This window comes from Neodiprion lecontei, chromosome 6 (genome assembly GCF_021901455.1).
Source record: "Neodiprion lecontei isolate iyNeoLeco1 chromosome 6, iyNeoLeco1.1, whole genome shotgun sequence".
In the NCBI taxonomy this organism is placed as follows: domain Eukaryota; kingdom Metazoa; phylum Arthropoda; class Insecta; order Hymenoptera; family Diprionidae; genus Neodiprion; species Neodiprion lecontei.
The window spans coordinates 7,551,795-7,798,241 of record NC_060265.1 but is presented as its reverse complement, the minus strand read 5'-3'; the positions used below and the strand labels follow the sequence as shown (position 1 = coordinate 7,798,241).

General features: G+C 39.3%; 22 protein-coding genes and 6 long non-coding RNA genes across 60 annotated transcripts; 11 read left to right on the top strand and 17 right to left on the bottom strand.

Annotated features, from left to right (window-relative positions):
• The first annotated feature begins 5,274 nt into the window (after nt 1-5,274).
• On the top strand, nt 5,275-9,536 carry LOC107227267 (nischarin). The gene is made up of 2 exons (XM_015668367.2): nt 5,275-6,449; nt 6,611-9,536. Exons 1-2 carry the CDS (start codon nt 6,009-6,011, stop codon nt 7,574-7,576), a joined length of 1,407 nt encoding a protein of 468 aa, XP_015523853.1. The 5' UTR covers nt 5,275-6,008; the 3' UTR covers nt 7,577-9,536.
• Nucleotides 9,537-10,408: 872 nt separating this feature from the next.
• LOC107227268 (alpha-crystallin A chain) lies at nt 10,409-33,457 on the bottom strand. Of its 2 annotated transcripts, XM_015668368.2 has the most exons (4): nt 32,980-33,457; nt 21,873-21,983; nt 19,869-20,058; nt 10,409-11,339 (listed from the first exon to the last, which is right to left on the bottom strand). In XM_015668368.2, exons 1-4 carry the CDS (start codon nt 33,165-33,167, stop codon nt 11,148-11,150), a joined length of 681 nt encoding a protein of 226 aa, XP_015523854.1. In that variant the 5' UTR covers nt 33,168-33,457; the 3' UTR covers nt 10,409-11,147. The 2 variants fall into 2 exon arrangements, with proteins under 2 accessions (XP_015523854.1, XP_015523855.1); XM_015668369.2 differs by lacking the exon at nt 21,873-21,983 and having other exon boundaries at nt 32,980-33,454.
• A 2,646-nt stretch (nt 33,458-36,103) lies between these two features.
• Nucleotides 36,104-46,152, top strand: LOC124295084. 2 transcript variants are annotated; one of them, XR_006904976.1, is made up of 3 exons: nt 36,104-36,159; nt 45,205-45,292; nt 45,438-46,152. It is a non-coding gene; the product is annotated as an uncharacterized LOC124295084 (long non-coding RNA). The 2 variants fall into 2 exon arrangements; XR_006904977.1 differs by lacking the exon at nt 36,104-36,159 and adding an exon at nt 37,386-37,988.
• On the bottom strand, nt 41,483-46,078 carry LOC107227276. 2 transcript variants are annotated; one of them, XM_046743420.1, is made up of 5 exons: nt 45,942-46,078; nt 44,224-44,943; nt 43,648-44,094; nt 43,305-43,568; nt 41,483-43,183 (listed from the first exon to the last, which is right to left on the bottom strand). In XM_046743420.1, the coding sequence occupies exons 2-5, from the start codon at nt 44,919-44,921 to the stop codon at nt 43,048-43,050; spliced, it is 1,545 nt and encodes a 514-aa protein (XP_046599376.1). In that variant the 5' UTR covers nt 44,922-44,943; nt 45,942-46,078; the 3' UTR covers nt 41,483-43,047. The 2 variants fall into 2 exon arrangements, with proteins under 2 accessions (XP_046599376.1, XP_015523869.2); XM_015668383.2 differs by lacking the exon at nt 45,942-46,078 and adding an exon at nt 45,050-45,210.
• Nucleotides 46,153-47,070: 918 nt separating the features above from the next.
• LOC107227277 lies at nt 47,071-51,379 on the bottom strand. Of its 2 annotated transcripts, XM_015668384.2 has the most exons (5): nt 49,232-51,379; nt 48,406-49,118; nt 47,840-48,286; nt 47,499-47,762; nt 47,071-47,371 (listed from the first exon to the last, which is right to left on the bottom strand). In XM_015668384.2, the coding sequence occupies exons 2-5, from the start codon at nt 49,101-49,103 to the stop codon at nt 47,236-47,238; spliced, it is 1,545 nt and encodes a 514-aa protein (XP_015523870.2). In that variant the 5' UTR covers nt 49,104-49,118; nt 49,232-51,379; the 3' UTR covers nt 47,071-47,235. The 2 variants fall into 2 exon arrangements, with proteins under 2 accessions (XP_015523870.2, XP_046599375.1); XM_046743419.1 differs by having other exon boundaries at nt 48,406-51,379.
• A 142-nt stretch (nt 51,380-51,521) lies between these two features.
• Nucleotides 51,522-62,722, bottom strand: LOC107227269. Of its 3 annotated transcripts, none has more exons than XM_015668370.2 (5): nt 62,273-62,722; nt 55,419-56,237; nt 53,954-54,400; nt 52,533-52,796; nt 51,522-52,170 (listed from the first exon to the last, which is right to left on the bottom strand). In XM_015668370.2, exons 2-5 carry the CDS (start codon nt 56,123-56,125, stop codon nt 51,981-51,983), a joined length of 1,608 nt encoding a protein of 535 aa, XP_015523856.2. In that variant the 5' UTR covers nt 56,126-56,237; nt 62,273-62,722; the 3' UTR covers nt 51,522-51,980. The 3 variants fall into 3 exon arrangements, with proteins under 3 accessions (XP_015523856.2, XP_015523858.2, XP_015523857.2); XM_015668372.2 differs by lacking the exon at nt 62,273-62,722 and adding an exon at nt 59,512-59,659; XM_015668371.2 differs by lacking the exon at nt 62,273-62,722 and adding an exon at nt 59,438-59,610.
• A 509-nt stretch (nt 62,723-63,231) lies between these two features.
• On the bottom strand, nt 63,232-65,183 carry LOC124295083. Its single transcript, XM_046743422.1, has 4 exons — nt 64,813-65,183; nt 64,232-64,678; nt 63,899-64,162; nt 63,232-63,673 (listed from the first exon to the last, which is right to left on the bottom strand). The coding sequence occupies exons 1-4, from the start codon at nt 65,037-65,039 to the stop codon at nt 63,517-63,519; spliced, it is 1,095 nt and encodes a 364-aa protein (XP_046599378.1). The 5' UTR covers nt 65,040-65,183; the 3' UTR covers nt 63,232-63,516.
• On the bottom strand, nt 65,090-68,967 carry LOC124295045. The gene is made up of 5 exons (XM_046743121.1): nt 68,759-68,967; nt 66,607-66,713; nt 66,328-66,418; nt 65,201-65,412; nt 65,090-65,106 (listed from the first exon to the last, which is right to left on the bottom strand). The coding sequence occupies exons 1-5, from the start codon at nt 68,965-68,967 to the stop codon at nt 65,090-65,092; spliced, it is 636 nt and encodes a 211-aa protein (XP_046599077.1).
• A 3,072-nt stretch (nt 68,968-72,039) lies between these two features.
• LOC107227266 (tumor necrosis factor receptor superfamily member 4-like) lies at nt 72,040-81,434 on the top strand. Of its 2 annotated transcripts, none has more exons than XM_015668365.2 (2): nt 72,040-72,677; nt 79,381-81,434. In XM_015668365.2, the coding sequence occupies exons 1-2, from the start codon at nt 72,606-72,608 to the stop codon at nt 79,843-79,845; spliced, it is 537 nt and encodes a 178-aa protein (XP_015523851.1). In that variant the 5' UTR covers nt 72,040-72,605; the 3' UTR covers nt 79,846-81,434. The 2 variants fall into 2 exon arrangements, with proteins under 2 accessions (XP_015523851.1, XP_046599363.1); XM_046743407.1 differs by lacking the exon at nt 72,040-72,677 and adding an exon at nt 78,454-78,655.
• Nucleotides 81,435-82,512: 1,078 nt separating this feature from the next.
• Nucleotides 82,513-92,804, bottom strand: LOC107227273 (AP-2 complex subunit alpha). 2 transcript variants are annotated; one of them, XM_046743398.1, is made up of 14 exons: nt 92,688-92,804; nt 91,573-91,661; nt 89,960-90,171; nt 89,669-89,862; nt 88,875-89,106; nt 88,637-88,745; nt 87,903-88,546; nt 87,683-87,814; nt 87,412-87,609; nt 86,992-87,332; nt 86,631-86,899; nt 86,394-86,538; nt 86,064-86,271; nt 82,513-86,007 (listed from the first exon to the last, which is right to left on the bottom strand). In XM_046743398.1, exons 2-14 carry the CDS (start codon nt 91,634-91,636, stop codon nt 85,912-85,914), a joined length of 2,844 nt encoding a protein of 947 aa, XP_046599354.1. In that variant the 5' UTR covers nt 91,637-91,661; nt 92,688-92,804; the 3' UTR covers nt 82,513-85,911. The 2 variants fall into 2 exon arrangements, with proteins under 2 accessions (XP_046599354.1, XP_015523862.1); XM_015668376.2 differs by having other exon boundaries at nt 82,513-85,989.
• LOC107227274 (protein ABHD18) lies at nt 92,356-99,216 on the top strand. 8 transcript variants are annotated; one of them, XM_046743399.1, is made up of 10 exons: nt 92,356-92,429; nt 95,281-95,404; nt 95,489-95,573; nt 95,749-95,931; nt 96,002-96,114; nt 96,179-96,317; nt 96,660-96,857; nt 96,998-97,376; nt 97,906-98,191; nt 98,587-99,216. In XM_046743399.1, exons 2-10 carry the CDS (start codon nt 95,313-95,315, stop codon nt 98,645-98,647), a joined length of 1,536 nt encoding a protein of 511 aa, XP_046599355.1. In that variant the 5' UTR covers nt 92,356-92,429; nt 95,281-95,312; the 3' UTR covers nt 98,648-99,216. The 8 variants fall into 8 exon arrangements, with proteins under 8 accessions (XP_046599355.1, XP_046599356.1, XP_015523863.1 ...); XM_046743400.1 differs by lacking the exon at nt 92,356-92,429 and adding an exon at nt 94,066-94,178; XM_015668377.2 differs by lacking the exon at nt 92,356-92,429 and having other exon boundaries at nt 94,307-95,404.
• On the bottom strand, nt 93,066-94,012 carry LOC107227265 (rRNA-processing protein FYV7). The gene is made up of 3 exons (XM_015668364.2): nt 93,740-94,012; nt 93,546-93,669; nt 93,066-93,458 (listed from the first exon to the last, which is right to left on the bottom strand). The coding sequence occupies exons 1-3, from the start codon at nt 93,870-93,872 to the stop codon at nt 93,212-93,214; spliced, it is 504 nt and encodes a 167-aa protein (XP_015523850.1). The 5' UTR covers nt 93,873-94,012; the 3' UTR covers nt 93,066-93,211.
• Nucleotides 99,217-99,647: 431 nt separating the features above from the next.
• LOC107227270 (la-related protein 1B) lies at nt 99,648-142,892 on the top strand. 6 transcript variants are annotated; one of them, XM_046743393.1, is made up of 18 exons: nt 99,648-101,176; nt 118,745-118,818; nt 119,355-119,408; nt 119,939-120,110; nt 120,307-120,411; nt 120,510-120,691; nt 120,946-121,070; nt 121,295-121,484; nt 121,772-122,269; nt 122,597-122,754; nt 122,948-123,182; nt 123,254-123,424; nt 123,517-123,785; nt 123,902-124,062; nt 124,149-124,350; nt 138,484-138,536; nt 138,646-138,779; nt 139,131-142,892. In XM_046743393.1, exons 1-18 carry the CDS (start codon nt 100,351-100,353, stop codon nt 139,590-139,592), a joined length of 4,071 nt encoding a protein of 1,356 aa, XP_046599349.1. In that variant the 5' UTR covers nt 99,648-100,350; the 3' UTR covers nt 139,593-142,892. The 6 variants fall into 6 exon arrangements, with proteins under 6 accessions (XP_046599349.1, XP_046599351.1, XP_046599352.1 ...); XM_046743395.1 differs by lacking the exons at nt 138,484-138,536; nt 138,646-138,779; nt 139,131-142,892 and adding exons at nt 124,513-124,646; nt 128,219-132,077 and having other exon boundaries at nt 99,649-100,255; nt 100,363-101,176; nt 124,149-124,403; XM_046743396.1 differs by lacking the exons at nt 138,484-138,536; nt 138,646-138,779; nt 139,131-142,892 and adding exons at nt 124,513-124,646; nt 128,219-128,597; nt 128,794-132,077 and having other exon boundaries at nt 99,649-101,176; nt 124,149-124,403.
• Nucleotides 130,730-135,076, bottom strand: LOC124295082. The gene is made up of 3 exons (XR_006904974.1): nt 134,737-135,076; nt 133,174-133,354; nt 130,730-130,780 (listed from the first exon to the last, which is right to left on the bottom strand). It is a non-coding gene; the product is annotated as an uncharacterized LOC124295082 (long non-coding RNA).
• A 2,605-nt stretch (nt 142,893-145,497) lies between the features above and the next one.
• Nucleotides 145,498-147,557, bottom strand: LOC107226308 (PBAN-type neuropeptides). The gene is made up of 3 exons (XM_015667082.2): nt 147,308-147,557; nt 146,073-146,306; nt 145,498-145,995 (listed from the first exon to the last, which is right to left on the bottom strand). Exons 1-3 carry the CDS (start codon nt 147,381-147,383, stop codon nt 145,778-145,780), a joined length of 528 nt encoding a protein of 175 aa, XP_015522568.1. The 5' UTR covers nt 147,384-147,557; the 3' UTR covers nt 145,498-145,777.
• A 156-nt stretch (nt 147,558-147,713) lies between these two features.
• On the bottom strand, nt 147,714-158,800 carry LOC107226310 (heart- and neural crest derivatives-expressed protein 2-like). Of its 2 annotated transcripts, XM_046743406.1 has the most exons (4): nt 158,309-158,800; nt 156,048-156,637; nt 152,331-152,508; nt 147,714-147,832 (listed from the first exon to the last, which is right to left on the bottom strand). In XM_046743406.1, exons 1-3 carry the CDS (start codon nt 158,409-158,411, stop codon nt 152,380-152,382), a joined length of 822 nt encoding a protein of 273 aa, XP_046599362.1. In that variant the 5' UTR covers nt 158,412-158,800; the 3' UTR covers nt 147,714-147,832; nt 152,331-152,379. The 2 variants fall into 2 exon arrangements, with proteins under 2 accessions (XP_046599362.1, XP_015522570.1); XM_015667084.2 differs by lacking the exon at nt 147,714-147,832 and having other exon boundaries at nt 149,614-152,508.
• A 2,217-nt stretch (nt 158,801-161,017) lies between these two features.
• On the bottom strand, nt 161,018-165,312 carry LOC107226309 (heart- and neural crest derivatives-expressed protein 1). Its single transcript, XM_015667083.2, has 3 exons — nt 164,896-165,312; nt 164,102-164,787; nt 161,018-161,470 (listed from the first exon to the last, which is right to left on the bottom strand). The coding sequence occupies exons 1-3, from the start codon at nt 164,975-164,977 to the stop codon at nt 161,351-161,353; spliced, it is 888 nt and encodes a 295-aa protein (XP_015522569.1). The 5' UTR covers nt 164,978-165,312; the 3' UTR covers nt 161,018-161,350.
• A 12,696-nt stretch (nt 165,313-178,008) lies between these two features.
• LOC107226315 (nose resistant to fluoxetine protein 6) lies at nt 178,009-187,637 on the bottom strand. 3 transcript variants are annotated; one of them, XM_015667092.2, is made up of 13 exons: nt 187,429-187,637; nt 186,204-186,818; nt 181,659-181,870; nt 181,352-181,572; nt 181,135-181,223; nt 180,855-181,048; nt 180,401-180,567; nt 180,160-180,328; nt 179,903-180,102; nt 179,695-179,827; nt 179,385-179,574; nt 179,171-179,313; nt 178,009-179,090 (listed from the first exon to the last, which is right to left on the bottom strand). In XM_015667092.2, exons 2-13 carry the CDS (start codon nt 186,457-186,459, stop codon nt 178,569-178,571), a joined length of 2,496 nt encoding a protein of 831 aa, XP_015522578.2. In that variant the 5' UTR covers nt 186,460-186,818; nt 187,429-187,637; the 3' UTR covers nt 178,009-178,568. The 3 variants fall into 3 exon arrangements, with proteins under 3 accessions (XP_015522578.2, XP_046598532.1, XP_046598531.1); XM_046742576.1 differs by lacking the exon at nt 186,204-186,818 and having other exon boundaries at nt 181,352-181,590; nt 187,429-187,625; XM_046742575.1 differs by lacking the exon at nt 186,204-186,818 and having other exon boundaries at nt 187,429-187,623.
• A 2,845-nt stretch (nt 187,638-190,482) lies between these two features.
• On the bottom strand, nt 190,483-191,962 carry LOC107226314 (UMP-CMP kinase). Its single transcript, XM_015667090.2, has one exon. The coding sequence runs from the start codon at nt 191,827-191,829 to the stop codon at nt 190,987-190,989; it is 843 nt and encodes a 280-aa protein (XP_015522576.1). The 5' UTR covers nt 191,830-191,962; the 3' UTR covers nt 190,483-190,986.
• Nucleotides 191,963-192,091: 129 nt separating this feature from the next.
• Nucleotides 192,092-194,656, top strand: LOC107226313 (4-hydroxybenzoate polyprenyltransferase, mitochondrial). 5 transcript variants are annotated; one of them, XM_046742579.1, is made up of 8 exons: nt 192,092-192,249; nt 192,418-192,432; nt 192,670-192,785; nt 192,889-193,055; nt 193,173-193,320; nt 193,435-193,628; nt 193,767-193,955; nt 194,117-194,656. In XM_046742579.1, the coding sequence occupies exons 3-8, from the start codon at nt 192,755-192,757 to the stop codon at nt 194,291-194,293; spliced, it is 906 nt and encodes a 301-aa protein (XP_046598535.1). In that variant the 5' UTR covers nt 192,092-192,249; nt 192,418-192,432; nt 192,670-192,754; the 3' UTR covers nt 194,294-194,656. The 5 variants fall into 5 exon arrangements, with proteins under 5 accessions (XP_046598535.1, XP_046598534.1, XP_015522575.1 ...); XM_046742578.1 differs by having other exon boundaries at nt 192,418-192,529; XM_015667089.2 differs by having other exon boundaries at nt 192,418-192,588.
• LOC107226311 (protein Abitram) lies at nt 194,525-195,962 on the bottom strand. The gene has a single exon (XM_015667085.2). The coding sequence runs from the start codon at nt 195,951-195,953 to the stop codon at nt 195,258-195,260; it is 696 nt and encodes a 231-aa protein (XP_015522571.1). The 5' UTR covers nt 195,954-195,962; the 3' UTR covers nt 194,525-195,257.
• A 2,445-nt stretch (nt 195,963-198,407) lies between these two features.
• Nucleotides 198,408-199,100, top strand: LOC124294942. Its single transcript, XR_006904833.1, has 3 exons — nt 198,408-198,434; nt 198,675-198,757; nt 199,033-199,100. It is a non-coding gene; the product is annotated as an uncharacterized LOC124294942 (long non-coding RNA).
• A 9,477-nt stretch (nt 199,101-208,577) lies between these two features.
• Nucleotides 208,578-210,881, bottom strand: LOC107219946. Of its 3 annotated transcripts, none has more exons than XR_006904835.1 (4): nt 210,653-210,881; nt 210,199-210,436; nt 209,938-210,092; nt 208,578-208,632 (listed from the first exon to the last, which is right to left on the bottom strand). It is a non-coding gene; the product is annotated as an uncharacterized LOC107219946 (long non-coding RNA). The 3 variants fall into 3 exon arrangements; XR_006904834.1 differs by having other exon boundaries at nt 210,742-210,881; XR_006904836.1 differs by having other exon boundaries at nt 209,938-210,084; nt 210,742-210,881.
• On the top strand, nt 208,962-210,139 carry LOC124294943. Its single transcript, XR_006904837.1, has 3 exons — nt 208,962-209,213; nt 209,960-209,966; nt 210,115-210,139. It is a non-coding gene; the product is annotated as an uncharacterized LOC124294943 (long non-coding RNA).
• An 887-nt stretch (nt 210,882-211,768) lies between the features above and the next one.
• On the top strand, nt 211,769-214,744 carry LOC107219965 (arginine--tRNA ligase, cytoplasmic). 2 transcript variants are annotated; one of them, XM_015658344.2, is made up of 8 exons: nt 211,769-211,931; nt 212,036-212,173; nt 212,284-212,512; nt 212,609-213,033; nt 213,160-213,301; nt 213,403-213,665; nt 213,771-213,963; nt 214,072-214,744. In XM_015658344.2, exons 1-8 carry the CDS (start codon nt 211,884-211,886, stop codon nt 214,644-214,646), a joined length of 2,013 nt encoding a protein of 670 aa, XP_015513830.1. In that variant the 5' UTR covers nt 211,769-211,883; the 3' UTR covers nt 214,647-214,744. The 2 variants fall into 2 exon arrangements, with proteins under 2 accessions (XP_015513830.1, XP_046599332.1); XM_046743376.1 differs by lacking the exon at nt 212,036-212,173.
• Nucleotides 214,745-215,339: 595 nt separating this feature from the next.
• Nucleotides 215,340-238,304, bottom strand: LOC107219957 (proton channel OtopLc). Of its 2 annotated transcripts, none has more exons than XM_046743372.1 (8): nt 236,659-238,304; nt 227,001-227,223; nt 223,906-224,020; nt 218,386-218,608; nt 217,939-218,316; nt 217,319-217,481; nt 216,342-217,211; nt 215,340-216,270 (listed from the first exon to the last, which is right to left on the bottom strand). In XM_046743372.1, the coding sequence occupies exons 1-7, from the start codon at nt 237,683-237,685 to the stop codon at nt 216,377-216,379; spliced, it is 2,964 nt and encodes a 987-aa protein (XP_046599328.1). In that variant the 5' UTR covers nt 237,686-238,304; the 3' UTR covers nt 215,340-216,270; nt 216,342-216,376. The 2 variants fall into 2 exon arrangements, with proteins under 2 accessions (XP_046599328.1, XP_015513817.2); XM_015658331.2 differs by having other exon boundaries at nt 215,340-216,252; nt 236,659-238,303.
• Nucleotides 220,009-221,100, top strand: LOC124295080. Of its 2 annotated transcripts, none has more exons than XR_006904972.1 (3): nt 220,009-220,339; nt 220,515-220,718; nt 220,795-221,100. It is a non-coding gene; the product is annotated as an uncharacterized LOC124295080 (long non-coding RNA). The 2 variants fall into 2 exon arrangements; XR_006904971.1 differs by having other exon boundaries at nt 220,009-220,439.
• LOC107219959 (protein quiver) lies at nt 221,612-223,696 on the top strand. Its single transcript, XM_015658333.2, has 3 exons — nt 221,612-221,811; nt 222,442-222,627; nt 222,917-223,696. Exons 1-3 carry the CDS (start codon nt 221,754-221,756, stop codon nt 223,126-223,128), a joined length of 456 nt encoding a protein of 151 aa, XP_015513819.1. The 5' UTR covers nt 221,612-221,753; the 3' UTR covers nt 223,129-223,696.
• Nucleotides 238,305-246,447: the final 8,143 nt, after the last annotated feature.

Below are 246,447 nucleotides of genomic sequence, written 5' to 3'. Positions count from 1 at the left end.
ACAGTGATACACGGTGTGTATACGTATACATATAAACGAGCGGAAGTTCGCTTGACGCGATGAATTTAAAATGCGTGCTGCTGCTGCAGCGATATAATTATAACTTGAATAAAAACTAGCGAACAAGTGGATAACTGTTACAAAAAGATGGCACAGGCAGGAAATAGATTTTAACGCCGATTCGCAAAATAAATACTTGTATTTTTGATCAAAAAGATAACAAAAAAAAAAAAAAAAAGAACCTCCCATCCTTGCAGAGTGACGCGGAGGTGCAAAATAACGGAAGTTGATTCTCTATAAGCTTAAATTGCACGAGTCATCAAATTTGTGGAAATAATAACAATTTCTCGGTATATGACCTGTAACATCTCAAGCTTTTCCGAGTTTTTTATGCGTACATCTTCTTATATTAAATTTCTCTACACGAAAGCACAGAGAGAAGAAGTTCGCATCGTGCGATATAGATAGAAATAAAATTTACAACAAGGAAAGTTTGGTAATTTTGAATGCGCGGCATTATTGTGTAATAACAAGATTCTTTCAAAGTGGATTATACAAAGCGGCTCTCTGTGTGGTGCGGTGCCAGCCTATTTACGTTTCGCGTTGTATGCCCAACACTATAATAACGAGGCATAGAGCATTGTACCTGCAGACATCCGTGCTGCAAATAAGAAAAGACGATGATGAAAGAGATGAAGGGATATGACGGAACCAGCTCTTGCGGAATATCCGCGAAACACAGAAGAGAGATAAGCGTTGCGCGACTTTTTCTGATGCCGCAAGCTAGGGCGTTGAATCATTCTCGGAATTCACATCTCATCGTCATCGGATCGTCGTTTCTTCACAACTTTTTATCACATGCAACGAATCATGCCCGGCACCGACGCAGAAATTACGAGCAAGATTGAAACATCGAACAAGTATAACGCTGTATCGACTTACACGACCTTTCACCAAGCGTAAAGGTAAAAAGGCGTATTTTTTCCCCTTTTGTAGTTACGCGAAAAATATAAGGATGCAGTCAAGAACGTTGAAATTGAAAAATGGATCCATAAACGACGAAAGGTTGTAAGTACCGATGGTTATGCCCTTTTATCGCGAACTTTATGAAAAATAATCAGGTATATTTATGGTGTAAGATCGCATGTGCCCACATACGACCTTGTACCGTTACGTTTGATGTTACTTTTTGAGAAGATAAACAATTTTCAACATTTTTCCTAAAATCGCCGAATGCTTACGTTTCAAAGGTTATTAAAACGTTTGCGACAAAGAAATTGGCGGATACGACCCTTTACTCTTACGTTCCATATCATTTTTTGAAGAAATATAAAAAAATTTCGATTCTTGCCGAAATTGATAAATCTTGATGGTTCGAAGGTTTCGTAACGTAAACGTAAGACCTTTTATCTTCATTTGTTTTTTCGACTAATTTTAGTATAGATACGCGTTCTGAGTGCTTTCCTAGCGAATGCCGCGAAAAAAAAAAAATTATACGCCCACTTACCACCAATTTCGCCTTCTCGGCGCATACGTCTTTATACCATTAGACACACGATGCATAAACGACTATTTGGCAACTTCGGAGATGAGGATAAAATTACTAAAGTTACTGTAACTATGCGAGTTCATGAAAAATGTTTACTTCCCACCTTCGGGAACATCTAAAATTTCGTGAACCATGACAAATAATATATACTCATATTTTTCAAAAACAATTCGTTGAAAATCATTCTAAAATTGCGCGATAACGATTTTTTCCTGATGTTTCGTTACGTTACGTTATACTGATTTCCGACTCCGAGTATAACCTTCGGAGAGAGGACCTTCCTTTATTGCAAGGCTTGCTGAACTTTGATTACAAATTTCGTTTTCCCCTAAAAGTCCACGGTTACATTTAAGTACACTGCAGTGTCCAAATTTGGCAACGATTGTCTTACCGAAAACTTTTCTCACAATTATTTGATGTTACAAGTTAACCAACTTGACGGCGTGGGTGCCTAAAAAGTATTTGTATGAAGGCCAGTAGGTTGCTGAGAAGCAGCCCACGCATAACGTTCAATTCAAAGAGAAGAGATAACACGGCCCATACATGCATACGTACGAGGATCGTGGTTTTTCTTATCCATTCGTTTTCTCGTTCCCGTCGTTCCTCTCTCTCTCTCTCTTTCTCTCTCTCTTTCTCTCTCACTCTCTCTCACTCTCTCTCTCTCTCTCTCTCTCTCTCACGACGAGCCTACACACAACATTCCAAAGAGGGCGGACACTCACCTCAGCCTTCTTACAGCGTTGCATCTTCCGCTCTCATCCCCGGGATCGAGTGGGTACGATACTCTCTACTCGGTCCGTTCCATTCAAATTGTTATGGGTGCGCGTCCCTCCGACAACCTGCAACGTGGAATGCGGAGGATTTGAGCGTAAGGAGAGCCGATTTCAAAGTCGGTGTCACATTGATGTTACGGAAAATCCGAGAGAAGAAATCACCGTTGTCCTAGTGTTTGATGATTTGGCGAGAATTTAATCGGTAATATACGCATTTTTAGGTATAGCTATTTTATTATTGAGATTTACCGATTTGGATATGCAATCCTAGAATCGCGAAACAACGATTTTTCACACAGTCACGCATCGCGTTACGAAATTCATGATCATTCAAAAAGTGCAGTAAAAAATTCGGATGAAATTTTCTCTATACAAACTCCGGCGTCCAGAATGCGATTTAAAAATTTATACATCAATTAGGTGGTGTACATTTCAGTTGAAGAAAAATAATTTATTACCTCAACGATATGATAACGAAAATTGAAGACTCGATTTAGTTGAATTTTAGTGTAAAGAAATATCTCTTCATTAAACTTGGGAAAACTCGATCGCGTTATAAGGTTTAATTTTTTTTTTCAATAGTCATATCGTATAGTTTGTACAATATCAGTAAATCAAGATTTATTTCGATTATATTTGAATCTATTCACTAGAAATCGTCTAAAATTGTAATAAACAATCAAGTTGGCTTTTTCAATTAAAATTCACAGATTTAAAATTGTTTCTCAGCTACCCTAAAAAGATGATTCTCTTCTGACTAACTTCACGATCTTATTTCATTCAGTATATTCTTTCTTCCCGAAAAATTCCCAATTCTTTTAAAACTCGAGAGTAGATTTTCTTCCCGCGTGACGTTTCGAAGCCTCGATTATCGGACTGAGTATAAACCTCTTTACTATGTTTATTTTTAACAAGTACGCGGGGGAATGCGGGCGAACGAGAGGCGAGAAGGATAACGCCCACGTACTCGCCATGTGTGTTGCTGATCGGAGAACGAGAAAGAGAATAAGAATGAGAAAGCGAATGAGAATGAGAATGAGTCAGTCAACGTCAGTCGACGAGCCTCGCCGTCGCCGGGAGTTTATAAGCTTTGTCGCTTTGCGTTGCCGGACTTTTTCAACCTCTCCGACAACTCGAACCCAACGAAACCCTATCATCGAACATATTTAAATATACCCAAAGACACGCGGTACAATATTATCCATCATGCGATAAAGTAGTACAGCCTTTTGTTTTGTACAGCAATCGAACTCTTACTGCTTCAAATTTTGGACGAATCGACTCTACAGGTTGAAGAAAAAAAACCTCGCATTCGTTTTTTATCTCCTTCTCTCGTCGGATCATTGATGAAAGCTCAATTTTTACGTCGATTCGAAAAAGAAACCAAGTGTTGCAGTAGGTACAGGTACGTGTAAGGGGAACAAAAACCGGATTTCGAGGCAGTAATTGTATGTCATTAGAAACCGGAAGTCAAGAATAACAACGAAAAACGTACACCAGCCAGTGACATGTAGTAGGTATGTTCTAACTCACCATAAATAGATAGAAGCGAAGCGGCGTCTTACCAACGAAGATAGCCAAGCGAGAGGAGTTTGGTCAACACGACACGCCCGGCACACTGTTCGAATCACTCTCAATATAAACAAACATTGAACCACATCATCACCGTAATCGAAACACAAACATCATCATCACACGTTGAATATAAATAACCATATACATCGGCGTATCCAGGACGATTATCGTCGAGTTTCTTCTGGTATGATACGTAAGACGAACTATGAAACACTGAACAAAACCACTAGACGTTCAACGGCTTTAACACACCGCGTATAGATTTACGGGAACAAAGAGGATAACGAGAAAGGATGTGGAAAGAAAAGAAATAAGGGGGGATAGGTGAAAACAATCGAATACGCGTACTCCTTCCGCTTTATAACGAGAATAAATGAGATAACCTAGACGGTGGTTGTTGCAGAGCGAGGAAAAACCGACGCGCCGCTCCTCGTAAGCCGAAGACGCCGAAACGGCGTTTGAGACCGGAAAACTGAGATAAACTACTCGGCGCGTTCAACCTTGCACGGGATAAATTATCCTCGAAAAACACCTGCAGCTATCGGTGTAGCATGGCTGCTGCTGCCGCGGCGATACTGGATGCGAGAATAGGCAACAGGTTCGTCGGAGGGGGGAGAGAGAGAAGAGAAGAGAAGAGAAGCGGCGGTGGTCAGCGGCTCGGCAGGTAGATCGCCCGCCATCATGCCTCCAGTTCCTGCCCCAGCATCCAGCAACAGGTTGGCGGGGAAAGAAGAGGCGAGGAGGGCGAGGGATCACGGAATGAACAGAGGACTCGCCTGTAAGCCGGGCTCCTAATCCATATCCGACAATATTACACTGCAGCGTGCGTCACAGGACGGTTGTCGAAGGGCTTCGTTTACGATCACGCCGCGCAGCTGTCGTTATTACACTATTTCTCAACTTATTTACTGATTCTTACGCCGAGTATGTAATGGCAGGCGTCGCCTCCTTCGATTTTTCGCTGGGAAACAAATGAACGCTTACCGACTCGTATCTTATTCAGCTACGTTCAGGCGTTCGATTCTCTACGTCACAGCGACGATTTTCAGTTGTTCGTAACGCTTTTGCATACCGATATCGGTTTGTTAACATTGCATCGTAATTTTTCCCCGCATGGAATATGAGTCATGAGGACTAATTTATTAAATCATCGCACGAACAACGATACTCGAATTAGCCATCGTGTCCGATTGATCTAGTAATATACTCGCTTCGAGGAGCACGACTTTGATGCGACATCCAGATTCCTAATGTATTTAGAAATTCTTACCAATTTGTACTTTGAACTTGTCGATTCCGTGTGGCAAGGAGACGTGGATGTTCTGTAATTTCATCACAGGCTATGAAGGAAGTTTTCCATTCACAGCTAATCCCTCATTGATCGTAAAGAGTTTTAGCACCTTCTTCAGCGTTTATCAGCACTGAAAACCAACGCAACAAGTGCCGCGCGACGTGAAGTTCGAAGCGGAACAGGATGCCGAAAATTCGCGAACATCTCGCAACTAGTGCCACCTGCACGTCAAAATGTAAAAGCGAAGTGAAAACAGACGGTGGCGTTATCTAGCGTCGAAGAATAAAACAGTTTTCGTTCAGTATCGTTATCCTGTTTGCTCTGCGGTTTCTTGACTAACTTCGTCTCGCTTGAGATATAAAAACGAGGGGGAAAAAGATATACCAGGCGACGTCTTGTGCCGTTCGTTGGGAGCTGTCAATTTTGACAAAGCACGGAACGAGATGTCTGACGTTTGTAGATAACAGTTTAAAATTGCAACAGTTGACTGATTTTCTCAAGCGTGAAGATGTGCGATTCGAGTAATAAAAAGCGATGACGCTTCTACTTCGCGGTAGATAAAAAAAAAAGAGAAGAAAATGCACGGTGCAACGAGGTTTTGTTTGTTCGCGAAAAAGATATTGCTACTGTTGCTGCTCGTCGTCGTGCGATAGAAACTGGCTTCATTCCCTTCTCTACGCTCACCGTTCTTCCAACAAGCTCGGAGGGATTGTTTGTGTCACTTTGTTTAACAGGCACGCCTAACCTTCGCGTGACTTACAAACTCGTTGACGAGGTTTCTTCTGTTACCCGGGAAATCGGAACGCGGCTGTGATCGAAAATGGCATGTGTACTACTCAATCAGGACAATGTTCGCATAAAAATACCGTCCTCGGAGACGATCGAGAACGTGACCTACTACGAGATTGAAGTTATGGTGTCGTCGATCAAATGGACTCTGAGGCACAGATACAACGATTTCGCCGAACTCCACGAGACCCTCGTGGCCGAGCACTGCGTCGAGAAGGATATTCTGCCCCCGAAAAAGTTGATCGGCAACAAGAGCGAAGGGTTTATAGAGAAGCGGAGAATCGCCCTCGAGACCTATCTCAACTCGGTCTACACCTACCTGAAAAAAGCTATGCCGAGGGAGCTCGCTTTGTTCCTTGAATTTCACGTTTACGACATATTTTTTCTACTGCAGAACATGGCGCTTCGATTCTTCAACGAAGGTGTTACCATCCTTGAAAATTCACAGTTTCACACCTTTGATCTAGTCCAGGTATTGTAATTTCTCTCTTGATTCTGCTACTCGCGAGCCAAAATATGGAGCAATCTTGAAATTATTAGAATTTGTGCACAATCAGCTTAATTATGAGAGCATTGTTATTCATTTAATGGAACTCACCTCCTTTCATTCTGATTCCGCATTTTTTATTGCAGCTCTACGCCATCAGCAAAAGACTGAAGCAGCCTCGTTCTCCCCTCGAAGTTGTCGATCGAAAGTTCGACTTTAGCCATGTCTTGGACTTCAATTCGCACTTAAGAAGCCTCGTGGTTGAAGGGAGCAGCGCTCCTTACGGTACAAGCAACATTGTGCCGTGTACTCTTCCAGTGGAATTTTCTACGTTTAGGAGCGTCGAGAATCTCACGATCGATGGGTATTCTGTGAACAGGATTTACAACATGGGAAATCTACGAGACACTGTGAAGGTTTTAAAAGTCCACAATACCTCGTTGAAGAACATCGTCGAACTTGCGATGTGCGAAGAGGTTCACAGGCACATTGCTAATGCGAACGATTCTCACCTTTGGTTAAAAGTCACGCAGTTGGATTTAAGCAGAAATAGAATCGAGACTATCGACGAAGCGATCAGACTTCTGCCCCACATCGAATCTCTGACTTTAAACAACAATGCGTTGTCCGAAATATCGAATGTTACCCTGCTCCCAAGATTGTCTGAGCTTCACTTAGCATCCAACAATTTTACGTCGTTACCTGACAATCTGCATACCAAGTTGGGGAACATTGTTTATATTGACCTGTCGCAGAACAAATTGAGCTCCTTGTCCGCCTTCGCAAAATTGTATTCATTAGAGGGATTGGACATTAGTTGCAACCACATCGAGGACATTGAGGAGATAAAATACGTCGGGTGTTTGCCCTGTTTGGAGAATTTGATGCTTACAGGGAATCCGGTTTCGACTATTGTTGATTACAGAGTCAAAGTATTACAGCCGTTTGGCAAAAGAGCAGCTGAAATTTGCTTGGATAATGAAAGACCAAACCAAAAGGAATTGGACACTGTTTCTATTTTACAAGCGCTCAGAATAGCGCGAGAAGGTAAACCTGTTGTCTTTAATGCCAATGACGAAGCTTTGTTCTCAGCGCAAGTTCCGAGCAGTTAGATTAAGCGTTACTTCGAAGTTAAGTGCACATGCAACACGCACTTGTTATAAAAGTGTCGAAAAAGAAGGAAAAAAGCTAAAGAAAAGAGAGAAATGCTTCGTCACTCTAAATTAGACAATATTCAGTGCAAAGAGACGACTTTCGTATGTTGTAGTTGGTAGATTGGTCAAAAGTTAGATTTTTAAGTATTTTTAATAACGATGAGCAATTAGCATTTTTACCAATTTCGACATGATCAAAGGCACTTTGTCCAGGTTTGTACCTTTTCATGACCCATTTTCTAATTCGTACCAACGTTAGGGTTGTATTCAACGACAGGAAACTTTCCCCAGAATCCTGCATTAGTATTCTGCATAACTGTCACGTTAGTCTAGTCGCAGCTGATTTTTAAACTACTCGTTACCAAAGGTTAGGAACCAAGTTTGCGAAGTGTATCAGACTTCTGATAAACATTGCAGAACTTATAAAATGATAGATAAAGTTCTTTGCGAGGCTCAGTTCACTTAGTATTCATCAGGGTATTTTCATTCTGTGTTTAGAGAGGATTTTCTTATCTCTCACTCACCGCATCCCATCTAAAGTAAATATTAATAATTGTTTATTACATTGAATATTGAACAAGATCAATTTTCGCATGTATGTACATAGTGACAGATGTGCATTGAAAAGTTTTGTTTCTTTACGTCAACTACTTACAACAAGCAGGTCATAACTTAGTAATGTAAAATCTGGTACAATAATCCATCAGTATGGGTACAATGTTATTTTTCTGACCTTGCAGTCAATTTTAATTAGATCGATAGTTTGCAATGAAGTTATTCTATTTTATTGATTTATTTAATTTTTTTTTCAATTCAATTCGGTGATATCTATTCAGTATGCTATACCAAAACTCAGTAGATAATAAGAATGAAACGGGAAAAGAAAACCATTGAAAATAAAGAATTAAATGGATATCGTTTTTACGACTACAAAGCTTCGGCTGTGTGACTGAATTATATTACTCACATACAATATCCATATATAGTCACGTATACGATATTTACACGCAGTCGGGTATAGTTAGCCAGGGTAGGTTTGTAGCAGGCATTCGAAACAATTCACGGTAAACCCCCATAACACTATTCTCCATTATTCTTTTCATACTCAATACTAAGACTAGAATTAATCTCCAATATGTATATTTACCACAAATTTGATATTAATAACGTCTGAAGTCGTTGTAATCACACAATGGAAAAACAAGAACGGAGACTAAAGACGAATCGAATATAATATATTATTTTAAAATTGAAATTCTAAAGAGGAAGATAGTCGAAATGAGATATAGTGTAAGATGAATTACTGTACATGAATATTTTTATTAATATATGTGTACCTATATATATATTATATATATGTATAAATAATCTGAATCTATACATGCGTCACTATTATTCTGTACATAAAACGAATCACTATTTTGTCAATAAAGTGAAAATCTGTGATATAAAACGGCCTGACTTTTATCGTAGGGATCAACACGCGTATAGAATATTGGTATAACAACGATATCGCGCACGTTACACCGATATTTCATGATGCTATTGTGGCGTATATAAATGTAAGTACTATGACCGATGAAAATTAAATTCTGAATATGCCGTGACGATTTTATTCTTCGCCTTGAAAATAAGGACAGAAAACGAAAAAACATAATAAATTATCGATCACCGTCGTTTTATCTTAAACACCAATTGACAATCAGTAATTAATATCGTAATTGTACAGCGTTTAGCGTATTTTGTGGAAACAAATGGAAGAAGCATGCATATACATAGACATGTATTATACGCATATAACGATGTTCGGTAGAAGCACTAATCGGCGATACGACCGAAAACTCTAATCGGTAACATGACATTCCACAAATAACTTCTTTCTTCTCTTGCATATTTCGCCGAAGCAGAAACAGATAACGATTAATCGTAAAAACTAGGTAATAACTGATGTTAATATACGTGTACACGACTAGAAAAAAAATAAGATTTACAGTTGTTTCGTTTGAACTTTAATTTTATTCTTCGTATAACATATATATATATATATATATATATACCATTTTGAAAGTATTAAAATATTCATAAATAATATTAATAATGATGTAATCGTGTAATCTGTTTACATATAGATATACATTTACTAGGCACTGTTGTTTTTTTTTTCTTACATTTTCTCGTTTATTAGTCTTTTGAGTTACACCTACACTATATAACACGTGTGTGGTTGTGTGTGAATATATAAATTACACTTTCATAAATAAAATTCTTTCAACTCGTCAACACGTATATAAAGAGGATTGCCAATCGTTATGTTGCAGTTGTTATTATAGTTTCCTCTGGTCACGATAATTAATCACACAGATAATTAATTATGCGTCGGAACTTTCTGTTCGAGTATCGCCGTTCAGTTGTCGTCCTGTGAGTGTATGCAGACAATTTCTCATCTATAATGTTATATGTATCGCAAATTATCCATACCGAAAAACCCGACGATATTCCGAATCTTGTTTTTTTATGAGACGCGATTATGCATCGAGAATGTACCACGTACTATACTTGAAACTAAATATTTGCGATTCCCTCTGGCTCTGCTCATCGACAATTAGCTATACTTCGTTTCTATTAGACATATGCATAGGAGTATAATACAGTTGAACAGATATTCAAAAGCAATCCTGTAATATTTAATTGCACATAGCGTGACGCTTAATATCAAATTATTACTATTATTGTTATTATTTTTTATTTATTTCTACCATTTCAAGCACAGGGTCAATAATAACGCAACGATTTCATTCAATTATATCCAAATTTTTTTATTCTCTTGTTTGCAGTTAATCTTGTGTATATAGTCTTGTCGAAAATTATCAACGAGTTTAAATTCACCTCTGCGGGAGGAAAAAATTTCGATAACATTTATGCGATTCACTTCCAAACATGTACATATATAATATTACAAATAAAGGGGGAAAAAAAAAGTAATATCTTTTTATTTTTATTCTTTTATTTAAACAAATATTCAATTTTTAACGATCTATGAAAACTTGAAACAATAAATACTTTTTTGAGTCATTCGGCTTTCTGTTTAATTTTCCCTCTTCTTCTTTTTGTGCGAAAAATTTAATTTAATTTTTCGTCTTTCCGAAACCTACGTTTTTCTTTTACCTTTTTCATCTTCTTTCTTTGAAGCACGATATTACAATGTATCAATATTTCACCGTGCAACAAACCGAAACGTTATGTAAATAAATATCGAATACGCCGAAATAAATTTTAATCGTTACACCGGATTGACATTATACTAAGTGTGAAAAAAAGTTTTATAATATCGCCGGTAGTCAGCAGGTGGGGTGAAAAAGGAAATTTATAGGCATATATCAGGAAAGGTTGACAGGAACGCTACTGCGACGCAGCGTGTCAGGATAGGATAATGAAGAGGAGAGGGAGGAGGAGGAAGAGGAGGAAGAGGAGGAAGTGGATTTATATAATCGTTAAATAAAATAATATACGTAAATAAATATATGGATATTTATTTATGCGCAATCGGGATGAGTGTTTCTCCTGATCCTAAGGGCAGAGGTGCTTCGACTGTTAGAACACCATCTTTGCTCAGCGATGACTTGATGCTTTCCGGATTGGTGCCTTTGGGCAGCAAGAACTCCCGGTTGTATTCCCTGTAGACAGATTTGCTCTCGGATTTTTCCTCGTGTTTAGCGTGAACCTGAAACAATCGAATAATAACCATCGTTTTAACATCATTTCTGCATCGTCACATACTTCACGATTATATATTTATACAGGAACAAATTATGAGCTGACTGTATTTCTACTGTACGATATAGCAAATCGAACAGGCATACCAGTTGGGTGAAAAATTGGGAATTGTAAGACCAGAGTTTGAAGAATATGAAGAACAACGTTGCTCGACTCCAACCGTTGGAAGATAACAAATGTTCGGATTTTTAATTTAAATATTAATGTTCAAGTATAAGAATTGCGCTGACACTTTTCTGCTTCGACTGTACTTCGTACACATCGTTAATTAACAACGTGTAAGCGTCTGCCTCTTTCAGATGCGTCTACACTCAGGCCGTATCGTGCAGAACGTCATCGAAGCGTATAAACTATAATATAATACAATCTTGTGGGTTTTGTGCTTGTTATATATGTACACATACCTCTTCACCCACACGATGTCTATGCGTATAACAACGCTTACAAATACAATCATATAAGCTGAGTTTACGTATGAAGTTGGAAAAGAAGACGCCTGTTAAAATATATGCTCGAGAAAAACAGATAAAAAGAAATACGTATCTCCTCCTGTATTTGCCTACGCATAGGTATACGCTTATACGGCTTATAAGTGTGCGAGCGTTGCGCCGCGCAGTTCTCACCGTCTAACCAAACGCCCCTCAGGCTATAACGCACACCGAATGACGGAATTTCTATAAATACATACTATCCCGTTGTCCTGCTGCATCAGCAGCAACAGAACCGCGGTTGCTGTCGATATTCAATTTTGTAGCAACGCTCGAAAAATCGTACGAATCAATGATAACGAAGCAGCATTAATCGCGGCTGCAGGCGTTTGATTTATCTGTCAATCGATGAACAACGATATCAAAAATCCGAATACAAGAGATGAATTGCTCTCGTTACTGTTCTCGATTATTTTCTTACAACACGTATAATGCGCACAGAGATAAAGAAAACGGCCTTGAATATAATTGTAATTACAATTACATAATATCTGTAATGTAAGTTTTCGTGCCGAGAATTACTAAAAATCTTCACACGTCTGTGGTACACCTGTGCAAATAAACGGCAATGCCGATGGTAACGACGTTTAAGAGAACCTGATCCTCCGTGTCGCTCGGGGCTCGAGTTGAAATTCGTCATCGCTTGACCCTAGGACATAACGACAATGACTAGAGTATGGCTAAAGTCTGGCGTTTGACATTCTCCTGTGACTAATTCATCTAGTTTCAGTCGCCTGTACATGGATCGTATAAGAGAATATCCGAAAGTCTTTAACGGTACTTTCTAGAAGGAGAAGTGTTCGAATTCAAACAAGTGTAACTTCGCTTCAAGACTGATTCGAGAGTCGAGGAAAAAAATGATCGAGCGATTAGCTCGTAATCTCTAAACTTTAAATCGGGCATGAATAAGGATTTCTGGATCACGTCTCGATGCTCACGTTCGAAACTGCGCACGCGATGCACGCGAGCTGCAATGTCGACGTCGGCAAACGTGACGTGACGTTAACTTGTCCCGGGACTTGATTAAACGCTTGACAAGTGGCGTGAGAAGTAACGGAGCAAAACGGAAGGCCTTACAACGATATCGAAAATCAATTTGCGAATACCAAAAAAGACACGTTAAGCGTGTGTCCTACAACGATGCATAGGTGCACAGAACATTATCCAACCGGTAGCTTATTTTACTCGGTTGTACGGGAAATCGCGAGAAACTGGAACAGCATCGATTTATCATCAAGGGTAGTTTTTCGCGAAGACGAGGGCAGCCGGACAAACAACGTCGGCGTCAACGAGGCTGACGCCAGAGCTCCTGCTCTATATAGAGGTATAAGGACCTCTGTATACCTATATGCACGAGAGACGTCCTGAAAGATCGATACACGCCACCAGAATGGACTCTCTTACATTGAACGTCCCACCGTCGTATCTACTACCCCAGTTTCGAAAAACAATCTCCGAATTGAAGGTATTACACGATTGTTTCTGCTGAATAATAAATTTAAATGCCACCTGGGATATTGTAATAATTAATCGGTAGTTTAAAATACCAGTGTTTGAAATTAGTTCAATTGTCTGATTAGTAGCGGTGTAATAAATTGTGCGTTTTATAAACAGCAGAAGCTGAGGAAACCCGGTGGTTCAAAATTCCGAAATGCAAGATTCCGAAAATTCAAGTTTCGGTAGAGTAAAACTCCGAAAGTTAAAATACAATCGGACAGCATAGTTTATCCAACAGAAAAACCTAAATCCAAAACGACCAGGATTCCGAACGTAAAAATATCGAAAACCGAAAACAAAGAAAGACCAAAGTGGTGAAATTTCACCAAGACAAATATTCACAGAATTGAAAATCTTGGATGATTTGGAATTTCAATTTTCAGATATTTAAAGTTTCTTATTTTTGCACTTTCGGAACTCTGACTTTTCGAAGTTATGCCCTCTCAGAATTTTGTCCTTTCGGAACTTTGAACGTCGGGTTTCGTTCTATCCGAAATTTTCATGTTTCGTAAAAGTTTGATTTCTTTGCTTTAAACTTCGCCATAAAAAAATTCGGAATTTCAACCCCGCCTCGAAATTCCGTGGCTAATCGTGCGAGAAAAAAATGACGTACGTAACATGTGAACAGGTTGAAGATTCTCTAGCAGATATTATTATTTAACGGACGATGGACACGCGATGGCGTTGTTTAACCGTATGACGTTTTAGCCTCGGTTAGCGCAAAGCGTCCGTGTAGGTATGATGTAAATGACAAGCGTCTGTCAGCTTTAACGAGTCTCGTGTGTACATATGTGCGTGTATATAGGTGATTCGAGCCAGCTCAACTTATGTGACGCTGTTCCACACGTGCTAATTATCTGGTTGGTCAATCCTTGCCACTAATGAGTTAACGTTGTTAACCACGTTTCGACGAGCGTTTGACACTCTCTTAAACTCATACTGTATCGATGTATTATGCATAAATCGGTTCGACCGATGTCCCTTAATGATGAATGTTTAAGTTTAAAATATATGTCCAGCACTGATATTTTCGCCAATGACGTTAACAGGAATAAATCCAAGCAGATTCGTGTAACAGAAGCTAAGATGTCGACAATTTGACGAAAGGTTTCATGATTAGAACACGTTCAAATCGACTAATTATAGACTCTGGCATTTTAGATCAGATTTCAATGCTTTTTGTCTCATTTTCGTCGCTGTCTGAAAAATGATCAATATAACACAGTTTGAAATTGTTACAACTTTTCGGAACGATTGTTTTTCATTTTATAATTATTTATCCAGATAACGCGGCGACTAATTCTCTGTGATTTTCACCGTCAATCGAAACTGTTCAACGAGTGCGCAAAAAAGAAGAAAAGAAAAAAAAAAAAAAAACGCGGCAAAATTTCAAAGTAAAACGAAAATTTCTCACGATTGAAACTTGACACGTACATTGGTAACATGCAGGTTGTATCTTCTGCCTAGAGTCTAGGGAGCTGAGAAACTGGTATTAAAAGGTTATAGACGACGAAGGGAAGTGGATTTTTGGACAATGTCCAAAGAAATGGATGCTGTGCTTCTGTTTGCTTGTTTTATCTATTTCTACGTACATTGCGTCAGGTTATGCATGTTCGAGGTAATACCGCTGTTTCTCTTTTCTAATACAGAAAAGAGAGGAAGAAGGAAAAATAAATTTACCGCGTATTCGATCACCGGTTAAAAAAGCTCATTCCTCGCCCTCGTCTGTGGTGACAATAAATTCAATATTCCGTTCAATTTTGCATCTCAATTGCAAAATTATACATTACACAATCTGACGGGTGAAATTTTCATGGGATTTCGTAATGGACCCGACGGATATCATTTTCATACATATCTACGTACAATTGAGCATCTCGCACGAATCGAAACGATAGTAAAGAAGAAGGAGAAGAAGAAGAAGAAGAAAAACACGTTAGCGATATAAACGCGGAGCAGCAACTAGTTCGCGTATTATTTCTGGAAATTCTGTATTGCCGTCAGCTTGGCAACGGTGAATTACACAACTGTATAACAGGAGAGTTCTACTTGCTTCTTCTTCTTCTTCTTCTAGTTTCTCTGTCGCCTTTACATTACATATATTTGTTGTGTAAAAATTTTGGATCCCAATGAGAGATTTTGCCGATCGAAATGGATATCCGAAATCATTGATTGATTTTACACGATGCAAATTGAGACGGTCGCAAAATTTTACAAGTGGAATCGAGTTGTTCCGTCGCGAATTCGTCGAATTAGAACTATCGACAAGTATCTGAAACCGCGAACGCTACTTAATAATCAATTTATTAGGGTCGAAAGATTTATATCACAGGATGATTCACCGACTCATGGCTGAATGGGGGTCGTTATTTTCGGTCACCTTTAACAAATGACAAAAATAAATTGGGACAAAACGATTGACATACACAGTTTCAGGACTCCCGATGTTAAATACCTACGCCTCGTTTTTATTCGTTCGTCATCGAGCTTTATGGTGTGATAAAGATGTCTACAACTTTTCAGCAAGGTATAAAATATGCATTTTTTTTCTACATCGATTTTTGGAGAAGTTTCTACATTATTCGATCAACAATACCAAAGTTTGATACCTGCATATCTATTTATACCGAGAAATATTTGATTCCCTGCGTCGGAATAACGATAACCTGCATAAAAACCGAAATAGATCAAGTGTTTTTCTATTCCTCTTGTCACAGTCCAGTCTTAGATTTTACCTTTCGAAATATCGCGGTTGAAAAAGTGATCCGAATAAAAATAACGTCGACCCGATCAAGCGTAAAGGAATTTGCATTAGCGAGGTGGTGGAGACTGTAATATTACGTATAACGGGCAAGTCTGTCGGTTAACAGAGGAACCTGATACGACAGGAGAGGAGAGGAGAGGAGAGGAGAGGAGAGGAGAGGAGAGAATTGGCGAAGGCGTGCATTGCGGAGCGTAAAAAAATCCGTGGGCCGCACCCTGAAAAAGTAGGAAGGAGCGAAGCTTGCAAACTCTGCAGTTATTATATACAGAGAACATAGCCTAGTTGGCGTGATAGTAAGTGGGCAGGTGGGTGGGTGGGTAAAGCGTACAATATCGATCTCTCGGTCTTTCTATAAAAGGCAAAGCACCTCGGAACTCGTCACTTCGTCATTCTACACCCACGCGTCCTACTCGACGAAGAACGTCGCGTCGTCTCGTTTCCTCGCGTGTCGGTAATTCGATGCATTTCTGTGCAGAAGCCCGTATAAGGAGTCCGTGGGTACCGAAACCGGCATGTAAATTTCAAATTAAAACGGGTTGCCGAGTCGGCGCGGAATTAACACTTGCCGAAAATTATTCAAGTATAATTTATCCCTCGCTACCGACAATTTTTATAAACTCATGCTAATTCGTCGGCATTTCAATAATTTTTCATAATTGACTGCAACTGTTTGTGAAATTTTAATAAAATTCCGTATCCTGCAGCTGACAGGATTTTCTGAATTCTCTTTGCTTCCTGTTTTTATTCTGCAAAAAAATCCAATTTCTCAACGATCGTGTAACTGTTATAAAATCCATTGAAAAAAGATTGTCGGAAATTCGCAAAAAATTGAAAAGAAATCATACTCGACCATACACATAAATATACAATGTCCAAACGTGCAAAGCGCGAAAATTTGTTCGCATGGCACTGCGTGACGTTGAATTCGCGTTGGCTTGAAATATGTACGTGTAATGTAGAGGCGGCGTAACTCCGCAGGTCCGTACGTCCGTTTCTCGTGCGATGAGTCATTCGCTAAATATAAAGCCTTACTCTTTCAAACGATATTCAAGATATTTCACCCGCTTGTTCCGTCGAGAGAGTTTTACCAGTGATTTCGATTATGTATACGTACATATTCGCGTATGCTGATACAGTTCCGAGGTTACTTTTTATCTATGTGCAAATGTTCGGTTCACTTACCCTTCCGAGATTCGGATGATAAAAATAATTTTTACATCACGTTGTACAGTCTTTTAAAAGAATTTTTTAATTTATTATTTCATCTCGTATCAAGCTATTTACTCATTATTCTAATTATCGGTACAACGAACGCGAATTTTATTTCTACATCGACCTTCGAATAATCGAAATTTTGAGATTAAGTTAAAATCGAGTTAAAAATAGTGGAAATGAATCAAAGATGAAAGATCGTTGTGTTTATAAACCGTAAACCTCGATGTAAATTTGAAATCAAGCCAGTCTTTCATAATCGACTCCGATGCGCGTCGTTGAATTTAGGACTGTTTAAAAAAAAATTCAACAAACAAATCAATCGAATTAGGAGAAATTTTTGCGAGGAATGTAAAAGACTCGGTAACCGTGGCGAAATGGCCTTAATTGTATTACGCGACGTAAAGGCGAGAATTCGGTTGTAAAACGAAATTGCTCGCGTGCTTAAGGACTGAATATATTTTCTGGCCCTTTTATACGAGGACAACGGACCAGTTGTACCTGACCCTAATTCGGTCAACCTTCACCACGATATCTACAATCTTTTGTGTACTTTAATACACCAACGCGTGACAACTGAACAATTAATACCGTATTTACTCGGTAAAATTTCAACAATTTCCGTTAATTTAGCTATATATATAATACTCCAATTATAACAACAGGATAGAAAAGTCTGGTCTCAATTTTCTTTTACTTTTTCTACAAGCCCCCTAGAACTAGAATCAAATTGCTAACCTCATACAATAAAACTGTTCATTTTCCACCATATTTATTTGGGACACGAAGAATAAGGATTAGGCTGATGGAAAAAAAATAAATAAAATGTGACACGTCGAAATCTAGAATGAAATATAAAAGAGTAATAGAAGGAGATATATGTAAAAACCACGAGAATGTTGCAAACAAATGATTACACTACGAGGGTTCGTGTATCTTTGAAATTCCTCGAAGTTGGAAAACTAGTCCATATCCTAGGTAAACTTTCCCCCCATCCAACCAATCTCATACAACTTTCCGAGGTAAAAAAAAAGTCTGTTTAAAACCGATATCGAGATAGATTGAAAAAGCAATGAAAAAAAAAAAATGTCACCTCGTTAGGACTCTCATAGACAGCATTTCGTTTCACGCATTGTCCGATAGTTCAACATTACACATTCTATACGCGAAATATATTCGTGCGACAAAACAATTTCTTCGACACACCTTTATAATATATATATATATATATATATATTGTACCTAGGCGCGAGCGCAACGCGGAGAATTACATGCAAGGCACATCCGACTCTGCAATAGTGTAGGTAAAATTGTAAACGTGACTTCTGCCTTTTTTCTCCTTCCTCTCTACCGGTACGGTGGCAACAACCTCGTAAGCTCGTATACACGCAGAATTCATCCATTAAACAAATTTTGTGAGCTGACCTCCCTCGCAACTCGCCGATTGCACAACGGGATTTCAAAGATAACAAAAGATTAGCAAAAAAAAAAAAAAGAAGAAAGACAAATTACGTTACGCAGAGAACGCGGCAAGACTCTCTAACGGTTATCGTGATTTAATTAAACCGGAAGCGATGTGAAATTCTCGCTAAAGATGAAAGATACTCCTTTTTATTCTTTACTTGTCATTTTTGTTTTTTTTTTCCGTCTAATTCACCCGCAGCAGCAGGATTTTCCTCATCACTCGGCCCGGCCCGATTGTAGAATTCGAAGATTATATTCCGGGACGGAATGATGGCAGTGCGACGAGGCCCGTCGTTACGATATATTTTTGGAACGAGTTATTTCGGAGTCCCCCGCTCTGCTTTTCTCCTCACGTCGACGTCTTTCAAGACGTCTTATACACTACGCGGTTGCAGGGAATTAGATGAAAGGAAAGATCGTATCCTTTGAGAGAGACGCGGCTTTTCCTTCATGCCCCGAAGATTTTCACGCGCATCGACACGTCGCAGACCTAAAACTCGCATTTTCAAACTTTCCCGATCGTAGTAGCGACGAGTAATTATCCCCCGCCGAAAAAAAAACAAAAACAATTCCTTTAATTTTTTACTCGCTGATCTCCCCTCGTCAGGGAAAATTATGTTAATAAAAATTGGGCCATAACCCAGAGTGATAATTAATTATACCGTGTATTATCGAAATTGCTTCTGTCGTTAATTTCGTGAATTTCACAACGTTTAAAACGTAACAAAACCGTCGACATCATAGACAGGCCAGCCGGGATCAGCGGGATGTATTATTCGCGAGTTATTTTAGTGTGGGCTCGTCGTTAACCGGGCAAAATCGCGTGGCAGCGACGGAAGTTACGTCAGAGACGCGCGGTTATAAACACCTTTGGCAAAGCCGCAACGTCATCGCGTTGCGTTGGAAATTTTCAGCACGAAGAGAGATTCAAAGCTTGCGTATAATACGGAGTGAGAAAACGGTGCATCGAATTAACGAAAAATTAAAAAAATTAATAAAAATTGATACTCGTCGACTGATTTTTAATATACCTATGTAACTAACGTCTTACCAGCAGTTTGTTGTCGACGGTTTTAACGACGATTTCCTCTGGCGTGTATTTCGATACGTCGAAACGTAGCTTCAGCGATTTGTTGCCACCTTCGTCCTGGATCAGGGGACTGTCGAGACCGTCCAGCCATGTGTTAGAGTCGTGATGCGGTGTCAGCGAGCTGTTCTGTGATTGTTCTTGCGTCGTTTTGCTGAAACGAGAGAATTTCTCATAGTTATATACTGCCGGAGTCACGGGGATTTCTTTCTTTTTTTATTTTTATTTTTTTCTTCTTTTTTTTTTTTACTCCTACACACCGAAGAATATTACACAAGTATACCTCTACATTATCTGTACGTGACATAAGTATTGGCAAAAATCGCAAAATTCTGGGAGATCTTTCGGCGATTCTCTATACTAAATAATCTATGTATAATGCGGTGTTGTATATACAAGTAATTAAACTATATTGCGTGTAAGAAAAAAAGTTGCGCTCTAAAGTTCAAAATCTCGTTTTTTTTTTTTTTTTTTTTTTTTTACAGTTGTGTAGCAGAAAAATTCTACATACGAATAAAATCGGAGTTTTGTTTCAACTTTTCGGGTTATGTGATCGGTACAAAGAAACGATTTGTGATTCATAGTACGAACGACCCAAGTTATACACGTTTATTACACAATCAGCGACACAGAAGAAAAAAAACAGAATTTAATCCTAACGTGCCTGTAAATAGGAAGACGATTACAGGTATAACTTGTTGTATTTCCTCCGAAATGTAGAACGAGAAATCGAAAGTATATAAGGCGAGTTTCGACACTTGTACGACAAACAAAGCTGAAACTACATGAATATTATTATATACAGAAGGCACGATGCAAAGGCAAGCAGAGAAGCAGCTGTCATGCGAAGAAGAGACTTCGGTCGGAATTAGTTATTTAGAGGGTCATGCGTGGCGAGTTAGCGAATAATATGCGGTAAAAAATCATGCGAGAGATGCGTGAATATCACGAATATCGAATACAGTGCAGACAACGTTGTTGCAAGTGAGCGGCAAAGTCCGAGAGAGTTGAATGATTTTTCACTTTCAAAGCGTTAGTCATTTTGAATATTCGGTATTTCCGCTTCCTTTGGTGACGCGATAAGCGTCGCCGTTGTAACGTACAACGATAGTCACAGCAAGAAGTATTTGGTACGACAACAATTTTTATTACGGGTACGCGTTTGAAACGGTGTGAAGATAAATAGAAAAAAATCATTCAACACAGATATATAATATAATATAATATGATATGATATAATATAATAACAATAACAATAACGATGACGATAAATAAAACGATTGACTGATCTGACGGAGAAAAAAAAGAAATAAAAAATAAATAGCCAAGTACAAGAATTTTGAAAAATAAAGCACGACTATGTAATAATAAATTTGCTTGCGGTTAGGGCGGGGTTGAAGTTCCAAAATCACCTAATTTCAAAATATTTTCCGGCAAAACTTGAAGCAAAGAATTCAAACTTTTACGAAACAACGAAGTTTCGAACGGTCGGAGAGTCGACGGCTCAAAGTTCCGAAAGTTAAAATATAGTCAGACAGCGTGGTTTATTCGACGATTGGTTGTAAAAAACAAAGAAATATCAAAGTGGTGAAATATCGCCAAGCAAAAAATTCAGAAAACTGAAAATCTTGGATCATTCGGAATTTCGATGTTTCAGATTTTGAAATTTTCACATTTTCGCACCGTCAGAACTCCGAGTTGTCGGAGCGATGTCCTCTCGGAACTTTGAGCGTCGGGTTTTGGATGATTCGAAACTGTGATACATCGTAAAAGTTTGATTTCGGAATTAGGCGCTTTCGAAAATTTTCAAATCCCTAATTTCAACTCCGCCCCTTGCGGTTCGACTGCAGTCAGTAACGTATACGTACGTCCACGTGGACGCGACAGCAACAGACGTACGTATGCGACGTGTAACGTGGAAGCGACGCTTAGTCAAGCATTTGTGTTGATTATTTGTTCGTTTGTCACCTGGAGAAGGTATCGAATGCAGACTTTGTTGTCGGCGCGGCGCTATCCAGGCTCTCCCAATCACCGGTTGTGGACTTCGAGGTACGGTGCTCGCTTGTCATGTGGTGCGTACTTCGAGGTTAGTCACCGTATGCAGTAAGACGCCAATTGCCAATCAGCCCGCGATTCGCGAGATAGGGATGCGAGTGGGGTTAACGTCAACACGTGTTAATGTTAGTCCAATACGCATACTTTCGATGTACGTTAGGGTCGTGATTCTCATTTTCAACTTTCGCAAAATTTTTATTCATTCCAAATAAATAAGTAATCGCTATCTTTTTCGCAAGTCGCAACTTTGCATTTAAAATGTACCTGTACACATTTTTACTCAACTTTTAATAAACCTATATTTTATCGCGTGACCTTCTATTGGGGAGAAAAAAAATTAAAAAAATACTAGCATGAGAAATCGATCAGCGTTGATGCCAATATTTGATAAAAAATATCAGCATCGTCGATGCAAGATTTTATGTCAATGGTTTGATATTAAAACTCACAAAAACTTAAAATTCTATAGATATTGGAATGAATGCTCACTGATTTCTCACAGCGACAGATTGTTTTTTTTTTTTTTTGCAAAGGATATTTTTATTCATTTATTTATCTGGAACGAATTTGGGGGACGGCCAATTTAATATTCTGAAAAGTCCAAAATGAAAACCACCCTAGTATACATACAATACATATGTATTACATGTAATACGTATAATCATTGTAATCGGCAGGTATTATACTCTTATCTAGACACGAAATTTGCATTGCATAACTACCCTGGCACAGAAATGAAATTACACCGCATTTAGATAAAAGTTTATTTATCCACGGATCGGATTTCATATTACATGTATACGATTCCTCAGATTCATCGGTTTCTTTCTCATATCAAAACAGAGATGAGAGGAAAATTATAAGAACAACCCGGAAATCGCAGTTTAGACTTCGTCACCGAGCATATTGTAAAATTGTTGTAGAATTATTTCGCTTCATCTTCCAACTAAAAAAAGAGTTGTGCATGTCAGTGCCGGTGGCTTTTGACAAGTATAAAAAAAAAAAATGCGAAAGACTTTATAACAAGAATGTTAATTATTTCAAGTCGTTGCATAAACGAAGAATACTGAAATACCAGTTTTCGTAAATGTTATTTTATGTCCGTGTACAGGGTACGCGTATTGCAAAGATCGTATCTACAAATACAGGATTACATGAGAACGAGTTTTTTTTCCTCAAGCAGCTTGTGTTTTTCTCATCTTTATTCTTTTCCTCGTTTTTGAAAGATGGATAAATTGTTTTCGCCTCGCCTCTTATGTGATCCTGTAAATTTTACGTCAGATTCTTTTTTATATGCGAATCCACCTTACACCTTTACATTATACACTGTAGCGTGCCGTATAACATATATGTATAAGTATGTAACGAGGCGCAATCCGATCGTCATTTTCTTCGCAATAACTCTAATTTACAAAATAAGAAAACAACAAATTGAACACCGTATTAAACGTGTAATTATTACAAATTAAGTGTATACGTACAAAGGTTTTTTGGAGTAGAAAATGTGCGATCAAACGGAGCCGTTTGTTTTTTGTCTTACTGTTAGCATACGTGTATAAATATTCGGATAGAGCAAAATTAAAAAGATAGAAAAATTGCAGAAAGAGAAGAAAAGAAAAACCGTAAACGATAGTAAACAGGATAATGCAAATATAAAGTGTAAATAAAAATCAAGAAAGCCACTTTACCAGCAACAAAATTGTAGATATAATAATATAATAACACAACATTAAAGAGAAGTCGCATAATCGTTATAAAAAAAAAAATAAAAAAAATAAAAAAAAATTGTAAATAAACGTTGGTTACGCTTAAAATGTTAAACCTAAATCAAAGTTAAAAAAATCATATGAAAAATCGTTAATAACAATTAGCGATCACTGTGCGCAAGATGTTTGGGAGTTGTTAGTAATTTGGCCACTTAATAAAACAAGGATACTTTGTGTAAAAATTCGATGGCGCGAAAAAATGGGAAGAAATTTTTCACCGACCGCGTGTAAGGTACCAGGCATACAATGTATGCGTACAGAATAATATATTTACGTATACACACGCGTTCGTAAAATTTATCGCTATACAGGTGTTGGCAAACCCTCGCTCAGCTGATCCTTCGTGGCGTGTCAATTGGCAATAGAAACTCGCAGACTTTTACATACTTTCATATACTTTCATGTATGTAAAATGATGTATAAATATGCTCCGAAGTGTCTCGGCATAAATCAAGACGCTACTAGACCGGAAATTACATCGTCTTAGGGATTGATAGACGATCGTCTGCCGTGATGTGAACTCGGTTCAATAACCCTTCGCATATAATAGTTGACTAACGTCATCGAAATATCGCTGCTATCGTAACTACACTGACAATGCGAGACGTTTCAATCCATAAAAATAATGGTTCGTAAATTGGACTTGGAAAGATCGTAAAAATTATCGAACGGCGAACTGCAGATACCTCGCCTTCTCCGCTACGTGATATTCTCAAAATTATTCGGCGATGAGAAGGGAAATAAAAACCTCTTCAGGAAGAATCCAATCCCAATGATCTTCGACCTCTGCCGAACGGTTCTCCGATCAGATCGAAGGTTGCAGAATCTATCTTCGAACGCAAAAATGTGTTACGTGCTAGGAGAAGGAAAGCTCGAGACGCTTACTGGCGGGTCGAGAAGAATATAAATGCAGCCAACCGTGGCCGCGAGGATCAGCAACCCTGGGGATTTATCCGATGGCGATCGTTACTCGGTCCAACGGAATAACGACCTTTGCCGGTGAGCCAATGTGCGGGACCCCGATTCGTTCCCATGAAATAAGGCACGGCATTGTTGTCTGCCCCGGATAAATCCACTCCCTCCCCATACTACTTTTTACTCCTAACCATTAATTCTTTCCTTCGATACCGCTGCATTGCTCTATTTTTTACAGTGTCCGAGTTGTCACAGATTTTCATGAAATAAATTTGTAACACCGATTGAAAGAAGAGGATTTTAAAATGCGTTACAGAGTTTTCGAATTCGCGGTTAAACTCGATATAGAAATTTAATAACAGTTGTTTACGCATTTTCATTTTGTATTTTTCATTCAAATCTTATGACATTACGATCTAGCGATAGGTTTCTACAACGAGAATGAAAGGGAGAAAAATGAGAAGATTGAAAAAAAAATATATACCTACATACAAGACTTGGAAAATTAATGCCAGTAATGAATTAAGGTCGATGACGGGGCTGAAACTAATGAATCGATATAGTAAATCTGTAATCTTTTACAACGATCCAATTTTTTGCCACACCTCTGATAACCGGAGGTTTAATACCTTGACAGGTATGGATCTAATTTCCGTACTGCACGCAGGTAACGCGAACTGTAAAAAACCTGCAAGGTGGAAAATTCGATTGATTTACACGCTGAAATAAGGGATTCGCAAAGATCTTGAGAAGTAATGGAAATAAAAAAAGAAAAAGAAAAAAAAACAAGCTAATTGTAAAATGCAAATTTTCGAACCGATTATCCCTTCTCACTTAGTCTGCATTCGCATAGCGAAGGATAAACGCGGTGTTCACTTGTTGTGGCTACGATTAATTGTTTCCATATATGGTTCACCCGCTGACACTGACACAGAAACGAGGCGCGAATTGTTATTATTTTTGTCCGTTATGGTGCAAAGAAAGGGGGGGGGGGGGGGGGGGGGGACGGAAGGTGAAGAGAAAATGAGAGCGAAACGCACAGGGAGAAAAAACCCTGAGCCAATTCTTCATTTCACGTATTTCGACCTCACACAGAGAGACGACACCAAAAATGGTTTGGATATATGTGGGTTGAATCGAACCGCCTTTTAGGTCGTCGTGGTGACCATGGAGCGAGTTACTCATCGATTCTATGCAGGACGCGATCAATCTTGGATGGTTAAACCCCCCCCCCCAACAGAAAACGGAAATAATGGATTTGGAACGTCACCGTAAAATTAAAATTTTCCCTCTTCTCTTTTCTCAAATATACAAAAGGAACACGATGTTTATAACCAGACGCTTGTATCGTTTAATTCGAATATATTCCATGAGATATTTTTGTCAAAAATTTGTGCGACCTACATTTCGATCGATCGTAAATAGGTAAAAACGACGCTCCAGACGCGAGATTCAAACTCGTACCGTACAAGATCTCAATCTTGTTCGAGACTAGGACACCGGAAGTGGCGCCAATTACAATATACCGGAAGTTATACTCCAGCCGACCGTCTACTCCATTAACTCTTTGTTTTAAATGAAACCTAGGATCTACATCGCACGGTGCGCGTTTATAGCTGCAGCGTATAACTGACTCGGCCATGCAGCAAAGTAGCACGGATTCTAATATTAGCCAGCCAGCAGCTCCGTGCGAGCATTAGACGTTCATAATTTGTGAAAGATCCACGCGTTCTCCTATGGGAGTAATAATTATTTTACCGCTATAACCGGGGATCTTCGAGGATTCGAAAAAAGCTCGTCACTTCATCGAAGATTAAAAGAAACTAACCCCTGGCTAATAATGTTTCAAAGATTCTTGTGAATAAAATTGCTCCGAAGGACGAGATACGATCCTTCCGTGACTCGTTCGTTTTTCTAATCGAGGTGAAAATACGGAAAGCTTCGACTATCGGCCGATGGATTTAGCGATAAGTAATTCACTTAGTTGATTTCAAGGAGAAACTTTGGTCCAATATATATCGACGAAGCACGCAGAGCAGGAAACTAGCATCGCGGTAACGACACTCGATCGTGCCGAGCAGTTTCCGCTTCGTTAAAGGCACCAACTTCAAATGGAATTAGGTATAATCCTAGAGCTGGCAATTAGCGTCTACGATATCCAATAGTCGATTTAACAACGACTAATCAGTCACTAATGTCTAACGACAAGTTTAACATACTTTTTCAGAACCAGGAACCAGTTCTTCTTCCTTGCTTACATAGACTCTGTTAATAATTCGAGATCAGAAACGGTCTGAAATTCGGCGGACAAACCGAGCGGAAAAATGAAATACGTACCAGAACCGGATGACAGTTTGGTGGTGACCGGGAAATACTTCATTGTCGAGTGTCATTTTGGCAAGGAATGTTTTTTGTCGTTCAGAAAACTTGTCTCGCAAACACTTTTTCGCACCGTTTGTTACAGAACGCGACGAAATCAGGATCGATAATCGTGGAACAACGGCGAGTTGAAGAGGATAAAAAAAAGCACTCCGTACACGTGGAGATATCGAGTGTCGGACGATTGACCACCGAGTCGCGAAATCTCGGCTATCTAGGCATATATATATACTCGCCGAATCGACAAGGACGAAGAAGTCGAAGGTGGGCGTAGAAAGATGGAGATAGATTTAAGTAGAAGGGGGAGTAGATCTTGTACAATGTACATATTATGAGTCACATTACTTCGCATGTATGGAGAAGCTGTGTCATCGCGGTCTTTGCGACCTCAGTTCGTGTGCCTTGGATTAAGTTTCGTTCGAGAGCGATGTATTTTTTTTTCACCTCTCCCACCTGAAAAAAAAAGATCGCCTCCGAAGGATATCTCTTTTTAACTTTTTTGCTCTCGGTAATTCGAGTATTTCCATTCAAATAACGTGGAAAATGTGTCAATTGTTTCCTTAATCGTTGAAAAATTTCATCAATTAGTGTAAATTGCAGGAAATTCGTTAGTACATCTTCTAATGTCTCGAGTGGGCAAATTATTAAATCAACGATTCGTTAGTTTGTTTCATTGTTTTTGGCTATAGGTACGACGACTTCGGCAAGTGGGAGAGAAAAGAAAATATTGCTTCCAACCTAAACGTCCTACAATATATTACACAGCTGCACCGACTAAATCCAACGCTCTTTTCCACTAACGATTTTTCAAAATCCGTGTAATTATCTCCGCAGAGCAGAATCCAAATATGGATCACATCGTCAATTCGCCGCTTTCGTCTTCTTAGGTCATTCCGAAAATTCAGTTTCAGCTCCCCGGCGGCGGTGCAGCTGGGACGCGGAGCAATTTCGAGCCCATTAATTTTCATCGCCCTCATCCCGGGGGATAACAGGAAGTCAAAGCTGGAGCGTCGAGATGGGATTTTGCAACAACCCCCGTGCACATGGCGCTCGGTAATGCCGCGTTTCCCTTGTACGTTATGGGTTTGAAAATGAATTAACGTGGCCGAAATTCTCGCCGCTACACTAAGAAGAAAAATATGTACCGAACCAAGCAGTTAATTTATTTGACCACCAGTTCATTTGATTCGAACAATTTTTTACTCGGACCATATCCACTTTTTACTTGAAATCTGATTTGGATTATTTAATATTTGTTAAATCTAATTACTTTCTTTTTCTCGGTACGTAGAGCCATTTTCTTCTCCGCGGCACGAGATAAAAAGATTCAACACCAAGAGCTGGGTGGTCGAATATAATTAGTGATGCCGTTTCATGTAAAAATGAGTATTGAGATCGATTAGGCGAAAGAAAATTTCATTTCAAAACTTAAGAACACTTAGAATGTCGCACAGTTCTCGGCATTGAGACAAGATAATTCATTTACGACGCATATGTTTACGTACATTTGATTCGTCGCTAGCTGTGAAAAAGTCGAATCTGAAAATTTTATTTCATTTGAAACGAATACGATAAACTTACTTTTGTAGTTAGAGCAGGTAAAAATTCTTATTCACTGATTCAAGTACAACATATACAGTGCATTAATGACAAACGAGTATCCCGCTTGGCGCAAAAACAAGCTATTCAACAAATTCAAATTCGTCTACAAATGGATGATCTTTTCGACGCGGAGGTGTAAAAAATAAATAATTAGACTCATATTTCATCGTCGCATGGCATTGTGTAATTTTTTAGCCCGTATAATAGAGACAGAAACAAACGTATAAGCCAAGGTTTAAAAAACGAAACTACACATCCTCTTTTCAAACCCACAATGCACAATTTAATATTCACAGTGGCAATTCTCACCTACGCGAGCAAACTAGCTGATCGATAGTAGGTACGTACGTATAAACGGTAAAATAATTGACGACTCGTTCACGTCGTGTTTTCTACAAGCCACGAGTTACATAATACAAGCGATTAATTTTTTCATAAGGTAAAAGCTCTCAGGCTTAGGTACACCAGGTATGCACAGCCTAGACGTGAAAGGAAGCTGTCTGCTTCATTTTTACAAGTTTCTAAAGGCGCTCGGCCAAGAGAAGACAGCGAAGGATTCATCTCGTTTCCAACGATGAGTGAGAACGTGTTCCCAACTTTCTGAACAGTTGCTACCCGCCTGCAGGAACGATCGCAAAGTTTCACGTCTCTGCTGATGCTTGGGTATTTGACTTCGTATAAAGTAATATTTGAACTGTTTTGTGTGTAAAAATAAAAAAAAGAAATTAAATATTAAAACCACAAGTTCTCTCGACACCGGCAGCTTATAGCGGCGGCGGCGGAGCGAAGAAGAAGACCGGCCAACGCGTCCTCGAATTCAGGACGTGAAAAATTAAAATTAGGCACTTCTCGCTGCCGTGAAGCAAATAATGAATACGTCCTTCGCTTACTGCGACACGATTTGTTTGTGCGTTACGACACATCTCGGTGTTTGTACAACGGCGATTTTTATTTTCTTTTTCTTTTTTTCTTTCTTCGTCAGAACGAAGAGAAAACTCGACGACAAATTCGTCTATCGAGATATGTATACCAAAAATATGTGAATTGGTAATTATTATGCATAAATTAAGAAGTTGAGAGAGCAAAAATATATGTATATATGTATATAATCATCGCTTTTAACGAGTTTCGATAGAGTTAAAGAGGTGAATGGAATTTATTCTTTGAGATAACTGCGGAAATCGCACGTGCATAAATCATTTCGAAGACAACACGAGGTGAATAACAATTATACAAATTATACCTAAATTTTTCCGCAACAAGGAAAAACCGCCGCATCCTCGCAACGTTTTAAACGACGCGCACGATGCATATGCATCGGGCTTTCATTATCCTCCTGCAATTCTTATCTCCCTGATACTCGTATTTTCTTGTATCCGAGTAGCTCGCGCGCGCTTCGAATTTAATATTTGCGCGGTTGAAGAGCCTGCGGTATCTGTACCGGTTCGAAAGAACCGCAAAACTCTTTTCCTCCTCTCTCAAATACACGTTACCGCTATGCGACTGACTGACTGACCGAACCTCTATAAATAGCCTCAGACTAACCAAAATACATACAACACGCCGATTATTCAATAAGAAAGAAACCTAATCAGCTCTCCTTCGCGTATTATTCGCAGATATATTATACAACATCTCGGATCACTCGAATCGTCTGAAATAACCTCAACAATCCCACGGTTGAATTCTAACTCCCGATCACTCCCAATGTTTTAATTTTTTTATTTTTTTTTTTTTAAACCATTTCGTTCGATGCTGTCTGTCAAAAACGTAGTTTCGTTACCGTGTTATTTCACCGAGAGTTAGAAAAAATAGAGCAGAAATGAGAAGAAGCCGGTCGCCGGCGCACACGGGTTTCATAAATCAATTTTATTTCTCTCATTTTCTCCATCCAGTTACACGGCACACGGGGATCGATGTATAAATAAAATAGAAAAAAAAGGAAAAAAAAAAACGCCAGGCTTAGACTCGAACAACGTCGGAACGCGAATAGCCTCTCACGAATTTCAAAAAATTTATGCGACGTAGCCATGGAGGAGGATCGATCTGTCGCTGCTTGTGGTGGAAAACGGCGGAAACATTCGCCGGGTCTAGACTCACTCTGCCTGATTCTCCTTCTTCGGCACGCGACGTACGAACTTCTATTCTACCGTCGAACCACGTTAAAATATAATACGTAGAAAATGATCAAACCGGTATATAACACAAAAGTTGAACGGCAAAAGTTATAACGGAAATTCTCTGCCGAGATTGATTCGATTCGTTGCTTTCGGATGAAAATTTGGTTTTCGTTTGTCACTGCAAGACACAGACGTAGAAATTTGGCGAGTTTAAACTTGGAAACTATTGAAACCGTTTATAGTTTCAAAGTTGAATGTGTTTCAAAGTTGTACGTGTGAAATTTTATGCGATATCGAATCCATTTTTGCCGATGAATAAATTCAATTCGAATGGAGGAATAAAACTGCACGCACTTTTTACGAGTGTAATTAAGAGTGGAATTAATAAAATGTCGCTAGAGCCCGCAACGAAAAATCTTAAAAGATGGAGAAAAACTGTTTTTCTTCTCTGAATAGTTATTTATGGCTTGAATTTGTGTTTTGAAACAAAATGGCACTAAAAGCCTCTTTCGATTCTCCTTTTCGATTATAAAACGCTTCTGATTACTGCGAAATGTACAGATCAAACGCCTCGCGCAATCCGATCGCCTTGGGTCTGATCAAAGTCTGAGAGCTCCGGTTCGACGATATCAATACTTTCAAGATCTATCGCTTATCGGTCAATTCTATATATCAATGTCCTCTTATCCGACGCAACATGCAGGGGAAAATCGTTGCTTTTAGCTGCGCGAACCGCATCTGATTATTTCTGATAATCAGAATCGAGTGTTACATTGTAGCAACTGGATATTCCAGCGTTTGCAAAATAAAATTCACCTAATATTTCATTTCATCATTGGCCTGCGGCTGTTTGCCGAGGACCTTTTGGACCTTCCGCCACCGAGGAGTTGCCAACCCTTGATTAATCGATACAACTCCGGTTAATGGTCGAGAATATATAAAACCGCGTCCTGCAAGTCTGCACGCGACATTTTTAAGCCCGCTTCTACCTGCCGGATCAAGCTGTATATGATACAAGAAATTTCGTTCGTTCGTATACAATCTACAATTTACTAAATATCATCGGGTTGTAGTTTGTGACGTTGTTGTAACGGTGTATTTTTAGAAAAAAACTCGTTCTTTCGCAACTTTAGAATTTTCTGGAATTCAGTGCACCGCAATACGGCACGAACAAACTCAGGTTTGGTAAATTCAACTCCTTCGGTTATTTTCCTCGACTGCAAAATGACGACTTTCATCTCAACGTTTCGTTACTTTAATGTTACTAATCTCAGTCTCATAGAATTTTAGTATCGTATGCGCGAAACACGAGGAAAACATCAAAACTTTCGACAAACAGTTTCGTTAACATTGTGGATGTCTTTAAACTCTCCGGTCACTCTCTAACACTTCTGTAACTCTGATCTTTCATTGTCAATTACATTTGATTTGCACATTAACTGTGTGCACAGTCATAAGCTATCCGCCGCAATTAGAAACGCATAAAACGCGCCATTGCGTATATATAACGTCTACGTCTGTCTTGTCGAGAACAATCAAGGGGAATCAAAAAGAATTATAAAGGGTTTCGAGAACAGTAACTACTCACTTCTTTTATTCCTCGACAAAGTTTGAGTATCCTAATGATATTGACTAGATCAATACAATTGTAGAAAAATAAATGTATAAATTCATGTTCAAACTCGAGCAATTTCTTACATGTAAAACATGGTAAAAATAAACTTCTCCGTTCGGTAAACGAAAATTTTTGCAAATTTAGTTTTCTTCATACTTCCCGCTTCACGATGTTCAACCAGTCACTGCCCCCCTCTCGCAATTATTTATTAATCGCTATTGGGCCAGCAAAATGATTGATTACCGATCGATCTTCCCAAATCACATTAAATATGTAACTTGCACCCAACGGAAAATCGGTCTCAGACACTCGCCAAACTAGTTTCGCGATCGGAACAAGAGATGAAGGGGGCGGGGAGGTATAAATCGTATTTTAAACACGACACGCCGGTTTGAATAAAAAAAAAAAGAAAAAGGTAGAAACCATCAAAAGACGTAAGAGCAAGACAAAAAAAAAAGCGCGCGACTCGAGGATCAAAGATTGTTATCAAACACCGCGTAACAGGTGAAGTTAGGTTAGGTTAGGTTAGGTTAGGTTGAGGCCGTCAGGTAGATTATAACAGGGGGGTAAGATAGGAACGAACGAGGAACGAATGTTAAAGAAACGAAGGAACGAGCGTCTACCTGGTGGTGCTCTTGAAGAAGTTGTTGCTCTCGCGATCCATGAGCTTGCTGCGGAACTTGGACATCTCGTCCTCCATTTTCCGCATCTCGGCGTCGAACCTTTCACGAATATTCGCAAACTCGGTATCGATAACGCTGAACTCGCCTAGCTTGATGGGAATGTCGCGCCTAATACCACCGTCGGCCATCTTGAGATCGTCGGATGTCTTCTGTTTTTACCCCGCTTCTCAAATACTCGAAACAACAATTTCGCACTCGCAGTATTATCGAGTACCAACGAATATAACGTGTTACCGTACCGCGTCGATATATCAAAGTTTCCAAATCTTTCACTCACTCAAACTCACTGATAATATAACTCAGCAATGCCAATGCCAGTGACAATAATAATAATAATAACAATAATAATTGCTTATGCGTTTCTCGCCTATCTGGATCCTCGCGCTCCGACCTCTCGTCTAGCAGTTATAAACGCGGGTCGCGTGCAACGCTTTAAATACCGCCGGTGACTCCGACCGCTTCGGTAATCCTCGGCCATCGTCGGTCGTCTCCGCGAACGCCAAGCGTCGCCGAATGTTCAGGAACGATCCCTCTCATCCTCCCCCGCCCCGCCAAAGACCGCGCATTTTCAATTTGCGGGGGCGACGCAGCTACGCTGGATGCTGCCTTGCCGATGCGCCGATGATCCGATTAGCCCGGAGGCTGGGTACAAAAAAGAAGACCTGAAATTGCAGTCTATCGATACCGACCGCTATTTTCTTTTTCTAATTGTCGAAACTCCGGACTTGGAATTTAAAAGTGATATCGAAAAATTGCTATTTCGTGTGCTCAACATTCCGACTGGAATAGATCCACGGATCCATCGCAGGCTTGGATTGAATGACGGACACTTGTTTCCGGAAATCGTAACTGCGGTGACGCGATTTGCCGATCGTTTCGATGCTTCGTAATCTCGTCAAATCTAGACACACCGCAATACCTTATTCAGCGATGATCTAGAACCTGTGAATTTCTATTCAACTGAGTTTAACGAGTAGGGATGAATAGGTGTAATGCTATGCCAGCGATTAGTAATCGAATCGTCACGATTTTTTTTCTTGCATTTCGATACTTGTAGTATAAGTATTTAATTCCTTAAGAATATCTGCAGGTTAACAATTATATGATCAATTTCGATATGCGGTTTCTTAGCCTGTAACTTTATTGTACGGAATGGTGAAGGAATTAGATAAATGTACTTTGGAGCCGGAAAATAAATTGAGAAGTGGAAGTCTGTGATTACGGCGCAATGCGAACTTCAGACATTGCAGTTTTAATTCAGAATAATAACTTTCGTGTCGAATTTTCATCGTCTGAGAGGAAATTCGAGTAGTGTTGGGAAATTTGAAATTTACAATTCTCAGACGTAGCAAAACACTTCGTCAGGTGTAAAAACACGAGGGTATTTATTTTTGATGATACTACTGCGTCAAAAATACCAGTGCTATCATTGTGGACATACTTATTTTGCTCGAGGTGTTTTCTATCAGAACTTTGAATATTTATATACGTTACGAAGAATACATATATTCTGAAAGATTAAAAACAAAAGTGGAAATAACGCAACCGGTAATGTAGCCGCAAAAAATAAAGTATGCGCATTTAAAATAACAGAAATCCTGAACTCGCGACGATTGAAAGGTATCGGCGAGAAAAAGTGCGACGTCAGCTTCTTTTTGCATTACAGCAATGTCAATTGGCGGAAATAATTCGACGATAAAGTTCCTTCGTGCAATAATTTAAAATACAACAGCCGAGCAGGCGTTACATCCGTGAACGATGAGTGTACGTATTACGTGGTCTCGTTTAAATCGAGCAATTGATTAATTGGAAAATTAATTGTATCAGCGAAGCTGCCACAGGTTTCAAGACACGAAGAATTGAAATCGAGGCGAACAGGCGCGTTATATCACACAATACGTACGATGGGAAGGCCGGCATCTTACGAACAGATGAATTTACGAGTTCAAAACCTTCTAACGAGGTGTGTCCCGTTTTCGGTGTGTTAATTGGTTAATTAGCGTGTAAGCAACGGCCCGCGGTAGAAACTAAGGCGATTCCTCCTCGTCACGTCTCGTTACGGTCCGCTTCATATCATAGGTGAACCAGCACATATGTTTCAACGTTGAAGGATGGAAAATAGGCTCTTTTCTCACGTGTTAAGATTTACGAATTTATTGGCGTGGTAATTTAATCACCGTGAATGATATCGCTCTCAAGGTGCGTCGAAGGTCAGGAACGATATCTTGATAGCTGCACTGAGAAAAATTTCATTCGTTGTAGTAACTAGGAAAATTGAGTAAAACAGGTATCGTTAAAAAAACTGTTTGAATATTGCTGGAATTACGAAAAACGAGGTACGCCTAACCATTTTGCGCTGTCGTCTATCCTTTTTTTGGTAATTGCAGCACAAAGTAAGTTTGTTCGGTTTACTCTACTTTTTTAGTTAAATAAGGCTTTATCATCGATTTATCGTTGTACAAGCATTAAATTTTCGCAACAGTTGCAAGAAAATGTAGCAACAGTGATCGTAATGAGAAAGAATAGTAACGGATAACAGACTTTCCGGTAACAGCTAGAAAACTAATTTTCATTTTTTACCTTGGAACTGTATTTTTCGATTGTGGTAAAAAATGAAAATAGTTAAGGACTGAGCGGTAACCGGAAAAAAAATTTCTCTCATTGTCAGTGTGCTTATTCTGACTGATCTTTCCTTGCTAGGAGATGAAAAATCATAAAAAAAAAAAAAATAAAAATCCACCTGCATCGCGAAACTTTATACCTACGTGCAAAGAATGCGCATGGACAGGTTTTCGTCTAACACAGCTCTTGTTACTATCGCGAAAATCAGACGCGTTTCGAGTTTCATCTCGACGCCAAGAACACCGTCAGGCTTATTACAGTGTAAGCTATTATACGTGGTGCATTACGAGAAACCAAGGTTAACTTCTGGAACAATTGATACGTGCCTCTTTGGTTACGTGTTTGGAAAAGTCGCGGGAGGCGTACGTCAAGTGATGGCATCGATCGTATAAATAAGGCTCGTTGCTATCAATAAACATATGACGTATTAGTATACCGTGGGCATGTTTACATCCCGCACTATTTCCGTTCGTGCCGCGTTGAAACAATCATGCACAGGTAGGTAGGTTTATACATATAACAGGTGCAAAGGCGGAACTGCGATTTTTCCGAAACAAACAACACTGCAATTACGTGTCGTCTATTTTTGAAGAAATTTTCAAACCGTGACTGCTAATATACGTATTCTTTGGTACATCGTCAAAACTGTATTATCATGAATCATTTCGCTAAGATTTGCCAAATTTTGTTGTTTTCTTTTCATTTTTCTTCCCCTCCCCCCAACAATATAGTACTCTTGGAGTGGACTGTAAGGTTTGAACCCCTTCAACGTACATTTTTATTTGTTTAGTTCAACTTAATTACTATTACCTATGATACAACCGTTTTATGCAAAATTGTTTGAACTTTAATGAATAAAAAAAAAAAAATCCTGCTAGCCTTAATAGAATCTGAGATATTTGACGTTAATTTCCACTGGGTATTGTTTACAGTAATTGCCACGAAAGGTACAAGGTTTGGATGCTTGCCCGTCAGGGATTAAACGAGCGCTGATACTTAGAAATGTGTTCAATCCTTGATCAGTCAATTTCTTGGACTTTGAACGACCGAAATTTTGAACTCTTGCCAATGGTACCGCGACACGGGTGACAAAATTCGGTTGAATAGTATAAATAACTGCGATCACAATCGAGTCCCAGAAATATATTAGGTTTTCCATTTTTGAGCTTAAAAAATTTTAGTAGCGCTACCCCGAATTCGATAAATTTTTAAGCAGTACGCGTCTTACTGTCCGAGGTTTGAAGATTTGCGAAAGCTTCGAGAAACCTGGTGTTTCAGCTCTCACTCTTTTCCTGTGAAAAAAATTAAGCCCCATGTAGGGAAATTGACCGAATGACGTGTATTTCCGTCGGATTGAAAAATCGCGAGAAGCCGGTTATGAGAGAAGTCTAAAACGTCGGAACGGGACTTGAATGAATGACGTCACGGAGTAATAAGACTTTTTTTGTCTTCTCATTGTTCCAAAATAGTCCTGCGGGGGTTTGGCGAGTGGGCGGTACGAGATTCTGGATCCCCTGGGCGAGAAACACATGCTCGAATTAACATTATCACACCGTCTTATTAATATGCATCGTAGACCAGATGAATCAACGTTGACCACAGCCAAGCGGGTCGTACTTCAAGTCCGTAAAAGACCCGATGGGCGTGCTTTAGACGTTTCGTAGTGTGCGTGTGCGTGCAATGCGAGTAAATAGTATCAGAGGCTCGAAGATTATTATAATAATGCAAGATAAACAAGAGTTTTGCCAAATATGATTCGACCGCGGTTTCGCGATCAGAGCCGAGAGCAAAGTTCTCTTTACCATTCGTTTGTGTTCCACGTAAAATGTAAATCATTATCCATCCACGCGGTAGGTTATATATTTATAAGGTATTGGAGGAACAATTCGAACGCCATTAAACATGCATCACGGTGTCGATACTGTGGGCGAAACGCTTCGGGGATCTAAACTCCGAGGTTAAACTCTCGGCATTCTGTGACGACTAATTTGTGCGTGACCTCAGCTACGATTCACGTCGACGATCGTGACGTCACATCCAACAACTACCAACGCGGCAGACGTTGGATCCGAAATAGTCTTGGTCGTCTTGGAGGCACGCCGATCGATCTTCGCTTCCAAAACCGTTTTGTCGGGCAAATTTTGTCGGAGTTGTTCTTTGCAGTCACGCTGTTGCATCGATAACTAAACCACAGTCACAGACGATGATAAGAATATGAAAATTTTGTGAAGTAAACATTTCATATTGTGCGTTGATTCTCGTTTTAATTGTCATTGAATAATGGGGCGCGAGATCTTAATCCAGTCTTGAGGAAATCTGTAAAATTGGTAAAAAAATATTCTTCCTCATAACATAGACAAGAGTCATCCAAATGTAATTAAATTCGTTAAAAAACTGTAAGATAGATATTTTCGTATATTCTTTCGTACAATTCGTGACTATCTAATCAGTTTGTGATAAACTAAATTAAAAACAAAAAAAAAAAAAAAAACCAGAGCCGTGGAGTGCAGCTGCAACAAGATTTGAAAAACTGGTCAAAAATATGGACCAAAATTAGAAAGAGCGAATAAAACAGCGACGGGTTGCGAATTACGTGGGAGAATTCTCGGGCCGTTCGTGATATCTCGTGTTGCGAGTTAAAAGCGACGGAGAACGGAATCCGAACTGCGGAGGCGTTATCAAGGAGCCCGGAGACCCTTATATGGATCTGGGCCGTTTGATTTACTTGCGGAATATCTTGTTCGTCGCACTTTTTTAATTCGCTGTGTAGATCGCGCCTAACGGATTCGAACGTAAAGTTTGCAGAGGCGTACGAAGGGAGAAGATATTTTGCGACCCATCAGTGGCGGGATTTTGTAAAAATGAAGGGGACTGGCTGGCTGAAAGTATAAAATTTGAATTGATTTTATTACGAGATAGTCATGCGTCGAGTACTTATCAAATTATTATAATATTCCGAACTACGAAGAATTTCATAGGAAAGCTTGGATATCGATGCATCGTTTAAAATCACATTAATATTGGTGAAAATCTAATAGAAGTTTATTTGATTTCGATATACGACGATTCCTTTTATTCGGAAGACTATTTTGTACTGTAAATTCTTGAAGTTGATTGTTTTTTTTTTTTACCTAAGTTAATTGAGTATTGCCACTCGCTAATTTTAATGAACATTGGTGCAATGTCACGAAATTAAATATTCAACGATGCGAATGTGATAGAAAAAGTGTTCTATTGAATTTTTGGAAAATAGTCTTCTGAATAAAATGAGCCATCGTAAAATGAAATCACACGAACAACATACAATCCTAGGGTAAAAAAAATACATCCGCGAGGGTAAATTCTACCAACGTCGCGTCTTTGGCCTGAGTTAACCCGCGATGAAGTCGAACAAAGGGCGAAAGTCCGAAAACGCGATCAATCAAACGGAGCAAAATTGGCGAACGGTAATTTCGGGGAGATTGATCGACCGCGTGGTTGTAAAAGGTGAAAATTATCACCTCGGCAGGTAGAATTATCCCGCCCGTATCCTCGGCATCCTCGTTACCCTGTATTCGGTTCTTAATTAAGATTCAAGTTACGATCGGTATCTCGCCTCAAAATCGTGCCAAAAATTCCTCAGACCCGGCTGCCGGTGCAGCCTCGCGACCTTAGCCTTCGACTCAATTTTTATTCGTCCTCGCCGGCGCAGCCAGAGGCCAGAATTCTAGCGCAGCTTTAAATGTTGCGGCATCATTTTCCGGCCAATATATCCGGCCCGATCGGAAACTGCGAGATATACCGACGAGAGAATTCCGCGATGGAATTGCAGCCGCGACCAGACGATCTTTTGCCGAATTTCCGCCGATGGAGAGAAAAATTCGCGATTCAGTGGCGTCCGATCTGATTCAAAATTTTTTTTCTATTCGCTTTTTGTCTCCTCCAAGGCGATTCGAAATGGGACACCGGCGTTTGGCATGTGCGGGAAAATAAGAACCAAACCGACTCGGGCATCGTGCAACTGCTGTATCCTCGCTGCCGCGGCTATTATTAGCTAAAGAAAATTTCAAACATCCACGAATCCGAGGCCTCGGATCAGTGCCACGTGACTTTGGTCACTTTGTACGAAGTGCGTTTCTAGGTACCTTGTACTCGAGAAAAATATGTAGGTAACCATACATCACGTAGTGCACACGAAAATAGTTGTACGTACATAGTTTCACATTTTGCAATCTGCAGTTTGCTGATTAACCGCAGATGATGAATCCGTCTTTCATCTCTGAGATTATTTATACTTTGCTCAGACTTGTGAGAAAAAAACTAGGACTTTAACAGTAATTAATCAAAGATAATTATTCCGACCGATTGTCGATTATTGTTAGTATAATTGTGGTGATTTTTGATCGATTTGAAGAAATTCCTGTTGATCGATAACGTTCAACGATAGCCGAAATTCTTTCTTGCAAAATATTGAGTTCGTTTTTCCACACGTATTCGACGTAACGCGACAAGTAATTATACAGTGATTTTACGAGTTTGAAAGTGTGCGCGAAGAATAGAACGAATAAGAAAGAAAAAAATATCTGTGACAGATGTATCGCAAACAACGTGGGTGTGAAGTTTGTCCGGTAATGCGATACACCTGAAAGCACCATATTGCACAACCCGTCCGCATCCTGAATATCTCGTGTTTAGAGCGGAGAACGTGTCATTGGATTACGTATAGAATTTATTTGCATCTGATGACATTGACCAGTCCGCGTGTGTAACCCTTGCATGTATACACAAACGGACATCATATATAATGTAAAAGCGTAGCTGTTATACATTGCTGTTATACATTGCTCGCCGATTCTGTCGGTACGATCTATTGTGCCTCGTTCTGCGCAGAGCTAACGCGATGATTTACAACGTTCTTTATTGTAAATAGGCTAGCGCGATTCTCTCGAAAGAGATTTTTTACAATGCGAGTAAAGATCTTCGCGGATCTTCGAGAGGTCAAGTCTGAGGACAAACTGCGCAAATAGAATGGCGCGATATAATTGAACGATAGTTACGTACGTACGAATGCTCGGAAAGACTGTCTAGATCCTAGTTTCGGAGTTTTTTTTTTTTTTTTTTTTTTTTTTTTTATACATTTGACTTACCTACTCAGAATTTTCAGTTTGACTTCAGGACGAATTATTCGAATTATTCGAACGAATGAATTCAAAATGTGGATACCAATTCACAGCACGCCAGAAGGTATAAATTAGCAAGGCTGCAATAGTGCAACAGTTATACGGATGACTCATGGTCAGGAAGGTTCGGTGGCGATAGTCCAACAAAAATTTAACCCACCAAATATATAATGCACATACTCCTACCTACTTTCTTACAATTGGCGCTACTTGTGTGGGATCTCAGATTTGATTACCCGAGTTGCGCATCGTTAGGCGAGAACTGTTGCTCCTTGGTTTTGCGAATTGATTTGTTGATTTGCTTCACAACTTTATAGATAGCACGTGAACAAGGCTAATACCTCCGAAACGCATTTCCTCATAAGTTTTGTTGTGTATTTTTGAACGATACTGGATCGTGTATAGCCGATTAATAAGTCAATGACAACGCGTTCAGAGGTAACGAATAAGATGTTCATTGATTTCAAGGAACCGTGTTTATTTCGCGCGCTGATGGCGTAGTTTGAAAAAAGCGGTTTTAACATGGCCGTCACCTTACAGCTTCGTTTAGTGCGCCGTGTGCTAAACGACTTGTTAAACATCGTACACGCGTGTAACTACAGTTGCGTGTAACAAGTCGTGCGAGTTGGAATAAAATATAGGCAAATTTAATAAAGAGTAGATTCACAGGTTGGTATTATTTTTATATGTAAACTAATCGGTAAAACAATGTAAAATTCATTCTCATTTCTCGCATGACACCTTTCAGAACTGAATACCTTGGGGACTATTTTTTTTTATCCAATACCACAGGTTAGTTTAATCCCAAGTCGAATGATATAAGAAATTGGAAAATTATTAAAGTCGATATCGTTACGCAAGTGCAAAAGCTTTTCCTGTGGAAAGCTGCATGATAAAATTGTGATACTTACTTCAATCACAGCTGATACGGGACGTAATTAGCTTAATACCTATCCTTTTGTCAAAATTATAATTTGTTCGCGGCAGAAGAGGTTTTGTTGGATATCTACTTTTCGGAAGTAACAGGTCACTTTTAATTTGTTACTTTCGAAATTCCTGGGATTGATTGTCCGTCCGATACCGGTGATCTAGTTTCACAGTCCTAATACTTGTATTGCTGTATGTTACGACACACTTTTTCATTCGCTCATACGCTACTGCGATATAACCGACGTCGTTTGCTACTTACTTATGCTAATGTGTAAGCTACCAATCAACTGTTTCACTGACCTCGAAGCCAAGCTGATTTGACGCCTGCTAACATCACGATTTTACCAGTCATTTTATGATTACAGCGTTTAACTCGCTTGAATTCGCGAAAATTTACGTGAAATATGTGAAATAATTGAAACAATTCGAACTCACTTTATAAGACAATGATTGATTCTGCATAATTTCGGTTTTCACCCGAGTCTTAATAACCGTAACAAAGACTTGGGCTCGGGAGCTCGTTTCAGCCGATCAAAAACAGCTAGACTGTTAATATTTATTCTTGCTTGGTTAAGTATACACATATTCCCCTGACATCCATTTATTAATCGAAATCCCGTGAAAATTAAATGTTCGCTTTCTTAATTAACCTTATGTAACAAACATATGTATTTACGTGTAGGATTGTCGTTTATTTACTCTTAAGCCAATCTTAATGTATTGGACCAAGCAAAAAAAAAAAATCTTCTTGAATAATAATATTATTTTAGATCAATTCTTTTGACGAATTCAACAAATTCTTACTTTCTGTGCATTCTACTGAATTTGTTATTGTTATTACGTAGGTATACGAGTTTAGATTGTTATTTTATTACCACAAGGCCTCGCAACATTTGTCTCGTACAGTACAATTCTTTACGGTAAAGTGAACAACTATTCGTCAAATTCTGAACCAACAACTTTGCTTCGAATGAGAGGCATTATTATTAGGAATTGGTTCATTACTCCAAGTTGAGGTGTATCTAGTTCCTTTAAAGACAGTCGTTACCCACAAGCACGCAAGCCTTAAGATATACTTGTTGCCTCTCCTACTCGACGAAAAAGGGAGGCTAGAATGGCTTCAGGATAAAAGTTATTATTAAGTAGGTTTGAATTTTATGAAGTTTGGTACTGCCATGTGTGTCCATCTGACAAGTTTTCCCTATCAGCGCTGGTCTCATTGAGTATGACAAGTATATCCTTATTCTTAACAATAATAAAACAATGAATTTGGTTGAAAATTAAACGGATAACCGAATTATCCTTCAAACTTAATTCGTATCTTCTCCCAATCCGAGGGGCGGAGTCTTTCACCTAGATCCAAAAATCGTTGCAGCTTGGTATTGACGAAATCGACAACCATCGAGAGTTTCATCCCGTAGTAAATGAAAGATCTGAAATAACGAGAAATGTGAATTCAGGTACGGTGACTTGTTATATCGATAAAGATGACTCTCATTTTCATTCTGTGGTTCTGTAGAGAGAAAATGATGGATTGAAAAAATTGGAGCTCACTTCATAAGACAGTGGTTGATCCATGCTTTGTAAGATAGCGACGAGTAGAGCCGCGGCATTTTCAGATCAAGAATTTCGCAAACGAAAAGAACGGAAGTTTCGAAGCTGATGTACGGTAAAATGAGTTTGAAACCATCGAATACACATCTCGTCATGTGCTCCCACTCAGGAGTCACTTCTCGCAAATTAGGCTTCACCCAAACATCGAGAAAATCATGACTCAATTGTTGAATTTCGTGGAGAGTGCCACGACAAAAGTTGTACCTAAAAAATAAGTTGCTGGCTTACCATTGCTGACGATAAAACGCAAACAGTGCATCATATACATTTTTGCTCGACTCACTCATCTTCCGCTCCCAGCTGGTAGCCGATGCTTCTCCACAAATGACAATAAGCGTCAAGATCTTCTTCCGTCGCGTCATGAATTCCGAAATACTGAGGGTAGCAGATGACCAATCCAACAAGTTGCCATTGCGTGAACGACATTTCAAACTGATTGAAACCCTTGGGTCGATCAGGATCGTTCGGCTTCACCAGAAAAGGACACTGACCGACCGCAGGGGTTTCACAAGCCTCGGAAAAATCTTTCAGCAACATGTCACGCGACGGACACGACAGGTTTGGAATTTTTACCGCATTGTCCGTTTCTTCGGTTGTGGAAGCATCGACCATGTGTTTTACGGCAGCGTGGGACGCTCTAACAGCCAAAATATCCTTCCAAGCTTTCGTTCCTTTGGACCAGGGATCGTAACAGTACCAGTGATGAAACCGTATCGCCGCGGATGCCCACCTTGAATTTTTCCAGAAACGGGAATTAATATTATCGACATGACTTTTTTCTTCTTTTTTAACAAGCTTTTCAGCGACAGCGTTTACTGAAGAAACGCTGACAGTATTTACAGGCGGTAACTAGGAGTACCTTTTCATGGCCGTAAAACGTGTGCTGGTCTTTCCAGTCAGAATCATCAGCTTGAGTGTGTCCTGAAAGGTGTACGTGCACATCAGGGACAGCATCTCGGCAAGGTATAGTGAAAAACTGTGGTCCCGAGCAAATTTCTGACCGCGCCGTAGCTTTTCCATGTCAAGCCAGTCGGGCTTCCGGTCAGCGGGTCTTTCGCAGTCTCCGGGACGAGACATTCCCGTCATCATGTGCAGTAATCCGTCCGGTATTGCCTTCAAAAATTCTCGCAACTCTTCGACAACCGATTCCAGGCGTTCGTCTTCGGACTTTTCGAACGCCTTCGTCTCCGGAGTCTCGATCTTCGCCTGCGCTTCTCTGGCGCTGTTCAAAAGATATTTTCTCAAGCACTTGTCACCTGCGAGCTTGCGGAGTATCGCCTCTCTGTCGTACGTTTTGGTTGCCGATGACGATTTCATCGCGTCAATCCCGTTCGTCTTTTCTTTATCGTTAGGTGTCAGAGTGTCGCGATAATCTTCTAATTTCCGAGACGTCTCCGAAATGTCGCTCTCCTTCACGCCACCAGAAATCGACATTGCATCGCTTTCGAGCGACGATCTTGAATGTGAAAGAATTCGTTTCACGTAGCCGTCCTCTTCAGCATCCGAAAATTCGTTCTGCACTTCACAGTTCATAATTGACTCTTCATCCCCCTTCATGTTTCTTGATATCCTTTGACGGCTAGAAATTGAAAGCGTTTAGATAAATAATCTGTCACGGACGACTATCTATGGGCCAGTTTTCACCAGTGATTTATAGCTTTTCTCTATTCAACGAAACGACTTACCAATCACATTCACTGGTCGAGTTCCGTCCAAGTTTTGACGGTTTATTGTTCACAACCAGCAGTGATAATAGGCAGAGTAAAAAAATTCATGCGAAGTAATATAAAGTGGGGCTGAATTTATGTATAAACTAATGTAACAGTCTCCTTGACCTTAGGCATTTCCTTTCGCTGACCCCATGGAACAAACTTCAAACTTGCGCAGCAGTCAACGCCAATTGGACAGACTTACTGTGGCTCATTCCGGTTCGTGAATTCATAATTCTGATTTATACACGTATACGTATATACCAACTCGTTGGACTTGGGAGAATTAACAAATGAGCAGAGTACTAATTTATAATAATTGACGTTTTCTGGACACATGTTCTATGCTTCTTTTTCATTTCAGATACCTATTCAAATGCGCCTCTGAAACGGGAGCAATGAAAATACGTGCAATACAAGAATATATCTCCATGTAAATCAAGCACACCACACTTATTCAATTCTGCTAGGAGCACCACAACTACACTAAAGAAAGACTATAGCTAGAGGAGGGGGTTAATCAGAATCAACGTATAAATACTGCACATACATTATCGTTCTGACTTAAGCTATTCGGTGAAATACACATGACAAAACATGACAGAGGAATTTTGAAGGGGTTATCATTTTCTAGCCACCATTGCGTGAGCCTGAGTTTTGAGTCTAATTTTTGCTGATTACCGTAAACCCCCGCAGCATTCGTTTCATTGAGTGCAATCCTTCGTACAAAGTAACACCTTTCTCGTAATTCCGGACCACAAGCCTTGCTTCACTTAAGGTATTATCACTAATCCTCAAACGATGCACTTCATTCGAACGTATATACTTGCTACACAGGTACGAATTGGGATTTTGTTATTTTACTCACATATTGTAATATATTTATCATCCGGCTACGCGAAGGCAAATAAAAATCAGCTTATGCATGACGTATACTTGGGGGAATCGTCGTATTTAAAGTAGTGCGCAGTGGTACGAAGTCGCACCAGTGTACCGATTGAGCTTTAACAATTTACTCATCGTTCCAAGTTGTGGTGTGTATAACGCTAGCAAAGCAGAGTCACTGTCCAGTTGCTTCTCCTTCTCCAGAAAAAAGGGAAAGTAGCTATAAAAATTTACATCACGAACGACGTAATAGTTCGTTATGTAACAAGGGAATGGTCGACTTTTATTACCGTATTACATGTGGAACTTTTTGCCCAACTCGACTCTGGCTACATTATTGACTTAAAAAAAGTAAAGGTGTAGAAGCGGATCCAGGGCTGTAGTCCCTGGTGGGGTTGAACACAGATTTTTTTTTAACATTACTACTCTTACAATAAAATATATGCTGAAAATGTGTCCGAAGCACATGTATTTTAAATGGGAAAATTCACCATCTTATAGGCACAGGTAGAGTTGAGATAAAAATGTGAAAAAATTCGAGTTTTGTTTTTAAATTATTTAAAGTTGATTTGGATGGCGCTCCAGAAAAAAATCGTCAACACCCTAAATAAGGACCACTCTGGTATAACGTCTAACATCGGTAACGAGCACAATTTTCGTGAAAATATTAGAGTCGTGTATGGCAATGCGTTGTGCTGTTCAAGACTAAGGTTAGCAGAACAAAGAGTTCACAGTCGTACCTTCTTGTCCCTTCGCTTTCGTTCTTTATCTCTTCTCAAACGTTACAAAAATGTTGATGTTCGCCGTGCTTCCTGACACGCTGCAGCAAAATCGCCAATTCTAAGCCACATCGAGGAATCATTGCAGTTAATTGAATAAATTGAATAGCGCGGGCTTCTTCCTACTTCCTCTTGTACATTTCCGTCACATTCACGCAACTAGTCTCACCAAGTGCCATATACCGAGAGGCGAGAGCTGAGATGTTACATGAATTTCCGGAAAATATGCGCTAACATGGAATAACATGCTACTTTCGTCCCGATCTTCTGATAAAAACAAGTTAACGTTATGGTTGAGTCGGATATAAATTTTTTTTAAAATACGATTCACTCTTGTGTTGGTTTTGATTTTATTAATTTGGATATCGTAGTGTGAGCCCATCATAAACCCTTCCGTTACCCCAGCCCTGATACCATAGATTATAATAATTATACCGTTACACCCTTATATTAATAAAATGATCAAGTTCTTTCAAAATTTAGCATGTAACTCCCAAACTATCCCTCAAGCTTAATTCGTATCTTCTCCCAACTCGAGGGACGGAGTCTTTCGCCATGATCCAAAGTTCGTTGCAACTTGGTATTGACGAAATCGACAACCATTGGGAGTTTCATTCCGTAGTAAAACAAAGACCTGAGATAAAGAGAAAAGTACATTAGGATATGGTGACTCGTGAAATCCGTAAAGATGACTTTAATTTTCATTCTGATCTGTGTTTTCTGTAGCGAGAAAATGATGGATTGAAAAAATTGGAGCTCACTTCATAAGACAGTGGTTGATCCATGCTTTGTAAGATAGCGACGAGTAGAGCCGCGGCATTTTCAGATCAAGAATTTCGCAAACGAAGAGAAGGGAAGTTTCGAAGCTGATGTACGGCAAAGCGAGTTTGAAACCATCGAATATGCATCTCATCATGTGCTCCCACTCAGGGATCACTTCTCGAAAATGAGGCTTCACCCACATCTCAATAAAATCGTGACCACATTGTCGAATTTCGTCGAGAGAGCCGCGGCAAAAGTTGTACCTGAAAAAAATTGTGGGTTCAATATTGTCGACGCGAAAAAACGATCGATACGTCGCACACATTTTCGATTAACTTACTCATCTTCCACTCCCAATTGGTAGCCGATACTTCTCCACAAATGACAATAAGCTTCGAGGTCTTCTTCCGTAGCGTTATGAATTCCGAAATGCTGAGGGTAGCAGATCGCCAGCCAGACAAATTGCCATTGCGCAAACGACACTTCCAATTGATTGAAACTCTTGGGTCGGTCAGGATCGTTCGGCCTCACGAGAAAAGGACACTGACCGACCGCAGGGGTTTCACAAGCCTCGGAAAAATCTTTCAGCAACATATCATGCGACGGACACGACATGTTTGAAATTTTTGCTGCATTGTCTATTTCTTCGTTTGTGGAAGCGTCCAATCTACGTTTCGCAGCAACGTGCAAAGCTCTTACAGTCAACATGTCCGTCCAACCTTTTGTTCCTTTGGACCAGGTATCGTCGCAGTACCAGTGTTGAACCTTCAACGCCACGGAGGTGTACCTTGGGGTTTAAAAAAAAAAAAAACAGGAATCAATATTATGAACACGATTTTTTTCTGCTTTCTTAACAAAACTTTTCAGTGACAGTGCTTACAGGCGATGATTAAGAGTATAATTTACCTTTTGAAGGCCGTAAACGGCGTGCTGGAATTTCCAGTCAGAATCATCAGCTTGAGCGTGTCCCGAAAGGTGTATGCACACATTACGGAGACCATCTCGGCAAGGTATAGTGAGAAATTGTGTTCCCGAGCAAATTTCTGACCGCGCCGTAGCTTTTCCATGTCAAGCCAGTCGGGCTTCCGGTCAGCGGGTCTTCCGCAGTCTCCGGGACGAGACATTCCCGTCATCATGTGCAGTAATCCGTCCGGCGTTGCCTTCAAAAATTCTCGCAACTCTTCGACAACCGATTCCAGGCGTTCGTCTTCGGACTTCTCGAACGTCTTCGTCTCCGGAGTCTCGATCTTCGCCTGCGATTCTCTGGCGCTGTTCAGAAGATATTTTCTCATGCAATTGTCACCTGCGAGCTTACGGAGTATCGCCTCTCTGTCGTACGTTTCGGTTGATGATGACGATTTCATCGCGTCAATCCCGTTCGTCTTTTCTTTATCGTTAGGTGTCAGAGTGTCGCGATAATCTCCTGATTTCCGAGACGTCTCCGAAATGTCGCTTTCCTTCACGCCACCAGAAATCGACATTGCATCGCTTTCGAGCGACGATCTTGAATGCGAAAGAATTCGTTCCACGTAGCCGTCCTCTTCAGCACCCGAAAATTCGTTCTGCACTTCACAGTTCATAATTGACTCTTTATCCCCCTTCATGATTCTTGTTATCCGCTGTCGGTTAGAATTTGAAAGCGTTTAGATAAATAATCTGTCACGGACGACTATCTATGGGCCAGTTTTCACCAGTGATTTATAGCTTTTCTCTATTCAACGAAACGACTTACCAATCACATTCACTGGTCGAGTTCCGTCCAAGTTTTGATGTTTCACTGTTCACAACCATCAGTGACAATTGTCGACACAAAAGCTTAAGCGAAAAAATGTCAAGTGGGGCTTAATTTATGTGCAAGTTAATTCAACAGTCTCCCTGACCTGAGGCATTTCCTTTCGGTGATTTCACAAAACAGACATCAAACTTGCACAGCACTCAACGCCAGTTGAAGAGACTTACTAGTAGCTCATTGCAGGTTCATAAATACGATCGCTTGGAGCTACATTTAAAAATATAAATTGCATTAAAAAATATTGGCACGTCGTGGTTGCAGTTTTTTAATAGTTGACCAAATTTTAAAACAATAAATATTATTCATGCACGTATACGTATATCGAATCGTTACACTTGGAAAATTGAATAATTTGGCCGAGAACTGATTTATAATGATTAACTTTTTTTCTCGTATGTTTTTTCCTTGGTTCTTTCGCATTCCAGTTAACTGCTCAAATGCAGCTTCGAAACGTAACTACACATCACAAATTCGTATAATATAAGAATATTCGTAAATGATATACGCTGTAACGTTAAACTGTTCTTACCCTCAGTTGAGGGCGTACCGTTGACAGTTTGCCGCAAATCTCTAACTAGCCTGAATTCAAATAAACAATAATAAAAGATACTCGTTGGGCGCCAGACGCTTCAGCGTCAATTTTTAGACAAAAGGTACGGTACGATATGATAATAATTAGAAAATCTGCCGGTTAGGCTTACAATTAGGTACGGTAAAACAAAGTGGTAGAGTGACGGTATTCAAAGGCAGCTAGCGATAGTTAGATAAATAAACAAATAAACTGAAATCAAAGAAAAGAACAGGTCAATCAGTCGTACAATGTCGATTGGGTTTACAAGTTTCGAGGCAGCCAAGTCAGCTTACAAAAGTTAACAATAATCCACTTGGTCTTATTTAACAAGTCAACATCAATTAATATATCGAACAATAGTGTTTCGCAGGATTTACGGGAGAATAAAGTCAAACGACAGCTTTTAACAAAGGATGACAGTTAGCAGAGAAAATTGCGCGTAGGTCGAATTACCGAATTTTTGTTTCTGTTTGAGAATGGGCAAAATTTACGAGGAGCAACATATTGAATTATGAAAATACCAAGAGTCAAAAAGTCGAATTTTTCAAATGTCAGACTCGTGCCTTTTTTGAAAATTTACGAACCCGAATTTATCAACAACGACAGACCAAAGCCTCGAAAAGTCGAAATTCCGAAACTCACTAACGTAAGACAGAATGGACAAAATACCGAAAGGTTGCAAGACGTGAGAAACACGTTTATTCTTTCCAAGTTGCAGCTAATAAACGGGGTTACGCGTTTGTAAAGTGACACGAGGGCGCTGTCGCGATTACGGAACGCGATTTAATTACTGTAATAACGTCTTGAATAAATTGAACGTACGAGAAAAAAGATATACCGTGTTATTAAAAATATAATGCCTGTTCCTTTGCGTTCTTTTTTTCGTTCATGACACGGACGATTGTCAAATACAATGGGATAATCTTGATAAAACTAGCATCGAGTTGACGAATTTCACAAATTCCGAAGTCTCGGGTGATTCGGTATTTCGTCATTTTGCAGATCAAGATTTTGCTCCTTCTGAAGTTTAATTTCCGACAAACAATATTTTCGTTTTTCGGCAGTTCGAAGTATTAGTCGCTCTCAATTTTTAATTTCGGAACTTTCATTATCGATATATTGACATTACCACATTCTGCGCTTTGTTCATTCGGAATGATGCCGTTAGTTCTGAAAATCTTTTTTCGGATAAAAGAGCGTTACCTTAAATGAACATTCGTGAATGTAGTTATTCTTCTGGGTGATTCATCGAAATTCGGTACACTGATCATTCGTTATTTCAAAGTTCGTACCTCGATAACTGCTACTGGAACGATAGATACGAATGGTAGATGAATGATAGGTGAACGGTAGGTGCTTTTCAAGGCGGAGCAGAGCTTGCACATCAGGTAGTCGGTAAATGAGGCCATCGGGAGAATAAATCGTCATCAGAGTTGTCGCCCTGGTACCTTGTTTGCTTGCGCCGAAGTGCGAAACACAGAGTTTATAAAGAAAGAATTGGTTACTAGTAATTTATCGTCTAGTTTGCATTCAGTTCGCTCGGAGTAACCCGCCAACGAAAAGTTGAAATCCTATACATCGTATACGTGATTATTCTGGGTCAATCTATTCGGTGAACTCAACACTGTACAACATGACAGCGAAGTTTTAGCGGAGTCATTTTCTGTTTGTCAGTCGTTTATTAATTACGAATAACGATTCGTTCCTGTTCTTCAAATCCCTGCGTTCACATTATTCTGCGATTTTATATATTGTATTGATTAATTATTTTCTGTTGATTTACAATCCTTGCTAATTATATCACAGTTTTACATTGCTTACTTTGATTCAAGTTTATGATTCATCGTTTCAGTTATCACGCTATACTATATAATACAATTTGTCTTAACCTTATTAAATATTTGTGTATTAAGTGTATCATACTTTTTTACAACTATGCGTATTGTAATTTACCGGAGTAACGCCCAGCGTGCAGAATACTTTTTTTGTAATAAAGATCCATCAGTGCTCTGCAGGATTAATATGACTCGTATTCCAAGCTCAAAACGAAATCAATGATCTTACTAAATTTCCTATAATATCTTCAGGCATCGCGGTTACAATTTGATTTGTCACATCTCAAGAATTATTAGCGATCCGATTCTCCGCCGTTTCTACATCTGGAAACCCAGGAAAATTGGAGAGCTTGATTCTTATTGCTTCGATGTCCTCGCTCGTGTATTTTTCGGCTCGATCTAAAATTCGGTTCAACAGAACATTGAACAAACTCTTCATTCCCGGCAGTTTGATCGTGCAGTAGAAGAGAGATCTGCAACAAACCGAGTGTACGATCAGAATATGCGTTCTTTCATGAACTAAAACAGATGCTGCGTGGAAATTTGAGGGTGAATTTGTAGAGAGGAAATTGGTTCCTAAACGCTTTATAAAATGTGATGAAAACTTTAAAATCCGTACTAAGAATTTGTAACTCATGACGCTGAGGGTCCCAGAAGAAAAAACAATCAACGTCTTTGGAATGGAATATTGAAATGAGTTTTCATTTCCAAAGAACTTTTTGTAAAATTTATGTGGTTTCACATACAATACATCGTAGTGGAGGTTTCGATATCGATTCAATTCCAGCGAAAAAAATATTCTCTTATCTCGAGGCCATTGAAATACTGAACGTACTTGCTGAGGTTGAAGTTGATCCAATCTTTGTACGACAGCGAAGCGTATAGCCGTGGCATCTGGAGATCGAGAATTTCGGTGAGGTAAAGAAGAGAAGTTTCGTAAGTGGCACCGGGTAGATAAACGCTGACCCCGGTAAATATGCACCTCATCATGTGTTCCCACTCGGGAGTTATAATCCGTAAATTAGGCTTGACCCAAGTCTCGAGAAAATCGCTACTCCGTTGTCGAATTTCTTCCAAAGTTCCACGGCAGAAGTTGTACCTGCAGTGACGAGAAAGGTCGTATTAAAAACGCCGCGCTGTGACATCTGGTGGCAAAACGACGCATCGTTCAAAATGCACCATATTTAATTTTAAAACATATTTTTCCACGTATTTTCCGCAGTCTATCGATTTCACGTTCAAAAACTGAAACACAGACAACTTGCACCGAGTTGTATCTACTTTCGTATACACGTAATCGGCGTAAAACGATCCGCTTGTAGATCATTTCTCGCCGCCATGTTGCTTAAGGGGACCTTATTGCGGTCTAGCGGGTGAGAATTTCACTGCTTTTGAAACAATTTTTTTTCAATGAAAGAAATGAACAATGTTATTTCAATTTTGTAGGTATGTCTTATTACTTATAAATTTTACAAAATTGGAAATCAAAGAAAAAAGAATAATTTTTTATTATTTAAAGAATGGCGCTGAAGTCGTCCCTTCGAAAAAAGTTAACCTTGCTGCTGTTAATCGATTTGGTTCTTCCGCCTATCTGAAATCAAAAAATTAAAAATGACCCTTAATTATTATGAGTATATCTATCGCAGGAACTGAAATGAAAGAAAAAAACAAATGACAAAATGGCGTATCGTCAAAATTAGAAGTCGGAAAACAGCCTGATTTTAACAATGTTTTGTTTATAAAAAAATTATAAATATTTGATGGAAAATTTTCGTTTTAGCCCCTGCGATAGCTGCCAGTGTACTCAATAACATATTATAGTTTCGGGATAGACGCGTTTAAAATTTCAAATAAGTATTTTCTCAAAAAAATTAGATTTAAACCTGTACTTACATTAATCTGCAATTCCAGCACCATACAACACCCCTTCAGTCTTCTCATACTCTTCTCTCATATTTTCACTACAACTCAGGTAGCAGCTGCTTTTCTACGAACAATAAAACTATTCACCTAGTGGACCGAGCCTTCTACTTACTTTGGCGCCGACCTTCAATGGGCTGTAAAACTTGAAATACTGTGAATATCATTACCAAATTTTCACAGTATATTCTTAAGATACTATACTTTCGAAATGTTGAAAAAAAAATAGATATTTCGAAAATTCTAGACCGCAAGGTCCCCCCAAACCACGTTTGCCGCCAACTTCACGCCGAAGAACGAATAACGCGGCAAATCACGGAATCTTTCGCTACTTACTCGTCCTCCATTCCCAGCTGATACCCGATGCTTCTCCACAAGTGACAGAAGGCTTCGAGGTCCTCGTCGGTCGCGTAATGAACGCCCAGGCACTTGGGGTAGGAAACTATGAGGCCAACAAAGCCCCATTGCGTCAAGGCCATTTCGGTCTGGTTTATGCCCTTCGGTCGATCAGGGCTGTTCTTCTCGATCAAGTAAGGACACTGGCCGATCACGGGGGCCTCGCAAGTCTCGGCGAAGTCCTTCAGCAGCATTTCCCTTGACGGGCACCACGCGTTTGGAATTTTCGCCGCCGCGTCTATCTCCGCGTTCGTAGAAGCGTCCAGTCTCCGTTTTGCGGCACCGTGCATCACCCTCACTGTCAAAATGTCCTTCCTGGCGGCTGATCCCTTCGCCCAAAGGTCCTCCGTGTACCAATGCCGAACCCGCAGTCCAGTCGACAGGTACCTGAAATTTTTTAACGTCGAAAACCCGGTTCAAATGATTTTTAGTCAGAATTTTTGTTCATTATTACTGTGTTCAAATCGCCGCAAATTTTACAAATTATTTATAATCACATGTTTTTTTCTGCTCCATACAGTTTTCAGATTTACTTTTCACTTGTCCGTGATTCTCTCACCCAAACTTGACTAATTTTCAAGTAGAATGTTTCCATCTTTTAGAGATCAAAGATAATGTACACCGTGAAAAATTGACGGTGTCAAATAATTGACCAGATGTGGCCGTTGTGGACTACTACAGAAAAATTTGTATGGCCAATTCGGAACTTGATCGTCGAGCAGCGTTAGATTGACGTGAAATTGTGTTGGATTAGCACCAAAAAATATTCTCTAAAAGTTCACATCCAAGTTTTTTTACAGTGTACTATTCGAAACATTTATTATTCATTTATTACGTCAGAAATTTACCATCAAATTAGAATTTATCGAAGGAGAGATTTTTTTCTCCTTGACACGTATCATGTAGCAGACTATGAAACTGAAAATGCTGAAACCGAGTTAATCCATTCGTTTGATTCAGCTACATCATTCTTGCGATTCAAAGAAGATTTGGTCAAACTCAATCAATTGGAACAGGCCAGAGAACTTTTAATATATTCAATTGAATATTCGATTTCAACTTATACAAACGCAACCATAACCATATATACATATAAATGTACATATTTAGGTCAGGCTCCGAGCGATTTCAATTTTCGGTCAAATTAGAGATAGATTTGACGGAACCTCCCAACGCACGAACATAAAAACTCGCAAAATTTTTTATAAATTGTTTTACGATATTGAATAGTGACTAACATTGAAAGGAACTGCATTTATAAGGTAATTCTGACAAAGTTTTTCGGCACAATGTCATACTTATCCTACAGCCTACAGAAAGAGTCTCAGACTCTGCGACACTTTTTCGTAGCTTCGACAAGCATATAAAAAAAAAAAAAAAAATTATTCAACGGTTATTTTATCACCTTTTGAAAGCTGTGAACGGGGTGCTGGACCTCCCAGTAATAATGAGCGGTTTTAGTCCGTCCTCGAAGCTGAAGAGAGCGAAGAGGGAGAGCATCTCGGAGAAGAATATCGAAAACATGTGTTCCTGAGCAAACTTCTGCCCTCTTCTGATTTTCTCCATGTCCAGCCATTCGGGTTTGAAGTCAGAGGGTCGGCCGCAATCGCCGGGCCGATTCCGGCCGGTCAGCAAGTGCAGCATCGAGTCCGGAATAGGTTTCGTCGCCTCGCGCAGCTTCTCGATCATCGATTCCCGGCATTCCTGGCTCAAAGTTGAAGCGTCGTACTCGAAATTGTCGGGAAAATCGGCGTATATATCTGAAGCCGATTTCACACCGCCATTTTTCATCCGCTCGACGGCCGCGATAAATCTGGCTTCCCGCGGATGGCCGGAACTCGCCAACTCGTACAGGATCGCATCCCTGTCGTAGGGGCCGCTTCCGCTCGTCTCGGCGCAAGGCACTTCCGGTGTTACGGTGTCGAGGCGGTCCAATGATCCCTGGGAAACTCCCACGAACCCGCTGTCGTTGTCGCTGTCGTCGATCTCCGTTCGTTCGCCATCCGACGATGAGAATATCCTCTTTGTCGACGCGACGTCTCCGAGCTCCTCGAAGTCCGAGGATTCACTCTCCGCCTTCGAGTCCTCGGGCGGGTTTCTTTCCACCTTCATTGTGCTCTTGATTTTTCGAATATTCCTCTCGTTGACGATTTATCAACGCTCTCGTTAACCATAGATCGGTAGATCGGATGATCGGTAGAAAATTTGACACCGAATGTCAATTCTGAAACACGTGCAGAGAAAATTTTTCATCACGGATTAATATTTTAGCTTCGAACGAGCTTCGAAGAAAATAATCACACCGAAGAGGTCACGTTTTTAGTTGCTTGAAGATATAAGATCCTGCCATACTTTTATCCTTCCGTCAAATTTATTTAACAAAATCATAGATTCAACTTTTTTTTTTGTGAAAATTTTATCGTTATATTCTTATAGTTTTCTTTAGGCTTTGTGTGGTTAATATTAACCAGGGCTTTGCCCCCACTCATTGTCAGAGCAATGCACCGCACGCCTCACTGTCAGATATTAAAATTCAAAATCTGTTCAAAATGGAACAATGAGTCTCGGGGTAAAAGACTTGATCTGTCATTTTCTGTAGTTACAAGTTGCCATAGTATTCACTTTTATTTAACAACGATCGGTATTTATCAACACGTAGGACTATGCAATTAATCGTTCTATCCATTAATCGATTCATCAACTTTTTTAGGTCAACGTTTTTTTTTTTTATCAATTGACTCGCTGCCCATTTCAATTGATTGTTCTTTAAACTGATGAGTAAATGTTTTTTAAATTCTACGAAAGGTTAATAAAACCTGATTCATGAAATGCCATAATTGTATAATAAGGTTTAAGAAAATTTATGTGAAAATGAAGTCGAGGTAGATCCGAATTTTCGTATCCTTGTATAGATGTAACGATCGACCTCATCAAAGCATGTAATAACAACGATAATTATCGTAATAATAAGATCCGGATACCACTAAAAGCGTGAATATTAAATAAACCTGATATTTCTCACTCGCTATTCCTATTCACGTCAATTAATATTTCTATGCACGATCAAGTTATACGACGTATTTTCTTTTTCTGCGAACAAATGAATTCTCGTCACGTTAATCGCGCAGAACGGTTAACGCGACTCTCATAGCGCGAGCAAAACTGACTGTCGTTTTACTTTTGGCGAATCAAAGCCTAGCGTATCTCCCGTTCCTCGCCGACTAGACACGTCGACGTTTATCTCGGAGGAAGAGATTGCGATGGATTAGGGCAGCACCTGTCCGCAGATCGTTAATCGCGTTCCATGGGATTAAAATCGGGGAAAGGGTTCAAAGATCAGCTATTGATCAACCGCCGAGACCTTCCTAATTGAGAAAGAAAAAATTTAGGATCAACGAACGTCTCCATAGTTAATTGATTGGCCGATTTTCAATCGCAAGAATCGCTCTGTTTCAGCGGATCAGCTGAGATGTCATTGCTAGCAGTATCAGCTTAAAATACAATTAGCTCGTTACTTTATCTGCGCAAAGTGAGATGAGCGCGTGAAAAACATTGACACGTATAATTTCGCACGGACGATCATTTTTAGGTATTTCAAATTAACGGTCGCGATCTTCATCGAATTACGATTTCATGGAAAGTTTGAAAAAAAAATTGAAATATACGATTAAATCCTGGACTCCCGAGACATCGATCGTCCAAAAGTGGAGCTAAGACTAAATGATTTGTTACTTTTTTTTTTTCTTTTTCGTCTTGACACGCTTTGATTGCGCGAGTTCTACGCTAATGCGTAGATTTACACAGAAACGAGTTTTTGGCTAGAAGGAGTGGCGGTGACCGTTCGTCGTTCGTCTTAAAAAAAAAAAAAAAAAAAAGAACAAGAAGAAGAAGGAGAAGAAGAAGGACAAAAAGAGGAAGAAAAAATCCGCATAAAATCAGCGACGCACAGAACGGATCGAAACTTTACCGTGTCAATTTCAAATGAATTTTTGAAAGTTCTTAGAGACTTTCTCAATGGCTGCACACTTGTCACGATCTTGGGCACTTGACCGATAATGAATCAAACGATGCTTACGTAGATATCATGCAAGTGTGCGTTTAGACTTTGCGCGGTCTCGTTGAAATCAACAAATTATAAATCCAAACACTGAATTAATACGCAACACGGGGAACAGATTATAGTCGGTGATAATTTTTCACCTTAGGTTCCTACTTGTGCATGGATTATACATCTATACACGTATTCATACACATGAATATTAATCTTCTCGTCAGACAGCCATCCCAAACTAGAAGTAACGCACCGGCAGGTTGTTGGATAAAATTTTGAATACCTGATAGACCTGAAAAACCCTGAACGGATAAAAAGGGTCACAACGCCAATGAAGTATATTGGAATGCTTCGGTGTGTGAAACCAACATAAGCGTAACTAAACTAAACCGCCTTGGATACGATTCGGTGTATAACATAACGATTCTAGAGCGTAAAGGTCAACAGAATTAGCAGCAAAAACAATTAGCGGCGATACGAAGGAACTGAAAATAAGAGGATCAAAAACGCGTTCAATAAAACATCTCGCAGAAGGGAAAACTGGGACAAAGCGAACAAGGTGATGTGTTAACTGTTATTAACACTTCAGCTTAGTGGAAGCGAGGGGTCCGTTGCAGAGGAAAAGGAAGACGGAGTATCGGATGGCAAAAGTAAATGAAACTTGGAAAACCGCGAGTCGTGACAACGACTTAAACTAGTATGAATACAAAGAACGCGCGGGGGTAAAAAACGGAGACGTCAGAGTACACAATTCGGCACTGGAAACTATACGCCATTATCGTCAGTCGTATTAAAAAATTCGTCATTATTCTACGCGGTTTGAGCCTACATTTCCTCGAGCCCTGCAAACCTAGAAATTGTCAATTATTGAGAAACCGGAAGCCGCAGCTCCTCCTTATTTAAAGAGCATAATTAAAAGAGGCTGTAATTGCCGGCAAAAGTAAAAATTGAAAAAGAAAATGGAGGAGGACAAGTTTTTTTTCATTCTAATCGCTCGAATTCATCTCTGAAAATTGTTTTGTTTAAGATAAAGAAAAATTGAATTCACAGCCTTTAGTCCGCCTCTTAATATTCAATATTCTTCGACACAATTGTCTCATCGCGGAAGATGATAGAGAATTGTTTTGTGATCTAGCCGAAAACTGGGTCGCGACTTTTTCCCTCCTTACTACCGTAGCGCGGTTTACGCGGTTTCGTGCCGCTGGTCCCGTTTCCGCGTTATTATACGCAGCTCGTCGAGCACCATTATGCTCACAGAAAACGCGGATCGCCGTGCGGCGTCGAGGCGGAAAATCTGCACGAAAATGACAAATCGAACTGTGTTCTCCAACGACAATTATTGGCAAGGGGGGATAAATTTTGGAAAGACTCACGGTACTCGTGTAACGGCTACCTATCGCGGATGAAACTTGGAAGATACAAACTCTGGCCGTGTGGTCGAACTCACCGAACAGAAGTTCACCTCAGACTAGCATGCGAGGAACAAACGGATCCGGTTGAGGCTCTGACGGTCAGAAACTACGGACATCAGCCTCGCCGAAGGTTAGCAACTCGCAGAGACTGACATCGGGCGAGATATGTATCACGAATCAGAAGGCGATATCGGCAACTCTATGAATTGATAGACGAGTCTTGCGTGATTTTATTTCCTTCTTATTTTTCTCCCCCACTCACTTTTCTTTCTTCTTCTCGTCACGGTTTACACCCGGCAATTTTCGCCATTCGCATAACGCCGCTCGACGTATGTGGTGGTCGGTACCTAATATAATATCTACTTGTACACAGTTTTTCCATTTTTTTTTCTGTACAAACCGTCGGCGGTAATTTGTATGATTTACTACGCGGTTGGATAAGCCACGGATAACGAGTCGAGTCTGCAAGCTATTGCGAAGTCGATAACTGTGCAAGTGAAAGATTCACGAGTAAAAGAAGAAACAAATAAAAAATAAAAATTAGTCGCGATCCGTATCGACGCATCTGCATTGATACTCCTAGTTTTTCGTAAAACTTGATTCTTCACAGATCGTGAGATCGAGCAATGACTTCGTAAATTATGTAACTTTGTCCAATTCATGGGAGTCAGGAACGACCTTCCTGCGTAATGTAAAAGGTACGATAACATTCTTAATCCAGCGATGCTACGACGTTCGAGTTGTTGCAAACAAGATATTACACCGTGTCTGATTGTGCCAGATACGCGATAGTCTTCGTGTAGATACACGAACCACGTGCGTGACGTTGGTGTCACGTAAAAACAATACTGCGTAATCTAATGACTGCGCTCTAGTGAGGAATGTCAATTAGAGCTGCGGATGTGTTCACGCAAAACGTGAAACTAGGAAAATTTTATTTCGGTTGAACAGGCAAGCGATCATGCGACGCGCACTTTGGATAGGCAGGTACGTCAACATTATCACACATACGCAGAAACCGGTTGCTGAGCCGCGACAGTGTTGTGTGAACTTAGAGTCGTGTAGTAAAAAAACTGGATTTTATTATGCGGAATAGTTGCTAATTGCCGAGCTGACCTTCGCTTATGGATACCGCCAACACGGCGGTCAAGAGTTTTAAGACTTACAAATTACTCAGGCAAATAATAACATTTGCTCAGCCTGCTAATGGTAAAATTGATGTCTAATTTTTCGCGGATAGGAAGGAACGATACATCGAATTTACTGTTCGCTGTTAGGGTACTTTTAATCATATCGCAATTGCGAGCAGCAAAACTTCTGCGAACGGTAAGGTAGTTGTTTTTTTTTTTTTCATTTTTTTTCATTTCATCTTCTTTCTCTCCCGTCACAGCAGGAACGCAACCGATTCAATGATTGGATTGCGAAATGAATCGCACGCAAGAATTTATACGTACAAGTGCTTCGGAAATGACAGCGGCTTCGTCTTGGAATTATTGCATTACGTAACGCGAACTGATAGCCTTGGATCGTGTGACAGGTGCTAATTCCAAACCGATTTTATGATTATGCGAGCGTTGGGTGATGAGTCCGTTGGAACATGACGAGATCATCTTTCTACAATTCGGGTTCGATCTCGCATTGATTAAAGTAATCGTTCGTTGAATCGCAGTGCGATAAGTAATCCGAATGAATTCGCGCGTCTCACGCTCTCGCAGATCGACAAGAATTTTTAAGAACCATGGGTATCGGTACCATTGAAGAAAAAACCGTCCACTCGGAGTTGAAATTTGAATGTCGAGATTTTGCCGAAACGGACGAGTGTGTACCTTGTAGCTGGTACTTCGGTGAAGGACGCGTGCTTATTTTCTCTCAGCTGCATTAAGTTTTAGATTGAAATTTGTTTTTATGTTTACACAAATATTAAGTGCCCCGAACACACGCTTTTAACTCTAGACGATGATTGAATATTTCAAATTTATCACGTCACAGATCAAATATTCATTTATTTATTCGTTTCAGGTGTAACCGCCTTGTTGTGCAATTACTTTTTATTATTCATTGGAGACCGTTGTCAACAATTACGGAATTTTTGGAAAGTAAAGAACATCCGAGATTTCACGTGAAGGCAGAATCTAGGATTTTTACTCACAATCAGCTTTGTTGCAGGCAAATCATCGTTAAAATACAAACGGCAATACCTTATAACGCGAACAATTCTATACCTTGGAATATTATATATGTAATATGTACACATCTTTTGCGCAGTCGTTGACTCGGCTCGGCATGTGACTGCAAAGTCAACAAATGACAATGAGATTTATTTCGCATTACGCACTAAGGTAGTAACAGCTGCGATCTAGATTAAAATAACACCGACGAATAGTAAAATGTCCGAGCTCTGCGAACTTCGGTGAATTATTGAAAGGGAACTTCTGACTTGAATTTTTCCATACATTTAACACTTCGACACTGCAAATATTAAGCACCACGTCCTCCTCTTCGTATTTCACGCTCATCCGTTTCAACGTTCATCCGTGAAGATTAACTTCGTAATTTCAATTTCAGTGGTTCGACATTTTCTCGGATCGTCTTGTCCGCTTTTACGAATATCACAATGTTTAAATCGACGTAAAGTACAGCGCACGATGACAGGTTATAACGCAAGTTGAGACTAGACTTTCATCTAGCGTTATTGTATACAAGATTCGAGTAATAATTACGGGCAAGCGATAGCGGTATCGCTCATTCAGACACAATATCGCCGTAACTACTGCGTATATTATATTTTATACCTACCGGTTAACCGCGCGGAGCTTTCACAGCAGTTCGACTTCCGGTCAAAGTAGCCAATCACTTCTTGTCCGACTTCCGGTCCTCCTCGATTCCTTCCTCAGTGACATTTATAAGCGAACGACGAACGCGAGATAAAAGATGGGCAAAAGCTCAGAGCCAGGTTTCGGAAAGCACCGAATCACCGTCGTGGAATCCAACGAAACGACGGAACGTATCGCGTCAAATTGACGGAAGCTAACGAGTCCGTCGACGCAGCGTCGCGTCGTGAATGTTGCTGCAACGGATCGAAACCGAATCGCACTGCAGCCAACGAAGGAGTTGAGATTGAACTATTCCGTGCCCATGCCGTGGAGAGGCGGCGCGGTGACTGGGGCGGAAAATGTATGCATGAAAGGTAACGAGAGAGAAAAGAGGGAAAAAAGGCTCGGCGAACGAACGGAGGGAAAAAGCGAATATTACAGACGGACGTGCTGCCGGATGCTGGTGCGAAGCGACACTGCAGCCTCTGGCAAGGCGATCACCGTTTTTCACTCCGTCCTCCGTCAGGTCAGAAGGGATTCCACATTGCCAGCGTTAGAATCGACCGACCCTCGTCTACTCGACGACGGCACATGACCCAGAGCATGCGCCCTGTCGGCCGAACAACAAAATTAGACTCGCCTTAAGCCTTAAATAATTCACTCTGTGCTTGTGTATCCGGCACGTGTCGATACATGCATTCTACACGAGTTCCGTGTCGCAAGACCACGTGTACTCCGATTTTGTGCCACCGGATTCGTACGCTTTTGTGTTCCCATTTTCTTCTCTCGTTTGGAACTAACAACGAGTTTGGTATAATTATGTTCTCTGTGATGGAATACGATCCGTCGTGTCGTAAACTGTTCCCAATCTTCTTCGATATCTGTTAAGTCGTTAAGGTTGATGGGACATATTCGTCTAGATCAATTAATGACGTTCGGTCGTATGTTTTAAGAATTTTCCACTCTGATGTATATTTTTTTTTGTCGCTTTACTCTCGTTAAGAAAGAGGTTCCGAGTTCGCGTTTGCATTTCGAACTTCGGATAGAAAGGCGAAATTTCATTAACCAACGTATCACTTACGTAGTACTTTCGTTAAATATAAAGAAATATTGTCAAATTTTATAACCTTATGCATAGATATCCGTCGTTGACTAAGAGTTTGGAAACAGTGACAAGCAATGATCGTGTTCATCAAGAAGTGGCCACAAATCACTCTGGACAAGAAGTTATTTGTTCTGACCAGGGTAAATGCTGTCCATTTTTATCCGTATGACTTCCAGTTCATCGGGAGTGAAGTTCTCGGCGCGCTTCGTGGCTTCGTTCACGAACTTATTGAACCAGCCAGCCATTCCTGGAAGCTTTAGCGTGTAGGAAAAGTGAAACCTGTAACGAACAGAAACCGTTGGTTTAAAAGCTGACTGCGAAGCAGTAACCTGAAGTATCGATCAAATGAATAATTCTAATTGGTCGTTACGGAGAAACGTTTGTCCTTTCCCTATTTCACACTGGTTCTGAAATCTTCGCTCGACTTTATCCTCTTTGGTTTATCGAATAAAATTATTCAAATCTAACCCCCTGTCTTATAATTTGGTAAAGAATGAAGCTCACTTCCTGATCTTGTGCCGGCACCATTCCGTGTAAGACAACGAAGCGTATAGTCGTGGCATCGGGAGGTCCAGCATCTCGGTAAGGAAGAGGAGGACATTTTCGTACGCGATATCCGAGACGACGGCATTAAGCCCACTCACGACGCACCTCGTCATGTGTTCCCATTCGGGACTGACGTTTCGTAGATTGGGCTTAACCCACGATTCGAGATAATCGTTAGTGCGACTCCGAATGTCCTCAAGAGTTCCACGGCAGAAGTTGTACCTTTAATTTTAAAGCAAGCAATTTTCCGCAAGAACAGGACAATCGAGAAGCAAGGAGAACCCGACTCACTCGTCCTCCACTCCCAGTTGGTACCCGATGCTTCTCCATAGGTGGCAATAGGCCTCGAGATCCTCGTCGGATGCGTAATGGACCCCAAAGGACGTCGGGAAGGAGACGAGCAAACCGACAAAGCACCACTGCGTCAGCGCCATTTCAGTCTGATTAATGCTCTTGGGTCGATCAAGGCTGCTCGGCTCCACGACGTAGGGACACTGGTCGATCTTTGGGGCCTCGCAAGCCTCGGAAAAATCCCTGATAAGAGTTTCCCGCATGGGGCACCAAGGGTTGCCAATTTTCGTCGCGGCATTTATTTCCTCGGTAGTTGAAGTTTCCAGTCTCCGTCTCACCGCCGCGTGCATCGCCCTCACCGTCGAAATGTCCCTGTTAGCTACGGACGCCTTTGTCCACAGGTCACCGGTCATCCAGTGCCGAATCCGCAGCCCCGTTGACAGGTACCTTGAATTTAGAATTGATTAATTATCGGCGAACGTGGGAACGGCGAGAATGAAAACGGCGTCAGGTCCGTTTACCAACCAGTTTTTGCATTTGTACTTTCGTATCAATCGGAGTTACGTTGGGGGTCTGGTTACCTTTTGAACGCGGTGTACGGCGTGCTCGATTTTCCGGTGATGATTAACGGCTGGAGCGAATCCTCGATGCTGAAGATAACGAACAAGGTAAGCGCGTTCTGGAAGAATATGGCGTACATGTGATTCTCTGCGAACTTCTGCCCTCGTCGCAGCTTTTCCATGTCGAGCCAATCGGGTTTCTGATCGGCGGATCGTCCGCAGTCCCCGGAACGTGTCCATCCGGTCATCAAGTGCAGGACCGAGTCCGGCACAGCTTGCAAAGCTTCTTGTAACAATTCTACCAGCGATTCCAAACTTTCTTTGGAAGGATCGACAGGTTTCGAAAGCTTCGAAAATAATCCTTTGACTTCCGAAAGAGAGGATTGGTTTTTCATCCGTTCAAAGTTACGCAGAATTCTAGTTTCGCCACGACGTTCAATCTCGGCCAATCTACGTAAGACTGCCTCTCTTTGGTACGTTTCATCAATTACTTCCGACTCTGGATTCACTTCGGCCAAACCATCGTCGTCGCTTTCATCGGTCTCCGCTAGTATCCTCGAATTGTTCTTCAGTTTTGAGTCCAGTTCACGTTTTTCGTCAGCTATCGTCATCTTCGTAATGCTTTGACAAAATTATTCAGTCTCTTACGTACAAAAGTCGGGTCCGTAATTTTCATTCGGCAAAATGAAAGATACGTGCAATTTTCACGTTACGTAGTGAAGAAAACTCGTCAACAACCCCCTCCACCCTCTCCGGGAAGTAAAAAAATGACATTTTATGCATTTGATGTTTTTTCTCACGACTCGATTCACGGATTCTTACGAAACTTTTTTTACGGGTAGCTGTTACCAAAAGATCTTTTATGTAAATTAATTCGGGCGCGAGGAGCTGCTCCCAAAGTTTCGAAAAAAATTCATAAAAGTTATAAATCGTTATATTTTGAAAGACTATTTCGATGCTTGTAGACGGTACATAAAACCGAAACATTTCGATTACAGATGTTGAAAATAATTGAATTCGACACGCGTGCGAATCGCGGCAATTGTGTGAAGGCTCGTCTTTGGCGTGCCTTAATTTAGTCAGATCATAGGGAAATAATTCAAAATGCAAATCGAGAACTTAGAAACTATACCTATATACTCGCAGAAAATCGCTTCCTGCAAATCAATGAAAGTGTAATTTTTCAGGGTCATTGGGAACGCCAGAAATGGATATGACTAGTAATTAGCAGGTAAACACAAATTGTTACATGTGACGATGTCATATTCATACTTGTACAAAACATTTAACACCACCAGGTGTGAACAACACGGTAATACTTTGACATCTGCGGTGTGAGATTTCAAGCTATTAGCTATCAACGGATACAGCGGAAACGCATGTGTGCAAATTTCGTTAATGATTCACGCTCTGAAAATTTTAAGCGAACCACTGCCGCGGTAATACTTGAAAATGCATGAGAACGAAATTGTAATTTTTAAGAATTTCCAAAAAGAGCATTCCTCCTCCATTAAATTTATTCTTTAAAGCACTTACCGAGTCTTCCAATTTTGAGTTTCGTAGCTGTCAGCGACTTCGTAGCATTTTGATCTGGGAATTTCCAAGGTTCCAGAATTTCTGACCAGCGCTGTTAAAAATTTCAGATTACAAGCAACCGGTAAATCTGATAAAAAATATCCAATATGCAGAAAAACAAATTTAAATTCTGCGTACATTCCAATGCGTTTTAACAAATTAATCTTTCTCGGCGTAATACCATGATCCCGTTTTTATTAAGTCCGATAATAATTTTGCAAAATATCACTGACTTATTACCAAAATTCACGTCACCGAACCGCTCCAATGGCTCGAACACGTTGCGTCTGACGTTATGCAACACAACATTCACTCTCACACTCCTGATGCCGAGCATTAGGGGAGACCTGCATAAAAAATGCCGAAGCGAATCGATGTCAACGACCCATTCAACTCATACGTAACAATAAACATACCATCCGGTCATTTAGTTCATTTATTTTACGGTACCAATTCACGAATGGAATACATTTCCAACCAAAAACAATTCTTTTAAACTCTTCTCTGCCTCATTGTTCCTGAATAATTCTTAATTTTGTCGACGAAGGGATCTTGATCTTTAGCGGTTGAGTTATTGAGCAGGAGGTAAAAATTGAACGAATTTCGATAAAACCGTAAAACATTCTCACCCGATGCAACTACCCTCATGAACATACAATTACGTGCGAAATTCCATTACTTATATTTGTATTTAACGAGCAATTTCAGATAATTATAAGCGGGTACCTACCCAAGTCGTGCAACTGACTCGCCGCACTGGCGCAAATTGTTTTTGCAAAGCTTGTACATACCGTTCTGAATCGGCGGACCATCAATGGCTCAATATTTCGACGATACATCTTTCATATTTACTATACGCCTGCGTGAATATTATGTACATAAATTATCATACTGATTCCCCGGAACGGGTAACCGTATTTACGCGAGTGTGTAATTAATCTTTTGGTAATCGCTTGCGCTGTGTCATTAAACTCGTCCCCCGACACGTATATTACAGTTTTCAAATAATAGTTATTACACGAGAAACGCGAATGCAAAGAAAACAAATTAATCTTCTGTACCTGGGAAAAAGTGTGTTAATTTACTTCATACGTACCTAAAGCAGTAGGAAAAATTTTACGTGTACACACTGAAATTGATTGCTTCAATTCACGCCGGTCCGATAGACAAATTACCGAGGATAACTGATCGTAATTATTTGATTGGTGAACTGGCGAGAAATTCTTGCCACGTACCTGGCGCCGAATTTCCCCGATGTCTTCACAACAATACCACGAATATTGCGGTTCAGTTAATTACACCCTTGTTTTCTACTCTATTATCAAGTATTCAACACCGATCATTTTCATCTTCTTATCAGAAGAATTATACCGACAAAAATAAAATTGATAAAAAAACAAAACGGATTAGGACAGGACGAGAGAAATTTGCGAGGTGAACTGTTGCAGGGCAAAAGTAACGTACTTGGTGCATTAATGCGTGGCACCTAACTTGTGTACACGGTGTATACAAAGAAAGTCTTCCATCCATGGACGCGTTTGTATTTTCGCGTTCGAATGCCTATGTTACGGTTAGTCATTCGGTGAACTCGGTTGACTCTCTCAGTGTCTCGTTCCCACGCTAATTCGTTGCAATAATTCCTCATAAATCTTCCTGGTGTTGTATATTCTGCAATATATAGGTATATATATGTACGTTAGAAGCAGCCAGGAAGATAACAGTTCAGCTATGAATTCTGGCTGCAGATCCGCGTGTCCACGAATTACTTTTCCACATACGTATCGTAGATGTAAAATGGAACGGTGACCACAGGTTCGAATGCTTGTTTATACAGCGAATGTACTTTTCTCACAGAATTTCTTTTCACAAACGAGCGGTGCAAACTCGTTGTGTACACAACCAAAGTTACCGTTTTCACATGCTGGACTTCAGGGTGCGTGAATACGTGATAATTAACTGTAAAACTGCATGGGAATGCGAAACCGGCGATTCTGAGGATAAAATGCGTTTTAAACGTGAACTACGTTTTGCTAAAGCTGTTATAAACGTTACTTTTGTTAAGCACGCTTCTATTCTTCAATCAACACCTAGATTTTCTTTGTTCATACAACAGTGCGCCGCTTTCACCGAACCAGTTCAAGCCTATAATCCTATGTTAAGTGCATGCAGCGGTTCCTAAAAGCACATACAACTGTACAAATAAGACGGAAAATACGCAGTGAAAAACTACCCTCTCTTCCAGCGTCTAAAAGAAAAAAAAATCGCAAAAACGTTGAAAATAAATACCTGACCGTGACAGTTGCTAGAACAGAAGATGATCCTCCTGATATGTTCGAGCGTATCAACGACGCGATAAGTGTACCCAAACTCGTTGTCGCGCAAAGCTACTCACTCCATCAGATTGTCATTAAGAACGAGCCCCGCCTTCGAGTCAAAAACGGCCGAGGTGATGCTGCAATTATAGCGTCCACGAAGACGAGGTCGTCCCGTACCCTGAACGATATCGCCGTAATGACGTTCCTTCAGCATCCCCCGTCCGCAAGGGGATGATGTTCCAGCCGGCGCCTTGGCCACGGCGCCGATACTTTTCACTCTGACCATCACCTGTCGGCTGTGTGGCTGTGGTGACCCGAATGGCGGTGGCCATACTCTCGACTATGGAAAATTTACGGGGGATGACCTGGAGAGCAACGGGTCGACACTACTGGCTGTTTGTAACGCGGACTTCTCTCGACTTAGCAATCGGCGCAATGCAATTCGTCGTTCAGGAGGCAGAGGACACCACGCACTTGCTCTTCCGCTCGTACAAATTGTGATTAACAGCGTAGGCGAACGTCGGAGCGTCGCTCGATGGTGCCGTGATTATCGCAGGCCTGGCGCCACCCTGAATGTTCAGACTGGCGCCCTTCATGGCGAAAGCCTCCGACCCCTTGGCCACTAAGTAGATCCGACGCTTGCCCCAGTTTATCCACTTCGGATCCTTCTCATGGAACATATAAATTCGCCACGACGTGGAGGAGAATGTGTTTCGATGCTTAGCGAGCCGCTTTGAACGTTTTTGTATCAAGCCAATCCAAAAAGGATTGATAATGATTCTCCGCTGCGTACGGTCACAGCGTAAAGTTCTGATACAAAACCTGTGACACTGGTGTACGGAAATCTCTGACGATCACTTGCGACGTCATCCGGATATCTACCGTCGGTGGAATCGTGCTTGAAGAGGTAAACCCTGAGCGCTGGATTCTGTCTGTAGAATCATTCATTTGTCCGACTTGAATGCCCCGCCTTACAGGTACGGGTGTGCAAGACGGTTCTTCATTGAGAGAATTTTTTATTTCCCGTTAGCGCTCAGTCTTTAACTATTTTCGTTTTTTATCAAAATCGAAAAATATAGTTCCAAGGTACGAAATGAAAATTAGTTTTCTAGCTGTTACCGGAAAGTCTGTTATCCGTTACTATTCTTTCTCATTACGATCACTGTTGCTGTGTTTTCTTGTAAGTGTTGCGAAAATTTAATGCTTGTGCAACAATAAATTGACGTTGAAGCCTTGTTTAACTAAAAAAGTAGAGTAAACCTCAGAAACTGATTTTTCGTTGCAATTACCAAAAAAGGATCGACAATAGTGCTAAAACGATACCTGTTTTACCGAATTATTCCAGTTACTATGACAAATGAAATTTTTCTCCGTGTTTCAATACGGTCAAAGCCCTTTCTGCGAACGGTGACCATTTCGGAAAGAAGATATGTTAATCAATGGAACCTTGCCGCTCTGACGTATGCGCGGTAACCGAAGGTGGCAGATCCGCCATCGCGAACCCGTTAACGTCATCCCCAATTAGGTGCGTGTCACCATGGGCAAAAGCCGACTGGCGCCAAGAGGAGGTAACGATCGTTGCAAGGGACCTGAAGTTAATCACTCGAGGCGTGAGCCCGTAATTTTTTCATAAATAAAACCAGCTCACGTTCGGTGGTCAGAGCAAGAGTCTGCCGTATGGCAGTTGAGTCTGCGAGTGTGCGAGAAGTGATTTAAAAATGCCGCAAGGCGTGGGTGGAGGTCTACCTGTGTGCATGGGAACGTTCACCGCTGCCTTGCCGTTTGTACTGCATTCTACATCTCAGCTGGCTCTTAACTTTTATCTCCGACTATCTACTCTTGCAGAGGCTTGGGAATGAACTGCACGATACAGTTGCCTTGTCCTGTTGTACCGTGCACGGTATGCATATAATACTACTTGCAGTATTATCTCCGTGCCTTTCCAAACGCGGTTTTCTTACGCTTCCGGATACCCTTCCTTTACCCTCAGAGACCGATAGGTGAGACAGCTTTTCAGGATTTCGATGATAACTCGTAACGTCGCTTCTCATTTTCGTCGAATTCGTTCGAGCTTGGTGTACATTTTCGTACAAGTGATCGGTCACGTTCCTAACCGAAGGGTAAGTATATGTGGCAACTACGAGAGCTGCAGAAATCAGTTTACACTTCACTTATCTCGACGCATCACTGTTGGCCTCAGCTCGAGATAGAACATTTATTAGATTCCAGGGATCGTGACGGACTCTGGGTGATAAGTTTTCAGAACGATTGGAAGCAGGTGGAAAATCCGTTGGAGTGAAACGGCTCGTTGGTACGAAAGATTGACACGCTTCACGTGCATGCACGTGCAACTGTGGCGCGTGCTTGATATTTTGCAGCAATAAAAGTGGCCCAACATCTCTAGATCGCGGGCCGCAGCTGGAGGGATGACTTTCGTCTCGAGGGCCACATGCCGCTGGAGTTCCCATACCTGGACTCCTCGATATACGCTGACGGCAAGTCGGAGGACAGGTGTATCAGGAGGCGTAAATTCCGTCTCTGTTCAAGCCAGCCGTCTCCGAAAGTCGAGATCCCATCGGTTATGGCGAGTGGTAGGCGGCGCAGAAACCACTGAGGATAAAACGGTTATTAAAATATCCTTAGAGCCGCGGATTTAGGCCCTTGTAATACCGTGCTATCACGCTGAATCCTTCGAATGATCGTTAAATAAAAGACACTGTGCACGCCAGGAGCTCGACGCGATCTCGGCCCAGAGTCGAGTTCTCACGCGGCGTCGCTGCCACTTTGGATAGGTCAAGGTATGCCTGACCTGCTCAATTTACTTCGATTACCTCCGTGCACTACGTACCGTAAATTGAACAACCTGGCGCGTGTCATCCCATACTCGCCGCCTTGCCTTGCAATCACGTTGCTTAACTCGCTTCGAGCAGACGCCGATGGTCGCTTCTCGTGAAAGGACCAAAACCACGCAGGAACCACATCACTGTGACCTCGTTAAGCGGACGACGCTTATCCCTGTACCGATCATAGTCCAAGATCGAAAGTGGAATTCCGTTTTTCAATCCTTTTGTACTGCGGTAGATCACGTTTATTACACCAGCCGTGCAACCAAGCATCAATCAAAAAATCTGGAACTCCGTCCTGTCTCTTTCCAAGTTCCAGCGATTCGGTGACATTTTTTTAGGGTGTCGGGCTCGTCTCTAGGTGGGCAAAACATAGTCGATAATACCAAGGGTTGGTATTCGAGGAGAAAGGGCTTTGGCGAAGGTGGGGGTATCGGGATATCCACGTGACCGTCGACCGCGTGCTCCGAGCTGCAGCCATGGAAAATCGGCTCTACAGAGTGCCTTCACTTCACTCACCACGCGGTTGTCGACGGTGTCGCACGGCAGTGAACCCGGTGCAATTTATTTTTGAACTCAAACCATGGCGCTGAGAAATATTGCTTGAATTTTTGCCCATAGGACCGCGTGACTTGTCAGATTTCATTTCTTCGGTGAAGGGTTCGAGTGAATATGTACAGGCTTTGAAGGCTTCCGGGGCAAACCGGATGTTGAGTGTTCGCCATTCCGTCGACGTTTAAACAGCAATCACGAAGAGCCAATGTCCGATTCGTCCCAATCTAGAGGTAACCGTTGTCTTCTCAAGCCGTGAGAAGCGTCTTCGTCTCCGGTCCTCATCTCGCCCCGAAGATCCTGACCTCCGGTTCTACCTTGGTGATCGAAGCGACGAGTGTTAGGACTGCGTTTTCTCCAGTACCATCCGGGAAAGAAAGATCCAAATTCAACCGCAAAACCGGTGTCTGTCATTCCACGCCAAAGTGCAGTGCCTGTGGTCTTGATACTGTCGTCAGTTGGATAAGGAGACAGAGACATTTTTGAATCTTGTGGATCTTGCCGTGATCATTCCACGTCTGAGGGTAAAATGTTCGTCGAAAATAATCGACTGGCCGTCGCTTTTGCACTGGTGGTTTGCTTGCTGGCAGCGTTATTGCAGGTGAGTCATTTTATCGACGATAATTAAATCAGTCTCGTTATAGGCAGATTACCCCGACTAAATTGGGTTCAAAAGTGAAGCAAGAAATAGTCGGGAAAACAAGAGTCTCGTACGAATCCGTTCGTTAGCCGGGTGATCGTGATTATCTTGAATTCCCATGCTCTCGGCGATTCGTCAGCCCTCACTTCCTGTCTCGAAGCGAAGGATACTACGGGAAATTGGTCCGCTTATCGATTCCTTAAATCGACCCTTCAAAGGCGCACGAGCGTCTTAAGAAGGATCTTGACGATCTGAGCCTCACGGCTAAAAAAATTGTTGCGGCGCGAGTTCGTAAGGTGAAGGAAAAAGATTTTGAAATAAAAATGAGAAGTGTATAAAAGTTTTTGTCCCGCAAGGTTTTTTTTTTTGCTGCATGCTAAACGTTACGAAGTACAATTTAAACGTTGGGAAATAAGCGAAATAATAAACGTTTGACGAAAAATTACTCTTGGCATTTCACGTGAGACTACCAGAGTTATCAGAATTGCCAATTTTTGCCAGCTGTAACGATCGCACGATCTGTAATTCGTGATTGCCAGAAGCGTTCTCCTTGGGGATTAGCGGCTTGTATGGTGTATCCAACGTAGGTATGAAAATAAGATTCGATTACCGATTCCAATTACGTTTACCGAAATAATTCGAATCGACGACAGGGGATCGCAACGGTGGAAATTTGAAAGCCCCCGCGGAATTCGATGGCACGAATTGCGTACCTTGCAGGTAATTCTGACGGTACTTCATGCGGACAGGCAGGCAAGCAGGCATTATTGCTTTGCCGTACAGCGTTTAATCAGCTGATACGCTTCGCCTGGCATGGTAAATAACGCAATATACACAATCGGTTTTTACGAAGGAAATGATTTTTTCCTCTCTTCTCTTTTTTTTTTTATTCATTAACTCAAGGCCCGGTAACTCCGTTGTTCGGCGTGATTCGGCCGCGGGAATTAACTCGAGCGTAGAATTTCCCCCTCGATATACTTTGAACGATATCCAATCGGATGCAGGTGAATTAAAATCGTCGTATAATCGATGGATTTAAAACAATGGTATAATAATAATAACCTGAGGAAGAGAGAAAATCGAGCCGTGCGGAATGAACGCTTCTCATCAACCGGTTGATGGCATGTCACAGCCAATTATTTCATCCAACTAGAAAATAGCTGGCATGGTGACGTTCGTTTATTGTTATTAATCTATCTGTTGGACTACATGACAGGAAGAATTGCGCAATAACGTAATTACCGTCGCTTCGTTATAGCCACTAGTTGCCGTAGGGAGATAAGATAGCCTTGTATATTTTCATTGCTTCATTACGCCTCATGCCTTACCCGAAAATCTGTAGATTTCGCTTTTGGAAATAATTTGTGCAAATTAATAATTTTTGGACTGAAAATTTACGATCCGATGAATACCGATCTCGCATTTCGTATATACGTATTGTATGCATCTATGTCAATTGGTATCACAATTTTGAGTGATACGTCATTTTATTTACTTAGAACAGAAAATTCATTTTCTCTAACAATTCCGCAATAAAAAAAAAGGAAAACCACGTTAAAAAATACATGCAATCATCGCAAAGGCAAGAAACCGTACAATTTTCAAATAAAACGTCCGACAATCAGTAAGGCACTTAAAAAAATTTTACGTCTAAGAATGATGGAAATATTTTTATTGCCGACAGTTTCTTACGGCAAAAACTGAACTTGGTTTGGAAAAGCTGCAGATCCACGTGATCTATAATTTTCACGTTGAAACAACACGTCCGTCGCGCGTTAATCTAAACGCATTTTATATAAAAGCGGCAAATTTCACCGCCCATTTCCGCCAGTGCTTGTTTCTCTCCCTGTCGGCGGGGAGACAGAGATAGAAAGAGAGCGAGCTTGAAGGCAACAAGGAGATAATGGAAAAGGTAAGGTCCCACGATTAGCCACGGCAGTCGAGTGGTCCGGTAAATAGGCTGCATTCATTATTTCATTAATAATTCATGAGTGAGGAGAGCGACGAATTGTTTTACAGGAGATATAACACCTGCCAGTAAAGTAATTACAATTATAATGGTGAGGCGAACAGGTGAAATATTTTGAAGCGAAAAAGCGAAAAATTGGAACGACCATCGATTTTAGCAGGGCTTCGATGATCGTTTTCAGAAGTTTGTTTGCCCAAAAAACAATTTTATTAGGAGAGAATTTTATCTTGAATATTTCTAAAATCGACATATTTGTGAGCTGCAAAGATACAACTTACTGGAATCATAACAAAAAGCTGGACAGCTTGATTTCATATCGCTACAAAATTTTTACAAAACCTAACAGATTCGTTCGATTTCAATTATTACGATGACTGATTTTATTGAGAAGACTATTTTCTACCAATTCGTAGGGACATTTTTTTTTTTTTTCTTTTTTGACAAATATAATAATTTGATAAATTATTACTCAATGTGCGATTAACTCGTAACGAAATTCAGAATATGTACTAATTTTTTCTGAACCAACCTGCCGAACAAGTCAATTCAACTATTCCCGGATTATTCGCATCATATTTTAGGAATCAAGCAAACGATTGTACGACTATTATACATGCACGCGTGCAGAGATTTTCTTGTAGAACTTTCTTACCTCACTTTATTCTTCGTTTCCGCGTCCGCAGGGCAATTCAGACGCTCTCGACTTCCTCTCCAAGGGTGCAGTTCCCTACAAGCCCCGGAGTCGGAAGTGGTAATAATTTCACCGCGCAATTAATTGGAGGAGATCTTTAACCGCGATCTCAAGTCCCTCAGTCTAGTTCCCACCTGGCTGCATTTACCGCCATGCACGCAGCAAGGTTGTTAATTTTTTCGGCAAAGTTTAAGAGGTGAGCGCATATGAGATCCAGAAATCCGCATGTGCAACGCGATGTGTAAGAAAAAAACATTTTTACCTTTGATTAAGCATGCATAATTCATTAGGTTCAAAGTACTCGGCAGATCTGCAGAATTTGATATTCCAATTTAGTTAAATATATATTATCAACGAGTTTGAGCTAAAGTGCAAATTGACGCAGAATCGAATTGTTGAAAAGCCGAAAATTAAATTAGAAATAACGAAATCGTTTGTGAGAATTCAATCTCTAATTAAATAAATCGTTAATCGGTAGACGCGTGCAGATCGAGTTACGTTCTCTGTTCTATTCCAGTAGAATTTAACGAAATATCATGAAAGTAGGTAAAACGACCGAGGTGTAGAAATGGAAAAGGGATGGGCAGCTGTTTCAAGCGACTTCCGTTGTCGGGGGAAGGGAAGTCGGAAGTGGAGGAATGTACACGTGTATAATGTACGTGTATGTATTTAAATAATTTCAGGGTTTTGGCTTCACTCGACCCCCGACGACAGATGGAGAAAATACGTACCCAGATACGTTGTACCTGTAATACCTGCAGGAAAACGACAACTCGACGTTGCCTGCAATTATGCACGTGCGCTGACCGCGGTCATCCGGATTCCGGAAGCTTAAACGTGCCGGATATTGTTGCAGGCCGATGACGTAATGCACCTTCAAAACGGCGTTGAAAAAAAAAAATTGGGTAGTGAAAAGCGAATGAACTCGGATTTTTCAAAAGCGAAGTTTCATTGGAAAAAATTTTCATACCCGCATAAAGTAGAATATTTAAACACAACACCGGTCAACGCGAATTTTGAGTCTGGATTCTAGATGTCAAATTTTCATTTCTCCCACGTAACTAATAAAAGAATAAATAGTTTTGTTAAGTTAAGTTTACTTTTGTACGAAGAATTATATATACTAAAAAAAATATTTATCATAAATAACAATTAAACAAACTTCAGTTTCGCATTTGAAAAACTTTTATTCAAAATTTTAAATACACTACCTTTATCAAACCTGTTGTATTTCCTTCAAGTTTGTTTCAAATGTGAGAAAAGAACACCAAGTACACGAGCAACTTATTTTTCCCTTTACCACTGAAATATGAGATTAAAAAAAAAGTCCCAGGTTATGTTTGTTTGTAAGTGCATTGTAGCGGCAGTTTGTCCGTGGAAATTTTCGCAAATATCGCGAGCGCAATTCCAACGCTTTGTCTAGACTCGAGTCGTACCTGTTGCACTTGCCGGTAGACCGCAACGCGGATTTATCGATCGATGGATCCCGCGGGTAGAAGCGTTAAAAGGATTTACGGCTCCGCTGGATCCTTCGGCTTCACAAACCGTCGTAAAATACCTCCGAGAAGGCGCTGCGGTGTCGGAGAAAAACGCAATTCGCGATTGCGCGTTCCGACTTGTTATAGGTTTATTCGCCAGGTTCGAACTCGAGGCAGGAAAAAAAGAAAAAAAACTGTAATTCTGGTGTAAAACGCGGCCGCGTCTACGCACTTCGGAATCAGCTGCAGGTCTGCAACTGCAGGTAAAAAGTGTAAAGGTGCAAAGGTGTCTCGGCATCAACTTTCCGAGAGTTTCGGAGCAGCAAGGTGTTCCTGCGCATCTGCGTCTCGGAGCAGCCTTCGGCTTAACGATCCAGGGATCGTCGATCGATCGTCGATTCATTGCGTTAATATACTTGAACGAGACGAAACGTATGATACGTGCAACTTTTCGAAAGACAAGAATTTCAAATCACGTCAAATAATATCTTTTATTAATTGTTGATTCGGCTAGCCAACGTTTGGTAAATATCTATTTTATGTGATATCTAATAAAATTTCTTCGAATCAATACATTTATACGATTTTCGACTGTATGTATAGTTTTCTGAACGACTCTTACCAGTTACCATACTCGAATAACTCATGTTTTTTCATAATCTACAAACACAAGTTATTCCTCAAATTGAACAATCAAACGTATGAAAAAATAATTCATTCTACTCGAGAAATTCATATAATTCTAACAGAAGTCGAATCATTCAGTTCGTTTGCGGGAAAAAATATTCGGCAAAATCAAACGACGCAACTGCAGTGTTTACTCGAAGAAAGTACAATACCTATATTTGGTTGCACCGATTAAGTCTAATAGGTAGTTATTTTTAACGATCTACCGGCAATGTAGCCTTATCTATATATATATATATGTATACACATACGTTGAGGTCCAGGTGAAAAGCACGATGGGCGGAGGTGAGGAGGAGGTCGAGAGGCCCGGTGCTAATTTACTTGACATCTGGCCCGCAGCTCCCGAAGTCCCGAATCGTTAAGATCGGTAGCGCGTGCCCACTGAAAACCGCTTTGACCAGCTGCCCGTTAAACCTGAGAAGTCGCTTAATTGGCACCGTAATTGACCGACGAGAAGTCTTGGATCTTCTCGACGACACACGCGCCGTATATAATAACAATAATAACAATAATAAAGATAATAATAATGATAATAATGATCGATTACGAATTCCATGTGAAATAACGGAAACTTGGAATTCGATTCTTTGGGTAGGTTCAAAACTTTTGTTAAATCGTACGAAACGCGCTCTCAAAGTGGGTGGGAAATGGAAGACGAGACTTTCAGAATAGCGTTGATTTCAATACCGAAAGGAATTGCAACATTTACACAAATTATACAGTCAACGGTTTAAGGTAGTGGAGAAGGGCTCGTTTGAAATCAAGTCCGAGCTGCTTCGTTCCTCGTTGCTACTTTACTGTGTATATGATTGACTTTTTTAAACTATGGTAAATTATGGTAATAAATAAGAAGGCACGTCGCGACCCGATGACTTATTTCCGCGTTAGTTACGCGTAGTGTCACGAATTGATCTGTGTACAGCATTGTTGAAATCGAACAGTAGCGTATAACGCAAGGTCCGTGTCGATTTCTTATGCAATTGTGCGTGAAAAAAATTTTCTTCACGTCAGCGTTGAGGGGCTTCGAACGCACGCGTGAAAATTGGTCCGTATTCGTTTTTCGGATCAACGGTTCTATCTAGTATCATCAGATCGAGGATCGGATATCATGCGGGTATGTTGTGTTACGGGTATCCCATTTATTTTTTATCTTTTTTCACATACACCGAGCAACACCCGGCCTTATTCTATCCCTGGCTGGATAAAGCGTCAGCTGCAAACCCTCTCGTGCCTTCGGGGCTCGATACCTTTGTAGCGATGCAGCTTCGTTAAACTCTCGACGAACGTTATACCGAGACGACAGATGCTGCTTGTATTCAACGAATATAATTCCCGTGTTTACAAACTGTCGGTACTACGTATGATAATATGATTATTTAAACGACGATAATAATTTCTCATTTACGTCTGTGCGGCGAAGGTGAGGAAAGAACTTTCAAATCGGAATACGCAGCGATCGAGCATTTCTTTTTATTCCCCTCAGTGTGCGACGAAAATTTCTTCGTCGAAAAGAATGATTAGCTTGTCAATGAAACCGAGGATAATTTTCAGGTACTCGATCCTCCCGGCGATCGTTTAACCAATTTTTCTCAAATATATTTTCACCGATTGTAAGGTACGCTGTAGGCCTCGGGTATTTCGAATTACAAAACTCGCGGCGCCGAGTTCCACCTGTTGCACCGTCGCCACGCACCTGGCTTTCATAAATAAATTCATCCGATCGCCGAAAGTTCCTTACAGTAAGCTTAGCTACAAAAGCTCCGCTGGAAAAAATGCCGATATTTTAATCGTATCGGTGTGAAAAGTTTGAAAATTGACCGATTAATTCTTTTCTTACAGTTATCGGACTGCCGGCCGCACATTCGTCATCACCGAGGCGATTCTCGGTGCAGACGTTGCGAGCCAGGATGGGGGATGACGTCGCGATGCTCGAAGGGCCGAGACACGGAATGTGGAAAATGCACGAAGGGCACTTACAGCCCTCACCACAGCGTCCACCCCTGCTGGATATGCTCGAGATGCGGTCCAGGACTCTACGAGGCTCATCCTTGCACGAGCCGCGCCGACACGGTCTGCGACTCTTGTCACCGGGGCCCGGACGAGGCCTCGGAGAACCCCGACTTCCGCCGGAAGTGCAAGGGCCTCAACTTCTTCCTGGCGCCCGAGGACGCCGCCAACACCGGGGAACAGAGCGTCCTGGTTAACGAGCCCGAGGAGAGGTTCGACATGGATGGCAGGGAAATTATACTCCGAGAGGACGTCGAGGCTGCCGCCGGTGCTCAATTGCGGAATATCAATTATTGACGGAACAATTCGGCTTTTCACCGATAAGAATTACTCCGAGATTCTTGGGCGATATATCGAGATTTGAAAGATAAAAGTAAAACCTTTCGGTGGCTCGATAATCGGATTTAATTGAGAGCTTGCTGCTGAGTGAGAAACTCGGCGTTTTTGATGAAGAAAAAAAAAAAAAAGAAAAAGCGTGTACGTCGTAGCGTTACGTGACATATATACCAAATACAATTTATAATATTATCAAATATGCGAGAACAGATCGTCGGTGCTATAATAGAGTATAAAATCGCGAATTTGAAGAATCATATTATCTTCCCTCCGATGTTTCACGATCAGTTTTAAATTATTCGCAACAACAACAACAAGAACAACAACACAAGTAATACCTGCAGCGAACTGAATCTTATAACTATGCAGACGTTTCGTTGTTACAGGATCACTTTTTGTCTACAATTTTTGATTTTAATCCTTTACTGGAATAAGAAATAAGTGCGAAAAAAGATACGAAGAGCAAAGAACATGGATTTTATTTCGTATGTAAAACTAGTCAATAATATAACGTTAGATAAGTATGGTTCAAGCCGCGAAAGCATTTTTTTTTTTTTTTTTTTTATTCTTCTATTATTATGTTTCTCTTTTTCTTCACTACAATCATTTCGATTCGGAGCATACCGAATATAACGAGTAATAACCGAATCTTGAGAAGAATGAACGACGACAAGCATTAAACAGCAGTGTACATGTTTATTTAATTATTGATTACACTTTACGGTTAAGGTGATAATAATGTTTATATTATATATACATATACGTGAATGTATATCGTATATACGATACGAAATATAGCACACGATACTGGCTGTACGTTCATATAACAATATTATAATCAATCAGTGTTTCTCTCAACTTATGTCTGCATTTGTGTGTGTGTGTCTATAATTGATGGTTCCTACAATACTATAAATAATTTCCAACTAAGCTACATAATGCATACGCGTATGTATATTACATACTCATTTTTATAGTAAATAATATTCTACAATTTACCAATTATTCGCAAATTAGTTACTTTTTTTCCTCCAATCGTGTGTACAGAAACATGCCATATAGCTCCCGATTATACATACAAATAATATTTATCTACATTCAAAGGAGACGTTGTTTTCCTAGATAAAACACCGTTCTAGGCTCCTAGAGGTACATATATAGAGGTATTTATAGGGGCAGCACACTATCGCTGTTATAATATTTATAATAATAATTAGCTGGCAGGTTTCACGTAACTGATTATACAGGAATGCTATGAAATGAATGCTGCGAAAAATCTGTATTAGGTTGATTTGCACACATATTAACGAGTGCGAAAATGTATTGTAATAATGTCAAGTACATGTACAAAATCGGTGACATTGTTTTTTTTTTTTTTTGCCGTTTCTTCGTTTTCACCAACGGTTTTGAAGAAAATCTACAACTGAATAACGCATATGTAAATTAATTTGCAACGATTCAGCGTATCGGGTCGGAAATATTCGTCAACTGTCTAAAGAGTAAGGATACATGATTTTCTTTAAATATAGATTGACAAGCGAGAATTCAAATTGCAGGGAAAAAAATCACACTACTAACTCGTCGGCGATTACAAGTGCTAGAATAAATGCTTGAATTTAATCGAATAATTCTTAGCATTATACAATTATTAATTAATACCAATATATTACTTCTTAAATTTTATTCATATAGGTATACCAATTTAATTCGTCGTTTATTTGACTCTGTATATTTATATATTATATATTTTAATTACATCGTAACATTTTATACAGATTTGGTATTACCTGTGTTGTATACTGTTGTAGGTATACGTATTATTATTATAAGTATACACGAGTGGTAAAAAATTGAAATTAAAACTGTTGTACATAAATATCCACAGATTTCACTGAATTCACGTTGTTTTTGAACACTCAATTCATATGAATAAATTTATGTATATCAAGCTTCAGGATCTCACCGTAAATATATATATATGTATATATATGTACGATATATATATGATATTAAAAGTCGTAGATATAGGCAAATTTGAAAGACAGATAATAACTGATAACGCGTTCTAATGCGCGAATCAACTTTTGAACAGAAATAATAATCCTCAAAGCTCAATGAGGCGAAATCCTCAAGCTTCAAACTTTCAACGACACGAGAACTCGTTTCTTTCACATCGTGCGACACCCTAGCAACGTACAGCAAAAGATCATGTCTGTTCTAATACAATATAACATAGCTAATTACAAACGAGCCTCTACACCCGTTAATTTATGCCCAGCGTGTTACAACGTAATATAACATAATATGTATTCGTAATATTAAACATTTCTTGCTGTTTATAAATATGCCATAATTAATAGTTATAAATTCACGCTGTTTTTCTTTTTTTTTTCTTTTGTCTTTGTTTCTTTCGCACTTCACACCTATCTCGGTTTTATCATTTCTTTTAGGTACACTCATTCTTCGAAACATAGAATGGCCTATCGTGTATCCATATGGAATTACTTTCATTGCATTTTTAGTTCGTAAATTAACTATACGTATGTAGTACCTAATATACAGAAGCAGGTAATGAGTATTATAGATTTCTAGTCTACTGTATTACTTCCGCGAAACTAAATTTCTTCAATTTTACTTCGGGCTTTTCTGGTCTTTAATTTATTTTGTATTTCATCGTACATTTGTTTTTTTTTTTTTCGACTATGTAGACTATCAATATGACATATTTTAATAACAATCCGCTGCATCTGTTATAAAAATTTGCCACTACTTAGTTCCGACGTAGACAGAGAGAGATTACAATGAGCGTGTTTTTCTTATAAATAGGGTACAAGTAACTCACTATCGTTGACAACATTTGTTCAATGCATGGACCCAATTTAACCCACTTGCTTTTTCAACTACAGCGAAATATAGCGTCACAATTCGACCACCGATATTACATTTACGTATATAATCTAATTGTGAAGATATTTATATTGTCCTCTCAACATTATGGATTCAATGCGAGCAGATAAATTATATTTACTCGTTATTTTACTTGATTCGTTACGTTTTATACGATAATCTACACAGCAACACTTTTTTATACATTGATTTATGGAAATATCAAGATGACGGAGGAGTGATATTGAAATGAGATTAGAGTAAGTAAGCTCGATATGAGTCTGATGGATAAGTTGATATCTGTGAGCATTGAATCCACGTCTTTTAAAACGAAGCAAGAAAATATAACAAAATTAATCAAATACACACATTGTACGAGATGTTATATTGTTTAATAATATATAAATCAATGATGTCTTACAAACATGTATATAGATCTAAACAATACAAAATAATTCGAATATTACAAAAAAAATAAACGTCTGCAAAGTTAATTCTAGATCAGGGCCGATCATTGTTATTATCTTAGAATATAAAAATCAACTTTGCAGTGTTCACAAAATAACATGCTAATATGATTGACGCTGATGTAATATAATAATAATAATAATTAGGATTAATAACATAGGACCACAATGTAGATGACTGTGACCGAGGTACGTAACTATTAAATTAATTAGCTATGTTTACAGATACACTTTTTTTGTACAATAAACGTGTACAAACTAGTAAGGAATAAATGGCGTTTTTTTTTTTTAACTTTCTTGTAAAATTATTTGATACCGTAATTTCTTAGAAATCCATTAACGGTGTTGAGGAATTTGTGACCCAAGTATACAGTCACAATGTGATATCGTACCTATTGTCGGCAATACTTCAAAAAACATTTTGCATTGATAAAGTGTACCAACGGCGAATAGGAGAAAAAAATAAATACTAAATAATAGCGCATCGTAGATCATCTGAGATTCATTATTCCCTATCTTCTACCCAGTCAGAGACGGATCCGTGCGCCATTGATCGATTAAAAAGATTTTTTCGCGTTCTAGGAATCCGTACTTTGTTGTTTTACGTGCCGAAATGAGTGCAATTTTATCTCATTTTAGATGGGAGAAAATTCAACGTTACAACAAATTCTCCAGCGTAGCATCTGATCAAGTAGCAGCTTTGGAAATTATATACACAATTATTACTGACAACGCGTCTCTAAAAATGAGTTTTAAACATTTCAGTGGTGTGACCATATACCTGACCACACAACCAAACCGAGTATTTAATGGACATGAAATAAGAAAAAACAGAAGCACAAAAGAAAGGGAAGAAAGTAGAGTGAAAATTTACACTACCGTACATTCAAGGGAAAAGAAAATATACATCTTGATAAACATATATTCAGTTTCTAACTAAGAAATAAAAAGCTAAGGTAACAAGATCATATAGAACAGAGTTGCAATTATGGATAAGATTAGAGTTCTTATGGCTGAAAGTACCGCAATCTTGTCTCTTCTTTGGCTGATCTTGTGTTGGAAGCTAGTTAATCCAAAAACTTATTTACAATTCAATTAGATTTTACACTTTGTTTTTGTTTTTTCTAGTTTTTTTTTAAACTCATTTTCCACCTACTACACAGTAAATGTCGACTGTCGGTTATGCACTGCAGCATATCTACATTGATATTATTCCAGAGAAAAATAGTAATAATAATAAAAGTAGTATTAATAACAATATTAAACAAGTAAGAATCTATTTTGCTGATGCCTATTACCTCTGAAATGTTATAAAGAATTTTCCTCGCGCCGGATGCTTCTTGCAGTTACCCGCTAACCATTAGTATTACCTATATTATGGTTCTAGTGGAAACGTTACTTTTGGCGACGACACAATAATTTAAAAAGAAACCTCGCGTTTAATCATTACTGATTAAAAATTTTTCGATTATTGGCTAGGAGCCAATACGTAGTTATTAATCAGCACTTTTTACATTGTTATATCTTGGGCAAAGAAAACTGATCGAATATCAGTATTAAATGTCGTATTTCTTTTAAGCTGAATATCTGCGAATTTCAAACGTGATACTCGTACTAAATTGGACAACACGTTATTTTTGTCACTTTGTGAGTAGAACTTGAAATAAGATTTTAATCAATGATTTTGGGCAAAGAACAGAAAAAAAATATTCTATTATGTCTAGAACATATTTCTTGCACATACAACGTCGAATTAATTTACGAAACCACTCTCGTAATTAAAGTAAATCATTTTGCAATCGTTTAATAAATTCAATTTACGATTTGTCCTAGATTACCAGCCATGGATCCACCCATTAACATTCTTCAGTTGAAACACGGGTTGGCAAAAAAAACGGACAATCAATTCGAAGCAGCAAGTTACAAGAAATCGTTTGAGCGTTCTTAAAGATGCATTGATGTGAATAATATCATACAGCTAAGATTGCTCACAAAGCCACACTCGCCAATTACTCGGGATTAAGCAATATGATTGAAAAGCGCAATCATTAAATAAACGATCAACGTCATATGAATTTTAATCAAAATCGATTTACTATTAGTTGTAAATCATTTGTAATGTACAAGATTCATCACGCGTGATGTATTCTTGGTGCGCAGAATTTAAATCTTATATCTTGCTTGGCGAAGGATAAATATTTTTGGAATGAAATGCTGAGTAGGAACAGTGAGACGAACTTGAGCAGGTATTTTTTCATTTATTTTTTCCCAAAATAGAAAATTTACGATAGAGCTTAGTATTTCGTCAAACATATTTTTTGATATCGTCTTTAAAAAAGAAAAAGGTACATGTATATTTTTAAATGTTTCCTTAAGGTCAGGGGTTAATACTGTCAATTAAAAGTCAACCGGTACGTAGTTTCCTTCATTGTTTTTAGCTTTCTTTACACAAAACTCTGTGGCAATACGAGTGGGACAGGCTCGTGATAAATTAGCGAGTGTGAAACTGAGAACAATGCAATCTTGTACAAATAATTAATATTGACCAAACAACAGAAAATGACCTCTAGATCAAACGAAACATCAGTGAATAATGAGTAAAGATCGAAGTGGCCTTCTTTTGCTGCTCTGCCTCTGTAAATATGTAAGATATACAAGCCTGACGTATGATCACTTAGAATTGATCCACCAGCAGGTTGCAGACCTCTATAGACATTGATTCTTTGCTAGAACGCACCGTTAATCGGAACATCTGAAAACACGGCAATGCCTATAATATCATTCACATATGAATTCCTACATATTGTCAAAGATTTGCAAATTTACCTGAGCTTGTTTATTCGGTTCAAGACGCAAAAGACACCCAATTTGTTGTGCCCGCATGTGCACAATTCCCGCACACACAAAGTTATCGGGATTCGGATCAATCCCGTCAAGCAGTTGCATTCCGAAGCCTTGCAACTTTGTGCGGACCTGTGCCAAGTCCATTGGCTGTTGAGCCTTAAATATTTTCTGCGAACGTTGCTGATTTGCCCTGAAAATCAACGTAGTTGTTACAAATGAAGAAGTATGAAGGACAGAATTCCACATTTAGTTCTTACACGAATTTTTAATTTGCTTAAAGACATTCCACGTTGTTGTTGTGACACTACTTACCCCCCAAGATTCTTCCACCTCGCAAAGAACGACTCCCCGTTCATTTCAGTAGGTTCAAAGAATTTGTTAATGGTAAGTGGTAATTTCATTGTTATTTTCTGAGGCACGTTGTTATACGAAAAACAAATTACCATGCTCGGCGCATCTGAAATGAAAAAATTGAAAGAAAAAGAAAAGTAAGTTAGAACTGACCATGAGTTAGCAAGTTTTCAGCAAAAAGCGGTTCAATTAAATCACCATTATAATCGTCGATGCATTCAGCATTAATCATCTGTTGAATTTGCGCTCCTGCTTCTAAGACCAAATCTACCGGCTTAACTTGAACAGATAGTTTAGCCTCGTCCTCCTCCGACCAGGATAATTGTGGGTGAAAGTTGTGTAACACAAATTGCGTCTTATTTCCGTAAAATAATCCAATGCGTCCAAGATTTTGTCTGAACTCAGACTTAACTCCGATTTGAATCAGATCATTTTCGAATAGCACTCCATTGTTTTTACATACAAATCTATACAGATAAATAGACGTATTATGAAAAAAAACAAAACGCGAAAATCGATACTGATAAATGATAATCAAAGTTTCAAAGTCTGTACTTACTTCTTAGGGTTATAAGTGTTTTGTGCACCATTCGTAGCACCGACATTGTTTGGTGTTCCACTATATATATCACCAAGAACGTCCAAAAGAACACCAGTGTTGCTTGTCGGCTGGGAAGATGGGGGAGTAGAGAGGCCTAATAAATCTGCCGAATTATTATTGCTGACAGTTGCAGCTGATATTGCCGAAGGGGCTTCAGTGTGATGATTTGAATTAGGTGCTGGACTTTTGCTTTCCCTAATTTCATTCTCTGGAACTCGACCTGGTTTCTTTTTTTTCAGCACAGCCAAAATGGACGACTCTCGTTCTGGGAAAGCTGGCATTTCTTCTAGAACGGTAGCCTGACGTAGATGGATCAATTCACATATTAATATTTGATAATTAATAATGTCCAGTATACGTTGTATTGTTATCACTTACAAGGACATCAGTGGAGGCAATAATGCTCAGCTGTAAGTACTCAGAAGCTCGTTGCTGTAATTCTGCGTCAGCACTGCGTAGGTTGCTGTGTTGCTTGAAAACCTCTTGAATTTGAACACGAATTTCAGGGAATAAATTGACAAATTTGATGTAAGTCGAAAGCAGCAGTGCCCTTGTCATCGGGGAGCACAAGTGATACTGTAACAAAGAAGGTGAGACAAATATAATGAGTGTAAAAATAATCTGGATATTCATACGGCATCACACTCACTTTGGAATGTAAAAGTTGAAACTGTACTAGAGGAGACGAACGTTGATCACCGGCGATAAGATTCCCAAATTCACCCAAAATGTAGCCACCAACTTTGACCATATTTTCATGACATGCTGGAGCCTGTAAAGCCTGTTACACATAGAGAAGATAATTAGTACAATCACAGCAGTGTTTTGCCAACTATAATGAAGACAATTTTCCAATATAGAATTCTTACCTCGAACACAGTTTTAGCAGCATATCCCTGAACGTCATCTCGATTGATAACAATTTGAATAACCCTGTACCAGACCTCCTCAGAAACATAATCACCAGCTATCCTGATTAAATTTAGGATCACATCGACATACCACGTGTAATCAGTTGCATATTTTTCAGCTAGTATAGCTACTTTTAATACCATTTCTTCTCGGATCGAATAATCCGCAGTTTCTAGGTAATTCAGCATTTCTTGGACAATTTCTTCGGCATTGCTTTTGTCGCACATCGCGTAAAGTAGATCAACGGCTTGCTGTCTCACGGAAACGTCTTTTTCCATTTTCATTGAAAGTATCACAACTTCTTGATGCTTTTTCACAGCTTCGTGAGAAAATTCGGAAGTAGCAAGATGACACATTGATTCGAGTGCTAAATACCGTAGATTAGTCTCACGATTTGATAAAAATTGACCAAGCTGATTGCAAGCACGAACCAACAAGTTTGGCTCACTATCGTTATGAATAATCAAACTTATCGCCTCAAAAAGAACTGCATTTTTTGCATTAGAATGCTGTACTTTCTTCGATTTTGGTGCCTCCTGAGCTTTGTTCAATATGGTTTCAAGACATTCGTTCAGTCTTCCACGTACTCCTGGATCCTCGGCTACAGAAAATAAGTATAGATATCAAACGTTGGTTGAGTAACGTTTTAAATTAATACACTTATATTTTTTAAACTGTCAAAGTTTCTTACCAGGTGGAGTATAATTTTGCAGCAAACGAAGAAGTTTAACAGAGAGCCAAGGCGCAGGTACAAAGTAGTAGGTATAGTCCTGCAAATCTGTGTAGCTAGCCGTTACAATCTATGCAAGAAAAACTCGTAATTAGAGAATAATAGCAGAGTGGTCCTCATTCACTTATAATTACAGAGTGCCTAGTGAAAAAACTCGAAGTAATTACAACATTAAAACAGGTTTTCCACGAAAATTTACCCGGCTCAATCTTGAAACAGCAAGACTGACGCAGCCCTTATATTCGTCTGGATTTCGTTTAACTAACGCATCAATCAGCGATGCAGCTGCTGTGACAACACCGAGGTGTTGGTCATTCAGAAGATGAACTATGCGAGAAGTCCACTCTCCACCTGGAACCACCTCTGGTGCTGTCCTCAATAATCTCAAGAGGCAAAGGGCTGCGCTCTGTTTCACAACGTCCATAGTGTCTCTGTGGATTTACGATTTTCCCTCAAAAATTGCAGTACAATTTACTAAAATTACTTTTGTCATAATAAAGTTACAAAATCATCTTCACTGTGTTGGTGGGATTTGGATAGCGGAGTTCAATTAATACAACCGTAAATAAACAGGAAATTTGTAAGATCAATGCTTTGATATACAAAATTAAAAAGTATATTTGTTCTAGGGTACACTTTATCAAAGCATGTGCGCAACAACTTAAAAAAATATCTTGATTTGACATCTACATTGGAATTGCGACTGCTGGTGTAACAATGATAGGCAGTAAATTTATCTACCGAAATAAATCCCTGAGCCAGAATTAGCGATTTACCACTAATCGACTAATGTAGCAGCAAAAAATTCATTGACCGACATTAGAATTGGAAACGAGTATGTCAATTATGGCAGAAGCGAATTCCAAGACTGTAACAAGAATTTTACATCACCTAATATCCAGTCGCCTAGATCCATTGAGCAATTTAGGGATTATGTAAAACCGTGAGAATAGTGTAGAGAATGGTGAATTGTGCTGCATCTCGACAACTTACCCTGACACAAGCAGTTTTGGAATTTCGTTGCCAAACGCTTCTGCCATTTCCTTGCTGCCAATGTTGGCGATACATTGTAGAGCAAGATTTACGTGAATTGGATTTCTTGATGCAAGATCATTCTTGATACTTTGAATAATTAATTTAATAAGATCGCTGTTTGTATTTACTAGTACAGATATGAATAGATATCCCTGAAATGAGAAATTTCAATAAATACTTCTTTGCAGAAGCAAATGAAATAAATTTTTACAGTTCAACATAAAACTAGAGTAGAAAATAATGACTTACAATTTGTTTTTCTGAGTATTTGTTCGACGAAAGAAGGTTTACAGCTTCCATATGACCAAAATCAATATCATGTCCAAGTAGAAATATGAACAGTAACTTGCAAACATATTTTTTCTTCTGATAACCATCCAGCGTTTTATCGCCTTTAAACTTACTACGGATGTTTGCTAGCTCCTTGTTTATTCTCTTGATCTCTGCCTCCTTGCTCTTGCCTGTCAATTAGATGTTAATAAAGTATTCAAAGCTGAATTGATTCAAATTGAAATATACCTAAGCAGGCACTTATCCTGTGAACAAGAGATACGTTGATGTGTGATGTAAGAGAAAAAAGAAACAGGTATGACCACAGAACAGATTTTGATACTAATTTTCAGCATCAATTGCTGTAAATTTTCTTAGAACTGAACTAAAAATTACCATCCTTATTCCTGAAGTAAGTAAATATCCCTTTTTAGGTGCAAACATACTTTATCAAAAAGTATTCAAAGCTTAATTATAGACCAGCTATGAATGGAACGATATAACGTTAATTTACTCTCAGACATTTTTTTTCTTTTTCTAATTCGTACAAGACAGCTATAATTATGGCTACTTCCTTCAGCTTCATATGTGAGATATATAATTGAATAGATTTCTGATAAATCTCACGTGCAGGAATAATAACAGTTTTTTGTTGTTGTTACATGATATTGGGATATATTTTATGCAAAAAATGGATTACGAAATTGTCACGTTAAATCTCAAGAGTACATTATTCTAATGTCCGGTTATATACCTATTTGAAAATCTCTAGTATGGTCAATGACACATCTAGATGGCTCTTGGCCATTTGGCATAGTAGATTACAAATATTGATTCATTTTCCATCAAAGCAAGTTCCTCGAGGAATTCACTTTATTTGTAGCAGGGAAAACTGCTGTATATGTAAAAAGCAGCACTAACGAACGATTCAAACCGGAAAAGATCCTAAAATCCAATTCTTACAGAACCAAGAGGCCATAATTTTTCGTACTGGTTATATAAGAATTTTCGTACGAATTTTACCAAGGTAAGGAAAGCAATAAAACTTAATTAAAATATAGTAAAAAAACATTAGGTGTACATCGAAAGATAAATATGCCAGAATACGCAAACCGGCGTTATAAATTTATGGAGTAAATATAAATATACTTTTGTTAAAAATTATTACTTTTTCTCAGATAGCTCAATGCCATTAATAACATGATTATTCTCGGCAGAGATGTTGAATGTATATCACAAAATACATATCACAGTAGGTGTTACATGTTTGTGGCATGAAGCTACCGGACTATCACATATGGGGCAGTATCACAGAACCGCCCCCATTCCCCCATTCCACAAAAGACTATCATGTATCTCCTTCAGTCTCAATGGCACATTATCATTTCATCGACAGAAGAAACGTAATAGCAATTGCGATAAGCGTGTATTCCGGTCTGCGAATGCAGTCTGGTCGTTGCGAATTTCAAAAAAAAAATGCCGGAGCAATGATATAGAGAGATTTGATGCATGCCCATATTAGTGATTAAATTTCTTGTGAACCTGAGGCTTCAAAGATTTAGTGAATGAGTTTAAATAACAATGAAACTCACAATTTCTGATGTCTGAAATGAACACGGCGAGACCACGCATGCCATCTCCTCGCACGGCTGGCATCTTTGCCTCCTATTGCTCAGACGACCTAGGATAAAGGTAAACTAGTCATTATTAAGTAGATTGGGCAAGTAGACTGGAAAGAAAAGGCTGATATCTGATATAGCACTGATAAAAGTGTTGCATTATTCGAACTTGAGGTTGATTTGTAGTTCATAATCGATAATTTGCTGCCTAGAATGCTGTGTGACAAAAATTTTTGATACGTAACAATTTTTATTTATTCGCAAAAGAAAACCGACAAATTAATCTTGCCTGACAAATGTAGGTCTAAGAAAAATAAGAAACCACTTGGATTAGTTAATGCAAACTCAATCAATCTTTCAACGCATAAATTGATTTGCAATTAATCTATACTCAGATATACTGAGCTGCTTCTGGCGGAGCTAGATTACTAATACATATACGATTCTTACATGTAACGCAAGAAGTGTTTCAGACACGCATGCAGGCACGTTGAGTCAATGGCAATGAAAATATTTATGCATTGTTATCAGCTGACGAAAGGAGAAAAAAAAAAAAAAATTAAGAACAGTGTTAGGGCTGAATTTAAAAACCACCTTGCGCAAAAATCTGTCAACGGCTACTCAAAGTTGTAATAACAATTGGCAATGGTGCCAACGACATAAATAGCGTACCAGATGGTTGCACAACGAAAACTAATGGGCCAAAATATTCCATTTGTTGTTCGTATGCGGTGATTTACTCTAATTGTGATAACAAGCGAGGATTTTGACAGCGGACTGATTAGCCCCCATTTTGCACACCCCTGGAAATCAAAGATCGGACTTATCTGGTAACTAAACAATTCTTGGAAGAGCCTTATTACGGTATAAGTGATAAGTTAGACAAGAAGGCGATGCGGTGCGATAATATTGACCGGATAATTTCTTCCGCGGGAGGGGGCGTAGTTTTGACGAATAAATAGTAAAATATTTCGAAGAAACTTCGGCCCGATAGGCAGGCCCACCTCCCTTCGCTAATCGCTAATAACATTATTAAATTAACCGGATCACTTACGGTTATATAAATTGATTGCTATGGTTCTACTCACCAATATAACCGAGGGATAACCGTGCGGGTGGCGGAGTCACAGATATATTTACGACGAGAATTATACGCGAATCTGTGACAGGGATTTCGTGGCTGTCGCCATTTGCAACCGCTAAGCTGACGGCTCTATATTCTACGCTTGCTGCTCGGCCCTCGTATTTCGCTGCGCGGCTCGTGCGCCATTTTATCGTAACCAGCGCCATCCCGTGGACCGGCAAATTTCAAATAATATTACAAGATTCCGTTTTATTAGCTCCCTAATTATTCAAGCCACAGTCTGGGAGTTCTCGCAATACGTGGGACTGAATTCTGAGAGATCCGTTTCGGCGTTTTCGACAAAACACTCAAACTTTCTTTTGATTAATTCCTCGTCGATTCAAATTATTCACATGTCGTTCAGAGATTTTTATTTTTTATCCCATTATTTTATTGTTACACAAAAAATTATTAATTACACAACAATGGGCGGATATTTACAGTATGAATGAGTTTTGTAGATTTAGGACGATCAACGTCGTGATTCATTCAACTAGTTTGTTGAATCTTTTCCAGTAACATCTCAAGCCTATCTTTCATAACGGGTTGACCTTTTTTTGTTTTCTTCGACAACTTTTTGTACTTTAATGCCTTTTCTTCCCTATATTTTCTCAGGGCTTCGATCTTTTCTTCTTTTTTACGTTGAGCTTCTTCCCTTCTGTTCTTTTTTTCATCCTTTTTCTTCAAATATTCAATCTTAGCCGCATGGAAGGCATTTCCTTTGGGTTGCGGATTGCTGAAATAAGACGGAACAGTGCACGTTGTGTGAATATCAAGCTTTCAATATGAAAGAGAATTGAAACAAGTTATGTAAAAACTATACCTAGTCTCTGTGTCGTTATCTTTTGACTCTGTCTTTAAATGTGCTGCATTTTTTTGACCTTTTTGCAGATCTTTGTAGTACTGTCTGAGAACAGCCTTCTTTCTGCGATCCTCCCATTGGTCAACTGAAATATCATTAAATATTTAGCCCAGGCATATAGGTATGTCGCTATCAGAGATATTGTTTCAAGTCACCTTTGTACTTGTTGCTATACTTTTTCAACCTGTAGGTTTTTTTGTCGAACGGTTTCTTAGTTTGCTCGTTATTATCGCCCTTCTTAGTTTTCAATGCTTCATTTCTACCCAAATCTTTCCTGTTGTTCTGCATTATTCACAATTAATCGATCACCGACGGTTGACAACAACAATCAATTCTAATAGGTTAGAAAACCACTAGACGTGAAACGAGTGACATGTGAAATGCGTACACGAGGATTCTGCTTAAAAGTTAAACATAGAGTGCAGCACTATCGGGATTCACGAAATCGAACAGAGTTGAAATGTGGTTGAAGTACCCTCAAAATACCGGGATGTAAATATACATCATTACGGTCATGCAGATTTACTTGTCATCTTGCAGGCGACAATTTGTTGTGTTAACCTTCGATTCAGCGATAATAATTTACGGGGCGCGGTGAGTTCTCAGAAAGTAAAACAAGATAAGATAGATCTTGAACGAATTACGTTGTGCGATGGATGAAGTATAAGTACTCATACAACAAATATGTGTGTGTATTTGGTATTTGACTGTTACATTGATCCAAACAAAAAGCGCGATGTTTCATGTGCAGCTGCACCTTACATATAAACATCAGAAAATATAAAATTATTCAGGAACAATTGAATGTTGAGTATATTTTTAACGAATTTTAATTCTCCGGACAATACGAATAAATTACGTGTATCCATTTTATTCTTCAGGTCGATTTATCTTACACGAATAAATATTGTATGATAGTTACAATATGATATGCATATGCGAATAATATAGTCGGCGACTAATTTTAATTAACGTGCCAGATTTAAATTTAGCTTGAGATAAACTGCCAAAATTAAGCGTTGCTAATACCTAAGAGGCCATAGCGTTACAAAACAAACAAGACATTGAGTCGCGAGCAACAGCGATTAGGTACTCGTTTAAAAACTCTCGGAATGTATATTCGCCGTTGTGCCGTGCGGCACGTCCGACGTTGGTAAACACGTGTTTTTATAGCCGTAGGAGTAGTAAACTACATAGCGTAGTGAACGTTTACGCGATTTCCGGTTTCGTATTCAGAACGTCAAAATACGGGGTCGTGAAAATATCTACAATTTAGGATGCATGCTTTTCATAATTTGTAGATAAACAGAATCATTTCGACGATATCTATCTCGACCAGAACGAATAACAAGCAATGAATAATCTAATCACGACTAATCGTTCGTCATGAGCATCGAGATGTGGCTCCATTCCATCTTTGCGCGGTGATTGGCGTAGATTTCTGTCATTCTATATGCTGTAGCCTAGGTGTTAAACGTGCCAAAGTTAGTAGATCAGCGATTCAGGCAGATTTCGTCTGCGAAGTGGAGTTATAACACCCTATACATAGACGAGGAAACACATGCAGCCCAAAGTGCAGTTTGACCCGTTTGACCCGTATGAATTTTGACGTATACTTTAAAAGATGTTGAACGCTTTGGGTCCGGTGAAATTTATCTAGTTTTTCAGTTTACGAGAATTATAATTCTCCGGATAGGTATAAATTTACACGTTACAATCGGTTCTATAATGCCCGCAAGTCGTTTGGATGCGGTGTACAGGAGTCTTTTGCTCACAAAATTTTTCACCAAGGGCTGGGGAAAACCGGAAAATTTGAGGAGGTAAATATATTAAAACTACCTGAAATCTACTCAACCTACTTTCTATTATGTTCTCTTTATAATCTCTTTCGTTTTTACTCACAGGATATTTGAGTTCCGTAAAATTGTTGCAAATCGAGAAGCTTGCTACAATCTTATACCCACCAATTATCCCGTAACGATAACGAAGGTGACGTGTTACTATGTTTACAATTTTTTATCTCATACTTTACCGAAAACCGCTTTTATAAGTATTGAATGTTCTCATTGGAAAAAACTTTCATCGACTTCAAAATGGAACAAGAGATGAAACGAATTTTGCATTCACCAATGTTAACCTTTAAAATATAACCTTAAATAATCAGGATGAAGAATGGTCAGACTGTCACATTTTGGAGGGCTCCTTTCAGTCGCCTTTTGACCAAAATCTGCCAGGCCTCATGCCGGAAGAGACGCGAACTGCTTACTTCCAGGTTGTTTTGCCACGCAAGTGGGAATCCCAGCGAGTCAAACCCATTTGCTTGCATTTGGCCGGAACAGGGGATCACGTAAGTTTAACTGAACAGCGTGACAGCAGTTGCGAGAACTCTTTAGTAACTTTTAAATTTGACTTTCAAGTTCTATTGGCGCCGTCGAAATCTGATTGCTCGCCCTCTGCTCAAGGAAGCTGGGATCGGGGCTATTCTACTTGAAAATCCATTCTACGGTCTCAGAAAGCCCAAGGATCAGATGTAAGAACCTCCTGTGAAATTTGTACACATAACTTTTATTTATAAATACGTTATCTGTTGATAGACGTTCGAGCTTGCATAATGTCTCAGACATTTTTGTAATGGGTGGTTGTTTAATAATGGAATCTATAGTTCTGTTAAACTGGTGCGAACAGCAAGGCTTTGGACCATTAGGGCTTACCGGACTATCAATGGGTGGTCACGTTAGTAGTTTACATGTATTTATAAAATTTTTCAATGCTTTTTGAGAGATTTTATTAATTTTTATCACCTCAGTATCACGCTTGCTATTACTATCAAACATTGTTTATCAACCTTTTCAGTGCATAGTAAAACGTATAAAAGACGGCGAAGCAATCAGAAACAAAAATATTGTACTCACTCAGGATGTACCACGGCAAAATAAAGTTTCCATCGAGATGGTTGATAGATTATGATGAAACTTTTTTGAAATAACATCTTTACCGTATCCCAGCCAATGCTTAAAACATGAAAGCATTGGGTGGCTAGTATTTATTTCTAACAGATGATGGAAAAATGTATAGATGGCCTCTCTAGCAGCAACAAATTGGCCAAAGCCAATTCCTCTGGTTCCCTGCCTTTCATGGTCTACCGCATCACCTGTTTTCACTGAAGGAGTCATGAGCGCATCCATTAATTGGCACCTCCTTGAGTCCCAGTACTTTGCAGACGAAGTCTACCAGAACGATTTAGCAAAAATGGTCAAGGTCGTCACACAGGACGTAAGCTTCGATTCTTCTCAAATCATTTTCTTAATAGTTTTTCATGCAAAATTCAAACCAACGTTTTATAAGCTAAAGTAGTTGTTATTGAATGCAAAATAAAGTGGAGCAAATAATGATTTAAGAAATGCTTGTTATAGGACGCCTTCTTGGCGGGACAACACTTCGCGAAACATTATCCAGAGAGTATGAACAGGATGAACAAATTGAAGAAGGAGTCAATTGACTCCGATCGAGTCGTAACTGCCGATTCGAAATCAGAACAAAAGATGTCAGGTGATAAGCTGTCACGAGGAGCACACAGTCTCACCGACGTTCAAAACAACAAAAACAGTACTGACCTCAGTATCGACAATAATAATGATCATTTTAAAGATAATACAGACAATAGTAAAGATAAGACTAAAGATACTGTTGTCGACCAGGCAAGAATCGATATGGAGAAAGCGGATGCATTAGTGTTTCCCTTTAACCTTATTACTAGCAAATTGAAACTCACTGACAATGATGTTTTGAAAGGTGAGTTGGGTAATTTCTATGCATTTGTAGTCAGGCATCCCATTCTGCCATCCTCTGTGCATCTGCTGAAACAATTACTCAACCCCTAGGTAAGCCTGATCATAATAATAAATGTTGACTCTTTTTTTACTTGGAAGACAAAAACTTGACAAGAACAGACAATTCGTCATGAATATTTTTCAATTAATTCTCGCTACTTTTGTCTTATACTTTACGTTATCTCAGCATATCTTGTGCAAAGAAAAACTAACAATTCCAAGCTAATTAAACTTCTGTCACCTCCTGCATTTATGTATTACTACCTGTTATTTCCCATCCTGCCTGGCAAATGTTGATTTTCGATTGCTCTGAGCCAATCCGAGGATGAGAATATTTATAAATAACAACTCCGTTTTAGCTTGTATTGAATTGCGAATTTCCTGTACAACTTCCTCGGGCTGAATCAGCTAAGCAAGAATTAGCAAACGCGTCTATCAAGGTAGTGTTGAATCAGTGTTGTGTGACGTTAATGGGGGCCTTTTTGGAGCAGGAGTGTGCGCGTTACCCGTCACAAAACATCCCCTACTTTCAGACAGCAAGTGGAGGGAACGAGAAGCCTTGCAGTTCATGCGTGGCGTGATGGACGAATGTACTCATCTCAAGAATTTCGAGGTTCCAGTTGATACGGAACTTATAATCTCGGTATGTGCTCGAGATGATGCATATGTGCCTCGAGAAGGCTGTATGGGCCTTGAACAAATCTGGCCAGGAGCCGAAATACGGTTCATTGATGCTGGTCACGTTTCAGCATATCTTCTTCACCAGAAACTATTCAGGTACTTGATCTGAAATGGGATAGTATTTATTTTCTATCCGGGGACTTCACTCTATAAGTCTTTGATAGTAAATTAGGAATATACATTTTTCGATCTGTTTTCTCTTACGCTTATTTCACGTAGGAAATTGTGGTAATCTTACAGGAAGATTCTTTGTTTGTCAATTTGTGCATTGTTTTTTTGGACTTTTTTACAATAAATAGTGAAATTTGGGCTGCTTTACAAAGTAACTATATATATGATAATTGAAAACACACAAAATTACCATTGAAGAAGAAAGAAATTACATATATATTTATTTCATATACAAGATCAATTAATATTTGAATAATTATAAATAAATCTATTGTCCGATGGTTATTCAACTTACGTTTTCATCGGTTTTTTTTTTGTAGGTCAACAATCGTCGAGGCGTTCACAAGATACATGAAAAAATATCCAGTAAAAAATAGCTGACAAGAGTCATATGAGTAAAAGAGGAACGCAGCCTACTCAGTGGTTCTGCGCTTCATTCTCATGTGCCCCATTAATTAGATTTAGTTAATTGTTTAAATATAGAGGTTTCGAAGCTTCGACATGCCTCATGATTACAATTTATCAATCGTTGACATCATAGCAATAAATTCTTGTTGTTTAATTCCGAATGTTTGTCAGCTTATGAAATTCAATAAGCAATGATATAATATGTCCGAATGAATTGTCTAACAATTTATTCTGTAAATAAGAATCGTCTGAACGCATTGATAATAATGTATTATAATCAATTTGGAAGTTTGAGAGTCTGACTAGTGATTTTAAACAGAAAATACTTGCACTTGTTTTAGCTGTTCTGTTGTATATAATACACAAAGCAAGAGGTTGTTATCGTCTTCTCATATTTAACGATCTCTGTAACACATGTATACAGATACTGTACAATATTTATACACAATTTACAGAATTGCAAACACATATACATATTTTTCTATAAAATCGTTGTACAATTTATCGGTCTATACAATACATGTATTATATATTATAAAATACTATGCACGTGTACTTATTTATATGTGTGTACATAGTATAATATACATATACAAATAAACTTGCGTTATGCATATATACGTATAAATAAGTATATATGACATGGATATGTGTGTGTATATAAATAGATATGCATGTCATATATTTATCATACAACTTACACAACTGTCTGAATAAATACGTTGCATATCGATAAGAAAAAACGAAATAACTTTGCAATCTACGTTCATACCCATTCGAAATTTGCGCGAAGGCTTCTGCCAAGCCACGTAGCGCCTCTAGCGGAATTCATCGGGAGAATTTTGATTGTCTACTTGAAAAGTTGGCAGGAAGAACGTGGCGATGGTAGCGCCTAGAAGTTGCGGTATTACCGGCCGCCGGTTGAACCAATATGCACAGCCTTCTAGTATCTGGAATAATTATTTCAGCTCGCTCAAAGGCCAAGATTCAGCGTCGGCCACATGTGTTTGTGCTGTTTGTGGTTCAGTGTTCGTAGTAAAGGAGGATTTTAAAATGTACCGTGTTCTCTTAATCTGCAAGGATACGACAAAATTTCTGGAGAGATAAAAATTGTCGGAAGTAAAAATTAGCGGACAATACAATTTGACGAAGTGCGCGTATTTTTTTCGCTCGATATAAAATCATCTCCGCGGTACAAGGTGCTGTCTGCTAGCCAGGGCTTGCAGCTAAAGTCGGAAAAGGATATACAATACCGTTGAGGGACATTCAAATATCACGGCCAACACGAGCTCTTCTTAATTTACAGCTTTCGCGGCGACGAACGTTCGATCGTCCGACTATCTCATGGTGATATCAGACCGTGAGTTTCACCCTTGAAAATTGACCAGTGCATCGATATTTGCCAAGTCAGCGCCGCGTGCTAGCCGGAGAGCAACCGCGAGTCCCGCATGCGGCCAGCCACGCGCTCGTTCTCTCGCCTGCGTTAAACATGGACTGAGTGCGGCGCATATCCGATAATTGGCTGAATAAACTCGTCTCTGAATCCGACCCGCTGAAATTCCTCGTCGATCTCAATTCACCGTAAGTGACCAGATGTCTCATATTTAATGGTTGAATGAATTGTGGAGCGGAAAGTATCGTCCGCCTCGTGTTTTTATATCGCCGAGTGATCCAATATGGCGGCAAAGGTGGCTCCGAGCATGCAAGGCGGCAGCGGCGGGGCGAGAGAGACGAACGAGGGCCAAGGCATCTCTTACGCCAGTGTACTCAACCCAAAAAACAACGACAACAATAAGGAGAACATAAACGATGCGCCCCGGGCCGCTGGGAAAGACCGGATGTCCGCCGAACCCTCATCGGCGGTCGTCCAACGCGGTAAATCGTACCAGAAATCGACGAGGAGATACAGTTCGCACTACGGTAGGTCGGAGAGGAATTTTCAGAACCCGTCCTCCAGGTCGAATCAGAACGCAGTCGAGGTTGCTTCGGAGGCGGAGGAAGCCAAGCCTCTGAACAACGGGGAGGCGGAGAGCGACAGCGAGTTTCAAACCGTCGCTCCAAAGAGCGCCCGCAGAAAAGAAAAACACAGGGAGAATCGAGAGCACCATGATCATAGAGATCGGTATCATCACAGAGAGAGGTATCATTCCAGGACTCAGCACAGCGACGCTGTCGACGAGCGAGGACACAAGGAGAGAGGCGAGCGGAACGAAAAGAGCGCCGCCGAACACTCTCTCGCCAAAGATGTCCCCAAAGATAAAGACGATGCTGGTACTGAGCCAGAAACTGATACAGAGCCGGTCAAGTACGTCGAGGCTCCTATACCGGTTGTCAATCCGTGGATGAAGAGCAAAGGCAGCGGCGGCAATCGACCTCAGCCATCCTTACCTCAGGCTGTAATCGTCTCTGCGCCAGTTCCTACAGAAAAGCCGGTCGAGAAGCCGGTGGTTGCGGAGAGAGAAAAAAGGGTGCTTCAGCCGCAGCAGCAGAGAGGAAAAATTGGTAAGTTGTGCATATTATTTTTCCAGGATAACACCAATTGAAATCGTTCAGTTTCAATGAAACAGGAATCTCTTGATAGATTTTAAACGTTGGTTTCACGTTAAAGGGATATTGTTTCAATGAAAATCAACTTAACCAATTCTACTTACATATCGAAACCTTCGATTCTCGCTTTCTTTGTTCAAACATTTCTTGAACGGCTTCTGCATCTGAGTTTCGAAGATTCGAGGAGCTACGATAGCTCCTCTCACAAAGTCCAGACATGGGTGCTTTGACTGTTTGCAATACTGCTGCATCATTTGTTTACTATTCAATACTATGTGCCATTCATGAATCAGCTTGTGCAGTCGCTGCATTTTAGACCCAATGAACTGTCGATAGTATGTTTGATTGGCAAAAATTTTATCTGTTACTACTCCATATATTCTCGATGATAGGATTCAAGGTTTTCTCCACCCCAATGTTTTCTAATGATCCCTAAAGTACTGAAAATGTTCTAGAAATTAAAATATTTTCTTTATTATTCAACTTTGCGCTTCCATAAACACCTACCTTGATTTCTTTTTTCAAACTCATTAATAATTCCTGCTTACAAAGGAACATAAATAATCGAATCAAAAAAACGTAGCCAAAGAATAAAAATCAATTTTCTGCTTTATTGAATGAAAAATTAGATACTAGATATATGCGTACATGTATAGTAAATCTAACTGGTCGAACACGTGGCAAAAGTCACGAGTTCTGATCTAGGTATATAAATTTGGATGATTCATTAGCATTAGCGGTGTGTTGAACAACCTGTTGACACTTATTACCTAACACCGTTTACTCGTCGTCGTCGTCGTTCTTCTTTTTTTGACCATTGAAAAATATCATTACTCCAGCATAATATAACAACCGGAACGATAATGTATTTTTCTTGGTTGTTCACATTTTTCCTTATTCTCATTAATTAGTTACAAATTGCAGTGGTATTTATCCTCGATAATTACGTTGCCACGTCACATCGATCTATAACTACTGCCAATCATGGGTGGGTGGTGGTTACACTTTATATCTCTCCCAACTTCGCTGTTGTATGGAACAGGTTTTCCTCCAACTCTCACTTTCGGACGATATCACTTCGTGCTCGAATCCCCACGTCCTTCCTTCTAACATGCTTACTTTACTTACGCAGGTTTGTCAATTACGTGGTTTAAAAGAATCGGCATCTTACGCAGAGCGTATTTTCATTACTATACACCTTGTACGCATCATATACGCTACAATAATCAACGTTTAACGTATTCTCGCTTAATTCATCTCTTTAAAGTGATTCGCCTTGTTGTAAAATTAGTTTTCGTTTTCACCATTGTCTTTTTACGCACACGCGAGCGAAATTAACGTACGAGCTTATACGTTTAATGATGCTCGGCGTGTGCGTTTGTTGTTGATACGCTGCCGGATCTAGATATACAGGCTAATATATAACGCTTCGGGAATTTCAATAGCAAGTGATGTAAAATGATATTTTATTCGATGTATAAAATTTATGCTTATATACATAACGATAATAATAATAATAATTTATGATAATAATACGGATAGGAAGGATATCGGGTACAGGCGAGAAGAACGAAGTTATTTTACCGTCGTCTTTTTCTGTTGGAAAAATACGGACCGATGATATTTATCTTATTGCTATTATTATTATCATTATTGTTATATTTCCTTCGCCAAGATTAATTTGTCCCGAATTTATCTCTCGACAACGGCCTTTCCTCTCTTTATCGACAATCTAGATCAATTAATTAATCATAAAATAAAAATCTAACAGATGAAAAACGTCAAAAGTTGCGATTAAAGAACGGTTCTTCGTCTCGTTATTGTCGTCGTTTTCGATGTAAAAAAAAATGAACGTTTTAACGCAGTAACGTTTAAATTGTTGTTACTTTCACAGCTGTAGGATTGTTCGAAGTTTATTAACCGTAAGGTGGTCATGTATTGAGAACCCAATTCTTTCGAAATCATTCTAAAATCGTAAGGTAATGATTTTTCATACCAATGTCTCGTTATTCGTCAGCCTTACTATCTCGGACCTCGTTTAACAACGAGGCAGGAGTTAGTAACGTTAACGTAACGAAACAATGACTATTCTGTAAGTTTATAACGACTTTGGTGTAGTCAAGATTTCAAAATATGAAAATTGTAATTTACTGAATTTCAGAAATTCCTGCAATTGTGAAGTAACGATTTTCCGAAACGTTAATCACTCGTTACAATAACGTTACTAACTTCAACCTCATGTATGAAACTCGCGGACTTGATGCTAGCCCCGTTTTATTTATACAGTGCCGAAAGTAGGCATCTTTCCGCATCTGCACTCTTCTCCTGTAATAACTAAAACAGCAGTCGCGAATCTCCGTCTCGAATGTCGTTGCCCTCCTCGTCATCTTCGTCACCTGTTGCATGGTTCTGTTACTGCATCTGCATACGTATTATCTTACTTAATCAGTCCAATGCATCACACGCAACGTGCTTTGAATGATGCGACGAAGTATGTATAACGTAAATTATGTACGTTTATAGTTCCGATTATGCCTCTGCGCGTATAATTAATTCGTAATCTCCGTGCGGACCGATACGCGATCAATTTATAAACGAACGCGGAAATTTTTCTATTTTCTAAATCCCGCTTCCACACCTTTTTTTTTTTTTTGTATTATAATACTCGTAAGAATTGATCTGTTATCAACATGACCGATTGCGATAAGTAATACGACGCACACGTGTTTGCACCAAATATCGCGTTATACGATTATAATACATAATACGTCCAAAGCTGCAGGTTGACGTTTTATATCACCGCCCGGCAATTAATTAACTTACGCCAATTTGAATTCGAATGGTATATTACCGTACATTTTTTTCACTCTCTTTTCTTCTCGACTTGCTACGGATAGGTAGATTAAATTTTCAATCAAATTTAATTCGTCGATTATACGTCTCGCGCTGCCTGATCGTAATAATATTCTCTAAGTGATTTTTTTTTTTTGTTGTCATTAAAATTTCTTGTCGCTTTCTATCGTTTCATTTTCCCCGAGATATCGTCTCTCCGTCTATCTCTCATTTATTTTTATTTTCTTTTTTTTTTCAAAAACAATTATACACGGGAGAGATTATTTGGCAAACGGGAATGGTAAACAATGTTGTTTACGTGTCCCACTGAGGGGACGAACGCCGACACATTTCTTTCTTATTCTCCGCCGTACGCACGCTCGCCTCATCCTATTTCGACGAGACCTTCTGCGTGTTGTGCTTCTCTCGGCTCTCTTACGTGTACTTACGTAATTCGCAATCAACGACAGCCGTGGCGATACCAACACGCTGCCTGCCGTCTATCCACAGAACGATATATCCATCGGTACAAACGACGACTGTATTTCGCATTGGAGTTTCTATATTCAAAATAATATCGTTATTCTTATTTTTCCCCGTACTGAAAAAATTTACCAAAGATGATCAAATTCTCATTGTCAATTTTTATCCACTCCTTTGAAGAGAAAAAATCTGCCAACTTTTCGCACGGGTCAATGATTTACCCGTATGACTGAATTTTAAATGACGAAAATCCTTCAGGATTGATATTTTAGTAGCGTAAATATGCCGCCTGTTAGGATTGATATAAAAAAAGCAGTTGCGTACGATCGTTAATTCTTCGATTCGATTTACTCACGTCAGCTTTGTAAACGTAAGAGAAAGAGAGAGAGAGAGAGAGAGAGAGAGAAGTCACGGCATACAGCGAAGAACACACCGCCGTCACTAGCTGCTGTTGTTTTGGTTGAATTATATATTAACTTGCGTATTTGAATTAGGTACACAGAAATGTATACATGTATGTGCAAAATTCGCGCCAACGATTAAGAAGAAATAAATAATTTCTGCACTACCTCATTATGTACTCCACAATCGCGTAGTTATCGCTCTTAATATATTTAAAATTATACAATTTCCTAGTAGGTTTATACAAATGAATTGTCAACGATGCGGTAAGTATTCAACGTCACTTCTATACCTACAATATTGTACGTATGTACAACATACGTAGACACGCAGTGTATTTAACCACCATAGAATAATAGTAACGACGACAACAATAATAGTAATGTAGTGTAAGAAATTAATTTCAAACGGTGCTAACCACCTAAACCTACACCTTCTCCTTCTCTCGTGTTATATATTGTACGTATTATGTATCTTTTTTTTTCTCACTTGTCCTCAACCTCTACATCGATTAAGCATTGCGGTGTTATAACAGGTGTCGTTATAAGAAGGCGAATACCTATGTGCGTAATCGGGATAAAAGCATTTAATCTCTATTCGATTATCGCATATTTACATGCCTGCAAGTAAAATACGAGCTTGATAAAAGGACGGGAATGTCGGTACGACGGTGGTTAAAATCATCTATTTTCTGTGTAATATAAAGTATAGGAGTAATGAAGAAATTGGACACCCTTGTGAGGACTTGTATAATAAACTCGTCAATGATCGTCGTCGATTTATTCCTTTTACTAAATTACAATCAATCATCGTTGGAACATGCGCGCAGTACAAGTATAACGTACACGATCTTCCTTTCTTAACTTACTACTTCCGGCCGGCCGGAACAAAGCAACAACTCGCGATAAACGTCGAGCATCGTTGTATCTTACAGTTTTGTCAATGACCCGTTATATATATTCTTGTTCGACTTTTGAGAACGTCGAGATTGTTCCCTATCGATTGAATTTAAATTTTATTTTTCTCTTCGATAAATTGATACATAAATTACATCATTTATTATTTTTACATCACCCGTGGAGCTTATTTTATATTATATTAGCGCTCACACGTGGATCGAAGCTGTCTGGATATTCGGATATCCGAATCACTCGGTAAAATTATCCTGACACGAAATTTGTAGTAATGTTTTTTCACGTGCCAAAAAACGGCATTGTCGGGAGATTGCGAGGTAACGCGAAAAAATATAATAATAATAATGGTGATGATGACGATGACGATGATAGTTAAAAACCGCCCGAAAGTGCAGGTGGTAAAAATGTATAAATGATCGTCGTCTGCACAACTGTATAATAAATACGTGAGCAAAAATTAAAAAAAAAACTTGCAATGTATGTACCGTGACATTGTTGTTCTTTTCGATATTTTGAGATGAAAAGAAAAAGGAGAAAAAAATCAATCAATGTCAAGATTGTGCGACATTTATCGTAATATTATAGCCGATAGTAATTAGGATTCTACGTAATTCGCTCACGTACTCATATTATTATACACTTTTTAGCTATAGCATAGCAAAGGGACTTATCCACGTTTTCATTCTCTTATCTTTGAAATCGGCGTGTTGCAGATATGATTATATCTTGTACCTGTGTTGTAGAGCGGTATTTTATGTATATATATGCACGATATACAACGTCGTATATTATATACATATAATCAGGCTTTGATTGAAAAATTGTTCGAATTTCCAATTTCTTTTGAATAGTACGAATCACGAATCTAAAAAAAGAGAGTAATTAAAAAATATATGTATTCAATAATCTTCAAACTACCTATAATAAAACACAATATTGCAAGGCGGTTATAATTATCACTGTAGTTCGGTTTATCACTTGATCACGTTTTGTTGTTTGACGTAATTTGCCTCCCGTGTTCAGACCATTGTAGTTCAAGATATGGAGCGAGCTTATCTCGTTTTATAGGCATATGCGTGTACCTGTAACTTGCAAGTTTCCGCCTGCGTGTTAAATAAAATTGATCCCATCCTGGTCATTTATTTTCTTCTACATTCTGCACGTGCACGTTTTCACCTGCTGTTGCATGAGTAATTAATCATTTTACTGCCGCCTTGTCCGGAACGAGAAACAACGCACATATAGATCGTTTCATTATATATATATGTATGTATGTATGCATGTATGTATTTAATAAAAATATGACATAAAAAGTCACGCGTTAAAAATGATAAGTGCACGAATTGTTCGTCTGCCTCTTCTATTATCTATAAGCGTGTCGAATCTAGCCTTAAAACTTGGTCAGCTACCGGTTTTATTACACGACGAGGTATAGTTTTAGTCTTCTATTCCTCAAGGCAAGTCAACGGTGCAGTAGAATTATTGCGAGTCAGTTCAGACTTTGAGTTTTTGCCAAGAATTTAGTGCCTCGTGCAGCAGCAGCCGTAGGAGAGATGATTATTATTTAGATTATTATTACATATACGATAGTTTATCGTCAGCTTCGATCCTTTTATTTTATTTTATTTTATTTGCATATTTCTAGTTGCAGCTGAACAAACGTTACGTACGTGTAACGTATTATCGTGAAGTAAACGCATGTGTAATAGTTTGGAAAAAAAGAAGAAAAGAAAAAATGGAAACGCTTACCTGCAATGAGACATGTTTTAAGAAAAAAATAAAATAAAATAAAATAAATAAAACTAGAAGAAAAAATAGAACGGTGGTTATAAGCGACGAGAAGAGAATAATAATTTATTGAATCTCGCCGGAAATGTTAAAAATCTGCAATCAGTTGATCAAGGGGGACAGAAATTCATAGATTAGATTTAGATAAATTATCAATTATTTGCACAAATGCCGAGCCACCGCTGCACATTCTCTGGGACGCGAATTAGCCAAGCGTGGCTGACTTAGGTGTGCGTAATATTATGTGCATGTAGAAAAATTTCTTTTTTCTCATTTTTCTTATATTATATATATATATATAAGTAATAAAAAATTGTACAAGATAAATGGGTATCGTTTTCACGACGTTTCAAAATTATCGTTCTGGAATTGCAAGAATACGCGATACAAAACATTAAACATTATGTTTCAATAGGGTGTTTCAGAAAAAAATAATATAATTTTCCACCGCGCCACCCTCTAAAAAGTTTGCGTAGGTCGAAAGAAAAATTTTACTACAAATGAGCCCTCTACGTTGTGTGGAAAATCGCGGCTCATTTGAGTTTACATTTTTTTCACATTTCTTTAGATTTGCGAAGAAACACGCTCTAGCACTTCAATTATTACTTCTTTCCTGACATTTATATTCAACCCAAAGATCACGATCCGTAACACAACGATATATCACCCGGGAATCTTATTCTTCTAAACTAGAACTTCGTATCGAATTATAACTATCTCACGAGATTGGATTAATAATGAAAAAGTCGTCAGATACGCTTTTCAAACATCAACTGGAGACTTGGTATTACGAGCGTGGGTCTTGTTTGTGACGTGAATTGATATTGCGATTGATATAAGCGACAGAAAAAAAATATCATTCGCGATACTTGATGAATTTCAAAAAATGTATAAAATTGAAAAATCAACTGAGCGCAATCTTCCACGTAACTAAGCTTTCTTTTAACTCGAACAAACTTTTTAGGGGTTGTCGCGATGGAAAGTCGCGATTTATTTTTTTCTAAAACATCCTAACGTACGTGTATATACGACATCCTTGTTACGTCTTATACCTGTGCCTGTGAACTTGCGGCTGCAATCTGGCAGGCGAACAAGGAAAGACGAGGCGAGGTTCGCAGAGTCGACGTCGTCGTCTTCATCGTAATTTTACACGTCGACTCACTTTCGAGCTCTCAGTACAACGCTGGGCTCGCATGGCAACGGATGACGCCAAGTCTGATCTGAGACACATACAGAATATTTAGTTATTTTGCTTTTCCCTTCTTTTTTCAAACAAAAAATTTTTATTTTTTTTTTCTCCATTATTATTATCATTCATTTTTTTTCAATCACTAATGCCAATTCGGCATTACGTAACTGTATTTTATTTTTCACACTGTCGTCTCTTACAGCTGCCGTGTGAAGCTTACCGCATATTTTCATTAATTTATATTGTAAACGTTACAAAAGTATGTAAATTATATCCTTGAACTTTCAAATAGTTTTAAATTATTTTTTAGCACCGGTCGACAAAAGTAAGGAATAAATTGACGAAGACGATGTGCTTTTGAAGATTGATATTTTTTATACCGTCGTCGTCGCGGTTTAAATATCGTATATTGTTGTATTTACGGCAGTTAGAGTTCACAATTTAAGCCTGTGTGCTACGCCCGAGATATTTCAGTGAAGGAATATCCGTAATAAACACAGTTGATAATTTGTGTGGCAAATACGTGCGGTGTGTGTATGTGCGTGCCGATATTATTTGAACAGTGTTCTACTGAATAAAAGTGAAAATAACGGATTATGTTATTGGAATACGAGGCATAATGAAATTTAACGAGAACGACGTCGCGCCTGCACGTGAGTTTTCGCATTTGATGTGATACAAATCTATCCTCTTTTCCTTCTTTTCCTTGAAAACTAGTCCATATGTTAATTTTTATGTATATACATTATTTCGGTTCACGAATATTAATCAGTACTATTCGTGTGTTAGTGACAAAAAAATCTGTCTTATTAAATTATTTACCACATTATACGTATACGGTATACATCAGGGTATTTTAGAAAAAAAATAACTTGCGATTTTCCACCATCGCGACCTCTGAAAAATTTGTTTAGGGTAAAACAACGGTTCTGTCAAAACGTGAGCGTTCCGAGTTACGTGGAATGATATATTTTTTCTATTACTTATATCAATCGTAACAATATCAACTTACGTCACAAAGACCCACGCTTGTTATATCAAGTCTCCAGTTGTTGTTTGAGACGCGTATCTGACGACTTTTTCATTATTAATTCAATCTCATAAAATAGTTTTAATTCGATATGAACTTCTAATTTAGGAGAATAAGATTCCCGGATGATATATCGTTGTGTTACGGATCGTGATCTTTGGGTTGAATATAAACGTCAGGAAAGAAATAATAATTGTAGTGCCATGGCGTGTTTGTTCACGAATTGAAAAAAATGTGAAAAAAAGTAAAAAATAAAACTAGCACGATTTTCCACACAACGCAGAACACTCGTCTTTTCACAGAATATTTCTTTTAAACCGAACAAACTTTTTGGGGGTGCCACGATGGAAAATGATGAATAACTTTTTTCGAAACACCCAATCATAAATACTTGGTTTCTGCAATGCTTTACGAATTATACATCGATCATTTCGATCAAATTCGCCTTGCGACAAGTATATCGGCAATGTTCGCCGATACGTACTTCATGTTTCCGGTTTACAATTAGTCTCTTATTATGACAAACTGTAGCGATATCATTTATCGATCAAATCATTTTATTACAACGTGCAGTTGCAGTTTTAATGCTTAGGTATATTGAAGAAAGTATATGCTGTAGAGAAAATGTTTTCGATTACGTTCAGTTATACGCGCACGTATAGTTGAAATTTATTATACGTACAACTGAATGAAATTTTTTTTTTCATCCACAAACGGTTGTATATGAGAAATATGTAGGTAAATTATAATGGTAAGATAAAATTTATCTCGGTTACTTCTGTCACCACTAGTTATAATTGTATGGAAGATCTTTTAATTGTCATCCGTATTTTTTTGATTTTATTTTTACGAATCATTTGAAATACGGAATAACGTAAGTATGTATATAATATAATCATTACATTTCACATCAGCTGCAGCGATGTGCTTTTACTTTCTTTGAGTTATATAAACGTATATATGTATATTACGCACGCAGGACATCTAAATGTCAAATAATTATTACCGCGATTCTCTTACGAATCCTGACATTCGTCTGTAACGATATTCAAGTCTTATTTCTTTTTCTCTCTTTTCCTAAAAGCCGTCGAAATCGTACCAATAAAACCCGTGAGTTATTTACTTAATCAGTTTCAAAAATTCGTCCAAGTAAAAGTAAGATCAGCTCGTAAATTTTTATGGATATACAGGCGTCGTTATTTTTCTAGCTTTATTTATATAATTCGAAATTTATACATGTTACTGCATTATTATGCGTACAGGTAAGAGTATATTAAAAAAAAAAAAAGAAATCAGCCAATCGCCGCCTGTGCTAATCAGTTATGTTATTAGTTATGCGATTTCTATAACAAAGATATAATCCGAATCTGCTGCAAGATTTATCATTGTTAATAAAGATAGTTCAACGACCGAACTCCGACGTGAGGTGTACAGATTAGTTAGTTGGTATGTCGGTTATTACGTGGAGACCTAATTTCAAAGTCATCCCAGACTTTGGCACTTTCTCAAAACTCTGCCCACTGCACACACACACATATGTATTAACTATAGCTTGGTCGTTGTTGTCTTTATCTTTATCTTTAGAGTTTAGACTGGGCTGAAAATAAGTTTTATACGCAACGCTGGTGCTTTTCTACCATATATTCTAGATAAAATGGGGGCAAAATTATGCGTATACAATGTATAATGCGTGTACGGATTCACCATTAACAATTTTTATTTTTTCACCTGCGAAACACTGTTCACTTTTCTTTTCTTTTTTTTTTATTTTTATTGAGACTAGAAAAGAGAGATCAAATCTTAGCGATTCGAGAAAAGATTTTTATTTTTTGGGAATCGTGATTTTTATGTCTTGTTGACCTTTAAAAATTGACGATACAGTTGTTCAGAAATGTAATGAATAAATTAGAGTTTTTACGCTCAATTTGAGACTGAAAAGTTGGTCCTGTTCCAATTTTTAGGTTCTTTAACTCTCACAGACGCGGAAAATTTGTACAAGGAGAAATTCTTTTATTAGATTGAGATTGTTGTTTCTTCTAATCAGCGACTCTCCGAATCGTCGTTTACGATAATTGAATATTTCTTGTACTTAGTCGCGAACGTTCATTCTTTGGCTCGATATTCGTCATTTATTGAATCAACCAAAAAGTACAATAACATCGTGTCGCTGTGTTACACATCGAGTTAAGTAATTGCAAAAACTTGTATCGCTATATCGAGTTTGAACAGGTGGTAATGAATCGACGTCGAACTTCTTTCCGACATATTTTCACGCAGGACTTATTCATTCGCGCACTTTTCGACGATAACGCCTCCGCAAAATCGGCGGCTTTGCCGTTTCCGTCTTCTTCAAGGTTCCGAGCTTCTATATTACATGTACGAGTATACGTATAAAATTATACGAAACGAACACATGGTGAATAATAAATCAATCGTTACATACACGTATAATATAATATTACGTGCGGTGTCATGTATTTAATGTGTATGTATGTGACTCGACTCACTAATCGTTATAAATTTACAACAATAATTATAAGATACCAGTCAATATGTTCAATAGCCACGACTTATGTCATTTTTGCAATACTATGTCCAATTTCATTCTGCGGCTTGTGTAAATTTTCATTTCGTCTTTGTTAGATGAAATTCGTGTCCCTGATTCAACATTTTTTAAAAAATTTGATTGGTTCAGCGGAACTTTTTTCCTTCAAAAGGAAACTTTATTTTATGCATTAGTGAATTGTTCGAAGATTGAGCATAATATAGATCACGATTCGTGTCAGTGTCAATTCTGACTTATCCTAAACGTACCTACGTCACACGATACACGATCCAAAAATCGATTTGCCATTTGGAAACGACGACGGCTACTCGTAAAAGAGGATTCGAACCTTTGCGAACCGAACCGGTTCCCCTGATCTTTGTAAAAACGAGAAGCAGAAGCCTCGTGGCGTTGCGTGCTGATGCGAAAACTTCTCGATGGTCACCCTGTGCAGATGTTCGGCCGGATATTGACGCCTGAATTCTGGTGATACTAAAATCTTTGATTCGATCTGTATTATACGTGTATATCCATACGTATAGACGGACGCATCTAATTTATGCGCAAATCTGGCTTTGAAGGTTTTTATTCATTGCTTTACTCGCCGAAACTTGTCTGGGGGGGGGGGGGGGGGTTATTTTTTTTTTATATCCTTCCGTCATCTCGTTTGTCCTTGGAATTACTGCGGAACGTCGGAAAGAATTTTGAGAGAATTTTCACATAGGAACCGATGTTGGATATAGCGAAAGACATATTTAAAAAAAAATTTTGAAAGTATAATTATGTTGTGTTAAAAGTCTTATCACATAACTGCTGCTGAGTAAGTGGGATTCACGCTTTATATAGTTGGGAATTGTAACATCGTTTTTCCTCGTTAATCAACGTATACGTTTTACATAGTTCCTTGGTCATTTTTGTTATCACGTATGTATGTATATATATATGTGTGTGTGTAGTTCTTTAGAAATACAAGTTAAACGTCAACTATATCGTAACGAAACACCGGAAATACGTAAAAGTTCACATTTACAATACAGTTACTGTCATTTGACGCACACAGGGATAACATCCCATACAAATAAACGGTTACAATATATAGACTTCCGTAACTGTACGGTGATAAATCATGGTTTTGATAAAACAACGAAATCTTTTCTCTGCTCGTGAAGAGAAAAAAAGTAGTTGTTGTTGACTGCCAAGCACAATTATTAATGTTTGTTTAATTTAAATAAAAATCAAATTCGATTCAATTAATAAAAATAAATAAATAACAATTGCAATGTTATCACCAAGTAAAAGCACAGTTATTTCAATTAGAGAATCATTAATTTGTTATTTACGTACAAAGGGCAAACTTGGGGATTCGTAGTAGTCTTTGTTCACGCGTGCTTTATATTTTCTCGCTTTCTATGACTCGCTAACAACAACCACAACAACAATAATACACGTGAGCATAATGAAACAATGACAAATAATTGTCCCTGATCAGCGGTCGATTTATAATTGCCTCCTCCCCTCAATTTCAACGGGCAGGTTGACTTTGCACCATGCTTATTTTATGTCGCAGCAAGTAACGTTATCGCAACGGTTCATGTTGAAGAAAAACCGTAATTTCGCGATTTTGAAAGTGGTCGAAATTCATTAAACCGTAATGAAACAAATTATACTCATATTTTGTAAAACTAATGAAATAGTGGACTTTCTACCAATGTTTCGTCAAGATAACGTTACTAACTTCAACCTATCCAACATTCTCTCTATTTCGGGCTCACAAACCTATTAAGTAAGTCACCGCTGCATTGTGTCGCATTGCATTCGTGGACATTTTAAGGAGCACGTAGGTAACTTGTATTATGTTTGAAAAGTTAAAAAATTTAAATAAATATAAATAAATAAAAATAAAAATCATCCTTTACCGCATTTACATTTGAATACATAATCCCTGTAATCAGATTTACTTTTCGTTAGAAAAATTTAAAAGTCACCATTCGTTTTTTTTTTTTTTAATTCTAATTGGTACAGGTTGAAACTTGGACTGAGGCGTTCTTTCGTTCCGTCGTGTCCACCTGGTCATTCGATTGACATTATAAGCGATTGAAATTAATCAACCAGTTGCCTGAGGCCAGGGCTGGCTGGCTGACTTGTTAAAGGTTTTCTTGCTTTCACCTTATGTTCCGGATTCGAATTTGTTTGTCGCCCTGAACCTCGCCCGAATATTCTGCCTGGCATTTCGTTTCCTTTCTCTCTCTCTCTGTTTCTGTATTTCTTTCTTTTTCTCTTACAACATTCGAAAGTCTCAGCTGCTGCTGATAATTTCTTTTTCGTTTTTTTTTCTTCTCCCCTTCGACGAAGTTACATATTGAGACGTTTTATTACATATGTATCATGTGAAGTTGAACCACCAGCAGGCAATACTACGAGTATTATTACACGCTTGGATATATTTGACAATTATTTCAAATTGGGTGACGATAGAATTTAAACGTGTTATTTGATTTTTTTTTTTTATTCTACTTTCAAATTAATATTTTTTAATCTCTATTTTTGAAATCTGCTATTTTCAAAAACTCGAGTTCAATTTCAAAACAACTGTACAAACGCTTATCGTATGTTTTTTATTATCACACGTAGTGGCGATTTACCCCGCTACACGTGCACAATGAACTGAGAATGTTGGTTACGTAATCGCCCGAGGTTTAACGTTGAATTCATATCTAATCTCGATATATGACTTTAACAACTGGGAATAAATGGTTTGGGAAGCTGATCTTGAGTATCGTCGAAAAATTTCCACTATTCGTATAATGTGATACGATTTTCCTTTTAAATATATATAAATGATATAAGTAAATCGAATTGTTTTGTAAAAATTATGAAAGATTTTAAATAGATGCAGTTGCAATGGCGGTTGATAATAATTGTAGAAGAGAATTAAGAAAGGCTGCAAATTCCATTGTTTTTTTTCCTTGAAAAAAATAAAAATAAAAAAGAAAACAAAAACAAAAATAATACCACAGCCGAATTCAAAGAATAAATAACTATGCAGCAAAGAAAAAACAGTTTTTCTATGTTCTTAATTTTTTTTCTCGAATTTCTGGTTTCAAATACTCCTCTAAAGTTCTTCTCGAACGTTTCACCGAAAGCCTATTTCATTCAGTGAATCGTGAATGCTTCGTTGTAGTCCTGATCCTTATACCTGCAGGAACAGCAGATGGGCACTGAGGATAGTAACTGTAAATTTTCCTTGTCCTCGGTTTTCCTTGAAAATAAAAATGGAGAGAGAATGTTCTTGACATTAGGAGCCGAGAAGAGAAAAAAGCAAATGATGTATAACGCATGTGTCGGTAACCTTGAGTTAATTTTTTTATTTTATTTTTTTTGCGAGATTTGATATTTTTCAAACTACAAGATTTTGCACCGCAGTGCAGATATTCGACATTTTTCTGTACATGCATTCTGTACATATATGTATATATTGTCGGACGCTTTTTATAAATTAATTATAAATCGCGTGAAAAAAATTAACGTACTTTATATTTGAAAAGTGATTATTATATTCTCGTTTCCAGAATATATTAAGGCAAATATATATAACATCAGGGTTCGTACGCACAGGGAAAAACGGGAAAATTTAGAAAGTTTCTTACAGCAGAGAAAAATCAGGGAAAGTCAGGGAATTTCGAAAATAAGACTGGAATTTTAAGTTTCTTGAAGAAATAAACTCGTTCTCATACGTACATTACTTGATATCGAACCTCCTTTCGTTTTTTTTCTTACTGAAAATCTTTGGCTGTTGTTTGTAAATTAGTAACCGGACAGTAAATTAATTACTAGGTATGCAAAAAAATTGTCATCAATCAGCGGCATATTTCTTGGAAGGTTACTGAGAAAAATCCTATTTTCACGCTGGAACACCTGGAAATGTCAGGGAATTTCGGGTTCCAAAAAGCGTACGAACCCTGAATATATTCGTACAGAAAGCACGTGTGCACTTGCATATGTTGAGTTAATAGTTTAAATTTTGATCGCTTTGGTTAACCTGTAAACCAGAGACAAGCAACGAGATACGCACGGCTGCCAAGGTTTTCCGTATCGGATTGCTCCGGACTGCAGACTAAAAATATCGTCAACCAACAACGATATCGAAAATTATTGTAACACTTCCCTGGGAATTAATTCGTATATACACTATACGTTACGTTGATTACATACCTCATATTTATTTACGAGGAATTTTTTTTAATACAAATCCTCAGTCAACAAATAATCAATACTCTTGGGCTTTTTTGTTCAATTAATTGATTTTTTATTTGTTTTTTATATATATATATATATGTTGATTTTATTCGTTGTTATTGTGATTTTTTCGTGGAAACAAATATCAGTACGTTTATCAGCTATTTTATTTTATAATCAAGTCTCCTGATTGGTACATGATCAGAAACAAAATTTGAACACTATATATATATATTCTATTCTATTTCTATTTTATCAAATCAGGTGTACATATTACATATATATATATATATATATATATAATTGATTGATAGGTTTAATTGTTTGACAATACAGGCTTGAATAATAAATAATCTTATTTACATTTACTTCTTACAGACAAGTTTCAAATTTTTTTTTTTTCATTCATCCTTTCCAAGGTAACTCTTTACTCAATAAACAAGAGTTGATATATGTATCGAAATAATTCGTTAGGGCTTTGTATAAATTTAACGAATGTTAAAATTAAATTTATACAAATGGGTATATGGTCGGACATCACGATCCGAATAAACAGTCACTCGCTTTCGTCGCATCTTTGCTACATATTGTGTTACATTCGTTGCTGAGGGGAATTTTTATTTTTTTTTTATCTTTAACCATCGTACGATTACACACGTTCAGTATTCGCATTGCGAAATCTGTGCACGATAACAATTTGACGACGTTTGGCCAATGAATTTAATTGGATAAACATCCTTATTCAGTTCAATTCATGCATTGTGTATTTCTTTACATGCTCACGCTTACTTGGCAGAGTAAACTAATCAGGTTAAATCTCTCTGTGTGGTGATAATACCTGTTTTAATGCAAGACTAGTACAGTTCTAGGCATCGGGTATATGCTTTTTCATATTTCAAATGATTTACTTATTATAATCATTTTCAGATTCAATTATTACGGCTTTTGGTATTCTCGAAATGATTCGATAGTATGATGCCTAACGTTTGACGTTTTTCCAATTTCATATTTATCCAAATTTTTTTTCTATCTTTCAATCTTTCGAAGCAAATAATATTTTTCACCGATGTATTTGGCGCGAGGCCTGAAACAACTGGGAACGTTCGTATATTTTCGTATTTATAACAAAAATAAATATATAGCGTAATATACCGTTAACGTAACGTAACAACGCGAAAAGATGCTGCGGCTATTGCTTTTCGATCTTATTGTTCTCACTTGTGAAAATAATAATTATTTGCTCTGTGGGCAAGTATATATAACGTACATACAAATTATTTAAGTAACGAAAATACTTTAAATGTGTGATAATACGTGTATAATTGGAAATGAGGGGGTTTAATACGCGAAATTAAACTCATACTATCGGGAGATGAAATATTCGTATTCTGCGTTCTTTTTTTTTTTCACTCTGAGCAACGCGATTGCCTCTTTTTCTGTTAAAAATATCCTATTTTTTTCTCTAGTAAGTAAAGTTACAAATGAGACGATAGTTTCTTACGGTTGGATAAGAAGAGCGTAGAATAATTTGAATCGCGTACGTTCGTATTCGTACAATAAGTAGATAGTCTGAGTTTGCTTTGCTGTCTCCGTTGAAAACTAATTATGTTCAATTAACTAGCGGTGAAGAAATATCCATGTTTGCGAAATATGAGAATTAATGCTTACTTTTCACCTATTCCAACTATTATATTATGTCGTAATTGACGAACTTGCGGCATATTTAGTATTCAACCGGAAATTCGGTGAAAAATTACTTAGCATTTCTTATTGACACTGTTGCTGATTGTACAGGTTGAATTGCGCACGTATAGTTATAAGAATGAGAATGAAAATTGAACAGACCGTTCAATTCTGCCATTGCATTTGATTTCATGCTATAATTTATTTGTACGAGTGTTGCGCGATTATCTTCAAGGTTAAGCAATCGGAGTTGATAACGAGCGACTCTTTCTTAATCAATACATTATACACATAATGTCTATTCATGTTTTTTTTTAACTTATCGAATGTTTGTTGCAATATTTATTTTTATTACCGGTATTACGTTATTTATTGGTCATTAAGTATACTTGTTGTTACAAATGTTTATTCTTGTTTGCAGAAAATGGTTCTTCAACCGGTGTGCAGCCAACAATTGTCAAAGCGCCAAAAGACAGAAGAAAAATCAATCAAAAGGTAAGATTTTCATTAGAATCATTGATTATTCCAGTCTAATAGATTCCACAGGTCTTTGCAAAATTTTTGACTACATCGGTTGGGAAATTTAAAATATAATATCTTGAGTTACTGTACCAGTTCTGTGTTCGATTGAGTGAATTTTCCCGATTGCTACTCTTTTGATAAATTGATCGGATCACGATCCTGGTTTCGCTACGTGGTGATTTATTTTCAGATTTCACTCAACGCTTCAGAAACTATCTGCGGTGATAATCATTTTTAGTAAATCTATTTATAAACTACTCACCGTGTCCCAGAGTTTTTACTACTCATACTCGGTTTGGAAATTTCCATAATACCTTGGCAGTGTTCGTATAGTTACGTGTTTAATAAATTTTCCCGAGTATTGTTAGACTCAACATTTCTTTAACTCGTTTGTCATCGCAGCAAATCACCATTCCCGCTTCTATACCATATTTGCTAACTTCTATGACTTATCACTGTTTAAATTATCTTTATGTTAGTATTAACATATACGTTTTACAATATTTCAGGCCAGTGATTTTACCGATATTGGAGACTGGCCATCTCTTGGGGCTCAAGGAGAGGTGGGTTTCGTATTTTCCTGAATTTTACCTACCATTATTTAATTTAGAAAACAGACAGTAAAATTCAATCTCAACATGAGTATCAGTGTACCTATATCAAACCTGCAAAAGCTAGAGCGTACAGATTTCCATGAAAATCTGTAGGTGTAGAACTTTTGCCAGATTAATACCGAACACCTTTATCTAAAACATGTGCCGACGCTGTATTATAATTGTCTTGGTACCAAATGTGTTCTTACATGCTTCTAAAAATCCACTATGATTTCATTGTCTTGAATATTTCCCATGCCAGTTAGAAATGTATTACTATCGGCTTTCGTGCAAATTAAAGGAAAAAAAAAACAAGAAAACTGTTAAATGATTAGCAAATCATAATTGTGAAAAGTTTATACCATAATTGAAATCACTCCATTCATTAATTTTGACATCTTATCGATAAGTCGATGAGCAGTACGTAATCTGTTATATCATTTGGTGATCATGATATCTTATTGATAATCAGCGGTACAGTTTATGCCATTTTGGTTTAGAAGAAGCCCACAATAGCAACCCAAAAACAAAACGGCGTCATCGAACCAAACCAAACAAAGGACAACTATGCTGGTCCAGCCAGCGAAGGCAAAGGCAAGGAAAACAAAGAACAAAATCACTTCCAAGATGATAGCGACGAACACACGGACGGCAGTGATAAAAAGAAAAAAGGTAACTCTACGTTAGAAATTCCTCGGTGACTCGTGAAAGAGAAGAAAGAAAAAAAAGAAAGAGTGTTCAATTACGTTGATTGACTAAAATACAAATACGCTAGCATTTTTCTCTCGAGCTTGTGACACATTCCTACGCTCTTCACTGCTTATACAATCCACCAAGTTATTGAATAGTTCCTGATATCAAATTTCAGTCACAAAGCAGAAATGGGTTCCCCTAGACATAGATTTGGCAAAGAACAGAGGGAAGCGAGAAAGATCTCCGAAAACTCATGGACCGCGTGAGAGAAATGGAGAAGGTAAAAACTCTCGATTAATTGAGTCTTCCGTTCATTTTCGAAGAATTTCAGTATTCATCTCAACTTACCAAAACAAATTTCATTTTGCTAACTGTCAGAGGAGGAAAATTGGCGTGACAGAGATTACGACAGATCGAGGTATAGCTATAGAGGCGCACGAGGAGGCGGTAGTACTCGATACAGAGGGAGAGGTGGTAGAGGCACTCGTGGTACTAGCCGCGGTGGTTTTAAGCCTAGGCATGATCCTGAATATCCAGACTATCCTACGGACTACACGCAGGTATGTGACGTTTGTTATATGTTTGGGAGTCAATTTTTTGTTCCCTTCATTATTGAGATTAGACGATTAATTAATGTACAATTTTACACTTGTAGTCGGAGTGAAACTCATCACAATTCTGCCAGATCTAGCTGTTAATACGAATTGACAGATGTTATTAACTGTATATATTGAAATTTGGCATAAAACTTGGAAAAATTTAACTGAGTGGTATTAATTGAGCCTGATATGAAGTTAACAGAGTTGAATTGCAGGTGAATAAGTTTGGCGGATCTGATGCCTCATTTATGATGCCATATATGGGTACTTTCTACTTCAACAATTCGAGCTACATCAATTTGGATATGACAACGCTTAAAGATTACATTAAGAAACAAATGTAAGTCTGATTTAATAATGCAGGCATTAATATGATTTTTATTCAGTTCCTAGTTCATTACGTATATGATGATATTACATTATTTTGTCTTCTTTTCCCGACTTAGAAAAGAAATTCGACATGCTGATAAAACTATATCTGAAGAATAATTTGATTTTTTATACAGAATCAAGGATTTTTCTATAACCCAAATACTAAGGCAGTATGTATTTTCTATATTCCAGCGAGTACTACTTTAGCGAAGAAAATCTGATGAGGGATTTCTTTCTACGTCGTAAAATGGATGCTGAAGGTTTTCTTCCTATCACTCTTATAGCTTCGTTCCATCGAGTACAAGCGCTTACCACTGACGTAGCTTTGGTCGTCGAGGCTATTAAAGAGTCTGACAAACTTGAACTCGTTAATGGATTCCAGGTTAGAATGTTCGATATTTTGATTTTTTTTCACATCTGCAAGGCACATTATCATCGAATTATTCGGCTAGATTCTTGATACTAGTTTAATGACGATATTGTGCCAGATGAAAGTTGAAGGATTCGCTAACACCACAAGGACCAAAAATCCAATGAGTGGGGTTTGATAGTAGACCTTCGCACAACTGTTTACGGCTTCTCTCCTCATGCTATTCGATAATTTAATGCATTCTTAATCTACCCATTTATGGAATGTAGATTTATAAATTTTAAACTCTCGACTTTCAGGTTAGAACAAAGACTGAGCCTCTGAAATGGCCGATATTAGATGCAGCTGGAAATCCCGTTTATCCTCAGGCGCATCATCATCATCAGATTCCTTCGCAACTGTCGTCGTCGCCTTCACATCCCAGTTTCTTTCCCGTCGCCGAACCCTTGACTGCTATTCCTCCACCACCAATCCCTCTAAGCTTACGTGTACGCAATAATTCTAATTCTGTACATGGGAGACTTAGCGAATCAGATAGCGTATCTTCTTCAATAGGTGATAGTCTGAACCCTGACGTACCAGAGTTTGTGCCCGTTATAGTAAACAAGGGAATTGAGTCCTTTAATAATGACAAAGAAAATGTTCGATCCAAGAAAGAAGAAGAACGTCGAAAACAGAGCAGCTCCTTACCAGATACCGGTGTTAAACCTGTAAAAATATCATCCAATTCAGTGCGATCGTCAACCTTTCAAGTAAACGGGGATGATCAGCCGTCCATGGATGACGTTTGGAGAGAAGTAAGTATGTGACGCAGTTTTAGTCGTGAAGGAAATAATTTTATAGATTCCATCATAAGCTCAATTTGATAATTCGGATATTCATTTTGTGGTAGTCGGATGATTTGAATTGCGCAAGAGTATTTTGTGAGGATTCGCTAACACCACAAGGATTATCATCCGATGAGTGGGGTTTGATAGTAGACCTCTCTACACACGCTCTTAGCAGTGTATTAACAATCTAGTAACGATACTTACCAATAATGTTGCAGACACAGTATGATATTGGGCCTCGACCGATTTTGAAAAATTGTATGCATGGCTTATAACTTCGTTTTGATTGTGCAGGTGAGAAGAAGAGTGAAACAACCACCAAAAGATAAATCTGAAGACAGAGGAAAATTAGCGGATAACAAAGAAGAAGAACGTGAAGAACTAGACTTTCAGTTTGACGAAGAATTGGATACACCTCCACCAACAGGCCGACACAATGCATTTTCCGAATGGTAAGCACCTGCAATAAAATATATGACAATTATTCAAACACTCTAAAACATGATGATTTAATCAAATTTTGTCTTCTTTTCCCGACTTAGGAAAAATATGCTGATATATTTGCATCTGACAATGAGACTGAATTTTTTTTATGTAATCCTACCTCAAAACTTGCTAATAGTAAGGAATGTCTACACTTCACAGGTCTGAGGATGACGATGATTATGAGCTTTCGGATCGTGACATTAACAAACTTTTGATTGTAACACAGTCGAATCCCCAGGCAATCGCCATTACGACAAGAATTCCTAAACACGAAGGACATGATCGTACAGGTGATTGGATGACTCGTGTCAAGATGTCGCAAGATCTTGAGCAGGCTATTAACGACGGACTCTATTATTATGAAGAAGATTTATGGACTGAAGACAGACAAAGGGTAAACAACCTTTTGCATGTCTTATAGAAGTCTTAAGTCAGCAAATTTCAAGCAACTTGCCAATATTTTAGATTGGATCTGTATCTTCGACCGGAAGTTACAAAACTGTAAATTTGATTAGTCAAGAAGCTTTTGAAAAAATGGCACCTAAAGCTCCAAGAAAAACCAACCCTGAAGTTCCGCCGCCGCCACCTACCACCAGTGAAGATGAAATGGAAGTTGCTCACTCGTTGCCCACACAGGTATTTAATATCTGTCATTGATTAATTTTCGTTCGAAATTGCACTGATGCGGTTGCGAATACAGCGTTCAAATGGTTGCTTCCAATATTCAGGATCCAAATACATCTGAAGGACGTGGCAAGCGTGAACGAGGCGGTGATAGAAGTCAAGGCAACGATGTACAAAGATCTGCTCAGACAAGCAGAGGCAGCAGAAGAGGTGGAGCATCTCGTTTCTTTGCCGTAGTGAAAGACGAGGCAGCTGTGGATCCTAGAACACCACGCAAACGTAAAACGCGTCACAGTAGTAATCCTCCCGTCGAGCATCACGTTGGTTGGATTATGGACGTCAGAGAACATCGTCCTAGAACTTATTCGACCGGGTAATTATATCAGGATATCATATATTTTCCAAAGTTCCCAAAACTTTACATTATAAATCAATAGGCGTATCTAACATCTTTCTTTTTTTTTTCTCTTTGAACCTTGTAATATTTAGAAGCAGCGCAGGCACAAGCCCAAGCGAAAGCTACTTGGCAAGCAGCTACGGCAGTGCACCGCAGTCTTTACCAACGTTCCAACATCCAAGTCATTCACTCCTCAAAGAAAATGGTTTCACTCAACAAGTTTATCACAAGTACCATTCTCGATGTTTGAAAGGTATGAAATTCTTGAGGCTGCATGAGTAGTAAATTAATTCTATCTTTTTCTGGCTGTTTACACATGTGCAACTTTTGTTTTCACAGAACGCAAAAGATTGGGAATTGGGCAGTCTCAGGAAATGAACACGCTATTCCGTTTCTGGTCATTCTTCCTCAGAGAGAACTTCAACCGCACCATGTACGAAGAATTTAAATCCTTGGCTTTAGAAGATGCTGCTGAAGGATACCGCTACGGTTTGGAATGTCTTTTCCGTTTTTACAGTTACGGTTTGGAAAGAAAGTTCAGGCCTCAACTTTACAAAGATTTTCAAACCGAGACGATACGAGATTACGAAATTGGTGAGTCCGTATTTGAGGACGAATTTGATAAATGATTATAGTATAGATCTTATATGTTTACGTATCCGATTTTTATTTGTTAATTTATTATTCATTTTTCATTTTTTAGGCCAATTATATGGATTAGAAAAGTTTTGGGCATTCATGAAATATTATAAGCATGCTGAAAAACTCTACGTTGAATCCAAACTACAGGAGTATGTTTCAAAGTTCAAAAGTATTGAGGATTTCAGAGTAGTTGAGGTGAGTCAAATTTTTATTGATCCGCCTGTATAATATATTCTTGATGAAATCTAGCATTGGGGGATAACCCAATGTTGTCGAAGTATGTATTCGAAGCTCTGTCACGTTTGATATTGCGGTTGACACGTTTGTTTTGATTTTTATTGTGTATGCGAGGAAGAGGTAAATAAAGACGACTACACTCTGTTACGGTTCAGGACCGACTACCTTTATTGCCTGCCTTCTCACATTCTATACTATCGTTATAGATACACACATTCGTACACATTCGTACATCACATATCTTACACCCTTCCCCGTTTTATTCAGTTATCAAAGTTGATAGAAATTATCTCCTCCTTCCTTAAATTTTATTATACAGTTTCTTGGAGGTGATTTCCTAACAATTTTGGCTTCCGACATTTTCGGGTGATGTTTTCGAAAATCCTTTGCCATTATTACGTCGCCTTCTTCAAAGTTTTCTTTTCTACTACCTTTGAAGTGCTTTTTTTGCATATATTGCTTTGATTCAACGTGATATCTCGTTTCTGGCCGTAATAATAACAAAGGAGTTTCCAGTTCTCTTTTAAACAACAAGTTGGCCGGAGTTTCATTCGTTGTTGCTTGTTTTGTTGTTCTGTATGAGAATAAAAACATTTGTATAGCAGTTCTCACATCTACTTTCGAGCTTTGTACAATCGCTTTGAGTTTACGCTTAAATGTTTTTACAAGATTTTCCGCAGCTCCATTTGTCGTTGGGTGTTTCGGCGCTGAAAAATCTTGTTTTATTCCTAATTGCTTGAGAAACTTTTTGTATTCGTCGCTCGTAAACTGCGTTCCTGAATCAGTTACAATATGGTTCGGTAGCCCATGCGTTGTAAACATTTCTCGGAATTTTTCTATCGTTGCTTCTGCTGATATATTTTTCATAATGAAAATTTCAGGCCACTTAGAATAGGCATCGATGACTAAAAGGTAAGTTTGCCCCAAATATGGCCCCGCAAAGTCTGCATGAAGTCTTTGCCAAGGTTGGCTTGGCCATGGCCATGGAGTTAATTCCATTCTAATTGGATTGTCTTTATATTCAACACACCATTTGCAATATTTAGATTTATCTTCTAAATTTTTATCTATATTAGGCCACCAAACCACCGACCTTGCCAAACTCTTCATTTTAACTATCCCAAAGTGACTTTCGTGCAATTTTTCGATTACCTTTTCTCTGAATTTAGGTGGGGCGATAACTCTCTGTCCCCACATTAAACATTCTTTTTCGACGTGAATTTCGTCTTTACGCAGTGCATATAGTTGCAACTCATTAGGCCAACTTTTAAGACTACAGTCAGGCCATCCTTCTATTACCATCCGCTTCACGATGGATAGAGTCTCGTTTTTAGCAGTTTCGCGTGCTACTGCTTTGAAATTTAAACATGTTATGTTTGTTGAATATACATAGTGTAAATACGTAAATCGGCCTTCAGTTTCTAAAACATCATTATTTTCTACATAATTTATCGGTAATCTTGATAAAGTATCAGCTACAATATTATCTCTTGTACTAATGTACTCTATTTCATAATCAAATGCCGATAGAAAGTAACTCCAATTTTGCAATCTACTCGTAGCCATTTTTGGTGTACCCTTTTCAGGAGAAAAGATCCTAGATAACGGTTTATTATCCGTTTTTAAAAGAAATTTACGTCCGAATAAATAATCATAAAACTTAGTTACTCCAAATATTATCGCAGCTGCTTCTTTATCAATTTGCGAGTAATTTTCTTGCGCGGCTGTCAACCTCGTTGATGCAAACGCTATTGGTCTATCGCCGTCTTCATAAGACTGGCTGATATACGCACCCAGCCCTTTTGGGGACGCATCACATGTTAATTTTAATGGTAAAGATGGAAGGTAGTTTACAAGCACACTTTTTAATTCTATTTTCGCTCTTTTAAACGCTTCTTTGCAATTTTGATCCCACTCAAAAATTCTCGAATTACTGCAATTATATAATGGTGCTAGAATTTTAGCACGATCTTTAAATAACCTGCCATAATAATTGATTTTACCTAATAATAACTGTAATTCTTTATGATTTTCCGGTTCTATGCGTACAAACTCTAGTAGTGTGACCTTTATCACCGCACGTATGGCATACTACATTTTCCTTATACATACAATCCTTCACGAAGTGTCTTGAATCCCCGCAACGGTAACAAGCAGAGCCTTCCGGTATTTGTTGTGCTCGCGCCGTTCCTCGAGCCCGGCCGAATGTTCTTCCCCTTCTAGTCCATGTACGTTGTCCCTGTCTACGATCTCCCTCATGTTGCTTTCGCCAAAACTTTCCACGACTTAGCATGTGTACCTCTTGAATTTCCGCATTTGTTTCTTGCAATTTTTCTGCGCCTTTACTAGCTGCCTCTGATGCCATAGCTTTTTTTAATGCTGTTTCCAGATCGGGTTTCTCTAGTTTTAATAATTCCGCCGTTATTGCTTTACTTTTTAAGCCACAAATCATTTGATCGAGTACTTGCTCGTCTTCGTTCGTAAATTTACATTTGTCTGTCATAAACTTCAGCGCTGTGACGTATTCTTTTATACCCTCGCCGTCTGATTGCTTCCTGAGTCTGAATTCATATCTATATACAAGGTATGATGCTGGCGGTTTCAAATAATCTTTGACCTTTGTTATAATTTCTTCATAGGTTTTGTCCTTAGGCTTAACGGGCTTACATATTTTTGCGATCTCTTCGTACGTCTCTGCATTCACTTTACTCAACAAAATTGCTGTTTTTTCTTCAGCATTTGTTATTTTGATTGCAATGAAATACTGCTCTAGTCGATCACAAAACATTTCCCAATCATTTTTGGTAATATCAAAATCCAAATTTGCACTACGTTCCATTATGCTTTTGTTTAATTGTTCATTTATACTATCTGGATCAACTATTTCGAACGTTTTTTTATCCACTATATCTGCTATCCGTATTAATTTTTGCTGGCCACACTCAGTTTTTCTTTCACAAATTCTCGAAATTTTCTTCGTAACTCATTAATATTATCGTCTTCACCATCAATATTATTTAATTCACACAACTTTTGCAATTGGACTTTTGTTAAATTCTGGATCCATGCAGTCCCTTTTATTTCAATCAGCATTCCAACACTTTAATTTGGTTTTATTTCGTCATATGCCGACGAAGTTTCTAGAACAATGCTTTTATCCTCGTCGCCAGTTATTGTGTATGCGAGGAAGAGGTAAATAAAGACGACTACACTCTGTTACGGTTCAGGACCGACTACTTTTATTGCCTGCCTTCTCACATTCTATACTATCGTTATAGATACACACATTTGTATACATTCGTACATCACATATCTTACAATTTTCATCGCTTCCAATCTACTGTATAATGATATGTCTTTGTAGGTTTTCAGTTTATTTGCCACGGTTTCGGTGCTTAATTTATTCAAAATCAACATGTATTTCAAGACATCAAAAACGTTCAGATTTCTATTGGCACCCGATAGAAACATGCGTTCGACAATCTTGGTTGGTATAAAAGAGTAACTTGAAACTGTCTGATAATTTACAGCCGCAAATAAACGAGATGCTCCAAGGATTTAGTGGGAATCTACGAAGCCAAGCTATGAAAAGGAGAAACAGAAGCGTTTCTGAAAGCGCTGGTGGCGGAGAAGCATCCCCTACTAGTCGAGTACGACGTTTATCCGGTGGTTCGAGTACTGTGACACTTTCTACCAATTCTAGTAATACTAACAATCACAAACGGTCAGATTCCGTAAATCTGTCGCAGTATCGAAATAGGGCAGAATCTTTTGGTTCGGGTAGATTGGGTCGTACCAAAAGACGAAACGATTCTGCATCTAACAGTCAACGTGATCTCACCAAGCAGCAACAACCCAGGAGTCGACACAATTCTGGCTCTTTTACTAGACCCCAAGAAGTAGCTAAAGGTCAGTCAAGATTATCCGTTAAATCTGAGCAACCTAAGCCCTGTGTTTCTAAACCTGAGACGGCATCAGTCAGTCAAAAATGAATAAATTATCAAGGGACCGGAGAACGGCAGAACGAGAAAATTTGATACTAGGGACTGAGGAACTTCTATTGTCCAAACAATTACATAGTAATTTTATTGTCTTTTGTTTTCAGAATAAAACGTTTTACAACAAAACCCATATTATACCAGTTTGAATCGGAATTACAATTGGCAAAAATTAATGGTGATTATTGTATAACTTGTTTACGTACGTAGTAGGGAGTATTCTGAGGTACTTTATCTGATAAAGTTTATCTCGATTTGAAAATCGTTGTATAGGTAGGTATGACTTATACTACATAAAGTACCCTATTATTTTTATTTATCATTTTGTCGAAAAGGTAAAAAATGGTTTATAATTTTTATCAATACCGTGAGATAAACAGTCCATTGATATTTATACATTTTATGTTTTGATCCAGATATTCTGCCTTTAAACTTTTTAATACAATTATTAACAATTTTGGGCAACAATAATAATGTTATTACGAAAAATAATAGATATTTAAGGGCGAAATACAAAAGAAAAATAAAAAAACTCAAAGTATAGTGCTATGAATAATTATAGATCTAATTCAATAGACGTTTTACGTAAATCAATTCTACAGATGAATGAATGGGTAAATATAATTGAAACTAAAAATAATGTATAAATGCATTACGCGCACTGATGTTGAAGGAGCGGAACGAGAATATTATTATTTTCCGGGCTTCCGATATTGCCTGCAACCGTATTTGCTGGCAAAAATAACTTTATTTTTTGTTACTGACGCTGTCTAGTGCCACGTGTTCGGCGTGTACTGTATAATAGAGAACTTTGCACATACTTAAGTATTTAATACATCTGCACTATAACATATTGCAATCTTTGAAATCCATGCTTAATTATCATTTTGCAACTATTTGAGTCGATGATAATTGTAACTTAGTCAATCCTGTCTTGTTTTTAGAATCCCGTACGAGAAAGCTACGATCGTACTGTTGGAACAAAAACAGTTACTTTATACAAACTTTGTCTCTTAACCCAGCTGTGTTCCATATAATACTCCATAAATCAGTATGATCCGGTGTAAATTTCATAATATTATGGTAGGCACATCCGAAATAATTTTAACATTGAATTGTGTAAAATAGAAATGAAGAAATCAGGAAAAAACCACCACGAGACAACAAATTAAGTTAAATCTGAGTCGTCTAAGTCGTCTCAAATTGTTAGTTTATGATTACCCACTTGTATAAAAATTATTGACATCCCCGAGATCAAGGAAAAATTTTTTTTTAAATTTGCGTAATGATAACTGTTGGTTTTGAAAAATTTCCTCCAAGACCGTGGTAAATCGTAATTGATAGGAAAAAAAAAGGAAATACATAAAACATTTCAAAACAAGAAAGAATATTTAAGTAGTAACTACACACCTAGCCATTGATCAGTGGCAAAGAAACGAGGTGTGCATGATATAATATAATTACTACTACTAAAGTATAGAATTAATTTAAACATATATGTTATATACTATATCTAAAATATATAGTAAGAAGAAAAGAAAAAAAAAACAAAAAAAAAAATACAAATGAATTAGAACGGTTAGGTTTTCGTGTGTATACAACGGGTCTATTTTCTGTTATTGAAAGGTGTGATCCCTCTGCCCACAGGCTGTAATATATTATTGCTAAAAGAAAGGGAAGAAAAAAAAAACATAACATCAAGCAAATGGCATGTTTTTTTTTTTTTGTGTTTTGTTTTGTTTTATTTTATTCCTATGTTAGGGTATAGAGACAATAATGATATAATATCGTATACAATTATTAAACCATTTTTTTGCATATTCGAATATTAATTATCACTATATCTGACCATGATGTAAGGCGAGGTACTTGGAAGCGTTGCAACATACTCTTAATGTTACCCAAATATTGTTTGCATTCGGCACTTGTAAAGAATTGGTACAAAAACTACTCAAATCATTTTTCGGGTGGGAAATCTTTTAGCAATTTGCTAAAAATCCTTCAATTTATTCTACATTGCTTAATTTGTAGCAATTTTTTTTCTCGTCACATATCCAAGGATCTCAGATCACACATTTACATCCCTCGTTATAACTGAAAAATTGAAATTACAGTTCAGTTGTTTGTCTAGTTTTTTTCAAATTGTGTTTTTTTTTATATATAAACTCATTATACGTCGACTTCTGAAAGATTTCAATTATTGTATTGACAGCCTTGTAACGCACTCGGTAACTCGATCCATAATCTGATTTTTTTAAACTCTATATCGTGAGTAATCCATGTATTTATTATTGCAGAAAAGTAACTTATTGTGCTATTTATTATGCATGAGAACGCACAAAAAAATTGACTTTCATGTTTTTCTAATTCTTCTTACTACTTTTAAATTAAGTCATTTTAAAGACGTTTCATGCTAATTCTTGTATTGAACACGAGGGTAACATCGCGGCCAAGACCGTTTTAACAATAGTTCATAAGAGAAAAAATAATTTAGACAGTTCATATGATAGTCTGTCAAATCAATAGGCATCAAATATGAAGTTTCCAAGATATTTAACAAACAGTAATGAAAAATCGAATCAGGCAAACGAATGAATAATATTCGTTTTAAATGAGATAGCGTTTTTGGTTCAAATTTATATTTTAATACATTAGTCACTGTTTTAGTCACGTCACACTCGGTTCAGTGTAATCTATCTATAAGTCTATAACTTGAGTTGGCTTCGAACATCCTATTCTTTTTATGGAAATCCACGTCTTACTAAAAATTGGGTTTGTTAAGAACGGGTTATAGTCACGAAAGATATTGGTGATTGAACATTGAAAACGTGTCTGTAAACTGACTGGAATGGGTAGGATGAAAAAGGTTATTTGTCTGCGAATAACGCGCGAATCCAGAGATCACGATATTACAGTGGTGCGAAATGGAATGATTGATAAAATTTCAAAGTAAAGCGTGACGGAGAAAGGTAGAGTATAATATTGTGCTGGCAACGAATCGGACAGCCATAAGCATTGTCACGTTTGAAAAGAGTTGATAGCGCTTGAACGACTTTGCTCAGTCTTGTAAATAGAAACTAACTGCTTTGTTGGCAGCTTAGGATTAACTAGTTTTAAGCGAGTGACTACCGCATAATATCACATTATATACCCTATTGATAATATTAATGCTGTTAATTATAGACTCATAGATTCATAACTATTTGATAAGAATATATTATATGATGAAAATGCAAAATTATTAAAGTACGTCGTGGCACGTTTAGGGTAACGCAGTGTGCAAGATCCAATCTTGTTATCACTCTGGAAATTTGCAATAATTGACACCTTTCACTTCCGACTTGTTATTCCGATCGACGTGATCGAGGACAAAAACGCTTTGACGTTGAAACAGGGTATTCCTTAAATGTAATAGATATTAGTTACCGTCTGTTTTTATGAAAAAACGGGAGGAAAAAAAGAACATAACTTGCTGCCAGTATTCGATAAACCTTATTTTTTCACAACGTTTACAGGGTGGCCACCCGTCTGGAAAACCGGGAAAACCGGGAAATGTCAGGGAATTTTGTACGTCAGGGAAAAGTCAGGGAAATGTCAGGGAATATTTTGGTTGGTCAGGGACGTTTTATAGAACTCACGGATTTCAAAAGCCTTGTCCATAAAATTGAGATACTATCACCGCATCGTGCTGTATTAAATATCAATTTAAAAATTTGTATAAATGGTGGTGTATTCTTAACACTTAAAAGAAAAATGTCCCGTTGAAAAAAAAATTTTAAGTTTATTTTTCAAAAAGTTACACATTCGTTAATTAGTCATAATTCTTCGAACCTCGATTTTCATTGCAAACAGCATAAATGTTCAAATAATAGCTCTAAAAATATTTTGCTTCTTGGAGCCCCTTCTCAAATATATACTTAACAAGACCAAGCAAATGGAAATTTTCATTTTTTGTCAACTTTCAAAAATCACAATGAACGGAATGAACAACTTTTAAAAACTTTTATAACTTTAATATATTTGGCCATACTTTACCTAGGTTACTATAGTTGTTAGTGATTTCTGCACAAATTGTGCATCAAAATGTTAGGGAAAAATAGTGATTTTAGTCAGGGAAAACCGGGAAATGTCAGGGAATTCCGTGATCGGAATTGAGTGGCCACCCTGGTTTAGCTATACTTGCGAGGGGAGTTATGTGTAGAAACTAAAGATTGTTAATTATTGTAAAATCAGACGTGATACAGTATATTATGTATCCTACATAGAGCGTGCTTCGAAGCGTTTAAAATTTTTTTGCTTGTATAAATATACATAACTATTAATTGTAATCTACTCACACTGCTATAATCTGTAATATTAAAATTAGGGCTTATTATAACGGGTGGGGTTATAATGTTAGTAAGAACACAAAAAAAAAAAAAAAATGAATAAATAAAAATGAAAAAATGAAAAAAACGCAAATAAAGAAAAACGTTGAAAAAAATTACCTTGCACTCGTTGAAACTGGGAAAAGGAATGAAGAAAATCAACTGTTACCAGGGATTATGTTTTATCGATCATCCTGCTTTGAAGAAAAGTAACGTATGGAGATTATCTTTTTTTATTGAGCCAACATCCTTTCAGGGGGCACGCATGTGATCCCGTCTTTCGCTTACACGATGCTTAAAACTGCCAATGTAAAGCGAAATATTGAGGAACACGGTATGTTTGAAATCAACGATCGTTGCCTATCTATACAAAATATTATTACGATGAATAGGAATTCTCGACCTCATATATAATCTATTATAGAATCTTGGTGATCGGTCAATTAAGTAAACGTATTTTTAGTTAACGTTTCGACCCGGATATGGGCCCTCCTCAGAACGATTTCAGGGTGGCCACCCGTCTGGAAAACCGGGAAAACCGGGAAATGTCGGGGAATTTTGTATGTCAGGGAAAAGTCAGGGAAATGTCAGGGAATTGTTTGGTTGGTCAGGGACTTTTTATAGAACTCACGAATTTCAAAAGCTTTGTCCATAAAATTGAGATGCTATCACCGCATCGTCACAATTTTTCTTCTCTTCTTATCAACGATTATAAGCTTAGTTGTTGATTGTCACATGAATTCAGTAGTACGAGCAGACATCGGTTTGATTTATCTATGACCGTCGCTGCGTGTGGAGACGCAAGTTCACCGACGCCTAATAGTCTAGAAAAATCGAAGTCTCAGGTTTTTGGCAGTAACGCAAAAAGTAAAAGCGCTAGCCAAAATTTTAAAAAGATTCTTAAAGAGGAGGAAATTTCCAATAAAAAAGTACAAGCACCCGGAATTCTAACTTCAGTATTAGTAATTTTAATTTAACGCTGAACGTAGGGCTCTGCGCAACTGTGACGGCACAGACGCGCCGCGTCTAGACAGTACACCGCATAAAATAATTGTTTTGCTGTATTAAATATCAATTTAAAAATTTGGATAAATTGTGGTGTATTCTTAACGCTTAAAAGAAAAATTTCCCGTTGGAAAAAAATTTTTAAGTTTATTTTTCATAATTCTTCGAACCTCGATTTTCATTGCAAACAGCATAAATGTTCAAATAATAGCTCTAAAAATATTTCGCTTCTTGGAGCCCCTTCTTAAATATATACTTAACAAGACCAAGCAAATGGAAATTTTCATTTTTTGTCAACTTTCAAAAATCACAATGAACGGAATGAACAACTTTTAAAAACTTTTATAACTTTAATATATTTGGCCATACTTTACCTAGGTTACTATAGTTGTTAGTGATTTCTGCACAAATTGTGCATCAAAATGTTAGGGAAAAACAGTGATTTTAGTCAGGGAAAACCGGGAAATGTCAGGGAATTCCGTGAGCGGAATTGAGTGGCCACCCTGGATTTATTTATCTAACTGTCAAGAACAACAAAAAATTTTTTTAAAAATAATACTAGAAGTACAATCGGACATAAAATATTGTAGATGTAATACTCTCAGGGCTATTATATATTATTGGTTAGTGAGAACAATTTGATTAATTGAAAAAAGAAAGGCTTAGAGTGTTGCTTACCTTTTTTTAATAAAAGTAAGCGGACCAAGATGCAGTCGAATTCACAATTTACAATTTGTGGAGACAATGTTCTTTGGGTGACGGTAGTCATTGTCACTCTTCTAGTTATTTTACATGTAGGAGTCAAGTGTTGGAAGTCATTATTTAAAAAGATTAAAGAACTATGTTTCTTCACAGTCTATATGTCATTGTATTAAAAGGTTTTAAAGAAGGTCTTTTTAGCAGTAAAATTAGTTTGCAAAGTGTCCAAGAAGTGGAGCTAGGCTCTTTATGACTATGTTCCCCATGTCTAACAAAAATTATTATTGGTTGAACCGATTGGGTCAACGGGTGAATAGCGACTGATGGGAGAAACAAATATGATCCAGAGTGAAGGTGAACCTAATATAAACAATTATACAGAAAAACAGAAAAATATTTTGTGAAAAAAAAATTATGTAGAAAAACTGTGCTATGGAGACAAAAATTTTTTATGTATCTAGTTAAGGTTAAACAATATTTGTTGTGTGGGCGGAGATTAGAGGTTTGTAAATATTACTTAAATGTTCAACATCTTGTCTAAGATTAACCGAATTGGTGTGTCCTACAATGTTGCAATGTTTTTTTTCCCAAAGTACCCCAGAAACAATAACAATAATTCAGTCACTGACAAAAAAATTCGTGATACCATGATTTAAAAAAAAAACAACCCTAATATTATGTTTTTAAAAGCGGATAAAGGCAATGCGTCTGTAGCTATGCATAGAGACTCTTACAATAACAAAATGAGGCAACAGCTTTCGGACACTAATACCTACAGAATTGCTAAATATGACCTGTGCAACTCCCTACAAACTAGGGTGAATAAACTCACGTTTAATTAGTTTAACTCCAAATTAATAAACAAAAACGTACACAGAAGCATTTCTACCTACAATAGTGTCCCCCCACGTGCATATGGGCTACCTAAAATTCACAAAGCGGAAGTCCCATTAAGAATTAGTGTCTCATTTGTCAATAGCCCGACTTATGCCTTATCCAAGATAATTAATTCATGGCTCACTACTAATATCACACCTCCCACCTCTAGAGTTAAAGATAGCTTTTCCTTAGTTGACACAATAAAAACATTGATTATTCCAGACAACTATACTTTAATATCGCTCGATGTAATATCTCTTTTTACCAACGTTCCGACAGATCTTGCATTGCGCGCAGTAAACAACCGTTGGGCTTCTCTTGAAAATAAGATCCCAATTCCTCTTATTGAACTAGATAAAGCTTTAAAAATATGTTTTGATTCTGCAATATTCAAATTTAACAATGATACGTATGCACAACAATTCGGGTTGCCCATGGGATCTCCTCTCTCTCCAATCTTGTCAGACCTTGTCATGGAAGACTTGGAAAGGTCTTGCATTACCAATCTTGATTCTGATTTACCGTTCTATTTTCGGTATGTTGATGATATTCTTACTGCTGTTCCTAAAGAAAAAATAGATTACACTCTTAATATTTTTAACCGATATCATCCACGATTACAATTTGCTATTGAAATAGAAGAAAATAACGCCATCAATTTCTTAGATGTATTGTTGATACACAACAACAATAATATCAAAACAGATTGGTTCCACAAAAAAACCTGGTCTCAAGGGTATTTGAATTTTAATTCTCACCACCCAATGCCCTACAAAATAGGCACCATCATTAACCTAGTTGACCGAGCCATCGAACTTTCAAGTACAGAATTCCACGTAAAAAATCTGTCACTCATATACAATATACTAAGATGGAATGATTATCCTCATGGCCTATTACATAAACATATAAATAAGAGATGCACCTACATCAACAACTTACCTGACAATAGTATTGATTCTGCTCCCACAGATGATAACAATAGACCTGCTAATACATATATTCCCATCCCATATGTATCTGGTCTCTTTGAGTCATTGAACCGTCTATTTACCAAACATAATGTCAAGTTTGTTGGAAAAAATTCAAAAGATTTACAATTAGTCTTTGACACGGGAAAAGATAAGATCCCCATCGGCAAACGATCCAATGTTGTGTATAAAATACCTTGCAATGATTGCAACCAAGTTTACGAGTATATCGGACAAACCGGCCGCCACCTTAACACCAGAATCAAAGAACATCAACGCAATGTACATGAGATTGAAGAACGTCACACCGCTTTAACAAAACATAGTATCAATAAACAACATACTTTTAACTACGACAATACAAACATCCTTTGTGAAGAACCCAATTATTATGAAAGACTATTACTAGAAATGTGCAACATTGTAGGACACACCAATTCGGTTAATCTTAGACAAGATGTTGAACATTTAAGTAATATTTACAAACCTCTAATCTCCGCCCACACAACAAATATTGTTTAACCTTAACTAGATACATAAAAAATTTTTGTCTCCATAGCACAGTTTTTCTACATAATTTTTTTTTCACAAAACATTTTTCTGTTTTTCTGTATAATTGTTTATATTAGGTTCACCTTCACTCTGGATCATATTTGTTTCTCCCATCAGTCGCTATTCACCCGTTGACCCAATCGGTTCAACCAATAATAATTTTTGTTAGACATGGGGAACATAGTCATAAAGAGCCTAGCTCCACTTCTTGGACACTTTGCAAACTAATTTTACTGCTAAAAAGACCTTCTTTAAAACCTTTTAATACAATGACATATAGACTGTGAAGAAACATAGTTCTTTAATCTTTTTAATTAATGACTTCCAACACTTGACTCCTACATGTAAAATAACTAGAAGAGTGACAATGACTACCGTCACCCAAAGAACATTGTCTCCACAAATTGTAAATTGTGAATTCGACTGCATCTTGGTCCGCTTACTTTTATAAAAAAAAGGTAAGCAACACTCTAAGCCTTTCTTTTTTCAATTAATCAAATTGTTCTCACTAACCAATAATGTATAATAGCCCTAAGAGTATTACATCTACAATATTTAATGTCTGATTGTACTTCTAGTATTATTTTTATAAAAATGTTCTGTTGTTCTTGACAGTTAAATAAATAAATCGTTCTGAGGAGGGCCCATATCCGGGTCGAAACGTTAACTAAAAATACGTTTACTTAATTGACCGATCACCAAGATTCTATAATAGATTATATACGAGGTCGAGAATTCCTATTCGTCATATTATTACCCTGCTGGAGTTTGCTTCACTCTTAAAAAAAAAAGAACCTTTTCCAATGTGCTTACAGAGCAATAACCTTCAATTTCGGTAGACTCGGTGATTTTATGTGATACGTGGCCAAAAGTAAAGTTGGATGCTTGCGAGTTTTATTCTATTCGTGAAATTCTATTTGTAGCTATGGGAATTGTTATCGTTACACGATACCTTGCACCGTGAATTGCTGGCGTTACTTACCCCTATGATTTACAAATATACATAACCGAATGGTAAAACCGATAGTGACATGCAAAATATATATTTTTAGAAACACGATGAAAACAATCTCTCTTACTGCATAACGGCAGATAGATAATAACAAATATTTAAGTATCTATTATTTCTCCAACTGACAACTACTTCTAGTAGTTAACGATTTATGTCTTCGTCATTCTCAATTCCGATCGGCTCTTATCGAAGAACTACCGCAATTTTCACTTCAAATTTCGACTTACGAATTTCAAATTTTGATCACCGTATTATCATTATAAGTTAATACATGACCCGATTTTTTTTAAATAATCAAATATATTTGTTCAGGCCTCAACTTTACAAAGATTTTCAAACCGAGACGATACGAGATTACGAAATTGGTGAGTCGGTATTTGAGGACGAATTTGATAAATGATTATAGTATAGATCTCATATATTTACGTATCCGATTTTTATTTGTTAATTTATTATTCATTTTTCATTTCTTAGGCCAATTATATGGATTAGAAAAGTTTTGGGCATTCATGAAATATTATAAGCATGCTGAAAAACTCTACGTTGAATCCAAACTACAGGAGTATGTTTCAAAGTTCAAAAGTATTGAGGATTTCAGAGTAGTTGAGGTGAGTCAGATTTTTATTGATCCGCCTGTATACTATATTCTTGATGAAATCTAGCATTGGGGGATACCCCAATGTTGTCGAAGTATGTATTCGAAGCTCTTTCACGTTTGATATTGCGGTTCACACGTTTGTTTTGATTTTCATCGCTTCCAATCTACTGTATAATGATATGCATGTCTTTGTAGGTTTTCAGTTTATTTGCCACGGTTTCGGTGCTTAATTTATTCAAAATCAACATGTATTTCAAGACATCAAAAACGTTCAGATTTCTATTGGCACCCGATAGAAACATGCATTCGACAATCTTGGTTGGTATAAAAGAGTAACTTGAAACTGTCTGATAATTTACAGCCGCCAATAAACGAGATGCTCCAAGGATTTAGTGGGAATCTACGAAGCCAAGCTATGAAAAGGAGAAACAGAAGCGTTTCTGAAAGCGCTGGTGGCGGAGAAGCATCCCCTACTAGTCGAGTACGACGTTTATCCGGTGGTTCGAGTACTGTGACACTTTCTACCAATTCTAGTAATACTAACAATCACAAACGGTCAGATTCCGTAAATCTGTCGCAGTATCGAAATAGGGCAGAATCTTTTGGTTCGGGTAGATTGGGTCGTACCAAAAGACGAAACGATTCTGCATCTAACAGTCAACGTGATCTCACCAAGCAGCAACAACCCAGGAGTCGACACAATTCTGGCTCTTTTACTAGACCCCAAGAAGTAGCTAAAGGTCAGTCAAGATTATCCGTTAAATCTGAGCAACCTAAGCCCTGTGTTTCTAAACCTGAGACGGCATCAGTCAGTCAAAAATGAATAAATTATCAAGGGACCGGAGAACGGCAGAACGAGAAAATTTGATACTAGGGACTGAGGAACTTCTATTGTCCAAACAATTACATAGTAATTTTATTGTCTTTTGTTTGCAGAATAAAACGTTTTACAACAAAATCCATATTATACCAGTTTGAATCGGAATTACAATTGGCAAAAATTAATGGTGATTATTGTATAACTTGTTTACGTACGTAGTAAGGAGTATTCTGAGGTACTTTAGCTGATAAAGTTTATCTCGATTTGAAAATCGTTGTATAGGTAGATATAACTTATACTGCACAAAGTACCCTATTATTTTTATTTATCATTTTGTCGAAAAGGTAAAAAATGGTTTATAATTTTTATTAATAACGTGAGATAAACAGTCCATTGATATTTATACATTTTATATTTTGATCCAGATATTCTGCCTTTAAACTTTTTAATACAATTATTAACAATTTTGGGCAACAATAATAATGTTATTACGAAAAATAATAGATATTTAAGGGCGAAATACAAAAGAAAAATAAAAAAACTCAAAGTATAGTGCTATGAATAATTATAGATGTAATTCAATAGACGTTTTACGTAAATCAAATCTACAGATGAATGAATGGGTAAATATAATTGAAACTAAAAATAAAGTATAAATGCATTACGCGCACTGATGTTAAAGGAGCGGAACGAGAATATTATTATTTTCCGGGCTTCCGATATTGCCTGCAACCGTATTTGCTGGCAAAAATAACTTTATTTTTTTGTTACTGACGCTGTCTAGTGCCACGTGTTCGGCGTGTACTGTATAATAGACAACTTTGCACATACTTGAGTGTTTACTACATCTGCACTATAACATATTGCAATATTTGAAATCCATGCTTAATTATCGTTTTGCAACGATTTGAGTCGATGATAATTGTAACTTAGTCAATCCTGTCTTGTTTTTAGAATCCCGTACGAGAAAGCTACGATCGTACTGTTGGAACAAAAACAGTTACTTTATACAAACTTTGTCTCTTAACCCAGCTGTGTTCCATATAATACTCCATAAATCAGTATGATCCGGTGTAAATTTCATAATATTATGGTAGGCACATCCGAAAGAATTTTAACATTGAATTGTGTAAAATAGAAATGCAGAAATTAGGAAAAAACCACCACGAGACAACAAATTAAGTTAAATCTGAGTCGTCTAAGTCGTCTCAAATTGTTAGTTTATGATTACCCACTCGTATAAAAATTATTGACATCCCCGAGATCAAGGAAAAAATTTTTTTTAAATTTGCGTCAGACAGTTTCGGAATACTGTAATGATGACTGCTGGTTTTGAAAAATTTCCTCCAAGACCGTCGTAAATCGTAATTGATAGGAAAAAAAAAAAAAATACACAAAACATTTCAAAACAAGAAAGAATATTTAAGTAGTAACTACACACCTAGCCATTGATCAGTGGCAAAAAAACGAGGTGTGCATGATATAATATAATTACTACTACTAAAGTATAGAATTAATTTAAACATATATATTATATACTATATCTAAAATATAGAACTAGAAGAAAAAAAAAAAAAAAAAAATACAAATGAATGAAAAACAAAACTTGATACATTATTACAAATGAATTAGAACGGTTAGGTTTTCGTGCGTATACAACGGGTCTATTTTCTGTTATTGAAAGGTGTGATCCCTCTGCCCACAGGCTGTAATATATTATTGCTAAAAGAAGGGGAAGAAAAAAAAAACACAACATCAAGCAAATGGCATTTTTTTTTTTCTTTTTGTGGCTTTGCAACATACTCTTAATGTTAACCAAATATTGTTTGCATTCGGCACTTGTAAAGAATTGGCACAAAAACTACTGAAATCATTTTTCGGGTGGGAAATCTTTTAGCAATTTGCTAAAAATCCTTCAATTTATTCTACATTGCTTAATTTGTAGCAATTTTTTTTCTCGTCACATATCCAAGGATCTCAGATCACACATTTACATCCCTCGTTATAACTGAAAAATTGAAATTACAGTTCAGTTGTTTGTCTAGTTTTTTTCAAATTGTGTTTTTTTTATATATAAACTCATTATACGTCGACTTCTGAAAGATTTCAATTATTGTATTGACAGCCTTGTCACGCACTCGGTAACTCGATCCATAATCTGATTTTTTTAAACTCTATATCGTGAGTAATCCATGTATTTATTATTGCAGAAAAGTAACTTATTGTGCTATTTATTATGCATGAGAACGCACAAAAAATTGACTTTCATGTTTTTCTAATTCTTCTTACTACTTTTAAATTAAGTCATTTTAAAGACGTTTCATGCTAATTCTTGTATTGAACACGAGGGTAACATCGCGGCCAAGACCGTTTTAACAATAGTTCATAAGAGAAAAAATAATTTAGACAGTTCCTATGATAGTCTGTCAAATCAATAGGCATCAAATATGAAGTTTCCAAGATATTTAACAAACAGTAATGAAAAATCGAATCAGGCAAACGAATGAATAATATTCGTTTTAAATGAGATAGCGTTTTTGGTTCAAATTTATATTTTAATACATTAGTCACTGTTTTAGTCACGTCACACTCGGTTCAGTGTAATCTATCTATAAGTCTATAACTTGAGTTGGCTTCGAAAATCCTATTCTTTTTATGGAAATCCACGTCTTACTAAAAATTGGGTTTGTTAAGAACGGGTTATAGTCACGAAAGATATTGGTGATTGAACATTGAAAACGTGTCTGTAAACTGACTGGAATGGGTAGGATGAAAAAGGTAATTTGTCTGCGAATAACGCGCGAATCCAGAGATCACGATATTACAGTGGTGCGAAATGGAATGATTGATAAAATTTCAAAGTAAAGCGTGACGGAGAAAGGTAGAGTATAATATTGTGCTGGCAACGAATCGGACAGCCATAAGCATTGTCACGTTTGAAAAGAGTTGATAGCGCTTGAACGACTTTGCTCAGTCTTGTAAATAGAAACTAACTGCTTTGTTGGCAGCTTAGGATTAACTAGTTTTAAGCGAGTGACTACCGCATAATATCACATTATATACCCTATTGATAATATTAATGCTGTTAATTATAGACTCATAGATTCATAACTATTTGATAAGAATATATTATATGATGAAAATGCAAAATTATTAAAGTACGTCGTGGCACGTTTAGGGTAACGCAGTGTGCAAGATCCAATCTTGTTATCACTCTGGAAATTTGCAATAATTGACACCTTTCACTTCCGACTTGTTATTCCGATCGACGTGATCGAGGACAAAAACGCTTTGACGTTGAAACAGGGTATTCCTTAAATGTAATAAATATTAGTTACCGTCTGTTTTTATGAAAAAACGGGAGGAAAAAAAGAAGAACATAACTTGCTGCCAGTATTCGATAAACCTTATTTTTTCACAACGCTTAGATATACTTGCGATGGGAGTTATGTGTAGAAACTAAAGATTGTTAATTATTGTAAAATCGGACGTGATACAGTATATTATGTATCCTACATAGAGCGTGCTTCGAGGCGTTTAAAATTTTTTTGCTTGTATAAATATACATAACTATTAATTATAATCTACTCACACTGCTATAATCTTTAATATTAAAATTAGGGCTTATTATAACGGGTGGGGTTATAATGTTAGTAAGAACAGAAAAAAAAAAAAATTAATAAATAAAAATGAAAAAATGAAAAAAACGCAAACAAAGAAAAATGTTGAAAAAAATACGGGTTACAATACATATTATTACAGAAGTGAAACACTTTTGATTCATGCAAGGAAATATCAATTTGTGAATTTGTTTTGAATTTCATTGCCTATGCTCATTCTATTCAGATCGATTATTACTATTACGCGAAGTACAGTATAATGGATGGATAAAAGAATTTTCAGGGCCTATCAAGCAGTTTGAAATTGTACGATAGACATGTAAGCGATGATTTGTGTTAAATTTAACCTTCGTTTAATTATACGTGTAATTATAATAAATTTGAACTACCACTTGTATAAATTTAGCATATTAAAACGGGATATAAACGATAGGAAAAGAAATTTTACCCATATAAATATGCAGACAAATATATTTATCGACGAGTAAAGCGAAGCTGCGTTTGGATTTAACCTGATAAATAACTGAATAATCGATGATATGTACGATATACATTTTATGTAGATACAGACCAAAAATGTATAATCCCATATTATTTATCATATAGTAAACAATAGATCATTATACAGATTTGTGAAACGTATTAACATAGCTTATTCTGAGTGACTGTTACAACGTTGCACTTAATTGGATGCGATTAACGATACTATACAATGTAAATATTATTATGTAAGTAGCAAACGTATACATTCATGTGTATATATATGCATGTGCATTAGACCTGTCCTTAATAAGGGTAAAATCGAATTTTGATGGTTTCACCCCCCAAATTGGTTCGAAATAATGCAAAAAAATGTCGGATTTTTAAAAAAATTTCGAAAAAAAGAAGAAAGAAAAGGAACTAAGGAAAAAAAAAGCCGAAAAATTTGCATTTTAGAGAAAATTCTCGTAGTGTATACTTAAGTGATAAATAGCAAGGTATTATATGATAGGTAAATCACACGCCTATTAATGCATCTGGCTCTGTTCTCTCGATACGTTTTGAGCTTATACATACATAGCATTTGTTAATATAAAATTAATGGTAATAATAATAATAATAATGATACAATAAAAACCAAAAAACCGGGACTAAGGCGAGGAGATATCTTATTTTTTCATGGTTATATCAAAGCGATATTAACGGACGTTAATACTGTGGAACCATGGGACGTGTACCAGAAAATTATAATTCCGTAATATACGTCATGGAGATATGGTGTACGATGCAGGTTAACGCAGATAATAACATTGCGAGACCGAGTTTTAAACGAAAAAACTATTATCTTCCTGAGCCCACGGTTTAAAATAAGATCGAGCTTAAAATAATAAATACACCGTGTAAGACATCTGGCGTATAATATGGTGTACACCCCCGATCCCGCAGGTATGACTATAATGTACGTATGTACAATGTGTACGAAGTCGTTGGAAGCTTTATGGTCGCTTCAACTTCCGCTATGTAGCGTTCCCTCGAAGCTCAAACTTCTCTCAACATTAGGACCACAGTGTATTCCGAGAAAGCTTGGGGATTATTTGGTCCGGTCTCAAGATATTGACCGAAATTTTTGTTCCACGCTAATTCGTTGTTCCTGTTTAATAATACGATAAATAAAAAAAGAGGAGAGGCGGTAGATAACTGAAAAAACAAAAAAAATGCCAAATAAATCGGTTCATCTTCCAACTATTCCAGGTTCCAAATATCGGCGAGAAATATGCAATAAACGGCGAAATTTAACGCAAAGCAAATTCGTGGGTAGTCGCTGTAAATTCACGAAGCAGGGAGAGAAACGCGTCGTAACAACTCAAGGCTCGAATAAATAAATATTGAGCTGTAAAGTATAAAGTTAAGACTTGAAATAGTAGCGAGCGCGGGGCGTGTGGCTGCCTCCTGGTATCTGTTCGTGTTGGTGATTCGTGTTTTACGGTTATGACTCGCGCCCAAAACACATGGCCACATGGCCCACTACTGCACCATGCAGTTCCGGTCCATGGATCATTTCCTACAGTTTTTTTTTTTTCTCTCCATTTTTTTCTTATTCCCCTTAATCCTTTCGTCATTTTCTCACTTTCATCCGCTATTTCACGTATAACAGTTTGACATTTTTTTCTTTTACCCGTGCTTGGAAAGATTTCATAAAGTTTTAAGGAATTATAGTAAAAAAATAAATTCTTGATAAAAGTTTATTATCCATAAGAGATGAGCTACATACATATATATTTATAAGTACATATTTACTTGGGTTACACAAGTCACGTTCTGTACGGACGTATTTATATTTCGTTTGTGAAGTGTGTAAAATGGTTGTTTTTTTTTTTTTTTCTTCTGTCTTTTCTTTCTTTCAATTTTCTATTGCAATATCGCGTTTAATTATACATGGTAGAGGTTGTCATACAGGTACTTAATACGGCTAATATACAGTATAATCGTGTAATATACCATTTAATTATCGTAATTATATCAATCAATGTAAATTTATGTAACAACGGAAGTGGGCGAATGCAGGAATCCCTGGACGTGTCGACGGACCTAGACCTTCTGGAAAAGTGCTCGAAGCTCGCGACCGAGACGCGGCGAAGGTGCGAAAGGAAGACGGCGTCCAAGACGCGGCGCGAAAGGTGGAGAACGCTGCTCCATGTCGTCCTGATTCCCGCCCTGGTCGCCGACCAGCGAATTGAACCCGTAATTCTCGCCCAATTCCCTTCCCAATCTCGGTGTGAAGACCTGCAGAGCGTGACGTTTTCCTCCTGAGAAAATACAAAGTACAGCGGGAACTCGTATCACGCATCGCAACCGATCGGTTAAAGGGCGAGCGCAAGTTCACCTGGGATGGAAACCAAGGCCCAGGGCGCACCGTTTATCACGTCGGCTATGGCGTTCGTCTCCTCCGGATCCATCTCCAGCCTCTCGTCGGATCTTCGCCTGCGGCCGAGACGCGGCCCGAACCACATTGAGCCAGCAGCACCGTTCAGGGGACTTCGCTTTGCGCAGCTGGTTCCCGAGCACATGCTGTTCTCTTCCGGCAATCGGCCGCCATTTAATTCGGTTTCCCTGGTGTCTGGAAAATTTTTACCGAGGTAGGTACGTTACACGGCTTGCGAATTGCGGCAAATCAATATACGGAATTAGTGGCTTGACAGTGGGGAGAATTTTTTTCCGAATTAGCAACGTCGTCGCAGAGACTGATATCCGTGGCTAAGAAGGTACTAAAATTTAAAAGAAAAAACACGCGACTCTTGGTTCATTTTAGTGATAATAGGTGTAGGGATTGAAATTTTTATATCGCTGTACGGTAAAATTCATTCGGTAAAGCAGTTGCGAAGACCGCGTCTTTTATTTTGTTAAAAAAAAAAAACATTTAGCATTCAAAAATTCTTGTATACAACCTTCAAGCGAGTCTACTAAATTACTTGAAATTTTCACAGTGACTTTATGATACTGAAATATTGCGGAGTGATCTTTTTCAATTACAAATCGTTATAATTAAATATTCTCCTTCTTGTGGGGAATCTCTTTTCGTGTCATCGGATGGAAGTTTTGTTTCAAATCAACGTCAATTAACACGAGGTTTTATTTACTTTATACAGGTCTCAAGCTCCTCGACGATTCGCATGGTTTAAAATCACCCAAAATTCTAGAGCAGAGCATCAAATCCTTGTAAAAGATTTGAAATCCGTTACCTATGGATGTCTCATTGTCAAATCAATACCTGCAACTATCTGTACGATTCACTGCCTTAGCGAGTTGCATCAATAGCCGTCCATTTGAAGAAGGAAATAACTATGCAAAGTTCAACTAAGTCCAAAAGTCACAGGTTTTCAACAAGGAGCTTAATTGCTTGATCAGGCTGAAATTGAATCGCCACACGATTTAACATCGTTAAACAAGATTGGAGTTACATTTCGTTAACAATGAGAACGACTCCGCGCCCTCAAGTACAAATCTCGAAGCCGAGCCTGTAATTCTCGTAAGAATGATTTTCACTGCAAGAAATGATGCATGTGCAACATGTAATAAGGTTGCAAATGCGTGTAAGAGTGTCGTCGACTTGGGACTTACCGTATTCGGCCGTGACGCAGGTGACGAGGAGAGCAATGCTCGTACAGACAGAGAAATGCTTGGTGAAGAGGATCATGCTGCTGTACACTGGATTGAACCTCTTAGTCGAGTGGTGTTCGGTAAAACGAAATCCTCAGGTTATATAGGAGGCGCAATCCCACGGGGAGGATGGCCGAGGCGCCGCTCACGGGGGCAGGAAAACCACCCCGCTGACAACACCCTTCCCCCTACATCGACAATCTCGACTCAATGGTAATTTGTCTCCATTTGATCGGGACTCCGCGTCGCCCATACGGAATTAGACGCACCGAGTTTAGAACGAACCTGTCCGATAATACACCTTCGCATCACCATTCACGGACCACTCGATACCGACGAGCTGTTTTCCCCCGATACTAATCATTTTTAAAGTCAAATCGAGAGGCTTGCTTCTTCTCCTCATTTCATAAACTAGCATTGTTTACCTTTTACACCGTACATCGCCGCGTAGCTGATAGTCAGAGGGTGAAAGGTGACTCGGCGAATCTGTGAATGTAAACTAACGTAAGTGTTTGTGACTCTGCTCCGAAACGCGTAGAATTTCATCAATAACACCGGGTTTCATTTACCGCTGATCCTTCTCGGCATCCGTTTGTACGTTGGCTTGTCTCAGAGCCCATTCATTCTACAATTCTAATCGTAACAGTTGAACGAGTGTGTGGTGCGAGTGTGTAGACAATGACGAGGTTTCGTATTAGAATCGAGGTTGCATCGAGAGCTTTTCAACTTTTATCAACAATTTTGCGCAGTAAGGCAGAACGAACCGTTTGAAATTCACAGTGCATAGTGTTGAATGTGAACTACGAGGGAACAGAGCGTTGTAGCAAGACAGGAAGTGGATTTCTCAACATTCGGTGAGTTGTACAGACATTTTATACACACGCATTTTGTATGCTCTGTGAAAATGATCACCGTACCGACTTTCGATCGTCAGAAAATCGTATCTATTGCGTTTTTGCAACTTTCAAAGGAGGAACAAAATACACCTGAAAATGGGATTGTGCTTGGGAGACGGGGGATAACGGAAACAATTGAAAGTCGGCGACGTGGATTTCTCGACGTATTCGCGTACCCCATACGGCGTAACGAATGAACAGATTTAACGTCGAGCTTCGCGCGAGGCGTCGAATTTATGCGTAACGCTTTCCCCGGCTATCAGTCGCGGGTTAAACTTGTCAATTATCCAATTCAATCTGAGGATCAACCAATCAACCCCTTACGCTATAAATACCCTTTCGATTCTCCTCGCTTGACCATTGGGTCTTGGCAGCTCGCGGAGTAACGACGCGACGAGCGAGCTTTTTCAATACAATTCTTAAACTTTGGTCGAAGCTTCGTGCACGACTCATGTTTTTTTTTACTCACGGTATTATTGTCTCTGCGTCATAAATTTATCGAAAATTCACTCTTAATTGTTTAATAACATGTAATTAACTTTGATGATAATCGTGGAAGACTGTTATGAGGATCAAGTTTGTAAAATAGTCGCCACAAAACGTAACCAAAAAATTACGTTGTATCGACTATTTCGACTACTCGTTTAGGAGATGCTGTAAATATGTTTAAAAAAAAAAAAATACAAAAAATAAAAACCAATGAGCAAATTGCTTTATGCGATGGCAAAATTATTTTCCTGCATATTAGTCACGGTATTAACGTCAGACTGACGTGAGTTGGATTTCCCATGCAGACGGAATAAGGGATGCTGAATGTATGTCGTTATTTTGATTCGTGGGCGTAGCCCAGGGTAGGAATAAGAAGACAACCGGTATGCCGATGCAAGTGAAAATAAATGGAGATTAACGCTTTTACCAATTACGGGATGAACTTGTAGACAAGTATAGAAGCGTGAGACACGAATTCCCACCTTCGGTATTTCGGCCGGGCATCAAAAGATCCCAGGTACCGCCCGCCGATGAAAAACTACCCCTAATTACGCGAGCAATTAAAATAACGGGAACGCGTATCCAGCGTGGAATAATCAGTATAAGGGTGGCGGTAACCCGACGACAGGAAAAACGTCACTTCTTTATCTAATAATAGCGTGCCTCGCATAGTGTCGCCCGTTTGGAATGCAGATTTATATCTCAACCCGGTATTTGAACCTCGAAGTTGAGGGTGCAGGGGTGGCCGCGATGGGATGAAGAAAAATTTCCGTCTTTTTTTCGGCCTCGAGTCTTCGATTCGAATCGTTGATGAAAACGAAAGTGCAAGGGAACAGTGAAACCGCCGTAATAATTCTCATACACTCGGAACGCCTTTTTTAACGTTCACATTTATTTCACACACATACGCTATGTAATAATGTATACATACACATGACGCTGTTTACGCAATAAATATCAAAATAGCCATAAATGAATAATAATTGTGGAAAATAAGTTAAATAATTCTATAAATATGTATATATTATCCGCGAATATTATCACTTTTTACCGCTCAACTCTTTGCTTAAAAATTTATTAACCGTAGAGCTCCAAGTCCACGATGATATTCGGCGGGTTTCGTGCGAATTCTAGTGCCTGTATAACACATTGGTGTAAGACTTAATTGCCACTAAAGATAGATAGCTAACAATGTACATATGCGGGTGAATTTTAGTCACTAGATATTTATTGCTATCGGCATATACTACCGTATATGCAGCAGTTATACTTCAAACCAGGCGTGCCCTGGCTCTGCTTGTCGATAAAAATAACTTATAATACTTGCATAATTATATGTAATATGTATCTGCGTGTATTATATTATAACTTTACACATATTACGTAGTATTTGAAAATTAACAAAGAACGAAGAAAAATGAACTGGTGATTCCACCTTTTCCGACTCGGCACCTTCGAGAATGCATTTCATATATATATTTTTTTTTTTTAATTATTCTCGATGGTGATTTGTTGCTCATGCGACCGATTTTGTTTCATTATTTGGCATTTCAACAAACAGCATCGTCGAATTTTTCCTTCGATAATGTCTAACGTATTGCAATAAAATGCCAAAATATATTTAGCTTCCTAATTATTTTAACTCAGAACCGCGTGATTCCAATTCTTATTGAATAATCGTCCGGCGAGCTGATTTTTGTTATTTCAATTTTGCGAAAGTTTATTATTTTTATTCGAGCAAGATTAAATTCTATTCCGTATCAGAATTCTGCAAAAGTTCAACTAGCGAGAAATGTTCATCACGAGAAGGAGGAAGATATCAATATTTATTATAACGATAGAGATTTTTTTTTATTGCATTAAGCTTGGAAATAGCTGTATATTTGTTACTTTATACTGTAAACGATCACGAAGCTGTATAAAAGTTTATTAGAAACCGATAAATTAAACCTGAATAAATATGCTATCAATATTTGTGTATCGATAATATAGTTTTAGTATGCGACATGGTAATAAATACTGGCTTCACCATACAGTAATAAATTGTCCTCTCAGTGTTGAGCCAAAATATAATCGAAGAAATAGAATTCAGATAAAAATTTAGTTGAAGAAACGATGGAAATTAAAACATTACGTAACCCGCGGTAAAAAGTTTCGTCAAACAGTTTCAGGTGAAAAGTCTGTTTGTTGAATTTACAAAAAGCGAGCTACATATGTTTATTGCTTTTTTTAAAAGCTAAATTATCGGCACACTAAAAATTTTCATGCATGCAAATTTCCGATTCGCGTTAATTAAAACCTACAGCTGCCGTCAGCGGTGAGTCGATGAATCATTTGAGCAAAACTATACACTAAATCATGACTTGGAACGTTGCGAGACTTTTGGCGCCGTAATTACGACTCGGAGATATCGAATTTACCAGAACCCGCGCGTAATTGATGTCTCGTTGAAAAAGTGAAGAAGAAAAAGTGACTCACAGGATTTAAACCTCGCGGTATCGGGTGTCTTGCATCACCATAAACTCTGTCCCCTTCGTTAATAGTAATATTTCAAAACAGAAAGTACGCTTTACTATCGTAATAAGCAACGATTTCACGACCAATTTCAACTTGATATCTGCACACTTTTCAAATTGATGCACAGTGAAACGGACCTGCTTGAACATCCGTCCGCTCACTTTACGAGCTTTTCTTTAATCTTCAAACCAATCGTTTGTTTTAGTTGATTTCGAGCTCGTTTTTCCGCGGTGTCTATTTTTCCCAAGCGACGCTTGCGTCGAGATACCCGCGGAAAAAGGGATTCCCTGGACCACCTAACGTTGATTCGTAATTTATGTCGCACTCGCGCTCGCCAGAGATATTTATGAAGGAAAATTCAATGACAAATGTTTCCCCGTATAATTCAACCAGCTGCCCGCGATTTTTTTTACCACGCCGCGGTACAGTGCATTATAATTTTTCCGGACGATTCGAGTGGAAGGATCGATGGAAAATAAAAAATTATTGAACCAGCCGGGTGAAGGTGAAATTTATGTATCTTCCTCCGTGAAACGCGACCTCATTGCAAAAGCTGTTCGTTTTTCAAAACTTTAGACAAGTAATAAAAATTCCTACGTCGCGTCGTGACGTTGTTAAAAATCCTGGGTACAACGAAATTATAGCAAATCTTAGGACGATTGAAACTGCTCGTAAAAGTTGAAATATACAGTCAAATTCCACGACGACTTATAAAAAATCGTAGGCACTATGATTTTGTTGGGAATATTTTTTTTACGGTAGGTATATCGATTGAGGTCGAATTAGCTGATCTTTTTTCCGAAATTCTGCAGGGTAGAAAATTACTGACGAAATATATATGAAGTTGAAGAAAACAATTATTCTTCGAAGTGATGCTTCCGAACGAAGACAAACTTAAGAAAAAAATATGAATCAGCTTCGTGGTCGTGCTTATTGATTTTAAATGATCGTTCGTTTCTCGTGAGAACGATTTATCTTCTCCAAAAAATGGCACTCTTAGAACCGAGGCGAAAGCGTGAATGCTCTCTCATTTTTGTGACATGTCCGCACTTATCTATCACGCCACCTTGTTTGTCACATACCCAGTTCGTATAAAGTAGGATGAATCTCAGGCTGTTCGTGGTAATTAGGCTATAATCCCGGAGGCTGTTCTTGCTTTAATTCCAAGGCCCAGACGTGCTGAGGCCATCCCGTTCTTCCTTTCGTACGCCTCGTTTCCTCAACAGGTTCTTGAGATATCGCTTCCTGACTTTGATCAACCTGCAACGAGACGCATACTTTGAACTGATATTTATACGATTGGCATTTTTTTCGTTTACTCGTGTTTCAGCGTTTGACGACGAAAATAATTAATGACTTAATTTAACCCTTACGCTGCACACCTCCTGTGTATAACACTGGTGTCACACCGGGGTCGCTGGAGACCCCGCGTCACAAATCAATAAGTAAAAAACGGTGATATCGATTCAGATAACTTGAAAAAATGTAGGGACACTCTTTAACTATTACATTTCAAGAAAAATTAACTATGTTTAGCGTAATGAAATTTTAAAAATGAAAACAATTCCTTGGACAAAGAAATACCGGGAAATCGATTAGTTGACTCAAAAAATCATGACTCGTTGAATTTTCAATATTTCCAGCTGAGAACTGATTGAGTAACTCTCGAGACACAGGGATTTAAAAAAAAAAAAAACATGGAGATAATGCGCGATGAAAAATACATATTTATATGAGTGAGTGAAGTTGAATTTTTGGAGAGAGAATGAATTAACGATTTTTACGATATTTCATTATTTCTCAAGCATCATATCAAACTGTTTTGGATGTTTTTCGTGTGGAATTTACAGTGAACACGCATCGGGGTCATTTTGACCTCGGTGTGCAGCGTAAGGGTTAACCGTGATGAAAAGTAATTTCTCTAAAAATTAGCTTCTAATATATATATATTGAAGTCAGAAGACCTACGATTACAAAAAATTCTATGATATGAAAGGATTTTGACGACATTCCGAGAGTTTCGCAGCAATTTGAATTTACAAAACGCTTTCTAAGAATAGTGGGAGTTTTTTTTTGTTGGTATTTTACGAAACAAACAAACAATTATATATGTATAATTATTTATACATCCCCTTATTTAAGGGCCGTAAAATTTTTCATTGGGACGCCCCCCTGATCTGTTCCAAATCATTGAAAAAATAAACTCAGTGCAAAGTTTCAAGCATCTACCTCAACTGGAACACGTGCCTCTAAGCTCCGAAAGATTTAAATATAAAATACATGTGGTTTTGAAATTTTTAGGGTTTGTTCCTATCATTATAAGCAATAACTCTGCTAAGTTTCAAATCGGTCCCTTGATTTATACCTCGATTTATACCAAATTCATACAAAAGGTAATAACTGGTTATAACATGTATTTTACATTAAAAATTATCGGGGCTTAGAGGCACGTGTTCCATTTGTCGTAGAGGCTTGAAAATTTACACTTATTTTATTTTTTCAATGATTTGGAACAAATCTGGGGGGCGTCCGAATGAAAATTTTTCCAACACCCAAACAGGCACCACTATAATACATATATATATATATACATATATATAATAATGAAAAATGTGAAAAGAAGCGTCTAGCTGAAACAACGTCGGTTTGCGCTATTTATAAATTCGTTAAACACTATCTAAAGGGTGTGGATAAAGTATATAGCGCGAGATATGCAACGCTAAAATAATATACTATATAAGGTAGTAATAAAGACGCCACATGCATTGAGTGGTTTTTCAGTGAGATCTAAGTGCGCGACTTCAATACTTATCAAAGCAAACAAACGGTTGGTTCATACTTTTTTTCCATATAGCTTAAACACGTATTTGAAATAAGTGTCGAGCTTCTCGTAGAGCCCAAGACGAATCAAGCCTCACAGCTGCCTCCGTTCGCTTCAACCTTACACTCCGTTCCCACGTTTTAATTTGAATATACGCACACGTCCATTTTCCGACTTTTTTCCTTCTTCCTATCAGGATCATCATTTATTTTTTACCATCTAATGTCTACGCGAATGATTCTCAGCTGATTGGCACGCTGTGTTGATATGTACGTTTATTTTACTCTGTTCATACGTACAGTTTGTATTTTCGAACATTCTTCGAAGAGGGATCTTATCTTTTGAATCAGTCTTACTGCGTCGTATAATTGTTTTGCATTTGGAGCATTATTGAGCTGCTTCATATTCTTGAATGCAAAAATCGTTGCGTCCTCAACAGAGAAAACCACCCACGTTCCGAATGTTGGCAAAATTAATTGGATATACTTTATACACGTCTGCTTATACATGCGGTCACGTGCAACGGGGTGAAATAACAGACGTGAAAAATATTTCAATAGGGATGTATGCTACTTCCGCCGTGCGTTGGTGGCCTCTAACGACGTTTTAAGAGTAGCGTTGAACAGACCCCGCGGTATACCCTAATTTAACAACTCGAAATGACTGTACCGAATAATCAGTGTAATTTTCAAGCTGTCAGCAAACCAGCTACCATTTTCTTTCTTTTTTTTCACCCTTGTTTGACCGACGTTCATGGTCCGACTATTATCCTCTCTTCCGTTATTACCTACTTTGTAAAAGCGTACATAAACGATTTCGAGCGAACGGTGTTCATTTTTTTCTCTCCCGTCAGAGAACATCATTGAAAAAGATCAAACCGGACGTGAAACGTAAAATTAAGACAATTGACATCGTAGGTACGTATAGCGGGAATTGATTTGGCAATGATGCGAATTCATAAAACTGAAACATATCGCTGCAGCAATTAATTATAGAATTTATACTACCCAGCACATGGACAAATTTACGAAAGCTTTCACGAACCTAACGTGTACTTATGTACCATGAATAACTGCTCCGCTTTCTTCTGCCAAGCTGCGGTCATAGATCAGACGATGTCTTTTCAATCAGAGCAATTATGGCGCTGGAGATGGCTAGTGATTCTGGACCGAGATATCGGTACAGTCATTGTGCGATACGTTGAGATCGGTCAAAAGATAAGGGATAATTGTATTTGATTAGAAAACAAGATAAGATGATATTCCGGTAGTGAGTGACTCCGGCGTTCCGAATTTCGCGACATATTGCGATTTTAGGGGACATGCTGCGGTCCCAAGGGATGGAGATATTACCCTGCACCAATGAAGAGTAATCAAGAGTGCTTTTATCCATCTCTCTTCTCGTCCCTGCACGGTGTAGGGTGTTAATTGAATTATCACCTACTCGACGTTGACTTATTTCTCATGGAAGGTTCGCGGACAATACAAGAGGTACAAAAAGAAACAATTTCAACCCGGTCGTTTGACTGCGACTCAAACAATTCCCAACAATAGTACTGCATGCTCAACATTCGGAACAGCGCATAGCTCTATAAACTTGGGTCACGTGATACGAAACTTCAACATCCCATTGAAATTTAGGTCAATGAATTGGACCCAATCTGAATCCGATTTCAGTATTCATCTATCATAAGTGGTGTACTGCAGGAAGTGCCAATATAGTTTTAAAACGATTCAAAGAAAAAATTGTGCTTCATTGGGTTAAATTTTTTGAATCCTGACTCGAGGAAAAATTTGATACTTAGAGATTACGATGCACCATCGAAAGATCTACTCAGTGAATGAATTGTGTAGTCCAGTCAGCGCGCAGGGTGATCCGCACTTTAGTTGTCTCGACCTGGTTCCACTTACCTCGCATCGCTTCTTCTCGCAATATCACTCGTACTAATTCCAATTTCAAATTTTACAGTTCAACTCACCCCGGATTGCTTGGACCGCCTGCTGCCGGGTACGAGTTCCGCCCTGAAGGTGGCCGGAGGTTCGTCGCTGTCCAGGACCGCTGTGAGGTAGCCGATGTAGGAGCAAGCGAGCCTCAGAGTTTTGATCTTGGACAATTTGGTGTCGGCCGGGACGTTGGGAATGCAATCTCTGAGGTCGGCGAAAGCGTTGTTTATACTCTGCGTGCGTCGTCTCTCCTTTTTGTTGGCAGTGTTCCTCCTCTTGACCGGTCTCACCGGGTTCCCGAGGCTGAAGGACGAACCCTGACCCGCCGATGTTGAGCAGGGCGCGTAGTCCTCCCGGATTTGACCATCGACGACCTGGTCGTGGTACCCGACGCCGTAATGATTGTGCGAGGCTACGACGTGGCTCTGGTTGTGATAGGTGTGGAGGTGAAACGCCGCCGGAGGATCCGTTATCCCGAGCTCCTCCAGGCACGGTGGAGTGTCCGAAGTGCCCGGACTTCCGGAGCCGGAACTGCCCCCGGATATTCCCGTCGCGTCCATCGGACTCCAGTAAGAACTATCGGGAACGGCGTGACAGTCCATGGCCGGAACAACGGCGCTTCCACCTGCAACGGATCAGCCCAGGGTGTCTTTCTACGAGTCGAAGAATCGTGAGGATCGGGCCCGATCGAAGAGGGTTGGAGAATCGACCCTCGGACCTCGCATCTTTACGCTATCGCAACGGGGTTTCAACGTCGTTCGAACGGCTGATTTACAACGCCTTGTGTCGTGCAACTCTTACCGAGGTTAAACTCCGACTGGGATGATGATCGTGGCGATGTGCGAGCCGAACGTCGCTATCATGCGAAGTAAGTATGCTATACCCTACGCGTATGTATGCGGGATGGACGAGCTGATGAAGATTGGTGAGTAGGTAGGTTTAGTCAGGCCTCGACGTACGGGAGAACCGTATCTACTTCTGGCCTAAGAATAACGCTACGAAGGTGCTGGAAATCTAGCGTGTTTATACCACTACCCCGTGCAGCGAGGAAACGATAGGTGTTCTGGCCTCCGTCACTCCGAGAGTTTACAAAGCTCACCGTGCGGCTAGATATCCTACGGTAGGTATTCCGGCTGCTTTAACACCCTCGAGTTGCCTCGTGACGCGTGCCCGCGATACTAGGGGAACCGACTTTTTCTTCGTTCCGTACCTACTTCGATTGCTGGTACAAGGAGAACGCGTCGCGAGTTCACAGCCGTAACCGCTGCTCATTTTTATTTATTTGTATATTTTTTTGTTTTGTTTCTTTTCCAGTATTTCCATTTTTTGCCTCGCCGCGATGTAAACGAAAATTTTCAACGCTATGTGGATTACGCGATAATTCGGAATGTTAAACCTCGTTCCGACACGAGTCCACGTTCCGCGATGTCAAGTGTGAGGTATGAATTATTATTTCATGTTTTGGCGGGGAAATTGGGCTAATGACTTTCGCAAAACTTCCTTTTACTCGAATGAAAATATGTGCAGATTATCGATTTGCAAATTATTATAATATTTTCTAAACTTTATTGCAAATGTACTGTACATTCTTGTTGACGTTTGAACATCCTTCTTCTTGCTATATAATTCGCAATTCGAGCATGAAGTAAAGTTTTCATTTGACTGAAGTTCATTTGAACTGCTCTTGGCACGCGATGCACAAAATTTTGAGAACGGTATTCGACTCGACGTTTTTACGCTTATGTTAGTTACAATATCCCCAAACACTTAGCATCGATTCACCGTACTGTAAAAAAAATTATTCTGAATATCTGAACGTTCATCAAAGTTTAATAGATTTATTATCGTGAACTTTCTACGCAACGCTACCTTCAGATAACTTCGTTAATTGACCGTTATGACATTATATACACGATCTTAGGCACGTATCAGGTTCAAAATCTCTTCAATTAGTTTGAATAACGCTGCTACGAATAATTTGATATCACTGTTAGGGTTTGCCTTCGTAAATTCCGACAAAACTTGGCATGAAATTTCTTGCTTCTATCCTGTACGTCATTGAGAACCGAGATATGCTTTTTTCGAATTACCCTGAAGATCGGCACCTCCCAGATTCAAGTATATTACCATCACCTTTTCTAAAACGACATTGCTAATTTATGAAAAACCAAATCATCTGCGATTTTTCATCAAAGTTGAAATTTGTTTTTCGGATATAAAAGAATCCGGGATATCGATGACAGGGTGGGGAAAAAAACCTGAACTCTCGCAATCCAACTTATCGCTTTTTACTAACCTTGGCGATGCGCAGGTACGGTATAAGCGTTTGGTTGAAAACACTGATTATGGGCGTAATAATTATCGAGCTGGTTAACGTATCCGTCCAACATGGCAGCCATTATGGTACACGCCTTTGTTCAAGAACGATCAATTACCCGGCGGCACTTGCGGGTGTCTAAAAGCGGTGCACACTGTAAAGTCACCGCAAATTCGACAGTCGTAGAGAAAAACTGTTCGACAACGAGTACAATGGGTTCAAGTTGACCGACGGTTCTTGACCGCTGTTGCAAAGCCCAATTTATCTTCCGCTGGTCTTCCCCGACTAATGGATTCGCATATTTTGACACTTTTAACCGGAACACACACTAATCGCGCCTTTGGCGACTTGCCCGCTCGACGAGCGACGGTGACGGAAAATTAACGATACTTTAACGATTCTACTGTACCGTCGTATGCACATACGCCCGATGGCCGGAATGACAAATGAATATCCTCCGGCCGCGACCATCTGCGATGACTTTCCTGCGACACCCACACCGCGAGGTGCTGTACGCGGCTTCATTCTCAGCTCCGGCTCGTCCGCGTGCGCTTCGGAAGCTCCGCCTTTTCCCTTTATTCCTCCATATCTCTCGCCCCCTCTCTGAACATCAATTTATAGGATTAACCTTCTCCCCCCGTCTCTCCCCACCCGGGGTTCCCTCTCTCCCATGACATTCTCTCTTTGTCTTCGGTCACGCGGTCCATAATGGGTCGTAACTCTCCTCTGACTACCACCCCCTGCATACCACCTGCGTGTATACGATTGAGGTACCAACGACCGTAATACGCGTCGCTTCCGATGAACGGAGGGGCGAAGAACGCGACGTTTTTCAGTCGAGCTTGCGGCACGTTGGCACCAAAAGTCACATAACTTATCCCAACCGGCGACGCGGAGTTGTCGCATTAGTGTCAAATATCTTCAGAACCGTCCGCTTGCGGAACGGAAAACTAGCCATGGTCAAGAGTCCGATACTCAAGGGGTGGTTCCCTGACCAATCCGGTCAGCCCCGGAACAACTGGAGCAGAGAGAGAGAGAAAGAGAGAGAGAGAGAGAGAGGACGAAGGAGAAACGTGCATCTTCGTCGTTGACAAATAGGGACGCTTTCCGGGCTGCTGCCTCCCCGCGGGCGGGAGTGTCAGCTTTGTAATTGCCGATGTAAACTTTCCGGCCCCCTTCTCGACGATCCGAAGCCGATCGGGTTCCTCGATGAAACCGTTGACGGACCAGCGCCGATATAGGCAGGTAGTTTCGGTCTCTTGTTTGTGCCATGGTTAAACATTCGCACGGTGAAGAAGAGCTCAAAGTCGCGATCGAATCGACTCATCGGTAAACAAATTAAAATAAAATCATGATGTTATACTCTCAGGGCATTAATTGGAGACTGACAAATGCTGTCACGCGGTTCCCTAATTACTTTGTGTCTCATAGAGGATCGTTTATATGCCCTCGTACACTGTGTCGAGTATGCACACCTATATGATACATACGTAGCGCGATGTGCGACACGCTCTATAGTCTATGGTATGTATATGGCAAGACACGCGATGAGGTTTGAAATATTTGGATTGGTAAGGACCGCTATCGACGACGCTCTGAAAGTTCTGCGTCAAATATTTACTCACTCCTCTGATCATGCGAGTTTTGTACGTTGGCAGGGTCGAATTCTTATCCCCCCCTCCTCCCCCAACACTTTTTAAGTTCTTTTTTATTTTAACCAGTGGCACCGTCGCGTCGTCGCGTTACATCTACGTTGGTCATTTCGGTCCCCGTTATAATACCGAGGCTCGATCTTCTCAACAGTTCGGGATTCGTTCAAATGACGAGTGATTTTATTTAAATAGATCGAGTTGCCGAGCGATTAAACGGCAGTTAATCCGCAACATTCCATCTCTAAATGAGATTATAGACTTTTTATTTTTATTCCCTCCTTGTGTTTTTTGTTCTCCTCTTGTATTTGTCGAACCTTCAAAGCTGCACACACTTACGTTTCTCAGATAGTTTGGGGGAGAGAAAAATGTGCGCGCTCACACTTGTGTACGGTCCGAAAGGAAACAAAATTTCGACAGGCGCCCTTCTGCAATTGATACCCTCAATTGTCCCTTTGCGTCCGTCGGTTTTGGGTTACGTCAGAATTCTGGCGCCAGGCCATGCGCCGCAGCATGACACGAAATAGGCGTCCTAAAAAATCTCTCCTATATGCTTCCCACTCATCCCCTGACCTATAGTTCCAGTTCTCGTATTTATTCCTTACCCTTGTCTGTGAAGAACTTAGTTTTCGGTGCAATTATAGTCGTAGCCGGATTTTGTAAAATTTTGTCAAATTTTCCGCCTAGACGAAAGTCTTTTTATTCGTACATAATTTTCAAACACGACCAGCTTACTGTGTTTATCTATTTATTGCCGTGACATCCAAGCCTCGAAAGCACGTTGATCTGTTACACGATGTTTACTGTACTTCCATCGCGTTAATCATTTTCAGACACCTGTTAAATCTCGCCTAACTTGACGTTTCTTCAACGATTCTTCTGCAAGGTTCAGAATTCTTGATGTTGAGGTATAAACTATTATGGGAAAGAAAACGGCCGATAAACAGGGTATTTCAAATGACTTACATTCGTATTAGTCTTCACTCAATAATGTATTTTTATTTGTTTTCATTTTATTTTTCTTCTTGTTTTATTTTTTTATACAAAATTTTACAAATACGTAACTCTCGAAAATTATACTCCCTTAACTCTATGCACAATCGAATCATATACAGTAATACTCTTTGGTAGGTAAAAGTATAATTCAGAGAAGAAGATAAAATGCACGGAATGAAAAAAATCGATCAAATTAACTTCTTATTTACATACATACATGTACACGAGAGCAGTAATATACAATCGGTATTATTTACAGGTACGATTACTTTTTTCTTTTTTAATTTCTTGTAATACACAGTTCGTCACGTGTCGCAAAAATTCTCTTGTTCCCGATCAATCAACTCCTCGACTCTTTCTCTGCGGCGTCTTTCAGTCAGGCCTGAGGTTCCTGCTTCAGTTCCAAGGCCCACATGTGCTGTGGCCATCCAGTTCTACCCTTACCCTTGGGGCCTTCTTCTTGCACCAAGGAAGTGCTCTGACCGGAAGTCTCGATCTGTAAGACAGTTGCAAAAAACAGCAAGTTTAGCGTCTTTACGAATCGAAATAATTCACGGTTTGCCATTGAACTTTAATTTTCATGCCGAAAAAAATTTCAGGAGACGTGGGTCTGTATGTCTGTAACGCGGGCGGGCAAATCGTTGGAAATTACCAAGAGAAACCTTAAAAACCTGCTCAACAGGCTTAATCTGTCTAGCTAGGATGAGGAATTGTTACGGAAGCGGTCTGACCGTCAGGTGAAAAACACGGAAGCTAATCGGCCCCCCGAAGACCTCCCATGTCGCGAAACTAACCTTGCTGACAGAAAAGAGGTCCAAATTTCTGACGCGTTTATACCCATTTCTGCCGACAAATCATTCGACCGCACAAGGCGATCGTAATTTGCGATGATGCGACTTTCGAAATAAGATGCTGCGGATATATAATTCCTGACATTATCTTCATTCTGTCCTTCTCACTGGCTAGAAAACTGAATACCGTAAAACAAAAAGCTCTTCGTTGAACGAAAATCATCAACCTTTAGGCTTTAAGGCAAGGAAATTATCGTAAAATCTTGAAAGAGATTAATCGCGGAATATCGGAATTTGTGATTATTGCACGTCTAGGCACGCTTTTCGTGCTTCGTAAAACGTTATACAAAATACAGGACCGCTCCCGTCTTGCATTTTTGTCAGGAATAAAAAAAAGGTTTTAGATTTATCGCGTCGAGTAGACAAACCGTCTTGAGTGCTGGTAAAATATATTTTTTGTAGCATAGATTTTTGTACAAGAGTTTATACTTTCGTTTCGAATCGAACATTCTCTTAAATTTCTTGATTCGTTCAGCATTTTTTTTTTTTTTTATGTTATGTTTTCAAACTTTCGGCTTGAACTTTGAGTTGAAACATAAAGTGAACAAATGATTGAAAATTTAAATCCTGATAACGTCGTTTGTGAGAGAGATGTTCCTGACAGAGCGGCGATATGGGGAATTACAAATTCGTGTTCATAAGTATGTAAGCGAGGTATTCCGTCGCACTCGTAGACAAATTCTCGTGGATGAAACAGCTTGAGTCAGGCTGCGGTTCGTGTTTACTTTCGGCCAGTGTACTGTGAACGCTAGCAGCTTTATTAAGTTGTTGTAAACAGTGAAAAAAGCAAGAGGGTCACACTACTCGAGCTCGATACTTTGTTGGGTGAAGTGCTAACCAACCTTTCGTCGAATCTCGGGACAATTTTCATCTCAAATCAATCAACGCGGCTTACCGCGACAAGCACGATGCCAGAGATGAAGATAAATTTTTTTAATTACAACACGCGTCCGTCGGAATGTGGCGGTTGATCTACGCGTTTAGGCTGTATCAATAAATAATCGGCATTGTGACATAATTTTACCGACTGTAATCATCCGCAGATGGCGTTATTCTTTCTTTTTTTTTTCTTTCTTTTTTTTTTAATCAAACATTACACCTTTAAGCGTAAACGCGATTTACGTTATGTTTCACCTTGAACGTATTTATGTTAGCCAATCGCAATCGCCGGTTTGTTTTTGAATGATTTTAACGCAATTATCTGAAAGCTTGCGCCATTTTTTACACTCGTTTGGAACAAAAATAAATTTAATGCAGCATGACGAAAGCTTCGCGATATGAACTTCTGGGCGAGAAAAAGAGCCTCACATTGCGGACATTTGCGACTTGTTATGATCCTAAGATTTTTTTTCTAAATGCGCTTTTAGATCGGAATCTTGCAGAGCATAGAGATAAAGCTGCCGTTTTATTCAACCCAGTTTATGAAATTACGTTGAAACCCAAGTCTCGTCACTTATTCATTGCCGAACTCTGATCTCGTACGCGGTATGAAGATGAGAAAAAATTTCGACGTGCTAGCGAGCAGCAAGCGAGTTGAGGCGATGAGTTTTCAACTGGTTTGATTGAGGAAACGGGTAAAAAAAAGAAACGTAGATTCTTAGCACGTTTCGACATTTTGACGCTTGGGCATTTAGAATTACAAGTTCACCGACGTCAATCCTCGGCTCTTCAATATTCTTGTGGTTTTCACATTTTGATTCTAATCTACCGAGCTGGGACAAGCTTAAATAATAAATCGTCTCGGAACGATACTACAACGTAAATTTTATCTCCTCTTCACTTCTTGAGATTTTTCGAAACTTTGTAAAGTACAAGAGTGGCGCGCTTTCTTCGCGCACCGCGTAAATCACCATTTCAACTAATCTCTTGCAACAATTATTAATTTGCGTATAAGCAATGGCAGACTAATATCTCAGATATACCCTCGGATGTTTGTTTTCACGTAATATATGCCCGTGTCAACCACTTTACTCGCTTTATCTACTACGACTACAATTTATGTTCTACTTGTCAACGCGTTAACCCATTAACACTGACGAAAAAAAAAAAAAACTGCGTAAAGATCGGTTTCTCGTCCTAGTTTAGTGTCTAAACGTTGCCCCGTTGGCACGGCTGAATGTTAAAAATCGTGACGACGCACGTAGAGCCGAAAAGTTGATGGTCTAAAAAATTCGCCGGAAGACAAAATTACCGTGTGCACGAAATCTCCCTTGGTCTTCATCCCCCATTGACAAACTTTCGAGCCCCGTAAAAAACGTTAGATAAAATGGACTCACCGCGTTTTGTTGAGACTTGTTACGCCTGCTACTGGACAAAATTTCTGCCTTAAAACTCTGCGGTTCCTCTCCCTCGTCGCTGTCGAGAACCGCCATTAAGTACCCGATGTAGGAAGCCGCGAGCCTGAGTGTTTTTATCTTGGAAAGTTTCGTGTCGGTCGGTACGTTCGGTATGCAGTCCCTGAGATCGGCGAAGGCGTTGTTGATGCTCTGGGTGCGTCTTCTCTCCTTTTTATTCGCGGTGTTCCTCCGTTTCGGCCTTACGACCATCCCTTCCCTGACGTCGTGGACGCGTTGAAGGTGGTCGGAGGGCTGCAACGAGCCCCCAAGAAATTCGCTCTGCCTAGTCGCAGACTCGGTCTGACAAGCCTGGTACATCAAACCGGGATAAGATTGGTGCCCCGAGCCACTCGTCATCTGATGGGCGTTGTACTGTTGGTGATGATGATGATGATGGTGATTGTGATGGTGGTGGTTCGTCGTCGTCGTCGTCGTTGACTTCGAGTAGTGCGAGGAATGCGACGAAGGGGAATAGTGCGACGGTTCCTGGACTCCGATCTCTTCGATCAACGGCGGCGTCGAGGCCGCCGGACTTCCGGCCCCCGAACTGCCCCCGGATATTCCGGAATCAGCCGCCGCCCAATACGTCGAATGAACCTCGACCGGGTCCGGAATTCCGACGGGTCCTGAAACGCGTACGAAATACGATGGGAATGAGCGGCGTTGCACGAATTCGGAATTCGATTAAAGATAAGTCAAACACTTGTGTCGTGAAAATTGTATGGAAAACTCACCGTAGGGCAGCTGGGTCATGTAGTTGTACGGCTGATGCCATTGAGGGTAATATTCTGCCTGAGCCTCGTAGCCTCCCAACATTTTTAACGTTCGAGGCACGTCACTGTGGCTCAAACGAGAGAACGAAGATGATTCCGCGGGGGTTGTAACCTCCCCGGGTTACCGAATACGAAGAAATTTCTTATAGCGGAACTTACGGTCCTTGAAAGCACAGTTGCAGAAAAAAAAAGAGTAACAAATATATGACTAAAAATTAACGAAAACTAAAAGAACAAATGTGGAGGGTAATTATCGTCACACACGTGTCGAACGGAGGCTGACGTTGCGGGATTTTTCGTTATTAATCTCGGTGAATTTTTCTATCAAAAGGACGCGTGCGCGGCGTGACTGAGAAAACGGTTGGAATGATACTGACGTTAGAATCGGGGATTAACGTCTCCGTTGCTCAGGCTCAACCCGGCTTTTTACCGACGTTGAGAGCTTGCGGCGTGGGTGGATACCTTCGAAGCTCCGCCTGCGGAGGCGGGATCTCGACTCCCACGCAACGGCGTCCCGGTGCCAGGCGTCGACGTATCGGCTGAACGATTCAATTAGTAAATTGGATCGCGTATAGCGTATACGTATATCCGTGTATACTATGTGTGTATGTCGAGTTGTTGTGCCCCCCAACGACGGGCTGCAGTCGAGTAATGCTAGAGTTGTTTTACTTTACGAGCTCGCCATCGTCATATTGTTTTCAGAAACGACCCACCGATAATGTATTATTTTTATCCTGAAATATAACTATTATTTCACCATATACATTAGCCAATTTTAAACCTGTTAAATGAATTTTAATCAGGGGATAGCAGAGGCGAGGAAGGGCAGAAGGAAAGTCGAACTACGTTCTTGGTTTAGTATGCCGGCAACAATTTTCAACACTTATTAACGTACGTTTTAACGCAACATCACAGAAATCACTGCCCGAAGGGGCTGACGCACAGCAAATCTAATAATAAATAATTTACTTCAATTGATGTACTCGATTATCGTAATTCTTTACCTTAGTTTCAAACGGAACGATTAAGGAAATGCTCGGTTTAGCTCGAGTCCGTTCTGTCGTTGGTTTTCTTTTCTTTTAGTGAAATTTACTTATGTACTCAATCCTAAGTCTCGTTACTCTCGCCTTCGCACATACATGCATACATACCGTACGTAATTCTACGGTACGACATGCGGATTTACTCGCTATTACGCGCAGAAGTTGTCAGAACCATCGGGGAAAAGTACAGCGACGAATGTAAACCGCTGTATTGTAAAGTAAATAAATGAAACTGCGAGTTCTATTAAATTTTCAAACTTCACGAAGGTCAGTCATTTCAGTGAAAATTTGTTATTCGTACATTCCTACTCGGTCACTAAAACGATTGCTGATTACACATATGAAACCAATATGAACATTGATTGATTACACGGCTAATTTTATTTTTACGACCGCGAAATTAAGTCACGGATAATACTTTCAAAGCGCGCTATAAATTTGTTTATCCATTTTCACCGTTGATTAATTAACCCTGAAAATCGACTCAGACTGCGATATAATTTTCCGAGTCTCCGCGGGGAAAGTAAATTATAACGATCATGAAACATTATGAGTACGGTTTAATTTCGGGTATCCTTGAAAGTGGGTGAAGCTTGAGCGGATTTATACAAATTTGTTCGTATTACCGAGGGTTCAAAACAGGACGGGAATCTAGCGTCCCCGTAAGTAGTCACGTGTTTCCTCCGAGGGTTAAAACCAGTGTAAAAAGTGAGAGTTCGAGACCGACAAAGCTTCGCGGCAAACGGTAGCGTGAATAAAATTAGTTGGGGAAAAAAAGGCCAAACAACAAGCAAAACGGCGTGACTCGTCTAGGCGGTACAACTCGGCTTCATCCCCCCGGGGAATTAAATACCCCGTCCTGAACCTGTTCGCATAAATAAATTTCTTTCGAGAACCGAACGCGCGTCCGTTTTTTTTTCCCCACCTCCTTTTGCAGCAAGGTTCACCCCTCGCTTCCTTTTACCTGTTTTGACGAGACTACGCGGGGTGGAATATAAAAAGAATTCGAAAAAAACTTGAAACCACCGCACAAGAAGAGGCCTTCCACTTCACCGCGTGTTTTATAAGGGGACGAAATGATAAATCAGATTATGCGACGGCGTCATAAAACGTCAGAGGTTTACAATTAACGTACGTGCAGGAGTGATGAATGTAAAGACTGCAATTAGCGATAAGACGAACGAACGGTGATGCATGCCGGGCGTGTAATCAGCCAAGAAAGTAGAAACGTCTGGTATTTCGGATCGGACGTTGCCCAGACCAGATGCCATCATCTGTAATTAATGGATTCGACGATCGTCTCTCTGAGTTTCTGCAACTTGCGTCGCGATGCTTACCTTGATCCCGGAGTTTCCTATCAGGTACTACGCGTGAGACAAATAGATAGATGGTATTATAGTATTTATTGAGGTTCCGGGGTCAGAAGCTTCTAAGAACCGCAAAAGAGTACAGTCGGTACAACGGTGGCAATATAAATTATTCTGCATAAGGAAGAAGATTACAGAATTGCAGATAATTTAGAAAGTGGAGTAGGAATAGAAGCGAAGTAAGTTAGAGTGGGCGGAGAGATAATTGGACCGCAAAGTCCTCGAGGGTGTCGGCGTGAAAAATTCTTTTACGACCTTTTCCCATGGTGTAACAAATAAAAACTCACCACTGGCGCCTCATCCATCCAAATTCCACTCCGTTCCGTTTCTTGCGGGCTGGCTCATGGAATCTAAAACTCTCAGGTGTAGGTCCAAGGCGAGTTTAAGTCCTTTAAGATGAAACCGTCGATCTTGTTCTCCGCGAACCAATTACCCATCCCTTGACTTTCGCGATCGAATCCCCTTCGGTAATGCAGATTTTTTAGGTCGATTTTAACGGGGTGGTAAGAATGGACCAAAATCCCCAACCGCAGACGGGGAATTCGGTGGGAAGTTTTGAGTTCCAGAGGTTCTTGAAAGCCGGGATTCTCGGAGCTTTCATTCTATCCTTTGACATTTCGGCAGATGCGAGCGAAAGTTAAGTGGCTGTACGTATACGAGGTCGCAGGGTGGCAGGTACCTACACCCCGGAGGAAAGCTCTCCCTCTCTCTGTCTCTCTTCTTCTCTCGGTGTGCCTGTGTCAGCATGGATTATGTGGAGGGAGGCCGCGCAGGCGAGGGAGAAAGGTAGAGAAGAAGCTAGATATATATTCCTCGGGTAGAAAGTAGGCAGACGTGGAAACTGGGGTGTGGGAGGCGACGCGCTTCATCTCTTATCAAAGACGAAAGCCGCCTAGCTCCGTCAATAAAGACGTTTCGAGGAGCACAGCACACTTACACCGACTAATTTTTTCACTCTTTGATCTTTGCGCCTGCACGCCGTCGACTCGGAGGTGCGGCTTATAAGCGCGGTTAAATTCACATTATTAGAACTCCGATTAGGAGGCTGGTGGTCTCGCGTGTCTCCCGCTCATCTCCAAAAGAGAGAGTGAGAGGGAGAGAAACAAGCGGGACATCTCATTAATCGTTAAGCCGTTGAATCAACGTTCGGTTCCGTTCGCTATTCTACGACAATCCCTCTGCGATTGCAGGGATTTAACCATAAAAATAAAATGTCGACTATTTGTCCATAGAAATAATTGTTATACCCATCGAGACCGCTAGTAATAATAACGAAAAACAAAACATTGAAAGTAGAGTCGAGAAATTCGAGTGACAATATTTTTATACCCAAGTTATAACCGATGTTTTACCCAGGGTGAAGATGTCGCGTTCCGTTTCGATACGAGCCCGGTGTTCTGGTCCCGATGTCTGATCTGGTCCAGGGTGAGGAATGCGGCGGTGTCCTGGTGCCTCGGCATCGTGAGGATGGGGCGGGGGGAGGAGGCTTGATAACCGGCGACTATATCTCGAGTCCCCTGGGGGCCCGGTATATCTATTATGAAATAATCGCGATAACTAAGTGAACCAGGGGGCCTGCTGGAACTTTGGTATAATGTATAAGGGATGATGCAGAGGGTGCCTTCATCGAAGTGCGCGGCAAGCCGACGCGACGCAACCCAGAACACCGTGCCTTATACATACACACCTAAAACGCATCTGGACGCTACACGTTATTTGTCGGGAAAACTCTCTCCCCGCAATCAGCGAATATTATCGCGCGTTCGCTTGAATATTGCCGGAAAGCTTTACAGATGAGGCTTGTAAACGGTACCAAAGTTACAAGGTTAGATGAACCGGTTTTGGTCATTCTTACAGCGATATATTCGTCCTACGTGTGTCTATGGTTTACACGGTCATAAATTGTACAAAACGGAAAGAGTTTTTTTGCAAAATAGAAATTGTGTGATGTATGAAAAACTTAGACGTCTGAAACCGTTTAAACCGCAAAATTGAATTTTGGCAATGAAGCGAGTAATTGGATTTGATTGATTGGTCAAGTTAACTGAAAACGGTTATTCGGTAGATTCGGGGGTGACATTTTCTCAGATGAGATGACGCTCGGTCGATTATTATTACGCCCATGGTCGAATTAGCTTATCACAGCTGATATTTTGATTCCTGCTCGTTTTTCTTCGAACAATAAAAAGAAGAGAAATTGTATGTATAATATATTCTATCCGCTGCTGCGGTAGCATCACTTCTGCACATGCGGGGACGTAAACAAAAATTTTGTCACGGTGATCTGGGCTAGCTCCATCGCCGAAGAGCTTTATGAAAATTTATTTATTTTCTCAAAACGACGACACGCTTTCTTTACTCAGAGACTTTCTTCGCTCTCTAAAGCCATAGAGCTGTGTCCTTAACCCCTGCCTAGTGAAACAGACCGACGATAAACCGTCGAGTAGATACACGTTGTTCCGTGTTCTTTCATTCATAATCTTCGCCACGGCTTCATTGCGAGGCCATTCGTATAGCTAAGTCGTACCTACAATTTTTACACCCAATCGCGGTCTCGCTTGTTTTCAGGCTTGTTCGTAGATTCGGAGATTAATCTACGTCGGTTGAGTATTTTCCTTTTTATCTAGCTGCTAATTTCACGCGTTGTTATTATTACATACATATACACATTATCGTTTTGCTGATAATGGAAACAGAAAAAATTTGATCGCAGAGGGCTCGTAAAATCGTAGCTCCTTCCTGTCTCCTTTCCGTAAAAACAGTCGTGAAGAAGAAAAGAAAAAAGAAAACACCTTCGTCAACCCTAAAAGGATGAGAAAATATCACAGAGCTTTGTAAGATTAATCGCGATCACTCCGCGTTTGAGAAGACGACTTCCGCATTCGCGCAGTTTTCAATTCCGCGATTGATCGAGCTTAATGACAGGGACGAATATCGTACAGTCATAGAAATGAAATTTAAGGCGTAGGCGAGTTATTCTCACGTACCGTTCGCAGCTGTAGCCCAGATTTCGGGGTCGAATGCCCGGAATCTTGTTGCGGGTTAGTTTCATTGAAACGGGAATTTGGCTCTTATGATTTTATGAATGAAACCCGCGACGCTGTTAAGTAGGAATAGTAAATGTGCGTTACGTGTATATGTATACGAATATACGTGCACACATGTATAGAGACGTGTAAATACGCTGTGCGCGTGCGTATATATAAGATGATTATAAAATAGAGGAGACACGTGTCCAGACAAGGTGTTTACGTTAATGTCTCGAGAAGCGAACGAGGCTGAAACCTATCCTATACGTGCATTCGTACTGCGAGGAACAGAAGCCCAGCACACGCCACCCACGCCATCCACAGGCAACCGCTGCACCTGCCATAAATGCTTCCTTCCTGTCGTTCCGTTTCTACTCCTCCTCCTCCTCCTCATTCTCATACTTTTCAAAAGGTTGCCGATGCCGGGTTGAACGAGAAAACGAGACAAAAAACGGCAATTACCCTAACTAGCGTTTAACGATCCGTGTGTTCAAAGCGATAACCGTTTCGATCTCGAACACGGATGGATAATTTTTACAGTGCAAATAGTTGCACCGTATTTCGATAAGGATGCAGACGGATTATAGGCACTCGATTCTTTTTTTCACGCGTGATTCGATACAGTGACATAAATTAATAAGGTAATCGGCTCTTCGTGACTAATGATTTTGGGACAAGCTACAAGCTTACAAAAAAATTCTTAATCCTACAAAAAAGAAACGATCGAATGTAAACATTTTCCTTTTTGCAAAGTTATATTTTAGATATTTGAAACATTTTCAAAAATCACGATTTTTATTATAGCAATAGCCTTGCCAAGTTGAGTTTGTGAAAGAAAAATTTCATCATGCTGATTTGACAGTTGAAGGCGCTGACAATTGGGATCTTGAAACGGAAAGAAAGTATAATTCATTCAAGTTTAAACGACCGTAATTATTTACTAATTATTTTATTGAATGCGAAATAACGAAAAAGTAATATTTTATTGAAAATAATTTTGTATTTTGCAAGTAATTGTAAATTTCAGTTTATACTTCGACCGGTTCAAACTCTACCCAGACAAACTGAGTGATAATTTTTCTCACAACTTGTTCCATAACTGTCACTTAAACGCAGTTACCACCTCGTGGCAGGCGATTCGTTGAGGAAGAGGCTAGTTATTGGGTGTTACAACTGCACATTTGTCATTAAGTTTATGCGTTTCTGAGCACGTTCTAGGTTGACGGGTACTCGAAGTTTCCTCCGAGTGGAGAGAAAAACGGTAGTAAAACGCTTGGAATCTTAAGGTGTGAAAAAGCCGGTTCCGTGCCTGTGTATTTGATCGTGATATTCGCAGCGCAGGTATTGCGGTTTATCTGAAATTCCAGCGCAACCAAAATCGTCGATAATCTTATTTTCCGTTTCGTTTTTCGAGTGAAAGACTAAAACTTGTTTCTGCTCGTAGAATGCAGAGTAGGTACGAGACGCAAGCCGTAAGTTTGGACTCGCGTTGGATCCGGAGTTCCATTAATACTTGGTAACGCAATAAACTATTTTTATATACGACGGGGTTTGCACGCCTGCGCGTATCCAGCCTTAGCTCTTCGTGGTATATGATTTGATATCTCATCCGAAAGCCACATGGCCCCCTCGATTTGCTTCCAACACATCCGTACGCCGCTGCACCGTTTACCACTCTAACAAAATGCTCCTGCATCAGCTTCCGAGTAAAGTGCCAAAAATTACCCTTCTACGTTTCGTTTGAGAACGGAACGAGAGTCGGGAAAAGTCCAGGTTCAATTTACCTGGATGCATTTCATTATCTTACGTATAACGAGTCGTAAAATAATTGTGACGCCTAACGATCAGCTCGACGTTTTCTGCAGTATTGAATTTTTTTTTTTTAAACCGGCGAACATGATTTCCACATACTTGGGTAAATGTTTATAATCATTTTTAAAAATTTACGTTACTTTGTTTTTTCACACTCTACGTAGAATCAAAGTCGCAGATCCCCTGTTACGCAGATGCACACTGACATTTTCGAGAAGAATAAATTCTGGACGCATCTTATTGTTACAGGGGCTCGGGCCGAAGTAGCGAGGTAACGCGTACGGGGATCTGAGATTTTGTAGAAACGGTGTAAAGGAGGTATGAAAAAAACAAGAAGAATACCTCGAAGCTTTGGGAAAGTCGTATTTCACTCTCGGAACAATAAACACTAACCCTTTTTGTTCGAGCGGTTCGTCTTTTCCACATAAGCCACACAGTGGGCCGTTGTTGAAAAATCATTCCTGATCTAGGTTAATAAAATTTAAGACGTATTAGGTTTCACGCGAGGCGCCGACGGGCTTAGACATCGTATACTCCTACTCTGTGAACCGAGACGCGTGTATCTATACGCCGAGCTTAACGCGCGCGTCGGTAGAAAACAGTGTATTGTAAAAAAAACAATATTTTTCTTAATTTTCGACCTCCCTTACATCGGCAATGAGCCGCATGCGTACAAATAAATTTTTAATCACAAACGTAGGATTTTTAATTAACAACCGCGACGCGCTACGTCTCGAAATAAAAAATGCCGGAAATGAGGCTGCTCGTCGCGTGCGGTAAGAACCCGTGGGTTGATACTGTGCTCCCGAACCCAGCGAAACGTTCCGATTTGAAACAAAGTCCTGGATATGTATCCGATTTGCTTCCAAGTCAAATTAGCTTAGATTCTGAAGTGGGTTTATCTCGGCTTTTCCCACGGTAGCGCTCGAGCCACTCAAGTACCTTAAGCTCAGCTAGCAAAAACTTCAACATAATAAATGTACGCGTGTATCAAATGGCGCAAAGACACAAGCCTGCATCAATATAGAGATATCCGTATCGGGACGTCAGGCGACATGAGCGAAAATTTTCCTCCACCAAACATATTTTCCTCCATTCGTATTATTTCCGACCGTTTGATTCGTCTGCCTTGGCATTTCTTGATTGGATATGTATTCGGAAATTCAAATTCCTGGTGAGAACAGGAGGAAGAGACGTCGGGAAAAAAATGTAACGAAAAGCCGGGAAGCGATGGTCGACGTCGACGAACCGCTTTCGTTTTGGTCCAGCAAATCCCTGATGGGCGGAACCCACGTCACGGAGATCTCTTTACTCGCAAGCGTAATTCGATCTCGTGTTTTGTTTGCAGAGCTCACGTTTAATGCGATCCCATTAACGCTGTTTAACCGCCACCGTTCTTCGTTTAGTTGCGTATGTTGTACAGGTTTGTAACTCGTTACATGTCGCGAAAAGTCCACAAAGCAAAGTTCCTGACCGATTTTACGGTATAAAATTGAAGTGCCTGATTTAAGTTTAGATCGGGACGAACCACTTGATCCGTTCAACAGGCCCGACGATAAAGATAAGAATCTTTGAAGGGCCGTTGTAGTAGCTGCATTTCTCGTTGCCGTGCTGCGCGAATAAACTCGAGTTGAATGTTCGCGCAATACCGGTGTTCATTTACCTACAAAAGATTAGAGAAAAGTTTTTACTGAGAATTCGTCCGTTCGTAGAATCGTGATTACAGAGGAACGGAATGTGCGAGTGAAGAACAATTTTAAGATTAGTAAACGATTTGCCAAACAAATTACCGTGAACGTTAATTGCAATTTTCGATGAGAAACCCTCGATCCAATTTACTCCCGTTATCATTACCTACGATGGCAATGTGAGCGAGTTTTATGATTACGATGTGTGCGAAAAGTCCCGAACAGCGAAGACACCGCAATCAGGAAGTACCCCGAAAAATTGAGAAAGAACAACGCGAAAGTATAAATAAAGAGGAAAGTGCTCGGGGTTCGATAAATCTGTCAGCAAGATATTTCTGCGTCGGTCTCTTCGACTTTGTTTCTCGTTCGAGAGTCGGGACTTTTCAGGGATAAACGGGTCTTGCCTCTCCCGCCGCAGGGATAGACACTCGGGAGTCCCGAAACATTGGCACACTTGACTCTGCTCTCACTTTGTTAGCTTATTCCCAATCCGTGAGCAGCTTTCCTGGCCTCGGTTTTCTCCGAGGATATTAGGAGTTCTTTTGCTGCGTGGCGCCAGGCTTGCAGGGATTTACGAGTCTTCCTACCGCGGCATCCCTCCACCTTTTTCACGGCTTATTCTTGTGCGAAGATATCCCCGTGTTCGTGGATTCGTCTCGACGTCACGACGACCAAGACCATTTTCAACCACACGCACGACTTGACCCTCGTATCACGTGCAACCACTTGAACATCTCGCTCTCCCTTCTCGTCGTCTTTCACACCGCTTTCTTACATGCTCCACGCTCACCCGTCACCCTCGATCTCTCTACTTGTCATCTCGCGATCACCTCGCTTCATGGCGGGCTTACTTTTTCGGACAATTGTCTTGCAAAAAATCACTGTCAATAATGCAGTGGCTGCGAGGTTGGAGAAGCTTTGCCGAAAAAACATCACGGCCACGCATTCTTTATTATTTTATCTTCGTCAATTAGATTCCGATGATCAGGCTTCGATATGATTTGGGCATCCTAAAGCTGATCAAGTTTCAAGGGAAGATTCTTATTCTGTTGTTAAATCTTTGGCGTCGCTGACTACAAGTCGCAGGTCTTAATTGCACAGTTTATCCCAAATGGTGGAATAAATTTGACGAACAATTGGAGCACATGTAGCCAAAGTTTATTTTTTTAAACATTCATCCGTTCATTCGAGATCCGTTGTTCCAAATCTCAGGATTTTGAGCTTGCACCTATACGTTTATAATCGGTGGTTAGATTCCGATAAAATTCTCCCTGTATTTGTTTTAACGTTATTCCCATCCATCTAACTCCTATCCATAAAAATCTACAATAGATGATACAATAATTGATTCCTTTTTTCAACGCCATATTGCTCAGCCACTCTCGTATGTCGTATACCACAAGCCCGACTGAGATCGTCACAGAAAATAATCCCGAACAAACGCTGTTTATTATGCATCTAAGGTGAATGCAATCAGATCAATAAATAAATGTCCGAGGGTTTGAATCGTCAGAGCGAGCACGGGCAATTAAGCAAATGTGTTTTCCGGTTCCGGAGGCGCGTATCATCAGACGCACATGGGGGAGGGAGCGGAGTTGCGGTGAAGGCGACGATTCAATTTCCCTAAATACAAATCCAGTCTCCATTATTCGATCTACTCCCTCATTGCGCAAATTAAGGGTTGCTCTCTGGTCTCGACCGCGTGCACATGCCTCGACACCCCGTCGCGCCAGACAAACGCATGGATTGTATTTACGGGTCGGACCTTCGAGGTTCGACCGACATGTGCGACACCCCGTTCAGTCACCCGTCATCCTAGACCCCTCAAAGTCATAACGCAACAATATTCGGGGGGAAGGGAAATGAAGGGCAGAGTCGGGGGCTGAAACCGGCGGCATCGATGTCGGAACGGCGTCTTTGCCGATCTTGCTCCAGATCGGCATGTGCGTTTAAAAATATAGTTGTTGTGTTCGTTTTTCTTGCCTGGTGCAGCCTTTCGGAGGGTCAAAGGTGGCACGTTTTACGATACTTTCGACGGAGGTCTCCTTGGCGCCAACCTCCCTAGGACACCATCCGGGGTCGAACTATTGTCACCGAGTATTCGAGGGTGGCTGCCGACGCGTGCATGGATGACCGATTTTTCGAATGTTAGCGAGTCCTCGTTTGTCTTCCTGACCGTAATAAACTGTAACCGGAGATCATACGGACGCGGCGACACACGGCAAAAGGAATCCTGTGCTTCGCATTCGCGATATGGTAAGAGAGAAAAAAACAGTTTATCATTGCGCTGTGTTGTGATGTATGCGAGCACTTTTCGTTACCGATTTGTCATCCCAAAACGGATGTGCTGAGGAAAAATCGCCCCGAATCTTTTGTAGCAAGTCTGGAATTATTTTTTTATTCATCACATACGTAGTGTCCAGGAAAATTGGCAGCTCGTTATATTCTTGAAATATTGTGTTTCAATGTTCCGTCGACCAGTAAGGTTGAACATTCATAAAAATTGTAATTGCTTTAAAAAACGAGAAATATAAAATACCGAGTACTGCGATAAATTTTTTAACTAAGCACAAAAAAAATCTGCAGCTAACTTTAGACGTTACAAATATTTGTTTAAAATTGTTTTAAAAGTTGAATTATGGAAATTTACTTGCTAAAGAGCTTGAAGAAAAAATTTACAAAGTATTCATTACTGTTTGAAATTTTCGGAACTCTTGAAGTAATACCCAAACATTTCTACGTTTACATTCCATCATATTTCGCAGGGTCGACAACAGGGGTAAACAAAAAGGACAATGTCAAGAGTGACTAAGTGAGTACTGAAAAATCGTGTCATCTCCAAGAGGGTATGCACGACTGTTTGATTTATAAAATTTCTTTCTTGAATTTTAACATTGCGTGGAATACGAAAAAGAGGAACCGTGGTATAAATATTTACAATATTTCAGATCGAAACCCTTGACTTAGTAAAGTTATTTCATGCTATTCTCTCACTGCCCGAATAGTATAAACAACCCGTGTGTCACACTCGAGTGTCTGCGGATGTTTGAAACTCGACATTTTTCGCATTCGCTTCGAGGAAAAGGAAATGGAAAAGAAGTCAACGGGAAAGAAGTCCTCTTTTCGTATCCTCCGAATATTCTAAATCACACAACCCTGCACCGGTCTGATTTATGCCGCTACGTTACAATTATATATTATACACAGGGTTGCACTATAATATACCCAACAGGATAACCCCTTGCGAATCGTCACGCCTCGAAAGATGCGACACAACACAGAAGCGCTAGTCCAAGTTACTTCAACGATTGCAAAACCGTACCCTGGAACTTGGCCAATTCCCACGCATTATACAACACCATCGCCGTTGCAATTGCGGTTCACAATCGGACGCGTCCCTCAGGAGTCGTAAGGACACGCGCCTCTCGTCCCAGAGATTCCCTGAGCGAAGTTAAACGGCTCCATTAGCCGTTAACCCTGCCAGCAAGTGCTTTTCACTTATGTATTAGAGTAATATTTGCGGAGGATTTTATTTTTTTTTTCATCGTCCAAATGCATTTACCGTCAACTTACAGTTAACGATCGACTTGGAGTGATTCTTTCTTATAAGCAAACGATATTCTTCTGAATCGTTATTGCTGGGTGAGAAAAATGGCATTAAAGGCAACCACAAATCTACTTGGAGTTGACTGATCGTATGCTGTTTCAAAGCTGGTCCAGGTCGATGTTTATGCAGGTTCGGTTCTCAAAGGGATATTTTAACACCTCTTTGTCACTTTTGGCTGACGTTTCAGAAGTGAATTGTAGTAGATGGGTATAGGCTGCTAGGGGCGGTTAAGGGCTTCACGCTAGCTCGGAAGAAGAGTTGCTACCGAGTGACAATGCGGACTCTGTCCCGTACGTGGAAGTAACCGATACCTCTGCTCATTCTTGAGTGAGATGTGTTTCACCATACAGGAACGAAAAGTTTGACAGTTCCTTGACCGCGAGTATATTGTGCGTAAAATACTTGTACCATTCGTAGAATTTTCCAGCCTGAAGAGAGTCGAGATGGCAAGTAGTTGAGAGAGTGTAAAAATCACATATGCGGGAAATAAAAATTAAAACAGCTTATTCGTTTATTTGATAATATAAAAAAAAAAAACACACGTTGAGACAATCAAACAAAAATACTCAGCCTCACGCTGACAACTGCATGCCTGGATATAATTGGACGTATACGGATAAAAAACATCTTACGTAAGAAAGTACGAACTGCAATAACTATCTAGAATTTAACCCGGAAATCTTTCGCTAAATAGCTACAATTGGGTAATACTTCTATTTCTCTTTTAAACCACCGTATAATAGTCATATTTTATCTATCACTCAGTGCGGTATACTTGGTTAATTTTCGCGTAATTGAAACGCTAGGTACGTTATAGCATAAATAAAATCTCTGACTCACTGCTTGAAGAATTGCTGAAAGCTCTAAAAAAAAAAAAAAAATAATAAACTGTCGTACGAGATTTCACGTGCAGTAATTAATAACAGTTTTACAGTATAAACTATGTACACTCCTCTGCAGCGGTGTCGCCGATTTCGCTGTTCGATTTACGACGGCAAGTTTCGACCCGTCACCACGATTACTGCTGAGCTTGCAAAGCGCACCAACTTGGCTCAAAATTCTGGGTATCCGGTCGACCCCGATTATCGTCAGACCTGATACGCCCTGTTGTCAACTCCCGTCGTCTGCTGGGTGCCTATGCTTTCGGTGAAATTGACGATATCGTCCGAGGAATCGAAGCGACCTTCCGCGGAGTTGGTCGCCCGGTTCGTTGGCACGTCGTACCTTCTTTCGGACCGTGGAGTACCGATTTGCGATCCGACTATGTAGGTGTAAACGTTCTCGGGTTTAGACGATCTGTCCACCTGGTCAACGTAGTAGCCGTTGCTCGGGTCAAAGTTCGTCACGTAGGATCCACCCACGGATTTCGCTATGCCAGCAACGTCCGTGTATATCTGCGACACCGACGACAGCGAGCCTTTGATCGATTTGTAAATTTCTTCGGTGTTTTCCAGCTTGGCAGGATCCGGCAAATTCGCCCTCGTGTCCGCCTGCCGACCCTTGATCTTCCACAGAACTCGGTCCAGCGTCATAAACGGCATCTCGAAGACCAGGCTTATCACCGTCGACAATCCCAGGACGAGGACCAAGTTGCCCAAGAAGTCGTGAACCTGTAATTTTAAGGCAGTGAAAGATCAGTGTCGCGCTTCGGTCCGGTATGAAAATCGAGGTGAAGGAGAAAGCCGCTCACCACAGTGTAGGGCGTCACGTTTCCGGGTGCTCGGGCGATTCCGGAATTGTACAGTAGCACTATGAAGTGAGACAGATAAGCGCTGTACGTCAATCTGCTCAACGGCAGCCATCCAGTCCAAGCCAGAAGCCCGTTAATCGGACCTAGGATGAAACGGATTATCTTTGAAATCGTATCATCTGCATAAATTTCTTGAACGTTATCAACATCCCACCTGCTTTTCCGTTTACGCACGCGAATATTATCCAGGAAATTGCCAGTGCGAAAGCTGGCCTGTGAAATCCCGCGTAAAAACTCGCCTCCAGTCTGTTGTAAACGTGATCGGAGTAGTACATTCCTCGTGGTCCGAATACCGTTGTCCCTAATAGTACCGCTGTAACGATCCATCCGATTATCGCGTATGCCTGAGAAATAACGAAACGATGGTCAAGTTGCAGATAAAGATGCGATGCGTCGTACCAAATCAAAGATAGAACATTATCGCCAACGAAGGAAATATGCCCAGGGTATGAATTATAGTTTACCTTCGGTATTTGGATGGATAGAGATTTTGATTTTGCGAGAAAGTATCCAATCCCTATTCCAATCAAGTAAGATCCGGCCCTGGCGTACGTTTTCGTATAGACTTCCAAAAAGACATTGACCACGTCAGTTTGGCTGATAGAAGCAACAATCGTTAAGAAAACAAATTCCTATGGAAATGTCACACGGTTACTGAGTCGGATTGCTTACTCTTTGTAGTACAGCATTGTCCCCGTGAGTTCCATCGCGTAAGTTATGCTAAAAGGAACGACAATCGCTACGGTCAAACCGATCCCAAGAACAGCCCAGAAGATGGTGCCCCGACTGAACTTGAGCATCGGGTAAAGGAATATCGGTGAAAGCCAAAGTAGCTGCATGTCGACCGCCAGATACCATGACTGCGTTATACACTGAAGAGAGAGGTGAAAGATGTATTTTTAGCGAGATAACGGAAGTCTACTACTTACTATGTCTTCGACGGTGACCATGTTGTTGACGTAGAGCAAGTTGGCCCACCAATTTGCCTGGCAAGATTCTTTGGCCGCGGTGATCACAACGTCCCATTCCGGTCCGGAACCAAACTTGTTGTAGATCGTTGAGTAGAAACCAATCACCATTGCGTAAACGGGTGTTAACCTGACAAAGATAAGGAGAAAATAAACACCTGCAAAAGCCAGGGCAACGATCTGTTTTCGGGTCACCGCTCACCTCACGTAGCGACGAAGGTACAGCTCGAACAGATTTAAGGAGGAACCTCGGTTTCTTTGCTTCTGAGAATATTTTGTGTATGCTAGAAGCAGACCGCTTAAGAGGAAAAACGTGTCAGTTACGATGTTGCCGTTCAGCACCAAGAGCGTACTCCAATTCTCATGCATCTGCAGATTGATTTCACAAAATTATAGACACCCACTTTTCCTTCTGAAAATCACCGTCTTACTATCAGCGTAAACGTGATGCGCCGGAAGCATGTATGAAAGAAAAATTTACAACGATCGAAACCGCCTCGGGTATTCACGGTACTGTTATTGACATATACTTTGACGAACTTTGAATAGAGTAGTTATTTTTTTACTCTGAAAATTTTTCGTGAAACGCCGGCCTTTCACGATTCCAACAATATTTGTGAAAATTGAGTGTTTAGTAATGTCGTAAATGAACTCACGATATGTACGTTGCTGACATCCAATTGGACACCGACGATCGTGTAGTAATGCGTGTGACCGTAAATGATCCAGCATATACTGATGAATCTCAATCCGTCCAAGCACCCAATTGAATCACCGTTTCTTTTGGTGTTCAGCAAAGTCTTGCCATTTGTGTAAAACGAGAAGGACGTGAGAACGACCTGTTTCACATCTGATACCGTGCAGAGAATTATGTAGTGCTTAAAGTAAAACGTGCGATAGGAAGGTGTGCTTTTTTTTATTACTGTAATATTTCACCTTTCCGGTTCCCCTCGTACTTGTTTCTCGTAATCAAATCAAAGGCTGTGCTGGATATTGCAATCACTGCGAATAATATCAGGAGAGTACTGCAAACCGGAAGTTGTTATTAGGGGTTACTTGTTTTCGTCTTCTTTACACTCAGTTCTTACCAGTGGCGTGGTAAAAATTTCGACAAAGCGTTCCAAAGTATGTGCGTCACTGGGAGTTCACTTACACGTAAATCCAATCAGCTGTATCCAATTTTCTTATGGCGGTTTCAGCGGTGTGGCAGGAATTCTCTGTCATACTGACCTCCAGGTCAACTCTACCCTCCACCCTCAGAGGATCGAGAGACGTGTCGATCATCTCTCGAATCTCTGCGTATGTGCAACTCGACGGAACGCACAAAGTCCATTCATATTTACTTGTAGTGCCTCCGATCCAGTCTGTCATCCCCTAAAAATCGGCACATGTCTGTAATAAGACGGTTATTTGGATCCTCGTTTCGAGCATTTGATAATCAGATTGAATGCCGTACGTACAGATGCCCGTGCGACGTTGATGAGAAGGTCCCCCAAGTCAGTTTCGTTCGAAGAATTGGCTCCGCGAAAAATCTCAAAACTAACCAAAGCTGTGCAAGCCTGGCCGACGAATCCATTGGCATTTTTGACCCGAAGACACTCATCGTAGTTACCTAATTGCTTCACATTCCCGGTAATCAATCCCGATGGTATCTTCACCGAGGCGTCGTACACTGGGGACGAAACGTGGGAGTTTAACGATAATCGAGATATATATGTATATGACATCAATATTTGAAGAGAAAACGCAGGCAATTAGAACAAAACGGGAACAATATCCCATGAGTTGTGCGATCCTACGAGTGGTGTATCTGAAAATAGATTTGTCATTACTGAGCTTCCGCGATATCGTTAATTTCTTGACGATTCGTAGAAGAAGAAGTAAAATGGATGATATTAGATAAGGGAATCGGGAACTTCCCGTCTTTCTTTTGATGTATTTTTTTTCCCCCTATTCTTTTCTTATTATTACTACGATCTACTTCCAAGGCATTTTTAATCCGTGCACCACGAGCGAGTGCATTGACCGATAAGACATGTAACGTTTATCCAATCGCAATTGCCTTTCGTATTTCCTAAGCATATTTAGTTGGGTCGAGAAGCACAGATTTGCTAAATATGCTCGACCTTTGAAGCATGGTCAACTTGACAAGCTGAGCCAAGAATATTTTTTCATTTCGTTAATATAATAACATCATTGCGAATCAAGGGTCACATATTTTACTCAATGAGATCACGGTGCGCGCTATTTACTTTTATACAATTTATTATATATCTCAATAAATTATATACACTATAAAAATCTATAATTATTGAATAGATAGATTCTGCAAGACTTTTTTCCTATTCGAAAACTGGTAATTACGAAAGTACGTGGTTTGATTTTAAATTGAGGTTGAAATACAATTTCACGCTAGAAGAAATCGACCGAATTTCAAACAGGTAAGAGCTACTTATTTAGGGTTTAATAAATATTTGCAATCGGGAATTTAAACCTGACATAAAATCACCATCAATGATAAGAGCATTCGAACGATAAGCTACGATAAAAGGTTTCCGCAGCACCTCGGCATATTATCTTGACTCCGTAATTATTTATATATATTTTTGTACTAGGAAATTGCCCGATTAGTTAGTTTTGATTTCTGTCCGATCCACCGAGATTCTCACGGCGTGTATGTACAGACAATTATTCACGGTCACACTTGAGTTTAATAAAAATGTCAAATTAAAAAATTAATAAATTTCTGTCACTATCGGCGGCTGAATGAGAGATAAAATCGACTTTCGGATTTGAACATATGTGTCTCCATATGTCCACCAAACGAATTCCAAAGTAAATTTGCTTTATTTTTTCTTTTCCTTTTTTTAGTAGGTACAGAAATTTCACGGTTCAACTTTATCTCCCTTCATCGCTAATTATTAACTCCGCTGCACCCTTAAAAAAAAAAAATTGCCAGCGAGTTGCGACACTGGCAGAGCAGCAAAGTCGAGGATCGTCAAAGATGTGCATTACCACGCGTTGCGTCGAGATATCAACAGTCACAAAATAAATCGGATTACAAATACTACAATATGAGTAATTCTATCGCCACGCTTCCCAAAGCGAGATAATGTCTTCAGTGTATATGCACTGCATGATTTATATGTATGTTCGTAGCGATCTTTTATTCGATAAACATTTCCGACACGACGATATTGTGTACAGTTAGAGCAATTACGTCAGTCATGCAGCTCTGATATTGCAACGTTGAGCGGAGACGTCATGAATATCTGTGATTGATGGCCTTACAGCGGCAGAAGTATCTGCGTATGAAAGAAAAAGAAAAAAAACAAATTAAATCTCTCTTACTATAATGTGAAAGTTGGATACGAATTATTTTCCTGTAGGGCTATTACAAACGTGCCTTGACCGCAAAACGTCATTCAAGTAACCTTTTCAAGCATGAATCCGGTGGAATTTAGGACTAGTCAGAACTTTTCAACACGCGATGTAGCCCGTCAATAGCATATTTCGACGGTTGCATAAAATAACCGGCTATCTCGAGTCAGGCTTGAAAAATTGGCTATATCGAGTCAGGTTTCAAAAACCGGTTATTTCGAGGATCGTTTACAAAACCGGCTATCTCGAATGTCATTACCAATTTAATTTAATGTCAATGCCAATTTAATGTCATTATACCGAAATGATAATCTTTCATTTCATCTCAACGTACGCCTGATGCTTTATACTTTGATTTCTTCATTATAATTATGTAGATAACCATACAATACGTACATTCGCAAAACGGAACATGTTATGAATTTTGTGACGCGCTGGCGAATTTCGTATTACGAACTTAATTTGCGGCCAAAAAATTTCAAAACGCGAAATAGCCGGTTTTTGAACTTTACTCGAAATAGCTGGTTACTCAAGCCTGACTCGAGATAACCGGTTATTCTACGTCTTTCAAAGGCTCGTTGCGAAATGTATTAGCATGGTAAACTTTTATCGATAATTGCCCGATGAGAGTCAAACGGAAATCGTGAACTTGCTCTATGCAACTATTTACAAGAGTACACATTTCCTTCGGGAATTTCGAATTTTTCTGTCCAGAGTGGTGTTTATATTATATTAATAAACGATATCGCGATCAAAGATCGTGCATCGGAAACGCATAAGCTTTAGGACGGCGAAAAATTGTTACGTACAACAGATGCAATTTATCCGGTTCACGGAGAAGGTCACATTGTGTCGTACGATGAGGGAAAATTTTTTCAAACAATCCAACAAATCTAGGCCAAGATCTGCGTTAATGCATAACCACACGCGATTCAAATTTAATGCGACACGTTCTTACACGGCTGATGATAAGTAGAAGCTCGTTTATAATATTCTCTGTGTTTTTTACATGCTCTCTTATTGCAGCTGACGTTTCTTCAGCCGTCACTTGGCTTATCGATGATTCGTTATTACGATGAATTCCGTTTTTCATTTACTGTAACTATAAACTCTATTGAAAAGCTAGCTCATTATATGAACACTTCATCGGACCGCGACCTACAATTTAATGATCCAACTCATTAAATCTGGTATTGAATGGCATATCGTCAAAAACAGATTCCCGGTTTCAGCTACTGTAGTGTTGCTTAATTAATTAAGAATGCCAGTATGTGTTCAGTTTTAGTTTGAAAAATGGCAGAAAGTGCAAAGTCCGTCACGCTATTGTTTTGGGTGAAACTATAATCAACGTTAACGTGTTTAACCAACAGAATCAATCGCTTGATCCGAGATCACGCGACTTCATTATATTCATTATGATTTTTCCATATTTTCAATCATACCCACTAGATAAGTAATTAATTATGCGAAATCGATATGTGGTTAGCACTCCGTGTATTCTATAGGTGTTTCAAAAATGTCTTCAGCCTTGGGTGTTATGCAATTACAGAAATATCCTCACCGTCCAGAGTACGCGTAACAAATTACAATGGTCAACAAAATTTCATAACATGGAAGATGCTTACTAATTTTTAAATACCTATCTACCCCCATTATAAAAACCATATTTATTTCATCAGGTCTAGTTTTTTTGTTACAGCTATTATCAGTAAAATTGAATGTTTATTGTTTTGACTGATCTTTTTTGATTCAGGGTATTTTATTATTTACAATAAATAGCAGTTAGTTGGTTATAGTAAATAACGATACACCCTGAATGAAAAAAGTTCAGTGAAAACGATAATCGTTCAATTTTACTGATAGTAGCTGTGACATAAAAACTAGATACGAAATTTTGTTGATCAGTGTACTGGAACACTGTATATAACCTAATTTTTGTTCACAAGAACTGTACTTTTATAAACTCTAAAAAAATCATGTCACCATAAAACTATTCGTATCTAAAATATTATAATATCAATTCTATTAAACTAAACCTTATTCCTAACATAATCAGTTAAAATTGTTCATGTTACACACGGAAAGTAAAATTTTGCTGACCAGTGTTATTATAGCTCTGTATCGCGACGTTATAACAGGCAATTATTTCCTCAAAGTATATGAATCTAGGAGTTATTTCTTTTTTCGGGAAACACACGCCGCCAAGGCTGACTTCTATAACCTTCGGCATTATATTCGCGTCGGTGCGCAAACCGAACCAAGGAAATATATCGGTGCAGCGATCCGTTTATTATTTTTTTCCCTCCACCTCAGCATACCACATGGCTTTTACAATCAAACACGGACTTTTTCCCGTCCTGGTACAATCCGCGTCTGTACCTGCACAGTTTCATTTTCATCGATCATGACGTCGAAACGGTATCGCAATATCTCAAAGTGCGCCACGCGGTTGCTGATCCGTAACCAGAATGACCCGCGACATGATTTAAACCAGCAAATGTTAAAAAAATAAAAAGTCAACCGGACACCGAGGACACGGTCATACGCCAATGGAACGAATGCCATGGTAGTTGATGCAAACCGGGGATAAACCCGGCGTTAGAGAAACCATCGAACCAACTCACTCTGCAAAGCCCACGGTGTGTAATTTCCCAATGATGTAATGTAAACGGCACTGTCCCTGAGACATTCGGCCGATGCTGCATCGGTCGGAACAAGAGGTTGCGCCACGACATCGAGCAGCGTCACTTCCGGACGAATTCCGTTTCCTGCACAAGACTTTGTCAGGTAAGTAAAAATCGTCACGTATGCGGCGAGTATCGTCGTCGATTTAACGTGGCTCAAACGGCTGTTCGCGCCGCGTATCAATTTTCGGGTCATTTTTCGACCTCGGTAATCTTCTTTCACTTAATTTTCAAGAGGCGAGCTCTTTCACCCGTTTCCGCCCCTTTTCAGCCCACTGTATATCGATCGATTGTTCGCACGGCGTTGACCAAATATTAACGAACTTCCAACCGAACGTTCTTATTGTACTGTTCCGCGGGACAATCGGCACTGCTTATATATCGTCGACGGGACCGCGATTGCATAGACGGGGGTTGTTCATTCGTACGTTCATCGACGTTACTGGACACCAGCCTTCCAGTCGGAACGACTTCGGCAAACGCTAACGCTTATCTGGACTGAATGACTTCCCGGAGCTCGTGACATCGCCGAGGATCCCAATCACGGCTTTTCACCTGCGTAAATAACTTGCCGCTAAATTATATTTGGCGCGCCGCTGTACGTGAGTTTTCTTTCTTTCTTTTTTTTGTTGATTTTTTTTTTTGTGTTTGATACTGACATAACGATGGATAAGTCGGTAAACTGTAAGCCTATATTTGAATCAGCTTTGCGAATCGGCCTTGGCACCCCCTTACTGTCAGTATCTCTCTTCCATTTCCGTCGATTTGTTTTATTTTTTTTTTTTTTTTTCAACGATACAGTAGACGAAAAACTAACAGTAGCTATTACTAACGTTTGACGTCAAAGTACATTGTCCAGCCTTTGGTGATAGGTCAGTGTGAAATGAACTTACACGTCATATTTCGCGGAATTTTATTACGTTGAAGACTATTATTTTATTCTTTCGAAAACGCGGTTTCATCCTTCGTGCAGCGCGGTAAATGTGTGAGTGTGTTATTCTTACAAGACAGCGGAAGTCTTGGATTAATATTGCTAAACATTTTATTTGTAGACGTTTAATAATCATTTTCAATTTTCAATGTGATAAATTCGTCGAACAGTTTACCGTTTTCCAAAAATTTATAATTGTCAATAGGAAGTATTAAAAAACTGGGTTAGACTCACCTAGAGCGATGTGTCAGTTCCATCGTTAACGAAGGTACGACGTCTTGGTGAGAAGACGTTTGCAATACACAATGAATTCGACTTGTAAGAACACGGCCGGTATCCGCTCATAACATGCATGCATTAATTACGTTCGTTAATTTTAACGTGAAAAAAAACGGATGTCGAAGAGCTTCAATGCACGAATGCTGTAGCATATTGCCTCAAGTGGACGGCTTTCAAGTTTGACAATGAGTGAAAAGAAAATATTTTCGGCACACTTCTGGAATGCTTATTCAATTGCTATAATAACCCGCTTATAGGTCACCTTGCGTTCACAGCCGATACTTTCGAAGTATGATAGCATGTGATCTCATGTTCGTTTCTTTTATACAGCAACATATAATCATACATATTTTTCATATATTTATTAATCTAATTGTTTTTTATACTCGATGTTTCTTAATCACACTGTTATGATCATATTCAATTTACAACATATAAACTTTTTGTTGTAAAAGTATGCGGATGTCACGAATATCTAGAAATTCAGTAGAATAAATCAATATATCTATATTTAATCTTTACGTATATCGTGATAATATAAGAATGTTTACAATTTTATTGATAAATAACAGTTGCTGCTTACGGATAACAGGTACAATGAAAAGTGATAAAAGCGAGAGAATTTTTTTTTTTCCAAAGAAAATCGTTATCGTTTAAGAAAATAGCAGATTCCCTCGGAACCTGTATGCCAGGGAAATATGTGCAATAAATGATTATTAGTGTTTTCCGAACCGGCTGATAATTAAACACGAAACACAGTTTCTTTATCGTTCACATATTCCGGCAAGCTTATCTTGCTTGGTATGCACGGTTTCGTGGATTTTTTCTTTAATGTACGCTATTGTACTATAGTCAATTTTTACGTGGTGCTGCAGTGCGGATGTAAACGCAATTGTACTATTCACGATTAGGTGTAATTCTTTTTTGTATATAGTCGCAGGTTATTCAGGCTTGGAGTTTATGAACGGTGACTTTAAGACCGGACATTTATTGTTGAGAAATATCGTGTTTCTGTAAACGTTGCAGGTCTATGACCTCACGAACGTCTTACCACTCGCCTTCAAAGTATAGAACAAAAATATTTTTCAAATGACCCGTTTGCAAATAGTACTGTATAATCGGTAATACCCTTTTATCAATTTATGCAAGTCACAGGCTTTGTGAAAATTTTCTCAGTATTCGTGAAAATTGTCTCAAATACCTACAACTTCTGCACCTATATAAGATATCTTCTCCTGGAAGTCAGTACGACTATAATTGTAAGTCTCGTAATTGTTGGGCCACCGACATGAAAAAAGTATAGACTATCAGATAACTTTCCATGTCTGCGATTTTTAAAAGACAGATTCCAGATTGAAACTCCATCATGGAAATACCAGGTAAGTGAAATAAAATACTCAGCAACGAGAATTTATGACGATATGATCGTGAACATTTTTTACCTACGCAAGTTCCAATTCGACAAGAGTTCGCAAACTGGTTAAATGCCATTGTTCGTTTCATTTTATCGATATAATAGACGTAAATCAATAAACAACTGCCGTTCTACTTTTAGTTCATTTTGAACTATCAGGTAATTTGGTGAACCGTTAAATGTCATCCGAAGACAATGCACGCTAATTGCTCGACCGGTTCATTTCTCTTTGTTAATTTCTACAACAGAATCATTGTTATTCGATTTTGGGTGATGACAGATGATACTTGCCTAACAACGAATAGGGCCGTGTATCTCATTATCGAAACCGAATCTAGGCCGATTACGCCATTGCTGCCGATGATCACTTATCAGAATTATCAGTTGATAACCGATCCCTCCTTGGGATTTTAATTTTTTTTTTTTTTCTCAGAAGCGTCGTGTAATCGACGTTGAAGTGAATGCCCTCTCATTGACTTGAACACTTGTCTCCGCGAAGAGGGTCTTGTAGTTTCTCTAAATTGATACTTTTATCTGTATAGAAAATCGAGTCTGTGATTAAAATTTATACTCGATTATTTCGATAATTGTGTTTCGAAGGTTCGTCGACCGATACCACCAATAATTCTTGCGTGTTACTTGTTATTGCGGATTAGAACTGCATGTGGGGATAATCACCGAGGTGACGAGGTCGATCTCTTCCTTGTCTCATATGCGGAGGTGAACAACTCGGGTGACACAGCAATAACCCTTGGCTGTAGACATGAGAATCAACGCGATTCGCGAAACTCTCTCGAGAAGGAAAAAAAACAGCAATCTATGTTTTGCTACAAGATGAAGTTACATCAGTGCGTAGAATTCAATAAAGTACCATGTTCAATTTACGATTAAACGTATTCGTTGAATCAATCACAGTTGATGAAATTTTAGCACTTAACAAAATACCGGAAAAAAGTACCAAAGAATTTAAGCTCAACAATGCATTAGCTTAAACATTGAGCGTCGAGATGTCATTTGAAAAATGAAATCGGTATTGGAAATATATCAAAACCAAATATTTTCTGTTCACTGATAAATGCAACTCTGCTGTGTTTCAAATGGAAAAAAAGAATTAACTGATTATTTCATTATATGATTATATTATAATACTGAGAAAGAGAATTGAAAACTGTCGAGTGTAAAACGATTATAAAAACAATTATTGGCTTCGAGAGATTTTATGTAAAATACCGGCGGGAAAAAATGTGTTATTTGAATCACAAGACATCTAGAGATCTCTTAGTTTCTCTAAACGGTGAGGGATGACGCTACTTTCTTTGCCGGCGAGACAACACCGAGTTTTCAAGGGCGCAGTAGAACCGACACACATATTACGAAATTTCTGATATCGCTAAGGCCTCGCGTTTTAAAATAGAACAAGATCAAGATATCCAATGTAGAGCAAACATAGTTTTCACAAATGAAGTGCCTCCAGTCTAGAATTTTATGTAATGAAAAATCCAAATAGAAAATATCTTTGTTAAATAAAAAATGACTAAAACAATGATCTATTCGTTAATTTTTCTGATTTTCTATTAATAATGATATATCGACTCTCCGATTAAAGTAGCTTTATTACAGGTGAAATACTAGTCATACATATTATGTGTTCAAACACAAATAGTGGGCAAATTCTTTCTGCAGACCGCATATAATGCAAGGCTGGCAGTTCGTTGCATTTACTTTTCATTCTAAATGAAATTGATTACACGATCGCATTACATATTCTATATATAATCATCAATGACAGTTACTAACATTGTTATTATGCAACAAGAGTATCCTGCAAAATTTAATGAAACTTTTTCTACTTCTAGCATTGTACATAAATCATAAGTCATACAGCATGGTTCATCCTCCAAGATTTGATAATGGAATGCTAACTAGATCTGCACAGCTTTGTGTGTATATATATATAATATTAAATAATACAATGATTGGATAAATTCATTAATCTAAGCCATAATATTCAAGCGTAGTTAAATGCACTCAGGCACACAGGTGTGTATCATCATAGTTGATTAAAATTGCACCAATGTGGATTATCAGTTAGCGGCTGGTTAATGTTGAAGCCTTGCCAAGACTTTTTGAACATCCTCGAATACCTGATCCGCAGCTTTGTTGGCATCTATCTTATAGGCGAGTCCTTGAGCTTCGTAGTGCTTAATTATGGGAATAGTCGAGTTCTGGTAAGTCTGAAACCGTTTTTTCAGCGTTTCTTCGTTGTCGTCGCTGCGACCGCTGCCGGATGCCCCTCTCAACAAGCAGCGGTTGATGCAAACTTGCTCCGAACAATCGAAGAACAGTACGCCAAGGAAGTTGACCTTGTCAGACATGGCCTCGTTCCACCCATCAAGATTGTTGGTGTTGCGAGGAAATCCATCGATCAGGAAACGGTTTGAGCCTGATTTTTCCATCGCCTGAGCCAGCAGGCTGCAGGTTATCTGGACGGGCACTATCGTTCCATTTACCATGTGGCCTTGGATCAACTCGCCGTATTTAGATCCTGGTTTGAGCTGTTCCTCGCGGAGGAGCTCGCCGGCCGAAAGATGAACATAACCGTATTTGTTTACTATGTTCGTACACTGGGTGCCTTTTCCTGCTCCTGGACCACCCAGGACGAAGATAACTTCGGGCTTCGATACGGCCGACATGACAAACTTACGTAAACTGATAAGTAGCCCCGGATGACAGAGCATGGAAAACTTAATTATCAACGATATCTGGTATGCACAATTTCCGGAATGAACACCACATGATGTCGACGAGCCTAATCTATCGAATAATACGACAGGTATTGGCGGGCCGCTTCGTTCCATATCGCATCTGTCCTCCACTCTGTCGAGATACAATCGCGTATTTACCGCTCTTCGTATGAATAACCTTAAATACATGCTTGACATATTCCTCAAAGTTGGCAAGTCGGCATTATGTGTGTCACCTCGGACAAGTGACAGCCGCTGACATCTCTTTGAATCATAATTAATTCATAATATAATTCAAGTCCCCCCCGTTCGACGGCCGCTAGTTAGTGCTTTGGAACTTGCTTACTTTGACCTTCGATAGTCGATACCATGAATATTTTCTCAACTACTTCGATATGCTCGAAATATTCTAATTCACCGAATATCCAGGAGAGGACGCCAAAGTATGTTAAGATCACGACTCGCAGTGCCGTCAACGAGGTGGTCAACGAGTAACTCGAAGTTATGGAGAATGTGTCGGGATAACCTTGAAAATATTCTACAAAAACAACTAATTATGTAACTAATAAAGTGCACACGTTTACTCTTCGTTGCATTTCAATCGTACGATACAGATAGGTAAATTATTTCATAATAACATCATATCGCTTGTATCGTCGATGCTGCAATTGTTAGAGGTTATGTCGATCAATAATAGACCACTTAAGTTTATATATTGGACTTAATGTTTATTCAAAACTGATTTTCAAGTAAATAAATGATTACTTAACGCTGTTTACGTTGCAGATCCGGATTTGAGATGTTAGTACCTGGAAGGTGTCGTGTTGTACCTAGTCTAACTCGCCTTTTGAGATGCTCTGTTCGATCTAGTCACAAAAATTGGTTCAAATTACAGGCCGTTAGTTACTGCCCCTGCCAACAGATACACACGTCATACTTTTTGAACATTAAAAAAGAGTATAAAAAATTGTACAAACAAAATGTCAATCAGTTAAGAGTAACACCTGTACAAAATATAACTAACTGTTTACCTCCTAGTGATAATGATATCTCACAAGCGAAAAGAAGAGTGAGCTTAGCCGCTACGCTGGTAAATAAATCTCCAGTTTCGATACAGCCTTATATGAGGCTTATGAGAATAGACAAACCCATAGGTAATCAATTTATATAAAGATTCATATTTATTCAGCGAACATTTACAGCATTTTTCTTCATACTATCAGAATTAATCTGATCACAAAATTATCCGAAAAATAGGATCTTGGTTGTTATTCTGGCCTTGTGGATGGAGCATAGCACTGAGTGCACCACCTGGTATGATTCCTGACCCACAAATGCTAGCATTATTTGGGCTTGGAGCATTTATCATGCGTGGCGCTGGCTGTACGATAAATGACATGTGGGACAGAGATATAGACAGAAAAGTACGTTTGAATTTCTTTAGGGTCTGCTTTGAAATACATAGGACATTCTTAAACAAAGAAAGTTAAAACGAACATAAGTAGCAGCAGTATTCACATCTAATCAATTGTTACTTTCAGGTAGCCAGAACGAAAGACAGGCCCTTAGTTAGCGGAGAAGTAACTCAGTTGGAAGCACTAGTTTTTCTCTCTGGTCAGCTCGGTGTGGGTCTTTTAGTTCTTTTGCAACTAAATTGGTATAGCATTCTCCTCGGTGCTAGTTCATTGGGTATGTCTCATTACATCGCAAATTTGATTAATTATTTATGTATTGTTTTTTATTTATTGTTTTTATTAGTTCCAGTGCTAAAACTTTGTACTTGACTTTCAAACTACATTACAGGTCTTGTTGTCATTTACCCATTGATGAAAAGAATTACTCATTGGCCTCAACTTATTTTGGGTATGACCTTTAACTGGGGAGCATTATTGGGATGGTCTGCTGTACAAGGTACCTGCGACTGGTCAGTTTGTCTACCTCTTTACGTAGCAGGTGTTTGTTGGACAATTTCGTATGACACAATTTATGCCCATCAGGTATGTTAAGTGATCACATGATTTCTGATTCATTTGTATTGACAAAAAATTTGTAGAAACACGAGAAGCTTGCTTTTAATACCAATTTCGAATGCACCAATGCTATTACATATGAGTGTAATTTTTCTTTTTAATTAGGACAAAGTTGACGACATTTTGTTAGGGATAAAGTCAACAGCGTTGAAGTTTGGAGATAATACAAAAGTCTGGCTATCTTGCTTTGGAACTTCTATGATCAGCAGCTTACTCACATCTGGAATTATGGTGGATCAAACGTGGCCATATTATGTAGCTGTTGGAGTCGTCGGCAGCCACCTTGCCAATCAGGTAATTAATCAACAAAACTGTAGTTCTCTAATCAGTAAATGAATTCCCTCTACCCACAATTTCATGCAATAAATTGGAAATTGACAGTAACCATTCGTTACTGAAAATGCTAATATTTGCTGAAGAGAAATTGATTTTGTATTCAATGTTCGTATTTTCAGATATACACCTTAAACATCGACAACCCTACAGACTGTGCAAACAAGTTTGTGTCCAACCACAGGGTCGGATTTATACTATTCACTGGTATAGTATTAGGTAATTTATTGAGAAGTAAAAAAAAAGAAACAGAAAAGTGTCCAGATGAAACTCAGTATGTGATAAAAGAAAGTGTATAATGTCAGGATATAATCTCTATCAGCCTGAGTCTAAGTCTCCGATCAACGATTAATTAATAGCACGTGCCATCGTAGCTTATAAAATAGTATTCCAAAGCAGGGTAATGCTTACGAGAGGTAAGTGTCTAATTTTATTTCAACTCGGCCATGTATTTCGAAATCATACTATTCAATGAAAGGATTTATTGTCGTATTATTCTTTGCATTATTGCAAAGTATTTTTTCTGGCTAACATTAGCTGTGATTCTGTTGCACGCACGAATGTAAGTGAATCCAAAGATGATAACTTAGGGTAGACATAGCATTATATATAATACAGTGTAAAATAAAAAAGAAAATAATACATGGAAATATTCCGATCTATTTATTATAGAAGAATTGGTTTATTGTATGGATTGTATGAACGTGTGGATCTTGTGATTGAAAACAGATAATAAAGGAAATTGACTCTTGCCTATTATTATTCAACATGATAAATCGTATTAATAGAAAATTATAAATCAGAATGTTCCTAATAAGTAATACTCAAGTGCCAACCATCTATACAAGTCTACAAGGTCACTTATTGGTTGCTGAACGTTGATTCTTGAATGAGAGGTCAAATTACTGCTTCCGTCGCAATAATGTTCAACAATGAATAAATGAGTGTATGTGTATTGATAATTCATAAGATAGAGAACACAGCTACACAAATTTTTGCTTAAAACCCATTCAGATGACATGAAAGAAATTGAATTCATGAACGGAGGCAATCTGCCATATTACTAAGAAGAACTAAATTGTTAAAGAAATTTTTTCGGATCAGTAAGTCATTGAACTCTAGATATAACAGCTGCGCATGAATTTTACAAATTTTCTGATGTATTCAATTTGTTTTTTGAAATTTGAGTTTTGAAGATTACCTAACATTGTGCAATTTGAAGGAGAGGAAATAGATTTATGTACAAAAAGTTTCATTCTTTCATCACGTAGCTGTTTGTCTTATGGCCATCTTGGCATTGTACCTTTCTTGGGATAGTAACTCTGTTGTTAATATTTCAAATCGATTAATATTGGGTAAAGCAATTGCAAGATACCCTCCTCTGTGTGGTGGCTCAAACAAGAGCTCTGGTTTTTTCAGCAGTGCGTCATTGATCTCCATTAATTTTCCAGTCATGTTACATTTGACAGAATAATTTCCACCATGCTCACACTCTATTGAACAAATGGTAGAAGAAGGTTGCAGAGGCTGTGCACCATGTTTACTTTTACCTGATACCTTATTCGACGCCCGATCCAATTTTTCAGTGATTTTGAAATTGATACACTTAATATTTTTCTGCATTTTAATAATATCATGACTTGGTGCTAAACTAATCAAACAAATACGATTACTGTGAACCCAAATACAAGTATCGTCACCTGGCGATTCTTCATTCACATAATAATATGGGGTCAAGTAACGTTCCGTAACATTGGGAAATGCAGGTGTCGGCTTAAAACTGTTCAAAATATGTAACTCTTTTCTATTCTCTATCGCTTCTGAATCTTCAATAGGAATTGATCGTTTTTCCTCAGTTTCTCTCACTGCATGTTCTAATGATTGAGCTTTATTCATTTCGGACACCTTTCTCCTTTTAACTTCAGGTTCCGGGCTATCAGTGGGCAGTTCATGATTCATTATATTTCGTCTTCCTGTTCGCGTAACCTTGCTTGAATCCTGGCGTGCAATACTTTGGATTGTTTCAAATTTTCAGCCTGCTTGATGCGCCTCTGTGAAAAAGATCACCGGCTCAGTTTGTATTTTCGGTATTCTGATGAAATCGGTTACAGATCCAATCAAATACATTGGCTTTTTACCTGAGATTTCAAGCACTTCCTCAGAGCGTTGTGAAGGGTTGTGCAGTAGCCGAAAAATTTGCCGACCGAATGCTGCGGTAATAAACAAAAGTATAGGTTATGTTTCGGTCGTAAATTGATATGATTCTAACAATACCTCTGCTTGACATTCTTGAAACTCTGCGAATATATCATTACACGCGGCATTGTGAGGGGCTAATTCACGCGGCATCGTAATAATCTGTTCGCAAATTAAGTCTATTACGCAATTATCTGAATGGAAATCTAACCTCACTCTTTTCGATGTGTTTCAAATTTCGGAAATATCCACGCATCAGTATAAACCCAGGCAAACCAAGCGAGATATCGACAACAGAGGGCGAACATTTGTGTGAATTTCAAATGTCCATGGCAAAAGCGGTGACGGTCAAGTTACGGGTGGAGAAAACGCGGAGAAACGTAACTTGAATGAAGACAAATGGAAAGGTAAAGTCACTATTGCTTCAATGATATTTTATACATTGTAGGCATGATTTTAAAACGATTAAACTCAAGTATTATTACTGTCTGTCCAGTTTTGCAAAGAAGTAATTTTGTATGGAGCCAGCGACAGAGCTGATGGTGCCTCTTGTCTCGATACATTTAGCCAACCGTTTGCAAGCCTGTTAGCAATATTTCCTGCATATATGGAGTTAACGATAAACCTCACATCTAATGAGAAGGGCCTGTCAGCGATACAAGAAATTACTAATGAGAACAAATTTCTTCCGAAATTCGTAGCAAAACAGTGATTTAATTAAAGTATAAGTAACCGAGAGAAGAATGTATACTTAAATCATAAATAATAGTAGATCAGATGTAATAATGATGCAGAGAGTGAAAATTATATATGCATGTGCGGTCCATGTATGATATTAATAAATATGATCCATTTATGATTAATATGTGATGCATAATATAAATTTTATGATTTTCCAAAAGACAAACTAGATTATCTACAATAATTGGCTATAATATGAAAATGGAAGAATTATTCATTTCGAAATGGGATTCTATTCGACACGCGCTCGATGTATCCCATAACATTAATATTAAAAATTATTCCAACAACTTTTCATTTGCTCTCTCGATCTTGAATTTTCGTAGGCATAGAATCGAAACGCTGTTCTAGGTAGTCGCAAGTGAAGTACCTACGTTGGATAGAGAAGCAGAATTGTTTTTCGAAAAGTATTCGGATGGAAAAAAATTCAGAGTAACTGTAATACATCACGGATGCGCTAATTTTGAACGAGATGAAATGGATGCTTCGTATATGAGACGGTATTTAACGCAGTGTACGGATTTGAAGATCTAAAAAGGTGATTGTAGGCGATTTTTTTTTTTTGTTTTGATAGGAAGAGATAGAACGAAACTTGTTAAAACTTCCAGTGTAGTCGAAAACATTTGAAATGTATGAGTAAAAATTTTTATCATGCAACTGTCGCAGAACGGCAGCCTTATTAGCTAACCCGTTAGCTGAAGAATACATCTTTAGTCATCTGACCATCGAAGGGCCCAGCCGCTTGAGTCGAGAATCGGCAAGAAAGATAAAGTGCGTATTTCTTGTCCGAAATGTGAAAACTAAAATCATTATACATCATACATCATGATACATCATACATCATCATATCATACATAGCATTAAATTCCTAAACCAAAGTTTGGATATTCGGTTGTTCAGAAAGTGACGTCACCCAAATTTTTTTTTCTCTTGACGTCATCGATCTAGAATCAGCTAACCGAAATCTTCAGTTTGCAAACAACCGCGCAGTAGAGCGGACGGATGAGAATCGCGCTCCGCAAATTTCGAGTACCGGGTTCTCAACCTCCTGGATCCTGCGCTCGGGGTCCGGTACCTGGTGAAAATCGACTTTCAGGACATGCGCTTCGTGGTTCCTGCGCTCCAGGTCCGCTATCTAGTGCAGCTCGACTTCTAGGACAAGAGATCCGGGGTTCCTGTTTCATGTTAACAATGAATTATTTCAATTCATTATTAGCGCAAGCCCAAATTCAGTAGCTGTCAGTGTGATAATAAGATTTCTACAATTATAATTTTCTCATGGTCTTCTAGGAAAAATGAGTCGATACAAAAGTAATACTAATCCTTACACAATATATTTGAAGTGTTCTAATACTGAAAATATCTATTAGTGTTCGCGGTATAACCCGAGATCGTTATCGGTGGTTGTTGGAGGTGGTTGGCGGTGATTGGGGGTGTTCGGAGGTGGACGAGGAGGAGGACGAGGAAGACGAAGAGAATAAGGTGGACGAGGATTTGTGCACGGTGAGTAAAACATTTTCATAATATTTTGTGGCGTTTGTAATTGTATTTTATCTAAAATATTTCAAACTTGTCATGTTTACAATGAGTTATTTCAATTCATTTTTCGCACAAGCTCAAACTCAATAGCTATAAATGGGCTAATGATATTTACTATATTATTAATCGATTAATTATTTATATTAATCCTTGAACAATATTTTTGATGTGTTCCTATACTAAAAATATTCATTACTATTCAAGGTATAACCCGAGGTAGTTCGCGGTGGTTGCGGATGATCGAGGTGGGCGAGGAGGAGGACGAGGATGACGAGGACTTGTACACTGTGAGTATAACATTTTTATCATATTCATTAGAGTAGGAGTAGGATCAGATGTAGGAGTAGTAGGAGTAGAAGTAGATGTATGCGGTGGGGGCGGGGAGGGGATATTATCATATCAAGTTATCAGTAATAAGCAATTGCGGGTAAAATATTAGCTTACTTTTGTAAGTATTTATGAATACAGCCTCTATGAATATTCATTGTTGTTATATAAGGTCTGGCAACGTACCTACCTTCTGTAAGAGATTTTGAAGATTTTCAACATAATTATGTTTCAGTTCTGTGCCCCACGTGGTGATCCACTAGTACACATCCTCCGACGTGACATCGCTGTGCTACGTATAAAGAAGAAAAGATTTATTAAGGTGCAAATTGCTCCTCTCTTCTTGCCATTGTGCTTTCAGCCATTGTTGTACTGTGTGTTTAAAATTTAGGACAGTATATAATATAGAATAACATGTACATCTACGAATATAGCACTGCAATAAATCTTGTAGAAATGAGCTCACATTGAGATTTCTCTGTATTTGTAACTCGACGCGAGAAGGCAAAAATCAGTGTAATGCCATCTGTAAGGTAATTGGACTCGTATTTGCACTACGAGAACTCGTTGGGCATTTTGCGGTGAAATTTGAAAAATTGTTGTACAAGAAATTAAATAACTATAAAAATGGATGAAAAATATTATCTCCAATAGTGAATGTAGCTAATACAGCTTTAACCATAGATTGATTATGTTAATGATCTATTGTGACAAGATCGGAATTAGATAAGCTCTCTAAATACTCTTTTCCAGACTATTAATTTATATTATATATATGTAAATGTATATTTCTCCAGTTTATACAATCACTGCACTAGGATTACTCTTGCCACGTTTTATGGTGCGCTTGTGAAATTTGTATATTATTAACCTTACGTTTTACTCTATTTGCGACAAGTTGCGAGTGTTCCTAATTTCTTGGCAATTATTTATGTACATGTATGTGTATATATGTATATGTATACTTATGCATGTGTATATACATATATACACATGTTTAAAACTAGATTTTTACAATAAACACAGAGGTTTTAGTATATTCTCATACGGATTTCTGTGTATAGATATACTTGAACTAAAATATCCTTATCTCTAATACGGAGTTCTTCGTAATTCGCATTTGTTCTTGTAACCCAATGTCCTACATACAATGGCAAAAATCAAGATTCAACTTGACTGAGTCTCGAAGCCCTGTTGACATAAAAGCAGCTATTCGATAGAAATTATAGTTTATAGTTTACACAGCCCATTGCATGATATTTCATTATAAATACATGTATTTCAATGTATTTAGGAATAATTTATCAAATATACAGAGGTCATGTGCAAATAATAAATGAATTGATTCGACCGCAGTTTGATGTATTCATTAGAGCTTTAACAATAAATTTAAGCTTTGTTACTTGTTTTATTTTATTATGGATAATCAAAAACATTTCCGACTATTCGTGCTGTGGAAGCATGGGGATTAAACCAAATGTAGCAAAAGATTAGAAACAGTGTATGTAGAGTACGGGTATTTTTCTAATAATGCAAATAGAATAGAATACCACGCCTTGCGAATTAGATTTCCAGACAGAGATGAATGATGAATTTTAAGGACTGCATTATCATTGTTGAATACTCTATGCCTCATGGGAAAAGAAAATCTGTAACGATAAAATTACGCACCGGATCATCGTCGACTTTAACTTTTGAAATGTCCTACCATTTTCGAACACCTCTTACCTCCCCGTGCCACCTCCCACCATCAATGGCCACTTTCGACCATCCCCTATCACCTTCTGCCAGCGCCGACCACCTCCTACCATTTCCGAACACCTCCAACCATCCTATTTACCTGTATTACTAGATTAGCTATGATATGAAAAGAGAAGAATTATTCATTTCGAAATGGGATTCTATTCGACGCGCGCTCGATGTATTCCATAACATTAGTATTCATAATTATTCCAACAACTTTTCATTTGCTCTCTCGATCTTGAATTTTCATAGGCATAGAATCGAAACGTTGTTTTAGCTGGTCGCAAGTGAAGTACCTGCGTTGGGTAGAGGAGCAGAATTGTTTTTCGAAAAGTATTCGGATGGAAAAAAATTCAGGGTAACTGTAATACATCACGGATGCGCTAATTTTGGACGAGATGAAATGGATGCTTCGTATATGAGACGGTATTTAACGCTGCGTAGTGGTTTAAAGACCTAGGAAGGTGATAGGGAGAGAAAGAACGACGCTTCTTAACACTTCGAGTGTATTTCAACAGACATTTGAAAGATACGAGCGAAATTTTTCATCATCCAAGTGTCGCAGAACGGCAGCGTTATTAGCCGACCCGTTCACTGAAGAATATATCTTCAGTCAACGGCTGACCATCGGAGGGCCTGGCCGCTTGAGTCTGGAATCGGCAGGAGAGATGAAGTGTGTATTTCTTGTATGAAACGTGAAAACTAAAAGCATTATACATCATATCATATCATCATACATCATACATCATACATCGTACATCATACATCGTACATCATACATCATCATACATAGTATTAGAGTTTAATACCAAAGTTTGGATGTCGGATGTTCAGAAAGTGACGTCACCAATTCAAAATCAGCTAGCCGAATTCCTCAGTCGGGAAACAACCGCGCAGTAGAGCGGACGCATGAGAGTCGCGCTCCGCAAATTTCGAGTACCGGGTTCTCAACCTCACGGATCCCGCGTTTCGGGTCCGCTACGTATTTCGAGTACCGGGTTCTCAACCTCCCGGATCCCGCGCTTCGGGTCCGCTACGCGGTGAAACTCGACTTCCAGGATAAGCGCTCCGTGGTTCCTGGTTCACGTTTACAATAAATTATTTCAATTCGTTTTTCGCGCAACCCCAAATTCGGTAGCTGTCAGTCCGCTAATAAAATTTCTCGACTTCCAGGATAAGCGCTCCGTGGTTCCTGGTTCACGTTTACAATAAATTATTTCAATTCGTTTTTCGCGCAACCCCAAATTCGGTAGCTGTCAGTCCGCTAATAAAATTTCTCGACTTCCAGGATAAGCGCTCCGTGGTTCCTGGTTCACGTTTACAATAAATTATTTCAATTCGTTTTTCGCGCAACCCCAAATTCGGTAGCTGTCAGTCCGCTAATAAAATTTCTCGACTTCCAGGATAAGCGCTCCGTGGTTCCTGGTTCACGTTTACAATAAATTATTTCAATTCGTTTTTCGCGCAACCCCAAATTCGGTAGCTGTCAGTCCGCTAATAAAATTTCTCGACTTCCAGGATAAGCGCTCCGTGGTTCCTGGTTCACGTTTACAATAAATTATTTCAATTCGTTTTTCGCGCAACCCCAAATTCGGTAGCTGTCAGTCCGCTAATAAAATTTCTCGACTTCCAGGATAAGCGCTCCGTGGTTCCTGGTTCATGTTTACAATAAATTATTTCAATTCGTTTTTCGCGCAACCCCAAATTCGGTAGCTGTCAGTCCGCTAATAAAATTTCTCGACTTCCAGGATAAGCGCTCCGTGGTTCCTGGTTCATGTTTACAATAAATTATTTCAATTCGTTTTTCGCGCAACCCCAAATTCGGTAGCTGTCAGTCCGCTAATAAAATTTCTCGACTTCCAGGATAAGCGCTCCGTGGTTCCTGGTTCACGTTTACAATAAATTATTTCAATTCGTTTTTCGCGCAACCCCAAATTCGGTAGCTGTCAGTCCGCTAATAAAATTTCTCGACTTCCAGGATAAGCGCTCCGTGGTTCCTGGTTCATGTTTACAATAAATTATTTCAATTCGTTTTTCGCGCAACCCCAAATTCGGTAGCTGTCAGTCCGCTAATCAAATTTCTCGACTTCCAGGATAAGCGCTCCGTGATTCCTGGTTCACGTTTACAATAAATTATTTCAATTCGTTTTTCGCGCAACCCCAAATTCGGTAGCTGTCAGTCCGCTAATAAAATTTCTCGACTTCCAGGATAAGCGCTCCGTGGTTCCTGGTTCACGTTTACAATAAATTATTTCAATTCGTTTTTCGCGCAACCCCAAATTCGGTAGCTGTCAGTCCGCTAATAAAATTTCTCGACTTCCAGGATAAGCGCTCCGTGGTTCCTGGTTCATGTTTACAATAAATTATTTCAATTCGTTTTTCGCGCAACCCCAAATTCGGTAGCTGTCAGTCCGCTAATAAAATTTCTCGACTTCCAGGATAAGCGCTCCGTGGTTCCTGGTTCATGTTTACAATAAATTATTTCAATTCGTTTTCGCGCAACCCCAAATTCGGTAGCTGTCAGTACGCTAATAAAATTTCTATAACTTTATCATCTTCTCATAATCTTTCTGGTAGATTATATCGATAAAAAAATTATATTAAACCTTACACATTATTTTTGATTTGTTCTCATGCTGAAAATATTTATTACTATTTAAGGTATAACCTGAGGTGGTTGAAGGTGGTCGGAGGTGGACGAGGAGGAGGACGAGGATTTGTGCTGGGTGAGTAAAACACTTTTATAATATTTCATGGCAATTGTAATTATATTTCATCTGAAATATTACAAACTTGTCACGTTTACAATGAATTATTTCAATTCATTTTTCGTGCAAGCACATATTCAACAGCTATGAATAATCTTGTACAATTTATTATATTATTAATTAATTGAGTAATTACATTAATTCTTACACAATATTTTTGATGTGTTCCTATATTAAAAATATTTATTACTATTCCAGGTATTACCCGAGGTGGTCGGAGGTGGAGGACGAGCTGGACGAGGAGGAGGACCAGGTGGACGAGGAGGAGGACGAGGTGGACGAGGAGGAGGCGGGGTGGGTCGTGGGAGAGGACCTCTCCTCTCCTCAGAGGAGGGGAGGGGGAGGGGCGGGGAAGGGGGAGAGGTGGGTGGGAAGGGGGAAGGGAAGGGAAGGGGAGGGGGAGGGGGAGGGGGAGGGGGAGGCGGAGGGGGAGGGGGAGGGGAAGGGGGAGGGGAGGGGGAGGGGAGGGGGAGGGTGGCGGGGAGGGGGGGGAGGTCGGGCGGGAGGAGGGAGGGCGGGAGGGAGGAAGGGAGGGCGGGAGGGGAGGGAGGGAGGGGGGGGGGGAGGGGGGGGGGGGGGGGGGGGGGGGGGGGGGGGGGGGGGGGGGGGGAGGGGTGGGGGGGGGGGGGGGGGGGAGGGGGGGGGGGGGGGGGGGGGGGAGGGGGGGGGGGGGGGTGTACTGCTCTTTTAACTGTAACGCGCTCGCATCGACATTCGTGCCCCCCTCTCTCCCTCCCACCCTCCCTCCCTCCCGCCCTCCCTCCCGCCCGCCCGCCCTCCCCCCCCGCCCGCCCTCCCCCTCCCCCCCCCTTCCCTCCCCCTCCCCTCCCCCCTTCCCCTTCCCCTTCCCCTCCCCCCTCCCCCCTCCTCTTCCCTTCCCTTCCCTTCCCCTTCCCCTCCCCCTCCCCCTCCCCCCTCCCCCTCCCCCTCCCCCTCCCCCTCCCCCTCCCCCTCCCTCTCCCCTCCCCTTCCCCTCCTCTGAGGAGAGGAGAGGTCCTCTCCCACGACCCACCCCGCCTCCTCCTCGTCCACCTCGTCCTCCTCCTCGTCCACCTGGTCCTCCTCCTCGTCCAGCTCGCCCTTCACCTCCGACCACCTCGGGTAATACCTGGAATAGTAATAAATATTTTTAATATAGGAACACATCAAAAATATTGTGTAAGAATTAATGTAATTACTCAATTAATTAATAATATAATAAATTGTACAAGATTATTCATAGCTGTTGAATATGTGCTTGCACGAAAAATGAATTGAAATAATTTATTGTAAACGTGACAAGTTTGTAATATTTCAGATGAAATTTAATTACAATTGCCATGAAATATTATAAAAGTGTTTTACTCACCCAGCACAAATCCTCGTCCTCCTCGTCCTCCTCCTCGTCCACCTCCGACCACCTTCAACCACCTCAGGTTATACCTTGAATAGTAATAAATATTTTCAGTATAAGAACACATCGAAAATATTGTGTAAGGATTAATATAATTGAGTAATTGATTAAATGATTAATTAATAATATAATAAATTGTATAAGATTATTCATAGCTACTGAATATGTGCTTGCACGAAAGATGAATTGAAATAATTTATTGTAAATGTGACAAGTTTGTAATATTTCAGATGAAATATAATTACAATTGCCATGAAATATTATAAAAGTATTTTACTCACCGAGCACAAATCCTCGTCCCCCTCCTCCTGAATCACCGAGATTATCCGCAACCACCCCTAACTACCTCCAACGAAAACCGCCAACCACCTCGAGTTATACCTCGAATACTAATAAATATTTTCAGGGTGAGAACAAATCAAAAATAATGTGTAAGGTTTGATATAATTTTTTTATCGACATATTTTACCAAAAAGATTATGAGAAGATTGTAAAGTTATAGAAATTTTATTAGCGTACCGACAGCTACCGAATTTGGGCGTGCGCGAAAAACGAATTGAAATAATTTATTGTAAACATGAACCAGGAACCACGGAGCGCTTATCCTGGAAGTCGAGAAATTTTATTAGCGGACTGACAGCTACCGAATTTGGGGTTGCGCGAAAAACGAATTGAAATAATTTATTGTAAACATGAACCAGGAACCACGGAGCGCTTATCCTGGAAGTCGAGAAATTTTATTAGCGGACTGACAGCTACCGAATTTGGGGTTGCGCGAAAAACGAATTGAAATAATTTATTGTAAACATGAACCAGGAACCACGGAGCGCTTATCCTGGAAGTCGAGAAATTTTATTAGCGGACTGACAGCTACCGAATTTGGGGTTGCGCGAAAAACGAATTGAAATAATTTATTGTAAACATGAACCAGGAACCACGGAGCGCTTATCCTGGAAGTCGAGAAATTTTATTAGCGGACTGACAGCTACCGAATTTGGGGTTGCGCGAAAAACGAATTGAAATAATTTATTGTAAACATGAACCAGGAACCACGGAGCGCTTATCCTGGAAGTCGAGAAATTTGATTAGCAGACTGACAGCTACCGAATTTGGGGTTGCGCGAAAAACGAATTGAAATAATTTATTGTAAACATGAACCAGGAACCACGGAGCGCTTATCCTGGAAGTCGAGAAATTTGATTAGCGGACTGACAGCTACCGAATTTGGGGTTGCGCGAAAAACGAATTGAAATAATTTATTGTAAACATGAACCAGGAACCACGGAGCGCTTATCCTGGAAGTCGAGAAATTTTATTAGCGGACTGACAGCTACCGAATTTGGGGTTGCGCGAAAAACGAATTGAAATAATTTATTGTAAACGTGAACCAGGAACCACGGAGCGCTTATCCTGGAAGTCGAGAAATTTTATTAGCGGACTGACAGCTACCGAATTTGGGGTTGCGCGAAAAACGAATTGAAATAATTTATTGTAAACATGAACCAGGAACCACGGAGCGCTTATCCTGGAAGTCGAGAAATTTTATTAGCGGACTGACAGCTACCGAATTTGGGGTTGCGCGAAAAACGAATTGAAATAATTTATTGTAAACATGAACCAGGAACCACGGAGCGCTTATCCTGGAAGTCGAGAAATTTTATTAGCGGACTGACAGCTACCGAATTTGGGGTTGCGCGAAAAACGAATTGAAATAATTTATTGTAAACGTGAACCAGGAACCACGGAGCGCTTATCCTGGAAGTCGAGAAATTTTATTAGCGGACTGACAGCTACCGAATTTGGGGTTGCGCGAAAAACGAATTGAAATAATTTATTGTAAACGTGAACCAGGAACCACGGAGCGCTTATCCTGGAAGTCGAGAAATTTTATTAGCGGACTGACAGCTACCGAATTTGGGGTTGCGCGAAAAACGAATTGAAATAATTTATTGTAAACGTGAACCAGGAACCACGGAGCGCTTATCCTGGAAGTCGAGAAATTTTATTAGCGGACTGACAGCTACCGAATTTGGGGTTGCGCGAAAAACGAATTGAAATAATTTATTGTAAACGTGAACCAGGAACCACGGAGCGCTTATCCTGGAAGTCGAGAAATTTTATTAGCGGACTGACAGCTACCGAATTTGGGGTTGCGCGAAAAACGAATTGAAATAATTTATTGTAAACGTGAACCAGGAACCACGGAGCGCTTATCCTGGAAGTCGAGTTTCACCGCGTAGCGGACCCGAAGCGCGGGATCCGGGAGGTTGAGAACCCGGTACTCGAAATACGTAGCGGACCCGAAACGCGGGATCCGTGAGGTTGAGAACCCGGTACTCGAAATTTGCGGAGCGCGACTCTCATGCGTCCGCTCTACTGCGCGGTTGTTTCCCGACTGAGGAATTCGGCTAGCTGATTTTGAATTGGTGACGTCACTTTCTGAACATCCGACATCCAAACTTTGGTATTAAACTCTAATACTATGTATGATGATGTATGATGTACGATGTATGATGTACGATGTATGATGTATGATGTATGATGATATGATATGATGTATAATGCTTTTAGTTTTCACGTTTCATACAAGAAATACACACTTCATCTCTCCTGCCGATTCCAGACTCAAGCGGCCAGGCCCTTCGATGGTCAGCCGTTGACTGAAGATATATTCTTCAGTGAACGGGTCGGCTAATAACGCTGCCGTTCTGCGACACGTGGATGATGAAAAATTTCGCTCGTATCTTTCAAATGTCTGTTGAAATACACTCGAAGTGTTAAGAAGCGTCGTTCTTTCTCTCCCTATCACCTTTCTAGGTCTTTAAACCACTACGCAGCGTTAAATACCGTCTCATATACGAAGCATCCATTTCATCTCGTTCAAAATTAGCGCATCCGTGATGTATTACAGTTACTCTGAATTTTTTTCCATCCGAATACTTTTCGAAAAACAATTCTGCTCCTCTACCCAACGCAGGTACTTCACTTGCGACCAGCTAAAACAACGTTTCGATTCTATGCCTATGAAAATTCAAGATCGAGAGAGCAAATGAAAAGTTGTTGGAATGATTATGAATACTAATGTTATGGAATACATCGAGCGCGCGTCGAATAGAATCCCATTTCGAAATGAATAATTCTTCTCTTTTCATATCATAGCTAATCTAGTAATATAGGTAAATAGGATGGTTGGAGGTGTTCGGAAATGGTAGGAGGTGGTCGGCGCTGGCAGAAGGTGATAGGGGATGGTCGAAAGTGGCCATCGATGGGGGGAGGTGGCAGGGGGAGGTAGGAGGTGTTCGAAAATGGTAGGACATTTCAAAAGTTAAAGTCGACGATGATCCGGTGCGTAATTTTATCGTTACAGATTTTCTTTTCCCGTGAGGCATAGAGTATTCAACAATGATAATGCAGTCCTTAAAATTCATCATTCATCTCTGTCTGGAAAGCTAATTCGCAAGGCGTGGTATTCTATTCTATTTGCATTATTAGAAAAATACCCGTACTCTACATACACTGTTTCTAATCTTTTGCTACATTTGGTTTAATCCCCATGCTTCCACAGCACGAATAGTCGGAAATGTTTTTTATTATCCATAATAAAATAAAAGAAGCAACAAAGCTTAAATTTATTGTTAAAGCTCTAATGAATACATCAAACTGCGGTCGAATCAATTCATTTATTATTTGCACATGACCTCTGTATATTTGATAAATTATTCCTAAATACATTGAAACATATGTATTTGTAATGAAATATCATGCAATGGGCTGTGTAAACTATAAACTATAATTTCTGTCGAATAGCTGCTTTTATGTCAACAGGGCTTTGAGACTCAGTTCAGTTCGTCCTCCTCCTCGTCCACCTCCGACCACCTCCAACAATCGCCAACCACCTCGAACAACCACCGATAACCACCTCGGGTTGTACCTGGAATAGCAATAAATGTTTTCAGTATAAGAACACATCAAAAAAGTTACGTAAGGATTCATATAATTAATTAAGTGATTGACAGTATTAATAATTTCACTAGCGCATTTATAGCTACTGAATTTGTGCTTGCGCGAAAAATGAATTGAAATAATTTATTGTCAACATGACAAGTTTAAAAAATTTCAGATAAATTAAAATCAACATTGTCATTAAATATTAAAAAAATGTTGCACTCATCGTGCACAAATCCTCGTCCTTTCCGCCCCACCTTGTCCCCTCCTCATCTACCTCGATCATATCAGAATAACTAGTTTCAAAACACTTGCTCGCTAAAGCCCGCTCCGAGTCGGATGCCTAGTGTAATTGGTTTTTGTGCTCGTCTGCTCGTTTACTCGTCGTCAGTGTTTTACCAGATAACATGTTCGTCAGGGAGACTGGGGCACGATGACTCGGCAGAAAATTCTGGTATTTGCTTTAGAGTCTACAGAATGAACACTGTCTTTGTGCATGTGACGCAAACCGAATCTGCCTGTAAGATTTTTTCCACATAATGTTACGAATCACGTTTAAACACGCATGTAAGTATAACTTATTGTGATTTTATGACAATAAATTTCGTTAAAAAATACCACAGAACAATCAGCTAAGTGCTGACAGTTTTGAAACACTACGCACGGCCAACGCCGAATTTATCTATAGGCCCGAGAGGCCCGGGCCCAGAGCGGCATTTTCTAGGGGCGGAAAAAATGAGAGCTGGAAATTCAATATTTTGGTAAATCAAAATCATATGCAACTTGAAGAATGGATTTTTTGAAGTGAAACTTCGATAGCGGTGTTGGAGAATTTTGGATGGGAGTGAATTCATGAGTAGTCCTTCAAACCGCAACACTAATATGGGGAAAAGTCATTATTATTCCATTATTATTATTATATGTATGCAGCTATATCGAAAAATATTGAATGAAATGACTGCTGATGAGCATGTGTGATACAAATTATCAAACATTGATCGATCCTGATTGAAAAAATCCCATTAGTGAACAGATCACTCGGTAGCGCCGGGGGGGGGGGGGGGGGCAAATAAGGCTGCAGGCGGTTTCGAGTTAAATTTGGCGCTGCGCACGGGAATTTCAGTTCTACCCGAACGACTTCATTGTCACGTATTCCTATGTATACAATGCCAACCACTCAACAAACGCAATTTGTTGATCCTGGTCGTTCGGTTTTTTTTCCTATTCAAAATCTTATCTGAAGCATGCATATTGGTTTGATAGTACAAAACATGACGTTTTCAATAATCACACTTGTAAACTTGAAAATTAAGCCGGAAGGTCAAAAATCACCAGGTCGAGAACCTGGACAGCCAGAACTACGGAGCGCTTGTCCTGGAAGTCGGGTTTCACCAGGTAGCGGGCCTGGAGCGCAGGAACCATGGAGCGCCACGAAAAACTGGAAAACTACGGAAAATTAGTCCTGAAGGTCAAAAGTCACCAGGTCAAGGACCTGGACAGCCAGAACTACGGAACGCTTGTCCTGGAAGTCGAGTTTCACCAGGTAGCGGACCTGGAGCGTAGGAACTACTGAGCGCTTGTCCTGGAAGTCGAGTTTCACCAGGTAGCCGACCTGGAGCGTAGTAACTACTGAGCGCTTGTCCTGGAAGTCGAGTTACACCAGGTCGCGGACCCGAAGCACAGAATCCAGGAGGTTGAAAACTCGGTACTCGAAATCTGCAGAGCGCGATTCTCATCCGTCCGCTCTACTGCGCGGTTGTTTCCAGACTGAGGAATTCGGCTAGCTGATTCTAGATCGATGACGTCAAGAAAAAAAAAATTTTGTGTGACGTCACTTTAATACTATGTACGATGCATAATGTATAATGTATCATGATGTATGATGTATAATGATTTTAGTTATCTCGATGGTCAGCCGTTGACTAAAGATGTATTCTTCAGTTAACGGGTTAGCTAATGATGCTGCCGTTTTACGACAGTTGGATGATAACAATATTTGCTCGTACCTTTCAAATGTGTGTTAAAATACACTCGAAGTCTTATGAAGCTTTGTTCTATCACTTCCCATTAAAAAAAGAAAATCGACGACAATCACCTTTTGAGTCACCCAACGTAGGTGTTTGGCGGTATTTGGCAGCGATCGGAGGAGGTCGAGGTGGACGATGACAACGTGGTCGACGAGGGGCTGATGGAGGAAGAGCACGGCGACGAGGTGGTCGAGGAGGACGAAGGTGGTCGGAGATGGTCGGGGGTGGTCGACGGCGGCTAGTGGTGCTCGGTGGTAGTTGAGGGTGGCTAGCGGTGGACGCGGTTACGCGACTCAATCTCAAGCTTTGATACCGACACTACTCCAGCTGCTACGAATGTCGGTGCAAGCTCGTTTGGTAGTCGATAGAGCAGAACCTTCCTACGCTTCGAGGCCCACCTGGGCCCACTTGCCCGCCGAAAACTGGTCATAAAAATTTACCTAGGGGTATCCGTCTTTATGTTCTTCAGTCAACGTATTGTACATTAACAGTATGCCAAACAATGCCAAATAATACTTGCGAAAGACAGAAAGAAATGCGAGAGCGTGATTAAGCCAGATCACTGACGTGAGGTCCAATTGACCTCAAGACCATCTTTCACCTACAAATTTGAAGTCAGCGTGCTTGGATAAGGGTTGTTTGTGCAAATAAAATAAAGAATGATTGAAAATACGTTGAGGTCTCAGAGACCCTCTGAATGTAGTGCATATCATTTTACTTTTATTGCATCAAGAATTTCTCCCGTATGCTCCATCATTTTTTGCTAAAACTGAGATAAGAATGTATTTCTGATTTGTTAAATGCTGTCTCGGAACCTTTTTCAAGTCCTGACTGTGCATAACGTGATGTTATATACAGTAATAATAACGTTCCAATTTGGCTGGGATTTGAGTAACCCCGTGTAAGTAATCTGGGTGACTGTGGTTGGATACGACTTCAAAAATCTAACTATTATACGCAACAATGGTAAAGTGTAAACGTATAATCTTTTCTTTCTGCGTATAATACTCAATGAGATAGCTGCATTTTGTCCGTTGCTTCATTGAAACAGTGCCTTAATTCCAACCATTTTCATGCGAACTGCGGAGGCTCTCTGCGGCTCTCTGGTATAATGGAGGAAATATACCTACGTCCGTGCATTGACTCAATCCTGTATCAAGCACGGCACATGTTCGAACACGTTTTGTTTATTGCATTATAAACATTTGAAATGCCTGGATCGAATTTGGAACCATTTCAGCAGAGAGCTGCAGCTGCGGTAATATAAATCCTCGACTTGTCGTAATTAAATATTGTCAAATTGTACTGAATTTCGATGGTAGTTTTATATTTCTATAATGATCTGTATGATTTGCTTCTAAGGAACTGGAAATTGTCAAATTAAAAGAAGAGATTAAATTATTACAAGGTTTCTCTAATTCGAATATTGATAATGAGGAATTGGAGAAGTTACAGACGGAAAACGTCAAGTTGAAACATCGTCTTGCCATTCTGAAACGGGTTTGTTCAATCTAACCTAACTTAACCTCTTTCCGATTTTACATTTCATTTTCGCCAATCAGAATATTTAAATGTACGTTACAAACTTACTTTGTTTTTATTGTTTCTAGGCTGTCGAAAGTGAAAAATCCATTGCATCTGGAAGTTCATGCCAGAATCCTACTGCTATGTTGAGTATTATTGAAACCCTGTACAACCTGTTTGAAAAAGCCATTGGCAACGCTTATCCTAATCTAGTGGATCCCCCAGTAATTATAGCTTTGGGTGGTAATGACCCTAAATTCGGAGACTATCAATGCAACAGTGCTTTACCTCTTGCAAAACTGCTTAGAGCGCAAGGTATTTAAAAAGGATCGTATATATAAGTTTGTCCTTTCAACCTAATACCATCTGGAATTCATTGCTCCGGTACTCTGTTGTGACATCATTTTGCAGGAGTCAAGGCTTCTCCACGGGACATCGCCAATAACATAGTCTCTAGTGTAAAGCAAAGTCCACTAGTGGAAAAGCTCGAAGTTGCAGGAGTTGGATTTATAAACATTTTCTTAAAACGTGATTTTGCCATTTCTACCCTGGCAACTTTAGTGACAACGGGGCATGTCCCACCACCTTGTACAAAGAGACAGAGAGTTGTTGTTGATTTTTCAAGCCCAAATATTGCCAAGGAAATGCATGTTGGACATCTGCGATCGACCATTATTGGCGACAGTATCAGCAGGCTACTAGAATACTTGGGTCATGATGTACTTAGATTGAATCACATTGGCGACTGGGGAACACAGTTTGGAATGCTTGTAGCACATTTGCAAGACAGATTCCCCGATTACTTGACTGTATCCCCACCAATTTCAGATCTTCAGGTAAATTATCTAGAAGAATTTTATTCTATTGCATGATTCTAAATTTCAAACTATTATAAAAGTGTAATTGAAATTTTGTGGAGTTGATGCCATAATTATGACATTACTTTGAATTGTTCTCATCAGGAATTCTATAAAGAATCGAAAGAAAGATTTGACAAGGATTCAGAATTTAAAAAACGAGCGTATGAGTGCGTTGTAAAACTCCAGTCATTTCACCCTGAGGTCACTAAAGCTTGGGAGATGATTTGTGATGTATCGAGAAAAGGTTATCTTTTCATATTTTTCCCCATACATTTTCTTTTTACGTCAACATTTGAAATTCTCCCAACATTCTATTATTAAATACATGTGTCTTATTCTCGACAGAAATTCAGCAGGTTTATGATCGGTTGGATATAAAACTGATTGAAAGAGGTGAATCCTTTTATCAGTCCCGAATGGAAAAGATAGTCAAGGAGTTAGAAGCTCAAGGATATCTCGATGAAGACGATGGCAGAAAAATTATGTGGGGTAATGAACCAGGCAATGGTATCCCATTAACAATAGTGAAATCTGATGGAGGATTTACTTATGATACATCAGATATGGCTGCTATAAAGCAACGCATTGAAGAGGAAAAAGCTGATTGGGTATTGTATTTTCTTGAATTTGTGCCAAGCAATTTTAATGTATATATGCTTTCTATGTAGTGAGTACGATAATACTTATTCTATTTAATATTTGAACACCTCCAGTTGATATATGTGACTGACGCTGGCCAAGCCGTCCATTTTCAAATAATCGAAAAGTGTGCAAGGCGGGCTGAAATCCTGACTAACAAACATAGAATGGATCATGTCGGTTTTGGCGTTGTGCTTGGAGAGGATAAGAAAAAATTCAAAACAAGGTCCGGCGATACTGTTAAACTCACAGAGTTATTAGATGAAGGTAATAACTTAACTATATTGGCTAGGATTTACAAGTAATACTTGTTTGAGTAAATTAACCTGCATATTCTGAAGCTATTGTATTCAAAACCGTTTTGTGTAATTACAGGTCTAAAACGGGCTTTAGACAAACTGAAGGAAAAAGAACGTGATAAGGTACTGACTGAAGAAGAGTTGCTCGTTGCGCAAGAGTCTATAGCCTATGGTTGCATCAAGTATGCGGATCTTTCACATAATCGAAATCACGAATACGTCTTTTCGTTTGATAAAATGTTGGAAGACAAGGGAAATACAGCCGTGTACCTCCTTTATGCTTTAACAAGAATACGATCGATCGCTAGAAACGCGAATGTTACTCGAGAACAACTGCGAGCAGCAGCTGCAACCACTTCAGTGTCATTATCACACGAGAAGGAATGGAAGCTAGCGAAAGTCTTACTCAAATTTCCGGACGTTTTGCTGAAGATTACGAAAGATCTGTGCCTTCATCAATTATGCGAATTATGCTACGAAATTTCGACTGCATTTACAGAATTTTATGACAACTGTTGGTGCGTTGAAAAAAATCAGTTTGGTGAAATTGTGAAAGTCAACATCGATCGACTGCTGTTAACAGAAGCGACTGCCATCATCATGGAACAAATTTTTCTTTTGCTTGGTTTAAAGCCAGTTTCAAAAATGTAACGAAACTACATTAAGTTATTTGCAAGAGTTATAAATATAACCAATAGTTGAGCTAATGTGCAACTAACAATAAAGAACTTGAATATCTGAATTTTAAATATTTATTTGGTGTATTACTACTACAAATCCATTACTGCGTTGATAAGTTGGTGAGAGAAATTCTTCATCAATCTAAAGTAAGACTGATAGAAGGAGATCGTTAAGTGGTGTAACTTTTATAGCCGTCGTTTTCAAGATTTCAAAGGTTTATCTATATCGTCATAATCAGATCATACAAGGTAAACTTGGCGGTAAAAAGGAATATAAAAATATGGATGGATTGATTGCGAAACAGTTTCAATATCGCCTGGTAAAGTAAAGATTACCAAATTCTCAATACATTTTTCATCACGGTGATATTCGAACTCTTAGACAGCTGAGTCACAAAAAAAAAAAGCTTTGAAGGTATGTAATATAGGTATACAAGGGTTACCTGATTCCGACAATTGAGGTTCTCATTTGAGAAGTAGTTAGAATCCCGCAACCCAAGTATACTTCCTGAATGCATTCGGTACACTCAGCCTTGTGTAATAAAAAGAAGAGCTAGCAGAACACCTAATACTAGCAACATACTTAATAGTTGAATTACGTACGAATTGGTCCCTGATATTTTTTTTCCTAACACTACAATAGGTTTAAGTAAAGCGGCTGTAATTAAAATCTCAATGATACATACAATTTTATTAATCTATCACTCGTATACCTATACATATAAACAAATCTTTATAAATTATTTAATGACGACAAGTATTGGGTAAAACAATTCTCACAAGTTAACGGTTAATTATACATTTAATAATTATGGTATCTATATTTCGATCCTATATACTGTAATATATTACGTTATTCGTGTATACATAATAGTTATCTGGAATAGTCGATGCGATGGCTGCACCTTGAATTCACCGTAGTAAATCTTTCGCAATTAACACGAAACACCTCTAAACTTGGAAATACTCAGGTACGTCTGATCTTGAGCATATGTAAGTTCGGGTGCCATGGCACTTTTCTAAAAGTAGATGTAGGCCCTTCATCTGGCGACGGATTCTCTTCACTGGCCTCAGGTATCGCTCTGTTCACTTCAGGCCTGATCCCAGTTACATCATTATTGAAGCTAAAAACACGTCGGCGTTTCCACTCACGGTGAAGGCCACTACTCCACGCTCTGATGCCCGGATCACTAACAACTCTCCGATGCGTTCTGTGATGGTGATGTGAACGCTGTTGCTGTTGCTGTTGCTGCTGCTGCTGCTGGTGATGATGGTGATGATGGTGATGATGATGAGCAGATTTTCTCCGAGGTGGAGGCATCGCGTACTCTAAATTCTGAGGATGCATCACAGGGGAGGTTAAGTGGAGCACAGGTGTCGAATCCAGGTATAACCAGCTTGCGCTATCAATATACGGGCGTAAATAGGTCGCAGATTCAACAACCCCTGGTTCAATTGGAGGTTCGGACCTCTTGCATCCCCTCGACCATGCAATCGGTGCCGAATCTTCATCCCGGCCCTCGAGGTCGAGGGTCACTCTTCTTCGACAGTACGGGTGATGCGAGCGAGCATGCTTTCTGAAGAGAAAAAATCATCTAGTTCGATTGAAAAAAATGAACTCCTCCCACCAAGTAATCGGAACAAACATTCAAACGCGAATACTAACCCGGTGCGCAGGACGTGGTGAGTGGTCCTATGCTGTCAGTTGAGGGGATGTTCACCTCTCGGTATTCTGTAGCACTTATTCCAGGCTTCGAGCAGTAAAACGCAGCTGTGAAATCGGTAAAATACGAGAAGAGGTAGTCCAATTCTCGAGATAACACCCCACGCAAGAACCCCGAAGAACCTAAGTTGAAGTTCCTGTGACAGCCAGCTCTGAGTGACGACAGTATCAAAAGCCCACAAAACTGCATTGCTGAACAGCAGGAAGGTGATCACCTGCCTCGCAGGTTTAGCCATCATCTGAAAACGAGTTATACACGATCTCTTTGACGCCTCAGCGATCAGGGTACTCTGGGCGCAGCACTGGACCAGCTGCAAGATCGAGACCCCCAACAGGACGATGTATCTGCCCCTCGGGTTCTCGGACTTTTCGTCCATCGTCGCCAGCGAGCATGCGGCCACAACCATCGTGAATACCGAGTAGATCTGGACCCCGAACAAGGCCACGGTTGACAGAAGTCCGTCAAGGGCAGCCGGAGCTCTAGTGACCACAGACATTTGTCTGACCTGAACGAGGCCGCTGGCGGTCATGAGTCCACTCAATGCCAATATCCCGATTGGAGTGCCACATGTCAGCCAGGCCAGAGTCTCCGTTGGGAAATTCTTGTCGTCTTTAACGACGAGGAATATTATGATCACGACTATGCCGGCGACCATGCAGAGGATACCGAGGAATAGGCCCTTGCTGGAACCGTCACATCCGATCCTCGTGTCGTTGGTCAGATCCTTGCTCACGTGGAACTTCTGCTTGTGCGACAGACGGTTACGGCCAACGTTCTGACCCATCACGTAAGTTACGGCTGCAGCAATAAGGCTGAAATTTGAAAATTCAAGACAAAAATGGTCATGCATGCATGTATGATTATTTACTAGTGATTTTTCAACCAGTTCGCTCCGGCGGCGGAAAGTTTCTATAAATACCTGAATTGCACGATGAACGGGTAAAGAAAAGGCACGCTTGATGTCCAGAGTCGACCCAGTGTGTTTGTATTCAGACAATCGTGGAGATCTACGACCTGGGATATCTGTTCGTCAGAAATTGGCTGGTAGGGGTTCAGGATACTGTTGCTTGGCACTGATTCATCTGCGAGATGTTGAAATAAATCTTACGCTATTATAACTTCAATTACAGACCATGTTTATACGCGTCCTCGTACCTATAAACTCTGTTTACAACTTGTAGGTACCATTTGTTATAGAATATGATTTCTGCTATTAATCACAGCAAATTAATAATCTTTGGGTTGTTCCCAGACACTGCCAGGAAGCCGTTATAATGGCCATGTATAATGCAAATGTGTGACGATGAAAATGAACAGCAGAGATCAGTGTCACAATTAGCAATGAATTTAATGGAATTCCATTTGAACCAGTCAAATCACTTGTACGATTATGCAAAATAATCTATCTTATCATGAAACAATATACACTATGCATACATATAAGGGACTGAGAATGCAATGGTTCAGAATGACGTTGGAAAACGTGACGGGTGGTCATCTAATACTAGAGCGAAATACGATTACAATGTAGTTGATTACCCTGCAGTAAATCGCGAACGTGTCTAGTGATTGATCCAGGGAATCCACGAAGGTTTAGGGGTGACGTTTCGGCTTCGGGTCCCTGCTGGGCAAGATAAACTAGGTAGGTCCATTCCTGAGCAGAATCCCAAATGACGAGTCTTGCCCAAACAGCGATGTTAGTAGCTGCAAGATGAGTGAATCCGAATCTGGCGACTAGACCAAAGCGTTCGACTAAGACCTGAGAATTGACGAAGAGAAAGTGCATCTGAAGGAAGGTGAAGAGGCCGTGGAGAACCGGATGTACGAAGACGATTTCGTTGTGGCATTTATCCCCCTGCATCATCGAGTGCATCGCCATTTCCAGACCGTTGAAAACGAGCGTTGCGAGTCCGAAAACTGGAATGAAAACGATATTGATCATTTTGTTCAGAGCTGTGAAACGATCGAAAATCGCTCGAAACTTACGCAGAGCCCCAACCCGGATATAGAAACTAGTCGGTGCTGTTCTCGTCCGAGAGATATGGGCTCGCTTTAGCGAACCAAATCTCGTTAAAGAAGCACCCCCTAATTCTGCGTCATCGACGCCACCCCCGCTCCCCATACTACTGCAGCTGTCGATAAGGACCCACAGGTAAATACTAATGATCACCGCGATGCTGCCCACGTAGAGATACATCAGAAAAACTCCCTGAAAGAGAAGAAAAAATTTTCATTTTAATCCGCATTTCATATTTAACCTTTGGATTTTCGACCGAATAAGATTTAGGAAAAACAGTAATAAATTCGTAGAACCCTCAAGGCCTAATAAAACTGCAGCTTGCATATTCTGTAGAGTTCTCGTTGTAACGAAGATATCGAATTATAGCCGCCTGAGATACATAAAACTATGGTGAGGTCGCGGATCGGCCATGACTCGTATTCCATTTTTCAGTATAGAGTACCATAAGTTAATCTCATCCATCCATTATTTAATGCACCGCAAGAGAAAAAGAAAGCGAAAATGAATGGTGATACAGTTCTGCGATCAGAACGTGCGTATTTCTACCTGATATCAAGAACATTCCAATAATCAAATACAGTGTATGCCGAACGTTAAGACAATCGATATGGAAGTGGTCGTCGGAGGTATTTTCGAATCGCAAATTTAATTCATCATTTTATTTGGCACATTACATAGATATAGGTATACTGATAACGTAGTAAGTGACCAGCTGGAAGTTGGGTACCAATTGCAATCGCTTTCATGTCAGTCCTTGCATTTTTCTCACGTGTAAAACTGGCACCATTCAACATAGTCGTAAACAAATGAATCGTTAATTATACGTAGAAATTTTCCGAACAACAAAGTATCGACTAGCTACTCTACTATACATATCAAGAAAGCAAATTGAGTAAATTATACGGTACCTAAGCTAATATTGCGAGTAGACCTAAGTAGATATCTCATTCGAATACATACGGTACAATTGTAGAACGGCGTGACGCTAGTGTTATAAATATATTTGCATCTAATTTGAAGGGTATTACAGCCGAGGTGTAAATCGTTTTGATTGATGACTCGGCTCAAGTTAATCCTGCAAATGAATTTATTACGTACAAGCGTTTTACGTATACGATGCCCAAGTTATATGTGAACTTAAGACTAAGAAGACAGAGTTTTGATCGGGTACGTCGTAAATTGGCAATTTAAAAAATATTGATGATACTACTTTGAACCGTTCCGTAGAAGAGTAATCAATAAACGATAATAGATAAAAACGTGAACTCGTGACGAAGAGACGGGTAAACCAAGCGAGAAACAAATAGTAATCCCGTTCTAAGCAATTTCATTTTGATTTTGACGGATACGAAAGTTTCTGACACTCGTCTGATGTTACGTAATGCACAGATGTATTATACCGACGCTAACACCAGGAGGTTAACGATAAGCATATCACCCAAATTAATAACAAAACTTGGGAGTACGGACTTCTAACCGCGCTGTCATAAATTATATGAAATGAAAAATGTTAATCACGTTATTTTAAACGGGCACAGTTAAAATCGATACTCAATCAGAGGAGTAGTTGAAAATACATTGAAGCGGTTAAGGTCAAACACGTTAGAATCATGCGTGCTCACAGTTAAATAAATTGCCTCGTAGTACATGAAAAAGATAAATGAACGAGAGGATTAATCGGACAATCTATATTATAGGTATGCACACGTGCGTGTGTACGCTTCACGTGCATGAAAGATATTCGTGACTTGGTTTCCGACACTTAGAGAATGAATTTATTCTCAGCTTTTCGTGCCATCATTGTGAGTTCGTCGCGACTCTCCACGTGTGACGCGCTTCGATGATTCCGACGGTAGCAGGGAACCGGGGATCTCACTTTTCCTTCACCAGCAAACATGCGATACTCCTGTTACTTTTGATGTGAGTGAGAGAATAAAAAGCATCCAACTACGTTGTACAATGCAAGCGTCGGCGATTTCACTTGTACTCTTTTGTACTTCTAGAATAGGGAACATGAGATGTAAGCTGTACATTGTATACAGCCAACTATACTATATGTATATAAATTCTATCACTCATTCCCGTTTGATTTTAGTTTGATATACGGACAGCATTTTATGCACGCCAGAGCACCGGATACCGTAAGCTCACATGAAACGCAATTGACTTACAGCAAAGGATAGAAGAATCATTCCTTTTAGTCATTTCACGTTATTATCCGATGGAATTTATGCGTATATGTATTTCAATCGCATGATCGTCGGAATTCTATCGTTATGGATCAGCCGTGCCTATTACGGTGAGTAATAACATCTTCTGCATCAAGACCCTATTACCCTTCATGATACTTCTTCTTCTTCTACCTACGAATGCAGTTTATGCCGTTCCTCGGCGATCGAGTTCGCGATCAGTGAAGCTACAGGTTGCAGCGGGCCCTTCCAAATAAGACTATTATAGTTGTCAGGGTCAAGGACCTGAACTGTACAGACTACACGGAAGAGTTTGATGAAAGTTTGAGACTCTACGGACAAACGATCATGAAAGAATACCAAGATGTATTCCCCACTCGGTGAAAGTGCAATTCGACGAGGATCAAATATAATAATGAATCCTCTAATAAATTGTAGCAGGACAAGCGTACGTCTTTTCGCACGGATTCAAACACTCGATTGTAATAAAGTTTTAAAACTTGAAACAATAATATAAATTGTTCGTCATCGTACGTATATGTATAGATGAATTAAAAAATTATTTTCTTGAAATACTCGAGTAAATGTATATATTTTCTACCAACTTATAATCAATAATGATTTTCGTATAAAGAATGATTTCAACTTCTTGGATGGAAATTCATATAATAGCGTTTGCGTAAGATGGTTATCACGAAATTTTTAACGCTGAGCAAGTTTACCTCAACTAGAAAAACATCTAGAACTTCGATTATTTTCAAAATACGGTACCGCCGCAAGTTCAAAAGCATAGATCGTATGAATGGCAGGATGCATTTGTGTGACGGGTGCGTCAAGTAATATGCATAAATGCATAGTAAGCAAGCTAGTGTGCGTTTTACGTTATACGGTACGGTAACTCTGGGAGAGTGGGAGAATCGAATATCGCGGAGCTCGGCGTCGACGCCCAGAGGATGACGTCAGATGAGTGGCGAGTTCTGGAAACGAACGAATGCTGTAGGCAATACGCAACCGTAGAGAAACTACAGTCAGAAACACAGGAGTTGCGGCCGAGCGTGCGCCTCAGTCGGGGCGTTAACCATGCGTTCTTAGCGCGAGTTTACAAAGTTTGTTTGCAATTTAAAAGCGTTTCGAGAACAATAAAAATGGCAAGTTCTAACGCGTTTATAGCCGCGTTGGTGACGGTGCTGTTTGTAGCGAGGGGTGAGTGCTAAACGGATTAATAAATCAAACGGATGTAAAGTTGACGTGAAACGGTAACGAGTAACGTTGTTACGGGCGTTTACGTATTGCGATGATTTTGAGAAATGAAAACGTCGCTACGCCTATGCGTATCAACGATAAAACAAAAAGATTCCGTTAGTAACGCGGGACGTGAACGCGGGTGATAAGATCGATCTGACAAACATATCGGGCCAAAATGAAAGCAGCGAGATGTTCATTTATTTTGATGCAACTGGCGTACATAACCTAGAAAGGTTCGCAAAGTATGCCATTCGAAAGTCGACGTGCGTGTATGTTATGCTGGCCGACATTTTATCTCACGTGATGTACCGTTGCATTCTGGGTAGATTGGGCGGGTCTTTCGTTGGTCGTTTCCTCAAAACTATTCGCGAATCCACAAAGAATTTTTAGATGAATGACGCAGTGTATTCCGCCTGGCTGTAGGCAACTCGGGTTTCTTTTTCGTAACGCAGTTTGCTATCCTAAAGGCGTCTCCGTATTACTTGGGCGAAAAGAATTTGCCAAATTAGATTACATTTATTTATACTAACTTGGAAGGAAATGCCGACTTGAAAGTTTTAAATTTGAAAATTGCCGTTTTATTTTCAGGTTCCGAGGCTGTTAGATGCTACCAATGCAGTTCTGACCAAGATGGCAAGGGGGAGGACAATTGCGGGGCTTACAAAACATTTAACACAGAACAAAACATCGCCATCGAATGCAATAGCGAGGAATCGCACATGCCCGGTTCATTTTGTGTCAAATTAGTACAGCAGTCGCCGAGGGGTTTCATATGTAAGACGAATTATAAATTTTCCAAAATTTAAAGGTTTCACAAAGCAAAAAGAAAAAAAATCGTTTATATAAATTTGTAATAATCGTATAAATTGGAATGCATAGAATGAATTAATTTCGTTCCCAGCATATCTGGTATTATGTAATGAGTCATCTGAACCCAAAGTTTAAAACCGTAATATCACACTTGTCCTGATTACTTTTAGATCAAGAAAACGATAATGCATTCTTAACGTAAACAAAAATTGATAATGAAAGAATCGAATTCTTATTCGCGATTAATTTTCAGGGGATGGAAGATGGCGTCAAGTGATTCGACGATGCGCATCGATCTCGAGTACAGGTGTAACAGGGGTGTGCAATTGGGGGGTTTACGAGAATGGAATTTATTGGGAAGAGTGTTACTGCTCCGAAGACTCGTGCAACTCGGCACCAAACGTACAAATATCAGCTGCGATCATTGGAGTCACTGTAATAGCATTGATTTCCATTTTGAAGTAGCATTTAGGGTATATTGAGAGATTCACTTTGGATCCTTAACTCCATTTGCTTATTATGTACCTTTTAGCGCTTTTTACCTTTTACTAATGGTAGTATCTTTTACGTGTAATTACATCGTATGTAACGATAGATATTATCCACATTCCGTCCAATGGCATCATACGAGTACATAAAGAGTTTTTTGTTTTTCATTTTTCAAGTTTTTATATTGCATAGATACATAAGTATAAAATTTTAACTGTTTATATCAAAAGGACCTGAGCATAGCTATTCTTTTATCGGCATTAAATGTCTATTTATCTAATTTATGATCTTAGATCACATGAAAAATGAAATTTATACATCTATATTTACCTTCATGGTATATGCCTTTAATTTAATTTTACAAATAATATATTTCTTACTTTCCATTTACACATATTATATTTTGACCATTATTGTAACGTATTCCGTCCACGAACATATGGTAACAAAAAGAAGAGACATGAAAATTTTATATATGTATATATATATACACACACACATATATACACAGTCTTTTAAGAGAAAAATAAATAAATAAGCTCAATTCCTATCGTATCATTCTTTATACCTAAATCATAGTTTTGTAAATAAACGTTCCTAATACAGAAAATATCCTCGCACTATATTTGTGTACATTTACATGAAACTTACCTATAGTGTTTTACAGTCTTTTATATTTTTTTTCCGTAAATTTTTACCGTAAAACAAAGCTTCGAATAGATTTTTATGGGTGGAACAAGTTTAAAAACTCACCTGCAGACTATGCAAAGGGACCGGCGTGTCCATCACCTCGGCCAGACAAAAAGCCAGCATGATCACCACGACCAACTCTCCATAAACGTTCGATAAAACAACCCATAATTGAGAGCTGAAACGTGAATAAGAATTGTTTATTTCATGTTATTTTCGAAAATTTGTTACCCTACGAAAATTTTTTTTATCAATTTGTTATTGATTCGTTTGAAAACAATTGATACTGCGAACATATCGACAATAATTGCAATTCTATCTCAGTATTACGATCTATTGAAGTTGTATGAAATACAAAAATGAAAATATACGCCGAAATATTCCTTAGAGTACAATTTATTCCCTCGTAATTTATTTCCAAACTTGCGGGAGAAGACAGAACTGTACGTACAATAATAATAAACAAGTATATATGTATGCATGTGTACTCTGTAATATGCATGGTTTCTAGGAAAATAAATCGTGAAGCATATTACCCCGTAGAATTTTCTTACACAAAGCCGCAACAGCGAGATGTGAAACCTGTATCAGCTAAGTGAATAAGCTGGTATATAAAATACAGAAAATATGGATATGTGTGTATATACCTATTTTTATACCTATTTCTAATTTGTGAATACGCGTTATCTAGTGTGAGGTGTGCTGTTATACGTAAGCATAGATGTGAGCATTCTCGATGCGTATAATCGTATGCTTTTCAGACCGATTGTTTAAACCGCAAACTGCTGACCTTGCAGTTCTTCGTGCAAGTTTGATTTTTTTCTCAAACTGTTTGCCTGTCGTACGGTTTGCAAAAAGTACTGCGCAATATACAGCGAAACAGAATAAAAAAATTGACGTGTACAGCAAGTTTGAGGGTCCAGAAAGAAGAGAGTAGGTATGGGGCATTCCACGCTAATTAGTTCAGGTTCTGATACCCGACCTCCCAGATTTGGTACGCGATTTTTTATACGGTTGTTCCGACTATAAAAAGCACGGGTATTTGTTTAAAATTTTTTAGGGTAAATTTGTTTTCGTTTAACTATGAAAAATCTTGTGTCGGATATAGAAATTTTTAAGCTTAGACCCAGAATATCAAACGTCGGCATTCGCTAATACTCTCTTTTGAACTTTTTAAAGAAACAAAGTGCAAGAAGCAATTTTCAGTCTTTTGTGGATTGCTGCTCAAACATTTTTATAGATAACTCAGTATTTTTGAGACATTTTCCACATCTTCAAATTACGTTCAAAGATATGTTGGTTTTCGACAATCATAACTAAAGCTTTACTCCAAAAGGCTGAAAAATAAATTTAAGTACTTTTTAGAGTTGGAAATCCAAGAGATCGAGGGTTAGACTCTGGGCGATCCGGCGTGGACTGCCCCCTATATATTACATAATATTATTCGAAACTTCGTTAGTTTTTCAAATACAGCCAAATGGAGGTAGAAAACCACGGTGTTGATCTTTGTGGTATAAGAAAAAAAAAGAAAAAAAAAAAGAAAACAAGTATAACTAGTTTCTGAGGATGTTACGTGCGCTTTTTTCGACGATATTTAACGGGTTTTGCACTTTGCGTCGGTCGCACTACAGTTTGTCGTCGGCCGCAAGACGTTGTAAATCCTAATCACAAGTGAAATTTTCCTGTAAAATACATTCACGGTTGATATTGACATTGCAAACAAAAAATATATAAAATGCAAAAGTCACCGTTTCCTATTCCGAGATTTACAAAAAAATAAAATAATAAAATGATGACACGAGAAACTTGTTATAATTCAACAATCGTGTAAAAAGTCTCAGATAATTGATATTCACTGAATGACAATAATTAAAGTGATTATATATATATATATAATTTGCCAAGAGAGAATATTGACTCATACTATAGATAGATATTAATACCTTGCAAAAATATTCAAACAGGTGTTTACTCGATTCGAGTACATTTTTTTCACACCATCTCACACTGTAGTCGTCAAAATACGAAGGCACCGGGCATAACTCACATTGCATAAACAATGCTCGTTTTTTTGCAATGCTCCATATAGGAAGTGCCTCTGTACATAATGTTTATTAATATCAATAAACGATCGGTCGATTCAGTCGCAGGTGAAAAAATGAATAAAACCGTCAGCAATGAGGGGCCTGGCCTCATCGCACTGCAGTTAAACCCCTGTACCTTACACGAAACGATGAATACGTGTACATGATGCATCATAACCGCATCGAAGCGCAGCAATAAGAAACGAAGTGTCCGTAACGACATAAACAGTGATCATTGCCGCTGGTCAATGCTCCTGAATCTGGAATATAGCTGCATGCAGCATACACGTATATGTATGTATGCTAAAAAGATGATGCTCAAAGCGAGTTTCACTTCCATTGCTGCGCACGCGATATTATACGCGGCGTGTCCGATCACAAATAACAACATCTCGATCCCGCAGGTATTATAACAAGAAATACGTGCGTGCGTCTAACGCAATGAAAATTTTCTCGCGGTGCAATTCATATATGGATATAAGTGTACGTACACCTATACAAGGATATTAGGGTGGCTCGTGATGAAAAAAAAAATCGATTTTTTTTTTTCTATCGGCCACTTTATGAAACCATAGTTAATAACATAATATTGTACCTCCTGGAGTGAAAACGTTGTGGGATTTTTTCCTAGAGGTCTCGCATCGACGTTTTCTACTCGCCATTTGTTTTTCTGATTGATCAGATTATCATTTTCTTATATTATACAACGAACGGAACTTTACATGGTAGCGTTTTGCAACTGATTTGGTTTCCATAAAATCCAGACGTCGTAGAATATTTCAAGTCCTACGATCTTCGAGGTATTCAACATGGTGTAAAACGCATTTTTTTTTTTTTGTTTATTACCTTTTGAAAAATCGTTACCTAGGATAAACTCCCGGCTTCCTCGAACGAGCCGTAGTAAAATGTTAAATAATACACGTCAAGTACATGGTAAGGAGTTTTTGGGTTTTTTTTTGTAGGTACCCTGAAGTAAAATAATCGACTCTCTTCAATTACAAACGGTGCAGGGTGAAAAAGAGGAGCGAGAAACGAACCAGTAATTGTGTCACAGACATCGTCGATGGTACTCACAAGGGTTCGGCGTGGTCCAGGAGGTCGTGGGGCGATCGAGCTCCCGCCAAAATTCGCGATACCAAGGACCTGGGGGGCGGCGAGGCGGAAGCGGCGGATTGCGAAAGAGGATCGCGCTTTCCGCCGCCTCCCGAAGGATTGCCACTCGGATGCCCCTCCACGGCGCCCCCCGTGTTGCTCACCGCCTCGTTCAGGCTATCCTTGTCCTGGTTTTCATTGTTCGCTGAAACAAAAAGCATAGATTTATCGATAGGTAAATTAGCTTTCCCTTTTTTACACCATTTAATTTTTTCCACGAGCGTAGTTATTGGTTGTAACGTTTTTTAGGCCTTGTTAATTTACACGGGTGAAATTAAATGCGTTTTGCTGATCCGGTAGTATTAAAATACGATTGCAAATCGCTATTTAAAATTAAAATCAAGTTTGCGGTTTGCGGGTCGCCCCGACGTGTGTTTTATAAAAACAACGTTGTAATTTGGGACGACAACGGCACGGTTAAGAAAAAGCAATTTAATTTCTCCATTTCGAATGTATCGTCAAATTAGCAAATACGTCTGTATGCGATGAAAGACAAGACGTCTTGATTCACTGTAGCGGGTTGATGCTAATTGATTTGTGTCGTCTGAAAGAAACACGAAATTTCGCCGAAGAGACGATATTTCATCGACCTGCGCTGGTTCCCTTTCAGCCTGGAAATTTTACACCGCTTAATCAATCTCATTGCCGATGTATTTATTCAACATCTTTTCGAACGGCGCGCGCTTGTCTCGTGAAATTCCAAATTGTTTTCTTCCATTTTTAACAAAATTAAAATACGGGTACTAGGTTCTACGAAAACTGATTGTAAAAATGTCGTAAAACGGCGCGACTGTGTTCCTTGATAGTCACACAGATACGGATTGATGGCCATTCATAATCATGAGCTCAGTTCTATGTGACGAGTGGCAAAGAACGGAATTGTCGCCAATATATTTTCGTCGATATTGTCGGTTGAATGAAGCAATTAAAGACATATACAGTCCTGTAAAATTTGACAAAAATTTACAATTTATGCGCATTCCAATTGATTATCTGATAATTAATAAGCTTTGATATAATCCATAAAAATGTGACACGTATTCTTCCGGCAGCCTGTAATAATCTGTTTTTGAATTTGTCAAATTACTCACATTTCATTTTACCAGAACAATGGCCTTTCAGGATATAATGTACACTGTGAAAATACATCTTAGAAAATCATCATCATCATCACGAGAAAACGAATAGTAAATTTATTATTTATTCAATTTCACTTCTCTTCTTTCCCAAACTCGATAATTTCAAAAGATTCTGCACGAGATGCCGTGTACTGATAATTCATCTTATCCCTCTACTTCCCATTTTTTCCTATACTTTTCCCCGACACGACTCAACTACCTGACCAAGAGCAAAAGTATCTGCAATACTGCATTCTGTTTAAATTTCAATTTGGCAAATTAGTCAACAAATATGAGCGTTTTTCTTTCAGCTGATAAGCTGAAGCAAGATATAAAGAGGAGAATTAAAAATGGCTGTAAGTACCTGCAGCTAAAAATTTTGAAAATACGAATAAAAACTGTTTCATCTTCAAATATTCTCACATCGCCACAACTTGACTCGTGCGGAGATGAAATTGAAGTATGTCAGTGCCGTGCACCTCACGTTTAAAGTTCCCGTGCGAGTTCAGAAAATTTTTTTCGTTCTCGTCCGTTGGCTCGTAGGCATGATGGGCGCTTAGAAATTACGCTTCTTCTTCCGCTCGCGCAGGCTACCACAATTTGTTTCAACGAATTCTAACGGTCAACTAGATACACGAAACGCTCAGCTACGTCGGTCCGATATTTGGAGCCGAATGAGTCGACAAAAATACCGCGAGCAAATTCTTGTTCATCATTCGTCCTTTACGCGCGATTCCACCTTTTCTATTCCATCAAATAACCGCGTTACGTTCATGGAATTGAAAAAAATTTGAAACTCGCATAGCAATGAGAGAAAAAATGATACGGATTTTTAAAATTGCAGGCAATTTTAATAAAAAAATGCAAAATTTTATCACACGAAACAAAATGCGAGTTAGCAATCTTCCTACATTAAAGATGCAATGGTGTACTAAATTTTCTACAGTTCCCCGGTCGAAGATGAACAATATCGGTCGCGTTTGATATCAAAAATAACACACAAGCTATCAGAAATATGTGTAATATTGTAAACTCTCCAGGTTCTAAATATTTAATAATGATATGCGGATTACAGCATTTGGATTAAGCCGCAGTCTCATGAGAAAAAGTGTTTAGAGAATAAACTCATTGCTTCGTTTTACACGATAACTTATAAACATAGATACAATAATGATGCTACCTGAGAAAGGAGGAAGTGAATCTTTAACTTTCCAATATGATCAAACGTACGTTCGTTCGCGGTATGATTTTGCATAAAGAATTTTGTTGTTCACGCTGCATAGAATATTTGCATACGACAATTTTACATCTATAGATCCATACACATATATGCAGCTTTGTATATAGAGACTGAAACAAATATTATATCTGTTGATCTTTTGAACTATAACCGCCAGTGTAGCATGTAGAGAAAAAAACTTGACCGTCCAATCATTTACTCAGATCAAATATTATCTCGTGTATTACGTTTGGCACAAGCTCCTTCAGAAGCGACCGCCTCGACGGCTCTCAGAATGTTAATCAAGTGTCGGGTTGGAGCATCGGCGGCATCCCACAAATCACTACAGCTGATGTTGCGGCTTACCGCGGGTGTCAAAATCGTGACAAACTGCAGTAACCGGTTGATCGTGCAGGCGGTATAAAAATTACTCGGTCGGTTGGTTTATTCTTCCGTTCGGATCGTCGCGCGAAATATACCAGAGGTATACAAGGAAGTGTAAACGGACTTTCAAATTCATAAATTATACGGTTAACGATTTCCTGGTAAGATCAACGCCGCTTTAAAACTGATCCCTTGCAAAGTGAAAAGCGATAAAGTTATGGGCAGGGTAATTTGCATCGACATAAAATGTTTTTTCACCTGACGATGGGGGGGAAAAACGCGTAGCGAAAAAAGTAGACACTATCGACTCGCAAGTAAAGAATGTACGATCTTTTAACACCAACTCCCGTAGCTCAGTTTTCAGTGGAAACTTCAGGTAGGATATACACAGACAGATACACTCATTCTCATCGTAAGGATGTGAAGCAGACATTCGTACGTCCACCGTATGTGCCGAAAACCGAGTTTGTAACATAGGCCAACGAAAGTAACGTTTGCGATGTAAAAACATTGAGACTGCAGGAGGTTGATGATGTTGGTGGTAATCAAACCGTGAAATTAGAAACGTTACAATTAGCAAAAGCTTCGGTTTATTACTTATATAGAAGAAGATGCGGTAAGCAGGTCTGGAGTCGAATTGCAAATCGGGTAAATACGTTTGTCTTATAATATGTAATAAGTGAAGAAGGTACGCCACGTGAGCATCTCGACCAAGCGACAGCTAAATTATATGCGAATGTCGAGTCGTCGGAGAATGAATAACGATCACGCCGCAAGGAGTAAAAATGCGACAGTCACGATGCACGAACGAAAGGCTTAATTTGCTTTCAGGTAAAAAAGCCATAGATACTTATTGTTAGGTACTTGATGGAAGTAAGATTATTTCGTCGAAGAATTGAAACTGATTTGGTAGAAATTGGCTGCGTCTAATTAGTCGTTACGTAAGGTATGTATCGCTAATTGGCTTCAAGAAATGCGATAGGAACAATTTCCTATTGCATTCCACGGAAGGCGCTTTGACCCTGGATTTTCACCAATGATTAATTACCTACCTCTACTATAGAATAATGAAGAGTTAAAAATTCATATAGAAAATAAGAGAGAAACTATCCTTTAGTCGTTCTAATTTCCGTAGCAAATTTCTTTCGCGCTACTTTATGGATAGAAGAATTTTAGGGGACAATAAGTTCACGTATGCACAGAATCGATTAGAGTATCAACTTTCCTATATAGAATTAGCATATTCAAATTCTATTGAAACTTGTGTGCAGATTTCAAACTATTCACAAATGTCACCAAGAAAATCAGACATCGATAGGTATAAAATTTAGACAACGACTGCACCAATTCCAACAGTTACCCATCTTGAAATGTCTTTAAATCGAGCTTTTCCAGACGACTAAATTTTCTCGAAAATCCGCCCTAAAGTCCGGCATAACAACTACCGTTCAATTATTCTTTTTTAAACTTGACACACGATGAAAAAACATTTATGAAAATCAAAAAAAGAAACAGAACACGTCTACCTGTTCAACGTGCCAATTTAACATGAATTGTTGCAAAATATCGGCAGATGCGAGACGGTCAGCGATACAATTAGGGAAGCGAGTATAACCGCGTGCAACTTGGTAAATCGAATCTTTAGCAGGCCAATCACGAACGAGCAATAAACCCACATGGCACCGTATAGCGCCGTTATCTTGCGGCGATCGAAACGAACCGGAGCCTCTGTAGGTACCCATACCATCTTTGTACCGAACCACATCAGCGGTGTCGATGATCGTTCCATCGGCATCCCGTAACGCATACTATCCTCCGATCGCTGCAATGCGAGCAGTTCGTTCCTTCAAGCATCGTCGGCGGCAAAAAGTGTCACGTCCAGATCCAATCGAGAGGGAAAAAGCGTTAAAAATCCATTATGCATTACGCCCGGTATACCAAACTGAAATTAATTTCACCAGGATTACCGATCCAGCCTGCAGTTCGATCACGTTTTCATCGCGATGTCGCGAGTACCAAGCGCAAAAAATTGAGCTTCGTAAGTTCCGCGTTAAAAGGTGAGCTGATGACGGATAATCATTCCCGAATATCGGAGAGCAAATATCGAGCATCGTTCATTCCTTATGCGCGTAATTTGCGGTTGTTCGACAGAAAAGAGGATAAGAGGTACGTACGTTATACTCGCGTAAAGTTGGTGAAAATGAAAAAAACCGGTTACAGTGTAATACACCTCACGGACCACACATGCGATATGCTCATGCCTTCGTTTATTTGAGAAAATTTTACCTGGTTCGTAGAGACTGTCGACGGTAAATCCATAAGCAGTGGCTTGGCGTCTCGCCGTGGTAAATCTACAGTTCGCAGTGATGCGGCGATAAAATCTGCGCACCTTAGCGAGGCTCGAGGCGTTCGATGGCGGTGATTTTCCCTCTATGTGTATCTCGGCTTTTCAACCTCACGTTCAATTATTATATTATTATAAATTGTATATCGCACCGTGTTTCTCTCGCGGTATACTTTTTTTTCTCTTATACACAATCCACCAAATAAGTTAAAAGAGAAGGAATTCGTTTCTCAATTTCTACGGGCTTACGGGAAAGCTCCAAGTGCCTCTCGAATCATAGTGTATACGAGCCGACAATTTTCTTTTATTTTGATAAAAATCTAACGGCTGCTGTCAGTTGTTGTAAGCACAGTGTGTATCCGCGCTGAGTGCACGGGACTCTTGAGCAAATATGTAAATATGTATAACATACACACGAGTATAGAATATGATGGATGACTGACAATGAGATACACACTGGTACGTTGAAGCAGCGTATGGATAAGAGAAAACTAACACGTTTCGAAGATATCGACGCTGTGCAAAGAGCCTTGGCGGAACTGGTACTAAGGCTCACAGAAATTCACTACCGGGGGTACTGCTTAAGCGAGAAAGAAACCAATACGGTGGTTCTGTAACGCCACGTAGAAAACGACTACTGTGTACGTAGATCCATGTTCTCGAAACGGAACGATCTCCCTCTCTCGCTTGTCTCGTTAATACCGGCTTAGGAAGTTTGTATACGTATGGTTGAAGAAAGAAAAACACAGCTAGAGCCTGTGCCATGCACAAGGAGTGTGTAAACACGAAATTCAGAAGGGGGTCAAGCGACAATGAACGGATCGTCTAATTACGCGTGGAGTGGATGCTCTTCATCCCAACCAAAGAGGAGGATTATCGTTGATCCCGCTTTGAGATGTATATCCACGGCACACGGAAACGCGCGTTTTTAATCTAGCCGAGATGAAGATATCCGCGATTAACAATGCTTCGAAACGGAATGCCGTGCCGTGCCGCGAGCGTCGAGTTGCCGCGGAGTTACTCTGATCATCTGGCCACGATGATCATCGCAACAGGAAAGACGACCACCGAGTTTTACGGTGGTGGCGATGGTGGTGGTGGTGGATCGCCGCTTAGCCTCAATTCCATTTTTCAGCTTCTTTACTAGCGGCCCAGAATTCAGGCCTTACAATTCTCAAGATGGCTCACCACCACACCATCTGCGTATCAATGTCTCCGCCAATTACACGGCTTCGTCGCACGCGAAGGCAGGTCAAGATCTATATTCTAATGCCGATGATCGTTCGTTGGCATCGGTGGACATTCGATCGGACGCGTTTTATAGGCTCGTGTCAAATAAATTCACAGAGAATCCGGGTTTCGATCAACGCGGAATTCTTCAACACATCATAGAAGTTCGGAGCTATTCAATTAATTATAGTGACGATGCGAAAATTGAGTCGCGATGATTTCTAACGAGATCGATATCGCGGATCCAGTTTCACCGATCATCGATCAGTCGGAATCGCGTCAAGTTTCAAATTATTCTTCTCCATAACTCTTCAATTTTAACGCCGAGTGAATAACATTTCACTCTATGGTTACGGAGTATCTATATTTTCTATAACGCGTTTCACGAATTTATCGTGACTATTGTTATTTGTTTAAAGTATAACGCACCATTCGAGTGCTCGATGCGGGGCACTCGGCTGAACGAAAACACGGGAAGACCGCAACTAACGAAAGTTTATACAGTGGAACTGCTGCATAAATGGGTGTAAGCACAACTTTAATTACACGCCTGCTAGCGCGCCGGATGCTCGTTAATATTAAAACTGAGATTCAATATAATATTTGACTACAGTGGGTATTATACCGCAGTCTTAATTATGCATTCAATTACCTTCTACAACCGGCTCAGCTACTTTTCGAGTAGAAAAATCGATTAATCTTTGTCGAGCCATCCTTATAGTCTTAATAGTTCTTCAAGCATAATTTTGCGTTGTATAAATATACATCAAGCGCTTGTAAGGCGAAGTATTAGGAAATAATCTGAGAAAAAAATCACAACATCGATTTTTTACTTTCACATCAGTCTTCGCGATGACAAACGTATGAGTAGTCACTTTTCATCACTGAATATTATATAAAAAGATAAAATAAAAAACATGAAGTTTGCTATTCCGCACTTGCGGAGGCTGCAGTAAATCTGCTCCCAGAAATCCGGATAAATTTTCGTTGTGCGAAATAACGTGACAGTGGATTTTGCCAAAGTGACCATCACGAGTCCCGATTATCGCTACACGTGGAAACATTTCCGCGTTTGTAGTAACGGTGACAGCATACAACGCGTCAGATGCACCAGATCTGTGCAAAGTCGGCCAATGAGGGTGATGGCAGTAAGGATTGGGAAGTAAGGAACGAGATGCAGGCACATAAAAAGTGAGTAAAACGTAATAGTCGAAAACCGCTCGCTGCTTACAGTGATAGGAATGTCTAGCCGTGTAACCTAGACCCGTTCATAGGTACGTACCTACTTCATGCGCTCTCCAGACTCGGACGATATCCAAGTTGCAAGTCGGCTAATGCCTGAAACGAACGGCCGAGGAAGACTACTTCGCATACAGAACAGCGCAGCGAGGAAATGGCTACCAGTTACATACACACCTCTATATATATACGGTACGCGCTGTACTTTGAAAGAATTTGGCGTCGTTGAATGAAGGATGAAACAGAAGTGAAATAAAAAATACACCAAAAAACCAATCAAACCAATCAAACCAAGCACGAGCTACCGGGAATACGTTCTGCTCGATGGGAAAAACGTATGCTTTGAAACGTAGCATGAAATGGGACGTACGCGAAACGTTTGCGTACAAAAGTCAGTATGGTAATTAGGCGAGTAAAATACTTCCGCTAAATTTCTCGGTCATTTCATAACGTACCGAATGCAGCAGGTAAATACCGGCGCCTGTGGAGCGAAAAAGGAGAGTTCACGGTTTACTTTAATTATTGTTCACGCCTGCTGCAGATACTATCTTTGTACGAACATTGCCGCGTTCATTGTGGATGAGCCAGACTATGCTAGCTATCCGTGTCCGATCGGAGGACGGCCTACATACCTGCCGACCATTGCCAAAATACTTTCTTCTCTTAAACAGTTTCGGTCCTGGAGTATTGCGATAATTATTGCTTCTCGTATAATTGAATTTTGCTTCCGTTCTGCGTTGCGTACTAGTTAGTTTGATGCAAATACGAATACGAGTATGAGTTACCTAGTCATTGTGTCATCTAGCTTGTTAAACGATCGGCGGACAGCAGTGGGAAGCGAAAAAAAAAGTACACCTGGGGGATATAAATGAACACCTTCAACGCGGAAATCTACTTTCTCTAGTAGACATGTACCATTGGTATAAAGTATCGTTGAAGCATTCAGCTCTTGTCAAGATCGTTCCCACAGAGCGAAAACCATGAACGTACTTACGTGTAATTTATACTCAAAATCCCAACGAAGAGACTGACACGCACGTCTGACCTTAAAGAATGCGCTATGATAGACACGCCGAGAATTTTCATAGCAGCTAATTAATCGCTGTTAATCAACACGCACCGCAGCGGTTAAACAGTAGCTGTAATATCGTTCGTGCTCGTACCGTGTCTAGATCCAGTTAATCAACCGTTGTCGATATACTTAATAGTTTTCGGAAGCTGGTCTCGTCCGTTGCTCCGTTAATCAGATACACGCAACAAATCAAATCGTGATGGTACATATTTCTAGACCGATTTATATTCAATCTTTGATTTTGTCGTTATAATTTATATTATCGCCTCGTACTTGATACTCCGATAAACAGAGAAATTGACAAATTGAAGAGGGTACGAACTGGTTCTACAGAAGTTTATTCTACAAAGTGCGACCCTAGGGAAAGAATGGGAATCCTACAGAGTTCGTTCCTGCAGAAAAATGATGTAAATAAGTTGAGAACTACGCGTCTGGAACCGCATTAAAGTGATTCGTGGCACCTTAAAGATTACAATTATAAGTTAGGCCATATGCCAAACCGCGACACACAGTTCCCTGATAAGAACGCAGAAGGTGACTGTATCACCTCTAGAGCTAGAATAAGTAAGGCTTCGCTCTTTGTAGAAGTGAACTGTTTAGGATCACATTCTGTTGAATTTTCGTTCTGTATAGGTTAAAAGTACTCTGTAGGATATCTTTTTAGGACTCCTATACTATACGACAGATTTCTGTAGAACGGGAAGCCTCTCGTCCAAGATCAGTCGATTTAAGACGACGTTCTCATAATCATGTAACGTGTGTTGAGTTTTGAAGAACCTCCGTTTCTGTTTTTACTTATTGAATAGGTATTTTGAGATTATCAATATACCTATACTGTCAGAGGCAATAATTGGAAAACAAAGTTTAATCTTCTTGCAAAGTACGAACCAGTATTAGAAAAATGTTCACTCTGAGATTGACGAAATGTAATTACCCGAAAGGTAAGAGGACGTTATATAATTGACCAAGCTGACCTTTGACGGGTGCAGAAACAGTGGAGGCGCCATCGGGAACGTCAACAGCCCGTTCTTGGTTCCCCGGCAATATCATGGATATCTTATTGGCTGCGGGATCACTTTCTCGAAGTTTCCAGTTCTCCCTGCCGGGAGAAACGGGCGGCGAAGATTCCCTCTCCTTCCATCCAACATCTCGCAAATGTCCGTCGTTATTTTTGGCCTCATCGGCGAGATCCTCGGAGTCCTTCCAGGCGTCCGGATCCGGAAGATCGGGAACAAGGGTCTCCTCGTCGTCGTCCCTTATCCTCCACTTGGCCCTTTGATGGGGCTCGTTTTTGATCGACTTCGCGTCTTCCTTAGCCGCGATTTCGCTCACCGAGTCAACGACGTCCTCGACGAGTTCCTCCTCCCTGAGGATGTACTCCCTGCGTTCGTTGGGATCGGGATAAACCCTATAGGGCCCAACGAGGCCCACGATACCCCTCGGAATTCCAGCCACCGGAGGATTAGCTCGTGTCCCGGCATCCCTCTGCCAGTCGTAATCGAACTTGGGTTCACCGTCCGTCGAGTACATTTCGGGATTTGGTCCCGTCTGCCGAGAGGCCGTCTGAAGCCACCGATTTAGCTCCTGCTGTCGGTTCAGGACCTCGGAGTCCTCCTCCTGCTGTCGTATCTTCGGCGGTTTCCTGACGACGCTGTAGATGGCTTCCTCCTCCTCTTCAAGGGGTTCGACTATCTCCGCTGTCTCGTTGGGAAGCCAAACGTAGGGAGATTCTTTCTGGTGAACACTCGTGGCGTCGGAAAACTTCCTACCCTTAACCGCTCCGTTCACCGCGCTGATCACAACCTGGACCGCATTTTCGTTGAGCGTTGACGGCGGCGATGTTGCCGGTGTAGCGGAGTCCGTGTTGCTGTCCAAAACGCTGTAGACTGGCTCGCGGGTCGCCGTCTGTATCCACCGGGGTCTTGGCCTTCTGCCGTTGCTGGTACCCGCACTTTTCTGCTCCGTGATCGCGGCAGAAATGCCGGACAGTTCAGCCACCATATTAATTCCCGGTCAGAGACACAACGGGTATTTGGTTTACGATGTCAGGCGGCCGGAAGTCACGCCTTGGTCAATCCGAACATGTCGAGGTCCGGACACGCCGGATTTTTTCACGTATCAGTGTCGCGTTATCGCCGAATTCCTCTGCCTGGACGTCACGTGGGGTTTGGAGTGGCGCTTCTTTTGGCTTACCACCACTACAATCTACGCCGCGCTGACGATGAGAACCAGAAGAACCAGCGGCAGAGCCGCGATAAAATTCGTCAAGTACCTACGTGGCTAAAATCGCGGATATAATGTGACAACCGGGATTGCCGGCGGTTCGAAGAACGGCGAAAAAACCGGCGAACCAAGTCAGAAGAGGCAGTCGTAATATGTAAGTTAATGTGATCGCGAAACGGTACCGCAGTCAGAGTAAACAACGTTTTCCATTTTTTTTCCTAGCAGCCAAGAACCCGATTCACGTTCGACATTCCCAGATTATTACACTTGTTTTTTCCTTTCCTTCCGATCGAATGTTCAAACGACTGGTGAGTAATATCAGGATCCAGTTACCCGCGAAACGATCAGCCGCACGCTACACACTTTAACCGTCGTCTTCCCGAACCAAACTCGATGATCCACAAATGGTAAATGACGTCGAAAAACCTTTTGCGCACAAACGGTTTTGTTGTATATCCTGCAAGAGTGCGTTCAGCGGTTGGAGGTGGGCACAGGTCGATGGGATGGATCTAGCTCACCCGTGACTAGCTTGACAAAGATACAGAGTTTCACATTCCTTCAACGCCAAGCCTTCCGCCTTCCCATCAATTATTATTCAATGCGTTTTTCAAGCTCCCCTCCCCCCCCCGCCCCTGCGGTCGCATGTGGGAATCGCGTTTCCCTCAAACATCTGCAGTACGAACCTCTGCAGATGATCTTATCTCTCACAGTGGCAGATTGCAAGCCGGCTATAATCCTGCATCAGCTGAATCTGGGAAGAGTAAATTAGTCGTAATTGTTTTTACGATGATGATGTTGTATCCCATGAACAACCATGTTTGGTTCCTCTAGGCGACGGAGAGTTATGACCATTTAACGTGACATTCCATACCTTGTCATGGGTCATTGGACACGCTTGAATACTCAATTTGCATATCGAGATGTATGTACCTACTCGAGGAGAGTCTCGAGTCAAATTTGATTAGCAAGAGCAAGCTGGCTGAGCTATAACCGAGATTCTTGGGGATATTACATTTTCAGCAAAGTGCTGCCTTGAGCACTAAGAAAGCACTCAAAGAACCAGCTTACTTCAACCGTCGCAAACCAATCAAAATTGATTGACATATTTTTGCGAAAAGACGTGGTATTTTTCCGTCACGTATTTCACGGTGAATTCAACGGATATTTACCCAACAAATATCTCCAAACGTTATACCATGATAAGTGGATAAATAGTTAGACTTGTTGGTGTCACGAGAGTTGACGCCATGTCCAAAAGTTTTTCGTACGCGTGTAGCCTTTCTCTTGTAAATCGATCGATGATCCATTTCCTTCCTGCCTTCCTCTCGCTATCACTGGTGAGTTTGAGATCGCACCACTTCAATTTTCAACAAAAATGGGTTTCTATTTTTTTTTTATTATGGCCCAAAAAGAGCCGGACGATTGAGAACTTAGGTTCCTGACTCTTTTGGTGGTGAGTATACATGGTTTCATTATTTAAACCCACAAATTAATGTCACTGTGATTGTATGGCTAACCTATCATCATTCCAGATGACGACTTTGATCGCTGAAGGATACGAATTACTTATTTGGATATAATTTTTATTCCTTTTAATATTTAATTTAAATTATTGATTAATCTGATGTGGCGACTTTTCGCACGCTTCTCTTACGTATATAATTGTAAGTAACATTTCGACTTAGTTTTGTGAAAACTTTGCTTTACCAGTGAGTTCCCGTTAGATTCGAAACCCGACCTTTTCCTTTCTTACGTTTTTTCTCAAGTTTCATCTTATCTTTACGAATAATTTCATTTACGTGTTTGTAAATAAATATATATGAGGAGGGCCGCCCTCAAAGGGCCGAAACGTCAACAACTGACCGTTATTCTGACCTTTGACACCGAGAAACGTGTTCCCATATACATTGATAAAGTCGAGCGACCCTACCTGCGTAACATGATACAGTCATAATAGACAAACAACCGTCGTATGCTTATAACAGGTATAGCACGTTACAGTTTCGCGTGACCGATACGCGGAGATAAACAGTGGACAATGGAAAGCCTGCGATTTGAGAAATGGAAGTCGCTACGTGACATGTGCTCCCCATAATAATGGGCAAGTCATCAGACTGCAAGAGACGCCGGTGCAGTTTTACAATTGATTTATCCTCTGCTCCGCATTATACGGTTTACAATCGTTACGGTGAATCTGAAATTGTCTACCGCAGTCAAGATTGAAAAAGTTCCGAAGCGATTCACGATAGTCGCATACCCGTATAAGCGTCTTGCACGCCTTAAGCATCCCGCAATCAAGGAGCCCGGACCCGCAGGTCGCACACCTATCCTTACCGGTAAACTTTAGTGTCGGTTATATGCGGTATTCCTAATTGCTAGTCGAGGTTAGTTAGGTGCATCGTTGCACGCCCGATGGTCCGCAGGATTATCATATGGCGCCGTAAAGGATCAGCGAGAATAAGCGCCGACAGGTGGTTGAAGCGGAGGCGTAACAGGTGGAGGCATAGACCTGGGAATGATCGTCGCTCAACGAAATGATGACGGAAAGGAAAAAGAAACTAAAAAATCATCCGTTAGTTTTTACGTCGCTTTTGACGTAGGAACAAAGGTCGTTATGAGCGCATAAACCGAATGCCGTGGAGGCATAAGCTGGAAGCATCGACTCGAGGATGCGCGTCGCTCAACGAACTGACGACAGAAAGAAACAGGAAGTTAAAAAATCATTTGCGTAGCTTTTGACGTCGGAGCAAAGGTCGTTACGAGCGCATAAGCCGAATGTTGCGTATCATCGAGATGCCAAAATTTGAGCTGCATCGTTAATCATTCGTTGCTACTATGCCTGAACTTTTGTAAATCTTTTTTTTATCACGATTTTGGTTAGTATTTGAGTGACGCAACTGATACGGAGTTTTTGTTTTTTTTTGTTTTTTTTAACGTAGAAAAAATGAATAAATGTTGCAATTGTGAGGCTGATGCTGCAGATATATAAATGACTCGTCTAATGGAGATGTTTATCGGTAATAATTCAGGGTTTACGTTTGTTCGAATGTGGTAATTTTGGAAAAGACAGTATTCGCAAAAGGCTACAAACAACAGTTCAGCCAGTTCGAAGTACTTGGCTTCGGTTTAAGCGGCCAATTTCTGCTTCCCATGAGAAAGTAAAAATCCGGATAGGTAATAAACGTGAGTGTTACAGCTTGCGCACCTTACATTACAAGGCTACAAGTATGCAGGTAATACAGGTGACTCGGCGCATCCGTCCTATATTACACGCCGTTGTCCTGGATCCATACGAAAGTCTAAAGCGACGGCTGGAATAAAGAGTTGACGTTCGTTTAAAAGCCCTACTCTCAATACAGTCGAGAATCAGTACAGAGATTACTAGATATTGTATTGGCAATAAATAGTAAATTGTATGGTTACGATGACAGCCCCTCATTACTTCCTTTGTTTTCCGGCTGCAAGAAATATGGCAGACTAAGGTCAAATTCTGCAATTCCAAGTTACCTCGGTGAATAGGATTTATACGATTTTCTAAGAATTTTCAGAGAAATTCGAACATTTCGTACAATTTTGTACAAGAAATTGTTTTCGCACAAAATTGTAGTGTCTTGTAAAGTTTTTACTGAAAAAATACAAATTTTCATGAAAATCTATAAGTTTTTATGAGACATTATGCAGAAAATATTGGATTCGTACAATATAGTGAATATTCATAATTTCTTATAAAAACTTATAGATTTACATGAAAATTTTTGTTTTTCATTAGTAAACAATCTACAACACACTACAATTCTGTAAGAAAATTAACATTTCTTTATGAAAAACTACTCATAATTCTATAAGAAATGATACGAAATGTTCCTATTTCTGTAAAAATTCGAGGTCATAGAAATTTTCGCCATCAGGGTAGCTTAAATAAAACTGGTATGCCATTTCTCGAACAGCATAAGGCAAAAATTCGTCGGTATTTCATCCAGACAAACGGTACTTAATGTCAATGAATCCAAATGATAGGATCGAATCTCATCGGTATTACAAAACTCTCCAAGCAGCAATAATGGATGAGTAAGCATTGAACTTGCGGAGGAATGCATTTATATCTAATCGTATGAACGTACGTCCGTTTACTGTAAATTTCTTAAAACACACGCCGCGTGCTAGACGGCGAGCGAGAATTGAGTATCGTGTGGATATTATTCCGCGCGGAAGGTGGGATGCAATTTCACATGGTCAAAGGTTAATTCCTCAACAATCAATAATACCTATCATTGCCAAGTCAAGTACCTATGCAGGCAATCAGACGCGATTCACGTAGGTATAGTGCAATTTTCCAACGTTCATGCGAAACGACCGATAAGCTGTTGTCATTTTACCGTAAAACCATAATGGTATTTTACAACAACAAATGACGATCATTGCCAGATGTTTCGTTTATATTTTTTCAGCGTTACCTTAATACCTACTCACAGACTGCATCCAAGCGGTCGTTGTTCACTATGAAAAGCTAAAAAAAAAAAAGATTCAAACAAGCAAGATTCGTACGGAAAGTTATGTACGATAAACCTGCGTACATAAGCCGATCGTACACGATGCAATTACAAATTGCAAATGTGAAACAGATAACGGTGAAACGGGAGGCTTACTTTTTTATCACGAAATTTCCTCCTCCCTAACCAATTCCGTTGCTGCAACTGTACGTGTTGAAGATTTGACGAATTTTCAAAATTTATTATTCTCTTCCGTTGATCAGACGAGATCATTCGCGTCACATTTGTACTAGCACTGTAATACATTGAGTAATCTTAGGTACAAGAGGTGTGCGACTATGCTTCAATGTACCGCGTCAATTGTGCTTTAAATAAATTTTTTGCGTAGATTGAAACGATCAAGTAGACTACTTCATCTTCTTGGTTCCAATTAACCGCGTTGCGTGAGTGACGTGGATGTCGTCGTGCTTGTATGGAAAACAACTAATTGGTAGCAAAACATCGCCGCGTGTAAACCAGCATCTAACAAACGTGTACCAAACATGCCTGAAGGAAGATTTTCCGAGTAACATACCTCGGTTATAACGGCACGTCATTCGCCGCAGGTGAATATGTGCTTGTATGCAATTAAACGTGTAAGTGTAGACGGAATTTCTTTGAAACCATTCGTCAAAGATCTGGTTTGAATTACAGAAGCTTATAACAACGCTACACCGTACCCGCGGTAAAACAAATCAGCAACTACTCTACAATTGTGAAAAGTAAACGTTTCATGCAAATATCGCGTTTAATTATATTTAATTATACATATGCAGATCAGAATCTCGAGCTGCCGATAGCAAAAAAATATCTGTGAACAATAAGTATAGTCCAAACGACGAAGAAGCACAAGGTATAACGAAGTTAGAAGCTTTCGCAATTTTTCATAACCTCCAGCTATCACTGCAGTCGGTAATTAGATAAATACGTGAGTCAATTTTAAATATAATTGATTGTCGAGTATGCGAACGCGTTTCGACTAGCATGGGGTAAAAGGTATATTATGTACGTGAATCGTTAAAACTACTGCCGCAGTTTCACGTGGAATAATGACTGCAAGAATTTTCCCAGGTGTAAAATATTTACATCCTACACCTATCTGGTAATCGCAGGATACATATGGTATATATTTTACTACTCGAGAGATTGGAATCACCATTTTTTCCTCATTTGTCTATTAAATTTCATTCGTTTCAAATAATTACATTAACAGCAGATGCTGTACCGGCATTAAAAAATGATCAATCAACTTAATACAGTTATCGTCCTTAGCAGTAATTCCGTTATCTTATACGTTATTAAACACCATAATCACACTCGTCATTATACCGCGAATCAATAATATAACGAAAGGTATAAAGAATGTAAGGTGTATGTGTAGAGAAGGTATTAGATTATCTACCGTGAATGAAAAGACAGTTCAGCCAAATTGTGCAATGATCTAAGTTAGGGCTTTTTTCATACATTCTCTCCCCTGGAATAATGTACAACAGTTTTTGACCGATAACAAGGAAACTTAATTTCTGATTAAAGTAAATGACGCGCTGCTGCGGCTTGATCGTTTTACACAAATATTACACATCCGCTCGTATAATGCGTGGAACCCGATCTGAAGTGCATCCGATTGTGACTTGTGAGTTAACCGTAACTGCAGCAGTAGTGCCCCTGTACTATACTTACATCCGCTGTGGAATCTCGAAGCGTCGAGAAGCGCAATGAAGTGTACGAGTATAAGGTACACACTGCAGAGGTTACACGTAGAAATATCCTACCCGGTTTGCAATTATACCGCAAATTCCAACGTGTTGTCCGTCGTACGCGCCGACGACTACCAACTCCAGAGTTTCGAAGTGGATGCAAATGCATCTCGGTTTTATCTCCTTACGCGTACCGGTACTGTAGCAAGTATTTACACAATTACCGAACAACAAAACAGCAGCATCGATGTAACGATAGTTACGCTGCCAGCGATATTTTACAAACGGTTGTTATACCGTGAGATACAATCTCTCTCCTAAAATATAATACATCCTACGCTCGGAATCGTATACTGCAAAGTGTAGAAAATGACTCCAATTGTGTTGCACGAGGATACGTCAAGGGTATTAGAAGTTACGATGGTGGAAAGATTGTGGAAAAATTGTTTAACTGGCATACCGCAATTTCGGACTAATTTACTTTCGTGCGATTATTTGAAGAAAAGAAGGAGAAAGAAAAAGAAAGAAAACTATTTGACTACTACAGAAACCATCCTGTCTTTATATTCGTACTAAACAACTAGATTCTCATATAATAAGTTGAAACGTGTTGAAATTAAATGAATCGCTTTGATGATGGACCGAAGAAAAAAATAAATAAATAAATGATAAAAAAAAAATACGTATGTGACCCGACTTCCGCCGGCGAGAGACGGCTCAAGTATGTGCCTGGCGTGCGAATGATGTTACACATTTTCAAACTCGTCTATAATAACAGGGTATATAGGGTAACCGAATAACGCAATCCTACTCTCATCAGCTGTTAACACGGATCCACATCGAATGTGAATCTGTGATGGCTATTGACACTTTCGAGTTTCGTTCGTTTCAATGGATGACAATAATGTGCGGAGCAGGGATCGTCGTAACGTACGATTTCTATTTTTACATTGTACAATTAGCGTTATTGCTAACAGTATGATTTCTCTGCACTCGTATCGACGTATTCATATATAGGTTATTGTGTCGGGATCTCGTTTAATTCTCTCCTCTATAACGAATCGTGTGCTCGATAATGCAATTTTTTTCTTCTTGCTCATTTCTATTTTTTTTATTTTTTTTTTTATTTTTTTATGTTTTCGTTACTTTGTTTTTTGTTTTTCTTTAGCATTCAACCAGCAGCTGTACAAGCGGAGAACACGTAGTTTTAAAAAGTCCGTGTGCACATATTAATTCTAAATATATGTATTATAGGTGTATGTAAGCCGTATGTTTGCACGGCGATGATTGAAATGAGAGTCGGGAATTTTTTATTATCCGCTTCCCGAATGACGCGTTACATCGGTAAGTACGTGATATACACGTATGTAGGCATATACATGTATATACAATATATATGCACATTGCACATACACAAGGCGCATACGTGCGCATCTACACGGGTTGATTTCTATTTGATATTCGCAATGTATCCGGCTTTAATCCAGCGCATTCAATGCTCTTACGTTAGTTTATTTTTTATTTTATCGTTTTATGTTTTTGGCGCCATAACTTTCAGCATGCCCGAGAGTCCGGAATTCCCAGTTTTCGAAATCAAATACGATTCAAATGTTAAATGACTAAATTTGACACAATTTTACCGTATTATTATTTTTGTTGCTCTTATGTATCATGTTGACACGATAAAACTGAATATCGAAAAGTGAAATACGAATGAGCCTCGCAACGTGAATAATGATTAACAGTTAATAGTTGCCACACGTTGTGTATATACTAACGATAAGTTTACGTGTAACCCACGCAAAACTGCGCGTTCAATCTCGCGGACATACCTGTAACGGGTCGACTTAACGTCTTTCCAATTTCAACGGGACTGGATAATGGTTTCAAAGTGCCAAATTTACCGTGCATCGGCATCGGAGTATACAAAACGCAGCGAATGATCTACTTACAGAGCATCCGTCTAATACACGCCCTGAAGTTACTCAAGATCGACTCCAGAGTAACACGCGTAAACAGGTTCAAGATTTAATAGGCCGATTAACGGTAATATGCACGGTGATCTATTTACCAAGACCGATTGGGATCGGAGCGGCACGTTGATCGCTGAAAGTACAAATTGCGTCGTTTCAAAAACGAATTTTTACTTTTTACTTTTTTTATTTCTTCATACTGTACGAGAGGGGAAAATTTAGAAAATCCCTAAGCTTGTCCTCGTTTTATATGCAACGCGGATATACCGAAGTCGATATCTATACACATGTAAAAGTCATCTCGAAGATATGAATGGTACTTTTTAATGACACGGATCATT

Excerpts from the sequence above, each read along its gene's own strand:
- LOC107227269 (XM_015668370.2), bottom strand. The coding sequence starts at position 56,125 with ATGAAGGTGGAAAGAAACCCGCCCGAGGACTCGAAGGCGGAGAGTGAA. Across the intron at positions 54,401-55,418 it reads CCGTTCACAGCTTTCAAAAG|GTACCTGTCGACTGGACTGC; the intron begins GTGATAAAATAA and ends AAAAAATTTCAG. Across the intron at positions 52,797-53,953 it reads CAGCTGGGAATGGAGGACGA|GTACAACTTCTGCCGTGGAA; the intron begins GTAAGTAGCGAA and ends TCGTCACTGCAG.
- LOC107226314 (XM_015667090.2), bottom strand. The coding sequence starts at position 191,829 with ATGTCAAGCATGTATTTAAGGTTATTCATACGAAGAGCGGTAAATACG.
- LOC107226308 (XM_015667082.2), bottom strand. The coding sequence starts at position 147,383 with ATGATCCTCTTCACCAAGCATTTCTCTGTCTGTACGAGCATTGCTCTC. Across the intron at positions 146,307-147,307 it reads CTGCGTCACGGCCGAATACG|ACACCAGGGAAACCGAATTA; the intron begins GTAAGTCCCAAG and ends AAAATTTTCCAG. Across the intron at positions 145,996-146,072 it reads GGCCTTGGTTTCCATCCCAG|GAGGAAAACGTCACGCTCTG; the intron begins GTGAACTTGCGC and ends GTATTTTCTCAG.
- LOC107227276 (XM_046743420.1), bottom strand. The coding sequence starts at position 44,921 with ATGAAGGGGGATGAAGAGTCAATTATGAACTGTGAAGTGCAGAACGAA. Across the intron at positions 44,095-44,223 it reads CGTTTTACGGCCATGAAAAG|GTGGGCATCCGCGGCGATAC; the intron begins GTACTCCTAGTT and ends GAAAAATTCAAG. Across the intron at positions 43,184-43,304 it reads ATCAACCACTGTCTTATGAA|ATCTTTCATTTACTACGGGA; the intron begins GTGAGCTCCAAT and ends TCGTTATTTCAG.
- LOC107219957 (XM_046743372.1), bottom strand. The coding sequence starts at position 237,685 with ATGGTGGCTGAACTGTCCGGCATTTCTGCCGCGATCACGGAGCAGAAA. Across the intron at positions 217,482-217,938 it reads CGTTCGCGATTTACTGCAGG|ATGAATCAGTGCCAAGCAAC; the intron begins GTAATCAACTAC and ends AACATCTCGCAG. Across the intron at positions 217,212-217,318 it reads CCGTTCATCGTGCAATTCAG|CCTTATTGCTGCAGCCGTAA; the intron begins GTATTTATAGAA and ends TTCAAATTTCAG.
- LOC107219959 (XM_015658333.2), top strand. The coding sequence starts at position 221,754 with ATGGCAAGTTCTAACGCGTTTATAGCCGCGTTGGTGACGGTGCTGTTT. Across the intron at positions 221,812-222,441 it reads GGTGCTGTTTGTAGCGAGGG|GTTCCGAGGCTGTTAGATGC; the intron begins GTGAGTGCTAAA and ends TTTTATTTTCAG. Across the intron at positions 222,628-222,916 it reads GTCGCCGAGGGGTTTCATAT|GGGATGGAAGATGGCGTCAA; the intron begins GTAAGACGAATT and ends ATTAATTTTCAG.
- LOC107227270 (XM_046743393.1), top strand. The coding sequence starts at position 100,351 with ATGGCGGCAAAGGTGGCTCCGAGCATGCAAGGCGGCAGCGGCGGGGCG. Across the intron at positions 121,071-121,294 it reads GATTACATTAAGAAACAAAT|CGAGTACTACTTTAGCGAAG; the intron begins GTAAGTCTGATT and ends TCTATATTCCAG. Across the intron at positions 123,425-123,516 it reads CTCACTCGTTGCCCACACAG|GATCCAAATACATCTGAAGG; the intron begins GTATTTAATATC and ends TCCAATATTCAG.
- LOC107226311 (XM_015667085.2), bottom strand. The coding sequence starts at position 195,953 with ATGAATCATGAACTGCCCACTGATAGCCCGGAACCTGAAGTTAAAAGG.
- LOC107227277 (XM_046743419.1), bottom strand. The coding sequence starts at position 49,103 with ATGAAGGGGGATAAAGAGTCAATTATGAACTGTGAAGTGCAGAACGAA. Across the intron at positions 48,287-48,405 it reads CCGTTTACGGCCTTCAAAAG|GTACACCTCCGTGGCGTTGA; the intron begins GTAAATTATACT and ends TTAAACCCCAAG. Across the intron at positions 47,763-47,839 it reads CAATTGGGAGTGGAAGATGA|GTACAACTTTTGCCGCGGCT; the intron begins GTAAGTTAATCG and ends AATTTTTTTCAG.
- LOC107227266 (XM_015668365.2), top strand. The coding sequence starts at position 72,606 with ATGTTCGTCGAAAATAATCGACTGGCCGTCGCTTTTGCACTGGTGGTT. Across the intron at positions 72,678-79,380 it reads TGCTGGCAGCGTTATTGCAG|TTATCGGACTGCCGGCCGCA; the intron begins GTGAGTCATTTT and ends CTTTTCTTACAG.
- LOC107227267 (XM_015668367.2), top strand. The coding sequence starts at position 6,009 with ATGGCATGTGTACTACTCAATCAGGACAATGTTCGCATAAAAATACCG. Across the intron at positions 6,450-6,610 it reads ACACCTTTGATCTAGTCCAG|CTCTACGCCATCAGCAAAAG; the intron begins GTATTGTAATTT and ends TTTTTATTGCAG.
- LOC124295045 (XM_046743121.1), bottom strand. The coding sequence starts at position 68,967 with ATGGTCAGAGTGAAAAGTATCGGCGCCGTGGCCAAGGCGCCGGCTGGA. Across the intron at positions 66,714-68,758 it reads CTTAATGACAATCTGATGGA|GTCTCCCCTAATGCTCGGCA; the intron begins GTGAGTAGCTTT and ends TTTTTTATGCAG. Across the intron at positions 66,419-66,606 it reads GTTCGGTGACGTGAATTTTG|CGCTGGTCAGAAATTCTGGA; the intron begins GTAATAAGTCAG and ends AATTTTTAACAG.
- LOC107226315 (XM_015667092.2), bottom strand. The coding sequence starts at position 186,459 with ATGACCCGAAAATTGATACGCGGCGCGAACAGCCGTTTGAGCCACGTT. Across the intron at positions 181,871-186,203 it reads CACACCGTGGGCTTTGCAGA|TGTACGACGCCTCGGTGAAG; the intron begins GTGAGTTGGTTC and ends TTTCGTCCCCAG. Across the intron at positions 180,568-180,854 it reads ATGTCAGCAACGTACATATC|ATGCATGAGAATTGGAGTAC; the intron begins GTGAGTTCATTT and ends ATCAATCTGCAG.
- LOC107227273 (XM_046743398.1), bottom strand. The coding sequence starts at position 91,636 with ATGCCAGCCGTGCGAGGAGATGGCATGCGTGGTCTCGCCGTGTTCATT. Across the intron at positions 89,107-89,668 it reads CCAAAACTGCTTGTGTCAGG|AGACACTATGGACGTTGTGA; the intron begins GTAAGTTGTCGA and ends GTAAATCCACAG. Across the intron at positions 86,900-86,991 it reads AACACTTATAACCCTAAGAA|ATTTGTATGTAAAAACAATG; the intron begins GTAAGTACAGAC and ends TTATCTGTATAG.
- LOC107219965 (XM_015658344.2), top strand. The coding sequence starts at position 211,884 with ATGCCTGGATCGAATTTGGAACCATTTCAGCAGAGAGCTGCAGCTGCG. Across the intron at positions 213,302-213,402 it reads TTGTGATGTATCGAGAAAAG|AAATTCAGCAGGTTTATGAT; the intron begins GTTATCTTTTCA and ends TATTCTCGACAG. Across the intron at positions 213,666-213,770 it reads AAGAGGAAAAAGCTGATTGG|TTGATATATGTGACTGACGC; the intron begins GTATTGTATTTT and ends GAACACCTCCAG.
- LOC107226310 (XM_046743406.1), bottom strand. The coding sequence starts at position 158,411 with ATGGCTGCCATGTTGGACGGATACGTTAACCAGCTCGATAATTATTAC. Across the intron at positions 156,638-158,308 it reads CGTACCTGCGCATCGCCAAG|GTGGAAGCGCCGTTGTTCCG; the intron begins GTTAGTAAAAAG and ends GATCCGTTGCAG. Across the intron at positions 152,509-156,047 it reads GGCGGTCCAAGCAATCCGGG|GTTGATCAAAGTCAGGAAGC; the intron begins GTGAGTTGAACT and ends GTCTCGTTGCAG.
- LOC124295083 (XM_046743422.1), bottom strand. The coding sequence starts at position 65,039 with ATGACCGGATGGACACGTTCCGGGGACTGCGGACGATCCGCCGATCAG. Across the intron at positions 64,163-64,231 it reads CAACTGGGAGTGGAGGACGA|GTACAACTTCTGCCGTGGAA; the intron begins GTGAGTCGGGTT and ends TTAAAATTAAAG. Across the intron at positions 63,674-63,898 it reads TGCCGGCACAAGATCAGGAA|GTTTCACTTTTCCTACACGC; the intron begins GTGAGCTTCATT and ends TGTTCGTTACAG.
- LOC107227268 (XM_015668368.2), bottom strand. The coding sequence starts at position 33,167 with ATGGCCGACGGTGGTATTAGGCGCGACATTCCCATCAAGCTAGGCGAG. Across the intron at positions 20,059-21,872 it reads GCATTCGATACCTTCTCCAG|CAAAACGACGCAAGAACAAT; the intron begins GTGACAAACGAA and ends CTCTCGTTTCAG. Across the intron at positions 11,340-19,868 it reads CCGTCGACAACAAACTGCTG|GTTCACGCTAAACACGAGGA; the intron begins GTAAGACGTTAG and ends CGATTGTTTCAG.
- LOC107226309 (XM_015667083.2), bottom strand. The coding sequence starts at position 164,977 with ATGTTGGGAGGCTACGAGGCTCAGGCAGAATATTACCCTCAATGGCAT. Across the intron at positions 164,788-164,895 it reads CATGACCCAGCTGCCCTACG|GACCCGTCGGAATTCCGGAC; the intron begins GTGAGTTTTCCA and ends TACGCGTTTCAG. Across the intron at positions 161,471-164,101 it reads ACAAGTCTCAACAAAACGCG|ATCGAGACTTCCGGTCAGAG; the intron begins GTGAGTCCATTT and ends ACTGTCTTACAG.
- LOC107227265 (XM_015668364.2), bottom strand. The coding sequence starts at position 93,872 with ATGCAGAACAACAGGAAAGATTTGGGTAGAAATGAAGCATTGAAAACT. Across the intron at positions 93,670-93,739 it reads GTATAGCAACAAGTACAAAG|TTGACCAATGGGAGGATCGC; the intron begins GTGACTTGAAAC and ends ATGATATTTCAG. Across the intron at positions 93,459-93,545 it reads GATAACGACACAGAGACTAG|CAATCCGCAACCCAAAGGAA; the intron begins GTATAGTTTTTA and ends GTCTTATTTCAG.
- LOC107227274 (XM_046743399.1), top strand. The coding sequence starts at position 95,313 with ATGCCCGCAAGTCGTTTGGATGCGGTGTACAGGAGTCTTTTGCTCACA. Across the intron at positions 95,574-95,748 it reads ATCCCGTAACGATAACGAAG|GATGAAGAATGGTCAGACTG; the intron begins GTGACGTGTTAC and ends TTAAATAATCAG. Across the intron at positions 96,115-96,178 it reads AGAAAGCCCAAGGATCAGAT|ACGTTCGAGCTTGCATAATG; the intron begins GTAAGAACCTCC and ends ATCTGTTGATAG.
- LOC107226313 (XM_015667087.2), top strand. The coding sequence starts at position 192,431 with ATGTTAGTACCTGGAAGGTGTCGTGTTGTACCTAGTCTAACTCGCCTT. Across the intron at positions 193,321-193,434 it reads CCTCGGTGCTAGTTCATTGG|GTCTTGTTGTCATTTACCCA; the intron begins GTATGTCTCATT and ends ACTACATTACAG. Across the intron at positions 193,629-193,766 it reads ACACAATTTATGCCCATCAG|GACAAAGTTGACGACATTTT; the intron begins GTATGTTAAGTG and ends CTTTTTAATTAG.